Here is a 288,358-nt window from a genome sequence, read left to right on the forward strand (position 1 = left end):
CACTCTCGAAGAAACCATTTGGAATCTCCTCGCAAACCCGGCTTTCTCTCAGGCGCCTTCCATAACGTTCCATCTGCAGGGCTCCGAGCTCTCCTGGATCGCCACGTCATTGAAGATTCCTGCCATGCATTCGCTCTCACTGTCTCAGCTATGCCAAAAGAACACCATTGCTTCACACGCCTATAGCAAGGCCTTACAGAACTCGAGCTGTCTCCTTGGATCTTCTGCATTTTTACAAGCCGAAGTTGCTTTAAATCTGCATGCTGAAACTTCTCCCTTGAAATTTGAAACCTTTCTCTGCTTCTCACTCCCAAAACTATCTAACAGGACCTTGTCCAGATTCCTGTTTGCTTCTTTTGATTAGTAGGTCTTCATCAGACCTCTGTTCTTCTATTTCTGAAGTTCCCTACTGTACAGCTTCTCCTTCCAGCTGGTTTCAAATTTCCTTTCGGACTTGCTACCAGCCCCTCGCCAAGGTTCCTTCTCCTGGCAAGTGCTTTCAGCCTTGGAACACCCACACCAAATGAACTCAAACTGATTTTGGTTTTTACCTGTGTTTATGTGTTTGTGCACGTGTGCATATGTGTGTGTGTCTGTGTGTATGTGTGTTTTTTTGTGTGTGGCAACCCTCTCTGGAATCCGATTGCTAGGAAACATCAATTTTTTTGTACTTAAACTTCCCTAAACCACTACCCCACTTGATAACACAGCTCTCCACCGCAAGGATCATAACAGTTTTTAAAAATGTAGGCACACAAACCGAGCGTACACTTGCTCTCGCCTGTGAAAAATGTAACGACATCCCAGGTTTCACCATTTTAACCCACACATCGAGAAAAAAATATCATGCTTGAAAATTAAAGCAAAAAATATTTCCTAAACCAACAAATGAAAATATAACTTACTTCAACTCTCTTGTTCCTAAAATCTGCCTAAGCTAGGATATTGTCCAGGTGTTGCTGCATTTGGACATGGGCTGCTTCAGTGCCTGAGGAGTCGCGAATGGTGCTGAACATTGTGCAATCATCAGCGAACATCGCAACTTCTGACCTTATGATGGAGGGAAGGTCATTGATGAGCAGCTGAAGATGCTGGGCCGAGGACTCTACCCTGAACATCTCCTGCAATGATGACCTGGAACTGAGATGTTGGACCTCTAACAATTACAATAATCTTCCTTTGTGCTATGTATGACTCCAACCAGCGTAGAGAATTCTTCACTGATTCCCAATGACTCCAGTTATGTTAGGGCCCCTTGACGTCACACTCAGTCAAACGCTGCCTTGATGTCAAGGGCAGTCACTCTCATCTCACATCTTGAATTAAGTTCTAGTGTCATGTTTGAACCAAGAGTGTAATGGGTTCGGGAGCTGAGCGGCCCTGGCAGGACCCCAACTGGACGTCAGTGAGCAGGTTAACGCTAAGTAGGTGCGGCATTATAGGGCCGTATAGGGCTATCTTCTATAGGAAGATAGCCCCTTCCGTTACTTTACTGAAGATCGAGAGTAGACTGATGGGGCAGTAATTGGCCGGGTAGGATTTGTCTTGCTTTTTGTGCACAGAAAATACCTGGGAATGTTTGCACATTGGCAGTAAGGTGTCCGTGTTTTACATGTACTGGAACAGTTCGGCTAGTGCCGCAGAATGTTCTGGAGCTCATGTCTGCAGTGTAATTGTCAGAATACCGTCACGGTACATAATCTTTTCATTATATAGTGCCTTCAGCCAGTTCTTCATATCACGTGGAATAAATCGATTTGGCTGAAAACTGGCATCACTAACGGTGTGGAACCCCGGAGGAGGTCGAGATAGATAATTCACTTGCCACTTCTGGCTGAAGATTGTTGCTTCTGTTTCAGCTTTATGTTTTGCACTGATGTGCTGGGCTCCTCCTTCATTGAGGATGGGGATATTTCTGGAGCCCCCTCATCCAACACCATTCACGAATGCTTGTGGCATGACTGCAGAGATTTGATCTAATTCTTTGGTTGTGAGATCGATTAGCTCTGTCTATCACTTGGTGCTTATGCAAGTTTGACATGCAAGTAGTCCTGTGTTATAGCGTCACCAGGCTGACACCTCTTTTTCAGGTATGGCTGCCGCTGCTTCTGGTTTGCCCTTCTGCACTCTTCATTGAACCAGGGTTGACCCCCTCGCTTGATGGTAATGGTAGAGTGGGGGATATGCCGGGCCGTGAGGTTACAGATTGTGTTCCAGGACAATTCTGCTGCGGCTGATGGCCCTCAGTGTTTCATGGAGGCCCAGCCTTAAGTTGCTGCATCTGTTCGAAATCTATCCCATTCAGCACGTTGGTAGTGACACACAACACGATGGAGGGTATCCTCAATGTGAAAGTGGGACGTGGTCACAAAAATGACTTTGCGGTGGTGACTCCTACCAACACTGCCATGGGCAGATGCGTCTGCGGCAGGCAGATTGATGAGGATGAGGTGAAACATATTTTCTCCCTCCTGTTGGTTCCCTCACCACCTACCGCAGACACCGCTATGTCCTTTAGTATTCGGCCATCTCGGTCAGTAGAGGTACTAACGAGTCACTCTTTGTGATGAACAGTAAAGTCCCCAACCCAGAGGAAATTCTGCGCCCTTTTACTATCAGTGCTTCCTCCTTATTCAACATGGAGGAGCACTGGTTCATCAGCTGAGGGACTGCGGTCCGTGGTAATCAGCAGGATGTTTCCTTGCCCATGTTTCATCTGATGCCATGAGATTTCATCGGGTCCAAACTTCATGTGGAGCTCTCCCACCGCAACTCCCTCCTAACTATTTACTCTGTGGCCCTGCGTCTGCGGTGGGACTGTCATGCCAGTAGAACAGGGGATACTCAGGGATGGCGATGGTGGTGTCTGGGACAATTTCTCTCTGTATGATTCCGGTAGGATGACTATGTCAGGCAGTTGCTTGACCTGCCTGTGAGACAGCTCGCTCCCGGCCCCCATGTTAGTAATGAGGATATTGCAGGGTCGACAGAATTAGATATCTTGTTGTCATTTCCAGTGCCTTGGTCGATGCCTGGTGATTTCTCTGGTCTCATTGCTTTTGGGATTTTTCGTGTTCTGAAGCAACTTAGTGCCATTGCTGTGGATCTGGAGTCAGATAAAGTCCCACAGATAAGAACCTCAGATTCCTTTGCCTAAAAGAGGATTAGTTAAACAGATGGATTTGTACCACAATCAACGATGGATTCACAGTGATTTGTAGACGTTTATTTCCAGATTTTTATTATATTCAAATTCGAGTGAGATCCGAATCCGTGTCCCCCGATCATTACCCTGTGTCTCTGGATGACTCGTCTGGCGACGACGCAACTTTGTCAACGACTCCCACATGGTATGTTGAAATTTACAGGGTCCGGTGGTGGCTTTCTACATGTAATATTTTTACATGATGGCATTGATACAGATTAGCATGAGCCTATTTTCAGAACAGTTCCAAATTCGATGTTCAATAAAAAGTAATCCAATTGTGATCTTACCAAAGCCCTTTCCCAGCCGCTTAGGGCCAGGGAACTGGTAATTGTTGACATTGATATGACGCCTCCTCGTAACCTTGAGCGCCCAAACCCCTCTACACATCCTCCAACCACCAGGTTGGTCTGAGGGATCTCCGCTTCTTCCTTGAACAGAGGCCCAAAAAATCAACATCTACCACCTCTCTTCTCCCCCTGGCTGAACTTGTTCTCTCACTGAAAAAAATCTCCTTTAACTTATCCCTCGCCCTCCAAATAAAAGGGATGGCTACGGGCAACCACAATGTCACTAGTTATGCCTGTTTATTTATGGGTAATGTGGAACAATCCTTGTTCCTGTCCTACTCAGTCCACATCCCACTGAAAAAGCTTTTTTAGGTGCATCGATGACTGAATTGGTGGCGCTTTGTGCTCTTGTCTGGGCCTGGAAAGATGTATCAATTCTGCTTGAAATTTGGGCCCCTCTATCACCTTCATATGCAAAATCTCCGACAGTTCCCTTACCATCTTTGAGCTCTCTGTTTCCAATTCTGTTGATGGACTGCCCAGCAATGTTCATTACAAGTTCACCAGCTCCTACAGCTGCCTCGACTACAGCTCCTCACAACCCTCTTCCTGTAAGGACTCCATCTCATTCTCTCAGTTCCTTCACATGTGTTCGGATGATACCAGTTTACAAATCGCTTCTGACATGTCTTGCATCTTCCTTAACCGAGGCTTCCACCCTCCCCTACAGTGCTTGACAAGGTCATCAAAAATGTCTGACCCATCTCCCCCGCCTCTGCCCTCACCCGCTTCCCTCCCACCCCGAACAATGATTGGGCCCGCCTTGACCTTATTTTACACTCCAACAACCTCTGCATTCAAAGGATCATTAAGCACCATTTCCGCCTATTCCAGCATGATGCCACCACCAAACACATCTTCCTCTCAACCCCTCTATCAGAATTCCGTCGTAACCGCTACCTCCGGGACGCTCTTTTCCACGCCTCCATCACCCCCAACACCTCACCCCTTCCCACGGCAACTTCACATGCAATCACACAAGGCGCAACACCTGCCCATTTACCTCACCGTCCTCATCCTTCCTCACTGTCCTAGGGCTCAAGCAATCCTTTCAGGTGAACCAGTGCTTCACTTGCACTTCCTTCAATTTTGTCCATAGCATTCGCTGCTCCAAATTCGGACTCCTCTATGATTGGAAGACTAAAAGAGAATTGGGTGACCTCTTTGTGGAGCACATTGGGTCTGTCTGCAAGCATGACCCAGACCTCCTTGCCGCTTGCCATTTCAACACTCCATCCTGATCTCTGCCTACATGTCCGTCTTCGGCCTGCTGCAATGTTCCAGTGAAGCCCAATGCAAACTGGAGGAACAGCACCTCATCTTCCGACTGGGCACCTTACGTCCTTCCGGACATTAGGTTGAGTTCAATAACTTCAGACCATGAGCTCTCTCCTCTATCCTCAGCAAATTTTAAACCCTTTCCCTAAATTTTTCTTTTTTACCCACTAATTTTTATTTATTCTTAATTTGATTCATTTATTATCCCCGTTTTTAATCCGTCTATCTGCCCTAATTCCTTTCCAAGTCTAAGTGAATGATTCAATGTTCGAATGTATAAATCTTTGTTCCTTAGTGAGGCATTCTACACTTTGATAGGATAATGGCAGTTAAAGAGGGCAGTCACGCCCCTGAGATAATGAGAGAGTGAGATACAGAGAGGAAGAGACAAAAGCGAGAGAGAGAAAGTGAGACAAGAAAGGCAGGAGAGAAAGACAAGAGAGACGGTGTGGGAGAGTGAGTGAGTGAGAGAGAGAGAGAGGGACTGAGAGATATGGAGAGTGAGAGACAGAGTGAGGTAATGAGAGAGAAAGAGAAATAGTGAATGGGAGAGAGAGGAGAGAGCGTGGAGTGAGAGAGAGAAGAGTGAGAGGCAAGAAGAGGAAGGCAGAGATTGAGGCAATGACAGAGCGACAGAGAGAGGGATGGAGGTACAGAGGGACAGACAAGAAGAGTGTAACAAGGGGAGAGAGGGGGAGAGAGAGAGACTCGATTAATTGCAATTCAATGATTGAATAGCCACAGCATTGGGATCAGCATTTAGGAGACAATTTTAGATGTTGTTTTTGGACTGATGTTTCCTATTTTTGAGTGAACAGGGTCAATGCTGGGCGAACGAAACTTGTTAGCTGATGATGTGTTCAGAATTATCCAGTGAAATCCCAGCGCTAAATATAGACTGTACAGCAGGCAATTAACTCACTTTCGAAGACCTGTTTGCTCAAGTTTAAAACAAATAAGCTGCAACTTCAAATTCCCGGAGGTGTTCGTACAGAGTATTAATTAAAGGCTTTGCGAATATATCGCCCCACAGTTTGATACAGGGAGATTGACACGAGACGAAGGGACAAATCACTTCAGTGAGAATATGATTGAGCAGTTTAACAGTTTTAGAAAAATATATTACCTGATCTTGGCAATAATTGGTGTACCCGGTAAGTGAATATAAACACTTAATGTCTGTGAAGATGTACGTGAGCTGATTTGTGATTTTATTCTGCTACTCATAATATTACATATATGGTGGATCTAAATGGGCAGTCGATCAGTCGTAGCATTATCTACTGTCAAATACCCTGAATTATCTCTATCGATTCATTATATTGCCCCCACTGAAGATCAAGTTCTGCTTATAACTTGCATAGAAAAGGTAATATCAAGTTATATTCTCCAGTGGAACATAACGTTCCATTATCTGTAAGTGTACAGTTGTACTGAGTGTGGTTAACTAGCTGAAACGGAACACCCAGCCACAGTGCCTATTGATGACTGGGAATATGTGTTAGTGCAAAACTCCAGAGGCTGTGGGTCACTAACCCGTGGAATGAGGAGCTGAGGAGGGGATACCCGGTGACCATGTATTACCGGGAGTAACTGTTAGGTTAGACCTATGCTGAATTTGGTTCAATAACTGCCATTAAACAAACTGCTTTGGTTGTGAATGCTTGTTTAAGGTGACGGGTTTCTCCATTTCAGAAAGCTCTCGCTTTTGTTTTTACGGATGTCACCTTAAAACGATGGGTGGATTATTGTTGTGGCTTGTGTAAGTGTAAGTGTATACAATGAAAATGATTGATGTGGGTCTGTCGCCGATTCAACTGCTCCACGAGAAAGAGATATTTACTGTCAGTTAAACAGGAGAGCAAAACAGACTAATGAATAAGGTCATAAAATGTGGCGTCAAGGGAGAAGTGGCTGAATGGATTGCTAGCTGTATTGAGGACAGAAAGCAGACAGGAGGAATAAAGGGTCTTTATTCAGAGTGGCAGAAGGTGGGAACTGGTGTTCCAGAAGGTTCAGTGCTCTGATCAGTGCTCATCAAAATGCATTAATGAGTTGAATTTTGTAATCAAAACACAATGTCGAAGATTACAGATGAGACCAGCTTGAGACAGGGTGTTGTCAATACTGAGGAGGATTGCAAAAGTAGATCATTTATGATAAAGCTGCATCAAACCTTAGCCAGAGCACATATTGAATACTGGATAAAGTTCAGTTCAGGTATTATATAGCCAAGGGTACGGAGGCACTGCCGAGGGTGGAGAGACTGTGTACATCGATCATATCAAAGATACGTGGGTATAAGTACCAGGAACGGATTGACAGGCTGTGACTTTATCTCTTGAAAATGGAAGGCTGAGGAGTGAGCTAATCAGAAATGTAAAATGAAGAAAGGATTTGATAGAGTGGACACAGAGAGAATATTTCTTCCCGTGTGGAAGGGCATAAATGGAGGCCATCGTTTTGAGAGAATTACCAATAAAGCCGATAGGGAGTTCAGAGGGAAATGTTTAATCCAAAGAGCAGTGAGAATGTGCAACTCGCTACCACACAGAGTGTTTGTTGTGAATACTTTACATTCATTTAAGGGAATATGAACAAGGGTGTGAGGGAGAAAGGAATAGAGTGTTACGTTGTCAGATTCAACTGATGAAATCTGGGCCGAGGCTCCAGTGGATCATCAACTTTGAAATGAGCTGCTTAGGGCGAATGGCCTGTTTCTGTTCTTTATATCCGACCAATCATATTTAATGCTTCCCCGTCTGAACTCGGGATTTCACAGGGTGGGGATGGGTTGGGGAGGGATTGGAGTTTTAATTTCAAAGTTTAGCCTCTGGCAGGGTCCAGAATGATCTATTTTGTTGGTTGAATATTGGCCTTATTGAGCGTGAATGTTTGATCAGTTAATTTCCAGTCTCTTTACCCTTCTCTCTCTTACAGTTAATTTACTGGCGATTGTGACTTAACCCGGGGAAAGTGTGGCCTCTCCAACTGCACCACCCGCTATCTAGTGGCCATGGCAACGGCGGACCTAATGGTCATTATCACTGAGGTCATCATGTGGAGGGTAATTTATTATTATTTTGGACAGAGTTTCCTGCTCATCACCCCAGTGTGTAGTGTTCTCGCTGTCCTGACTGGTGCATCCACAGACTGTTCAGTCTGGTTTACCGTCACTTTCTCCTTTGACCGATTTGTGGCCATTTGTTGGCAGAAGCTGAAAGCAAAATATTGCACCGAGAAAACTGCGGCTGTGGTTCTAGCATCAACCGGCATTCTGCACTGTTTAAAAAACATCCCGCACCACTTTACACAGGAACATGGAGAGATAATCGACAATGTTATGTGGTTCTGTTATCCAAAGCCAAGCAATTTTACTAACCCCGGGTGGGTGGGATTTGACTGGTTTGACACGGTTTTAACCCCCTTGCTCCCATTCGCTTTAATTCTGCTGCTCAACGCTATGACAGTCAGACACATTTTAGTGGCCAGTCGAGTCCGCAAGGAGCTGAGGGGTCAGAGCAGGGGAGAGAATCGCAGTGACCCAGAGATGGAGAGCAGGAGCAAGTCTGTGATTTTACTCTTCACCAACTCGGGCAGCTTCGGACTGCAGTGGTCTGTGTATGTTATAGATAGCTTATTTTATACCATTACGGGAACAGATCCAAGTGATTACACAGATTCTGAATATATATGTAAACAATTCGGAATGATGCTGCGGAGTTTAAGTTGCTGCACAAACACATTTATTTATGCGGTGACTCAGTCCAAGTTCAGAAAGCAGCTAACGGATGCAGTGAAATATCCGCTAACATCATATATTCATTTGTTGAAGAATCAAAACAACTGAAAATAGCCCAGAGGCAGCGTATACGGTTTCCCGGCAATAAATGGTCTATTTAACCACAAACCTCCAATCGGCACGGGCCACTGAGTCGCTGAGCCCTTGTGGGGAGGTGAATGCTCAGGAGCGGATGGAAAAGGGGCAGTAGATGCATTAAAGCATCCCCTGCTGGAGCAGGCACATGGACAGAAACCAATCTGTATTCTGCAGAGTCGTCGCCGTACTTCCAGAGCATCAGCTGTCCCAGATGTTGATTATGCATTGGGGAAAGCAATCATGGCGCCCCGGTCAGCCACTAACAGGGACTTTATTCATGGGAACAGGAGAAGGTCATTCATCCCGCGAGCCTGCGACTTTTAAAAAATAACAACAAATTCAACAACCAGAACATTGAAAAAAACAACAAATTCAACAACAACCTCAAGATTGAAAAACACCAACAACTACAACAAACTCAACATTGAATAACACCAACAAATTCAACAATAAAATCAGCATTGAAAACCGCCGGCAAATTCAACAACAACCTCATCATTGAAAAAAAGTGAAACAAATTGAACAACAACCTCAACTTTCAAAAATACCAACAAATTCAACAAACTCAATATTGAAAAACACCAACAAATTCAACAACAACCTCAACCTTGAAATACACCAACAAATTCAACAACAACCTCAACATTGAAAAACACCGACAAATTCAACAACAACATCAACACTGAAAAACACAAACAAGTTCAACAATATCTTCAACATTGAAAAAACACCAACAAATTTAAGAGCAATCTCAAGATTGAAAAACACCAACAAATTCAGCAACAACCTCAGCTTTTGAAAGAAAACACAACTGCATACTCAACAACAACCTCAGCATTGAAAATCATCAACAAATTAAACAAAATCAACATTATAAAACATCAACATGTTCAATAGCAACATCAAGATTGAAAATCACCAACAAATTTACCAACAACTTTAACTTTAAGACTCACCAGCAAAGTCAAAAAGATTGAAAACCACCAACAATTTCAACAGGAGCCTCAACATTGCAAAACTCCAAATAATTAATTAACAAACATAACATTGCAAAACAGCAAGAAGTTCAATAGAAAGATTAGCATTGAAAAACACAAACAAATTCAACAACTATAACGTTGAGCATCACCAAGAAATTCCAGAACAATTTCCACATTGTAATAGTGCACACAATCAGCAACAACCTCAACTTTGTAAAAACTCTCACAAAGTCATCAACAACTTCAACATTGAAAATCAGCAACAATCTGAACATTGAAACTCATCAACAACATAAACAATGTCATCATTGAATAACCCCAACAAATTCAACTACAACCTCAGCTTTGATCAAAAGCAACAAGTTGAACCACAACTTCAACATTAATAACCACCAACAAATTCAATAACGTTAACATTGAAAACATCGACTAATTCAAGAACAAGCTCAACATTGAAAAAGAGCAACAAATTCAACAACAGACTCAACATTGAGAACAAAAACGACAAATGCAACAACGTCAACATTGAACATCACCAACATATTCAACAACAACCTGAATATTGTAGAACACTGACAAATTCTACAACTACTTCAACATTGAAAATCATCAACATATTCAACAGCAGCAACAGCATTGAAAAAAATAAATGAGCAAACATAACAACAAATTCACCTTTGAAAAACAGCAGCAAAGTTAAAAAGATTGTAAAACACCATCAAATTCATAAACAGATTCACAATTGAGAACCATCAACACATTCAGCAATTGTTTGTTAAACGTTAAGGTTGTGTTTGAAAATCTTTGCACTTTTAGTTGATGACGTTTTTGATGAACTTGGTGTTTTTTCAACCCTGTTGTTGAATTTCTAGATGTTTTTCAATGTTAACCTGAATTTGTAGGTGTTCTTCAATGACGAGGTTGCTCTTGAACGTGTTAATGTTTTTCATTGTTAAGCTTGTTGAATTTGCTGATTTTTTCATTGGTGAAGTTGTTGACGAATTTTTTGATATTTATCAATGCTGAAGTTGTTCATCGGTTCGTTCTTCATTTTCTATGGCGACGTGGTTTCTGAATTTACTGGTGTATTTCAATCTATTTGAATTTGCTGGTGTAGTTCAATGTTGAAGTTGTTGGTGAATTTCTTGTTGTTTTACAATGTTAAGGTTGTAGCAGAATATGTTGGTAATAATCAGTATTGAGTTTCTTTATAAATTTGCTGGGGTTTTTGAATGTAGTTGTTGCTGAATTTGTTGGTGTTTCCAATGTTGGGTTTGTTATTGAATTTGTTGGTGTTTCGGAATTTTGAGGTTGTTGTTCAATTTGTTGGTGTTTCTCATTTTTGAGGTTGTGGTTGAATTTGTTGGTGTTTTTTACAATGTTCATGAGTTTGTTGAATTTCTTGGTGTTTTCAATGTTACTGTTTTTGGATTTCTGGGTGTTTTACAATGATTATGTTACTGAATTTGTTGGTGATTTACAATGTAGAAGTTTTTTGCTGAATGTATACCTATTTGTCTATGTTGTGGTTGTTGTAGATTTGATGGTGTTTCTTAATGTTGAAGTTGTTGTTGAATTTCATTGGGTTTTTCAATTTTAAACCAATTATTGAATTTGTTGGTGCTTTGCAATGCTAACCTTATTGTTGAATTTTATCGTGTTTTTCAGTGTTGAGTTTGTTAATTAATTAGTTGGTGTTTTGCAATGAACTGGCAAAACAGGCGTGGTTCTTGGGACAGTGACTGTGGTGATCTTTTTAAAGAACCTTTTCTGGGATTCCATGCTCACAGGAATGTATCAACTGGTGAACGAACCCTGGTTATGTTCTGTAATACTAGATTTTTATTACTCTACGGTCTGGGTAACAATCGAGTTTTCCATTACATTCTAAACCCGTTAGCCCCATTTATCCTGATTCTGCTGCTCAATGTTCTCACCGTCAGACACATTTTAGAGAGAAGCAGGGCCCGCAGGAGACTTCGTGAACCCAGAAGTGGGGAGATTGCCAGAGAGCCAGAGATAGAGAGTCGATAGAAATCCATCATTTTACTGTTTGTTATCTCGCCAGTTTCCTCCAGTAGTGGGCACGATTATGGTGTGTTCTATATGAGTCCGGATTTATAATTTGCGCTATGAGTCTATTTTGCTGCATCCTTCTGCGCAGAAATTGGGCCCATGAATTGCTACGCACATCCTTGCATTTATGTCCCGACTAAATTCCGGCAGTTTTTGAAGGATCTGCTGACATGTCCCTTTGGCCCTATTGCAAAATTCATTCAAAAAGGAGAGAGGACCCGAGTCAGGGAGTTACCAGCTTTATCTCATTTTAATTCCCATTCCCAATGAATGAGTGGAGTGCAGGGGGCTTGGGGATGGGGAGGGGGAGTTGCCTTTCGACTGAGAGGTGGGAGCATTTAAATCTCTCCCCCAATGGCATTGGACAGTGTGGGAGGGAACTGTTCCCCATGGTGACCGGCTTGTGGTGTGGAGCCTTACCAGCACAGGTCCCGGGCAGCGGGCTGGAGTGTCATGTAACCCATGGTGACCGTCTTGTGGTGTGGAGCCTGATCCCCACAAATCCTGCGGGTCGGGCGAGCGAGCGAGAGGAACTTGCTGCCCATTGTGTCCGGCTTGTGGTGTGGAGTCTGATTCCCACAGGTTCCCGGGAGTGGGCGGGCGGGACGTGTTCCCCATGTTGTCAGGCTTCTGGTGTGAAGTCTGGTCCCCACATGTCCCAGAGGTCGGGCGGGCGGGAACTGTTCCCCATGGTGACCAGCTTTTGATGTGGAATCTGATCCCGACAGGTCCTTGGGAATGGGCGGGCGGGCGTGACCTATTTCCCATGTTGTCGGGCTTGTGGTGTGGAATCTGATCCCAACAGGTCCTTGGGAGCGGGCATTCGGGCGTGACCTAATTCCCACGGTTTCCGGCTTGTGGTGTGGAGCCTGATCAGCACAGATTCCGGGGAGTGGGCGGGCTGGAGGGACCTGTTCCCCATGGTGACGGAATCATGGGAGGAGCGGATCCCAAACGAAACAAAGGGAAAGGGGTGGGACCTTATCCTCATGGTGAAGGCATCATGGGAGTGGCGGCTCCTAAACATCACAACGGACAAGTGGCGTGACCAGGTCTCCATGGCGACGGCATAATGGGAGGGACGCCTTTAAAAGTCACAATGGGCAGAGGGCCGTACTGGTCCCTGTGATGACCGCATAATGGGAGGGGCGAGTGGTTTGACGGCAACATGGACAGAAGGCGGGACCTTGTGCCCATGACGAACGCCCTACGTTAGGTCCGGGTCTTGTGCCGGCACAATGGACAGGGTGGCGTGACCTGGTCCCCATGACGACGAAATAATTGTAGCGGCGTGTCCTTTGAATGCACAATGGAAAGGAGGAAGGACATGGTCCTCATGATGACCGCATAATGCAGAGGCGTGGGCCTTGTGACGGCACAATGGACAGGGGTTGGGGCCTACTCCCCATGATGACGGCATAACAGAGACGGGCGTGGCTGGAAGGGGCCATTGGACGGGGCAGTGACCTTGCCCCTTTGATGGAGGCACAATGGAAAGCGGCGTGCCCTGCTTCCCTTGGCCAGTGTAAGCTGGACTAGTTTGGAGCAGGGCACCCGCCGGCCCCACCCATGACACTCAGCCATTGGAGCAGGCAGAAAATGTGAGCGGGCAGATGGTCACCGCCCCACCATTCCCACCGGCGCTCTCCTGAACAACCAATGGACCAGCAGCAACAGGTATAGAAAAGGTATTGTGAAAATTCATGCTGAATATTGCTCCTGCATTGCCTTCCGTTATCCCCTTCAGTTACCATTTGATGTTTTAACAATACGCAGGAGAATTAATAAAGATGAATCACTTTGTGTTTTGCCGTGGAGGGAGACTTTGTGCTAGGTGTGATGGGAGCCACTTTCTGATTGGTGTGGGGGGAAGTCACATGGTACTTTGAAAATCCTGAACAAATTCAACAACAGCCTCAACATTGATTAACAACAAGAAATTCAGCAACCTCAACGTTGAAAACACCAACAAATTCAATAGCAACCTCAACTTTCAAAAACACCAACAACTTAAGCCACTTCAAAATTGAAAACACCAACTTTTTGAACAAGAACCTCAACATTGAAAAAGCCAACAATTTCAAACACAAACTGAAAGTGGAATAACCCAAACCAATTCAAGAAGAACCGCAAAATTGAAAAACACCAACGAATAAAACAACAAAATCAACATTGAAAAACACCAACAAATTCAGCAACAACCTCACAATGTAAAATCACCAACACATTTAAGTACAAACTCAGCATTGAAAAACTCCAAAAAATTCAAAAACATCAACATTTAAAATCCTCAACAAATTCAACAACAGCAACAAGATTCAAAAACATCAACAAATTCAACAACAACCTCAACTTTTACTAACACCAAATAATTCAACTACAATCTCAACATTGAATAAAACCAACAAATTCAACAACAACAGCAACATTTAAAAAATGCCATCAATTACATCAACAACATCTACATTGAAAGACACCCACAAATTCAACAACGTCCTTAAATTTGAAAAACACATTCACAAATTCAACAACAACATGAACTTTGAAAAATACCAGCAAACTCAACAACTTCAAGATAAGTAAAACAAATAAGTAAATAGATGTCTGGACCTGAGTGATGCTGGAGTTTCTGTTCAGAGCTGGGGGTGTAGGATTTCATAATGGTGTATTGATGGATTGAAATATAATGTACATGAACTTCCCTTTGAGAGATCTTGGGACAGAGTTGTGGTGGGTACCATACCTGTTTGCACAGACAGGAGTGGACGTGCTGGAGTGCATTGTGTCTTTGATGAGTTATGGAGTTTTACAGCGCTTCCTGTATTTCTGAAGGATGAAGTTGCAGATAGATTGGGTGCCTTCTTGAGTGATGCATGTGTGTAAGGGTTGGCTTTCCTGGTGAGGAATAGAAATGAATAGTGACCGGATGTCCCAGTGAGGAATGGAGGCATAGAGGCGCTTGTTGACCTGGTGAGGGATAGAGAATTGGAGGGAGTGGATGCCCTGGTGAGGAATGGAGATGTACATGTGCTGGGTGACCTGGTGAGGAATGGAGATGCAGGGGGACTTGATGTCCTGGAGAGGAATGGAGATCTGGAGGAACTGGATGTCCTGGTGAGGATTGGAGGGGTAGAGGGCTTGGATGCCCTGGTGACGAATGGAGATGTGGATTGACCGGATTTCCTAGAGAAGAATGGAGATCTGGAGGAACTGGATGACCTGGTGAGGATTGGAGGTGCACATTGACCGGATTTCCTGGTGAGGAATGGAGCTGTAGAGGGACTGGATGCCCCGATGAGGGATAAATGTGCAGAGGGACTGGATATCCTGATGAGGGGTGGAGGTTTAGAGAGACTTTACGTCTTCGACCGGGATGGAGTTGTGAAAAGAATGAATGCCTTTCTGAGCGATGGAGTTGCTAAGAGATTGGGTGTCGAGGTGATGCATGGGGTTGCAGAGGATTTGGATGTTCTGCTGAGGGAGGGAGATATCAGTATTTCTTTATTTTTTCGTTGGATGTGAGAATTACTGACAATAACATCATTTGATACCCGTTCCTCATTGTCCTTGAGTTGACAATGGAATTTCTTCCTGAACGCCCGCAGCCCACCAAGTGTACGTATAGTTAAAGTATTTTAGGTAGTGAATTCCATGACATTGAACCATCGGCATTGAAGGACCTTTGACATATGTGGAGTAAGGTTGTCTTGATTTTTGTAGAGGAACTGAAAGTTCATTGTCAACCAGAGATTGTGAAGACCACGATACTGGATTTTTAAAAATATTGTGCGTGATATCGGAAGAGAACTGAAAATGCCAATAGGAATACTAGTGCTAGGAATAAATATGATCGGATGCCTGGATAAATGGTAATAAACTTTCGTTCAAGTGGACCATTTATGTAGACGTTTTTGCGTGATCTGGTTTCCCTAGCTAGTCTAACATTTCCTGTCCGGAGTTACAGGGCCCTGGGAAGACGGTGGGATTCGCCTTCTTGTTTTGCTGCATTCCAACTGGTGTAGAAACACCCATTTTGATGTTCGAAAGGGATTTCCAGCACTTTTGGTCTATCAGCAGTAAAAGGACAGCAATGTCGCTCCAATCCCGGATACTGTTGGGTTTGGAAGGGAACTTGCTTGTGGCATTGCTCTTATGCTTCTGCTTCCAATGTCCTGATTTGTGGGAGAAGCTGTGGGTATGAAATTTGCCGAAGTGCCCTTGGTTACTCGATGCAGTACGTCTTTGAAACAATACACAATGCCAACACTGACAATGGTGGTGTGATTCATTTCTAAAATGGTGCGCCAAATACGTGGCCTCAGTTAATCTGGATGGCTTTGAGCTTATTGATTGTTGTGCAAAACTGGAAGGTTGAGGGACGATATCTGCAAGGTTGTTGTTAAGGTTTGAGGGTTTCTTTTCAGAGAACCTTGAACCATGGGATGATTTAGAGACTGGCGAAGCATGGGTTGCTGTTCAGCCTTGGTGTCAATATCCACGGGGAGACAAGAAGTGATGCCACATTTTTAGCATTTGAGTTCAACCAGCTGGAAGTTTGTCACCAAACAAGCGGGATTCCTTTGTCACCAGCCTTATTGACACTGAGGGGTTTGTGTCCTGCCTGAATGGAACAGAGCAAATTCACGGAGAGATGATACAAAGTGAGTGAGGCGCGGGTTAACTTGTACACTCCTCACCTTCATCCTATCACAGACAGGAAACAACACATACAGCTTCTCTCTCCGTGGATGCTTTATTACTTTTTGAGTGTTTTCCCACTTTTTTGTCTTTTAATTTATAATAAAAGTGCATCTCAGCTGGTGGATATGGCTGTTTGATTCGTCAACCAAGAATTTTCATAGCTGTTGTGCGATACTGCAGAGCGAGGTTGTTCTCCAGAGTAAGTCACCATAGTGGGCCTATGTTGGATAACTGTACATTTATCTTGTCGTTTTAAAGTATCGAACACGCATTGAATTGTGATCGGCTTCGTGTTCCCCTCTGCACTTAATTGCTCGAGTGCAGGATGCAGTAATGTTGAACCAGACTGTGTTGGTTACAGCTGCTAAGAGAATGCAGCAGTCTTTGCGCCTCACCTATATTGTGGTCTAGGGACAGCAAGTTCAATAAATGGAGTTATAGTAGATTTTCGATTTGTTTATCTGTCGTAAAACTTCTTTGAATGCATTTGAGAAAATATAATAGGAAGCGGCTGCAAGACGAGGTTTTAAGAAGCTTGTCATGGATACTCATCAGTTGTTCAAACTCTTAATTGGTTGGTTCGTCGAAGCAGCGACCAGTGTTATTTTAGGCAGCCGAATGCTCGAAATAAATTACGTGTTTTATAATCATTGGCCACACAAAATATGGAGAAAAAAGACGAATCTGTATATCTCAACACAAAGTAACGTGCTACTGAATGAAAAAAAAAACGCAAAGTTTATTTCGGTAATTAAGGCACATTCGATAAGACTACATTTTTTGGAAATGTTCAGGGGCGTTTCCTTAGATTTGAATAGAGTGACACACGTCTGGCCAGACCGCACCCTGGATTGGTCCATGACTTCCTCCTGAAAGAGGGATAATAAAAAATTGGGATTGAGAGAGATGGTTACAACAATTGCCACCAATATCTACACAAGTCAAGGTCGTTTTTTTTTACTCTTTAGACTATGCTCTATTGAAGTAGTCCTTTGATTCTCTGGAAAACACGCAGAATGTTTCCTCTGATCATTTCTGTATCATTAACAATTGGAAACATTCCAAGTTATCATAACATAGGAACTGACTTGAACTGCACGCTTTCCACCATTGTGCCACAAACATTAGGAAAGTTAATAAAGCAGTGCCTTTACCAGTTTAAAATATACGTGGTGAAATTTGAGCAGAACTGTCAATGCCCATTGGCAACGGAATGTTCCTGGCTTGTCAACGAGTCACTTGGAACATTGTCATTTTATCAGGATTGAAAATTTAACTCAAGGTCAGTGTTGATCTGAGAGCTATACACAGTGAAATTGACCATAGCTTTGGCTAATAATGGGAAGCGAACAATTATGGTTTATATATGTGTAATTGTGTGTGCGTCTGTGTTGGTGTGTGTTGGGAGGTTGGGGGCGGGGGGGGGTGGGGGGCATGTGTGTGTGACGTATGCGTGTCTGGAAGCAGCATTAGTGGTTGTATTTTGTTTAAACCTGAGTCAAAGTGAATTGCTCTCTATTATAATCCGTGCTTTGTTTTATGACAGAAGAGGTTCAGAAGGTTCTGGTCGTCCAATATGATCACTAACGGGTCCTGCCGTTTGAGGCCTTAACAAGTGAGGCAATTCACAGTGAAAAGTATTAGAACAATTTTATTTTTTAAAGATTGACAGATGCTTTGTTTAATTTAATTTTATATAATGGAACAGGAGGTTTAATTTAACGCTGCTTTTTGACCGGGCCTGTTGCAGTGAAATTCAGAGCAGAGGTGGGAGGGTGAGTGAAGGAATAATCAGAGTTAATAATTTGCTCGCAACTCCAAAGGCAGCAGGCTCCCGGCGGAGAGCAAAGAAACAACAATTTAGTGATGGCCACAGGACATCGCGAACAGTTCTAACATCTCGTCGTCTTAGTAGGGGCCATGATTTGACGACACCCAGAATGGAGAAGCCTCATCCTGGATGGCAACAAACACATCGATATACTGTGTCGAAATGTGCAGAAACGAAGTCCAGAAGCCGCATAGAGCTCAAAACCCTCTGAACAACCTTTCGACTTTTAAGGAACGCGTGCCACATTTGTGACAGGCTGCAGATCGCCCACTAGACTTACCACGGATCTCGGAAGCCATCTGAACTGTGTGGAAGCAAGTCAGCAAAAATGCAGAACAGCAGCCTTGGAAGAATAATGTCTGTGTGTGTGAGAGAGAGGGAGAGATAGTGTTTTTGTCTGGCGTTTGTGGCGTCTGTGTGTCGTGTGCGTGTGTGTGTGTGTGTGGTTGTCTCACCGAGTGCTCAGAGATCAACGTCGGCACGTTCTATTTTGAAGAGATCATCTTGACCACTGTCCAACGGCAAGTGACCGCCCGGAGAATCAGTGCCTACACTCTGGGCATCTTCATAATCGCCTAGAGCTGAGAGAAAAAGTGATGTTCATTGAAGTAAATTGTAAACAATCAATAATTAGAATGATATTTATACGTATCAATCTGCCAAATAATTAAAGGTCAGGAACGTAAATACATTGTAGTGATCAGTGTCGGTGCGTTTAGTGGGTGGAGGATTATTGTATAAAGTCGCTTTGCAGAATTCTCTATTTTCGATATAAAGCCACACGATTCCCACTTAGCCAGTGTCCGCATCAAGATGCATGTGCATTGCACAGCTGCAGGGACTGGTGATCAAACACATTAACTGTTTGTTCTTCCCTTTGATCTGTTTTACACCCTTGAAATTATTGGGTGAAATGTCTATGATATTGTTTGATACTCAAAATATATTCACAGTTTTATGTTGGCGGAAATCATTCTGCAATAACTGGGATCCTGGGCGGTGCAATATATTGGTGTATAATCTTTCAGAATGTATTTGCTATTTTACACAGTCCAAATGGTGAAGAACAAAAGCATGATGCTCGGTAGTAAAATTCCACCCAGACTACTGAAGGAGTTCCCTTCAATGTTTTCTGACCCAGAATCTTTGCCATCCAACCTGTGACCAGTGTAATATTCGAAGTGATTGAATGAGTCAATGGAATCTGAAACTGTTTACCGGAGAGAGAGAAAAAAATGTTTGTTGGAGCAATTGTTAGGAACAGTCAGAATTGCGTCATCACGTTACAGAATGATTCAGCTCATCTGAGCGCAGATCAGAATAATTAATTGTTAGGTTTCATCGTTATTCTGTTCCCACGAAATCAGGCGATCTGTGGACTAGCAGCACTGGCGACACTCGATTGTATTATGTATTCGAACATCTGCTCTGTTTATCGGCTCAGATACCTGAGGAAGGCCGCCTGCAGCCCAGTGGAAATTCGGGACAGCGCTTCAGTTCGCTTTCCTCAATCAAAGGAAAAAACATAACATTCTTTGAAAAATAAAGCGCTGTGGGAATACTCAAAACAACCTCGCAACTACTCGCAGTATACACAGGGGCCGTGAGAAAGGGAACTTTCACGTGAGGGTAGTGATTGGAATGGGGGTCGTGCCCATTCATTGCAACAACTTATCGATAGGGTTAAAGGGAAATGGAATTCCACAGTGTGGATTGGGTTTACAGTGGAAAATACGAACCTGAGCCATGGGTCAGAGCGGAATCGATGCGAGGCGGAATATCATCAATCTCTTCGTAAAGGGCTTGGTAGAAACCGCTGGACGATTCCATGCCGCCAGTGACAGCCCCTGTTCGAGGGAAGGCGGAGGGATTAATATTTTGCTGCAATCGAGACCGGTGTAATACTGCAATATTTGCGAATGAAACACTTCACAGATGGTGAATGTCAATGGAGAAAGCCAGTTATTGTGAACATGGAGGGACATAATTGGGTTCATGCATTCATTCTCGTGAGAGCGCGCGTGCGCGCGTGTGTGTGTATCTGCACATCTGCATGGACATCCATTCAACTTCACAAAACATAGGCCCAAATTAATTACGGTCGGAAAGGACGGAATGATCGGATTGCAGGAGAAATGTTTTCCAGCTGCTCACTCGGCCATGATGCCCATGGGGATTACAGTTGAAGAGAAGCTGGAAGGAAAATTGGCTGCTCTCTGCAGACAGCATCAGTTTAGAAACATGAGGGATGTGTTCATGGTTCCTTGTTATATCAGATCAGTGTTAGCAGCTTATTTGCAGGGTGCACGGAACACTAGTGTGTTGCTTTTTCGAATCTGAGGGTCTCAATCTGTTTGGATGCTGAAGAATTATTGATAAATGCCGAAAATCCCAGAAATGCCTCACGACTCAATATGGTGGATTGACTCCTGTGAGAGAGTTTGGGTTTGCGCATCCAGACTCAGAAACTGAAGGAATGGAATAGGCACTGAGTGGATAAATAAAGAATTACTGGAAATAATAACTGAACACAGAGCTCCAAATAGCTAAATTAATTTTCTTTATCCATTGTTGTGCCAATTGGATTGAAATGAAGTCGCAGTACCGGTGGATCAACTTGGAATATGTACGTTGACAGTCAAGTGGCTCTGCCATTTAAATTCGGTATCTCACCGAATCCTCGAGTGCTTTGAACGGAATTAGTGGTAAAAAAAAAATACGGTTAACATTCGTTTCTTAAATGACATGTGACCTTCTGTGAAAAAGGTAGAGGAGGTGAAAACGCGCCACGGTATTGTTCAATTTCCGAGATTCAGCGTGAATTCGGCGCTTCTACTTGAGTCTCACCTTTTCTCTTTGCCTTTCTCTGTATCAATGACATGAGTGCCATTAACTCGACGATCAACAGGACTCCGAGTGTTATACAGATCACAATGGAGGTGGAAGTAGTTTTTACATCATGTCCTGGATGAAATATTATAGAAAGATTTAAAGGAGAAACAGGCTACCTTGCATTTTAAATGTTTCCATTATTCCGTAAAACTCAAATTGAATTCCGAAATCAACAAAAGCAATAGATTGTCAGAAATATCTAGCTCTTCTCGTGAATAAGACCTTTAAAGTTAACAAGAATACTATACTAATAATAAATACCTGCAGCTGTGGGCGGAGAAGTCGTCGACGACAAGTAGGGCCCTGTGAAGGAAATATGGAAATTATTGTTTTAAATGCATCTGTTGTTCTTAATTGATGAACTAATCCATCGTACTCAGAGATGAAGTGCTAAGCACCTCCTTCCCGGCCCCAGTATCCACCACTCTGCACTACCCTTACCCGAACAAATCACACTGGCATCTTCCTTGTGATTACAGTCGGGTTGACCTGTCGCTGATGAAGGACAGTCGGACAGAAATGATTCTTCTCCGGTGCACTCCACTCCATTCATCCATATATCACTTTCACCCTGGCCAAAATTGGCCCCTCCAGTGGTCCTAAGAGCGGAACTGCAACCCAGCTGTCTGCAGACAACATTGGCATCGGCCATACCCCTGGAGTGATCACACACCGCTGCCCAGTTGTTGTTGAACAATATCTCCACTCTTCCGGAGCAGTTGTTGTTACCTCCAGCCAGGCGCAAACCTAAACCCGACTCTGTCAAGGGAATAGCTGATTATTGTTTCTGTAGCAAAATCAAGGAGTACTAGACAAATAGTTGGCTTAATAAAGAGAAGCAAACATCTGATTCTCCATCTCAATGATTTGCACTGTGCGCCCGCTCCTTCGCCAAGTTTCCTCCTGTTGAGAAAGGAAATGTGCTGATTGCATTAGACCACAATGTCTGAAATAACACCCACACATCGAGATGTATGTTGCGTTACCTGAACAAACAACGCCTGCATCTTCCCGGTGATGACAATTGTGTTTACCCCACGGGTCTGTCTGACACTGCCAAATGGTCGACTCGTGTGACATGCATTCCACCTCATCGAGCCAAATAGGTCCGGATCCTTCTCCAAATAACCGAGCGTAATAATCAATAGAAGCGAGGTGACCGCACTGTAGCTGTTTACAGATCACTTCTGCATCATGGCTGTCCAGTGATTCAGAGCACACTGTTCCCCAGGTCCCATTGTAGAACACTTCCACTCTCCCCTCACAGCGATGCATTCCATTCACCAGCCGCAGCTCTTTGTGTTCTACCAATGAAGCAACAAATAATCAGCTTGCTAACTCCATTAATATTGTGTAGGACAACACAAGATGCATCGTCCTTGTTACCTTGTCGCCAATTATTACTTCTGAATTGTAGTAGAAAACAGCTGTACTCCAAATGTACGAAGAAGAAGTATTAGAAGGATTTTAAAGGCTAAGCCACACTTAGCTGAGAAACGGTATTGATTGATTTGAGGAAGTTTCAGAAAGAGTACACAATGCAGAATAAGTTCATATGCGCGAATTTCAAAAGGCATTCGAGAAGGTAACTCAAATGTAAATTCATTACTGAACTCAGAGCTATTGCGCTATGGAATCAGTCTAAAAATGGGTAGAAAACTGACTGCAAAATCCAAGTCCCTTCTAAAGATAGTTATTCAGAATCGCGAAGATGTTTTGCGGGCCACTGAGGTCACGACTGCTGAACATGTACAACAACAACTTCAATTTGGGAATCGGAAGTATAAACTGTAATATCATTTCGGAGGCAGAAAATCACTTTGTTCAATTAACACTAAGAAAGGCTGCTGAAAATAATAATGCAATGACACCTTAATATACGAGCAGAATGGGTGAGCTAATTAGAGCTTAATATTAACATTGAACAAGCTGGCATGGTGAATTTCGGTAAGAAACATAAAGGGACCCCGAACTGCATGTAAAATAAGAGGGTAAATTAAGTACAGGGGCAAAGGTGTCCAGCGATATGGAGATAACAATCTTCCATAAACTGGCAAAGTGCAATGATGGTACCATAAATACGCAAATGAGTAAATACAATATGATGTACAGAATATTTTTTTGTATGTTGTTACCAAGTACGTGGCTCGAAAGGGGAACTTAGAGCACGTGTAACAGTTGACTCAAATAGCACACATGTCTTTACAAAGAGGCTACATATGTACCCAGGGGAAAATTAAATTGAAGGATAAGCAAATAATGCTAGCTGAAATATTTCAAGTTTATAATCCGGACGGCAGAAATGCGACAGTTGGCCTGAAAGGCCTTATTTTATGTTGTGGTTTCTTTATGATTCATTTGTATATTCCTCCGTATGAATCCTCAGACAATTAGCATATTAAGAGCTTTCTTACCTGAGCACATGATCCTCACGTCTTCTTTATGACTACAGACATGTTTACTCCATGGAGCTGAAGGGCAATCCCAGAGAAACGATTCGTTACCCGAACAGTTTATCTCATCCAACCAAACTGGGCCTGAGCCAGGTCTACAAGAATCAGGAAGCGTCATCTCCAATGCATTTCCACAACCCAGCTGTTTGCAAGCAACGTGAGCGTTGGCTACATCCCAGGAATCATCAAAGACTGATCCCCAGATTCCATTGTAATAAACCTCAACTCGGCCAGCACATGGACTGCCACCGTCGGACAGTCTTATCTGCATGTGTTCTGTTAGGCAACAAGAGAGCAAGATTATAATTTGCTCATGTGTTTCTGAGTTTTCCGACAAAGCATCTCTCCACACGGAACTATTACTAAGATATATAACACCCAAATGCTTCAAATATTCATGCATCTCACGAAAGTATTTATGGCCTCCAGTTCAACCATTGTTGTGCGGAATTCTCTGCACGTCTTGTTTTCCCAATTGTATTTGTTCCTACTGAAACGTCTAGTCATGTTATGTTTAAACAGTGATTTTCTAGACACGTTTTACAACTGTATCTGTTCCTCATCCAATAATGCTAACTATATTTGTCACTTTTGTTTTACATTAATTCTGGCTGCCTATTGCATTTTATTTCCATTGGCTGACGTTAAAATCGCTAGATCCCTTCAATTCATACTAATTCACAGTCTTATTGGCCTATTGGTAACTTCATCTGCGTACTGCTGAATGAAAGCCACACAGCCTCAATTCAACTGTCTTACAATTTTCAGTACTCAGGTGAATGGAGATGGCCTGCGGCTGTGCTGGTCTAATTTCCAATGTGTGTAAGTATGTAAGTGCTCCTACATCAGCATAGAACCCCATCCTTGCGCGTGTATATACATGCTGTATCTCACTCGAGTACATCGGCAGAAATTCTGCACATAGCTACGCACTGCAGAATATACATACAACGTTTCGGAAGGTGAGCCTCTGTTTAGATTTAAGTACTGCATAATAATAGATTCAAAAGTGCAGGATTAAATTTCTGTTAAAATTAATGCATTGCCAAATCAAATTTAGACCAACAGAGCTCGAGCACTTTTCTACTTTTATACTGCGCAGTAGAACAGAATGCTTTCTGCGGATTATGGTGTCATGCCTGCACTAATGCCCAACTCCACATATTATTGGTCAGCAGGTACAAGTACATCAGCGTTCACCTTCACCACTATCTTCTCATTTGCTGATAAACGACGCATGCGTGAATTTGTCGACTCCAGAATCGAAGATTTCAATGCCACTAGACAACTTCGCGCTTCCCCACGCCAGCCCAGCTCACCGCACCCAATCGCTTCCTATCCTGCACCTGCCAAGAACTTCATTTTAACCGGTGCTCTGCTGGCTGAAACGTAGCAGATCACATTCACGCGCATCAGCTTATTTACGTTGTTTGCCAGGTTTACATTGCTTTCCCATCCACCACTGCTTTCAATTTGAAAGTGAGTCCCTGACCCACCCGCTCTCACTCTTGCACTTCCAGCTTAACACAATGACCACCACTGGCGCTAACCAATTTCTTTATTTCTCCAGACCTCTGCTTTCATAAGTTTCTCAGATAGAGTACATGAACCGCATCATATCTCTCGCCGTCATCGACGTAGGATCAAAGCTTCCTCCCAAAACACCTCTCCTTTTCTAATTATGACACCCCTTCGTGAAATATCCGTCTATGAAGACTTTTTAGCCAAGAGTTTTCTAACGCCTCGCTGTGTCAATTTCCTGTCTGATTGCGCTTCTGTTAAGTTTCTTTCGGCTTTTCCCTCCGTTGAAAGCGCTACAAAAATTCTCATCCTTGTTACAATTCACGGCTGCTTGCGTCCTTTCTCCCTGCATCCACCCCTCTGCATTCACCCCACTGCTTTCAGCGATACAGAGTAAGTAACCTAACTCAGCACTTTGCTCATCAAATTAGCGTTTTATTTCCATTTGATCTGTGAATTGAAATATTCGTTACCTGAACACAAAACTCCCACGTCGTTGCTGTCAGTGAGAGACGAATTAAATAGAAATGAGCTGCAATTCTGAAGATGTAATTCGTTTCCTTCGCACTGGACATAATTCACCCACACAGGCCCTTCACTCTCTCCGTACTTTGAAGAGTTATAAGCGGCTATCGCGTCACCGCAGCCTAACTCTCTGCAGACCACTTTGGAATCATTCAGGTCCCACAGGGAGTCCTGCACTCGCCCCCAGATTCCGCTGCTGTATGTTTCAACTCGCCCATCACATCGGCTTCCCCCGTTAGTCAGTCTAAGCGACCAATTATCGCCTATAAATTGCAAGAATTTGAGACCAATGGTTAAATTTTAGCCAAAATAGCAGATACCCGGGATCATCTTTGCTCAGTTAATATTGGACTTAAGCGTAAACATTTTTTATACATATAATTACTCACAATTTACATAATCTGATGTTACCCAGGATTTCCTTTTCTCAGTTATTATACTTTAAATGATTTGCAAGCAGCTGGCTCTGGTTTTCTATGGAACACAACGTGAACTTTCCGTGAAGCCGAGAGATTATTATGTGCCCTGATCGAAGTCCAGGGGCTTATAAGGCTTCTGAATATTCACAGTTCTCCTTAACTCATATAGGGGGCAACAAACAATTTACATTTGATAGGGAGCTTTCTTTGACGTCCAAACGCTCTTCGAAGCTTTAGAGAGCTTTTGATGTGTACTCACTGCGAATGCAGCGCACCAAACCGTGTAATTGTTGGGCGTATCCGTGACCATATTACGCCCAAATGTGACTTTGTGAATCGTGGGAATAAGTTTGTAATTAAACGGCGCAACACTATGGGACCGGATGTTCCTTTGTCATGCATTAATTCGGCATTTGTATCCCCAGCAAAATCTGAATTTATTGTCCAACCCTAATTACTCATGTGCATGTGCTTTTGAGTAACCTTTTGCACAACTCTAGTGCATTCTATTGTAATTTCCAACATCAGCTAAGGAATTGAAGGTGTCTTAGATATTATTTTTAAGTGGCACATGATCAACAATAATCTACTCGCTGATGTTTATTTTGGGTTCTGTCAGGAACATTCAGCTTCAGACCACATAACAACCTTGGCCCAAACATGGAAAAAAAAGGGCTTAATTGCAAAGGTAAGGTGACAGCAACTGCCCTTGACATCCTGGCATCATTTCACTGAGTGCGATATTAAGAAGCCGTTATCAAAACGAAAAATGGCAGTGATGACTGAAGGCAAATCATCTCAATTCAAGCATAGCACTCCATTAGTTCCTCAGGGTGGTTTCCTAAGACAAACCATTTATATAGGCCTTTTCAATTACCTATTCGATACTATCATTTCAATGTGTGGATGTTCGTTAATGATTTAATTGTCTTCAGTGCAATTCTGCATTCATCAGGTAGGTAAGTAGTCCGTGTCTTCAAGTATCAACAACTGGATGAAAACAAAGCTTGGGCTAATGAGTGGCAAGTGAAAATCGCGCCACACAACTGCCAGGCAATGAGCATCACCAAGAAGAGAATGTCTAAGCCCAGCCAATATGAATCATTGACACTGTCCAGTAAACTAACTGGAGCAGGCAAATAAAGACTCTAACTACAGGAGCAGTAGGGAGGTTGGATATTCTGTGATGACTGAATCACCCCATAAACCTTTCCAACGTCTACAACATTAGAAAATGTCAATCAGTAAGTGATAGGAACAGGAGAAGGCCATTTGACAAATCTAGACTGTTTCATCGTTCTATAATTTTACGGCTAATCTGACTGTGGTCTTAACTCAATTTTCCTGACTGAACTCCATAACCCTCGGCGCCTCAGCAGTTCAATACATTGCCTAACTGAGGCTTCAACACTTAATGACGCTTCCTCCTCTGTGGTGTCCGTAAAATAAAAATCCAAAAACCTTTTTGACGATTAAATTGCTCTTCATCTAACAGTGAGAACTGTTAATCTGGAACCAATGTCCCCACTTGGACATATTAAAGCTTTGGTGGAATATCCCATTTCTTGATGGATGCAGCTCCAATGACCAGGAAAAAAGGTTCTCGAGCATCCAGGATCCACCAGCACTTTTGAAACCACCCTTTGAAGAATTATTGATTTTATCCTGCACTTTCACACTGTGGTTGCCGGTTACACAATCTACCAGAACTGTTGAAGGAACTCTCTGAGTCGTCTGAAATATCAGCTTATAGAAGGGCAAGTGCATAGGAAGACCATCACTACTTTCAAGATCCAATAAATTCCAAATAAACCTGATTTGAAGCTATTTTTTATCGTAGCTGGATTAAAAGACGTGAATTCGTTTGCGAAGTGCACTGTGGTTGCACCGTGAACATTCAAGAAGTCGGCTGACCATCACAATTTCAATGGGCATTTGGGGTGGGAGGTAAATCCGTTCCTTTCAAGATCTATCATCACTCCTTGACAGGACAAGTACAAATAAAGGCAGGTACAGCATTTGTAAAGCAAATCGAGGTCCGGTTTTTGAGGCTTAAACATTGTGTCAACAGCTCTTGTTGGTGATTTCTGAAAAAAAATGTTCTGGATACATTCGAATGAGGATAATCAGCATTATATGAGACCTTGAATTGAACAATACCAAACCCTTTCTATTGTAGATAATTTGCCCTGACAAAAACAACACAGGCTAAATTCATTCCGAAGAAACTGTAACAGCTGGTGTAATTCAGATCAATACACTGACAGGTCTCACCTGAGCAGATAACACTGACGTCATTTTCATGCGAACATTGAATTTGATCCCAGGATGAAACTGGACAATCCCAAAAGCTGGATTCGTTGCCCCGGCATCTGTAGTTCTCTCTCCACACTGGGCCGGTTCCCTTCCCAAAGTGAGCTCCTCCCAATATTTCAGCCACTGCCCCACAGCGAAGGTGATCACAGACCACACCGGCGTCTTCCAAAACAAAGTAAACATCACAAATCGTACCCCACTGAGTTCCGTGTTGTGTTTCCAGCCGGCCAGAGCATCGGGTGGCCCCCGATGACAGCCTGAGATCTGTGTGATCTAAACAGTGATGATAATAACAATTAGTCCATCATCACCGACGAATAATATCACAATTTGCATCGTTAAACCGAAAATAATATAATTCGGATTCTCATTTAATTTCCATCCATTTCAACAGAAGCATTAGCAATTAGTGTTACGATAATGACTATTACTACTTGCATGACTATTGCTAACGCCATCACAAATGCTGATTCTAATATTATTACTGGTAGTGTTATTATTACTGATATTTTACTATTGCTACCGTTATTCTATTGCTGCGAATTACATTACTGCAGCTAATACAATTATTGCTGCTGCGCCTATTACCTTCTGTGCTACACTTGGCCGTGATACTATTCCTCCTTCATCTGCTAATGCTGCTACTGCCCAGCAAATTGATGCTGAAACAAACTGTGGAGCCCAAGGAACCGGCCTCACTATTTAATAATCTCATGGTTAATCGCTACCTCGATTGCGAATTTCTACCTTTGCTTTACATCTCTTCATTATCTAATGTGCAGGGAAAACAAGGAGCTCAGTTCACAAAATTACATCTGTAGATTGGGGCAGCAAATGTCTGTGGTTCACTGCACTCTCTCTCTACATCCATGTGCCTCATGTTATCACTGCTGATTGGCCCATCTCCAATTGAAGTTTGGGCTCCATGTTCTTGATCTGCGCACAAGAAGGACTAAGTGATCAGTGACCATTCCCGGAAGCTTTTTATGCTTGTAAACTGCTCGATTGCATAAGTGACATATTTTCAAACACTGAGTAAAAAACTCACATTGTTGAAATTTCGCAGAAATTGAGCTCTTCTCACTGTTGTTCGCAAACCCATTTGCCCCTCCCCAGATTCTGAGTGATGTTCATCATGCTTACTACGGTTGAACTGCAGATACGCCAGGCTTGCTCAAATATAAGCTTTTGTACTTGCCCGATAGGAATGGAATGCTTGCATTTAAACAGTATCACAGAATCAAAGAGTGCAGAAGGGACCCATCGGCCCATCGAGTCTGCACCGACAAGTGTTAAACTCCTGACCTACCTAACTAATCCCATTTACCAGCACTAGGCCCAAAACCTTGAATGTTATAACGTGCCAAGTGCTCGTCCAGGTACATTTTAAAGAACGTGAGGCAACCCGTCAGCACCACGCTCGCATGCAGTGCACTCTAGACCGTCACCACCCTCTGGGTAAAAACATTTTACCTCACATTACCGCTTAACCTCCTAACCCTCACCTTGAATGTATGCCATCTCGTGACTGACCCTTCAATTAAGAGGAATAGTTGCTCCCTATTCAAATTGTCCAGGGCCTAATCATCTTGTACACCTCGATCAGGTCGTCCCTCAGTCTTCTCTGCTCCAGTGAAAACAACCAAAGTCTATCCAACCTTCATTCATAACTTAAATGCTTGATCCCAGGCAACATCCTGGTGAATGTCGTCTGCACGCCTCCCAGTGCACCAGATCCTTCCTATAATGTGGCGACCAGAACTGCAAGCAATACTGAAGCTGTGGCCTCAGCAAGTTTCTATACAACTCCAACATGTCCTCGCTACTTTTGTAACCTATGCTTCGTTTGATAAATGCATTTGGCTTTTTCAACAACCCACTAAAATGCCCCTCTGCCTGCAGAGATCTATCAGCACATAGGCCAAGGTCCCTTGTTCCTCATTACTTCCTAGTGTCATCCGTCCATTGATAACTCCTTGTCAAATTAATCCTTCCAAATGGTATCATTTCACACTTTTCAGGGTTAAATTCCATCTACCACTTATCTGCCCCTTTTACCATCGCATCTATAACTTCCTGTTGCCAAAGACAGCAACCTCACTATTAACCACCCGGCTGAACACTGTGTAATCCGCAATCTTTTTAATCATTCCCCACAGAGTCATCTAAGTTGTTTAGATAAATTACGAAAATAGAGAACCCAGTACAGATCCCTGTGGTACGCCACTGGACTCCTGCTTCCAGTCACTAAAGCAACCGTTTGTCATCACCCACTCTGTCCTACAACTCAAAAAATTTTTAATCCACCTTATAAAATGACCCTATTTCCCATGTGCATTTGCCTTCTTTATAAGTCTCCCATGTGGGAACTTGTCAAAGGATTTGCTGAAAACTACATAAACTAGATCAACTGCACTACCCTCGTCGACACATCTTGTGGCCTTGTCAAAAGATACAATCAAGTTTGTTAGGCATGAAGTGCCTCTGACAAAGCCATGCTGAGTATCGCTGATCAAACATTAATTCTCCAAGTGGAGATAGATTCTGTCCTTCGGAATTTTCTCCAATACTTTCCCTGCCACTGAAGTGAGACTCAATAGCTTGCATTTCATTGGCTTAAATATACTACCCTTCGTAAATAGCAGAAACACATTACCTTTTCTTCAGTCCTCTGGCACCTCCCCCGTGGCCACAATGGAATTATAAATTTGGATGTGAGCCCATATGATCTCGCACCTTGCCTCCCTTAGCATTTTGTGACACACAACATTCAGACCTGGAGATTTGTCCATTCTTAAGCCTGCTAACACCTCCAATACCTTTTCACTCCCTCGGTCAATTTGCTCAAGAACCTCGCTCTCTCTCTCCACGAGTTCGATACACTCACCCTCATTCTCTTGAGTGAAGACAGATGTGAATCATTCGTTTAAGACTGTATCGATGCCCTCTGACTCCACCAATTAATTGCTCCCTTGATCCAAAATGGCCCCTACTCTTTCCTTGGTTATCCTCTTCCATTGATAAACTTATAGAACATCTTGTGATTTTCGCTACTTTTACCAGCTAGAGCTTTTTCATATCCCCTCTTTGCTGTCCTAATTGCTTTCTTAAACTCCCCCCTGCACATTCAGTGCTCCAATAATGCCTCAGCTGATTTAATTCCCTTGATTCCTGTAAAATGCCTCTCATTTCCTTCTAACCGTATCCTGAATATCCCTGGCCATCCGTGTTCTCTGGGCTTGTTACTGCTTCCTATCACACTAGAGGGAATCTGCCGAGCCGGTACCCACCCCATTGTCCTCTTGAGCCCCCCAGACAATTAGCTTTTTCCGCCTCTACCTTTGCCAGATCCTGCCTTATTTTACTAAAATCCACTCTCCCCCAATCCAAAACTTTTCTGCAACTTGTCGATTTGTTTGTCCATAACAAGCTAAAATTGTACCACGTTGCGGTCGCTATCACTAAAACGCTCCCCCACCACCACCTCAGCCAAATGTTTGGATTCATTCCCCAGCATTAGGTGCAGTACTGCGCCTTCCCTTGTTGGACCTTCTACATATTGGCCTAAGAAGTTCTCCTGTACACATTTCAAGAAATCCACTCCATCCAAGCCCTTAACACTATGCCTATCCAAATTAAGTTTAGGACAGTTGCAATCACCTCATATAATATAGCCTATTGCTATTGTTTTTGTAAAGCTCCGCCAATTGTGCACACAATTGCTCCTCAATTTCCCACTGACTATCAGGGGGTCTTAAAAAAAACAACTAACAATGTGCCTGCCCCTTTTTTATTCCTGAACGCTACCCACAAATATTCATTCGATGCCCCGTGCAAGGTGTTATCTCTGCTTACTGCAGTTACTGTCTCCTTTACGGAACAATTATCAGCGCCTCATATATTAGTGACAAGTGGAAATTAGATCTTATCAAATCTCTATTCCTTCAGTTCAGCCACTACCTAAATTTTTGAAAAGTTGAATCGGCATGCAGGCCTGTGATGAACATTAGTTCCCCAAGCCGTGCCTTGATATTGTTCATATTGTCCATAAATCCTATGCTCTACGTTCTTTCAAGGTAACATTCAAACTACTGCACTATTATCTTAAGTTGCTGATTTCTGGTGTGGAATCTGATCTATTTATACTTGGAAGCCCCTGCGGGCACTAGCCGAAGAACAACTCCTTCCTCGTTGTTGTCACACCCTCAACAATTCAACCCTGCACGATACGGTTTAAAAGAACCAATGACTGAAAGTTTGGAGGAAGATATCATTCGGCACCACAATCATATGGCGGCTGTCTGAAAGAATTAGCCAAATTAGTCCGCGCTGTTTTTCTTTGTGACTAACACCTAAATTACCAACTTCACGTATTTCTCCAATATCCTTTAGAATTGCCAATTGTTACTTAAACTGCTTGTACAATTTCCGCTCATATATTCCAGATCATATGAACTCACTGGATTTTTTTTATCCATGTTGCTTCAGTTTGCTGGTCAAATAGCTTTAGAACCATAGAACACTACAGCACAGGAAACAGGCCATTCGGCCCTTCTAGTCTGTGCCAAAATATTATTCCGCGAGTCCCATTGACCTGCACCGAGTCCATAACCCTCCAGACCTCTCCCATCCATGTATGTATCTAATTTATTCTTAAAACTAGAGATTGAGCCCGCATTTACCACGTTAGATGGTAGCTCGCTCCACACTCTCACCTCTCTCTGAGTGAAAAAGTTCCTCCTAATGTTCCCCCTAATCCTTTCCCCTTTCAGCCTAAAGCCATGTCCACTCGTGTTTATTTCTCCAAATCTAAGTGGAAAGAACCTACTCGCATTTACTCTGTCTATACCACTCACAATTTTGTAAACTTCTATCAAATCTCCCTTCATTCTTCTACGCTCCAAGGAATAAATTCCTAACCTGTTTAATCTTTCCCTGTAACTCAACTCCTTAAGACCTGGCAACATCCATGTAAATCTTCTCTGCACTCTCTCAATCTTACTGATATCCTTCCTGCAGTTAGAAGACCAGAACTGCACACAATACACCAAAGTTGGCCTCACCAATGTGTTTTACAACCTCACCATAACATCCCAACCCCTATACTAAATACTTTAATTGTGGTTCTCTCAATACCAATCCTTTGATCACTGTTACAGTGCAATGTTGTTTATCTTTTTAAATCCATTCCAGGTGACTATTCTCTATTTGAAATATGTCAAAAACATTTTCTGATGCAAGTAGGTTAATCACATTTCCTCTTGTCTCTCGACATAACTGATATTCCACACTTTAAACCCCCACTCACCCACTCCTCTCCCCCCACCCCCCCACACACCACCGCCGACCACCCCCCTCCCTCCCCCGCACCCCTACAAAGGATCACAATAATAGTTTAGAAAGCGTCCCCCCAGAGCCGAACGATCTGTGATATATTCGCAAACAATTTCCTGCTCAAGATTGACTGCAATATGCAAGCTGATGCATAAACATTGCTTTATCACTGTTTAGCATAATTCCTCTTTACACCATTTGAGTCTATTTATCAAGTGCCTTTAGATCAAAATTCTCAACTGGCGCATCCAAAAGCAATTGCATGCATGCACGGCCGTCTCGATGGTCTTTTTATCCGTTTAATAAAATGCTTTTCATTTCAATTGCCACCCCTCATTCTTCCCGCAACAATAATCACCAGCCCCTGGGAAATATGCTGCGCCAATTCCAACTGTCCATATATCACCTCCTAAAGCATATTATTAACCATGTCATTATTTACTGCATTTCTGACATTGGTGCCATAGCTAAATCCTGAGAAGGTGCCATCTACAGATCATTAACATATACAAAATAATGATTTTTGTCGCAATTTCAGTCATAGGGAGGCATCGCGCCACACTTGAAACAAAGAAGCTTCGCAGTTAAATTCTTGTCCTGTTCCCTTGGCCAATTTGTCCCCACACAGGCCCTGCACTTTTCATCGTACGTGTTTCAATCTCACTAGCAAGTCTATTCACTCAAACATGCTTTCTTAAGATTATATTTGAAAGGCTATAAACAAAAAAACAGTCAAACACATCAGATCTCACAAGTACTTTATGAAGGCAGTCAGTTAATCAAATGCAATTAACCTCCAGCTGCTCTGTGCGGGCCTTTACTTTAATTTTACAACTATTATTTTTTTTTACGTCTACTTATTTGTTAAATTTTGAGGCGGATTATCCAGCATAACCTTTACCCTATCCGCGATAATAGACTGATTGGCTGGTGTATTCCGTTGTTGCCCCTCTCCCCTTATTGTTTTCGACTATCGTTTCACTTTTTACCAGTGTTTAAATTATATTTGAGGTTACATTTATGCTGCATCTGCAATATTCTTCCAATTTGACGTTGACCCTTGTATTACCTTATTCGTTTTTTTCCTGTTCCAATCGCGTTTGGCTTGGATTTCGAAAGATTTACGGACGTCAAATTCTATAAGCTTCCATTTCCGGCATCGATTTCATTTCAATATATCTGCTATCGCCTGCGAAGTTCGGAATTTGCAAGAGGTAACCCCCCCTCCCCCCCGCCACACACACACACACACACCCTCCTCGCCGGGCTTCTTGTTGGAAACCTAGCCTGTAGTTCAACTATTTTCATTAGCAAATCTATTTCAAATTTACACTTGCCTCTTCTTAATGTAATTCTTTTACTGACAATTTCTCAGGTTAATTATCCTGGAACAGGTGCCTTGGCCTAAGGAAACCCTGTTAAGCTATCAAAGTGACCGCCAACGTTGTCTAGACCATCTTTCTACCATTCTGTGAATGCTGTCTCGTCCTTGCGCACATAATTATGACCCGTAATGCATTTCTAGGAGCTCCTGAGTCTTTTGCTAAATACATTTAATTGAAATTATCATACCTGAAAAATTGCTATGCATTTAAGTCAATCTATCTTGGGTCAACTATGTTATTATTACCAATACTTTTGACTGTAATTCCTTATTATCTGCCGTCATCATGTTAGTGTCGGCTACTCAATTCAGATTATGTTCTGCAATTATATTCCATTAAATGCCATGCTCCCGTTTATCTCCAGTCCCACACTTTTGATATCTTTAAACAATGATATTAAATTTAACTTTGCGGAAATGTTGAAAGGTCAAATTGTTCTTTGGCGTTTGTGACTTCAGAAGAAATGAAAAATAAGCGAACTATAAAATGGGCTAACATGCATTATCACTCATTTCTTCAACTTCCCTTCTGAACATCCCCTGTTGTATTTAATATCTTGAATATTCAGAGTCATATTTTCTTTGATCAAATCTTTGCTCTGTATGATTATTTGTATTATCTGAAAATTGTGAAATTGTATTGAGCAGCTCCGCTCTCTCCAACTAATTTGAATACACTTATCCTTGCATTAATTGTAATGAATATATTTAAGCCAATCTCGTGTCACTGAACTTAGATATTTCAGATCCCAGGAAACATTGCATTTGAGGTTATTGTGACACATTTTATGGAGTAGATTTTGTTAACCTATGGAATATCCCGAGGTTTGTGCTTCTGAATGTTTCGAAGAAAACAAGTGCATTGTGTTTGCATATCTCAGACCTTCCTTTATTATTTGCCACGTGTACTTCAAAAAGTGGAAGAGTCAGTGCAAAGCTAAAAACCTAATTTTCAATGGTCCAGCACCTTTCTTGACGCTTGTTAACCTTCCCAGCGAACTCACTAACTGGTCTTCCAATTTTAGACATATCCTTCTTGGAGCATTCCTGTCCCTTACCCCCTTGAGGTATTGTCATAGTTGGCCGCCGTGAATGGCTTATACAAATCGAGATTTAGAAAATGCTTGACCATCGAAAATTAGGCGTTAATTCAGTTCGAAATTTTCGTCTGCACGTGAACAAAGGTCAATTGGAAGCATTCGATATGTCAACCAGAAACCACTTGTTGTGAAAAATGATTATTTTAATTAATGGCCTTAAATGTCTCGAAGGTCTTTTGGCAGAGCACGCGACATTTGAACACCACGTTTTCTCGCCCCAGCAAATATGTTTATGTGCTGACGACTGAGCTGAATTCAGGACAAATCTCCTTTAGAACACGCATATCCCGAGGACTCATCGCACTTCTTTCACTGTCTTGGTGAGAGAAACGTTCCTTATTGCCCAACCTTTGGGCTATTGAAGCCACAATTTACCTCGACAAAAAAATGTAAACCTGTCGACTAAGGGTAGCCTGGGCAATATCGCTTATGCTGTTTTATCACACGGTTAGTTGTGTCCAGGGTTTCAAACAAAGCTCTTAAATGTCTGGCACGATGACTACAAGACTCCCTGCACCTGGATCTCTGATCAATGCATAGAACTGATTTCGACAATCAGCTGATAGATTAATAAAGAATGGTGCATTTTTTTTTCATACCAATGTTTGTGAATTTACATTGGAGTAGACCACCTGCTTTTACAAACTTAGGGCTGTTTTTTGCCGTCGTTGGCCAAGAGATCTTGCCAATATTCATTGAACAAATTAGCATTGTTAACGAAAGCAGAGTTGCCCAACCAAATAACACAATCCTCAAGTTGTGGTACAGGATAGGAGTCCAAGTTAGTTACAACACTAACTTTCTGAAAAGCAATGCAAAATCTTCCGGAGCTATTTTATTTCCGTTCCAGTACAAGAGCAGAGTTCAAATGACTTTAAATATCGTCAAAGCATTCATTAGCTAACGTGAACTTCAACTCCTCCTCAAGCTTTGCCAGTTCACTGGGATTGAATCAGCTGGGGTTAATTATTTTATTTATAATTGGAGTATCTTCCGCTTGATCCACCCGGTGCTACCCCAAGTGGTTCGCCCGGGCTTGCCTGCACATGTAAATAAATGATCCTTAAATAGGGAAGTTAGTTATTTCCTCTCTTGAAGATAGAGATGGGGTGGCTCCTCATTCAGGTCCGCTAATACCTCTGTGTTAGCCAGCTTCTGCACAGGGTGTTAAATTCGGGAATTTCAAAATCAGCCTTATCAATCAGTCCATCATATCTATCATTGCCACCATCTACCTTCTCTATAAACTAGACTACATCTATTGGACTAGCATGGTCATGGTCATGGAACATCTTCACCCCGTCCACATGAAACACATTTGACATTTCCATCGGTCTTCGCCACATTTGTAACTGAGTTTCCTTCTGATCACAACACATAGTGGCAGAAACTAGGCCATTCGGCTCATCGAGTCTGCTCCGCCATTCAATCATTGCTAACAAGTTTCTCAACCCCATTCTCCCTCCTTCTCCCCTAAACCATTGATCCCCTTACCACTCAAGAACCTATCTATCTCGGTCTTAAAATCACTCAATGACCTGGCCTCCACAGCCTTTTGTGGCAATGAAATCCAGAGATTCACCACTCCCAGTCTAAGGACGTTTATCCTCATCTCTGTTCTAAAAGACCTTCCCTTTACACTGAGGCTGTGTCCTCGGGTCCTAGTCTCTCTTACTAATGGAAACATCTTCTCCACTTCCACTCTATCCAGGCCTTTCAGTATTCTGTAAGTTTCAATCTGATCCCACCTGATCCTTCTAAACTCCATCGAGTATAGACCCAGAGTCCTCAAACGTTACTCATATGTTAAGCCTTTCATTCCTGGGGTCATTCTCGTGAACCTCCTCTGGACCCGCTCCAGGGCCAGCACATCCTTCCTGAGATACGGGGCCCAAAATTGCTCACAATATGCTAAATACGGTCTGACCAGACCCTTATAAAGCCTCAGCAGCACATCCCTGCTTTTATATTCTCGTCCTCTCGAAATAAATGCCAACATTGCATTTGCCTTCTAACTACCGACTCAAACTGCAAGTTAACGTTAAGAGAATCGTGGACTCGGACTCCCAAGTCCCTTTGCACTCCAGACTTCAGAATTCTCTCCCCATTTAGAAAATAGTCTATGCCTCTATTCTTCCGACCAAAGTGCATAACCTCACACTTCCCCACGTTGTATTTCACCTGCCACTTCTTTGCCCATTGTCCTAACCTGTCCAAATCCTTCTGCAGCCTCCCCGCCTACTTATTACTACCTGTCCCCCCACCTATCTTTATATCATCTGCAAACATAGCCAGGAAGCCCTCATTTCTTACATCTTGATCATTACTTTATAAAGAGAAAAGTTCTGGTCCCAACACTGACCCTGCGGTATTCCACTGGTCACGGGCCGCCATTCTGAGAAGGACACACTTATCCCAACTGTCTGACTCCTGCCAGACAGTCAATCTTCTGTCCATGCTTCTACCTTGCTTCTAACACCATGGGCTCTTAACTTACTGAGCAGCCTTCTGTGCGGCAAGTTGTCAAAGGCCTTCTGGAAGTCCAAGTAGATAACGTCCATTGGCTCTTCTTTCTCTAACCTACACGTTACCTCCTCAAACAATTCTCACAGATTTGTCAGGCATGACCTCCCCTTGATGAAACCATGCTGACTTCGCCCGATTTTACCATGCACTTCCAAGTATTCTGAAATCTCATCCTTAATAAAGCAGTATAAAATCTTACCAACGACTAAGGTCAGGCTAATCGACCTGTAATTTTCTGTCTTTTGACTCACTCCCTTCTTAAACGGGGGGGTTATATTAGTGGGTTTCCAGTCCTCTGGGACCCTCCCTGACTCCAGTGATTCCTGAAAAATCACCACTAACGCCTCCAATATCTCTTCAGCTATCTCGTTCAGAACTCTGGGGTGTAATCCATCTGGTCCAGGTGATTTATCCACCTTTAGACCTTTCAGTTTTCCTAGCACCTTCTCCTTGTTAATGACCACCATACTCACCTCTCTCCCCCGACTCTCTTGAACTTTGGGGATGTCAGTCGAGTCTTCCACTGTGAAGACTGACACAAAGTTCCTATTCAGTTCCTCCGCCATTTCTTTATTCCCCACTACGACTTCTCCAGCGTCATTTTCCAGCGGCCCAATGTCCACTTTTTCCTCTCTCTTATACTTTATGTATCTAAAAAAAACCTCTTGCAATCGTCTTTTATATTACTGGCTAGTTTTCCCTCATATTTAATCTTCTCCCACCTTAATTCTTTTTTAGTTGTCCTCTGTTGGTATTTGTAGGCTTCCCAATCCCCTGGTTTCCCACTGCTCTTCGCCGCATTTTATGTATTCTCTTCAGCTTTTATGCTGTCCCTGACTTCCCTTGTCAGCCATGGTTGCCTCGTCCTCCTTTTAGTATTTTACTTCTTCCTAGCGATGCATTTTTGCTGTGTCTCCCAAATAACTCCCAGAAACTCTTTCCATTGCTGTTCCACTGTATTTCCTGCTAGGCTCATCTCCCGTTCAATTCTGGTCAGCTCCTTCCTCATGCCTCTGTAGTTGCCTTTATTCAACTGTAATACCGTTTCATCTGATGTCAGCTTTTTACTCTCAAATTGCAGGGTAGATTCTACCATATTATGGTCACTTCCTCCAAAGGGTTCCTTCACCTAAAGCTCCCTTAGCAAATCTGCCTCATTAAACATCACTCAATCTAGAATTGCCTGTTCCCTTGTGAGCTCCACCACAAGCTGCTCCAAAAAGCCATCTCATAGACATTCCACAAATTCCTTTTCTTGGGATCCACTACCAACCTGATTTTCCCAGTCTACCTGCATATTGAAATCCCCCATGATCACTGTAACCTTGCCTTTCTTACACACCTTTTCTATCTCCTGGTGTATCTTGTGCCCCACATCCCGACTGCTGTTCGGAGGACTGTACATAACTCCTATTATGTTTTTCTTTTCCCTTTGCGGGTCCTCAACTCTACCCACACAGATTCTACATCATCAGACCCTGCATCATTTTTTGCTATCGATTTAATTTCAATTCTTCCTAACAAAGCAACCCCACCCCCTCTGCCAACCTGCCTATCTTTTCGATAGGATGTATATCCTTGGCTATTTACCTCCCCATCCTGATCCCCTTGCAGCCTTGTCTCCGCGATGCCCACCACATCATACCTGCCAATTTCAATCTGCGCCACACGCTCATTTACCTTCTTTCATATACTGTGCGCATTTAGTTACAACACATTCAGTCCTGTATTTCCCGTCGCCTTTCTCATTGTCGTCCCATTATCTGATGTGCTTAACATTAGATTCCTAGCCCTTTCCAAACACTCTGTCCTATTTTGTGTTCTGGAGACTTTAACAGCCTCCCCTGGGCTCTCCTTTCTTTTCAGTTTTTTCCATAACTTTCCAAAAAGTTGAGTCCACCCCCTCCCCCCGCCCCCCACCCACCCACCTCCCCCCGCCCCCCCCCCCGACAGCCCAAACCCCCCGCCCCCCCCCCGCCCCCACCCACACACACACACGCTAACCTGCTGCTTTGTTTCCCATTAGTCATATTTCTTGGAGTTTAACCCTTCCCTCCACCCCTACTTTCTAGATTAAAGTCCTGTTGACCACCCTATTTACCGTTTTCGCTAGAACATTGTTCCCAGATCGGTTCAGGTGGAGAACGTCCCAACAGTACAGATCCCTTCTGCTCGAATAATGATGCTAGTGCCCCACGAAATGGAACCCCTCTTTCCCGCCCCACTCCTTTGGCCACGTGTATACTTCCCTTATTCTCACATCCGTTTTCCAATTTGCACGTGTCTCGGATAGTAATCCGGAGATTATAATCCTTGAGGACCTGTTCTTTAATTTACTACTTAGTTCTTGATAATCCCCAAACACGTCCTCTTTCCTAGTCCTGTTTACTATGTTGTTTGTCCCGACGTGGACCACAACAAGTAGACCCTCCCCCTTCCTCTTTACTAGCCTTTCAATCCGGGCAGAGATGTCTCGCACCCTGGCACCGGGCAGGCAACATACGTTGCGGGACTCTCGATCCTGCTTACAAAGGAAGCTATCAATTCCCCTAATTATAGAATCCCTTAAAACTACCACTTGTCTTTTTGTCTCTGCCTCACCTCTATCCAAATGACAAAAGGAAGCCACAAAAAACGTTGACTGAAAGCCGACGGCCTTAGCTGTCTATCGATTTGTAATACATAAACTGTGGAAAAAAATGAAATGTTCTGCCACTACCAGAAAGGCTTTTGAGGGCACGGTTCGAACCAATGCCATAAAATCACAATTAGCTCAGGTCTTCCCAGCAATCTACTAGACGTCCCCGACTCAGAATTCGGTTCCCACAGCAAGGAAATCCAACAAAGATACTCCGCCCAGAAATTTAACTTTTGGAGCAGCTGGAAACAGCCACAAAGCGAAATGTAAGTTTTGAAAACATTTAATGAAACACAGTAAATATTCTCTTTCGCCCAATGTAGACCACTGCATAAAATTTCAAAATTACTCGCACTGTCTTCCTCAATGTAGCTTGGTGTCCTGAATTCCTATAAAAATATATGCGCTACTGCCCGCAACGGACGTGTATGGATAAGGACGCCATCTACTCTATCTGGCAATGCCACATTCATAATGCCTGAAATGTATCAAGATGGGAACGTGTCTAATCCGCGCTGTCAGTCTAGAGGCTGCCACACATAAAAATCTACGCTGAACTATGTGTCGCTATAACGATCGCAGTTCGTACCTGAACAGATTACTCCAACATCCCGTTGGTGTCCGCAGCTTGGCGGACCGATAACACGATCGGAACCTTCTCCAAAGTGAGCGTTAAGTGGCGCTGCTACTCCAGCGCCACAGCCCAGCGACTTACAAACAGCTTCCGCCTCAAGTAACGACCAGGATTTCCCATCACCGCAAACTGTTGCCCAAGATCCACTCGAGTAAATCTCCAGCCTCCCCGCACAGGGACTGCTTCCATTCATCAATCTGGGTTTGGCACTTTCTGGGAAATATATTTCAATAGGCAGTGAGCATGTGACGGCTTTATCTTATGAAATTGTGAGGGTTTCATCAAGCTCATTATAAGAAAATGCCCCAGTCAGATCACACCCATTAAGAAATGGGAACATGTTAAGGCTACATGTATGAAATTCGATTCTGTTAAAAATTTCTATCGTCTCGTCATGTGTCTTGAGATGTTTATTATTGTAAGTGCTCCTATCTATTTTCTGGCTTTCGGTTGGAAACTTATTCGAGGGAACATAACATAATGTGCATAGATAAGGAAAAAAAATTAACTCAAATGAAAATGGCCACGACAAAGAGACAAGTCTATTTATTGTGGATAGGTTGGACTTATAGCTGAAGCAAAAGACTTATCTCCTGAATGCGAAAATGTGAGAGCAGGTAAACTGGCGCGGGAATGGCCAAGCCATCAGGTTCTGCAAATTCAATGGGAGGATGGAAAAAGACCTGAGGCAACTCACGATGGAGACTATGGGATGTCCAGAATGATCAGATACTTGGGATTATTCAAGTGTGTGATACATGTCTCTTCCCTTATATGAATTATTAATCTAAAATAGTCCGTGGGAACAGTGAAAACCACTCATTGCGGACATTTCCGACGAAAAATCAATGTTGCAATCAGCAAAAAAGTACAAACAGAAGGTTTTGCAATATGCTAAAGAATCTGTTATGATGGGGTACAGGAAATATGTATGCTGCTGGATTGGATGAGCTCCATCCGAATGCATGCATCTGTTAAATAGTTCATTACCATTTTCCCATCAGATCCTCACATTTGCTGTTTTAAAATGTGTCAAAATTGCAAACGAATGGGGCACTCTGTCAGCCGTGGCAACTTTGATTGCAACTTACGCCCGTGCAAGCACCAGCAATCCATACTTTTAGTCTGGAACACGAGGAGCAAGTATAGCCAACACGCACTCCCTCTCCCCTCATCCCCTCCGGCACCGTCACCCACCCCGCCCACAGCAGCACAGCCGCCACGCCCCCAATAGAGTCTCAGCATCAAAATCCGTGTAAAATCTCAGATCTCCCAGCCAGTCTTATGTTCAGATTTTAAATACAATGAGTGCCAGGCGCTTAACGGATTTACTGGTGTTTTACCCCTTCAGGTGGATAGTGTTTATCAAAATAAATTCTAGTGATACCAATTAAGGCATAACCTGATCCGATTGCTAATGGAATATTAATAATCACTGAGGAAATCTGGAATATTTATCATTTCACTTTTCAGCTTCAGAGTTTCCCTGATTATTGTACTTCCACATTGTACCCCCCCGCCCCCCCCCCCCCCCCCACCACCCCCTCCCCCGAACCCCCCGAAGATTATCCGGCGTCAGCAGGGAGGAACCAGATAGGTTTTTTTCACCTGAGCAGATGACACCGGCATCATAAGAATGCCACCAGGAATGGTGACCCCATGCATATGAAGCACACTCCCGCAGAGCGCTTTCGGTCCCCGTGCACTGAGCAGCCTGGAACACAACGGGACCAGTGCCTTCACCAAAGTGAGCCCCACCCGGTGCAGAGACCGCTGGCCCGCAGCCCAGCTCTCGACACACGACAGTGGCATCCTGCAAGTCCCAGCTGTAGGCATTCACTGTCCCCCACTTTTTCTTGTAGTGAATCTCCACTCTTCCAGCGCAACGACTGCCCCCATTCACCAGTCGCAGCGTCACTTTCTCTGCGAAAACATCAGAAAATTTATCAAACATTTACAGGACAGATGCGCAAAAAATTACATACGCACAGTTTCCCGCCTCACAAATGCCTCATTGCAAAGTGAAATGGAGGGATGTGAGGGAAAACTGCTGTCAAACAGACTTCCAATAAAACCTGGTGCTGTTATTTTAAATGGCTAGAAGAATGGGACGAATATTTTTCAAATGCTGTAAAAGAGAATGGGTCAGAAGTCCCAGTCCGAGGGAAGATTGCATCACAGCTACTGGTCCAACGCAATGCAGGTTGCGACAATATATTTTAAATGCAGAGGCCGTACATGGGCGCCGGAGGAATGATCGGCTGCCTATTGGGCTCAGGATTGATTGGCCAAACGAACCGATATATCGCCTCGGAAAATGATCTCGGTTCAGAGCAAGCCATATATCTTTTATGAAAACAGCAGCAATATTTTAACTGGTATTAACCGGCGCCCAAAAGGCACTGATAATCTTACCGGCATTGATATTTAACAGGATGGACTAGTAGAGAAAGCCGAACCTATGAAATAAAATGATGATTACCTGATGCAGGTGCCTGACTGTTTCCAGGTCCGCCTGAAATGAGACGTTGAAAATTTGAGTTCACCGAAGTATTTAACTGTTAAGCCCTGAACCCTCCGTATTTTATATTTATTTTACTGTTAACCATAAATTTATTTCTCTATTTATTTTGCCCTGGTCCCAGCCTCTGTCTTGTTTACATCTTATGTTTTCAAACAGAACAGACCTTTATGCTACTATTTACACTTTCGGATATTTTACGTTCAGGTAGCGCTGACCTTTTTTTATAATGACCATCTACTCTGGACCAATGCTTTCTTCACTTAATCCTGCAATTCGCACTCTCTCTTTGCCTGTCGTTTCCTTAAATGTTTTAAATTTAAACTCCCTCGCTCTATAGTCTATCCCTCAGCTCGCCTTTTGCCTTCGCATGATCCGACCACCGTGTGCAGCAACATAAAACCTCTCCGTTCTTTCTCTCTTCAATTCCACTGATAATTCAAATTGGTCTCCACATATTAAATGCATGCGTATCTCCACAAATGCTACCAGATTTGCTGAGTACTTCGAGCGCTTTTTGGTTTATATCATGGCATGCAATTTCACCGAGCCATTTAATTTTAATAGCACAACAGGGGGCCAATAAGACCATTGTGTCTGCACCAGCTCTCCAGATGAGCATTATGAAATAGTGCCATTGCCATATCTTTTCCCCATAGCCCTGCACATTGTCTCAATTCAAATAAGCATCTAATGCGCTCTTGACTGCCTGGATTGAACCTCCCCCCAACACACTGCCAGACAGTGCATTCCAGCCCAGAACCACTCGTTGTGTGAAATAGTTGTTTTTTTTTTTTGATTTTGCATAACACGTGCTTCTTCTGCAAATCATTTTCAATCTGTAACCCCTCGTTCTTGATCCTTTTAGATGTGGGAGCAGCTGTTACCTGCCACTCTGTCCAGCCCCCTTATGATTTCCAACATATCTATCAATTCTCCTCCGAGGCTTTTGCTTTCCAAGGTGCTCAGTCCCAAACTCTTCAAACTATCTTCGTAACTGAAGTTCCTCACTCCTGAAACCATTCGTGCAAATATCTTATGCAGTTTCTCCAATACGTTCACCTCCTTCCTATAATTTGTCGCCATGAACTGTACAGAATACTTCAGCTCAGTTCCAACCAATGTCGTATAGAAATCCAGTATTACCCCCTTCTACGTGTACTCAATGCCCTTATTAATATAACACAATACACTGCACTCTTTATTAACTTCTCTCTGCACCTGTCCTGTCACCATTAATGACGTTTGTACAGGTACAACAAGGTCCTTCTGCTCCTGCATCCCCTTAAAATGTCACTCCATATTTTTTATTTTATTTTACTGTCCTTGTTCTTCAACCATAATGCACCCCTCCCGGGCTTCTGCCCATTAAACTTCATCTGCCACTTACCTGCCCATGCCAACAATTTTGTCCATAACCTATTAAAGTTATAAATTGTCCTCCTCGCAGTTTACAATGTTCCCAACCTTCGTATTATTCACAAACTTTGACATTGTCACCTGCACACCTAGATTCAGCTCATTAATCTAGATCAGGAATAGCAAGGGCTCAAATGCCAGACTCCGGGAGCTACACTACAAGCCTTCCTATACACGAAAAATAAAAATCCGTTGACCATTGTTATCCGCTTCCTACTTTTGAAGCAATTTTACTTCCGTGTTTCCCCTCCCCCTTTTATTCTATGAGCAACAGCTTATCTCGCAATTCTATTATGTGTCCTTTATTGTTACCTCAAGAAACTCCAGCAAGCTTGGTAAACACCATTTCCCCTTCAAACACCCATGTTGGCTCCTACATATCAATCCATATCCTTTTTCATGTGACAACTAATTTTGTTCCGAACAATTGCTACTAGAATCTTGCCCACCAGTGAAATCAAACTGACAGGTCTGTAAATGCTGGGCTTATCCTCTAACCGTTTTTTGAACAAGGACATGATGTTTGCAATTCGGCAGCCCTTTGGCACCTTCCCTGCGTCTAGCGAAGACAGAAAAATGATGGCCAGTGCCCGAAATTCCGCTCTCACTTCATACAATATACCTTAATGCATCCCGTCCGGTCCCGGTGCCTTGTCATATTTAAGCAGAGACAGTATATTCAACATTTCCTCCGAATCATTTTGAACCCTAAGTTCGACACCCCTTATAATAGCGAAAATAAGCCATTTTTTTTCTGCAGGATGCCTAATTCAGTAACTTATTCAAATTGTTGTCTCAAAACTCAATGGCGCGTGGGGACACTTTCTCATTTTGGTATAGGTCGTCGGAACCCAGGCTTCACCATCGCAAAGATGCCCTGACCATCGTCCTGTTCTTTGGAGAAGCTTTGGAAGAAACAACACACAATTACGCCATTCGGTCCATGGTGGCTATTCTCCCTCTTTGAAAGATAAATGCAATTAATCCAACTTCCTTTACCACATACCCATCAAAATTGCGCTGGCGATTATCTGAATGTATTTTAGCCGTGTGTAGCTGCACTGAGAAGAGGATATTTATGAATCCGTGTTCAAACTGCTGCGGTTTTTAGGGCAATAACAGTCTCAGTGATAATCCTTGGGGATTTCTTGCATACCGAAGCCACTTTCATCATGGAATGCTAAAATATGCTTTACATTACATGAAAGATTCAGCATTTGTTTGATCAATGTTGGAGCGTTTGCCTTTTCTACAAATTATTCAGTGGTGGACATTCAAAGATTCGATGAACGCATAACAGTGATTTGCTTGTGGTGGCTTTATTTCATAAGTCCCTAAGCAAAGCAACCTGTAAGATTGGTTCACGACTATCCGCAGAACTGGCTGTAGGTCGTTAGTGTTCTGTTGTACGAATCCTATTGTAGCCAGTCATCACCGACGTGCTCCATCCTTTTACATATTGATATTTTTAAATCAACAATTCCTGAGTTTAATGGATACGTTTTGCTACATTTGTTTCCAAAAATGCAGCTTTAAGGCTGACTGGATCCCAATCAGACAGTCCTTCAGAAATCTCCATGTACTTTTCTAATCATTACGTTATAGTGAATAGACAACGCTGACCTTTCAGTGCTGCCCCTAGTGACAATGTCTCTTAACATTATCGTTGTCCTCTTCTATCACCGAGTGATTTTTAATATGCAATGGGATACTGATACTAGTCATCAGCTGTGCTTTCCGAGACTTCTGAATGATATCCAGTTCCCCAAGCATTGAAGTCTTTCAGCCCTGGGTTCTGTATTGTTAAAAATTACGTGACTGGCTAACGTTCTGGAGCCTCAACATTCTCTCTGCTAAAACTCAGCAAAATCATTTTCACCATTTTATTGCAACGCAATGCAAGATGAGAGGGGAGAACAGTTCATTATTTTCAGAACACGCACTCTGGTCGTTTTCACTGAATTCAGTGTTTCAATAATAATAGCCACCTCTACCTTATTTTAATAATCAGGGTTGGCCAATAAATTCAAGCCAAGGCAACAACGCACAAGTTTTTGAAAGAACATCAACAATCGACAAACGATACTCTTATATTCGCCTATTCTTCGGAATTGTATCGTATTAATTTTGTTAAGTGGTCATTCATTTCATGTTTCTGGCTACTTTTTTCGCTTGTATGTAAAATAATTTGCTCTCTACCGTTTCTTCCCTCAAGTTTTCTAAACCGCTCCCGTGGTTATTTTGGTCAACTTTTCAATGTATTTCATTGCATACGTTTGTCTTATTCACCTACATATGTCGGTCTAACAGCATCTTTGCTGAAGGAAAAGGAGCTAACGTCTCGAGTCCATATGAATCTTGTTCTACGGACTCACTCCGCAGGTGCCCAGACGCCTGTTGAGTATTTGCAGTATTATCTCTTTAATGTCAGATTTCCAGCATCCGCAGGATTCAGCTTAGTCATCCACTTATGTGAGTGTCTTCGAGGGTAATGTTAAAAAATCTCAGCCAAGACGAAGGAAATGCAAGGAAGTTAGGGATATCGTTGGGCTGCAATTTACCTTCCTGAATGGGATTTAACTAAACAGCAAACCCAGTTAGTCATAGATGTTTTGTTTATGACAAGAGAGCCCAGGGTTATGTGATGCAGAGGTAAATGGATTTGAGGCCACAGCCGGATCAGCCATGATCCTATTGAATGGCGGAGCAGGTTCGAAAGGTCGAATGGCCTATTCCTGCTCCCAAGACATATCTGCCAAAGCAATTGCACGTAAAGAAATCTCAATGTGCATTGAGTCCGCAGAAGGTGCAGGTATTGCCTTCTACAGTTCTGACTGTGACAGTCCGGATTCGCACATTGAGCACCCTGTATTTTCAACAGACTCGGTTAATGCTGCTCGTTCAAAATTCGACATCAGCCTGCTTCGTCCCTACCAGAGGCTTATCAAACAAGGGAAAACAAGCCGCTGTGATATGTCCAGTTCAATTTAAATAATAAATTATAATTTGAGGAAAATAACCTATGATGATTCATTAAATTTTAATGGCAAAATAAAATATAACCTATATTTTTTTGCATACTATAACATAAATGAAAAATATTTACCTTCGTGAATTTGGAGATCCTAAAATAAAATAACACAACCTATGGTTTGATTGTTAAATTTGCATACCGATGTTTTTCAACTATCCCCTGTGTACGATCCTACAATTGAGTAAATTATGCATTTCGCCTGTAAATTTCGATTTATCTCCAAACCCATTGATAGGAAATAAAAGTCAAGTCAGTGCGAAATACGCATTTCTAAGGGATACATCACGGCATTTACATTACTCTCTCAGAATACTCCCCCAATGCTAACAGATCAATAGGAATGTATTTTAAAAAATACTTATTTTATTACATGTTTAATATTTTTTCTGTAACAAGTGAATGGTATATGCAATTTAAATAATTCACATTTTATAAATGCCTCGAGTTCCTTGATTTCAAAATCAATCAACATCAATCAAGAAACATTTAAAGATTGATTTCGCTCTCAGTAGCGTTTCCTTAAACTGGAATACCTGAAATTTGATTTTAAAAGTACGATTCTAATCTTACAGGCACGAAACATAGATTTAAACTGCAATTCAACGCACATGCCTCGGCTGCTTGCTTAGTTTCATCCTCTGCGGCTTTTGTACAGGCATAGGAGAAAGAAAGCGAAATTAGGAGCATTTTATTTAGATCCAGCCTGCTACTCGGGGTTGGTCTGAGAGTATTGGAGACGGGCGTGATTGTTGAATCAGCGCGTCTACACCAGCCAAAGCTACACCTGCAGCCGACTGAACACAAATGGGCATTTTTATGGCAGATATCTAACATCAGAAATGTTGCCTCAAACCGTTTGATATATTGAATGTAAAGCGAGGAGAACGTTTTTTCAATTATCCTTCAAATATCAACTTAATTGGTTGATACTAATAGAAATATAATTCGCTAAATAGCGAAAGTATCGCTCTAGAGAAAGTATCGCTCTGGCGCCCTTGGATGTTCAGAAGGTTTTTGAAGAATTCCCATAAAAAGAGGCTGTTGTGTGAATTAAAAGTGCCTGGGATTGGGAACAATATATTGGCATTGTGTGAGAATTGTTTATCAGGCATTAAATAGATGGTAGGATTAAATGAGGCTTTTTTCAGGGTGGCAACCTGTGACATGTCGAGTGCCGCAGGTATCAATACTTGGACCCCAGTTTTTCACAGCATGTAAATAAATGAATGAGAGAAACAAATGCCTTATTTCAAAGTTTGCTGCCAACATGAAACTTATGCGTATATCATAGGTGAGGTGGTGGCTCAGGGGTTTCAAGGCGATTTAAAAAGTCTGAGTGAGTGGTCAAATACACGACGGATGCGGCATAACTTAAATAATGGTGAGCTTATAAACTTCGGTTTAAAAAACAACAGAAAGGCAGAGCATTATTCAAATGATGATAGGTTGGGAAATGTTGGCGCACAAAGGGACCTGGTTGAACTTTTGGGCCTATCACTGAAAGCAAGCAGGCCGGTGCAGCCAGCAGTTAGAACGGCAAATGTTATGACGACCTGATTTGCGGGACGACTTGAGTGCAGGAGCAAGGATGTCATACCGCAGCAATACTGAGCCTTGTTGAGGCCACATCTGGAGCATTTGTGCAGTTTTGTTCTTCTTAATTTAGGGCAAATACAATTGCCACAGGGGCAGTGCAGCAAACGTGCACCCGGCTGCTTCCTGGAAAGGTAGGGATGTCATATGAGGAGAGATTGGGCCGAATAGAACTACATTCATTGTAGTATCGATGAAGGAGAGGGGACCTTTTGGAAACACACGAATTCTTACAGGGCTGTACAGAGTGGGCTCAGGGATGATGTTTCCTGTGTCTGAGGGATCGAGGACAAGGGGACAAAGCCTCATCATATGCAGAAGCTCATTTGTCGATGGCAGAAATGACAGATGAGGAGAAAATTCTTCAACCAGACGATGGTGAACCTGTTGAATACGCTGACACAAAAGGCTGTGGAGGCCAGTTCACTGAATACTTAGGTGTGTGGACTCTAAATGTGTCAAAAGGTTTGGAGAGTGAAGTGGAGCAAGCAGCTGAGATAGAGTATCAGTCATGATTCCATTAGATGGTGGAGCGGGATCGAAGGTCAGAATGACCTGCTACTGCTCCTATTTTCTAAGTTTCTTTGAATTGAAAAAGTGTTCAAAATTATTAAAGTGCTTACTTTGGTCGGCCTTCTCGAACTAAGTTACATTTAAGAGCTAATTCCGTAATAGATTCGTAAATTTCAACAACAGCATCTTCTGAAGAGGTGACCGAATAATAATAACAATCAGAAATATCCATTGGAACGATGTTCCAGATCTAGCTAAGATGCTACTTAAAACGCTTTCATGAGAACCAAGTGCGTAAAATAGTTTTGGCCTTATGTTCTGTACCACAAGGAGTTTATAAATATTTACAATGAGGAATTTGTGACATAAAAGTGTGTACGGGATCGTTGTGTAGTCGATATTGCTTTCACTGATGTGCTACACACTGAATTAACTTACATTCAGAATCAGAAGCACGCTTAACGAACAAAGACAACACACTACTTCTGGCAGCCACTATTTAAAGGACAATTACAGTCCTGATCTGCTGTTTCTGTGGAGAGCGACAGTGGACAAAATGAAGCTAACTGCCCCTGCACTTCTGTTTGCTTTCGGTTTTATATCCAAATTTGCCACACGACTAAACGGTGAATATATATTAAAGTATAAACACATGCAAAATATTCAACCGTCCAATTAATTCACCAAAATAATTTTCCTGTCACGTTTGACACACTTTCTAACACTGTCCCCTGTTGACCTTAAGGTCGTGTGTTCCAGTCGTGTTCAGAGGCGTAAGCACAAAACCTAGGCTGACTTCTCTTTTCAAAGCTGAGGGTGTGGTACATTTTCGCACATGGTCTCTTTTGAATGATATATTACAAGGGCGCCCCATCGCCCTCTCGGACTTCATGGGGCCGTGCTGTGCGTACATCCTTTGCCGCGGTTCATACAGACACAGCTCCGATTGTATTTCAAAAATGTACCTATTTAACAGTAAATCTCTTTGGCTAACACTGAGTTCGGCAGCCCCGAGATATGAATACAGGCACGTTACTTTGAACAGAAAAGGAGGATCATTTCCCAATTGCAGTTAGAACAATTGAGGCATGAAACTAAGAATTCAAAATATGGATCAGGTGAAATCCTGCAAATTACGTAATCCATCAGAATATCAACACAATTGGATTGTAATGAATTACATTATTGAATAAAACCGATCATTTTCAATAACTTGACGCCGGGCACCTGCACAACATGTTTCCCGCGGCTGTCGTACACTATTTCTAACAGACTCAATTTGAAAAGCACTATCACATTTTAACTCCAGACTACGATCTGTGCAAATGCTGTGGGAGGAATGCGATTAAGGGGCAAGTTCTAACATGTCACTGAATTAAACAAAATGAACTATAAACGTTAGAAGACATCATGTAGGTCCACATTATCTCAATTTGTTCTGTGCTAAAGACTGATAATTATCTTACTAATGCACATAGCTGACTAAAGTTCAGCGTATTAATAGGTAACTCAATTTATTCCATAACTCACAGTTCAAAAGCTGGAATAGGACCAAACTGAGGAAGGATGGCAGCATCATTTGTGCTGCCAGTCACACCTAAAAGACGTGAACATTAACGGGATGATGGTCGCAGATACTGAGCTGTCGATCCACTGCCTTCTGATACTCCGGGTGTTGTAGATGTGATTGCTTGACATCACTCAGTGCAGAAAACAGTGATTCCTTACATATAATAAATATATTTGACACTATTGTAAACGGAATTGCGTTCCGTTAAAATGCACCAATCAGAATTAATGTGACCATGAATGGATACAATGAATGAATTTTCCAACCACTACCCTGTCCGGAGAAGCTATTGACGTTATACAGTCTGAATTGGAAATGAGTCACCGATATGACATAAACATCATAGGATCATAGAGGCACAGATTGTAGGTGTGCTGGGTGGAAGAGGGGGGTGGGATGTGCGGAGGCGGGAGCGGTGGTGTGGGTGGCATTGGATTCAGTTTTATGGAGGAGATGTCCAATTTATCTCATATACACAGATTTTCTCCATAAGCTTGCCTATCAGGACTCCCCAAATGCATCTTCAATTACCGTTGAAGATTTCCACGAGAAAATGATGCTGTTACTCTTTGTGGTCAGGCTTTCAAAATCTTAACAATTCCCTGCATGAACCAACCCGCATCATTAGACCTCTCGCAATTATGTTAAACCAAAAAAATCTGGTTACCGGCTCCCATCCGAGAGGCAATAATTTACCTCATTGTGACCTAGCAGCACTCTCTGAATTTGGAATAAATCATGTGAATCGCGTGCAAGCCTGTCTGCACCGACGGAGAAGGATACGAACTCCTGCAATCTCCGTAGGCAACTGAATTACCTCGCCAAGGCTATGTCCTTTCTAAACTTCCTCTATCCCATTTCATCGACCTTGAAATACATCCAAAAGCAAAGTGCACATAATTACACACAATGCATGGACACACCCATAAACATTGAATTGTAAAGCTGTAGCCTGACTACCTTACATTTGCATCCAATGTACCTGTTTACAAACTAACAATCGCATACATTTCATTTCACGGACTGTCTCAACTTGCCCTATCTCCTCCAAGGGATGAGAGACATTTAACCCCGCGTACCTGTGTCCTGCATGCTCGATAAATAGTACAATTAACATAATAACGTCACACCACGTCGTTTCTCTGAAATTTGATCACTTCTTCATTAATCACAATAACGTGTGTCCGCTCAGTATCTGCCCATTTGTGACCAGTCTGCAAAACATTAAATCCTGTCTTTAGAACTGATATTACTTGAGGTGTCCCTAATATGCTATATTTGGGACCAAAAATGAATGCTGCTGCTAATGTTTTCATACTGCGGTAACAATGTTTTATATTTGGTTTCGATTTTGTGTCGAACCTTGATATAACTGCACGATTCCTCCAGCATCCGAGGCCATATTCGTCAGTGAAATAAGATGAGTAATTTGGGGATTATTGCAGTAAATTCTCCAGAGCTACTAAAATATATCACTAGCAATTCTGAGGGCAAACTGGGGCGTTTAATGAGCAAGCTGAATGTGGTAATGAAACTGATTAAATTTTGTGCGCAGCACAGCGAATTATTGTACTATTGTTACTTAGTTCTTTATATTTGAAAATGAGTGGATCTCAGCTCAGCAAAGCAATGTCATTTTCTCACTTCAGGTTTGCTGTTCCATTCAGAGAGGCAGTGCAGTTCCGCAAAAAGAATGATCAGAGGGAACTAGGGAGCGGTGACAGAGATGCCAGGCAACTGGCCACAGCGATCCAGAGAAAAATACCTTTTCAAAATTATGAAAGGGAAGAACAAGGCAAGATGTATACACTGGTGACGTCGCCAAGGCAGGTGCGACAGGAAAAGATACATTGGGGGAATGGGACACCAAATTGGAGGAAGAACTGGAAGTGTAACTCCAATTCAAAGTTGAGCAAAAATTTGCCAATGAAAAAATGATTCCAAAGGTACCTTGAATATAATTCTACACTCCTGGCTGTTGTACGAACTCTCTTCCAAACTCTCAGATTCTCCAGCTCTTCCCCCTCTATTCTTATAACGTCACCTTCAACACCAGCGTTTCTAGTAGGCCTTCCTTTTCAGGCCGCTGTGGATCCACTTGCTCCACGGTTGTCGGGGACCTCGACATTGTATATCCAGGTGCACACATTCCTGACCTCACTACTCCCCATTCGTCTGCTAAGCATGATAAGGTCCAAGATCCATAAAATTCCACGTAACCACACTGCACATTCAATAAATCAATTTCAGTCACGTCCGGCACCTACAGCGCCGCAATGCCATCAATAATTCTCTCAGCCTCTCCAATTCCAGCATTTCGAAGGAAGTATTTTCTGCACCTCTTCCATCATCTACATCCAGTCCCCTTGTAATGCCAACTTTCCAAGCAAGCGCCAAAGGTGCAACACCTGTTTCAATTGCCGGTGCCATTATAAATCCTTCAAACTAAACTAGTATTTTCCCTCTACTTGCTTTAATTTCAGATATTGCATTCATTTCTCTGACTTCATGGAACCGTACAGTGAAAGCATTAAGCATGCATTCACAAATGGCTTTTTTGAGATCCTCTGCTAATTACACCGCTGTCACCCTAATTTGCAAGCACTTTCCGATATAGTTCTCTGCCCCTCTGCCACTCTAATCTCTGTATTCACGGCCGTCAACACATTTTGAATTCAGCTCATCGGCAGTTGGAGAAACAGCTCTTCATCTCTCGCTCATGCAATTTAATTAATTCCGAAATCAGCATCGAGTTTAAATGAATCAGCTCAGATCTACTGCTCTCATTTTAATTCTGTCAAGTTGCGTTTTACTATTCCTACTCTTTAATCATCATTTTATTAACCATCTCATGCGGAATTATACGGTATATTTTTAATTCCTTCACCATCTGCACCCTCTCCTTCCAGACCTTTCTCTGCCCCTGCGCTTACTTAAACACTGTCAAAACTCAACAATTTGTCTAGATGTCATAGGCGTGCAAAGTCAAAGGCCATTTCTCTTTCAGTAAATAATTTTGGTCAGTCAAATAGTTCCTGCATTTTGTGTTAACATTTCAGATTTGCAGGCACTAAAGTAGCTTGCCTTTTAAATAAAGTGTTTTAATGGATAAATCAAGAGGTGTGGTGCAACTGAAGGTAATGAAAATGACAAACAAAATCGATTAACATCTTTGAAGAGGCTGGCAAATTGAATCTTGGTCATTCCTAGAAGTTGTCTCCTTTGTGGCAAACTTGGCTAAATGCCGCCAGTCAAATGCAGAAGGCAGTCTCCTCGATTGCCATTATCATATTTACCAGCAATACCGGGACCAATAATGTCCTAGTGCAGTTTTGCTTTATTTGCCCAATGTACAGCTGCAGACTGTCTAAGCGGTTCCTCGCTGAATGCTGCGGCATTACACACCAGATATGGGTAGGGCAACCAGCCAAATACATGAGGAAATTCGAACCATCAGTGAGGCTGTTGGAGAGAAGCAAAATACACAAACACATTAATTATTCGGCTGAAAGACTCAAATTTCACCTTGGTTGAGGCGTACCGGAAGAGAGGAGCTGTATCCCTTTTCAACATGCAAGGGGATATGTTATAAAAGCTGGTCACTTGGAATCAAGAAAGAATAACACAAACTCCCAATGTATAAAAAAGCAGCTCTTAGTCTGCAGAGCCTCAGAACAGCCTCTGCGTGTTTTGCTACTCTGTTGCAATAACAGGAAGCACCTGGCGTTCAGGGGATTTTTGTGCTCTTGTTTACTTTGCAGTGCCCCTGTTATATTAACAGATTGCCACTTGACATTTCATCTCGGAATTTGAAGTTGGGCGGCATAAAATCCAGCAGGCAAATGTGTCAACGGAAAGCATATCGGGAGATTCTGATTAATTCACTTCAAACACATAATAGATTACTGCCTGCGAAAATACTTCTCAATAATCAGGAAGGCTGAATCACAGTACAAATTTGCTGTAATCAATGTAGCATAGAAAGCACAAATCGTGAACAATTCAGCGTAAATGAAATCAAATTAATAATTCAAGAAACAGGGAATATTGGATGGGGCACTGAGTAAAAAGAGAGAGAGAGAAGTTAATAGTATGTTATCGAACTATGACATTATTCCACTATAACTTGCATTAAATGGAGCCTTTCTTGTAGATGAATGTTTCAGATTGCTCCACAATAATTCAAGAAACGTTCACCAGGGGAGACGATCTTACCTGTAGTTTTAAAATGAAATAGAAACAGACGCACATTGTTAAGATTGGATTTCTGTATCCTTGCATCTAGGCCATACATTACTTCTACTGTAAATAATCAGAAAAATAACCAGAATGAATTAGTGTTTTAATGTAAATGGTGAATGCCTTGTGCCCTACGGGGAGGGAAATGCTTCCTTAGTGAATGTCAACTTTTAATTTGTTATGATTCCATTCTAAAATTGGTTTTAAATGCAAACAGTTGGGTTCATAAGCTGCCCACCGACCTGAATGAATACATTTTAAAGTCAGTCTGATATCTACACGAATAAAAATATAACTGGAGAATGATATCAGCCTATGGATTTAATTTAAATACATGGAGCCAGCTGAGATGTCACAATAATTGTACCGCAAGTTCAATATATATGGGGGAAGGAAAAAGCCTCTCCAGAAATGGGCATTTAAGTCAAACAAAATGCACCAATTGTATTGCTTGCAGGGAGCAGAATGCACGGAAATAGGATGGTGCCCATCATACAAACATTCAAAATAGGTCAAGTAGAATATATGGTCCTTCGTCCCTGCTCCGCCGCTCAATGAGATCATTCGTGATAGTGTTTTGAGTTCCACATTCCCATCTAACTCCGGTAACAGTTAATTCCCCTGCCTAACATGAACATAGCTACACATATCTGCCTCCTTATTAAACATATTTAATGACCCGGCCTTCATTGCCTTTTCAGGCAGAGATTTCAAAAGTCGTGCAACCTTTTGAGAGAAAAAGAAGCTCCTTTTCTTTATGCTGACAGGGCGAACCATATTTGGAAAACAGTGACCCCATGTCTGGGCTCATCCCAAAAGGAAACATACTTTCCACAGCCAACTTGTCAGATCATTCAAGTTCTTATATTATTCAAGTCACCGTTCACACGACTAAAATGCAGTCGAAACAAGCCCAGACTGTAAAACCTCTGCTCATAAAACAAGCCACTCATTCCAGTTATCTATCTAATCATCCCCGTCTGACACACCACCAACATATTTTCATCATTTATTCAATCATGGAAAATGTGCACAGTTTTGGAAATGTGGTTTCACCAGTGCCCTGTATGACTGAACAATGACACCCTTACCTTTATGATCAATTCCTCCCCTAAAAAATGAACCCAATCCAGAAGATAACTTACCTACATTTTTAACACGCATAATAACAAGACTACACTGTTCTTTATTCTTCTTGTCAAAATGAACATTCCACATTCCACAACTCCACATTTTCCCACATTATGCTCCATCTGCCAGATTTCCTCGTACACACTCAAACTATCTTTAACTTCCTGGAAACTAATTATGTCCTATTCACAACATACTTTCCTACCTAGATTTTTGTGATCTGTGCATTTAACTACGATACCTTCGCTCCCATCATGCAAATCATTGTTATAAATTGTTCAAAGTTGTAGCCCCGGCAGAGACGCCTGAAGGAATCCAGTGGTCACATTCTGCCAATCAGAAAATAAGACTAATTATTGTACAATTCCTTTCATGCCAGACAGACAATGTTCAGAACATACTAAAATTTTACACCAGAACATGATGTATTATTCTTATTATTAGCATTATTATGTTTCTTATAATTGTTATAATTGTTTACTGAAATAGCCTTTCATGTAGAACCTTATTAAATCCCTGCTATAACCCAGGTTTAGGGCCATAGAACCACAGAAGAATTACATCACAGAAGGAGGTTATTCGGCCCATCTTTCCCATGCCAGCCGGAGGACACCAAGGTGCCTTTTCTAATCCCACCTTCCTGCACCCAGTCCATTGCCCTGCAGTTTACAGCACTTAAAGTGCAGATCCAGGTACTTTTTTCAAAGTGTTTAGAGCTTCTGCGCCTAAAACCAACTTGGGCAGCGAATTCCGGACACCCACTGCCCTCTGTGTGAAACAGTTCTTCCTCATGTCCCCCCTACGTCTTCTGCCACTTATGTAGGAACTATGTCCCCTGGTTCTAGAATTCACCATCAAGGAAACAATTTTATCTTGTCCACTCTAAAAAATCCCCTGATAATGTTGTACACCTCAATCAAGTAACCTCTCAGCTATCTTTGTTCTCAGGAAATTAACCACAAGCTATCCAATCTCTCCTCGTAGCTACACATTCCTAAACCTGACAACATTCGTGTCAACCTCCTCTGCACTCTCTCCATAGCTATTATGTCCTCCCTGAAATATGGTGACTAGAACTGCACACAATACTCCAGTTGTGGCCTCACAAGACTTTTATACAATTGCAACATTATATCCTTACTTTTATATTCTGTACCTTTGCCAATGAAGGAGCGCATTCCATATGCCTTCCTTACCCCCTTGACTACCTGAACTGCTGCCTTCAGGGACCTGTGTACTTTCACTTCAAGATCTCTCACCTCATCAACCCTTCTCAGTATATTCCCAATTGTCGTGTAGTCCATTTAACTGTTTGACCTCCCTAAATGTTTGACCTCACACTTTTCAATGTTAAAATAGATCTGCCACTTTACCGCCCACTGCACCGATCCATCTATATCGTTTTGGAGATTATGGCTATCCTCTACACTACGTACTGCTCGACCAATCTTTGTGTCATCTGCAAATTTCCCAATCATGACCTCCGCGTTCACGTCCAAATCGTTAATATATAACACAAACAGCAAGGGTCGTAACACCGAGCCCTGTGGAACACAATTTGAGACAACTTTCCAATCGCAAAGATATAAATCGACCATTACCCTTTGTTTCTTGTTAAAAGGTCAAACATTTCATACTGTTTGACACATTGCCCTGAATCCCATGGGCTTTTACTTTCCTGACCAATCTGCCATATGGAACCTTGTCAAATGCCTTGCTAAAATCCATGTCCACAACATCCACTGCACTACCTTCATCAACCCTTCTTGTCACTTCCTCGAAGAATTCAATCAAATTTGAGAGGCAAGAGCTTCTTTTAACAAAACCATGCTGACCATCCCTGAGTAGTCCATGCCTTTCCACATGACAGTCAATCCCATCTCTCAGGGCCGATTCTACTAATTTGCTCACCACCAATTTAAACTAACTGACTATAATTGTTCGTCATTCCTTTAATCCTTTTTTAAAAAATGGATCTATGTTTGCATTTCTCCAATCCTCCGTTAGCTCCCAGATATCTAGTGAAGTTTGTAGAATCATCCTTAGAGCATCTGCTAACTCACCCCTGGCTTCCTTCAGCAGCCTCGGAAACAATCCACCTGGACCCACTGACTTGTGTTTTTTGAAGGATTTCAACACTTCGAGTACTTCCCCTCTCTTTACTACTATGCCGGCTAATATCTCGCAGTGTTCCTCCTGGACTACTATATCTACATCCTACCTTTCCTTTCTACACACAGTGAAAAGAACTATTCATTCCGAACCCTTCCCACAGTCTAGGCACCCACACACAAGATTCCATCTTCATCTCTGATATGCCCCACCAGAAATATTCAATCAAATACATTAATCAACCTATTACAGACCGATTGGGGGATAGTGTCAGAGGACAATGTATGTAATGGTTTGTTAAACTAGAAGATGGTGACTGAGGGGAGCAGGTTGTAGTAGCTGAGGGGAGTGGGATGTATTGACAGAGGGAAATGGTATGCAGTGATTGAGGGGATTGGTATGTATTAACTGAGCGAAGTGTGATGCAGCGACTGAGGAGAGTGGTACATAGTGGCTCCGAGGGTGGGACGCTCTGATTGAGGGGAGTGGGATGGCAATACAGACGGAGATGGGATGCAACTCCTCAGGGGGGTGAGCTGGAGTCAGTGAGGGAGGAGGGTTCTTGTGACTGAGATGTGGGATTTAGTGGCTGAGGGGAGTGGAACAAAGCGAATTAGGGTAGCAGCGTTTAATGACAGGAGGGAGTGGGATTTCGTGGCTGAGGGGACATGGATATAGTTACAGGTGTACAGCCAGGAATGATAGAGCAGAGAGAGCTTGGCGGGTTTCAAATTGTACATTTGATGAAGTGAATCATACCAAATTATTCCTAATAAGTATATGGTCTCTTGAGTTGATATGCGCACTTAAAACACGCATGTCTCCTTATTTCATTGAAGGCCCAGGGACAACACCAGCTCTGGAATCTGAGGAACACTCCACTCTAAAATCTTCTCTTCCCGAATCAAGTAGCCGAAGAGGATCTGAAATATCAGGTATCAGTTTTATGGAGATAACCCGCAGAATATCTTCAGAAATAATAATCGCTGAAATCTGCTACAGAAGGGTGCGGGATGTAGTGACTGAGGGGAGTGGGATGTTGTTACTGAGGGGAGCAGGAGGTAGAGATTGAGGGGTAGGGGCATTTCGTGATTGAGGCGTGTGGGGCGATGCGACTGACGTCAGTGGGATGTAGTGACTGAGGAGAGTGGGAAGCAGTGACTGAAGCTTCTGGGAGTTAGTGACTGGGGTACAGACAGGAGTGACGGAGCAGAGTGATTTTGGCGCGTGTCAGGCTGTATAAAAGATGAAGTGAATCATTATCTAAACTGTCCTAACAATTAAATGATCCCTTGAGGTAATACACGCAGATCAATCTTCCATGTTGCCTTTCTTCGCTGCAGATCCAGGGACAACAATTCCGGAATCTGAGGAAGACTTGATTCGAAAATCCGCTCACCCTGAATCAACTTGTCCAAAAGAATGTGAAACATCAGGTATCAGTTTGGAGGAGATATTTCACAGGAAATCTTCACACAACGTGATCGCTACAACGGGAACTGAAAGGTGTGGGGTGCAGAGACTGAGGGGTGCAGCATGTAGTGAGTGAGGGGAGCGGGATGTTGTGATTGAGTGGAATGAGGTAAAGCAAATGAGTGGAGTGAGATTCAGTGAGTGATGGGAATGGAATATCATGGCTGAGGGGAGTGGCACATAGTGAATGAAGAGAGTGGGATGCAGTGACTGAGGTTATTGGGATGTACTGAATGAGGCGAGTGGGAATCAGTGACTGACAGAAGTGGGATGTAGTGGCTGAGTGGAGTGGGACGTATAACTGAGGGGATTGGGGTTTACTGACTGAGGGGAGTGAAAAGCAATGACTCCGGGGAGTGGGACGCAGTGACTGAGGGGAGGCGAATGCAGTGATTGAGGGGTGTGGGACCCAGTGACTGAGGTTAGTGAGATGTAGTGACTGAAGGTTGTGGAATGTAGTGGCTGAAGGGAGTAGGATGGCATGGCTGAGGGGGTGGGATGTAGAATTGAGGGGATCGAGACGCATTTCCTGCGGGGAGTAGGACGAAGTGAATCAGAGGATTGGGATGTAGTGCGAGAGTCGAGTGGGATGCAGCAACTGAGGGGAGTCGGATGGCAAGGCTGAGCCGAGTAGGATGTATGATTGTGGGGAATGGGACATCGTGACTGAGGGGAGGTGGACTTAGTGACTGAGGGGAGTGTGATGTTATACAGAGGGCACTGGGATGTAGTTACTGAGGGGAGTGAGACACAGTCACTGACGACAGTGGGTTGCAGTGAATGAGGGGAGGTGTTTGTGGTAACTTAGGGGAGTGGGACGCATTCACTGAGGGCAGGGCGGGACGTGGTTCAAGAGGGTGGGATACAGTGACCGAAGGGAGTGCGATGCAGTAAGTGAGGGGAATGGGACGCAGTTACTGAGGGAAGTTGGACGCAGTGATTATGGGGAGTGACACGCATTGAATAAGGGGAGCGAGATGCATTGAGACAATACATTTGAATTCTGTGATTGTGGTATTTTGCATAATTTGCCTTATGTGGCTCCTTTTCTCTCTCCCTCCATTTTCCATTCGCATCTCTTCACTCTCACTTTTGTTTCAATCTCTCCTCTCTTACTCCAGTTTTTTTGCCACTTGTTCTCATCCTCCTGTTCTCCACTCCATTCTGAAGTTTTAGCTTTGCTGACTTCTCCCTGAATTTGGAGATTTTGGGCCCGACCAGTTCATTTCTCAGTTGAGATGTTGATGATTCTGCAGTTGAGGATTTCTAACGAATCCCCTGGTGAGTAATGGTACAGATTGATTCGCTGCGGTGAAGCAGTGATGTCAGGTTAACCAGTAAGTGAGGATGTGCAGAACAGAAGAACAGAACGAATAGGAGCAGGAGAAGACCATTCGGCCCCTCGAGCCTGCTCCCTCATTCAATACAATCACGTCTGATCTTTGGGATTCAACTACCCTTTCCTGCCTGCTCCCTAAATCCCAAAATTGCACGAAGCCATTCCTGGCACTGGTGAATCATTCCGAATCGCTGTAAAATCCCTGTAATTTCGGGATGTGCTTTTAGGAAAGGAAATATTCCGCCCTTCCCCGCTGTGGCCTATGTGTGACTCCAGATCCACAGCAATATGACTGACTCCTCACTGTCCACTAAAATGGCCCAGGCAGCCAATCAGTTATATCACGCCGCTACAGAGAAGCGGACCAAACGGACTGCAGGGCCTTCCCACCACCTTCTCAAGTTCAGTTATGGATGGATAGTAAATGCTGGCCTTGCCCGTGATGCAGACACACAACAAATTAAATCAAAACAAAACCGTACATTCGCTTTGTGTGAAATCATTGGAAATAAAGTCTGCAACTTTGGAAATATTTTTTGAGCTTCTATGCCTCTCTCTGCCTCTGCGTCAGTCATAGCTTCATCTCTCTGTATCTCTCTCTCTGTGTCTTTCTCTGTTTCTTCCTCCATCTCTCTTTCCCTCCTTCTCTGATTTTTATGCTGATACATGTATAGTATTACTGTACTCTCCCTATCTGCCACTTTCCCCATCGCCCTTTGTTACTCCATCCCTTTATGTCTCTGTGAGTCTCCTCATCTCTCCATTTCTAGAGATCTCACCTTTGCCTCAGCCTGTCCCTCACTCCCTTTCTCTATCTCTATACCTCACCTTCTCTATCTCTTTTTGCCTCTGTTCGACTGGCTTCCTCTGCATTTGTCGTTCTGTTTCTCGCAGCCTCCGTTCTCCCCAATCTCTCTCTCAGACTTTCTCTCCACGACCAAAACACAACTTGCTCTCTCCTGTCTCTCTCTCCCTCGCTACGTGTCCCGCTTCCTTTCTCCTTCTCTGTCTCTCTCTCTCTGTCTCTGTTTCTACCTCTCTCCCTATCGCCCTCTCTCCGTCTCACTCTATATATCTTTCTATCTATCATTCTATCAACCTCTGTATCTCTTTCTTCCTCTCTGTGTCTCTCTCTGCCTCTCCGTCTCTCTCTTTCAGTCTCTCTCTTTCTGCCTCTCTCTTCCTTCCTCTCGTCATTTCGCTTTCTCCGTCTCCCTCTATGACTCTCTCTCTCTCTTTATCTCCTCCTGTTTCGCCCTCTCACTTTCTGACTTGCTCTCTCTCCCTGCCTGTCTTCTTATCTCTCTATCCGTCCCTCCCGCTCTTTCCCTCTCCCTCTCTCTCTTTCTCATTCTCTCCTAAAAGACGTAAACACGAGACGTTAATTATATAAGGAAAACTAACAAGGAGCTGACAGTGAAGAGAAAGGTTGGAGAATGATAATACGGAAAGGGCATAACTGAGATGAGATGGAATTAGATGAAGAGAGGTATGGAGAGAGGGAGAGAGGGAGAGGGCAAAAGGTGATGATAAGCTGGTATAGAAGAAAAAGAAATTAAACGGCAGTGAGAGTACTGAATACAAACTGTGTCCTATGAGAAATTCTGGGTGTGTTTAACCTGTTCATATTCTTACTGCTGTCTTTAGATAATAACTACAAGACGATTCCTGTGAAGGTCACTTTAGTGAGAGGACTCAATGAAGAGACAGCGCAGGATATCATTATGGATCGGGTGAGACACTGTATGCACTGAGGACAAACATGAGAAGCCCCAAATAATCCCTTTCACACACTGTAATCACTGATCGGGAGCTCCTCCCTCAGATAACAGTCCCAATTTCCCCTTTGGATATTCTCCTGTCATTTGACTAGAAACTAAACTGGACCAGCCATATTAATACTGTGGCTACACGCAAGGGTCAGGCTGGGAATACTGCGGCAAGTAACTCACCTCCTGACTCCCCAAAGCCTGTCCACCATCTGAAAGGCACAAGTCAGGTTTGTGATAGAATACCCCCCACTTGCCTAGATGAGTGAACTCCCACAACACTTATGAAACTTATGACTCCATCCAGCACAAATCAGCCCCGACTGATTGGCTCCCCATCCGCAAACATACACTCCCTCCACCACCGACACACAGTAGCAGCAGTGTACCATCTACAAGATGCTCTGCCGGAATTGACCAAGGCTGCTTCGACAGCACCGTCCAGATAAAAGAGCACTACCATCGGAAGGACAAGGACAACAGACAGATGTGAACACCACCACCTGAAAGCCCACATTCCAGGAATGTTAAAAAAGAGATAATTCTCACGATCGATCCATCTCTCACACACCCATTCATCCTGCCCAATCCCACCCCCCCCCACCCCACCCCTTGCTTGTGACATTCACCCATCATTTCTTCTGTTTGCCGCAGCTTCAGAAGGATCAATGTTTTATCGGCTTCAAGCGGGAAGACATTCAGTGCTCAGATGTGGACCCACCGGAACTGTGAAAGAGATAGAGAGGGTCACCCAGCAGCCGTGATCCCATCTCTGTCTGCTTTACAAACTCGCTCGATGGAGGCTATGCTTTACCGTCAACTTTTTAACACCATGAATATGTCAGCAAAGTGATCACCTACAACTAGAAATGTGTGATTCTGATACCACTATTGATCCAGCTCCACACTGCTAGAGTCAGGGAGTTATTCAGCCTTTGCTTTGTTAAAGAGAGGATGAGTCCCTTTTTTTTAAATTAGTGAGCTCTGGTCAGACTGAAGCCAGACTGATCCTCAGCTCCAGCCCGTTTCAGCAATGAATTGATCTTATTTTAATGAGGCTTTTCGATCAAGGATCTCCCGCAGGGTGCAGGTCCCAAAGCTTCATGAACCTGTCAACACTGAGAACTGGCACAGGGACAACAGAGACTCCTTGTTTAAGGTCAGTCTCTGGGAAGATATCATGCTTTTAATCAATGTTTCTATGGAATGTGAGATTAATTTGGTGCTGGGTTTTGCAGAATCAGACATAGACTCACAAGTCAAGTTTTTTAATGGATATAAGAGTGATTTTGTGTGACAATAGCTTTGTAAGACCTGCTCATGTTGATGTGATAGAAAGTACATGTAACGGGAGCAGGTGAATTAACTGAAGTTGCAGATAACAGATTGAATGACATTTTCCGCGCGCGGAATTTTATTCTGTGTAAGTGAAAAGTGAGTTGTTTAGCTCATTTTCACTGACGACCATCAATAGAATTTTGTGGAATGTTACATTGACCCAAAGTCAGCAAGCAGGGCTTCCATTGATGGACAATCAGACAAGGAAATCTCTCCATTAGGAAGGCATCAAATAAGTGGCAGAATGCAATGAGCATTACAATTGCAAAGGATTGAGTGGCTGAATAACGAGCTTACAACTGGAACACGCTTGAGTCTGTGATAATGCGCTTTGAAGGGAAATCTGGATGTTTTTGTACTATGTGCGTAATGGTTGTTGCTTGGACTTCGTGCTTAATAAACTCCTGAAGGCTTATCCTGAACGTTTTAAGAAGCTCCTTTCTTTACTGGATCATGTGAATTATTACTGCCTCTCTTTCTCTATAAGGGCTGCTCACTGAGTGGTGAGGCTCAGCATCAGACAGGATGGGGGTGTAAGTGATTAGTTGATTCCACATTCCCAGCGCCCAGGTTCCAAGGCTTTTCTCAAACCCATTTTACTGCCGCGTGATTAAAATGATACAACTCCAACCTCTGCTGGCGGCTCACCGCCACAACAGGCCTTGCTCTTTGCCAGTTTCAGAGAATACTGCATGATTGCATCTGGGAGCAGTTTGATGAAGTTAGAATATTGAACAATACTGTAAAGGGTTGAAGTTTGCAGCACTGTGCACAGTTCACTCGGGTGGTGCATTCACTCTTTTACCACCAGATCCTGTTCATGAACTCTCTCCTCATTCCCCAATGGAGATATTGGCTGGAGATGGTAGTTTTGGATTATTCCAGACTGCAATGTGCACATCTGGTACAGTTATCGGGTCCTAATCCCTATTCTGTAATTCCTCTGCAATACATGCTCAATGATTAACCGTTACAAAATGCATCTTGCTAAAAGTTTCTATAAGTTTCCAATAAAGTTTTCAACGTTTCTCACGCTGATTCTTTTCAAAAGGAAAATATTTTTAAAGCACAAACAATATCGAAAATGTATTGCTGCATTTATTTTTATAAGAACCCCACCGTGCAAACATACCCTCTCCCCCATCTTCCTGTTTTAACTCACTCTGCCCCAGTGAACCTGTGTCAGGAGCAAGATTTCCCAGATTAACTGGCATGGCATTCCCTCTTCCTCTTCCTGTTTCCCTGCAATTCGGCGGTGGCAATTGATCTCAACCCCCACCCCACCGCCCCGCCCCCCTCACCTCCCCGCATCTAGGCTCCAATTTGTTAGGAGACTGGAGGCAGACAGCTGTCACCAGGATTGTTATTAGGCCGTTGTCCGTCCAGTGACCATAAAGGCAGTTACGAGTTTAGCTCTGTCCCCATAGAGAGAGGGACATCCTCACTCTGTTACTAGAGTCAGAGTCTCTGCTTCCTCCTCTGCCAATAGAGCCAGAGGGAAGGCCGCGCTTTGCATTAACATCGTCAGGCCCTGCCCCTCACTGACATCAGAGCGACGGGCCCATTCCCTCTCTGTTAACATAGCAAAGCCACCTGCCTCACTGTCCCCCTAGCAGCAGAGCCCTCCCCGCTCTCTAATCATAGTCACAGGCTCCACCATCCCCTCTGTCGCCAGAGCGATAGGCAGCAGCCCGCTCTGTTGCGACAGGGCCACATCCTGTCCCCCATGTTTTACAATGGGGACAGGAGCGGTCCCCACTGTGTCACAACAGAGGCAGCTCACCGCCCCGCTGGAAGAGAAAAATCAAATGGTAAAATGGTGGAAACTCTCATTGATTAATTTATTCAAATCCTCAAAAGCTTCGAAGACTTGGAGTAAAGGCATACTTCAAAACAGTCTTCAACTTCTGCCTCAACCTTGTATGGATCAGGGCCTAAATCCCAGTGTTTGTGCAGCAACTCAGGAGCTGCTGCATGAAGCCCAATTCTCGAAAAAGAGTCACCCATCAATACAGGACCAGGCATCATATAAAATATCTGCCTGCATATAGAAAACACTCAACATCGTTCACAACTGGATGAATTTGGCCGAGATAACGAATAGTAAATTGATGGATTTCTTCCGACTCTCCATCTCTGGGTCTCTGGGACCCTCCCCACTGCTGTGAGCGCGGAGTCTCCTGCGGCTTCTGCTGCTCACTAAAATGTGTCTGACGGTGAGAACATTGAGCAGCAGAATCAGGACAAATGGGACACAGGGGTTAAAAATGTGATGGGTAATTTCTATAGGTACCCAGGCCCTCGAGACTGAAATTAGAAAGTCAAAATACAAAACCATGGACAGTTCATTAGCAAATAACAATATGATAGCATAAAATATCAGAAAACATTAATTACCAAGCTCAGCACAGTCACTGTTCCTCGAACCACGAACCATTTTCTCAGTGCAATGTTTACTTTTCAACTTCTGGCAACAAATGGCAACGAACAGTTCCAAGGTCAAAGAGACGGTGAACCAGCCAGAATAGCCAGTGGCTTCATAAAGCAGGACAGCATGAATATTACATACAGGCATGGCCCTGCAGGAAATTAAAATAGTCCCAATGAACAATTGGAATGTGTCTCAATATCAGGTCGACAATAATGACCAGTAGATCTGCTGATGCCAGGGACACCAGGTATCGAATGACACATTTGGAAAGGCCACAATTTCTCTGAATTAAGATCACAATCGTCAATATGTTTACTATAAGGAAGAGTGAAAATAATGGAATTATATACAAGCTTAATTTAAAAAAAAATGTTTGCCTGAAGGCGCTGAATGTTCCACTATGTTGCTGCATCTAGTGAAGTGTTGAAACTACTGTATTCGCACTAATAAACTGTAATGTATGTTATATGGCGAAAGACAAAAGAGTTCAAATATGACATTGAAATTGCACAACTCGATGATAATCATCATCCTGTTGTCTCTGTTTTCCTGAACTGGGTGAAACTATTTGAAATCGCGAAACATTTATATATTTGATGGAGAAGAGTAATTCAGTTAAACATGGTTTGTGGAATTAATGACCATACATAGTGAGACGTACCAGGGACGCCAATAATAGCGAGGATGGGATAGCAACCCGCCTAAATAAACTGGAGTGGCCAATAGATCCGGCGTTTCAATGAAATCCAATCAAAATATGAATTAAGTTCACAAAGCACAGGCGATAAGCTCCTGCTCATTGCTGTAACATTCCATTTTATAATTTTCAGATTCTAATCCATTGCTGTAACATTCCAATCCATTGTTCTCAGATTCCGATTCATCGTTGTACAATTCCAATCTATTTTTATCAGATTCTCATCCATTGTTGTAACATTCAAATCTATTGTTCTAAGATTCTGATCCATTGTTTTAATATTCTGAGGGTTTTAAGAGACTGAGAGTTTTTGAGGAGTGGGATAGTGTATAGAGAGGATTGAGAAGGAGAAAATAGGGCTAATGTAGGAGTTGATCAATAATAAATAAGGGGTGGATATAACCAATGCAATATATATGCCAGGGCACACTTTCTAGAGTATTAAAAAACAATATATTTTCATTGATAGAGATTCAGATTTTACAAAATTCAGAAATGCAGACCAAAAGATGTGTCAATTTTTAAGACTTGGTGAAGCCTTAGCTAAAGTATTGTGTATCTTTCCGGTGAGCCCATTTCAGGAAGGATGTCAAGGCCTTGGAGAGGCTGCAAGAGAGGAATTTTACTGGAATTGCAGCATGGGTGAGAGGCTTGAATTAGGTGGAGAGAATTAAGGGGAGGTTTAAAAGATACATTAAAATTCATGAAGTGATTTGTTGCAGTAAATAACGAGTGAACCTAGAATTAGTGTCAGTGACGAGCAGAGATTTAAAATGATTGACAAAGAAGCAGAGATGGGATAAACAGTTGTTGGCGGAAGAAGTCAGGGATTTTCAGCCTGAAAGACTGGTGGAGGCAGATGGACACATAACCTTCAAAATAGAATTGCACGTGTACAGACAGTGGAAATTTGCTCATCTAATGGAGGGGAGGAGAGAACGATTGATTTTATTGGCCTTGGAAAATGTAGTATCACACACTTAATATTGAACACTAAGAACAACACGGGCCCTGAGACGAATAAGAGGCCATTAATTTATTACTGACAGGATAGACATGTTGCCTCTCCCGCTGCTGTATGATTCAATGACTGAGTGCCTACAGTGGCCATCGGAAGCCAGAGGCCTAACAAAGGCCAGAGGCCCTTATGTCATGGTTACACTTGTGTTGAACAGTTTCTTTGTGCCAGAGGCTGATCTTACTTATACGGTAATGAATAAAGAGCAGAAGCAATTGCACCCAGCAACAACTGCAGTCTCCCAAACAGATCAAACCCGTGAAACAAACATAGGCCCCGAATCTAATGAATACCCTGAAAATAATGCAGAAATGAGACCATTACAGGCCCCGGTAATGATTCAGACTGTGAATCGAATACAGACCCTGTGACTATTGCAGGACCTCAAACTACGCCAGGCCTTGAAGTTAACACACGCCCTGAAACTAATTGGTCATCGCCGACTGTCCCTGGATTCTAGGATTACATCTGCTCGGACTCCAGAGTATCTGCCATTGTCACCGTGTGGGTGAAGAGGCTGATTCTTGACCTGCAGATCTCTGGGCGCATGAGGCAGGGCGACACGCGAGGCACTGCCCTAGAGTACTACGTTGTTCCACTGCCTTCCCTTCTCTGCTGCCGCTCTGCCTCATCATTAGGCCGGTAAGGCACGAAACGCAATGCAGTTTGATGGACAAGATGTTGCCATTCTGATCGATTGGGAATAAGCTCCTGCCACTCATTGCCTTCAATGCTGCCACGCTTTGCAGGGAATTTCAGAGCTCCTTTGTAGTTTCCTTTGTCTTCGCCTGCAATAGTGATCATTTGGGAGATCAGACAACAGGCCCTTGCTGGGGGATGACATTTCCATAAAACAGATAGAGGATCCTATCCATCGTAGTATCTGAGTCCCACACGTTGCCTATATTTCTGTCCATGTATCAATCTCTGTATCTCTAAACATGCTTTCCCTGCATCTCCCTCGGAGCCTCTGAGTCCAGTGCCATCACTCCCCTTCCGCTTCCTCTCTCTATGCCCTGCCCTGTCCCTCTCACCCTGTCTCTTTCCCTGCCCCTGCTTCTCTGTGCCACTCTTTCCATTTCACTATCAGTTACTGTCCAAGCCTATTGCTTTCTTTCACTGTTTTCTCACCCTAACTCTCTGTGTGTGGCAACATCTCTCCCTCTCTCTGTCTGATGTTTTACCTGCGTGACACTCCCTGTTTCTGTCTCTCTCACTCCCTGTTGCTCTCTCTATTTTTATCTGGCACTTTCTTTCTATCTGTCTCCCTGCATCCCATTGACTCCCTGTTTCTCCAATGCTGCTCTACCTTGTTGTTTCTGTCACTCTTTGTTTCTGTTTTCAGTCTCCTCCGCTGTCTGTCTCTCTCCCTTTCTCTGTCCCTTTCCTTAATCTCTGTCTATTCCTTAGAAACATTTTTTTCTGCCTGTTTTACTTCTTTGTTTCTGCCCTGTGCTGTTTCACTGTGTCTGTCTGGTTTACTCAAGCTGCCTCGGTCACTCTGTCTCTATTTCACTTTCTGCGTCTCTCTCTCTCTCTCACTCCATCTCCCCATGACTCTGTCTCAATCTCTCTCTCTTTGTCTCACACACGCTATCCTTATCTCTATCTTTCTCTCAAACACGCACACTATCTTTGTCTCCCTCAGGCACTGAATTTATGACAATCCATGTATCTAATAAAGCCACTTAGCCTTAAAATAATGTACAATCTCACCTGAAGACCAGGCGTAACTAAATCAGACCCTGAATCTAAAACAGATTCTAATACAGACTCTGACACCAGCGCAGAACCTGAGCCTGAAAGAGACCCGGTAACTCTAACAGTCCCTGAAGTAAATACCGAGTTTCAAATCACATATTTTCGCCTTCTTCCAACAAGCTCGTATATACCCTCTCCCGGTCGAACTTAAATATTCACCCCACCTTCGCCCTGGTGAACCTGGTAAACCTCCCCTCTCACCCATTGTAGCAGTTCCCATCCTCCTGTGTACCTGATCTATCAGATATTCACCCTGTGTATGGAGTAAATCTGTCCCCTTGTGTAACTTATATATCACAGTGTTCATTCTCTGCAGCTTTTATAAATCTCCCTTTCTGCATTATCTCCCTCTCCAAGGGTGCCGAGAAAACTTGATGCTAACTCGGTCAGTCAAGTCTATCTCTAACGATGCGTGTACCTCTTCTATCTAACTCCCTGCCCCAGTGTACAGGATATAACCCCCCACCCCACGCGCAATGTGCAGCAAGTATATCTCCTTTCTCACTTGTGGACAAAGACCACCTCCCACCCGGAGCAGCTGGTATATCTCCCCTTAACGACGGATTCCTGTGATATCACCATTCATCCAATGTCCCTGAGATACCAGCCCCTAACTGTGCGTTTTCTGTTTGGACAACTTTCCTGGTTGCTACGGCGGCAGCAATGGGAGCGGTCACTTGTGACCCACGTGTTCGAGAGGGGCTTGTCCACTCAACTTGAAAAGGTGATCGCTTTCCCCATAGCCACACCCACTAAATCACTGAACCGACAGGCCCCACCCAACCCTGACATCACAATGGCAGCACCCGCACGCACCCTGACAATGGAGCAACAGGCCCCGCCCCGCTCTGACAATGAAGCAACAGGACCCGGCCCCGCTCTGACAATGGAGCAACAGGCCCCGCCCCGCTCTGACAATGAAGCAACAGGACCCGGCCCCGCTCTGACAATGGAGCAACAGGCCCCGCCCCGCTCTGACAATGAAGCAACAGGACCCGGCCCCGCTCTGACAATGAAGCAACAGGATCCCGCCCCGCTCTGACAATGAAGCAACAGGACCCAGCCCCGCTCTGACAATGAAGCAACAGGACCAGGCCCCCTCTGACAATGAGGCAACAGGACCCGGCCGTGCTCTGACAATGGAGCAACAGGCCCCGCCCCGCTCTGTCAATGAAGCAACAGGACCCGGCCCCGCTCTGACAATGAAGCAACAGGACCCGGCCCCCTCTGACAATGAGGCAACAGGACCCGGCCCCACTCTGACAATGAATCAACAGGATCCCGCCCCGCTCTGACAATGAAGCAACAGGACCCGGCCCCGCTCTGACAATGAAGCAACAGGACCAGGCCCCCTCTGACAATGAGGCAACAGGACCCGGCCGCGCTCTGACAATGAAGCAACAGGATCCCGCCCCGCTTTGACAATAAAGCAACAGGACCCGGCCAGGCTCTGATAATGAAGCAACAGGACCCGGCCCCGCTCTGACAATGAAGCAACAGGACCCGGCCCCGCTCTGACAATGAAGCAACAGGACCCGGCCAGGCTCTGACAATGAAGCAACAGGACCCGGCCCCGCTCTGGCAATGAAGCAACAGGACCCGGCCCCGCTCTGACAATGAAGCAACAGGACCCGGCCCCACTCTGACAATGAAGCAACAGGACCCTGCCAGGCTCTGACAATGAAGCAACAGGACCCGGCCCCGCTCTTACAATGAAGCAACAGGACCCGGCCCCGCTCTGACAATGAAGCAACAGGACCCGGCCAGGCTCTGACAATGAAGCAACAGGACCCGGCCCCGCTCTGGCAATGAAGCAACAGGACCCGGCCCCGCTCAGACAATGAAGCAAACAGGCTCCGCCCCACTCTGACAATGAAGCAAACAGGCTCTGCCCCGCTCTGGCAATGAAGCAAACAGGCTCCGCCCCCGCCCAGGCAATGGAGCAAAATGCCCGGCTCGGGTAAGACAATGAATCAAACGTCACCGCTGCGCGCTTATAAAATGGAGCAACAGGACACGCCTCCGCTCGGACAAAAAGGAATAGGCCCCGCCTCCGCTCCGACAATGGAGCGTCAAGCCCCACCCCTGCTCTGACAAAAGAGCATGGGGCGCGGCCCAGATTCTGAAGATGGATCAAGAGACTCCGCCTCCGCTCTGATAATGGAGTAACAGGAACCAACCCTGTTCTGAAAATGGGGTGTTATTCCCCGCCCCCTCTCTGACAACGGAGAAACAGGCCCCGCCCCCGCTCTGAAAACAGTGTAACAGGCCCCGCCCCCATCATGGCAATGGAGTAACATTCCACGGTCCCGCTCTGACATTAGAGTAGCAGGCCCCGTCCCCACTCTGACAACACAGCAACATGCCCGGCCCCCGTGCTGACAATGGAGCAACAGTTCCCGCTTCCTCTCTGACGCTGGAGAAACAGGCCGCGCCTCCGCTCTAACAATGGAGCAACAGGCCCCGCCTCTGCTCTGACAATTCCGGTACAGGCCCATGCATCCGCTCTGACAATGGAGCAACAGACCACCCTCCGCTCTGACAGAAGAGCATCATGCCCCGCTCCTGCTCTGATAAAAGAGCAGCGGGCGCAGCCACCGCTCTGACAATGGATCAACAGGCCCCGCTTCCGCTCTGACAATAGAGAAACAGGCCCCACCCAGCTCTGAAAACAAAGTTACTGGCCCCGCCCCCGGTATGGCAACAGAGAAACATGCCACGCCCCCGCTCTGTCAATGGAGTAACAGGCCCTGTCCCCACTCTAACAATAGAGCAACAGGCCCCGCCCCCGTGCTGGCAATGCAGGAACAGGCCACGCATTATCTCCGACAATGGAGGAACAGGCATTTCTCTGCTCGACAATGGAGGAACAGGCCTTCCTCTGCTCTGACAAAAGATCATCATGCCCCACCCTGCTCTGAAAAAAAAGTTCCTCGCCCCACCCCCGGTATGGCAACAGTGAAACATGCCACGCCCCCGCTCTGTCAATGGAGCAACAGGCCCTGTCCCCACTCTGACAATACAGCAACAGGCCCCGCCCCCGTGCTGACAATGCTGTAACAGGCCCCGCATCCTCTCCGAAATGGTGCGAAAGGCCCCGCCTCTGCTCAACAATAGAGCAACAGGCCTTCCTCTCCTGTGACAAATGAGCTTTATGCCCTGCCCCTGCTCTGACAAAGTAGCATCGGGCGCAGCCCCGCCTCTGACAATGCATCAAGAGGCCCCGCCCCCGCTCTGACAATGAACTTACAGGCACCGCCCGCGCTCTGTCAATGGGGCTACAGGCCCCGCCCCCACTCTGACAATTGATCAACAGGCCCCGCCTCCGCTCTGACAATGGAGTAACAGGAACCACTCCCGCTCTGACAATGAAGTAACAGGAACTGGTCTCGCTCTGACAATGAAGTAACAGGAACTGATCCCGCTCTGACAATGAAGTAACAGGCCCCGCCCCCGCTCTTTCATGAGTGCTTCAGTCTCCGACCCGCTCTGGCAAAATAGCAACAGGCCCCGCCTCCACTCTGACAATGGAGTAACAGGCAACGCCCCCGCTCTGACAATAGAGTAACAGGCAACGCCTCCTCTCTGACAACACAGTAACAGGTCACGTCTCCCCTCTGACAATCCAGGAACAGGCCCCGCCTCCGCTTCGACAATGGAACAAGAGACCCCGCCTCAGGTTCGAAAATGGAGCAATAGACCCGGGCTCTGCTCTGACAGTGGAGCAACATGCCCCGCCTCCTCTCTGACAAAAAAGGAACAGGCCCCACGTCCGCTCCGACCATGGCGCAGCATGCCCAGCGTCCGATCTTTCAATGGAGCAACAGGCCACGCCCCGCTCTGGCAAAAGAGCAACAGGCCCCGCCCCGCTCTGGCAAAAGAGCAACAGGCCCCGCCCCGCCCTTGCAAAAGAGCAACACGCCCCGCCCCGCTCTGGCAAAAGAGCAACAGGCCTCGCTTCCGCGCTGACAAAAGAGCAACAGGCCCCGCTTCCGCGCTGACAAAAGAGCAACAGGCCCCGCTTCCGCGCTGACAAAAGAGCAACAGGCCCCGCTTCCGCGCAGACAAAAGAGCAACAGGCCCCGCTTCCGCGCAGACAAAAGAGCAACAGGCCCCGCTTCCGCGCTGACAAAAGAGCAACAGGCCCCGCTTCCGCGCAGACAAAAGAGCAACAGGCCCCGCTTCCGCGCAGACAAAAGAGCAACAGGCCCCGCTTCCGCGCTGACAAAAGAGCAACAGGCCCCGCTTCCGCGCTGACAAAAGAGCAACAGGCCCCGCTTCCGCGCTGACAAAAGAGCAACAGGCCCCGCTTCCGCGCTGACAAAAAAGGAACAGGCCCCAACTCAGCTCCGACCATGGAGCAGCATGCCCAGCCTCCGATCTGAGAATTGAGCAACAGACCCCTCCCACGCTCTGACAATGGAGCAACAGGCCCCGCCCCGCTCTGGCAGAAGATCAACAGGCCCCGCCTCCGTTCTGACAATGAAGTAACAGGCCCCGCCCCCGCTCTGACAATAAACTAACAGGCTCCGCCCGCGCTCTGACAATTGATCAACAGACCCCGTGTCCGCTCTGAGAATGAAGTAACAGGCCCCGCCCCCGCTCTGACAATGTAGTAACTGTCCCCGCCCGCGCTCAGACAATGGATTAACAGGCCCCACCTCCGCTCTGACATTGGAGTAACATGACCCGCCCCTACTATGACAATCGAGCAACAGGTCCCATCCCCGCTCTGACAACGTAGCAACTGTCCCCGCCCCTGCTATGACAAAAGAGCATCCGGCGCAGCCCCAGCGCTGACAATGCATCAAAAGGCCCATGCTGCGCACTGACAGTGGAGTAACAGCCCCGCCCCCGCTCTGACATTTGATAAACTGTCCCCGCCCCCGCCCTGTCACTGGAGCAACAGGCCCCGCCCCCTCTGTGACAATGGATCAACAGGCCCCGCCTCCGCTCTGGCAATGCAGTAACAGGCAACAGAGTATCTGGTCACATCTCCGCTCTAACAATATAGGAACAGGCCCCGCCTCCACTTCAAAAATGGAGCAAAATGCCCCGCCTCCGTTCTGAAAATGGAGCAACCGGCCGCGCCACCCCTCTGACACTGAAGCAACAGGTCCCGCTTCAGGTCCGGAAATGGAGCACCAGGCCCGGGATCTGCTCTGTCAATGGAGCAACAGGCCCCGCCTCTGCTCTGACAATAGAGCAACAGGCCCCACCTCTGCTCTGACAATGGAGCAACAGGCCCCGCCTCTGCTCTGACAATGGAGCAACTGGCCCCGCCTCCACTTTGACAAAAAATAAAAGGCCCAGCTCCTCTCCGACGATGTAGCACCAGGCCAAGCCTCCGCTCTGACAATGGACAAACGGGCCCCACCCAGCTCTGGCAAAACAGCAAAAGGCCCCGCCTCCGCTCTGACAATGGAGCAACAGGCCACGCCTTCGCTCTGACAATGGAGCAACAGGCCTCGCTCCCGCTCTCACAGTGGATCAACATGTTCCGCCCCCACTCAGACAAAGGAGCATCATGCCCCGCCCCTGCCAATGTTCGAGCCAGCCAATGTTCTATCCGTGTTACTGTGTTACCCGCTATACACTGAGCTTTTGTTTTCTGCAATAGCCTTTCATGTGGCAGCTTATCAAATGCTTCTGGAAGCCCAAGCACAGCACATCTACAGGTTCCCCATTTATCCACGGCGCAAGTTGCAACATCAAACAAATCAAATAAATCGGTTAACCATGATACTTCTTGCACAAAACCATGCTGACTCTCGCCCATTACCTTGAGGTTTTGCAAGTGCCCAGCTAGAACCCCGTTAACGATCAATTCTAACACCTTCCCCACGACAGGCGTCAAGCTAACTGGCCTATCGTTCCCTGATTTCCTCTCCCTCCCTTCGTGTTCAGAGGGGTTAAATTTATTGCTTTCCAGTCTGATGGGACCTTTCCAGAATCCAGCGAATTTTGGAAAATTAATGCCCACACATACCCGACCTCTACACCGAACGTTGCAGAAACAGAACCTGTCCACGTCTCAGGCCTGTGAATGTGACCATGCACGTGGATAAGATTGTTAGAAAATACATATTTCGAGTCATAGCAGCACTGAGGAAGGAGACACCTGTTCCATTGGGTGCTGTCTGGCCCCCACATTAAAGGGACAATATACTTGTGTCACAATCTAGTTGGGGATTGCTTCACTGCGGCTCTCCCAGTTGCTGCTAAACAATCTCAAGAATCTGGCAGATCAACTGAAACCAGAGAATCTCCGAAATCTCCAACAGTCTCCACGGTGACCTGGCATTTTCTGGTATCTTGTCAAATAAACCTTTAGTTTACGCATCCTTAATTTGAAAATATTTCACTGATATGAAGAAACATATCGACCCTACAGACCCTCAATGTCCATTGATTACACTTGAACTAATTTAGCTCCAATACTTAAAAAAAAAATATTTTGACCGCCGGCCCTGAGTGAAATGATTGCAACGGCCAACTCTAGACAACAAAGCTCACAGAGAGATCATCCATTGTTTCAGTACCGTTGCCTTGTGACTCTTACCTTTCCAATCCGGCCTGTTAAATCTGGCTTGAGGGGATGGAAAGATTGATTCACATAGCAAATGGTTCTGGACTGCAGTGGACTAACTGGAAGTGTGTTGGGTGCAGGTTCAATCGAGGCATTCAAGAGGCCATTACATGATTATTCATATGGACACAATGTGCAGAGTTACAGGGAAAAGTCAGGAGGACGGCACTGAGCCATGATGCACATTCGGGCGGCAGGTAGAGACACGATGGGCCGCATGGCCTCTTTCTGCTCAGTCGCAATGCGGCGATTCTGTGATTCTCTTATTATTTCAGGTGTCCAAACCTTTAACAGTGAGAACATGTCGGTCCACTGAATTCACGACTACCTTATTGTATAAGAGCGGTGGAGGTGGGGCTCAGTGCTAATTGAAGGGAGCGGGGGAATGTCAGACGTTCAGTAATGAGGAAGTGCTGCACAATCGGAGTGTCAGTACTGAGGGAGTGACGCACTGTCAGAGACTCTGTACTGAGGGGGCAGTGCACTGTCAAATGGTCATTGCGGAGGGAGTGCTGCAATGCCGCAGGGTCTGATGTGGATTATTACCTTGATCCATAAGGGCTGTCCCAGATAACGACCTCTTCCCTGATAATTACTTTCACCTGAATTTAAAATGTACACCTCTCACATACTCTTGCTTGGGGACTGAAGAAATGATCCACCACACACTGAGTGAAAGATTCCAGCAGCGATCGTACCCTTCAGTAAGGTTGTCCTTTGAAAACAATATAATGCTCAGCTATGTAACAAATACACAGATATTATAATGGTCCGTGGCTCTCGTTATAAAAGTTAATTCCCTCATCAGGAAGGTGCACTGTGGAGCTCTGTGAAGTCGTATACAGAATACTGAGTGAGACATTATGTTTCCTACATTATTCAAATATTTATTCAAGAGCCAGAACATGCAAGTTACCTTAAATAGTTAAGTACATGAAACGTTAAAGATACACACAGATGGAAAGCATAATCTTAGTTTTAATATAGAATCCATAACATAAAACTATACAATGTACAGTCAGAAATATCTTATAATGTTGCATCAAGCTTTAAAGCAAATTATTACTTTCAGTGCCAAGAAGAGTGAGCCGATTATGGTCAGCGCAATGAAGTTCGAAATGTCTAGCCATGCAGACAGCTCTAGTAAGAAGCGGTAAAATGAGGATTTTAATACTGCTGGCTTTTTCAGCGGTATGATTTCCTTTCTATCTGTCAATTCTGATTGAATTACGTTGCCCTTGGCAACTGTGGTGTTGCTTCTTTGTCTAAGCTGCTTTCTCTTTAATCATCCTCTTAAGGTTCTATTATTCAGTGTTTTTGATCATGGTGTAATTATTGAGGACTGTGTCATTATATGGTCACTCTGAGTGTTTAAATGGTAAATATTTTTTGCTAAGATGTTCTAATAACAACTCTTACAACCAGTATACCTTGTTTTAGTATTCTCATCATCTGTATTTGTGTGAACTAGATTATTAAATTTTTACAGAATGCTCCTACAATATATATATATATTTTTTTTTCCAATTCGGTCATTGAAAGGCTATATCCCCGCCGCATCGGCCCTTCATAATGGTTTCTGATAATGTTCATTTCTTATTGAATATAGTCCACTAGAGCTTAGTGATACACTGGACCAGGTTAAAAGGATTCATTCTTGAAACTTCAATGTCTCCAAATTGCACATTATCTTATAATTAATGAATGGTACTATCGTTTTAACATGCCTTTGCTAAAGGGTGAAACTTTATCACATGGACAGAATTTACATTTCCTGATTTTTTTTTTCCTGGAGATTGCCCATATCTGGTACTGGATTCCGAAAAGGCTTCTGAAATGTCAGTGAATTCTCACATCATCAGGGAATGTTCCAATGGTCCTCTGAAATGACTGTACGTGCAAAGTATCCTGTGTGAAGACTTTAACCGTTTTGTACGCCTTAACAAAGAGTGACCATTGATTTAACTCTAAAGTAAAATGTCCTAATGATATTCAACCTCACTATTTCTATCTTCCACCACAGGCTGGAGGGTCAGTGGTGGGAGAATAATGCACTCTTGAAAGGTGGAGAATTAGAGAGTGATGCACAGTCGGTGGGTTAGGACAGGTGGAATTCTGCCCTGTCGGAGCTTCAGTGCTGAGGGAGTGCCAGCGTGTCGGAGAGTGAGTACTGAGGAAGTGTTGCACTGTCGGGAGGGTGTGTAATCAGCTGGTGTTGCACTGTTTGTGGTTCAGTATTGAGGTAGTGCTGCACTGTGGGAGGGTCAGTATTTAGACATTGATGCACTGATTAGGAGGTCATAGACAGTGAGAGCTGATATAAAGGCGGGTCAGTAAAAAGGGGATTCTGCAGTGTTGTGGCGTCAACATTTTCGGAGAGCTGCACTGTGAGACGGTCAGTACTGATGGAGCTCTGCTCTATGGGAGAGGCCGTACTGATGGAAAGCTGTGCTGTCAAAGGGTGAGTGTTGAGAGAGTGCTGCACTGTCAGAGGGTCGGCACAGGGGAGTGCTGTACTATCGGTGGGTCAGTGCTGAGGGTGCGCCACACTGTCAGAGGTTCAGAGCTGAAGGAGTGCTGCACTGTTGGATGTCCAGTACCGAGAGCGTGCTGAACTGGCAGAGGGTGAGTACTGAAGGAGATATGAAGTGTCCGCTGAGGGAGCACTGAGGAAGTGCTGCACGATCAGATGGTCAGTACTGAGGGATAGCTGTATTGCTGGAGAGTCAGTATTAAGGGAGTGCTATACTTTCAGTTGGTAAATGCTGAGGGATTGTTGCACTGCTGGAAGGTTAGAACAGAGCGAGTGCTGCACTGTTAAAAGGCGACTACTGATGGAGTGCTGCATTGTCATCGAGTTAGTACTGAGGTAGTGTTGCATTTTTGCGTGGATTGTAATGAGAGAGTGCTGAACTGCCAGAGGGTCAATACTGAGAAAGCTCCACAGTGTTATTGGGGGAGCACAAAGGGCTGCACTATCAGATGGTCAGTAGCGAAGTAGTGCTGCACTGCTCGAGGGTCAGTGTTTAGGGAGTGCTTCACTGTCAGAGGGTCATTGTGAGGGAGACCTGCACTGTTGAAGGTTCAATACTCAGCCAATGCTGCACTGTCAGACGGTCAGTACTAATGGAGTGCTGCACTATCGGAGGATCAGCACTGACGGATAGCCGCACTATTGCAATGTCAGTGCGGAGTGAGTGCGGCACTGTCAGAGGTTCAGCACGGAAGAAGCGCCGCATTGTCAGAGGGTGATAACTGCAACAGTGCTGCACAGATAGAGGGTCAGAACTGAGGGACTGCTTCACTGATATAGGCTCAGTGCTGTCACAGTGCTGCATTATGAGAGGGTCAGTACTGAGGGAGCAGTGCACTGTAAGAGAGGCATCATTGAGTGAATGCCGGCACTGTGGACGGATGAGTACTGAGGGAGCGATACATTGTTGGAGAATCACAGTACTGATCAGTGATGTGCTGTCATGGGTCAGTACTGAGGTATTGCTGCACAGGTAGAGGGTCGGTACTGGTATAAAAGCCCGTTATACCACGTTTCCTCGCACGCTATACTTGATATATCACATCGCTACACCGCCACATCTAGTGCACAAGGTATGATATCCTTCCTCCCGCGGTATACCTGGATTATCATATCGCCGTACCCCCACAGCTTGTGTACCCGGTATATTACCTTTCCTCATTCGATTTCCTGGAATACCATACACCTTCCGACGCTGCACCTGTTGTATGACCCCACTTACTCGGTGTAACAGTTATGGGCGCCTCCCCCACTGTTGCTGCTATATTACCCTCCTGCCCTGGTGTGCCCGGAATACCCGCCAAACACAATTACCTGACTTAGCACTCCCCCGGCCAGTGATAGACACCATCACTACTTGTTGTTGCTGCTTTTGTTGATGCCCTGGTTGCTATGACAACCAGGAGTGGGCGGGCTCAATGATGACACGACCCTTTATATCTCTGTGCTCCAGTCAGTATGGGCCTCTGTGCAGGGCTAGCAAACAACATCATGTGGAACAGACTCTGTCCATTTGCACTGTCACCATAAAGATAACAGCACCACCCTCCTCTTTGCCTGCTGTCGGCACAGTAACAGACCCGCCGCCAATGGAAATACAAAATTAAATGGACATTTTCAGTCAGTCAGTGTTAATGTCATTCAATGGATTGAAGAATTGGAGTAAAGGGATATTTCAGCACATTCTTCAACTGCTCCCTGAACTTAGTCTGGGTCACGGCGTAAATCCCAGTGTTTGTGCAGCAGCTCAGGAGCTGCAGCATGAAGCCCAATTCCATCACAATATAATCTAGGTCAACTTGCACATTCCCCAAGAATGATATCCGGCTCCATATAGAAAACAATATTAACAATGCCCACAATAGGATGAAATTGGCTGAGATAATGACTAGTAAAATTATGGATTTCCTCCGACTCTCCATCTCTGGGTCTCTGGGACTCTCCCCACTGCTGTGAGCCCGGAGTCTCCTGCGGGTTCTGCTGCTGACTAAAATATGTCTGACGGTGAGAACATTGAGCAGCAGAATCAAGAAAAATGGGGCACAGGGGGTAAGAATGTAATGGAGAAATTCTATAGTCATCCAGACCGTAGAGAGCTGAACAGCAAAAGGTATAAAACAAAACCAGGGCCCGTTACTCAGAAAATACCGACTTGTGAGGGTAAAATACCAGATGATGTTCTTTAAACAGCTCAGCACAGTCACTGTTCCCAGAACAACAGTCGCTGTTTTCTCGGTACAATATTTAACTTTCATATTCTGGTGACAAATAGCCACAAATCGATCAAAGGTGAAAGTGACAGTGAACCAGACGGAACAGTCAGTGGCGGCATATAGGAAGACAGCATGGATATTACATACAGGGATAGAATACAGGAAACGAAACTGTTCCGCAAAAACGATTGGAATGTGTCTCAATATCAGGTCGAGGATAACGACCAGTAGATCTGCCGTTGACATGGCCACCAGGTAGCGAGAGACACATTTAGATAGACCGCAGTTTCCCCGAGACAGGATGACAATTGACAATAAATTAACTGTGTGGAAGAAAGATAAGCATAGAAATTAGCTTGGGACAAAAGTGACCAGTTTGATTAAACAAGTCTTGAAATGTTGAATTGTGCTCTTCTTTCCTGAGCTGTGTGAATATGATTGTGCCTGAACGAATAAAGGAAAAGCCAGTGATGATCTGGAAGGCTGGAGAGATTAAAGCGATAAAAGGTTGTTACTGAAATATTTGAATTAAAATCTATTCCAAATTCTGTTTTACTTTCCCTGCATGGCTTAAAATCTGTTGACCCCCTACCCTCAACCAAATCTAAGCAACCTTCCCCCCTTCCTACTATCCCTGGTGAAATTGAGTTGTCTCAATGCTGAACGCTAAACTATGAGTTTTGGACTGGACAGGTTATTTTCTTCCAGCTGTGTAATCCTCCTTCCGCTGCCCTTCTCCTTTATTCGCCCAGGGGCTGGTAAGACAAACGCTGGTTTGCCTGGATTACTGACTGGGTTCTCCTGTTGCCAACAGTTTTGTGAGTGGATCTCAAACCCGGGGCTTCGGCTAGGCTGTATCTGACAGGTCCTAAACCCCTCCATTATCAAGGCTCAGCGACCTGAAACATCACATTTGCTTCCTCGCTGCAGTTTCTGCCTGACATGTGGAGCATTTAAAAAACAACAACAAAGACAGCTTACAATAATATAGCACCTTTAGTATAACCAAACATTTCTAGGCTTTTGACAGGAGCAACATCGGACCAAATACTACACCGAACTGAAGAAGAAGCTATTGAACCCATTAAACCAGAGCTGGAAAACAGAATTACAATTTACAAAAAGTTTTAAAAGGAAGAAAGAGAGGTTGGGATGGGGAAAATATTGGAGAGGATACAATCCAGTATAAGGTAACGAATACAAACTCCACTGTCCAAATCAGAGGCAGTGCAAGGACAGAGAGACCTGGGCTGTTTGTGCACAAATCTCTGCCGAGGGCAGGACAGGCTAAGAACGCTCTGAATAGAGTTTATGGCATCCTCCACAGTGTTAATAGAGGCAGAGGGAACACCATGCGCAGTGGTATAATAAAGCTACGTAAAGCACTATTTTGGTCCCGTCCTGTATGTTGTTTCAAACATCGGGCGCCAAACTTTCAGAAAGATGTAAAGGTTTGGGAGGGAGTATAGGCGATATTTACCAGAGTGGATCCAGTGATGTTTGATACATGGACAGACTGGAGAAGCTGCGGTTGTTCTTTCCCCAACTGATCCCCACCTCGTACCCCAGCTCCAGCGCGCCATGGATGCTGGGCTCAAGCAGGGATGAGGCAGCGCCGGGGCAGTGGTTGGTAGGGACATGGAAGGTGGAAAGGGAATGGGCCTTGCGTTCTGGTCTTCTGGGGGCTGTTGGCAAAAGTCAGTCTAGGGAAGAAAATGAGGGGACTCAATTGTGGCGCAGAACTGCTCAACTGTGGGTCTGAAATGGGAATGTTGGCTGGCAGTTTCTGTGTGTGACTCAATTTCAATTCTCCCCGCGGGGTGCGAAGCCTGGCAACACCCTTGACAATGCAGAGAAGGGAGGGCCACCTGAGCCCTCAAGTTCAGCCATGACCCAGAACCTTAGAAATGAGCACATTGTAGGTGTGGGGTCCGTGGATCAGGAATGGAGATTGTGGTCAGAACTTCATACAACGACTTTGGTCTCAGCAAAATTTAGACGACATGCACTGTAGTGAAGTTAAACATGCTGCACAAGTTAATGTCTGAATAAAAAAACTTACCAGGGACACCGAGAATAGCGAGGATGGGATAGTAAACCCCTTGAAGAACCAGAAGCGCCCATAAAATGCGCCAATTTAATATTATCCAATGATCTTCTGCAGAAAGTAAGTTTAGCGCCGTGGTGAAGCTCCTGCTGATTGTTGTAACATTCCAATCTATTGTTCTCAGGTTCTGATCCATTGTTGTAACATTCCAATCTATTATTCTCAGGTCCTGATCCATTGTTGTAACATTCCAATGTATTCTTCTCAGGTTCTGATCCATTGTTTTAACAAATCAATCTATTGTTCTCGGATTCTGTCCTCTCCTCTGCCTCCCTATTAAGCCGACGATCCCGGCTGGTTGAGGATGGAATGCTCCCGATAATACTGTCGGATAACGCATTGAAAGGCGTCGCTTTTAAATAGAAGAGGGCAAACTGTCAGAGGCACAGTTAAATTCCATGGGGACTGACATTAATTACAACCACCGAACAAACAGCTTCAGTTAACTACTTTCATTCCAGCACTCTTGTGTCAGAACAGAGAGGTACGAGTTTTGCTGAGTGAAGGGTGGTGGTCTTAGCAGAGGCACTGATCATAATCTTTCATTATTCCTTGAATACGGGAGTGACGCCCGATCACTTGAAGCTTGCAAATGTTATAACCTGCTTTGAAAAAAGGAACAAACACTCTAACTGCAGCCCGCCAGTCGAATGACGCTGGTGACTCAATTTCTACAGGCCATGATGTAGGGCAAAAATAGTGACTGCTCTGTAAACAATGTATCGGTTCATAGAATATAAGTGACATGGGAATCTTAATAGGAAAGCAAACATGTCTGATGAATTGGATCGTGGCCGCTTCCGGAAAAGCTGAAAGTGATGAAGATATTCAATTTCTTGTCATATAGATAGTATTGCAAAAGGCGTGCGATCAGACGTCAATAGTTAGAAATATAATGAAAGCGGAAACCCATGGGGTATCGAGGCAGTGGCAGAGTGGATGTGACATTGAATTGGAGACAGAAAACTGAGAAAGGGTGATCAGCTTTTTAAAAAATTCTTTCACCGCCGTGGCCTTCACTGGCTGGCCCAGCATTTATTGCCCATCCATAATTGCCCCTTGAGAATGTGGTGTTTAGCTGCCTACTTGAACCGCTGCAGGCTATAGAATGTGAGTACACCAACAGTGCTTTAGGGAAGGAGTTCCAGGGTTTTGACCCAGCGAAAGAGATGGAACGCCGATGTATGTCCAAGTCAGAATGTCGAATCACTCGGAGGAGAACTTCCAGGTTGTGGTGTTCCAAGTTATCTTTTGTCCTTGTCCTTCTAGATGTTAGCCGTCGTCTGTTTGGAATGTGCTGTGTAAGGAGACTTGATGAGTTCCTCCAGTGCATGTTCTAGATGGTACACACTGCTGTTACTGTCTGCCGGTGGTGCGGGGTATTAATATTTGTGGATGTGCTGCCAATTAGGTGGGGCTGTTTTGTCCTGGACGGACTCAAGCTTTTTGAGTTTTGTGGGAATTGCACTCATAAAGGCAAGTGGAGTGTATTCCATTGCACTCCTGACTTCTGGCTTGTCGATGGTGGACAGGCTTTAGGGAGATAGGGAATGGGTTACTCATTGCAGAAATCCTAGCCTCTGAGCTGCTCTTGTAGCCACAGTATTTATGTGGCTGGTCCCATTCAATTTCTGGCTCATATGAACAGTGTGAAGAATAGCAGCTGGCTCATGGAGGATGCAGGCAGATTGGTGAGACTAGCAGCTACATGGCACATGGAATCACAAATAAAAGGACATGAGGAAGGCATCTGGTACAATTACAAAGTATTTTCTTTAACAGAGTTGTATCGATGCAAGTTATCTGGACAAGCATGTCCGGTTGAAAGGATAAGTAAGATATTCTTCCTGAGGAGGAACTTCACACTGACATGTTATAACTCACTGGTTAGTCCTCGGCTGGAGTATTGTGTCAAATTCTGGATATATTACTTTACAAAGCAGGGCAGGTCCCTGGTGAGGCCGTTGATGATATTTCCAAGAATGGTTACACGGATGAGGGATTCCAGCCACCTGGAGTGGCGAGTACTGTTTTTTAAAAAAATATTATCATGTAAAAGGAAGTCATAAAAGAGGCATTGGAATCGGGATGGGTTTTTCACAGAGTCAGAAGGCATAAACAGGTTCCATTTGAGTATGGGTCGGAAAACACTTCCCGGGTGAGTGCTGTTCAAACAATGCTCAGAAAGCAGGACACCATCCAAGCCAAAGCAGCCCCGCTTGATTGGCACCCGATGCAGGAACATTCACTCCCTCCACCACCGGCGCACAGTGGCAGTGGTTTTCAGGGATAATGGAAAAGATCAGTGGAGGAACTAAAATGATAACGTTTGTTTGTTTGTAAGTGTGCACATAACGACTTGTTTATTGCTTTATGGGTATGTGTGTAGCTAACCATTTAGTTATTATTTGCATTTATGTATGTACATAATCAAATGATTACCATTTGTGTATGTGTGTTTGAATAACTAATTGTTTACTATTAGTGTGTATCATCTACTCTCTGCTGTTTGCTTTCTTTTTTCTCGGACTGTCGGTTGAAAATGTGACTGCTGCTTTGAAAACGACCATAGCTACTGTTTAAAAGAAAGTTCTCTGGAATAGGAAGAGGAATATCTACAATCTTGCTACCTTGGAAAATAGTGTGCCATAAAAGAACAAGATGGTTCTGGAAAGGAGCCCTGGACTAACGGGAATTGCCTGCCGACAACATTTGAATTAGCTCCTGACCAGGTGACAGGGTTTTGTGTGGTAACAGTGCAGGCAGTTCAGATCCTAGCCTACAAAGAGGGGAGACATAAAACCTCTCTCTCTCCTGTCTTTGTCAGGATTCCAGTAAGGAGCTGGCTGGCTATTTCTCACATTCTTGCATCCATCTTTCTCTCAAACCCCCTTTCAAGAAGATTTCTCAGGCCTGCTCTCCACCTACAGCTCCACTCTCTTTACCCCTGAGACCTGATCTCTCTCTACAGCTCCACTCTCTCTAAACCTGGACCTGCTCTCTCCCGACGGCTCCACTCTCTCAAACCCCCAGACCCGCTCTCTCCCTACAGCTCCACTCTCTCTACACCCCATACCTGCTCTCTCCCTACATCTCCACTCTCTCAACTCCCAGACCCAAGCTCTCCCTACAGCTCCACTGCCTCAAGCCCCCAGACCTGTGCTTTCCCTAACACTCTACAACCTCTGCACCCCAGGCCCGCACTCTCCCTACAGATCCACTCTGTCTGCCGCCCCCCACCCCCCACCCCCCCAGACACGCTCTCTCCCAAAAGCTCTACTCTCTCTACCTTCGAGACCCGCTCTTTACTAACAGCAGCAACTCTCTAACTCCCAGATTCGCTCTCGCCCGAAAACTCCACTCTCTCTACTCCTGAGACACCCCCTCTAACTACAGTTCCAATCTCTCTCCCTCACCAGACCCGCTCTCTTCCTAAAGCTCCACTCTCTCAACCCTTCAGACACACTCTCTAACTACAGCTCCAATCTCTCTCCCTCACCAGGCCCGCTCTCTCCTTAAAGTTCCCTCAGGCTTCCCCCCACAGATGCGCTCTCTCCCTACAGCTATACTTTCTGTACATCCCAGACGCGCTCTCCCCCTACAGCTCAACTCCCTCTACTCCCCAGAACCGCTCTCTCCCTGAATCTCCACTCTCTCTCCCTCACCAACCCGCTCTCTCCCTAAGTCACCAATCTCTCTACCCCCCAAGACCCGTTCTCTCCCAAAAGCTCCACTCTCCCTCACTCACCACACCCGCACTCTCCCAGAAGTTACACTTTCTGTACACCCCAAACCGCTCTCTCCCAACAGCTCCACTCTCTCTAACCACCACACCCCCTCCCAGACCCGCTCTCTCCCTACAGCTCCACTCTCTCTAACCACCACCCCCTCTCCCAGAACCGCTCTATCCCTACAGCTCCACACACTCTAACCCCCTCAGCCCCAAGACCAGCTCTTTCTCTACAGCTCCACTCTCTCCACCCCACCCCCCCGCCCCCCCAGACACGCTCTCTCCTAAATGCTCTAATCTGTCTACCTTCCAGGCCCGTTGTTTCCCTACAGCACCACTCTCGGTAAACCCCAGACCCCCACTCTCCCTAAAGCTCCACTCTCTCTATCCCTCAAACACCAAAACATTCAAATTAAACAATCAGACAAATAATCACCATAACCCACTCAAATCAAACAACCTGACCAATACCTATCCCATCCCATTCAAATCAAAAAACCTGAAAAATAAACATCCCACTCCTATCAAATCAAACAATCTCTCCCATATCCACCCCTCCTCATTCAAATCAATCAAACTGACCCATAACCACCCCACCCCATTCAAATCAAATAACTAGTCTCTTAACCACCACGCCCCACTCAAATCTAACAAGCTGAACTATAACCAACCCACCCCATTCAAATCAAATAACCGGATCCATAACTAAACCACCCCACTCAAATCAAGCGTCCCAATACAAACTCCACACCCAATTCAGATCAAACAACGTGACCCATATCCATCCGACCCCTTCAAATCAAACAACCTGACACATAACCACCGCACCAATTTCAAATCTAACAATCTGTCCCACAACCACCCCATACCTTTCAAATCACAAACTGTCCCATAACCATCCCATCAGATTTAAATCAAACAATCTGACCCATAACTACCCCAGCAAATTCAAATCAACAAAAATTTACCCATAACCAGCCCACCACATTGAACTTAAAAAATGTGACCCATAACCACCCCACGGCATTCACATAAAACAATCTTACAAATAACTACCCTAAAACATTCACATCAAACAATCTGTCCCATTAACAACCCACCTCACTGAAACCAAACAATCTGACACATGACCACTGATCACATTTAAGCCAAATGACCTGACCCATAACCACCTCACCCCATTCAAATCAAACAACCTGAGCCACAATTACCCCACCCCATTCAATTATATCAAACTGACGCCTAACAACACCAGCCCATTCAAATCAAATAAATCTAATTCATAACCACACCAAAGCATTCAAATTAAACAATAAGACACATAATCACCCCAACCCATTCAAGTCAAACAACCTGACCAATAATTACCCCACCCCTATCAAATCAAACAATCTCCCCCATAGCCAGCCCATCAATTCAAATCAAACAAACTGACCAATTACCAAACCACCCCATTCAAATCAAATAACTTGACCTTTCACCACCACACCCCTTTCAATGAAAACAACCAGACCAAAACCCACCCCCACCCCATTCAAATCTAACAACCTGACTGATAACTACGTCACACCATTCAAATCAAACAGCCTGACCCTTAACCGCCCCACCCAATTCAAATCAAACATCCTGACCCTTAACCAACCAACCCCGTTCAAATGTAACAATCTGAACCTAAACCACCCCACCTCATTCAAATCAAACATCCTGCCCCAAAACCATCCCACGACGTTCAAAGCAAACGATCTGACCCTTAACAATCCCAAAACATTCAAATCAAACAACCTGTCCCATGAACACCTCACACCATTCAAATCAAACAACCTGACGCATAACCTCCCCACCCCATTCAAATCAAACAACCTGACCCATAACCACCCCACCACATTCATATCAAACAACCTGACCAATAACTACCCCACCACATTCATATCAAACAACCTGACCCATAACGACCCCAACCCATTCATATCAAACAATCTGACCCATAACAACCCAACCCCGTTCAATTCGAACAAACTGAGCCAAAAGAACTCCACACCATTAAATTAAAACATACTTACCCAAAACCACTCCATCCCTTTCAAATCAAACAAACTGACCCATAAAGACCCCAACCTATTCAAGACAAACAACGTGGCCCATAACCACACCACCCAATTAAAATCAAAAAACCTGACCCACAACGACCCGACCCCATTGAAATATGTCAAACTGACGCCTAACAACACCAGCCCAATCAAATCAAATACAGCTAACTCATAACCACACCAAAACATTAAAAGTAAACAATCAGACACATAATCACCACAACCCATTCAAATCAAACAAGCTGACAAATAATTACCCCACCCCTATGAAATCAAACAATCTCCCCCATAGCCAGCCCATCCATTCAAATCAAACAAACTGACCCATTACCAAACCACCCCATTCAAATCAAATAACTTGACCCTTCACCACCCACCCCATTCAATGAAAACAACCTGACCAAAAACAACCCCACCCCATTCAAACCTAACAACCTGACCGATAACCACCCCACGCCATTCAAATCAAACAACAGGATCCCTAACCTAACCGCCCTTTTCAAACGAATCATCCAAACTCAAAACCTCCGCACCCAATTCAAATCAAGCAACCTGACCCATAACCACCTCACCCCATTCAAATCAAAAAACCTGATCCATAACCACCGGACCACGTTAATATCAAACAACCTGACCAAACACCATCCGTCCCCACTCAAGTCAAACAACCTGACCCATAATCACGTCTGGCAGCATCGGTGGAGAAGTGAAGATTCGACGTTTCGAGACCACATGACAATTCAACAGAACTGAGTATAGTTAGGAGACGGGTGAAATATAAGTTGGTTTAAGGTGGGGAGCGGGGGGAGAGAAGTTGAGGGTGGGGTGGTTGTAGCGACAAGCAAGCAGTGATAGGAGCAGTGAATCAAAAGATGTCACAGACAAAAGGTTCAAAGAGGTGTTGAAGGTTGTGATATTATCTAAGAAAAGTTCTAATTAAGAATGGATGGCAGGACACTCAAGGTACAGCTCTAGTAGGGGTGGGGTGGAAAGACAGACAAGGTATTAGTTGTAGATTTAAAAATAATGGAAATAGGTGGGAAAAGAAACATCTATATAAATAAGCACCCCACCCCATTCAAATCAAACAACCTGACCCATAACCACTGTACCACATTAATATCAAACAACTTGACCAAAAAACATCCCTCCCCATTCAAGTCAAACAACCTGACCCATAACCACCCCATCCCATTCAAATCAAATAACCTGACCAATAACCTCCATCCTAATCCTGTCTGACCGCTTATCCCCTAATTCTCATATAACCTATTAACTTCAAGTGTCCTCCTCTGTTCACTTGACACGATTGGACCTCTGTCCGTTGATCCAATGTCATCCCTGGTTCCCCCTGACCCTATGCCTAACCCCTGACCCTCCGCCTAACCTCTGGCCATCGGCCCAACCCCTGACCATCTGTCTAACCCCTCCCCATCTGACGAAACCTTGATCCTCCGCCTAAACACTGACATTAATTCTATACCCTGATCCTTTGCCTAATGCCGACCCTCTGTCCAACCCTGACCCAGCCTGTTCCGTTACCCTCATATAACCTGTGACCTCGAAGCTGACCTTGGTTCTCCTGACCCAGTGTGACCACTGCTCCCTCGACCCTGCGTGTCACTTTTAATACCATGACCCTCGGCCTCACCCCTCACCCTCTACTCGGCCTTTCTGCTCCGACCCACACAGTAGCCTTAGACCCTCAGCCTATCTCCACCTCGGTCAATCCCATCACCAACCCAACCTGAGCCACACCTTTTGCTATCCCGACCCCTGATAATGTAGAAAGTGTGTGTGGGGAGGGGAATAAGAATTTATATTGAGATGAGGAAGATGGGAGGATTCTCGATTGCAGCCTAAGCAGTAGAATTCCTTGGATATGGTCAAACGCCTCGTCCACTATTCCAGATCCTATGGATTCTCTGTGAATCTGATTCACTCCATTCCGGCTGGTTCAGCTCCTATAGGCTGCACCAGTTTAATGAGGACGGTTAATGTTATAGACACTGAGCCGCCATCTCACAGCAGTGGGGTGAGTTTATCATTGCTCCATCAGCCTGGCAGCTGAAGGATCAACTTACTGGTGATGGATGAACTTCGAGAGATCGGTCAGTTTATTGGAGCTGATTCAGTTTATGGACGCTGAGTGAGCTTTTTGTGTCTTAGGTGCTCTGTCACCTTATTAGAGTTTTATTGTCTCTCTGTATCTGTAAGCGTCATTACCAGTGATACCACATCTGTCATATACTCCATCGCTCCCTTTGAATATTGGGAACTGTGTTCTGAGATTTGGGGATATTATTTTCACACATAGTTTAACATAACTTGCGAGGTGTGGTAAATAACAAGGGAGTGTAGACCTGGGTTAAGATAATCCCTTTGCTCAGGTAATTAGCACCAGTCCCCCTGGATACACACTCACTCTGCCACCAACAGGGTTCCCACTGATATTAATGGGGAAAACCATTCCAAAGTGTCATTGCACACAGTCAGTGTGAACATCAGCACCGTCTCTAACACAGACCAGGAGCTCCACAGAGAGGCCCACAATGCACTCGGATTATTCACTGGATCTGAGGATTGAAATGTTCCTCTATGAGCTTCAAGAAATTTACTATCCATTGCTCGCTGCTCTTGCAGTTCCTGGTAAGTCTCTCCAACCAGCATTGTTTCTGTCAGACATATTATTTTAATCATGTTTCTGTCATTGAGTGTCTCCTCGCTTCACTGTTACTGTTGTTCCTTGTAAGATGCTGTATTCAGTAATTATTCAAGCGGCTATCATTCGCTGCATCACTCTTACAACTCTTTCAGTCTCTGCACTCAGCATTATGTTATGTTCCTGTCCAGCAAATAAGCATTGCCTGATGCTTGATTGCTGCCAATGTTGATGCCGCGGATCAGCATCAGCCTTAATGTTGCCTGTGCGGTGTTCTGTGTGGATAGTTTCCGCTTCAGTTTTCCATGAGTGACGAATAGTGCTGTGCAAGTTATAATGATCAGTGAACAACTGAACGCCTGTCCTTACGGTGAAGGGAAATTCACTGCTGCAGCTGTTAAAGATGGCTGGGAGTAAGACACTATTCGGAGGGGGTTTTGGAGCTCATCTACTTAGCCTCAAACAATTTAAATCACTTTCCTTTAGCCGGGCTGCTGGCCAACACAGAGTCAAACGAGGACTTAACTCAAGGGCTGTCACCACAATCTTATATCTTGAATAGAGCATTTTCCCCTGTTAAGCCCAAGGCTGTAATGAGGGCTGCCAACCAGTGGTCTTAGCTGAACACAGAGTGATCATTGGTGCACAGGTTTGACCTGTGTAAGTGGCGCCTGCTTTCACTGCCTGTCACACCTTCCATCACACTGTTGATGACTGAGATCGATCCCGCTTTTCCATTTTTTGTGTGTTGTTCTGTTCTGCTGTTCTGCTTTACTCATTCACAGACTGTTCTGTCTGGTTCACTGTCACTTTTACATTCGTTAGATTTGTGGCTATTTGTTGCAGTAAGTTGAGAGCAAAATAGTGCACCACAAAAACGGCATCTGTGATTTTGGGAACAGTCAGTTTGTTGAGCTGTTTGAAGAATGTGTTCTGGTATTTTATGTATACGGCTCAGTATTGGGCCATGAATTTCCCCTGGTTTTGTGTTGTGACATTGGATATTCAGAATTCACGGACATGGGCAGCAATCGAGTTACTTCACTACATTGTAACGCCGGGTGTCCCATTTTTCCTGATTCTAGTGCTCATTGTTTTAACGGTCAGGTAAATTTTAGTGAGGAGCAGAGACCGCAGGAGACTCCGGGCTCAGAGCACTGGGGACAGTCCCAGGGACCCAGAGATGGAGAGTCGTAGGAAATCCATCATTTTACTGTTTATTATCCCAGGATGTTTCATCCTTTTATGGGCTGTCTTAACGATGTTTTCCATATGGTTACGATTGGTAGGTTTGGGCTACACTTCCGTAAGACCCGCACTTTATATTCGGGAAATAGGCTTCATGCTGCAGCTCTTGAGCTGCTGCACAAACACTAGTTTGTATGCAGTGACCCAGACGAAGTTGAGAGAGCAGCTGAAGGCTGGGCTGAAATTCCCCTTTACTCCGATTCTAAAACGCATTCAATGCTGAGCTGAACTGAATGATTTCACAACAAGAACACGCTCGCTCCTCATGCTCTGCCCAACCCCCACTCTCCACAGCAGGTCCAGTGATAGTGATTAATTATAAATCTCTGACTGACACAGGGTGAGCCATCCTCAGCCCCTGTCAGAGATATACTGTGAACTGGGAAAAGATTCAGGCTACCACCTAGATTAGATGTTGGGCTTTGGGAAAGTGTAGGGTGGTATTATTCTACCTGGAGCCCCTGTTTGAAAAGCCCATATGTCAGCACCTCACACAAAGTAACGTGTGACTGCTCCCCACACCAATCAGAAATTGGGCTCCCCTCACACTCAGTACAAAGTCTCCCTCCACAGCAAAACACAAAGTGATTCCTGTGGATCCAACACCCAACAACTAGCTGGACCTTCACCTCCGAGCACAATAATTCAAATCAAATTAATTTCCTCCTGTCAGACTGATCATGTCCAATAGAAACCTCAGCAGTGATGTTATTCAATGTCAATGTGTCATCAATGTGTATTCAGGCATCAATGTCACTTCACGTGGGCTATAAAAGCCTTCCATCCCAATTCGACAATGACTGCCTCAGCCTGGACTCGCATCTTTTGTCAGCGTTTTTGTCTCATTGGATCGTTTGATCAAGGAATGAATTTAAAAAGGGTCAAATCCCCTTGTCAAACCCGTTTCACCGTCATAGAATTAAAATGATACAACCCTACCCTCTGCTGGCCGCTCCCCGCCACTATAGGCCCTGCTCTTTGCCAGGCTCAGAGAAGTTCAGTTACTGCATGGCAGCATCTGGAAACAGCTCGAAGAAGTATGCATATTGAGCAATATAGTCAGGGATTGAAGTTTGTAGCAAGTTGCACAGTTCACTCAGGTGGTGCATTCGTCTTTTACCAGCTGACCCTGTAGATGAACTCTCTCCTCATTCCCCATTGGAGGTATTGTTTTGAGAAGGTATTTGGGGATTATTTCAGAAACATCGGTGCGCATTTTGTTCAGTTACCTGGATATACTCCAGTTCTCAATGGGAGTAGATAAACTTTGCTGTTCTCTGTAAATCCTCTGCAATTGATTATCAATGCTTGAACCGACAACTTGGATTTTGATAAAGATTTTTATTAAATATTTTTCCAAGGTAATTTTCTCGGTTTCTCACACAGAGTCTTTGCCCTAGAAAAAAACATTGAAAACACAAACAATAAATGGGAGAAAATTTATTTTCAAATCTATACAGCCTCCATTCACATTGTGTCCGTGCTGGTATATATAAGAAGAGCCTTGCCATCTATTCCCATTATGCAGTTCTTGGTCTGCACTCCTTTCCGACACAGTATTACAGAGAGAGGCCAGCTGAGTTGGAGTCCAAATGCATTAACTCCACTCATGCCTCTTTTTTAACCCGCCAGCCACAAACATCAAAAAATCTCCAGCAAAATTGTCAAGGAAAGTTTTCCTTTCATAAATCTGTTTTGACAATTGTCAAAGTGGTGAAGCTTCTCCAATGCACAATAGACATACAGAGGCTAAAGGATATGTCAGTAATTTCTGGAAACAGTTAACATCCACAGAGCGCAGGATGTGTAAATTGATTCTGTTCCAAAGGTGAAATGTGTTGCTGTTTTACAATGCCAATCACACAGTCTCACACACACACACACACACACACACACACACACACACACACACACACACACACACGTAGACAGATACATACACAATCACGTGCAGACAGACATAATCACAGTCACCCAAATTCATACACATAGACTCATTGTCACACACACAAACACACACACAGACATACACAGACACACACACAGTCACACACATGTATGGACACACATATACAGTGACACAGAGACAGCACAGATGGTTAATGTCAATATCAGTCTAGTCAGTTGTTTATTAGAGGAATAAGACAAGCAGAGTTGAAACTCCCTGTGTTTTTTTTATTCTGAAATGAGCCAATACAAATGCAAGAACAACCTCAGGAGTGAAAATCACCAACAAATTCAACTACACCCTCAAATTTAAAAAACACTAACAAATTCAACAAAATCAACATTGAAAACACGAACAAAATAAACAGCAACCTCAACGTTGAATAACAACAACAAATTCAACAACAACCTCAACGTTGAAAAGCAACGAGTTCAACAACGCCAACATTGAATGACACCAACCAATTAAACAACAATCTCAGCATTGAAAAACACCAACAAATTGAACAACGAAAGTAACTTTAATAAACACCAGCAAATTCAACAAAAACCTCAAGATTGAAAATCGTCAACAAATTCAACAACCTCACATTGATTAACAACAACAAGGTCAATTACAACCTCAACTTTGAAAAACAGCAACAGGTTCAACAACAACATCAAGATTGATAAACACCAACAATTTAAATATCCTCAAAATTGAAACCATAAACTTTTCAAACAAGAGCCTCAAAGTTGAAAAGAAACAACGATTTCAACCACAAACTCAACGTGGAATCACCACAACAAATTCAAAAACAACCTCAAGATTTAAAAAACAGAAACAAACAGAGCAACAAGCTCAACTTTGAAAAAACAACAACAATGTAAACAACCTCAACATTGAAAACAATAACCTTTTCAACACGAACATCAGCATTGAAAAAACTAACAATTGCAACAATAAATTCAACCCCAACAAATTCAAGAACGAAATCAACATTGAAAATCACCAACAAATTCAACAACAACCTTAACTTTCAAAAACACAAACAATTTAAACAACTTCAGCATTGAAAACAACAACTTTTTCAACAAGATCCTCAGAATTGAAAAGAAACCCAGAAATTTCAACAACAAACTCAATCACCACAACAAATGCAACCACATCATCAACATTGAAAACACCAACACATTCAAGAACAACCTCAACATTGAAAAACACCAGCTAATTCAATAACAACCTCAACTTTGAAAAATACCAACAAGTTCAACAAAATAAAAAATGAAAACACCAACAAATTCAACAACATAAACGTTGAAAAACACCAACAAATTAAACAACAACCTCAACATTCAAAATCCTCAACAAATTCAACAACCTCAACATTGATTAACAACAGCAAGTTCAACATCAACCTCAAATTTGAAAAACAGCTACAAATTAAACAACCTCAACATTGAAAACGCCAGCAAATTCAATAACAACATCAACTTTCAAAATCACCAACAACTTAAACAAACTGAGAATTGAAAACATCACCAAATTCAAGATGCTCCACATTGAAAATAACAGTTATTTGAACATCAACCTCAACATTGAAGTCACGAAAAATTTCAACAACAAACTCAACGTGGAAAAACCGCAATAAATTCAACAACAACCAGAAAATTGAAATCACCAACAAATTCAACAACAACCTCAAATGGAAAAGTACCCTCAAATTCAAGAACAACCTCAGAATCGAAAAAAAAACACCAACAACTTTAACAACATCCTCGACAATGAAAAACACAAACAATTTCAACAACAACCTGAGTTGTGAAAAACATCACCAAATTCAACAACCTCAACAATGAAAAGATCAACAAATTCAGCAGTAACCTCAAAATTGAAAAACAACAAATTCAACAACTTCAATATTGAAAAACACTAACTAATTCAAAATCCTAAATATTGAAAGCACCAACGATTTCAACAACAACCTCAACGTCGAAAAAGCTCAACAAATTCAACAACAACTGAACGTGGAAAAACAACATCAAAATGAACAACGACCTCAATATTGAAAAACACCAACAAATGCAGAAGCAACCTGAACATTAAAAAGTACCAACAAATTCAACAACAACCTGAAGATTTAAAAAACACCAACAAATTCAAAACCAACACCTTCAAATAATTAATTACCAAACATAACATAGCAAAACACCAACACATTCAATAATATGATTAGCATTGAAAAACACAAAGGAATTCAACAACTGCAACATGGAACATCACCAAGAAATTCAACAACAATTTCAACATTGTAAAACAGGACACATTCAGCAACAACCTCAACTTGGTAAAAACTCTGACAAATTCATCAACAAGTTCAACATTGAAAATCAGCAACAATCACAACATTGAAACTCATCAACAACTTAAACAATATCAACATTGAATAACCCCAGCAAATTCAACGACCACCTTAGCTTTGATAACAAAACAACAAATTGAACCACAACTTCAACGTTAATAAGCACCAAAATATTCAAAAAGGTCAACATTGAAAACATCGAATAATTCAACAACCAGCTCAACATTGAAAAAAGAGCAACCAATTCAACAACAGAGTCAACACCGAGAACAACAACAACAAATTCAACAACGCCAACATTGATCATCTCCAACCTATTCAACAACAAGCTGAATATTGAAGAACATTGACAAATTCTACAACTACTTCAACATTGAAAACACCAACAATATAGCAACCTCAACAATGAAAAACAGCAACACATTCAAGAACAACCTCAACATTGAAAAGAACCAACAAACTCAACAACAACCAGAACTTTTGAAAACACCAACAAATTCAACATTGAAAACACCAACAAATTGAAGAACAACATCAACATTGAAAAACAGCAACAAATTCAACAACAACCTCAACATTGATAAACACCAACATTTTAAACAACAACATCAACTACAAAATCGACATTGATAAACACAAGCAAATTCAAGAACACCTTAAGATTTGAAAAACACCTACAAATTCAACAACAACATCAACATTGATAACACCGACAAATTCAATAACAACCTCAACTTGAAACACACCAACAAATACAACAACCTCAAATTTGAAAGGTACAAACAAATTGAACAATACAAATATTGAAAAACACCAACACATTACAGCAACCAAATCAACATTGATAGCACCAACTATTTCAACAACATCCTTAACATTGAAAACACAAACAATTTCGATAACAACTTCAACATTGATAACACTGACAAAATCAATAACAACCTCAATCTTGAAAACAGCAACAATTTCAACATTGGATAACACCATCAAATTCACAGCAACCTCAACATTGAATACCACCAACAAATTTAACAAGAACATCAACATTTGCAAACACCGACAAATTGTACACTCTCAACATGCATAACACCAACAAATTCAACAACAACCTCAACCTTGCAATACACCAACAAATTCAAAAACACCCTCAACACTGAAAAACACCAACAAATTCAACAATATCTTCATCATTGAAATACACCAACAAATTCAAGAACAATCTCATGATTGAAAAACACCAACATATTCAACAACAACCTCAGCTTTGAAAAACACCAACAAATTCAGCAACCTCAACAGTGAAAAGCAACAACAAATTCAGCAACCTCAACATTGAACATCACCAATAAATTCAGCAACAACCTCAGCTTTTGAAAAAAAACAGCTGCAAATTCAACAAAAACCTCGACATTGAAAATCACCAACAAATTAAACAGAATCAACATTGTAAAACATAAACATGTTCAATAGCATCATCAAGACTGAAAATCACCAACAAATTTACCAACAATTTTAAATTTCAAACACGCCAGCAAAGTCAAAAAGATTGAAAACCACCAACAATTTCAACAAGAGACTCAACATTGCAAAACTCCAAATAATTAGTTAACAAACATAACTTTGAAAACACCAACAAATTAAGTAAGAAGATTAGCATTGAAAAACACAAACAAATTCAACAACTGCAGCATTTAACATTACCAAGAAATTCAACAACAATTGCAACATTGTAAAACAGCACACATTCAGCAACAACCTCAACTTTGTAAAAACACTGACAAATTCATCTACAACGTCAACATTGAAAATTAGCAACAATCATAACATTGAAACTCACCAACAACTTAAACAATGTCAACATTGAATAACCCCAACAAATTCAACAACAACCTCAACTTTGATAAAAAAGCAACACATTGAAACACAACTTCAACATTAATAAGCACCAACAAATTCAATAACGTCAACATTGGAAACATCGCCTAATTCAACAACAAGCTCAAGATTGATAAAGAGAAACAAACGCAACAACACATTCAACACCGAGAACAACCACGACAAATTCAACAACGTCAACTTTGAATATCACCAAGATATTCAAAAACAACCTGAATATTGAAGAACATTGACAAATTCTACAATTACTTCAACATTGAAATACACCAACATATTCAACAACAGCCACAACATTGAAAAAAAATGTAAACTTAACAACAAATTCAACTTTGAAAAACAGCAGCAAAGTTAAAATGATTTGAAATTACCATCAAATTCATAAACAGAGTCACAATTAAGAAGCATCAACAAATTCAACAATTCTTTGTTAAACCTTGAGGTTGTGTTTGAAAATGTTTGCACTTTTGGTTGATGACGTTTTTGTTGAACTTGGTGTTTTTCCGCGCTGCTGTTGAATTTCTTGATGATCTTCAATGTTCACTTGAATTTGTACGTATTTTTCAATGGCGAGGTTGCTCTTGAACGTGTTATTGTTTTTCATTGTTAAGCTTGTTGAATTTTTTGATGGTTTTCATTGATGAAGTTGTTGTTGAATTTTTTTCTATTTATCAATGCTGATGTTGTTCATCGGTTTGTTGTTCATTTTCTATGGTGACGTGGTTTCTGGATTTACTGGTGTCTTTCAATCTAGTTGAATTTGCTGGTGTATTTCAATGTTGAAGTTGTTGGCGAATTTGTTGATGTTTTACAATGTTGAGGTTGTTGCTGAATATGTTGGCGATAATCAGTATTGAGTTTCTTTATGAAGTTGCTGGGGTTTTTGAATGTTGTAGTTGTTGCTGAATTTGTTGGTGTTTCCAATGTTGGGCTTGTTGTTGAATTTATTGCTGTTTTCCAATGTTGGGTTTGTAATTGAATTTGTTGGTGTTTCTCAATTTTTATGTTGTGGTTGTATTTGTTGGTGTTTTTTCAATGTTCACGAGCTTATTGAATTTCTTGGTGTTTTCAATGTTGCTGTTGTTGAATTTCTGGGTGTTTTTCAATGTTTATGTTGTTGAATTTGGTGGTGATTTACAAGGTAGAGTGTTTTTTTTGAATGTATACCTATTTGTCAATGTTGAGGTTGTTGTTGAGTTTGCTGGAGTATCTTAATGTTGAAGTTGTTGAATTTCATTGGGTTTTTCAATGTTAAACCACTTATTGAATTTGCTGGTGCTTTTCAATGCTAACCTTATTGTTGAATTTGTTCGTGTTTTTCAATGTTGAGTTTGTTAATTAATTAGTTGGCAATGAACCGACAAAACAGGCGTGGTTCTCGGGACAGTGACTGTGCTGATCGTTTTGAAGAACCTTTTCTGGTATTCCATGCTCACAGGAATGTATCAACTGGTGAACGAACCCTCGTTATGTTCTGTAAGACTAGATTTTTATTACTGTACGGTCTGGGTAACAATCGAGTTTGTCCATTAGATTCTAAACCCGTTAGCCTCATTTATCCTGATTCTGCTGCTCAATGTTCTCACCGTCAGACGCATTTTTATGAGCAGCAGAGCCCCCGGGAGAGTCCGGGATCACAGAAGTGGGAAGAGTGCAAGAGAGCCAGAGATGGAAAGTCGAAAGAAATCCATCATTTTACTGTTTGTTATCTCGGCAAATTTCCTCCTGCAGTGGGCACGATCATGGTGTGTTCTGTATGAGTCCGGATGTATAATTAGCACTATGAGTCCATATTGCTGCATCCTTCTGCGCATGAATTGGGCTCCTGAATTGCTGCACATATTATTGCATTTATGCCCCGACTAAATTCCGGCAGCAATTGAAGGATGTGCTGACATTTCCCTTTGGCCCTATTGCAAAATTCATTCAAAAAGGAGAGAGGAGCTGATTCAGGGAGATTCCAGCATTATCTCATTTTAATTGCCATTCCCAATGAATGAGTGGGGTGCAGGGGATTTGGGGGTGGGGAGGTGGAGTTGCTTTTCGACCGAGTGTTGGGAGCAAATAAGTCTCTCCCCCAATGGCATTGGACAGTCCGGGAGGGACCTGTTCCCAATGGTGTCCGGCATGTGGTGTGGAGCCTAACCAGCACATGTCCCGGGGAGCGGGCTGGATGGACATGTTCCCCATCTTAAACTCCCTCCCCCGTTTCTTCCCCCTCCCTTTTGATTTTTTTTCAATAATTTATATAGATCTTTCTTTTCCCACCTATTTCCATTATTTTTAAATCTACAACTGTAATACCCTGTCAGTCTTTCCACCCCACCCCGACTAGAGCTGTACCTTGAGTGTCCTGCCAATTCATTCTTACTTAGCACATTTACTTAGATAATATCACCACCTTCAACACCCCTTTGTTCCTTTTGTCTGTGACAGATTTTGATTATCTGCTCCATGGTTTGTCCCTACAACCACCCCCCGCACCCCCCCACCCCCCCCCAGCTTCTCTCCCTCCACCTCCACCCCCACCCCCCACCTTAAACCAGCTTATATTTCACCCCGCTCCTAACTATACTCAGTTCTGCTGAAGGGTCATGAGGACTCGAAACGTCAACACTTTTCTTCTCCGCCGATGCTGCCAGACTTGCTGAGTTTTTCCAAGTAATTCTGTTTTTGTTTTTTATGTTCCCCATGCTGTCCGGCCTGTGGTGTGGAGTCTGATGCCGACAGGTCCTTGGGAGCGGGCGGGCGGACGTGACCTGTTTAACATGGTGTCCGGCTTGTGGTGTGGAGCCTGATCCCGACAGGTCCTAGGGAGCGGGTGTGACCTGTTTCCCATGGTGTCCGGCTTGTGGTGTGCAATCTGATCCCCAAAGATCCAAGAGAGCGGGCGGGCTGGAGGGACATGTTCCCTATGGTGTCCAGCATGTGGTGTGCAACCTGATCCCCAAAGATCCAAGGGAGCGGGCGGGCTGGAGGGACCTGTTCCCTATGGTGTCCTGTTTGTGGTGTGGAGCCTGACCAGCACAGATCCCAGGGAGCGGGTTGGAGGGACATGTTGCTATTCGGCAGGGAAATTCGGGCTGCGTCTATTTGCTTTGCTGGTCCCACAACGGGCAGGGGGCGGACGATGCTCCCCATGCTGACGGCATCATGGGAGGGGAGGCTCCTAAACGACACAAAGTGCAAGGGGCAGGAGCTGCTTCCCATGGTACCGGCATCACGGGAGGGGCGGCTCGTAAACGTCGCAACGGGCAGGTGGCGGGACCTGGTATCCATGGCGACCGCATAATGGGAGGGGCAGCTTTAAACTTCACAATGGGCAGGGGGCCGTAATTGTCCCCATAATGACCGCATAATGGGAGCGCCCTTTGCTGTGACTGCAACATGGGAAGGAGGCGGGACCTTGTGCCCATGACGAACGCCCTACGTTCGGTCCGGGTCTTGTGAAGGCAGAATGGACAGGGTGGAGGGACCTGGTGGGACGACGGCTTAATTGGAGAGGTGTGTCCTTTGACTGCACAATGGAAAAGGGGAAGGACAAAGTCCCCATGATGACGGCATAATGCAGAGGCGTCGGTCTTGTGACGGCACAATTGACAGGGGTTAGGGCCTGGTCACCTTGATGACGGCATAAAAGAGAGGGGCGTGTCCGGAAGCGGCCCATTGGACGGGCCAGTGGCTTTGCCCCTTTGATGAAGGCACAATTGAAAGGGGAGTGCCCTGCTTCCCTTGGCCAGTGTAAGCTGGACTGGGTTGGAGCAGGGTTCCCGCCGGCCCCGCCCATGACACTCGGCCATTAGAGCAGGGAGAAAAGGTGAGGGGGCAAATGGTCACCGCCCCACCATTCCCACCGGCTCTCTCCTGAACAACCAATGGACCAGCAGCAACAGGTATAGAAAAGGTATTGTGAAAATTCATGCTGAATATTTCTCCTGCGTTGCATAACGCCCTTCAGTTACCCTTTGATGTTTGAACAATCCTCAGGAGAATCATTAAAGAGGAATCTGGTTGTAACAAAGCCAAATTCTGGCCTGTAAAAGCACTACATGATCCCTGGGGTACCTCCGCGTGTTACACCATGAATATTTCACCAACATCACACAGCAAACACGCCCCAGTTAGAAACCACAGGATCAGAAACGATAAGCATTGGCAGAGGCCTATATTGAGAGACCCCCGACACACACAGACACATATAAACGCACATAAAGGACACACACACACGTAGACACATACACACGCACACACACACACACACACAGATACACACTCACAGGTACATACATACAGACACACACACAAACATACGTACACACACAGACACATATGGACACACACAAACAGACACATACACAAACAAACAGACACATACACACACAAACGCTCAGAGGCACAAACACAGATACACATACACACACAGACACAGACACACACAGATAGATACACACACAGACATACCCACACGCACACACTCAGAGGCACAAACTCAGACACGCACATGCACACACAGACACACACAGATACGCTCTCACACACACAGACACACAGCCACACACATACACACACACACACAGACGCACACACACAGACAGGCGCACACACAGACAGACACAAATAATTCACAAGCAGACACAGACACAGAAACACAGGTTGCACAGATACACACTCACACACCTCTGTTAGTTGCAGGATTTGTATTAATTTCAGGGTCTGCATTATTTTCAGTATTTGTATTGGTATCGTGGTTTGTTATATTTTCAGGGCCTGTATTAATTTCAGGTTCTATATTAGCTTAAGGGTGTGTATCAGTTTGAGGGTCCGTTTTTAGCTTCAATATCAGTTTACGTGTCTGTATTAATTTTAAATTCTGTATTTCCTTAAGGATCTTTATTAATTTAAACATCTGTATTAGTTTCAGGATCTGTATTAAATTAAAGATCTGCATTAATTTAAACATCTGTGTTAAATTAAAGATCTGTATTGGTTTAACGATCCGTATTATTTTCAGGATCTGTATTAGTTTCAGGACCTGTATTGTTTTTATACAAGACATTGCAGATTTGTTTGAACCATCAATTCTTCATCCCTTTTCAGCTTCTTTGTCAATAAATTTAAAGCTCTATCAGCCCGTGACTGGCCCATATTCCAGGATGACCAGATCCTTGGTACTTACCCTATCAAAACCAATCGTGAGTTTATATCACTCTATTATACCTCCCCTTTGCCTGATCTGCTCGAAGGAAAACAAGCCCACCTTCTCCAGCCTCTCCACGCAATTGAAATCCCTCATCCCTGTTCCAATTCCAGTAAAATTCCTCTGCGCCCTCTCCAAGACTCTAACATCCTTCCTGAAATGTGCTCCAAAGAATTAGGCATTATACTCACCAAGCCTCACCAAGGCTTAATGATTTATACGTCCTTTGTCTGAATTTCGTATTTTTGTAAACTCTGAATCTCTTTGTCAATAAACACTAATTGTTGTTTTAATGCACTAAAAAGCTTGTTCTGCCATATTCAAAGATTTGCTTATATCTGCCGAACAAATTGTTGAATAACTCCAAAATTTGTATACGTTACGCTCCTCTACATACAATATTCCGTCCCTCTAAAACCATCGTACATCTCAGCTAGACCAGGGTAAACTTTACCACTTTAGTTTGGTGCAATAATAATTGTATTGAAAGGTTTATCTGAAGCTGTTTCTTCTGTGGTTGGAATTAATGTCAGTCTCCATGTACCCTAATTATCTAATTGGAGAGCTTCCCACTCATGTTTAAAAGGGAGTCCCTTCAAGGCGTAACCTTACATTGTCAGCAGGAGCATCGGCTCTGTAACTAACAGGGACCTGCAGTTTCAAGAGAGGGAGAGGCGTCTCAGAATCTGAGAGCAATGGATTGGAAAGTTACAACAATGGATCAGAACCTGAGAACAAGATATTGGAATGTTACAACAATAAGCAGGAGTTTATCGGAAGCACTTTATGAACTTTGCACAAATTAAAATTGGATGCCATTAAATTACCGGATCTATTGGGCAATCCAGCTTATTCTGCCATTTTACTATCCGATCCTCGGTATTATTGGCGTCCCTTGTAAGTCTGATTGTACCCGACGATCAATTCTATAAGCCATGTTTAACGACATTAATCTTCTTCACAAAATTAGAGTTGTTTCGAGGTTGCAAATTTGTCTAAACTAGTTCAAATGAGCAGGGGCGACAGTTTAATGATTACCATCTTGTTCAGAAATGTCACTATCATATGTATTCCTTTTTAACATCGGCTTTCTTCCACCATATCACAGACATATCAGTTTGTTATCGCACGTACAGTAATTTCATTACTTCACTGGAAGCTTTACATTTCACAGATTACTTCACATCATGGATCAATTCAGCACCTTCAGCCAACCTGATATTCTTTTTTTTTCCTTTAAGCTTGATGCATAATTCCACTGTTTTCTCTGTTCCTTACAGTGAACGTAGTGACAATTGTGATCTTAACTCAGGGAAATTGTGGTCTCTCCAACTGTGTCACTCGCTACCTGGTATCCATGGCAGCAGCGGATCTACTCGTCATTATTGTGGACCTGATATTGAGACACATTCCAATTGTTTATAAGGAATATTTTATTTTCCTGTGGAACATGCGTGTGTCTAATATCCATGTCATCCTGACTTATGCAGCCACTGACTGTTCTGTCTGGTTCACCGTCTCTTTCACATTTGATCGGTTTGTGGCCATTTATTGCCAGAAGCTAAAAAGTAAATATTGCACCCAGAAAACGGCTGCTGTGGTTCAAGGATCAGTGACTGTGCTGAGCTTCTTAAAAAATATTTTCTGGTATTTTATGCTATCAGATTTGTATACGCTGATGAACAGACCCTGGTTTTGTTTGGTAACATTCGGTGTTCAGAATAACCCGATCTGGATAATCATCGGATTCCTCCATCACATACTTACTCCCTGCGTCCCATTTGTGCTGATTCTGCTGCTCAATGTTCTCATCGTCAGACACATTTTAATGAGCAACAGAGCCCGCAGGAGACTCCGGGCTCACAGCAGTGGGGATAGTCCCAGAGACCCAGAGATGGAGAGTCGGAGGAAATCTATCATTTTACTATTTGTTATCTCGGCCAATTTCATTCTGCTCTGGGCGATCTTATTGGTGTATTCTATATGGAGGCGGATGATTTATATGGTGGCTGATTCTCTATAGATGGATGAATATGTGCGGGAATTGGGCTTCATGCTGCAGCTCCTGAGTTGCTGCACAAACACTGGGATTTACGCCGTGACCCAGACTAAGTTCAGGGAACAGTTGAAGAATGTGCTGAAATATCCCTTTACTCAAATTATTCGATGCGTTCGATGATTTGAAGAACTTAATCAGTGAGAATTTCTACTTTTTTTTCATCTGATATCTCTCTTCCACCGAGGCGGTGAGCTGCCTCTGTTGTGACAGAGGGGGGACGAGCCCTGTCCCTATTGTAAGATGTGGGGTACAGGGCGTGTCCCTGTCACGGCAGAGCGGGCTGCTGCCATCTATCGCCCTGGTAACAGAGGGGATGGTCGATCCTATGAACATTGTTAGAGAGCGGGGAGTGCACTGCGGCCATGGGGACAATGAGGCTCGTGGGTTTGCAGTAGAAACAAAGAGGGAATGGAGCCTGGCGCTTTGTTGTCAGTGACGGGCAGGGTCTGTCGCTGTGCTGGGCACAGCGGGGCATTCTCTCTGGCTCTGTTGGCAGAGTTGGGGAGCGGAGTATCTGACTCTGCTAACAGAATGGGGAGGGCGCTCTTTCTATGGGGACGGAGCCAAGCTAGCACCTGTCATCATGTCAATGGCCTAATCCCAATTCTGGCGTCCACTGCCTCCCTCTTGGGCACTCTCAAATTGAAGCCAGGATGGAATGTGGGTGGGGGATGGGGGCAATGCCAACGTCAGCCTTCAGAGAAATAACAAAAGGAAGGGGGAAATTCATACCAGGTAGACTGCGCAAACTTGCTTCTACTGAATTTTACTGGGGCAGTGTGAGACATAGCAGGAAGATGGTGGAATGTCGTGTGTGAACGCTGCATCACTGGGTGCTTATTATACAAATAAATGTAACAATAAATTCTGTCCCATATATTGTTTTTTTTTCAATATATTTTCTACCGTGTGAGGAATTGAGAAAACGATCTTGTAAACAAATAAAACCTATTAGCAAGATGCAATGTGTCGGGTTAAACATTGATAATATATTGCAGAGGAATTACAGAGTACAGCAACGTTTATCTACTCCTATTCTGAATGGGATTAGAGTCTGATAACTGTACAGAATGTGCACATTGCTGTCTGGAATATTCACAAACTACCATCTCCAGCCAATCTCTCCAATGGGGAATGAGGAGAGAGTTCATGTACAGGGTCAGTTGGCAGAAGAGCGAATGCCCCACCCGAGTGAACTGTGCACCCTGCTGCATACTTCAATCCCTTATTGTAATGTTAAATATTCACACTTCATTAATCTGTTTCCAGATGCAGACATGCAGTAACTGAACTTCTCTGTCTCTGGCAAAGAACAGTAGTGGCGGTGAGCTGCCAGCACATTTTGGGCATGCATTCCTTTAATCGCAGGCGAGGCCTGTTGCTGTCTTGTCAGAGGAGGCGCGGGCTGTTACCTCAATTTTAGAGCGGGACGGAGCCTGTTGCTGAATTGTCAGAGCGGGGGATCGGTCTGTTGCTTCATGGTCAGAGCGGGGGCGGGGCCTGTTGCTCCATTCTCAGAGCGGGGGCAGGGATTGTTACTGCATTCTCAGAATGGGGGCGCGGTCTGTAGCCTCATTTTCAGAGCGGGGGCGGAGCCTGTTCTACCTTTGTCAGCGATGTATCGGGCACTGCCATTGTGATGTCACTGTTGGGCGGGGCCTGTTGCATTGAGATAGTGGGTGTGGATATGAGTTGAGTGCTCACCTTTTGAAGCAGAGTGGAACAGCCCCTCTCGGCCACGTGATCATAAGCTGCCCCCTCCAACTATGGTATCCATAGTAACCAGGAAAGGAGTCCAACCAGAACACGAGCAGGCAGGCGCTGAAGTCATAGGGACATGGGAGGAGTGTTGATATCACAGGTATTCGCGTAGGGGGAAGTGGACCAGCTTCACTGGGTGGGAGGATGTTCATGACCCCCAGTGAGAAGGCCGATATACATCCTGCATTACGGTAGGGGGTGTATACCCAGTTCACCGGGCCAACGAGGTAGACTGAAGAGGTACACGCATCGTTAGATGTAGACCAGATAGGCGGGGGCAGGAGGTGATATGGCAGGCACTCTGGGAGAGCGCGAAGCTGGGGGGCGGTGTGGATATTGCAGTTGAATCTTGGAAAGGGAGAGATATACCAGCTGTAGGAATGGAGCAGAGTGATATACAAGGTACATACTCGGTCCTGGTGGGGAATAGGCCTGGTACACGGGAGCAGCAAGGAGGCGCGATTCATTTCAGAGGCAGTGCAAGGTAGGTTGATATAACAAGTATAGAGGGGCATGGATAAATGTACCAGCTGCACCAGGGGAGGGGTTGTTATGCGATGTGCACTGGGGAGGTTGTTGATATACCTCGGGGACAGATGGAGGTTTACGTTTACAGGGAAAAGTTGGGGGGAATATGCAAGTTGCCCCGGGGCAGTGTTTGTATGAGATTAATGGGGCAACGAGGAGATATATGGACCTGTGCTGAAGCTCTGTATTTGTTACAGAGACTGCAATAGTTTCAGAATCTGTTTCGGGCTCAGAGTTCGTTTCTTAGTTTTCAGACCCTATCCTGGGATCAGTGTCTGTTTTACGTACAGATTTATGTACATGCTTGGTACTCATATCAGGGTGTGTTATGGTCCCTTGCCAAGGTTGCCCCTTGATAAGCGTGATCCCAGTGTGGAGCCCAGATTGATCGATCGTAATTTAATTGTTTGTTTAGATATGTGGAGAGTAGCTACTAAACAGAGTCACAGGAGCCAGCTGATGATCATTCAACAATTGAATGAAACATTTATTCAACAAGAAAAGATGAACCATACTACACTACACCTTCACCCACAACTATAGCTTTAAGATTAGTATAGATTTATGAAAATAACAGAAGTTGAAAAAAGCTATCTTATGCTTTAATGTCCACAGTAATTATTCATTCTATGTAAACCTAAGGCGCCCTGTGGTCAGGCAGACCACACTCTGACCTTATGTGATAGATGATTTCTCAACCACATGCTATGGTTCTCTCTTCAACTCCCTCCAGACACGTGTTACACCGTGAGCCAACTAGTCTAACTGAATTCTGTCCTTTTGACGAGGATTTCACATCTTCAATCTCCAATCACTTGACTTGGAATCTTCTCCCAAATTGGCGTTTTCTCTCAGAAAGTTCGACAAGGGTTCACCTCCAAGGCTTAGAACAATACTTTCAATGTTCCTCTGCGCTTGGTCACCACATGCTTTCAAGCTGTTTTCCATGCCATCTCCCTCACAAGCTCAACTTCAACAGTACATCACTGCTTCACATGCTCATAGCAAAGGTTTAAAGACCTTCAGTTGTCTCTTTGAAACTTATTGTTTTTTGCAAAGTTCACTCACTTTAAATCTAAAGCTTGGAGCCTTCCTCTCTGCCCCTCACTCTTAACTACGATTAACAGGACCGTTTCCTTGGTTCCACAAGATCCTTTGGCTATAACTTCTCCTTTGGTCTTTTAGTCATTCACTCTCCCGGCTTTTGGGGATTTTAGTTTTGCTTGGTACATTTTTGTTCTTCTGGGGAATCTGCAGCTCCCTCTCCCGGTGCCCAGTCTCTCTGGGGTCCTGCCTTCAACTGCACTTTAAACTGCTGTTTCTTTATTTCTGTGTGTATGTCTGTGGGAGGAACCTGCCTAGCCTGCTCCCTGTTGCTACACAACAGCATTGTTTGTCTAATCTTCTGTCTCTAACTTTAACTTCGAGCAGACATAAACTCCAGGTTTAAAATGCAAGCAACTTTTTAAATTGACCTCATTAAAACACACAGATACATAAATACATATCAAAATGAAACTTTAATGCTAAAACACTTCCTAACCTTCACAAATTAAAATATAACATACTTAAACTATCTCTATTTCCTAACATGTCGTATATTAGTTTAAATCTGTGTTGGTTTAAGTGCCTGTGCTAGTTTAAGTAGCGGTATTAGATTCATGGCCTGTAAGTGATTCATTGGCGCTATAAGTTTCTGGACCTGTATTAATTACATGGTCTATATCAGTTTCCTTGTCTGCAATATTTCAGCGACACATTTGTGTCATTGGCTCTCTGTGTTTCATCGACTACATTAGTCATATACTCTGTATTAGTTTCAAGGCCTGCATTAAGATCTTGCGCCCTATTACTTTGAAAGGTTTGACAACAATTGGCACTGATTCATATGCTGCGGACTTTTGTATTTTTAAGTATATTCCCAAATTAGGAAGATAAGCTCAAGGCTTTGAAAAGGTTTGGCAGAAATGTAATTTTTGGCCTAGATAAAGAATCTGTGATAATTCTAAAGGAAACGGGCTAGACCCAATTTAGTGAGATACTTTTGGGACAATAAAATGATTTTTGAGAAGAAGATAAGTAACCAAAACATGTGAATGCCTGATTTCTGCTTTAAAACTATTATGCGAATACTTTATTGGATTTTAAATTCTCCCCGCACATCTGAACAAGATAAGATTGTAGTCTGTTGTATGGGTAAATTGGTTTGAGGCAAGTAGGAGAAAGAGTTAGGGAAAGAGGACAAAATATACAAACTGTTTTAAAGGAACTGAATTTGATAATCTGGCCATCAGCTGAGACATTGGAACTGCACATGGGAGATAAGCAAAGATCTGGAGGCAGAGGTCGTCATTGACGCAAAATAGTTAATACTGCCTAAAGAGCAAGGAAACATTATAAACGATCAAACCAATAGAGAACCTGACCTCAAAAGAATCTTATGATGATCATGGTCAGGGAAAAAAACAACTTAGAGGTAAAACTATGTGGAATCTATAGTTCAGGAATTGAAATGTAAGGAGAAATAATACTTAACTACAATTTACCACAAGATGGATACAGTTAAAGGGAAAGCTCGAAAAAGGATAAATAGATGCATTACTGATTGTATTAATGTCCCTGCGAGCTACAAAAATTCAGACCAGACGGTTACGCAATGATGACAGACAGAGCTAAGCAGTAGTAGTGTCCTATCGCCTGTTCAAATACAGCTTTGGCAAAGGTGATTTCGGAAAGAATAGCGATTAAATCTTTAATCGTGGCCAACAAATGCAAGTATCAGAAAAGGATTAAAACTAGGTGACTGAAAAATACGCACAATTCAATCAGCCATTAACATGGAATAATATTATCAAAGCGTGTATTTATACAGTAAAAAACTAATTACATTGAGAAGTTCAATACCACATTCAGTGCAATGATTAATTTCGCAGGACAAAGGGCTTTAGGAAATAGCGGTGGACAAGATTGCCCGCTGAGATGCGGGCTTGAACAGAATATTTGCTGCAATAAGGCAAAGAGAATTAAATAAGTGTCGAAATATTCATGTTGGGAACTATATCTGTCGGGACCAATAGAGATTGCACCTTTTGATCCGCATTGATTGATCTCAGCTCAAATGGTTTCAATCTGCTTTTCCTTCTACTCTTTTATAAGTTTGGAGAGGAATTGGATGCAAAACCCCATTTGAGACCAGCAATTACTTCATGAAGATTAGTCGCACGTTTACCTCTGGTTATATACATCATGACCTATTAAGCCTTTTCAACCCCTTTCCAAAATCTCCACGAACAAGTGCATATGTACAGAAAGGTCACGTTTTGTAGCTGCACAATCTTTCGAATAGTAATTTTATTTCATACTGTCTTCGAAAATGACAAGTTATCATGACCTGGCCAGCGACACTTACAGGGCATGATTTTTTTTAACGTAATGTTGTCTACTTTCCACTGAAAATAGACGGATCAGAGTATTTCCTAAATAATCAGACGTTAGAAACTGTAGATTCGCACAGAGGTTGTCAGGTACTGAACAGAAAACTGGCGTCAGCTGAGAATTGCAACACTGAGACTGACCAGGAAGTAATAATATGATGGATTACAGTATCAAGAGAATAGGCACTTTATGTAGGAAGGGATAGTACCTCCTGTGTTTTAAATACAGGGAAGGAGTGGAAAAAAATGCGATGCTTTCAGAATGCTCCATAAAATGTAGGTGATTAAGGAGATCAGTAATCTCCTTAAAAAAAGGACTTGGTAAGGGAATCAGGGCTTTGGATGAATAAAGGAAAGAGTGATGAATGTCTTCTAGGTGCACATTTTCATAGCTGAGTCTGCACCAGATAAAGACGTGGATGAGGAGCATAATGTCAGCTGGGCTGAGGTGAGAGCGAACGCAACAAACCCACTGAAGGCAGCATTTTTCAAACTGCGGCCCATGGGCTTGGTACATAACAGGGCGTCAAATATTGTGCTGATGATCACTAGCAGCAAATGAACATGATGTGGATTTCACTTAGTGACTTTGATACATGGTTTGTTTCGTTTGAGATGACGTTGGCGCATTCAACCTTGTCAATGGATGATAAGACAAACATGTGACCCTTGCAAGCTTGACATTACATAGTTGTACAGATTACACAGCGATAGTGGGACGAACTGACGAGAAATAACATCGAGAGAAAAAGCTGATGTAAATATCGTACAAAGAAATCCAGTCACACTCCTGCTGATTATATCCCCAATATGAAATATTAGATACTAAAGTGGAGACCCATCAAAGACCATGATATTGCAAAGTCGGGTGAGAAGCCAGTGCTGGAGTTTCTCCGCTTCAGTTAGGGTGGGTAAGAGTGGAATCCAGAAATGGAAACCCAACTAAGAGACGGGTGTCAGAGACAGAGAATGGCCATGGATTGTAAGAGGGGGTTAGAGAGTCTATGTGACAAATACATTTTGCATTCGGAAAATGAGCTCAAGCAGGACAAGCAACTGGTCATATGAGGGATTCAGAAATGTGATGTAGGAGCAATGATACTGGAATCTCGGGTCAGAGGGGAATTTGGAATCGATTCACAGTAAATCCATACTCATCTTGAGGCACCAGATAGGGAGGCGAACATGGTCAGTGAAAAGCTAACGATATTGCTGATGAGGCGACTGATAAAGGTTTTAGCTTTTTCCATACTGGAGAGATTCATGAATTATTTTAATAGAGAGGTAGCCGGGAGAGAGAATGGAGGGGCTTTTGGCGGGTGTATTCTAAATACACACACATTAATTCTGGGTCCCTCCCAATCTCCCCAACCCTCCATTTTCTGCACTCCGAACCTGCTCTCTTTCTTCTGTCTTTCTCTCTCTCTCTCTCTCTCGCTTTCTGACGCGGAACCATTTCCGCCAATACCATTCCATTAACCATCTAAGTTAAACGGCCGAAGCCAATATTACCACCAACAATTTATTTTTCAATCTTTGTTTATTGTTAACTTGCTGCTCGACAATCATAGTTTACACGTTTCTACTCGGGATTTGAGGGATAACATCAAGCCCTGTTTTTTTTTTTGATGCGATTTTGATTCAGAATAATCATTTCACAATGTAATTTACATCGGAGTCAAAGCGGCTGATGTAATGTGTTTGCTCACTCAGTGTGACTAATAGCAATAATCAGGATTACAACCGTCTCAGAGGAATAACATACCCTTTATAAATCAAATACCATCAGAATGGGTGAGCTCAGACTGCCTGCCGGAGCTGTGGGTTCGAGTCTCCCTCACAGTAATGGAATATCCAGTCATCTGTCAAATACAAGATATTTACTTTCTTGTTCTTACACCAGTTGGAGTATTTGGTGAGCCATTGCGTCCAGTTCTTAATATTGTAAATCGGTATTTGACACAACTGCTCGAATCGACAATTTTTTAGTTGCTATATGTTTAAAGCCTACTGATCAGTTTTACACGTTGGGGAATGAAATTTCTTAAATCTTTGTTTTGTCGACCTTTTGTGATTTTCATGTATCTGCATTGACCATTTCGGATGCAATCCTGGCAATTCTAAACGTTTATTTGTTGTACTGGGTAAATTGTTGTCAGCTGGACACAAGGGCATTGGAAACAGGAGGTGAAGTATGGCATACAGCACGAGCTGTAAGGCGTTCAGCATTACGATCAGATTGTGACTCATTTGATGGCGCCCCAGCTCCCTTTTCCATTGGTTTACCAATAATCCATTACTTTGCTATAATGTAAAACTCCGTTTACCCAAACCTTGTGTATTTTCAATATCTCGGCATCCAGAGTTCAGTTTCCAAGACAATTCCAGAGATTTCCGACCCTCGGAATGAAAATAGCCTTAATCATCCCCAGTTTGAATGTGTGGAAGTTGATTGTGAAACAGTGTCCATATGGCCTATATTATCCCATGAGGTGAAAAATCCTGACATGAAAAATCCTGTCAATTCCTCTTTAAACGACCTCTGAATGGTGTACGTTATAGTAATATCAGCTCTTATTCTTACCAACTGCTTTGATTGTGGACGCAACCAGCTCAAAATTTTCTCACATGATAACTCCATCAACACAGGACTAAACCTAATAATCCTTGCCTGAACTACCTCCCATTCAATAATATCACACGTTATCTCAGTCGATCAATACTGCGTGTGATATTGCACATTGGCTCTCACCAGCGTCGTATCAACACGCAGAAGACGATCGACTGTTCCTGCCAGTATCACTTTACGGGCCGTACCTGTCCTGGAATATCACTGCTCAAAACTTCTCAGTTATTCATAACGAGGCAGCTAACTGCCACACGAGGCTGCGCAATGTCAGACCTCTAACAATAAACAACATTAATCCGTTTTGCAACAACTTCAAACATTGTTTTGCTTTTCACTGATCTATAATATTATTCCCTTCTGCCACGATGTATGCCTCGCTGCCGAACTGAGTGTGTTCCTGTTTCTTTCACATAGTCTTCCCTGAAAGAATATGGATGAAGTTACAGCCTGTTGCCGGAGCTCATTGTGAAATGGAATGTATTGTTCTTATATTGAAAACTTTTACAGTGCACCTGAGGGACTAACAAAACTTTCATGTTAGTTGTAATCTAGGATGAGCAGTATCAATGTTTTGTTGAACGATCCCCCTGCTAAATCTACACTTTACAATTACTACAATTGGAGTTTCAGATGGTTTATGGTTCTCTGACAAAGGAATTATGTTTTGCGTGTTCCTTGTTTCGCAGACAGATTGAAAAGTGCATGGCGTGGGAATGAGTGTGCACATTATTTGCCTCCTGGGATATTTGTCAGCACAAGATGAGATGAAACATAAATAAATAGAGAAAATGCTGGAAAAATTCACTGGGGGCATCTGTGGAGAGAGGAACTGATTAAACTTTTCCCGTCCGTGCGGCCCTCCTTCAGCTCTGGAAGAAGAGCCATACCAACACAAAACGCTAATTCCATTTTTTTTTCTACAGGTGCTGCACGACCTGCTGAATTTATCCAGTGCCTTCAGTTTTTACTTATGATTTCCACCATCCACACTATTTTGCACTTAACTTATGAGAGGAAACAGCATTCTTCTAAAAATTGGATGCATTCACTAAGGGAGATGGAGGCAAAAATGGGAAGCAGATTAAATAAGTGTTGCCAATCAATTGTGTTTTTTTTTCTTTCTTGCAAATTTATGATTATGTGCTGGCTGTTAAATTAATCAAATTAAATTGATCATATAGTCACGAATCAGAGTTTCTTTGAGGTTGAGAGAGGATAGCATTGAATCTTCTTTCCATGACTCTGAGGTACATTTTGTTGTATTTATGATGCACTATTATCTTAATCTATTTTGCATGATATCGAGAGTTGAAATGTTGATATATTTTAAGAGGGTTGAAGAAACTCTTACTCAAGCTGGAATGTGAAGTGTGATTTTCATGAGTAATCTCGATAGACCGCGTATCATGAGATAATGATGGTTAAGTCTGCGCAAATACTAAATGATTGCTTGGTTTCTTCATTAATTACACGATTCTGTGGACTTTCACCTGAAACATATGTGCTCTGTATTTTTTTTCTTTTATGTAATGGAACGGATTTGAACAAGAGAAAAAAGCAAGCTAACAAATAGAGACTGTGATCATCTCTTGAAATGTTAAACTTTTCACAAACGTTTCTAAATAAACAAAAATAAATACACGCCGAAATTTACAGGCAAGTAGCATTTATGACTAGGATGCTCGCTCAGGATAATAACAATGAGTCAGATGTGAAACGGAGCAATGCAAGAACGATGTTAGAGGTATAGAGGGATCAACGGGAGGTAACAAACGAAAAGTAATGAGGGAGATGAAAGAGAGAGAGAGAGAAACAGAGGATGCAAGTGAAAGAGAGATAGATTTGGAGAGAGAGAGGAAGAGAGAGGCGGCGTGGGGTTGTGGGGGGGGGGGGGGTGGGGTGCGGGTGGAGGGTGGGGGAGGGGGTTGCGGGGGGTGGGGAATACAAGTGGGGTGTAAATGAGATAAAATACGGTGTGAGTAATTCATGGTGATGAACTTCTCAAGTCTCTTGAACGATTTGTGAGTGAAACTGAGATGAGGACATGTGAAATATGTTGCAGGTTCGTTTAGTTTCTCTGCTACACTCATTTATTATGTGTTTGCATCATTCAGTGAATGTTCTTTTTCTGGATATATGAACAGAGTGAACAGGCATTATTGAACAATTTCTTTCACTTTCACTAATGGTGATATATTATTAGATAATGCTCTGAAAATATGTTTTTGCACATTTTCATCAAGGACAATGTGCATTATCTTCATTCTGTCCGTCTCTCATTTGTAAGCAATGGAACGTGAAAGATAAACTTCTTGAACGTATTTCAGGACCATCGTCCTGTTTGCCAACAACAATTATATTAGTTATCAATGTTTAAACATAATAATTGAGCTGTGTATATGGATGATACATGTATTAGACTTCGCCTCATGTTTTTATTTCATCTCAATCTTGGAATCTCAGTCTCTTATTGCATTGCACTGAATCCTCTATCTTCTCGTCCAACACTTAGGTTTACCCACTTTCCAAAACCAATTGCACAGGCCTCCAAATCCGATCTTAGATGGCTCCCTCCCAATTTCACGGCGGGGTTCAGTTTCTGTATGAATCTCCCCAGCAATTCCCACACTCAATGTCCCTTCCACATTCACTTTGTGTAAGCCAAGTTTAGCTTGCATAACCCTGAACAACTAATCAGTTGCTCTCAGTATGTACCCAAATTTTCCTCATCAGCATGGGATCCAAAGCTGCTTTAAACAAACAATGTGCCTGCTTCCTCAATGACATTCACTCCTAGGCAATGGTTCGACGACCTCACTTGTCCCTTTCACTGCATCCAGTGTGCAATGTATTCAAATTAATGACTAATAGATCTCCAATACGATTTGACAATAAATTGAAAAAAAAAATCATCTGCTCAAAAACATTTCATTAACATTCCTTTTAGGATGCAACAGCAAAGGCATCCTATAACCTGACAGACTGCGGTTTTGTTTCCATGGCGGATCAATGTTTATGTGTTTCATTACTTTTCTCTGTTCCATTTAACGTGCTAACGATTCTGATTTTATTCAGAGGAAAGTGTGGTCTGTCGAAATGTATCAACCGCTACCTGTTGGGCATGGCAATGGGCGATCTGCTGGTCATCATCACTGATCCTATGTTAAGAGGGATATTTCTAATATACTTCCCAGGTTCATTTCTGGACATTACTCCCGTTTGCTGCCTCAATAACTTCCTGCTTTTTGCAGCCACGACTGTTTCTGTATGGCTAACAGTGGTGTTCACCTTTGATCGTTTTGTGGCAATTTGTTGTGAGAAGCTGAAAACAAAATATTGTACCCCGAAAACGGCAGCTGTGGTTCTAGCAACAGTGAATGTGCTAGGCTCCTTAGAGTGTACCCCTTGGTTCTTCGCATTTGAAGCTGTATATATAATTGATAACGTTCCCTGGTATTGTACCATTAAATCTAGCCTCATTAATTCCACTGCTTGGGCAACATATGAGTTGCTTCACCGCATTTTGTCTCCTTGTGTCCCGTTTTTTATAATTTCGATTCTCAACCTTCTGACTGTCAGATGCATTTTAGTGACCAGCAGAGTCCGGAGGGGTCTCCAGGGCCTCAGCAGTGGCCAGAACCGCAAGGATCCAGAGATGGATCATAGAAGAAAAGCTATCATTTTACTGTTCAGCATAACAGGCAGTTTTTTAATGTTATGGGTGACACAGTTTGTATTTTATGTTTATCAGCGAATTACAGAACAGTATAACTTTTCTGCCACTGACCCCCTTTATATCACGGAAAGTACAGCAATGATGCTGCAGCTTCTCAGTACGTGCACCAACACGTGTATTTACGCTGTGACACAGGCGAAATTCAGAGAGGAGTTTAAGAAACTGTTGATATACCCATTCAAACTGCTTGTTAGATTATTTAAATATATGACTGAGACCATGGATTTCAAGCATGAGAAATAAATGCCATTTGAAACACTAACGCCTTCAGCCTTCATTTTTAAATTGGCATTGCAAAGGCGCAAACATCTTCGTTGAGCTTATCCTAAGACTCTTGTTGAATATTAAAACTCCGAAGAGAAGTCTTCAAAGTGTCCCTGCAGCGCTTCCTTTGTTTTCAATGAGAGCGCACCCCAGTCTCCAATCCTCCATAGAAATTTCATTTGGTTAACTATTTTAAAGCATTTTGGTTGCATAAACTGGGTGGGACAGCTGTGTCTCTGGTGAAAGACTGAATGTTTGACGTGTCAGTTCAATATCTGGTATTCTGCCCTGCCATCTGAGCTGCAGCGCTTTCCTCAGGCAGCTCAACTATAAATGATTGCGCTTTATGACATGGTGTTTGTGCACAATCAGATTTTCAAACTTTTTGCAAAGTTGACAGTCCTATTGCAGTGTGGACTTTCACTTAGGTAAGCGGGCAGATTTCTTTTCATTTCCAGGTTGATTTCAGGAGGCATCCGAAGGTTACACTTTTTATGTGTGCTTTACATTCTTGCACGTGCCTCATTATCGACAGTGCGATTGAGTGCGCTGCCGAGATAAGTGAAGCCCTCCATTGCAAACACCTCGTGAGCATAGACTGAAACTTTGCGCCCTGGTACAGACTGATACATTACTTCATTTTTCGTCATGATGATCATGAGGTACAAGTTGTTGCACGATTGGTGGGCAAGTCTGTGCTACCTGCATTCCCAGCTATGAACTGGTAGGACGCCCACAGTCATCTGAAAACACAAAGTGATGAAGAATGTTCTTAGACACTTTGTTCATTGCCTGCAGCAGTCGCAGGATGGTGAGATTTCTGCTTGTGCGATATTTCATTCCAATGTCAGCATGTCCATAATAGAGGGCATTGTAGAGAATGGGGAGAAAAAAGAAAACATGCTGAAGAGAGTCGATTCCAGCACACAGCCCTGTTTAACTCCATTAGTGACCGGAAACGGGTGAGAAGACTCACAGTCATCCAGGGAAGGTGTGAGCTTGGCGTCGTGGAACGGTTGAAACAGTGTGATGAATTTCTCTGGGCACCAGAATGTTTTTCTGACCATCTAAAGCCTCTCAAGGCTGACCTGTGTCAGCTAATCATAAGTGGCTTAGAAGCCAAAACCTTGTTCTTGAAATTTCTAACCCGCCGAGTTTAAGCTGCCTTACTGCAAGAGCCATGTCAGTGATTCGAGGACTATTGATTGAACTGCAGTCTCCACTGGCAGCAGATCCTGGTCGACGTGTTGCACTAAGAAGATCAGAACGATTGTGGCGAAGGTTTTCCAAGAGAGGACGTGGAGTGAGATTTCACTATGATTGTTTGATGGTTGGCGGGTTACATTCCATTTGTGCAGCTTGCCAATGAGGTACCTTGTATTTTTCTGGAGCATTCCCTATCTACCTCATAGGATGAAATATTTTAATTAGGCTATTAACGAGGCATTGGCATCCAGCCATTTAGACAAACGTTGGGACATCATCAGCTTCTTTACGTTTAACTATAGACAGAAGACTGACAGTTTTATTCGTTTTCTGTTTGGTGGAAGCTTTATCAAGAGAACCGTTAATGGAAAACGTATCTCTTCATTGCTGTATGAAAGCTGAATGAGAATGTTTATTATTGGGTTCCGCCCATCTTTGTAGATTGTGTTTTTGTTCTTCCAATGGTTCTGGCACATAGGCGCAGAGGACGGCTGACAAATCAACCAACGCTTGTGCCTTCAAGCAGTTTTCGAGCATCACATGAACTCTTCTATCTTGTATTGTCGGCAAATTAGGAAATTTATTCGCTCTTCTGATTGAATCATTTGTCTATCATCTTTCTGAGCTTGCATCCTTTAATCCTGCAGAGGTTTGAGAAGGCTACATGCTTAGATATAGTGGACATGTGATTGAGCAAATCCCAGTAAAGGTAATGATTCTCTTCCAATAGTTATTGGATCCGATCATAAATTTCATTCAACAAATGTTGATTCATACGAACGGTAAGACAAAAGTTAATGCAGAACACTGGAAACACTGCAGTCCTGAATGTCGCTCACTTCTCCTCAATTCACTGTCACATTTTCACTTGTTATTTGCGACTCAGAAGTTCTCTGAGAAAGATTCCTTCTTGCCTGCCCGTTTCAAACTTGAGACTTTGCGAAACTTGTGCACTTTAAGATCTGGCAATGTCAAGGTGTGAGCCAAAAATGTCTATGTTTGAAAGGATAAGACAGTGGTCAGCCCAGCAACCAACGCCTCATATGGCTTCATTATCCGAACACCCTACCTGCCCTGTGCCTCGTTATGATATGGTCAATTAAATGCCAGTGCTCAGAGCTGGGGTGCACCCAATGTCCAGTGTTCCAATTGGAGTGGCGGAAAACCGTGTTGGTGATTAAAGGGCCATGTTCTTCACCCATCTGCAGCACGGCTAACTTCCAATGGCAAGTTTCTTGTGAGCCCTTCCGATAAGACCTAGTAGCAGAAAGACCATAAGACATAGGAGAAGAAATTCGGCCAATCGGCCTATCGAGTCTGCTCCAGGAATTAAATCATGGCTGATAAGTTTCTCAACACCTTTCGCCCGCCTTCTCCACGTAACAGTTTATAACCTTAGCAATGAAGAACCGATCTATCTCCGTCTTAAATACACTCAATGGCCTGGCCTCCACAGCCTTCTGTGGCAAGGAATTCCATAGATTCACGACTGTCTGACTAAAGACGTTTCTCCTCATCTCGGTTCTAAAAGGTCTTCCCTTTTCTCTGAGGTTGTGCCCTCGGGTCCTAGTATCTCCTACTAACAGAAACATCTTCCCCACGTCCTCTCTATCCAGGCCTTTCAGGATTCTGTAAGTTTAAATCAGATCCCCCCTCATCCTTCCGCAGTCCATCGACTATAGACACAGAGTCCTCAAACGTTCGTCATATGTTAAGCCTTTTAATCCTGGGATCATTCTCGTTAACCTCCTCTGGACCCTCTCCAGGGCCAGAACATCCTTCCTTAGATACGGGGCCCAGAATTGCTCACAATATTCTAAATGTGGTCTGACCAGAGCCTTATAAATCCTCAGCAACACATCCCTCCTTTTATATTCTAGTCCTCTCGAAATAAATGTCAACATTGCATTTGCCTTCCAAACTATCGACTCAACCTGCAATTTAACCTTAAGAGACTCCTGGACTAGGACTCCCAAATCCCTTTGCACTCCAGGTTTCCGAATTCCCTACCCATTTAGAAAATAGTCCATGCCTCTATTCTTCCTACCAAAGTGCATGACCTCACACTTCCCCACGTTGTTTTCCATCTGCAACTGCTTTGCTCATTCTCCTAACATGTCCAAATACTTCTGCAGCCTCCCCGCCTCCTCAATACCACCTCTCACTCCACCTATCTTTGTATCATCTGCAAACCTAGCCAGGATGCCCTCAGCTCCTTCATCTAGATCATTAATGTATAAAGTGAAAAGTTGTGGTCGCAACACTGACCCCTGCGGAACTCTACTAGTCACCCACCGCCATCCTGAGAAGGACCCCCTTATCCCCACTCTGTGCCTCCTGCCAGACAGCCAATCTTCTATCCATGCTAACATCTTGCCTCTTACGCCATGGGCTCCTATCTTACTCAGCAGCCTCCTGTGCGGCACTTTGTCAAAGGTCTTCTGAAAGTCCAAGTAGATAACATCCATTGGCTCTCCTTTATCTAACCTACTCTTTAGCTCCTCAAAGAATTCTAACAGATTTGTCAGGCATGACCTCCCCTTGTTGAAACCATGCTGACTTTGCCCGATTTTACCATGCTCTTCCAAGTATTCTGAAATCTCATCCTTAACAATTCACTTTAAAATCTTACCAACGACCGACATCAGGCTAATCGGCCTGTAATTTTCCATCTTTTGCCTCACTCCCTTCTTAAACAGGGGGGTTACATTCGAGATTTTCCAGTCCTCTGGGACCCTCCCTGACTCCAGTGATTCCTGAAAGATCACCACTAACGCCTCCACTATCTCTTCAGCTATCTCCTGCAGAACGCTGGCGTTGTAATCATCTGTTCCAGGTGATTTATCCAACATCAGACATTTCAGTTTTCCTAGCACCTTCTCCTTGGTAATGGCCACTACACTCACCTCTGCCCCCCGACTCTCTTGAACTTTGGGGATGTCACTCGTGTCTTCCACTGTGAAGACTGACGCAAAGCACCTATTCAGTTCCTCCGCCCTTTCTTTGTTCCCAACTAATACTTCTCCAGCGTCATTTTCCAGCGGGCCAATGTCCACTTTGGCCTCTCTCTTACCCTTTAAATATCTAAAAAAAAACTCTTGCAATTTATTTTTTGTTACTAGCTAGTTTACACTCATATTTAATCTACTCCCTCCTTATTTCTTTTTTAGTTATCCTCTGTTGGTCTTTGTAGGCTTCCCAATCCCCTGGTTTCCCACTGCTCTTTGCCGCATTGTATGCTTTCACCTTCGCTTTTTTTTCTGTCCCTGACTTCCCTTGTCAGCCATGGTTGCCTCGTCCTCTCTTTAGTATGATTCTTCTTCCAAGGGATGAATTGTTGCTGTGTCTCCCAAATTACTCCCAGAAACTCTTTCCATTGCTGTTCCACTGTCTTTCCTGCTAGGCTCATCTCCCAGTCAATATTGGGCAGCTCCTATGCCTGTTGATCTGCAGCAACCCATGTGATGAAATCACCAAAAATGATTAATTTGACTGATATTGGGTAGAAGAAACCCACGTTAAGCCTGTCATTTGAAAATGCGTGCTTTAACCCTTCAGTGCTGTTCTTGGACTGGATATGCACTCTGACGAGAGTTGTTTGCATGCTGTACTGCAGCGGCACTTCAAGCGCCAACAGACAATCATTAACACGCTTGGGAACCCAAGACAACTTATTGGCTTGATTGTTCATGATAACAAGCACTGTACAAGCTTCCGGCCATTTTACTTTTCCATGGTCTTTAACATCATGTGTGGCCTGAGATATCCTTCTTTGGACCCTCCTCAGGCCGGCGAAGTTCCCTGGTTCTTTAGATCTGTAAGTGCAACTAACTAGCTAACAACTTAGCAAATAAACACTTGCTGCAATGTGACGGCTCTGATGTTTAACTTGAGAGTGCGCCTGTGCAATTCATCTTAAGATCCGTGTCACATTTTATTGATTTAATAATTAAAAACCTACTTCCGTACCAGTGGGACCCCCGGTTGCGCCCGTGGCATAAACAGACAACTGTCAGGGAATTTGGCCCAGCCTCTCCCTCATAGCAGGAAGTGAAGAGTTTGATCCTGAGAAGTGTTGCTCAATCGCTTAGTGCCGGCTGATTTCCCCTTCGGTTGCCATTCAGATTGGAAATGTCCCTTTGACTGAACAGCCTGACTGCAGGTTCGTGGTTATAGCACCCACTGCATCGTGAACTGCTGCTTCATCCCCATCACATTGTCACTAGAGCTTGTTATTGAGAGATGTTGTATCACAAATAATAATAATAAAAATGATGAGCATGCATTGCTGATGATTTGGAATGCAGTGAATGAGAATAGCTGATCGTCAGCCTCCAACTCTCCTTCAGGAATATGTGGATGCAGTAAAAAGTGCGGCCTGAGCGGCTGGAGGCCGCTCCAGAGGTAAAGGGTGCTCAGGATGCCTCAGGGCCTTTGTGAGCTCTATGCATTCCCAACCCGCGATGATCCCCATTCAGGACCGTGGCCATTGAGGTTGGCCCGATTCGCCGCTTCTTTGGCGTGGCTAATAATTTATGGTCCACACATTCGAAAAACTCTCAGCTGTTGCATGAAGTTGCTGTTGACTCGCGCCAGTGGCCAGAACATGGTCAGCTGCTTCGACGGGTGGACCAAGGATTTCGGCGAGCTTGGCTTTTGTCTACCCTGTCATTTGAATACTGATCCCAGTGGACTGGGTGGATCAATCCAACCGGGGAGCAACAAGGCAGGTAAATACAGTAAATGTAGAATGTCGAAATGTTGCCTTTAACAAGCAATGGAGCTGCTCGTGAAAGGTGCATTAAAAAGAGAGTCCAGATGGAGCCAGGAAAGGAAAGAAAAGAATAGACACAGGGATGGCACCCAGAAAGCTAAAGACAGACAGGACAGAAGTTGGCGATCAAGACAAATCGCTGAGTGGTAGGAAATGTCAGGAAGTGATATGGAAACAGCAATTTAAGAAGAACAGAAGAGACAGGATGAAGAAAACTAAAATATTAAAGAAAGTCACCGAGAGTGAAAGATATAGAGAAAATCCAAAATGATCTTGAACTGGGGGGACAGTGAAAAGGAAAGGACTTGAACCCAAAAGCAAACAAGATGGAGGAAGGGAAGGAGAAGGAGAACATACTCAGGTTCGAGTTATAGATTCATTAAACACAGAAATAGAATATAATATAGGAATATATTATCAACAGATGGGAAAGCTGAGAAGGGAACAAAGATGAAGAAATTAACTGATTGCAGAGAAACTGTTAGTTAAACGGAACATTTGCGTCACAGGTTTGCAAAAGGGGTAAATGTGAAAGGTTGGGTAAGGAAACAGAAATGAAATCCGGGGAAGGTTGAGTGAAGATGATTAAACAGGTGGAGTATTCGGGGAGACAGTAAATGAAATAACAGAAAGGGAATGAAAAGAGGAGTGAACTGATACAGAAGACGTCACTTAAAAAGAAGTGGAGCCACAGTGAGCGGCAGAGCAGGAATATGAAACAGAAACATTCACAGAGCAAAATCCCAGAAAAACAGAAGACATCATTCACTACACAGTGAATTGGTTCGTTTTGTTGCTATAGTTACAGACATTCATCAATTTGACATTAAGTTAACGAGATAAATCTGAAAAGGTTCCCCCAGACCAGTCTCCAACAACGCCTTTTTTTCATTCTTCAAAATGTTCTCCATTTGGGTCATTTCAAAAACAGGTAAATAGAGCAACACTGACAATGGGTGTTAAAACCTGGACCGGCACCGTTAGCTTTGTCTACCCCAAAGGGCGAGATTTGCATCGTTTTAGACATCGTCATATAAAGAGGCTGAGGAAGCGAAGTATCCTCACAGGGACTGAAAACATAACTGAGAAGCAAACATATTAAGAAGACAATATTGTGCGAGAGTGTGAGTTCAGCACGGAGAGATCATATAATATGTACCCTTTCATAAATATTAACTTCTAAAAAGAAACTGCTGGGCTGTGCAATGCCAACCATCAGACGGGCGTTAGAGTCCGCGCTGAATTCTAACTGCGCTCTCTGGAGGAGGGGCAAGAAAGTCACTCAGTCTGGAATAAATGATTCTGCTCAACAGTACTGCAGGAAATTGACAAGGGGCTCCTTTCAATCTGTAATAATACTAGTAACATTCAAGCTGGTGTGATTTAGCAGCATATACTTGTGTATTGCTGGGTACATAGGATGTTGCTGCAGTGTCACTTTCTCTGTTATTGCCCTGTATTCTGTACGTGGTTCATGTTAATTAAAACATGAATAGAATTACCAGGATAACAGTGAATCGCACGAACGCTACAGTGTAGCCCGGATTAATGATTATCCTTCTATATTGGAACTGTAACTATATTGTACTTGGAATAAGCCCATTCCATGCCGTAAATAACTTAGGACCATATATATTAAACACATGTCCACATCGCAAGGATTATTTTATTCAATGCACAACACTATCAGCATTAAGATTCTAAGATTTTCAAAGTGAACTCAATATTCCCTCTACAACATACTGTTTTAAAGTAATTTATGTCAGTCAATTTTATTCACACACCAGTTTACATTTCTCTTAGCTCAACCCAATCAGGGCTCTTATAAAGCAATGGGCGGGCGCCCAGAACGCCGACACTTAAAGGGGTGGGGTGAGGGTGGGAGATGGCGATAATTTGAAGAACTATTCATCATATACTAAAAATGCTCCCGAATCTCAGTTGCTGGAGACGCTGAGCGGCAGCAGTGGAGTGGACGGTAAACTTCGGCTTGGATCACCTTATTTCTTAACGCGGCTCATGGTGAACTGAGAGTTTGATCAGCAGCTGAGTGGTTCAATGGCCGTGTTGGAGCTATGGACGGCGGGCAGATCACGGGGGTGCTGTTGAAGATATTGCACACTCTCTAATTTCCTGGTAAAATGCCATCGACATAATTGGAGATGCTCGACACCATCCAATGCAATGCAACCTCATTGCTGGAGGATTCCTTAAACATTCACTGTCATTGCTCGTGACGCACAATGGCAGCCGCGTGTCTCATCCATTATTGAATGGAACATATCTCATACGAATTGCAATTCCGTACTCAATGGTAGAAGGATCAAGAACCATTTGGCAGCGACATATTGTGACTGACAAAATCAGCAGTTTTGACATCAGGGAAACTGTGGCTTTTACAACCCGACTGCATAGACTGTAGGAGGCACTGTCTGAGAGCGTGGCGAAGTCAGTTTCAACCCTGGAATTCAAAGTTTAAAGCACAAATTCGTTTCCTCCGGTGCGTTCCTTTAACCTATGACATTTACTTTATTTTGTGTCCATTAATGTTCCCCATAAAAAAAATAACTGTTTCACGTTTCCCTGAATGAATGCCACTTGACACTTGCATGAGCATTTCACAAGCCCCGCTGTCACATGCAAGTGACATATATCACATATGCTTCACCCTGTTTATTACATTTCTAATAAGGTTGCGTCTGGAAACTTTGAAACTCTGACCTCTGTCCAGTAATAATTGTATGTCTCAAAAACACGTGCAGCGGCCCCATCAGCGAGACCTGGAGGAGCAGAATTGGAATCCGTCTTCTCGTTTTGGGGACAAAATAACATCCGTTGACTCTTCTCGATGTGTTCAATCTGTTAGCTAATATCTAATCCCCACAGCCATCAACTCTTTAAACCAATGCACGTCAGTGGTGAACATTCCTTTATGTGTCACCATATTGGTCAACCTGTGAAGTCCGTTCGAGGTTGAGTAAGCACTATACTCATCCATCTTCTCCATTGTTTCCCCAAATAACTCAATGAGGTTACACAAACCAGATTTACCATGAACCATTCAGCGCTCACTTATATTAATCAGACCGCAATTTTGAATTAAAATCTGCTTGTCGCGGGTTAACATTTTTATATTCTCCCACTAAATTCTAATTCAAAGAGACGATTCAAGGAGGAAATGATGCCCCATCCTTTCAGCCCAACTTTATTCATGCAAATATATTTTGTTTGCAAAACAAGAAAACACCAAATTATGTTTAGTATACGTTTTATTTAATCTTTTCTTTTATGGCATATTATGAATAAAGAATGACGAGTAAACAATGATGTCATTGTGCTAAATGTCAATCATTCCCACCATGTATTTTCTTCAACATTTGAAGGATGGTTTTAAAAGCAATTCCCACAAAGAATGCAAGTTCTCTCCTGAATGTGCCAAGGTAAAACGCTTTGTAACGTTTGCCTCTGATTAACATATTTAAATATTCTGACGTTTACTTTCAACGTGTATTTACCGTGTTCATCAGGTCTTCTCTGAATTTAGCCTCAGTCAGGACATTAATTAACGATGTACGTGCCGGAACTGAACATGAATCCAGCAACCTTCTGGTAATTGACACTATAATACCGAGTGATCGCTAAATGCAGAGAAAAGATAGAACCTGTAACTCTTATTAAATTATAAAACTACCCGATATGCTTCTGCGCAACGGGACGGGTTTCCGTTCTTTATCAAACTCTGGGTTCTTGATGTGTTAACTGTTCTTGCGCAGCTAGAGACTATTGTGGATTCGATTGGAGAAGAGAAATTGTCGCAGTTCGCTCTTTTTCAAAATTAACTTAGTCGGTGTGACGCACTCGTTTGCCCATCAGTTTGGTGTGTGGTTTGGTCTCTAAGATTGGCCATAAGTTTGGGACTTTTATTGCCCCTTCCGTCAACAGCTCTTGCGTGTGATTCACACATTTCCCGATGAGCTGTTGAGCATGAATCCCCATCTTTCCAACGAGTTTTACGTGCATTTGATTCTCCAACTTTCCAATGAGATCGGAGTGTGTAACACCCTTATCCAATATTCTCATAATGTTTTCCTCTATGAGGAAAAAAGGCTAGATTCTCGAAACCAACAGCTTAGCCCCTGTACCTTCGTGTTCTGCATCAAATGGGGGTGACATAACGAAACACAATGCTCCAGTGGAGGGCAACATTGTTTTGTATGGGATAATTTTAACAAATTTATTCTCTATCACATTGTTTGTACCTTTTTAAATCACCAATATATCATTACGTCTGTTGCCTTCAACTACTTTTACATTTGCATATTTGGGCCCCTTCTGTTTATGTGCATGTTTTTCTTTATTGTTATTCATTTTGCCTTTACCCCTATTACATCACCGTTTGTCTTCCTTGGAGCATTTATCATTTCACACATCTCTGCATTCAATTCCAGCTGCCATTTGTCCAACTGTTACACGAGGCCGTCGATGTCCCCCTCAAGTAATGAAGACGTTGCTCATATTGGACAAAACTTCCGATATTGTGGCATCTGCAAAATTCGAAAGTGTATCCCTTACGTCCACGTTTAGGCATCAAAATATATTTAGGGAACCGTTGCCCTCTAATAAAAATTAAGGGAACCACACTCTGCACTATCCTGTAATTCCAATAATAGATGTGCACCATCACTCTGTGTTTCCCGCAACCATCAGACTTCGTATAGATGTGGACAATTTCGCTGTTCTTCCAATCAGCTTCACCTTTGCTGGAAAGTCAATGTTATGACATTCCATGGAAAGTCTGTTGAAATTCCCTCGACAGTATACTAATTGCATTACCATTATCATAGCTTCCAAAAAGAAAACCATTCCGAATTCGACAGTCCACTTCTGTTTGGAAATACTGAATCTGAATCACAGGAAATGCGCAATTTGTTGGTTCACACAATCGAGAAGCTTCCTCTGACTCTGATAGCTTATAGCTCTTAGAGAGCCAACTTCCAAATTGCAGAAGGACAGATAAAAACTCCCATATTTGGCAAAGGCATTCACGGATAATATCTCACACAGGCCCACATTTTCAATTCTATTGACAACAGGTAATTGTTTCAGCGGTAGCACATGAGAAACGTTCAGGCTTTAGGATTTAAAATTAAATGAAGATCCAATATAGCAGTGAAATCAGCCTTCTATTGGCAATGCAAGGCACTGTCAATGTTGGAATTCTGAACAAAATCAGAAATTAATGAAATGCTCAGTTAGACTGGCAGAGTCTGCGAAGAGACCAACATCGTTACTTTGTTAAAATTGGAAACTTGTTCAGTCATGATAAAATATAAAACCGCAATAAAATCGTAACTATTAAAATGTTGGATTGTTAGGAAGAACACGTGAGAATGTATGTTTATGGCCAGGTTGTGGGGGGATTATTTCCCAACGATTTTATTGTACATACATAAATGACGAGTCAATGGCTGTAGTTCATCAGTGGTGAAGGCACCTGTTTTACCATCGATGCTCCATCGTCTGCACTCTGGGCCAGGTCATTTACAAATAGGTAACAAAGTTGACGGGAATCAACAGCACCCAGCATAACGGTAAGGCCCCAGAAAAGATATCCAGTGTAATCCAGTACCACAACGCGAATACCAAAACAAAAGCTTCTCTGCATGGATGGCTAGTAAACAAACAATGACCCAACACAAAATATTTGTGAATGAATGTAGATTTAAGTCCAGAAGCAATGGACGAATAAGACAGCAAAGGTCAACACTAGAATAGACGATCGGGTGTTGGCACCACAACCCTCCGCACCTCAGCAAGTGCAGCATTAGTCTCAGCAGCAGAGTACTGTGCACGTGTCTGACAAAGGCCATCACACACACACATACATACAACACGAGCATATAAAAATAAAAACATAGAAAACAGGAGCAGGAGGTGGCCATTCGGGCCTTCGGGCCTGCTCTGCCAATCACTATGATCATGCCTGATCACCCAAGTCAAAGCCTGCTTCCAGTTTCTCCAATTACTCTTTGGTCCCTTTCGCCCCAAGAGCTGAATCTAACTCTTTCTTGAAAACATAAAATATTTTGCTGAAAACGACTTTCTGTGGTAGCGAATTCCACGGGCCCTCCATTTTATGGGTGAAGAATGTTCTCCGCATCTCAGTCCTACATGGTTTGCCCCGTATCCCCAGACTGCGAGCCCTGGGTTTGGACTCCCCGCCATCGGTAAAATCCTTCCTGCATCAAGTCTGTCTTGCTCTTTTAGAATTTTATACGTTACTACGAGATGCCTCTAAATCCACTCATCTCCTTCGAAAATACTCCTAACTGTCAGAACATCTCCTGATATGTCAGTCGCACCAAATCATGAAGCAGTCTGGTAAACCTGTTCGGGTTATATTCGCTGGAGTTCAGGAGAATGAGGGGGGAAAGTAATCAATGGATACATGGACAATGCAGGAGCAGGCTGTTGACTTTGATAATCAGCCATAATCAGGATGAATGTTGGAGCAAGCTCGAAATAACGAATGGTCCAATCCTGCTCCAAATATCTATGCTTCTATGTTTATATCCAACTCAATAGCTCCTCATATGTCAGTCCAGACATCCCTGGAATCATCTGGTAAATCTTCGCTGCTCTATGGTCATATAATTAATATGCATCTTTAGATAACGAAATCAAAACTGCACACAATATTCCAAGTTTGGTCTCACCAGGGCCCTGTCTAATCATAGGAAGACATAGCTGCTCCTGTACTCATATGATGTCGCTATGAAGGCCAACATACCGTTTGCCTTCCTTACATCCTGCTGGACCAGCATGGACTCAGCGACTGGTGTACGAGGACACCCATGTCTCGTTGCACATTCCCCTCTCTCAATTTATAGCAATTCAGATAATCATCTGCCTTCCTGCTTTTGCTACCAAAGTAGATAATCTCACATTTACCCACATTGTACTGCATCTGCTGTGCATTTGCCCACTAACTCAACTTGTCCAAATCACAATGAGGAATCTCTGAATCATCCGCACTACTGACCCTCCTGCCCAGTTTCGTGTCACCTGCAAATTTGTAGATATTACATTTAGTTCCCTCATCTAAATTATTAGCATACATTGTGAATAGCCGGGGTCCCAGCAACGAACCCTGCAGTGCCCCAATAGTCACTGCCTGCCATTCTGAAATTAAGACCAGTTTATTCCGAGACTTTGTTACCTGTCTGCCGACCAGTTTGCTATCCACATGAATACACTACACCCAATCACATGCATTTTAATTGTACACGCTAAGAACTTATGTGGGACTTTCTCGAAACCCTTCTGAAAGTCCATATCAGCCACATCCCCTGGATCCCCTTCTTCAATTTTTCTAGTGAAATCCTCGAAAAATTCAAAGCATTATTTCCATTTCGTAAATGCATGCTGTCTCTGTCCGATTCCGCAACTGCTTTCCAAGTGCCTTCTACTAATTTTTTGAAAATGGGCTCTCGAATTTCCCCACGACCGATGTCAGGCAAAATGACCTTTAATCACCTGTTTGCTCCCTACCTCCATTTTTAAATAGCAGGTTTACATTCGCTACACTCCAATCTGTAGGAACTGTCCCTGAGTCTATAGAATCAATGCCCACGCTATTTCTGCGGACACTCCCTTCAGTAGTCTGGGATGTAGATAATCAGGCCCTAGGGATTTAGCGGACTTCAATCCATCAATTTCCCCAACACCATTTCACTGAATACCTGTTTGAATTCGTCCTTGATTTCCAAAGACTTTCGATTTCCTTATTCCCCTTTATGTATTTTGTTTTTGTCCTTGATTCCCCTGCTCTGGCTTTTGAATAGGTTTCCATTCCCCTGCCATTTTAGCTTAAAGCTTCCCCAACCACTCAAGCAAATATTCCCCTTTGGACATAAGTCCCGTTCCTGCCCAGGTGTAACCCTTTCTGTTTGTACTGGTCCCATCTCCCCCAGAAACGTTCCCAATGTCCCAGGAATCTGGAGCTCTCCCCCTCACATAATCGCTTCAGCCTCCTGTTCATCCGATATATCCTACTATTTCTACTCTGACTAGCACGTGACACTGGCAGTAACACTGCGATCAATACCATTGAGGTCCTACTTTTCAAATTACTTCCTATATTCTCTTTTTAGAACCACGATCCTTTTTACCTGTGTCGTTTGTACCAATGTGTATCACGACCACTGGCTGTTCACCCTCACTTTTCAGAATGTCCTGAAGCTGCTCTGAGATATCATTCGCCCGAGCACCAGTGAGGAAACATACCATCTTGGAGTCTCGTTTGCGGCCACAGAAACGATGCTATATTACCCTTACAATAGAATCACTTATAAATATCGCACTTCCAAAAATGTTTACTTCTCCCTTGTGCAGCAGAGCCAAGCAGAGTACGGCGAATTTGGCTGTTGCTGCTTTCACCAGAGAGGCCGTTCCTCTTAACAGTAACCAAAGTGGTATATCACTTTTACAGGGGAAAAGCCACAGAATATTCCTGCACTGCCCGCCTAGTCCTTTTTCTCAGCCTTGTGGTCACCCATTCCATTCCTGCCTGTGTACATTTAGCCTGCGGTGTGACCACTTCTCTATACGTGCTATCCACGATACTCCCCACCAAGCTTGTGTTCCAAAGGGTCCCCAGCCGCCGTTCCAGCTTCAGAACCCGGACTTACAGGAGCTGCAGTTGGAGACACCTCCCACACACATGCAGGCTCCGGGCATTGGAAATATTCCCGGCTTCCCAAATAAACTCATCTAACTCCTCCTAAATCATTCTATGCTGCTGACCTTGTTATGACACGGCACTGGCTGTGTTCCAGGCGGGCCCAAATCCACGAGGGGAAACTTGGTTCCGCGAATAAAACTGTTCTGTTATTTGTGTTTATAACGAGGAGACTGAACACTGAAATGATAGGTAATGAATCCATTAATAACTTTAGACTTTTAACGTTTTCAATGTTTAAATGAAAACAAAAGAAAAGATGTCAAACACATGCAGTTGCTTAATACTGTAATAAATACTAAAATTCCTTTGTACACTGTAAGGCAACAGTGCAAAATAGATTTTAAATGTGGAAAGACAGGCCAGCTCAGTTATCACCTTTAAGGTCTGTGCGCAGCAGAATCATGAAGACAGGGCTCGAGGCTGTTTCGTAAGCTTCGGCTGGATGTCCCAGCGCATATCGCAACAAAGCCTTTCACTATCCATTCTATACCTTTTCCCTCTTTTGAATCTGTAAATTCCAAAGGCCCATATGTCTTTGAAAAAGTCCATTTCCAGAATATAAATACTTCATGGTATTAATGATGTCATAAAATTTTTGGATAAATAACCACACTGCTAGAGCTCACCTAGTTAGGTGTGAACATCCTGCTACGTCTATGAAATTAAAACTAGAGTGGTGTATCTTAAAATACAAATTCCCCTCAAACCTTACATTCTAATTCCTCAGACATGTTTACATATGTGGCATTTCAAACACCTCCCTAACTTCTTTTCATGCTTCCAAACCTCGAAAGCAGCCGTCTCCAATTCAGTAATTCACTCAGAAACACACACACACATACAAAAACACACACACATACAAACACACACACACATACAAAAACACATACACATACAAACATAGACACACATACACACACATAAACTCACATACAAACACACACAGGAAAACACACAACACACACACACACACAAACTATACAAACCCAATTAATAAACTTGCTTGCTAAATAAATAAATATAATATTATTAAACTTAATATTACTTTCCTTACTGCCTCACATCCAAAGAGCAATGTTCATTTGATCAATGTTTTCTTAATAAAGAGGACACTCCTGAAATCCCCAATGGATATGTTTGTGTCAATCTTTACTCTACTATTCCGGAACTGAGTTTTGATACTAGCGACACAAACAGTGCATCCTGATTTCAACTGGCAATTTGTATCTATTTTTAATCAATATTCAGCCATGATCTGCTCAAATTACGGAGCAGGCTCGAAGGGTAGAATCGCCGAGTTCAAATCCTTAGTCCGATGTTGATACAAAGCTTCGCTTTCAACAATATTGGAACATAGGTTACACACATGGAAGCAGAAGGCAGAAAGCAGGATAACTTCCCTGCATTTGGCTTTGCCAAGGAAGAGTATATCGCAACAAGCAAAGCGAAGGAGAATGCCATTGTAGCATTTAATTTAATAAAGTTGATGAAGATTTTTACAGGTGATATATTGGATAAGTTGTATGGAGATGACTAATCACGAGGGCCGGAGGATTTGCAGCCGAATAGATTAAGAAAGCGGAGGGCGATTATTGTAAAGGCGCTGACGCGAATCTCCCAATATTCCTTAGATACATGATCGGTTATGGAAAACAGGAAAATGATAATTGTTGCATATATAATAAAGATAAAGAAAGTCAAACGGAGAGAGAGAGAGGGGAAAAGGGACAAACACAGAGAAAGAGAGAGAGAGAGACAGAGAGAGAGGAGGAGACATAGGCAGAGATAGAAGAGCTGGTGTTGCTGATCGCATGGAGGGGGCGGGAGACCCCACTGGGCCATCGGTGAGACAGTGGGACTTCCCCCCTCGGACTCTGTGTAACACACAGAGGAAGCTCTGTACGCTCTCTGCTGAGTGTCGTGACTTTATGCCATTTTCAAAAAATCAGTAGCACATAACAAATTGTTAACCATAATCAAAAACACACGATGAAGATTAGCACTCCCATTGAACTCAGGAAGGTGTAACATTTGACAGGGACCCAGATTATAAGATTACGGCACTCGCTGAGTTTTCTGTCTGTATCATTATATCGCTCGTGCCACAGTTGTCGGTAAAGCACCACTAGAGACTGTACCTAAGTTACAGAGCCATGGACCATTGATATTAGGTAAATAATTGGGGAGACTGTCACTCAGGTATCAGAGCTGGTGGAACAGTCACTCTTGGAATGGTTTGGGGAGATGGTCACTCAGGCTGCAAAGCCTGAGGCCAGTCATATGTAGCCATTGATTGAGGACACTATAACCCAGACTAGGGAGTCGGGGTCAGTCTCTATCGGAATTGATTGAGGAGAATGTCACTCCGGTTTTAGAGGCAGTGGCCAATCAGTACAGCAATGGTTTGTGGAGATTGTCACTCAGGTTACAAAGCCTGCTGCCTGCAAATATAATAATTGATTGGGGAGACGGTCACTCAGGTAACAGAGCCGGGGCGAGTCAGTAGAATAATTGATTGGGAGTCGGTCATTCAGGCTGCAGGACCAGCGGCCCTATTAGTGCAACATATAATTGGGGCGACTGTCAATCAAGCTGCAGAGCCTGGGTCCAATCGGCATATTATTTGGTTGAGAAGGTTCTCAATCAGGTTACAGCACCAGGGGACAGTCAGTATGTTAATTGATTGACGAGGCTGTCACTCAGGATACAGAGCCCGGGCTCACTCAGTGTAGTAACTGATGTGGGAGACTGTCATTTAGGTTAGAGAACGAGAGACCTGTCGAGATAGTAATGTATTTGGGGAGACTGTCACAGAGGTTACAGCGCCAGGTCCTGACACTCTTGGAATTGATTGAAGAGACTGTAATATCGTAATAGAGTGTTGTGATTGTCAGCATCTTTGCAGAGACATGGTCCTGTCATTATTTAAACAGAGTGGAGAGACACTCAGCATATTTAGAACATGGGGTCTCTCACAATCGTAATAGAGCGGAGAGACTGCCAGAAATTTTAAAGAGCTGGATTTTGTCACTATATTAACAGAATGGGGTGACTATCAGTGTGTTTACAGAGCCCGGGGACTGTCACTAAAGCAACAGAGTTGGGGAGACTGACTGAATTCTGTAAATGCCAGGGCCCTATCACTAACATAATGGAGATGGCAGACCATAAGGCTCACTGGAGAGCCCGGGGCTTGCTAAATAATTGATTGGGGAAACTGTCAGATATTACAGAGCCAGGGGCCTGTCACTGTGATAATAGACAGGAGAGCCAGTCCGGATGTTTACAGACCCGGGTTCTGCCACTGTTGGAATTGATTGAAAAGACTGTCAGTAAATTTACAGATGCGGGGGCCTGTCAGTACAGTAATTGAATATTGGGACTGTCAGCGTGTTTGCAGAGCAGGGGGCCTCTCAACGTTGTCAGAGACAGGGCCAAATGTCAAAGTGCGTACAGAGCAGGGGGCTTGCCACTAAATGAATAGAGTGGGCAGACTCTGAGAATGTTTACAAAGCCGAGGGCCTGTCACTGTAGTAATAAAGTGCGGACACTGCCAATACATTTACAAACCTGGGGGCCTGTCACTATAGTAATAGCCTGCGGAGATTGCCATATCATCCACAGTGCCTTGTGTCTGTCTGTATATTAATAGTGTGGGAAGATGCCCAATAGTTTTACAGTGCCGGGGGCAATCACGATAGGGACACAGTTGGAAGACTGTCGTATGTTTACAGAGCCGGGGAATTGTCACTATATTAATATAGCGGGGAGACTGTCAGTCAATTTACAGAACCAGGGTCAATCTATAGGGAGAGGCTGCGTAGGCTGGTATTATGTTTGCAGACCCGGTGACCTGTCACTATACTAAGAGAGTGGGGAATATGTCAGTATGTTCATAGAGCTGGGGGCTGTCACGATTGTAATAGAGAGGGGATACTTTCAGGATGATTAAATAGCCGGGGACCTGTCAATATACTAATAGAGAGGCTGGACTGCCGGTAATTTGATAAAACTGGGCTTCTTGATCTACAGTAATAGAATGGGCAGTCTGTTAGAATGTTTACAGAACCTGAGCCTGCCACAATAATTATGGAGTGGGGGAAACATTCAATATTTTTACAGAGCTGGTCGCAAGTTATTGCAGTAATAGAGTGGGGAGACACTCAGTATTTTTACAGACCCAGGGGCCGTCACCATATTAAGAGAGTGGGGAGACAGTCAGCATTGTTAAAGAGCTGCTTGCCTGTCAATATACTAATAGAGAGGCTGGCCTGTCGGTACTTTGATAGAAAGGGGTTTCTTTCACTACAGTAATAGAGTGGGGAGACTGTCTGTACGTTTACAGAGCCGTGGCCTGTCTTTATAGCAAAAAATTGCGACACTTTCAATAATTTCCGAGAGTCAGTTGGTGTCAGGAAAGCAATAGAGGGGAGAGATTGTCAATATGTTCACAGAACCGAGGGACTGTTACTTCCCTAATAGTGTTGGGAAACGTAATGTTTAGAGAACCAGCAGCCTCTCACTATTGTAATATACTGGGGTGACTGTCAGTATGTTTAAAGCGCCTGCGGCATGTCAGTATAGTAATAGCGTGGACAGATTGTTAATGTTTTGAAAGACCTGCGGCCCTGTCACTATAGCAATAGCTTGGGGGGAGGCTTGGGGTTAGGGGTGAAGTAGGGGAGCCCTCACTGTCTTTACAGAACCAGGGGCTTGTCACCATTTTAAAGTGTGGATAGACTGCCAGTATGTTGAAAGAGCATGGGGCGTGTCTCTATAGGACTACTTTGGTGCACCCTCTGCATTTTTACAGAGCCAGGGTCCTTTCGCCATAGTAATAGATTTTGGAGACTGACAGTGCGTTTTCAGAGTAGAACGTCTGTCATTATATTAATAGATTGTGGAGGTTATATGTATGTTTACAGGACAGTGGCCTGCCCCAAAGTAATCGCATGGGGACACTGTTAGTTTCTTTAGAGTGCCGGGGTTCTGTCACTATAGTAATAGATTGGGGAGCCTCTCTGTATGTTTAAAGAGCTGAGGGGCTGTCAATATATTAATAGAGAGGATAGACTGTCACTATTTTTACAGAACCCGTATTCTGTCACTATAGTAATATCTTGGAGAGAGTGTCATTATATTTAAAGAGAGAGTGACCCATCAAAGGAGCAATAGACTGGCCAGACTGTCAGTGTGTTTACAGAGCCGGGAGGCTGTCTCTATATTTATAGACTGGAAGACTGTCAGTGTGTTTACAGAGCCGGGAGGCTGTCTCTATATTTATAGACTGGGAGAAAATCAGCATGCTTAAATAGCCAGGAGCCTCTCGCTATATTAATAGATTGGGATGACTATCGGTATGATTACAGGGCCTGGGCCCTCTCACTCTAATAATAGATTGGGATGACTGTCGGTGTTTTTACATGGCCAGGGCCCTCTCACTATTGTAATAGGTTGGACTGACTGTCAGTAAGTTTACAGAGCATGGATCCTCTTAATATAGTAACATACTGGGGAGAATGTCACTCTGCTTATCCAGCTGTGGGCCTGTCACTAGCTTAGTAGCGAGGAGGGACTCTCAGTATGTTTACAGGTCCGGCGGCCTCTCACTACACTAATAGATTTGAATGACTGTCAGTGTGTTTACAGAGCTGGAATTTCACCCCCGGCTTCTTCCTCTTCACCCTGCAACTTCCCGCAGCCCTCTTTCTGCTTTAATTGACAACAGTGAAATGTATTTGCTGTATTTTCGACAGCAGCGACTACGCTTCAAGATGATGCCATTGGCTTTAGGGTATTTGGCTGTTTTTTTTGTGGGTTAAGATTTTTTTCCTTGAAAAGTAGTAGCGGGAATCAAAAACGTAGGACGAGGCGATATACTCCGTTGTTTCTTTGATTTCCAAACTCCATGAAACACTCCTGCAGCCCGGCCCCACGTAACATGCTCACAACCCTTCCATCACTTCTGTCCCTCCTCTCCACCTACTGTTAGCAACTCTGCATCCACTAAAGCTCGTCATTCCCCCTTATCCCCGTTCCACACCCATTGAAACTCTTTGCAAACATTTGATCTCCCTTTTCCACCCAGTGAATAACTACCCATCCCTCTGCTCGCCCTTCTCCACCAACAAAAACTGTTGCGAACGCTCTGGTCGTCTTTCCCCACGCATTGAAGCTCCTCCCAATCCTCTGATCGCCCGGTGGCGCCCTCTATAATCCATCCTAACAATTGGATTGTTCTATTGTTCTTCCCCTGGCACTGAAACTCTTCCCAAACCTCTGATCGCCCCTTGGCGCCCTTTAAAATCCATTCTAACAATTGGATTGTTGTTTCTCCAACCACCGAAACTTTTCCTAACCGTCTGAACGCCTTTCACCAGCCACTAAAACTCATCCCAACCCTCCGATCCCTCATCCCCACACACTGTTTATCTTCCAAATACCCTGATCATCCTTCCCCACTCATTGACATTATTTCCAACCATCGGATCGTTCTTCACCACCCACTGAAACTCGTCCAAACCCTCTGATAACACTTCGCCACTCACACCATCTATTTCTAACACTCTGATCCCACTTCACCTCCTACTGAAACGATTCCACACAAACTGAATCGACCTTCCCATACTTTGGCTCATTCACCACAATTTGACGAACACCCTTATCCCTGAAACTCTTTCCCATCTGCAGAACCTGTATCTGTACTGTAGTGGTTATCTAGATTTCCTGACACGAGCAAGGTTTCTGTCTCGAAAGTGTCTAGAACTTTAGTCTGCACGGAGCGTGGATCGCTCAGCTGGTAGATACTCGGATTTGCAAACTGAATGCCTAGTGCTTCAAGTTCTGTGTGAGTGCTGCCTTCTGCAAAACTCGGTCAATTCCTGATGAAACCATTAAAAGTGAGGAATGTCCGCTCAATTTCCCTGCTCCTTCAATGGAACTAAATGAGATGTTATTATAACCTGCAAATAATGTGCATCCTACCGAAATTTCAGCAGCCACGACCGTTGTTATTCTTGAATAACAAGGGGGTCAAAGATTATCTGGATAGGCAGAATGAGAAGCTGAGGCCACAATCAGATCAACCATGATGTCATCAAATCGGACAGCAGGCTTAATGGGCCGAATGTCCTTATCCTGCTAATAATTGCCAAGCCACTAAATCCTTCCCAATTCGTTCAGCCGCTGAAATCACCTATGACAACATTACCCACCTTCTGAAGCAATTCCCAAACCCTGGCCTACTTTCCATGTCCCCTTCTCCGCCTGTACTCATGCTCTACACCCTGATATTTGTGAGATATCTTGTTCCGTAAATGCCCAGAGTGCTGACATTCCGAGGCACCTACCTTATACCGGTCCTGTTCTGAAAGTGCTATTCAGAATGATCAGAGATTCCCCACATTGACTTCCACTTCCCATCCCATATGATTCCTACCATTTCCACCAGCTCCATTCCTTTCCCCAAGCACCTGGTCCTGGGTCACGTTGGTCCAAAAGAGAAACAAGACAGGAAATGAAACAGTGATCAATGCAGTAAGTTTTATTTCGGCGTACATCCTATTATTCAGAAAGCAGCAATACAGGGTCAGGGGTCGGTGGACTGTAACAATCAAACAGAGCCTACTTCCCAGGGACGAATATTTCATTCAGCAAAAACATGGAGAGCTCGGGCTGCCGGAAATCCATCACTGGGTATTACTTTCCTTTTGCGCAGCATCCAATCCAAGTGTATTTAAAGAAGATCTCCTGCTGTGGGGCACATGGATACATTTGAGGTCTTCCTCCTCTCTCATGGCAGGCCAACCACTGTTCTATAATCCAAAATGAATAATTAATTGAGTGATCGTTGTGAACCCAGAGAGAGCGAGACCGATGGCAAAACACGATGCTGAGTTTCTCAGTGTTATTGGGAATGACTTTGAATCAAACCCCAAACTAAGCAATTTTATATTTAATTAAAATGCACACTTCCCTCCCTCTCATCGACCTCTACAGGCTCAAGCTTCGCCCTGAATGGCAGTCCTAGGGTGTTTCTCAAAATGGACACTATTACACCCACAATCTGTGAACAGAGATAGTGAAATAAAAGGTCTGACATTTGTATCTAAACCTTTTCCTGTCAGGCAAAGTGTCCAAAGGGTTTCATAGACCCTGGATAGTTTCTGTAACACCGAAACTGTTATATATGTATCAATGTGCCCAATCAGCATTCAACAAACTCTCTCAAATGAAGCAGGAAATTTGATACGCTGAGAAGTTTCTGGTCATGTTGGTTGGGAGTGTGATGCTGATCGAAGGGTCACGGAGAACTGCCAGGTTTTCAATAATTGATCAGGTATGCTCTGGCCCATGATGAGATAGACAGGAGCTCTTTTTAATGTTTCACCCAAAGCATTACACATTCAACAGTGCAGCACACTCCCAGTGGTGGGATGGATTTGCTGAGTGGGAAATCAACCCACTATTTGTTCACTCTGTTCCCGGCAGATGCAGAGTGACAATGGATCAATTAGACACTTGTAATACAGACATAATTCGTTTTCCCAGACACCAACCACTGTGAACGCTGCAGTATTCATTGAATTAAATAAACCTGTCTGAAACCGTTTTAATCTCCCTCCATTTCCTCGTTATGGAAATCCGACTGATGTCTCGGGAGTGTTATGACAATCATTTCCAGTTTTCATCCGTTTTCCTCATTTTTCACCTGGGAGACGGACAGTGAGCGTTCGTGAAATTGACTAAGGGAGGAGAACTGAGGGAACATCCGATCCTGTCCTCGCACAATTATATGCTTTCATACTTTTCAGCAGGTAGCAGTGATCGTGAGCAGCTACTGGTGGTTACCCCTATGTGGTGCGTTGGGACTGAGACCAACTGCAGAGTTTCCCAATCAAATGACTCGTCCGGATGTGATCCACCGACTCGGCGCTGCCCTTTCATTGCTGCTCTGCCTAGAACAGCTCCCAACACCGACAATTCCGTCTAGCTGCTAAGCTAGTGACTGGACATTCAGGGAATTAACCTGTAGAACTAGTTAATGTTAAAACTTTCAGTCTCACAAACAAACAGCTTAATACAGCAGATTAAAACATGATTCTCAAATCGAATAACTTAGTTTAAAAATAAAAATATCCGAGCATTGGCTTCTGAATGATCGGATACATTTACAAGCATATACCTTTGAGCCCTGCAGGGGCTCCCCGTCCGGCAATAGTACTGTGCTGCGCCATGATTAGAACTGCTATCAGCAAGATAAGAGGTTTCTCCATCTTATGTGGATTTCCTCAGAGTTAGTATCAGGATGCTGGAGTTGATGTTTTCTGTATCGAATCTCCGAGATTCTACTGCTTTTATAATCACACACACACGGGTAGTGACATCACTCACTGAACTTATTAGGGCAGAAGGCGTTTCTCTACCTGCTACATCTCATTTGCATGAGTGAAGCCTTCAGGCATGAGCAACACTCGGTGATAGCTTACTAAACGTAGGGAACGTGACCCTGAGGCGCAATTACGAGATGCAGTCCAGAAGAAACGTGACCTGCACTTATTCTAAGGAGGTTCAAGCTGAGTGTCCCTGGAGGGGTTGTCTATAAATATAAATTAAGCAATTTCGATGAGTGAGGGTTCGCAAGGCCACGCTGTGGTCCTTTTGTCCAGGCCTAGGCAGGGGGAGTGAGGTTACTTCTTTGTGGTGGGTGGTGCAGAACAGCCTAAAACAATAAACATATTTGAATGGTTACAGGCCGCCAGGGAGGTCCGTTCCGATAGTCTCACTTCGTGGAGCTGAAAACATTGTTGCCCGATGTGACATTACATCGTAGAGTCATTAGGACAAAGAATGACGACAATCAACCCATCCAATCCATTCTAGTTCTTGGTCAATCCGATTAACCCAATTCGGCTGCACTATCCCCATGCCCCTGCATATTTATTTCCTGCTAGTGCTCAAACAATATCCTTTTGGAATCATTGCCTATCTCTGCATCCACCATCAAAGGCAGCGAGTTCCTGGTCATTGCCGATTGCTGGATCAAAAAGTTATTCCTCCCATGCTCCCTAAAACCTCGCTCAATACCACCCCTAAGTAGACCTAAACCAAAACAGCTAAAAAATGAGAACATTCACACAGTGAGGGTATGGAAATAAAGTTGCGCGCGCTATTCGAATATGTACGTAGATATTTTACAATTACATTAGGAAAAGCACGGTTGGCATAAGCAATGCAGGCCAATTGTTAACTGATAATCTGTTACTGTCAATAAAAATAAGCAAGTACCAGGCATGATAAATAGTAACATTGTTGCAGCGTTTTCTGTAGAGGAAGAGCTCAGCATGTCAGGCATCCCAATGGAACTATCATTGCATCAGGAACAAGGATTCAGCAAAGTTAATTTTAACACAAATAATTGTTATGGAGAGATTAAAGACAAGCGGGAGGGACAAATCTCCAAGACCGGAATGTTTACTTCCAGCTCTTTAAAGGAAGTATTTGGGAAAATTGCAGGTGCCCTAATCAAAAACTTGCAGCGATTTCTATACTTATGTACGACTCCTTACACTTGGAAATATTGTCTGTCACTCCGCCAAATAGGAAAGATGTCAGACGTAAAGCAAGGAATTTTCGGCCACTATGGCCTCTAATTGGTCCCACCCTTTCCCTAGTTATTATTTTGCCCTTTGTCTACTTTAAAACACGCCGTTGGGTTTTCCATTGTTCTCCGCACCGATGGCTTCTCCTGCACTGTCTTGGCTTTCATCATTTCCATTGTAAGATCCCGATTGCACTTTTAATACTCCCCTAGGGACTCTGCCGTACTGAGCTTCGGTATCTTCTCGAAACTTCTTTTCTTTTTCTGAATCCATCTTATATTTCCCTTGACCCCCTGCGTTCTCCGGACTTGCCTCTATGTATATAGACATTTATTATTGCAGATCTTAATACATTCTTGACAAGTAAGGGGCAGAGAGGTTCTGGGGGGTAGGGAGGATGTAGATTTCAGTTAACTATCAGGTCAGCCGTGACTTTGTTAAATGAAGGAGTAGACCCGAGAGGCTCAACGGTTTACTCCTGCTCCTTGTTCGCATGTTCAGGGACAATTAGGTTTGGGTAATAAATGCCGGCTTGCCAGTGACATCAATGTAAGAATAACAGAACACAAAATGATGCTCTGCTGGCACAAGAAACGACAAAGGAGCCGTATTAATTTAGAACTTTGGCACAGATATGGGAGAATACAGAGCTAGATCAGAAATTAAAAGGGAAACACCCTGATCAATACGAATGAGACAGAAAGAGAGAGATGTCTGGTCTGAGGGGTTTTGAAGCGTCCACAAGGGAGAATGAGGAAAATGTTGCGAGTGTAAATGTGTAAAGTCACGTTGATTTCTAAACGTGAAAGGATATAATTATCTGTTATTTATCAGCACGTGACTTGAGTTACCCTGTCCGCCCGTTAATGAAACTGACTTAATCACAGAATCCGGCAGCGCAAGAGAGGCCCTTCGGCCCATCGAGTCCGCAACCAACCCGTGAGAAACACCTGACCTACCTACCTGATCCCATTTACCAGCACTTGGCCCATAGCCTTCAATGTTCTCACGTGCCAAGAGCTCATTCAGGTGTTTATAAAGGATGTGTAGCAACCCGCCTTCTCCCCCCAGTCGGTCCATTCCAGAACGTCAGCACCCTCTGGGTAAAACAGTTTTTCTTCACATTCCCCCTGATCCTCCTGCCTCTCAGCTTGATCATGTGTCCCCTCGTGATTGGCCCTTTAAATAAGGGGAACAGCTGCTCCTTCTCCACCCAGTCCATGCTCCTCATAATCTTGTACACCTCGATCAGGTCGCCCCTCAGTCTTCTCTGTTACAAAGAAAACAATCGAAGTCCATCCAACCTCTCTTCATAACTTAAATGTTTCTTCCTAGGCAAGCTCCTGGTGATCCCTTCTGCACCTCCTCCAGTGCAGTCACATTCCTTCGTATAATGCTGGATCCTTTCTGATATTAGCTCACCTATGGTCTGCTTTACAGTTTCTTGTTATGTAAGGCAAAAAGTAAATGTCATAGTTCCACTTTGACTTCCTAACTATTTATCCTGACCTTAAATCCAAATGCTACCGGTTCCTCCTTGCTGTATTCTTCTTTCTGAGGGATCACAAATGATAACATTTAATGAAACTTGCACTGAATGCCAAAATAGCCATGTAAAATCATGACAATGGTATGTACCTAGCAGAATAGTTAAGGGAGAAATATTGGAATTGGTGATTTTGAATTCATTGCGTGAGGACTTGCTCACAGGAGCAAGGATGGCTTCCTACAGCATTACTGGCGCTTGGTGATCCCACCCGTGGAGTATTGCCCGCAGTTTTGCTCTCCGTCCCTAGCGAATTATGCATTTCTATGTAGGGAGTGCAACGAATGTTCAGCAGGATGGTTCCTGGGATGGCAGGATTGCCTCATGAAGATAAATTGGGAGGCTTAAGTCTGTATTTGCTCGAATTTAGGTGAAAGGGAGAGGGTCTCATTGAATATAGAACATTCTGACAGTGATGGACATGGAACATGCAGTGATGATGTTTCCTCTGGCGGTGGCTCGAAATAATGTGGCCAGTGTCTCAGGTAAAGGGATATTCACTTGGGCCTGAGATGAGGAGAAACGTATTCACTCAGGTTCAGGTAGACATGTGGCATTCTCCTGTACAAAAGGCTGTATTGGCCAGGTCGCTGAATATATTTAATAAGGAAATAGATAGATTTATGGACGCTTAAGAAACCTGGGGAGAGCAAGAGAGCGCAGAGTTACGATAAAGTGACACCATAATGACATTGAATTGCGGAACAGTTTATAACGGCTAAATTGCCTACCCCTGCTCTGATGTTCCATGTTTCAAAGAATGGAATAGCCAGAAGCGCTCTGAGGCAAGTTACATCTTACAATGCCGCCATTGTCAATGAAAATAACGAGCTTATGTTTACTGAATGCACCCTTGTTATCGCTGTTCCTATTCTGATTTGCCCTCTGTCAATTTTGTCTTTCTGGTATTTATTGATTCTGCAATTTATTCATTCATTCATTAATTTTGAAGTTTTCCTTTGCCTTCCTTTTTATTTCTGTTTTCTTCCCAAAGCTCTTGATTTGCTTCTTGCTGTGTTCTTCTTCCTTGTCATTGCAGTTTTGCATGATTTTCACTCATTTTATTTTATTTCTTGCTCTCTCCTTATATTCATCCAGGAACTTATACTCTTATCTATTTTTGTCCATTGATTGTTTTAGTGTAACATATTATTCCAGACGCCTATTAATCACTGATAAACTTATATTTCCTAGTACTATTCTCTCTCTATGACATCAATATTCGATTTGAGTTTACTTTCACAATATTCATTTTCACTGCTACAATATCAGTTCATTACTAGCTAGTCATATTTTGGAGTTTTGTTCCCCATCGTGTATTTTTCAATACTTCTCAGAAATTTCTAATTGTATTCTGATTGGTAGTGTCTCTATTTCAACCTAATATGGTTCTCATATCTGTGCCGGTGATTTTTCAAAGTCTAGTTTCCAGGCCACTGATTTGGTAGATTTGCCTAAGGGGTAAACATTTCGCCCTGTAACACAGAGATAATGACTTAGTGTAAGTTCCCTCCAAGATTAGTTGGGCTTTAGAATGAACTTGGCGCTGTTTAACATATCTCTGATCCTCCGTTCTTAGAAGAACCTGAATCCCATATGTAAATACTGTGTTGAGCATGAACAAATTGCATGCCAAATACTTAAATGTTGAAGGTAAATTTGTATACTGACGAAATCGCTTCTGTTGCAGAGCAGGCGGTTAAAAATATGGAGAAAACAAGCACAGAAGCTGACCAGAGCGAAAAACATTGAATGCATGTGATCATCAGGATATATGATATAGACTTATGTTTAGCTCATTTTGTCATCTCAGCTTGCATACCCATTCAATACAGTTGCATCTAATATTTTAATTTCCATCAAACGCTAATAGTCTCCTATAGCCTTTCATCCCAATCACATCAAAAGGTTTGATTAAATCATGCCCTGTTGAGACTCAACACCGATCAATCTGCTGCTATCTGTAGCAGAAAAGTACAAAGCATCACAACGCTTTAAGTGAAAAAAGAATGTTCACATCTTACTCATAAATGGCTGTCCCTTGCCTCGTAACGCCAAGGTTTAGACAATGCTACACATATTTATACATAAGTAAGCAGATATATATATCCCTGTAAGGTTAAATATAACAAAACGGTGCCTGGAATGGAAGTGGGTGAGATGGTGAGGCAGATCTACGGCTGAGGTTCAAAGCAAAAGGAAACTTCCCTCGAATTATAATGACAGAAAAAAAAATATATTTCCAGGAATGTAAAAGCTGAGGTCATCGCGTGAAACATTTTCAATGGTTTTTCTTGGCTTGTGTGAAGTTAAATGATTCAAGATTAGCCTTGTCTTTGAAGGTCGGCCCGGAGAAAGAGGGACAGAGAGAAAGAGAGAGAGTGACAGAGAGAAAGAGAGTGAGAGAGAGAGAGATGCGCTTTTCGGCATCATCTCCTTTATTGTCATTGTACCATGCAGGCTTAAGAGTTTAAAATTAGTTTTTTTCTGCTCCATTAATTTATCCAGTGTGTTTCATAAATGACAAATTTTGTTCTTATTTTAGTTGAACATTTTTCACGTGAATACGACTGATCACTTTTAAAGAACTTTCAATGTTGTTCGTCTATATTCCATTATAGTTAAATAACACAAATTGCATTCCCATTGCCAGAATACGAGTTCCCCCGCCCAACCCACCCTCTCCCCAAAGAGATTCTATTATTTTCTTCTGGATTTTCTTGCTCCTGTTTTTTTCCCGAATCCTAGTCAGAACAAGCCATTCATTTCAGATAAATGGATTCCCATTTACTCGTAAAACAATTGTTCATTTGTCCTGGGGATTATGTTCGAAGTCTAATTCCGTCAGTACAATTTTGCTGGGTTTCATAGTAACTCGGTAAGTGCTGTGTCCTCTAACTTACATAAAATCATCTCCCACATTCCCCCCATTTCCCAACCGCCCCTTGCCAGATTATTTGTTGAAGATGAAAACCAACAGGACAATGATCCTATGAAAGTTACTTATTGAGAGATGTACTGTTTTCTAAATTTAGAAACAACATTTATAAATTCATAGTATCAGACTGCAACTGGCCTCTTAATTCCTCCTCAATTAACATGTGCTTATTTCTTTGCAGCCTATTCGTTCCCTCCTTAAAATTTACAATTCTCACCGTGTTTGTCTCTACACCAAACGTGAATACAGGTCATCGTTAATACAGGTTGTAAATAGTGGACTCGCCAGCAGGGCGGCGCTCCACGAGTCCCAGCCTGACAAGTTGAAAATGCCCCACCTGTTCCATTTCCCTGCTCCTTCAATAAGACCCTGACCACAACCCTCTGCGCGTTACACTTTTCCGAGGCACGACACCGTCTGGACAGCATCACTTAGACAGAGCGAGAGAGACAGGCTGTGGAAAAATGAGCTACAAACACAGAGAAGGCTGGCAGAGCTACAGGTTTGCTAGACATGTGGTCAGAAGAAGGTCAGTTGTCGGAGCTGGGGAAGGTTACATGTTCCTTGTACTTTATTTACCCACATACTTTTAACATGACAGATATTTTACCTTAGCTCCATTTCTAAAAAAAATTCCAACATCTTTGTCCCAACTTGTACCCAAAACAACTATTAACTTTATGTGTTGATTTTACTCATAGGCCGAGCACCTGCATCTCTCTGCGGCAGAGAAATTCAAAGTTTCACAATCCTTTGATTGAAGAAAATTCTTCATATATTACACCTAAATCGCTGACAGGTATTCCGTGACTACAAGTTTCAATTATCCAGCCAGCAGATGCATTCGTGCAAGATCAGATTTTAAATAATGATTTTAGGGAAGATGGTTGGTTAAATGGAGTGGCATATCTGAGGCAGAGTTAAATGCATTCAGTCAACATTCCTTTTGTTCAATCGCAAAATCATACAGGAATCAATGTCACTGTTGCAGTCCGACACATCCAGACAAAGTGATTTATAAAATGTGGTTGGAATGCTGACTTCCTTCTATTTAATATGCTTTGTGTGCTTTCTCGGTTGCTGTGAACGCGTTTATCCAAGGGCCGGATGGTACAGAAATAAGATTGACCGAGAGAGAGAGAAAGAGGGAGAAAGAGAGCGTGGAGATAGAGAGAGACATAGAAAACATCTGCCACACTTCGCCATATATTCTTTCCAATGCACCTTATTGTCGCTGTCCTATTTGGATTTGTTTTATTTTTAAATTACATTACGTGATGTTTATTGGATTTATTTGATTTATTCCTTCATGATTACTGCTGCAGCTCATGTTTTTAAAATGGTACCTCACCTCTTCACATGGTGATTGCCATACTCTCTTTTATCGACATTCTACTTACTGAATGATTTTTACCTTCAGTTATATTGTTCCTGATTCCTGTATTCATCTGGATGTTTTTTTGTCTACTATTTTGTTTCTCTTTTATTGGGACATATTTGTCCAAATGCCTCTCTCCCTATCTTCGTTCTTTCTAATGCCTTTCAATATCGTTGCAAAACAAATAGATGTGTTTGGTTTGAGGTTCATGCCTCGAGTTTCAACTATCAATGTTCACATATCTGCACTGGTTTGGTTTAAATGTATAGATCCATAGCCACTGCTTTTGTGGAAATGTAGTCCACTGGCTGAGGAATGTGCCCTTCGCTCAGTAAAGACCTCATTTCATTTTCCCATTTCCCCACCCCTCCGCCCCTGACTGATTGCTGTATTTGAAATTTATTTGATTTCTATCCATGAATATTACTCAATTCATAGCTTTAGTTAATATATTTCCCTCTAATCCCTTTCTAATATTTCTGCTTTGTAAAATGTCATTCTTCATGCTGTTCAACCGACTATGATACGACCTCCCTCGAGGCATTTCTTCCTGGTATGTAAATGTGCTCCACGAACAACAGCAAATGTTTACAACATAGTCAAATATTTAAAGTCTATTTCCAATTAGGAGAGCACGTTTCAATTGCACTGACTGGCTACCAGAAATGCATGAATAGCATGTGAATTAGAACAAAGTGGAAACACACGCAACTGACATAAGAAATAAACCGAACACAAGCCCATTCGGCCTTTGATATTCCACTGATTTTTTAAATAAAGATAACAGATCTATGACTTTTATCAACTTTCTTGCTGAATTTTGCAATCCTGTATTAGCTAAAGCCAATATTTTCTAGCCCTGAATTTCTGCAGCAGCTGAAGCTTTGGGGTTGGATTCACAACTATTTTGAGAAGGAAATGCTACACATCTTATCCCAAAATAGCCACTCTGATTCTCAGAGTTTGTCCCCTCATTCTGGCAACACACTCGAACACCCAAGCTCCCCTCTCCTCCCACAACTCCACGCCTTGGCACCCCCCGCCCCTCGCAAAAAAAAACACCTGTAGATGAATGTGTTGATAGATGCACTTATGTTGGAGTGAAAGAAAATTGCCTCAGGAATATGAGAGAGAGAGCTTGTGATGCCGGGAGAGAGAGAGAGAGAGGGGGAGAGAGAGAGAGAGAGAGAGAGAGAGAGAGAGATAGAGAGAGAGAGAGAGAGAGACAGGCAGCTAGAGAGATTGAAAATATCTCTTGCATTGCTTTCTAGATTCAATTTCCTCCATGCATCCTTATTATTCATGCTCCTCTTCTGAATTACCCTTCGTCAATTTGGCCTTTAGAATGTTTTAATACTCCTGTCTTCTATTTGTTCATGATTTAATCTCCAAGTTTTCCTTTGTCTTCCTTTTTATTTTCCTCCTTTTCTAAACCATTGGTTTGGTTTTCGTCGTCTTCTCCTTGATTGTCATTGCACTGACTGCATGCTTTTTGCCTTAATTCCTATTTCTGTCTGCCGTCCATTTAGTCATCAAGGAAATGTTATTGTCTGCTTGTTTTTGTTTATCTTAATTGGACATATTAATCCAGACGCTATTAATCACTTATAAATACATATTCACCAGTGTTATTCTATCTATATATCAGAAACTCTCCATTCCAGTTTATCTGCACAATTGGCATTTTCATTGCCACAATATAAGCTCCTTACTATCTCCTTTTGTTTTACAGTTTTGTTATTTCCTTACATCTTCCTCAATCTTTGTCAGAATTTTGTAATTGTTCTCTGATTGGCAGTGCATCTATTTCAACCTGGAAGGATTTCTTACATTTGCCTCAGTGATTTTTTTTTTTAACTCTGGGTTCACGACCACTGCATTGGTAGATTTCCCATCTGCGGGGCACGCATTGGGTCCTGTAGTACAATATAAAAAACCCACTGTAAAATTCCTCTAACATTAATTGGGCTTTAGAATGACCATTGCATTTTGTAAACTGTCTTCGATCCTCCATTCGTCGAACAGTCTGTCCCCTACATGGAATTACTGTTTGCAGCAGGAACGGATTGTTTGCCAATTATTTATATATTGAAGGCAAATTTGGTAACTGACGAATTCGCTTCAGTTACAGAGACGGACTGTGAAGAATAAAAGGGAAAAGCATAGGAGTTGACCAGAATGAAACACATTGAACACATATAATCATCGCGGCCTAAGGTGCAGGAGCTGTTCAATTTGTCATCTCAGCTTGCAGCCCCGTTCAATTCAGTAGCATCTAATCTTACATTTTTCTTCAAAGCTAACAATCTCCATATAGCCTTTCATCCCAATAACGTTAAAAATATTGATTAAATCATGCCCTGATTAGACTTAACGACCGAGAAAACGATTGTTTTGAATGACAAATAAATCTTCGCATCTTACTCATAAAAGGCTGACCCTTGTTCCGTATCTCTATCCTAAAAACATGGATACATAAGCGAGAACATGTATATCACTTTAAAATGAAACATAACAAAACGAGTTCAGGAATGGAAGTGGGTGAAATGGTGACTCTGATCTGCGCCACAGGCTCCAAGCAAAATTAAACTTTCCTCGACGAAAATGACAGAAAAAAAATATATATTGCCGGGGATGTAATTGCTGAGGTCTTCTTGTTAAATGTGTTCAATCTGTTTGCTGGAATTGTGTGATGATAAATGTTGCAAAATTAATCATGTGCGATAGGCACGGCTGGAGAAACATAAAGAGAGAGAGAGAGTGAGTCCTGCTTTTCATCACTCTCTCATTTATTGTCATATTACTTACTGCAGGCTACAGGCTTTAAATTTAGTTTTGTTCTGTTCGATTTATTCATCAATGTGTTTTATTATTGGCAATTTTGTTTTTATTGTAGTTGAATTTATTTCTCCTGATTAATTCTCCTATTGATAACATTTGAAAATAGTATCAGTTCTGTTCGTCAATATTCTCTTCCAGTTTATTTATCCAATTTACGTTCCCATTGCCAGAATATAAGGTTTTTTCTCACGCAATCTTTTTTTAAAATGATTTTCATGCTTCTATTTCTATTTTCCTGAACCTAGTCAGAACAAGCGATTAATTTTGACAGATGATGATCTCATTTACACCAAAAAATCTTTACCCATTTCTCCTGTGGCTTATATTCGAAATCCAATTACTTCAGCAAAATTTTGGTGGGTCTCCTATTAAATGAGTAAGGTTTGTGTCCTTTAACGTACATAACATAGCCACTTGGGTAGCTTTCCCAATCTCTCCTTGCCAGAGTAATTGTTGCAGTTGAAATCCAAAATGATCATTTTCATTTGAATAAAATTTATTCCATAGCTTTATCAACTTGTTTGGTTTCAAGCCCCTGCCACATTGCTATGGTTTCTAAAACAAACATATTAATGTTATTTAACCTGCCTTTGATGCAGCCTTCCCCGAGGCATTCGTTCTCGATATCCAATTATGATCTGCAGATCAGAAGTAATTGCTAATACTTTATCTAAATGTATCGCCTAAAATATGAAGATGACAAATCCAGACTCAGTTAGAGGGACAGATTATCAGAAATACGTGAAAACAGAAAGCGAGATGATTTAAAGAGCAATGCACAGCGCAGGCATTCAAATATCAGGAATATAAGCAACTGCATGCCATTTGGCCCTTCAGTGTTGCAGTGTCAATTAATATGACAATGCTGATTTTCTTTTTTATTCATTCACGGGGTGTGGTCTTCGTTATTTGATGAAGCATTTATTGCCAATCCCTGGTTGCCCTTGAGAAGGTGTTGGTAATTGCCCCCTTGGACGGCTGAAGCCTATGAGGTAAATGTACACACAATGCAGTTAGGAAGAGAGTACAAGGATTTTGGCCGAGCCACATTGAAGGAATTGCGATACATTTCCAAGTCCGGATGGTGAGTGGTTTGGAGGGGACATTCATGATGGTGGTGCTCCCATAACTCTGCTGCTCTTGTCCTTATAGGTGGTAGTGGTCGTGCGTTTGGAAATTACTGTCTAAGGGGCCATGGTGAATTCCCGAATTATATCGTGTAGATGGTGCACACTGCTGCTACAGTCTGGCGGTAGTGGAGGGAGTGAATGTTTGTGGATGTGGTGCCAATTAAGCGACCTGGTTTGTCGTGGACGGTCTCCAGTTTCTTCAGTGTTGTTAGAACAGCACTCATCCATTCCAGCAAGGAGTTTTCTATTTAATTCCTGACTTGTGCCTTTTAGATGGTAGACAGGCTTTGGGGAGTCAAGAGCAAGTTACTCATGGCACGATTCCTAGACTCTGACCAGATTTTGTAGAAAGGGTATTTATATGGATAGTTCATTTCAGTTTCTGTTCAATGGTAACCCCATGATATTGATAGTGGGGATTCAGTAATGAAAATGCCATTGAAAATCAAGGGGCGATGGCTGGAATTTCTCTTGTTACAGATGGTGATTGCCTGAAACTGGTGTAGTGAGAAAGTTGCTTTCCCCATGTCAGCACAAGCCTTGATATTGTCCAGTCCTTGCTGCACTGAACACGGACGGCTTCGGCATCTGAGGAGTCGCCAATGGTGCTGCACGTTGGGCAATTATAAGCGAATATCCGCACCTGTGATCTCATGATGGAAGGAATGTCAGTGATGAAACAGCTGAGGATGGTTGGGCCTAACACACTACCCTCAGGAGCTACTGCAGTGATGTCCTGGCGTTGGGAGGACTGACCTCCAACGACGATAGGCATAGTCCTATGAGCCAAGTATCATCCCAGCCGGTAGAGAGCTCTGCCCCTGATTCCCATTGTCTCCAGTTTAGGTGGGGCTCATTGATTCCACACGCTCTCAAAAGCTGCTTTGATGTTAAGGGCAGTCACTCTCACCACCCTTCGCTAGGTCAGCTCTTTTTTTCCATGTTTGAACCAAGGCTGTATCGAGTTCAGGAGCTGAGTGGCACTGGAGGAACCAAAATTGGGCATCAGTGAGCAGGTTAGTGCTATGGAAGTACCGCTTGATAGCACTATGGAAGACCTCTTCCATTAATTTACGAATGATGGAGAGTAGACTGATGGGGCGGCAACTGGGCGGCTGGATGACTGCTGCTATTTCTGTACAGGACATTCCTGGGCAATTTTCCAAATATCCGGATAGATGCCAGTGTTGTAGCTGTACTGGACAGCTTGGTTAGCGGTGTGGGATGTTCTGGAGCACACGTCTTCACTACCATTGCTGTCATGTTGTCAGGGCCCATAGACTTTGCAATGTACAATGCCTTCAATCGCTTCTAGAGAGCATGTGGAGGGAGTTGAAATGGCTGAAAATTGGCATTTCTGATACTTTGTACCTCCAGAGTGGGCCCGGATGGATCATCCACTCGTCACTTCTGGCTGAAGATTGCTGAGAATTACCAGCCTTAGCTTTTGCACTGTTGTATTGGTCTCCCCCATCGTTGAGGATAGGGATATATGTGGAGCCACGTCCTCCAACGAGCTGCTTAATTGTCCACCACAATTCACGACTACATGTGGCAGGACAGCAGATCAAAGGCATGATCAATTTGTTGTGGGTTCGCTTAGCTCAGTTTATCGCTTGCTGCATTTACTACTTGGCAAACAAGTAGTCCTGTTTTATAGCTCCACCAGGATTACGATTCGTTTTTAGGTATGCCTGGCACTGCTCCTGGCATGCACCCCCTGCACTCCCCATTGAACGGAAGTTTCTGACCTGGCTTGATGGTAGTGGTAGAGTGATGTATAGAGCCTGTCCACGAGTTTACAGATTGTGTTCGAGTACAATTGCTGCTTCTGTTTGACCAAGCGCCTCATGGAAGCTCAGCCTTGAGTTTATAGATGGTAATTAGCAGGATGTTCCCATTTTTGTTCTGATGGGGTCTTCGTGGGCTTCGGAGTCGATGTTGAGGAAGCTGGAGTCGATTTTCAGGAGTCCAGGGCAACTCTGTACCCCTGCCTCCTTGCATACCTCTGTGTCACCGCCTCTGCTCGTGGGGCAGGACATAAACAGGGATGGTGATGTTGGAGCCTGGGACTTGGGACATTATCTGTATGGTATGATTGCTTGAGGATGAATGTGTCCGGCTATCGCTTGACTGATCTGCGAGTCAACACTCCCACTTTTGGCATTGTTGCCGATTATTTAGTAAGGAGGACCTTGCAGGGCCAAAAGGGCTTTGACTGCGTTTGTTGTTTCTAGTGACTTGGTCGATGCTCGATGATCCGTCCGGTTTTATTCCTTTACAACTGAGCAGCTTGCGGCTTGCCCGACTATTTGCAGAGTCAATCGCTTTGCTGTTTAGTTATTGATAGACGATTGAATGTATTGGCTTCAAATGATATGGGATAAAAAGCTTTCTGCAATTGTGCTTGGGGATGGGGGGAAGCAGAACTGCATCACAATTTAAATCCAAACATTAAATTCCCTCAGGTTAACAGAAATAACTTGAAAGACTAAAAGCCACTTTGGCAAATTCATGGCAATTATTTATAAAACGGGTGCTGTATCAAATGATTTAAATTCATACCGGGTGGGGGCTGCAGAGGAGGTGGCATTGCGGATAAGTGCCATTGCTAGTAACGGATAAGACCAAGGGAACTGATAATTAGGAATTGAGAAGCTAGTCTCAGTAATGGGCACAAGTAAACAGTTGGCAGAATTAATTACCAACTGAAAAAGCCCAGCAAGCCACACAGTTCAAGGGAAATGGTCAACAAATGCTGGCTTGGCAGCGCTGTCGATCAAAAAATAAGATAACAAGAGGTTTTTGCATTGGCACAGAAATAATACAGGAGCAGTTTTAATTTAGAGCGTTGGCGCAGAAAGAGGCAGCGATCAAGTAGCAAATGAAGACGAAACATACAGAAGAATATAACTGACACAGATAGAGAGGGAAACCTTGGCTGAGAGGCTTTGAAGCATCCACAAAGGAGTATGAAATTTATAATTTTTGCAATGGTGTAATGTCACAACGATTGCTGAAATATAGGCACAATATCTATGAGTTATTTCTCCCATTTCACTGCCATTACCTGACTTTGCCCGGTCCATCCTTTAATGAATCTGAATGAATGCTGATTCCCTGTTTATATTAGGATGCCTGTGGTATGCTGTACTAATTCTGGTTATCTTAGGCAAAAAGTAATTTTCATACTTCATATTTTCTTTCCCAAGACTTCCTGTTCATTTTTTGCTGTATTTTACTTTCTGTGCATTCAACTTGGTGGATACCTTTCTCTTTAGTTTAAATTCTGTTGAAAGGTGTGAATTTGGCCCATCTTGTTTCATTGTGATTAGATAGTTCTTGTTCTTTTAGCAGGATATTTATTACTCTGCAGTCCGTCGTTGACTTTATAAACTAATACAAGTAGTCATTCTATCTCTTGCTGTTCATTACATTTCTTTGCATACCTTCCTGAGACCCATTCCCGTTCCCTGATCAGCAGCTGGTTTATAGCTAATGACGGCATCCGTCAATGCACCTTCCAAGAAGATTGTGATACGCTGCCCAGCATATGTATGAAAAGTCCGAAGGTTCTTAAGGGTGACTGAGATAATTTTCCCTCTGACAAACAACAGGGACGCAAAGCTGTGAATGAGAAGGAAAACGACAATTAGGGCTGGCATAAGATATTTAAGGAGTGCAACTTATAAACCAATCTACTTTACAAATAAAATTAATGGAACAGCAGGAATGAAGAAAAACATGAAAAGACCATTTTTCAAAAACGTAAATAAATGCAGAAAGCTCAGGTCCCGGTGCATGGGGATGATATAAAGAGCAGCATACGGTGACAGAAAAGAAATGAAGAATAATAAATTGTTAATATTTCGCGAACTTGAAATTAATAGAAAAATCACCATGTAAACTATTACAATGACATGTAAGTAGCAGAATTGATAAGGGAGAAACAGTGGAAGTGCTGTATTAGGAATATTATCAGGCTTTTGTTTAATTCCCAACGAAGAGGTTAGTGTGTAATATTAAAGCACAAGCCAAAGGGGGTAATATGTTGGCCTGGATTATGAATTCGTGAGCGGACAGAAAATGGAGTATAGGAAGACACAGGTAAGTTTCGGAGGGGGAGGCAGTAACTAGTGGCATACCACGGCGATCAGTGTTTGGGTCCTAGCTATTCACAATATATATCAATGGTTTGGATGAGGGAAACAAACGTTATATTTCCAAGTTTGCTGACGAGAAGAAACTTTGTGAGAATATGGGGTGTAAAGAGGGCGCCCAGAGGTTTCAAGGTGATGTAGGCAAGTCAAGTGTGTGAGAAACTCATGGAATATGCAAAATAACGTGGTAGGTGTGAGTTATCAACTATGGCAGGGAAGCATAAATGTAGAGACTTTTAACGGTGATGAGAGATTGGGAATTGTTGATTTTTAAAAGGACATACAAGCCCTGATACACCAGCTAATGAAAACAAGCAAGCAGGTGCAGGAAGCAATTGAGATGGCAAATGACATTTTGGCTTCATTGCGAGAGGGTTTGAGCAGAGGAGCAAGGACGTTTTAAGCAGTATTGCAGGCCCTTGGTGAGTCAACACTTGGTGTCTTTTTGTATTTCTCGTCTACGCCCCTAAGGAATGAAGTATTTCCAGAGAGGGAGGGCAACGGAGGTTCATTAGAAGGATTCATCTGATATCAGGATTGTCGGATAAGGTGGAATTAGGCAGCTGACGCTTGTATTCATTGGTGATTAGGTAGATGAGAGGGGATAACATTGGAATGTATAACATTCTTACAGGCAGGGACTGACTTGATGCTGTGATTGTATTTGCTCCGGCTGAGCGGTGGAGAAACAGGGTTAACAGCCTCTGGACACGTGATAGGAATATTACGACTGAGATGAGGTGAAAATCCTTCACTCAGAGTGTGCGGACATGTAGAATTCTCGACCACAGGGGGCTATGTCAGCCAGGATACTAAATATATTTAAGAGGGAAATATATTTCTGGAGCTAAGGGTGAGAAGGGGCATGTGGAGAGCGCGAGAGCACAGCGTTAAGCCAGAGAATCAGCGATGATGCTATTGAATGACGGAGCAGGTTCGAAGAGACAAATGAACTATTTCCCTTCTGATATTCCGCTTTTCTAGGAAATGAATAGCCAGACGCAATGTGAGGCAAGATAGATCTGATAATGTCTCCATTGTCAACAGAAATAAGGAGGTGGCAGGCATGCTGAGTACTTACATTCCTTCAGTATTCGCAGTGAAGGGAGAGCTCAACTTGCTAGGAGTCCCAAAGAAATAATTAGTGAATCAGGAACAAAGGCTCAACAAAGTTCACTTAAGCAGCTTGAAATTAATGGAGAAATAAACAACGGCAACATTTGGTTGCAGGCTTTTAAAGGATGTTGTCAGGCGCGTTGCACATGTCTCTGACAAAATAAAAACTTGCACAGTTTGCTACAGTTGGATACCACTCTTTGTTTTCGAAAATGTTGCCTGTCACTCCGCCAGTTAAGAAAGGTGTCAGAAGGAAACCAGGGAATTATTGAACACTTAGACTATGCTTTGTTGTAAAGCAAATAAGAAAGGTCACTATGATGAATATAGTGTGTGAACGCCTTGAGATTCGTCAGCCCATCAGCGTATGACAACACTGGGCTTTAAAGAATAGGTAGTGCCTGAGGAATTCATTGAATTTATTGAAGGACTTACTAAATTTATTGACTGTGCAATGTCTATGGGTTTTATGTGTACCAACATCCAGGGTATGTCTGATAAATTCCTGCCTACTAGACTATTAGCTAAATGACACACTAATGGAATTGGAGGCAAACTATTCCCTTGGTCACGGCTCATTTGGGATAAACCAGATGCTAGGAGCAAACGGCAATTAATATGATTGGCAGGCTGTGACTACCGGAGCACAGAAGGATCTCAACTATTCACTCGAGATACCAATAATTTAGGTGGCGATTAGAAAACCACGAATGTAAAATTGCCAATGGCATAAATTTTTCTTAATTTCAACCATTTTAGATAGAATCATCGCATTTCAAAGAGATTTTGTCAGCTGAATTGAATGGTCAAAACTGTGACAAGCGGATTACAATGTAAGCAATTGTGAGTTCTGAAACATACTCGTGTCGAGAATTCCAATGATCCACAACCAGCCCAACACAGAAATTGTAACTCATCTCAGCCCAGAAAGATCGACCCCTTTTTCAGTGACTGTTCCCATGTGCTCTAGTTTCCCACCCAGGGGAAGAAACTGTAATTGCCTATTCTCGCAAATCCGAGTCAAAATGGTGCACTTTTCAATGAGATCACCCCACACTCTTATACACGGCAGAGAGGCCCAATTGAGACAACTTTGCTTCATTGGGCAACACTTCCATCCCAGGAGCCAATTTAGTGAATATTTTACCTCCCACTTCCTGGGCAATTTCACTTCTACTTACATAAGGAGACCAACATTACGGACACTGCTCCAGACCTGGTCTGATCAAAGCCCTGTAAATTTGTGGATGTGTTACATTATTCTTGTGCAAGAATGCCCTTTCAGTGTACACTAGCATTGAGTTGGCATACCCACTGGCCTTCTTTAGCCCCATGCAAACTTCCTGCTTTCCTTGTTCCAGTATGAGTAAAACCAAGTCCCTGTGAAGATCCAAATGTAGAGTCATGCATGGAGCCTGTCCATGAGTTTACAGATTGTGTTCGAGTACAATTGCTGCTTTTGTTGGACCAAGCGCCTCATGGAAGCTCAGCCTTGAGTTTATAGATGGTAATTAGCAGGATGTTCCCATTTCTGATCAGATGGGGTCTTCGTGGGCTTCGGAGTCGATGTTGAGGACGCTAGAGTCGATTTTCAGGACACCAGGGCAACACTGTACCCCTGCCTCACGGCATACCTCTGTGTCACCGCCTCTGCTCGTGGGGCAGGACATACACAGGCATGGTGATGTTGGAGCCTGGGACTTGGGACATTATCTGAAAGGTTTTATTGCTTGAGGATGAATGTGTCCGGCTGCCGCTTGACTGATCTGTGAGACAACTCTCCCACGTTTGGCATTGTTGCCGATTAATTAGTAAGGAGGACCTTGCAGGGCCAAAAGGGCTCTGACTGCCTTTGTTGTTTCTAGTGCCTTGGTCGATGCTGGATGATCCGGCCGGTTTTATTCCTTTACAACTGAGCAGCTTGTGGCTTGTCCGACTATTTGCAGAGTCCAACACTTTGCGGTGGGTCTGGAGTCACATGCAGGCCAAGCCAGTTATGGATAACAGGTGAAGCAGATGGATTTTTGAAAACAACAAGTGCACAATGTACATTAATGTCCCCTCATTGAATTCTATTCTCGCCATCTGCTGCAGTGGGTTTCAAAACCGGATCTAAAGAGCATTACCATATGTTTTCGGATTACTAGCCGAGCTATACTATAGCTATATCGATTCCCTCCCCTTGGTAAATCATTAAAAGTACCGGTCTGCAGTGTCTTTACATGACTTAATGTCCCAAAGCTATTAATTTCACTCCTAAATATGTACAGCAACTGAACATCCACAGCCTTTTGTGGTGTAAAGTATCAAAAATGAAAAACGTTTGTGTACAGATATTGCTCCAAACCTCAGCACTCGGCAATGAAATTATTCTCAAACGTTGTGATGTCATTCTCGAATTGCTAGTTATTGATAAACGATTGAATGAATTCCATTCAAATGATATCGGATAAAATGCTTTCTGAAATTGTGCTTGGGGATGGGGGGAAGCAGAACTGCATCACAATTTAAATCCAAACATAAAATTCCCTCAGGTTAACAGAAATAACTTGGAAGACTCAAAGCCACTTTGGCAAATTCATGCCACGTCTTTATAAAACTGGTGCTGTATCAAATGATTTAAAGTCATACCGGGTGCGGGCTGCGGAGGAGGTGGCATTGCGGTAAAGTCTCAATGCTAGTAACGGATAAGACCAAGGGAAGTGATAATCAGGCATTTAGAAGCTAGTCTCAGTAATGGGCACAAATAATCAGTTGGCGGAATTAATTACCAACTGAAATGGCCCAGCTGGCCACACAGTTCAAGGGAAATTAGGGTTGGTCAGCAAATGCTGGCTTGGCAGCGCTGCCGATCAAAGAATAATATAACAAGAGGTTTTGGCATTGACACAGAAATAATACAGGAGCAGTCATAATTTAGAGCGTTGGCGCAGACAGAGGGAGACTGGCAGCAATCAAGTAGCAAATGAAGACGAAACATACAGAAGAATATAACTGAGAGAGATAGAAAGGGAAACCTGGGCTGAGAGGCTTTGAAGCATCCACAAGGGAGTTTGAAATTTATAATTTTTGCAATGGTGTAATGTCATGTCGATTGCTGAAATATAGGCACAATATATATGAGTTATTTCTCCCATTTCACTGCCATTACCTGACTTTGCCCTGTCCATCCTTTAATGAATCTGAATGAATGCTGATACCCTGTTTATATTAGGATGCCTGTGGTATGCTGTACCAATTCTGGTTATCTAAGGCAAAAAGTAATTTTCATACTTCATATTTTCTTTCCGAAGACTTCCTGTTCATTTTTTGCTGTATTTTAATTTCTGTGCATTCAACTTGGTGGTACCTTTCTCTTTAGTTTAAATTCTGTTGAATGGAGTGAATTTGGCCCATCGTGTTTCATTGTGATCAGATAGTACTTGTTCTTTTAGCAGGATATTTATTACTCTGCAGTCCGTCGTTCACATTATAAACTAAGACAAGTTGTCATTTTATCTCTTGCTGTTCATCACAATTCATTGCATTCCTTCCTGAGACCCATCCCCTTTCCCTGATCATCAGCTGTTTTATAGCTAATGACAGCATCTTTGCCTTACGTAGACCTTTGTCAATGCACCTTCCAAGAAGATTGTTATACGCGGACGAGCATATGTATGAAAAGTACGAATGTTCTTGAGGGTATCTGAGATAATTTTCCCTCTGACAAACAACAGGGGGGCAAAGCTGTGAATGAGAAGGAAAACGACAATTAGGGCTGGCATAAGATATTTAAGGAGTGCAACTTATAAACCAATCTACTTTCCAAATAAAATTAATGGAACAGCAGGAATGAAGAAAAACATGAAAAGACCATTTTTCAAAAACGTAAATAAATGCAGAAAGCTCAGGTCCCGTTGCATGGGGATGATATAAAGAGCAGCATACGGTGACAGAAAAGATATAAAGAATAATAAATTGTTAATATTTCGCGAACTTGAAATTAATAGAAAAATCACCATGTAAACTGTTACAATGACATGTAAGTAGCAGAATTGATAAGGGAGAAACAGTGGAAGTGCTGTATTAGGAATATTATCAGGCTCTTGTTTAATTCCCAACGAAGAGGTTAGTGTGTAATATTAAAGCACACGCCAAAGGGGGTAATATGTTGGCCTGGATTATGAATTGGTGAGCGGACAGAAAATGGAGTATAGGAAGACACAGGTAAGTTTCGGAGGGGGAGGCAGTAACTAGTGGCATACCATGGCGATCAGTGTTTTGGTCCTAGCTATTCACAATATATATCAATGGTTTGGATGAGGGAAACAAACGTAATATTTCCAAGTTTCCTGACGAGACGATACTTTGTAAGAATATGGGGTGTAAAGAGGGCGCTCAGAGGTTTCAAGTTGATGTAGGTAAGTCAAGTGTGTGAGAAACTCGTGGAATATGCAAAATAACGTGGTAGGTGTGAGTTATCAACTGTGGCAGGGAAGCAGAAATGTAGAGAGTTTTAAAGGTGATGAGAGATTGGGAATTGTTGATTTTTAAAAGGACATATAAGCCCTGATACACCAGCTAATGTAAACAAGCAAGCAGGTGCAGGAAGCAATTGAGAAGGCAAATGACATTTTGGCTTCATTGCGAGAGGGTTTGAGCAGAGGAGCAAAGACGTTTTAAGCAGTATTGCAGGCCCTTGGTGAGTCAACACTTGGTGTCTTTTTGTATTTCTCGTCTACGCCCCTAAGGAATGAAGTATTTCCAGAGAGGGAGAGCAACGGAGGTTCATTAGAAGGATTCATCTGATATCAGGATTGTCGGATAAGGTGGAATTAGGCAGCTGACGCTTGTATTTATTGGTGATTAGGTAGATGAGAGGGGATAACATTGGAATGTATAACATTCTGACAGGCAGGGACTGACTTGATGCTGTGATTGTATTTGCTCCGGCTGAGTGGTGGAGAAAGAGGGTTAACAGCCTCTGGACACGTGATAGAAATATTACGACTGAGATGAGGTGAAAATCCTTCACTCAGAGTGTGCGGACATGTAGAATTCTCGACCACAGGGGGCTATGTCAGTCAGGTCACTAAATATATTTAAGAGGGAAGTATATTTCTGGACCTAACGGTGAGAAGGGGCATGTGGAGAGCGCGAGAGCACAGTTTTAAGCCAGAGAAGCAGCGATGATGCTATTGAATGACGGAGCAGGTTCGAAGAGACAAATGAACTAATTCCCTTCTGATATTCCGCTTTTCTAGGAAATGAATAGCCAGACGCAATGTGAGGCAAGATAGATCTGATAATGTCTCCATTGTCAACAGAAATAAGGAGGTGGCAGGCATGCTGAGTACTTACATTCCTTCAGTATTCGCAGTGAAGGGAGAGCTCAACTTGCCAGGAGTCCCAAAGAAATTATTATTGAAACAGGAACAAAGGCTCAACAAAGTACACTTAAGCAGGTTGAAATTAATGGAGAAATAAACAATAGCAACATTTGATTGCAGGGTTTTAAAGGATGTTGTCAGGCGCGTTGCACATGACTCTGATAAAATAAAAACTTGCACAGTTTGCTACAGTTGGATACCACTCTTTGTTTTCGAAAATGTTGCCTGTCACTCCGCCATTTAAGAAAGGTGTCAGAAGGAAACCACGGAATTATTGAACGCTTAGACTATGCTTTGTTGTAAAGCAAATAAGAAAGGTCACTATGATGAATATAGTGTGTGAACGCCTTGAGATTCGTCAGCCCATCAGCGTATGCCAACACTGGGTTTTAAAGAGTAGGTCGTGCCTGAGGAATTCATTGAATTTATTGAAGGATTTACTCAATTAATTGACTGTGCAATGTCTATGGGTTTTACGTGTACCAACATCCAGGGTATTTCTGATAAATTCCTGCCTAAGAGACTATTAGCTAAATGACACAAAAATGGAATTGGAGGCAAACTATTCCCTTGGTCACGGCTCATTTGGGATAAACCAGATGCTAGGAGCAAACGGCAATTAATACGATTGGCAGGCTTTGACTACCGGAGCAAAGAGGGATTTCAACTATTCACTCGAGATACCAATAATTTAGGTGGCGATTAGAAAACCACGAATGTAAAATTGCCAATGGCATAATTTTTTCCTAACTTCAAACATTTTAGATAGCAGCATCGCATTTCAAAGAGATTTTGTCAGCTGAATTGAATGGTCAAAACTGTGACAAGCGGATTACAATGTAAGCAATTGTGAGTTCTGAAACATAATCGTGCCGAGAATTCCAATGATCCACAACCAGCTCAATACAGAAATTGTAACTCATCTCACCCCAGAAAGATTGACCCCTTTTTCAGTGACTGTTCCCATGTGCTCTAGTTTCCCACCCAGGGGAAGAAACTGTAATTTCCTATTCTCGCTAATCCCAGTCAAAATGGTGCACTTTTAAATGAGATCACCCCACACTCTTATACACTGCAGAGAGGCCCAATTGAGACAACTTTTCATCATTGGGCAACACTTTCATCACAGCAGCCAATCCAGTGAATATTTTATTTCCCACTTCCTGGGCAATTTCGCTTCTACTTACATAAGGAGACCAACATTACACACACAGCTCCAGACCTGGTCTGATCAAAGCCCTGTAAATTTGTGGATGTGTTACCTTATTCTTGTCCAAGAATGTCCTTTCAGTGTACACCAGCATTGAGCTGGCCTACCCAGTGGCCTTCTTTAGCCCCATGCAAACTTCCTGCTTTCCTTGTTCCAGTATGAGTCAAACCAAGTCCCTGTGAAGATCCATATTCAGGCGTTTCAAAACCTGAAAAATCTCCCGTTTCCTATATTTTCTAACAATCTGTATCAATTCCTTCCTTTCAATATCTTGTTCCCGCTTATTTAACACGTGTCTACCTCTTTGCAGCCAATTTGTGCCCTCCTTACAGTTTACAATTCTCACCCTGTTTTGTCTGTTATCCATAGTGAATGTATTAACCTCCATCAATTCATCGTTAATAAAGGTTGTGCTTAGCAGAGTCACCAGCAGTAATCCCTGCTGCGCTTTAAGAGTTCCAGCCAGAGAAGTTGAAAATTCCCCACCTGTTTCACCTCCCTGCCGCTCCCCTGTTACCAATACTCCATCAATAATATCCTGACCGTGTAAAGGCTGACCTTGCGCTTTAAGCTTTAGCGTGGCACGACACAGTCCAGGGAGTTTCATTTAGAGAGATGAATGCTGTGAAAAGTTAGCTAAAATGGCAGAGAAGCTCAACAGGGCGAAACGTGTTGCAGACATGTGGTCATATGAACTTCAGTTATAGGTGCTGGGGAAGGCTACTTGTTCCTTGCAGCTTATTTTCCCACGTAATTTAAACATTCCTGTGTTTTTCTTTTTGCCTCAGCCTCACTTTTCATAAATTCCCCACATTTTTAATGTCCATTGTGCCCAAAACACCAGTGAATTTATATTTTGTACATGTTCAATGGCCGATCATCTGCAACTCTCTACGGTGGAGGATTTCAAATATTCATTTGATTGAAGAAATTTGATTGAAGAAATTTCCTCGCATAGTACAACTAAGGTATCGATTATGTAACCATCCGGCACATGTCAGCAAGCAGACATGTTAGTGCCAAATGAAATGTTACAAAATGAAATTAGGAATGTTTTGTTAGCAGGAGAGCCAGGTCTGCAGCAGAGGTTAAACACAAAAGTAAACCATCCTCTGGATGAGTCGCCAAATCCTATAGGAGGCAATGTCACTGTGGCAGTCCAGAGAAGCTGATTTCTAAAAAAAATGTTTCCTGGAAGCTGATGATCGCAGATTCAATATGTTTAGGCCGTTTGCTGGACAACATTGAACGTTTTTATCTAAGGACTTAATAATGCAGAAACAATCCTGACTTAAAAGAGAGACAGACAGAGAGAGAGAGAGAGAGAGAGAGAGAGAGAGAGATAGAGCGACGGAGAGAAAGATAAAGAGAGACACCGAATATCTTTGTTCTTGTCTCTTAAGTTTATTCTTTCTGATGAATTTTTATTGTCACTCTCAACATTCTGATTTGTATTTATTTATGTTTGGTTGGATATTGTGAGATTTTTTTGATTTATTCCTTCCTGAATTACTGCCGTGGCATATGCCATTCTTTTTACAAAATCTTCCTAACCTCTTGATCTGCATTTCGTCCTCCTGTTCATTTTCGCCCTTGTACTTAGTGAATGATGCTTGCTGTCAATTATATAGTCCCTCTGATTCATTTATTCATCCTATTGTTTTATGATTAAGTACTTGCTTTCTCTTTTATTGGGAGATAGTTGGCCCGACGTCTTTCTCCCTCCCTCTCTCTCTTTCTTTCCCTCTGTATCTCACTCTCTCTCTCTCTCTCTCTTTCTCTCTCTCCCTCCCTCCCTCTCTCTCAATCTCTCCCTCCCTCTCTCTCAAAATATCAGCCTGTCTGTCTGTCTCTCCCTCTCTCTCTTTATCTATCTGTCTGTCGTTCTGTCTGTCTGTCTCTCTCTCGCTGCCCCTGTTTCGCCGGGTCGACTTTCTAACATACGATTAATTTTGTCGCATTGAATTCCACACAAGCAAAGAAAACACAATGAAAACATTTAACGCGACGACCTCAGCTTTTCTATCGCCGGCAAGATAACTTCCTGTCATTTCTTTCGAGGAAAGATTCCTTTTGCTTTTAACCTGTGGCGTAGATCTGCCTGAGCATCTCACCCACTTCCGGTCCTGATCTCGTTATGTTATATTTCATCTTACAAGGATAGGAATCTGCTCGCCTGTGTATACATGTTTTTAGGGTAACCTAAACCTTGGAGGAAAGGAACAAGTTTCAGTCATTTATGAATACATTTCCGATATGTATTTGACACTTAAAGCGTTGTGAATCTTTGGACTTTTCTGCCACAGAAAGCAGCAGATTTCTCGGTCATTGAGTGTAAACAGGGCCTGGTTTAATCCAACTTTTGGATGTGATTGGGGTGAAAGGCTTCATGGAAAGTGTCAGCGTTTGGAAATAAGTAAATGATTAGATACAAATAATTGAAAGGGGCTGCATGCTGAGGTGATCAAATAAGTTCCTGATGCGGTAAAGTTATGCACTGGTGATAAGATGCTTCAATGTGTTTCGCTCTATTCATCCTCTGTGTTTTGTACCCTTATTTTTCACAGCCCGTCTCTGTAACTAAAGTGATTACGTCCGTTTCCATTTTTTTTTCAACTCTAAAATAATTGGCATGTGATTGATTCCTAGTTGAATACGTATTTCCATGTTGGAGACAGGCCGCTCGACCAAGATCAGAGGCAGTTTAAATAATGTGAAATACATTCTGCAGCACAACTAATCTTGGAGCAAATTTAAAGTGAGGAATTGAACGGGTACTAACGGGCGCAATGCTGATCCCATAGATGGGAAATCCACCATCGCAGTGGTCATAAATCAAGACTTTGAAAAATCACAGAAACAGGTATAATAAATCCTTTTAGCGTGGGATAGGGGCACCACCAATCAGAATATAATTAGATATTTTTGGTAAACGTTGTTAAATAGGTAAGGGGAAAAAAAACTTCCAAAATAAAACTAGGCAGTAAGGAGCTGATATTGTGGCAAGGAAAATGCAAATTTGTGCTTATAAACCAGAGTCGATTATTAATTATATAAAGAGAGAATAACGGCGCGAAATATATATTTATACGGAATGAATAGGCATCTGGAATAGTATGTTCCATTAAAACAACCAAAAAATAGCTTTTAATCAACGTTCCTGGGTGAATAAATGGATGGGATCAAGAAATAGAAATTTAAGTGAATCACATGCAATAAACAGAATGAGAATAAAGGAGAAGACGATGAAAAGAATGCACAGCGTTAGGGATGAATTCGAAAGACGGAAGGCAAATAAAAGCTTCGAAATTAAATGATGAATTGATAAATGAAAGAAGTAATATAATATCTTAAAGTCAAAATTAGCAAAGGGTAAATCAGTGTGTGAACCGAGATAAATAGGATGCATTCGGTGAATATCAGCTCGAAAGCAATGACATAGTCTCTCTCTCTCTCTCTCTCTATTCTCGCTCTCTCTAGATCTCTCTCTCTCTCTCTCTCTCTCTCTCTCTCTCTCCGTCTCCCTCTACCCCTCCATTCTGGTAAGTTTTTTTAAAGGTATAACTTCATGACAGCTGAGTTGGTAGATTTCTCATCCACGGACTAAGCATTGCGTCCTGTCCTACACAGTAAATACCTCACCGCATTTCCCCTTTTCCCTGCCCGCCTTTCACAGATCCATTGTGTAGTTGCAATCTCCTGCTGTACTCATCGCATAATCTTTACTCAGCTCATAACTTATCTCCCGGAATTTCCTCGGTGCCCCTTCCACTATTTGGTGGTCTCTTGACCTGCCCTGCCCCTGATATTTAAACTTGCCCTGACACACCCTTCCCCTACACATCTGTCCTCGAAGATAGTAATATGGTTAGTAGTTCAGCAGCAATTGCTTACAACATATTCAAATAATTAAGGTACTTTTGCACGTTGACGAGACAGCGTCAGTTGCATGGTCAAACTGCCAGGGATAAGGAGAATAATAAAAAAAATACAGCGTCCAGGTAAATTAATGAGCAAAGTACATCACATGCACATGGACACCAGAAACCGAAACAACAGTAGCCATTCAGCCCTTATTGTCCATTGCCATTTAAGAAGACAATTCCGGATCTATTACTAAGCTTTAACCTCCTTCAGTGTCAATTTTGTTTCAAAGCGTGCATTTTCCCCAAGGCATTCTGGTACAATACCCCTGTTCTTGTTCTTGTTTTATTCCCCAGAACATTCAATATTCTGATGCCAATTGTTCAAGTTGTAAAAAATGTTCACACTGGTTTCCTCGCGGTTTGCAGGCTATTATACAGAGTGATCCTTCAAAAATTCTTATTTTTGTTCCCCCACTATCAGATTTTGGCCTATTCATTACGCCGAAAAGAATCACCGAGAAGTGTGTGATGAAGATGGAATATACTTCAATGCAATATGACATGTGAGAAAATATATTTAGTAATAGTCATGGGTGACAAATGGAAATAAGCATCCAGCAGAGATTGGAACCACAAAAACAGAGTGAGGGAAATAGTCAGGGAGAGTTACACGCTGCTGGATGGTTTATTACCACATCGAGTAAAAATGATTTTGCTTAAAAAGACCACCGTTCAAACGCAATGACATTCCCGTCCTACCGAGTGAAATTGTTCCTCTCGTCCTGAACATATTGTTCACTCACTGAAAGGTTTGGTCACCCCTATCCCTTTACTCAGCCACTGAAACTCCTCCCCTCCGCGGTTCCTGCCTCCCGATTCAATGAAAACCTGTCGCTCTCTAAACCCTGCCTCCACACCCACTGAAACTCTTCCCCTCCCCTGCCCCCTCCTCCAAACCCACTGAATAATTCCACCTACCGTAAGCCCCTCTGGCCACGGAATGCAACTCAGCACCTCGCTGAACTTATTCCACAACTCCTGAGATGCTCCTTCCCCTCAGCGACTTCCCAAAAATCTCTTACTCATCCCTTGATTTTATTATTCCCAGCACCTAAGCAGCTGTCCCAATCTTTCAACAACTTGCAAATTCTGTGTACCCTGTCATGATCTCTAGGCCCCTTACCCAGCAACTTGATAGATTCACTCTGCTCCTGGCACCCTTTCCCAGCCACTGCGCTGTATTTAATGAAGACGAGGGAGGTCTGAGCTGATACACGGAGAGCAGGTGCGAGCCCTGCGTCACCGCCTTGAGTGAAGTCCCACTGAATTTAGGGCCACTCAGGCACTTAACTTAATTATGTCGGGGTTTCCCCGTGTTCAGGGATTTCAGCGGTGGAAACCAAGCCTACCAAGAGCTGCCGGCCAATCAGTTACTGGCAGCTCCTGGACGGCAGAACCACTACGGATACCACAACCAGCTTCGTCCTCTGGTCATCGCTAAATCCCAGGCCAGAGGTGACTGATGGTGGGATAGAAAATGAATTTATCACTCCCATGTATAACGTTGACACGTACAGAATTAATCCCGAACATACAAATCCACCACTGACAAGTATAGATTGAATCTCAAACATTCACACAACACAAGAGACTGACAAATACATATAATCCCATAAGTGACAACCAAATCGTGGAACTAGGATACATCAGAGAGATATATAATCAATATCAAACACCAGGCAAAGAATGAAAATCCAATACACAATGAAATATAGATAACGATTCTGATATCCAAATGCTATCTTAGTGAAACGACTATCAATATGATGCACGGTTCCAGGGAATTTTTGCTGCAGACTGAAAACGAGGCTCGCACGCAAAACCACTGACATTCAGAATCAGAATGACGCCCCACACCCTTATCCAGTTGTAAGGAATGATAAAGATCTAATCACACATTGACATTTACACAAAAAACTAGACATGGTTCCAGGAACTGATTGAGATTGGATATAACACTCGCTTACGGCAACAAGATAGTGACCGATGCGGAATGAATGAGACACCCGCTTGCAGTACCGGAGAATGGCAGATAGCGAATGAAACCAAGACATGCTTACAGTAACAGAAACTGACTGATAGAGAAAAATACTTCCACAACTGCAGTGCAAACGGCAGCTTCACAATGCGGACAAAATTGTTAACAATATCGGGAAATGACCGACAGAAATACAATAGAACACATATACACTGCTCCCGAGAGTAACAAATACTGAATAACCAAACACTCACCTATAATTCCGCTGATAACCAATCCAAACTCACCATCTTGCAATACGGGTAAAATAGGCTGCTTTCGCAGTTCAATCTGCGTCATCACGTAGAAAGATCTAAATTCACGGCCCCGACTTCGCCCACTAAATACAAGAGCCTGTTCAGCAGGTTTTAGGAATTCGCAAATTGAAATACTGATAGTCTACCCACTCAATTATTATAGTGACATGCCCCTTGCCGTGTAAATTACTGATAGTCTTATCACTCGATTACTACAGTGACAGGCCCCTGGTCCTGTAAAATACTGACAGTCTCCCCTCTCAAATACTATAGTGACAGGCCCCTGGTCCTGTAAAATACTGACAGTCTACCCACTCAATTACTACAGTGACAGGCCCCTGGTCCTGTAAAATACTGACAGTCTACCCACTCAATTATAATAGTGACAGGTCCCTGGCCCTGTAAAATACTGACAGTCTACCCACTCAATTACTACAGAAACAGGCCCCTGGTCCTGTAAAATACTGACAGTCTACCCACTCAAATACTATAGTGACAGGTCCCTGGTCCTGTAAAATACTGACAGTCTACCCACTCAATTACTAAAGTGACAGGCCCCTGGTCCTGTTAAATACTGACAGTCTACCCACTCAGTTACTATAGTGACAGGCCCTGGCCCTTTTAAAATATTGGCAGTCTAACGACTCAATTACTACAGTGACAGGTCCCTGGCCCTGTAAAATACTGACAGTCAAACCAATCAATTCCTATAGTGACAGTTCCCTGGCCCTGTAAAATACTGACATTCTACCCACACAATTACTACAGTGACAGGCCCGTGGTCCTGTAAAATACTGACAGTCTACCCACTCAATTACTATAGTGACAGGCCCCTGGCCCTGTTAAATACTGACTGTCTACCGACTCAATTACTAAAGTGACAGGCCCCTGACCCTGTTACATACTGACAGTCTATCCACTCAATTACTATAGTGAAAGGCCCTAGCCCTGTAAAATATTGGCAGTCTAACCACTCAATTACTACAGTGACAGGCCCCTGGTCCTGTAAAATACTGACAGTCTACCCACTCAATTACTACAGTGACAGGCCCTGGCCCTGTAAAATCCTGACAGCCTACCCACTCAATTACTATAGGGACAGGCCCCTGGCCCTGTAAAATACTGACAGCCTACCCACTCAATTACTACAGTGACAGGCCCCTGGTCCTGTAAAATGCTGACAGCCTACCCACTCAATTACTACAGTGACAGGTCCCTGGTCCTGTAAAATACTGACAGCCTACCCACTCAATTACTATAGTGACAGGTCCCTGGCCCTGTAAAATCCTGACAGCCTACCCACTCAATTACTATATAGAAAGGCCCCTGGCCCTGTAAAATCCTGACAGCCTACCCACACAATTACTACAGTGACAGGTCCCTTGTCCATTAAAATACTGACAGTCTACACACTCAATTACTATATAGAAAGGCCCATGGCCCTGTAAAATACTGACAGTCTACCCACACAATTTCTATATAGAAAGGCCCCTGGTACTGTAAAATACTGGAAATCCACCCACTGAATTATTATATTCAAAGGCCACCGGTTCTGTAAAATACTGACAGTCTACCCATTTAATTAATATATGGACAGACCCCTGTCCCTGTAAAATACTGACAGTTTGCCACTCAATTATTACATTAACAGCTCCCTGGCCCTGTAAATTACTGAGAGTCTCAACAATCTATTCGTACAGAATTATGTCCCAGGTACTATAAATATTTTGACAATTCCCCTATGCTACTTTTTTTAAAAAAATTGTTCATGGGATATGGGCGTTCTTGGCTGTGCCAGCATTTATTGCCCATCCCTAATTTCCCTCATACAGATGGTATTTAAGAGTCAGCCACATTTCTGTTGGCCTGGATTCAAATATAGTCCGGATGAAGAAAGAACAGCAGGGCCTTCATTAAAGGACATTAGCTAAGCAGATGTTTTTTTTCCAACAATTGGCATTGGTTTGATGTTCATCATTAGAGATTTTAACTCTGCTTATTTTTTTAATTGACGATTTTAATTGAATTTGAATTTTGCCACACACCGTGGTGAGATTCGAACCCGGATCCCCAAAGAATTATTTTGTGTCTCTGGATTAATCACCCTAGCCCAGTGACAGACCCCCGGCTCTGTCAACATGCTGCCAGTCTATGCATTCTATTGCTATAGTGACAGCCCCCAGGCCAAGTCAACATTCTGACAGTCTCCCCACTCCATTACTATAGTAACAGGCCCCCAGCTCTGTTAACATATCGACAGTCTCCCCACGATATTACAATTGTTATAGGCGCCCAGCCCTTCAGACGTAGAGCAAGTAACCACAAATTGTTACTATAGTGTACAGGCCCAGGGTTCTTTATGCATTCTGACATTTTACCCACTCTATTGCTATATTGACAGAATGACAGAACCCCCAGCTCTGTAACCATATCGACAGCCTATGACAATCTGTGTCTATTGTGATAGGCCCCCAGCTCTGTCATAATGCTGAAGTCTACTCACTCTATTACTATATTGATAGAACACCCCACTCTGTAAACATGCTGACAGCCTGCACACTCACCAACTACAGTGACAGGCCCCCGGTTCTGTAATAATACTGACTGTCCACCCATTCTATTACAATATAGGTAGAACCCCCTACTCTGCAAACATGTTGACAGCCTGCACATTCAGTTACTATAGTGACAGGCCCCCGGCTCTGAAATTATAAAGACAGTCTACCCACTCTATTACTTTAATCACAGAACCCCCCGCTCTGTAATCATACTAACAGTCTACCCAATCTATTACTATAGAGACAGAACCCCCAGCTCTCTAAACATAATGACAGCCTACCCAGTCTAGCATTGTAGTTACAGGCCACCGGCTCTGTAATCATGCTGACAGACTATTAACTCTATTACACTAGTGACAGAGTCCCGACCTCTGTAAACATACAGACAGTTCCTCATTCTAATACTATAGTGACAAAACCCGGTCTGTAAAGCAGCTGACAGTCTCTCCACTATATTACTGTTGTGACCGGCTGCCGAGCGGGAAATATACAGACAGCTCCAAATCCACTTACAGGCCCCTGGCTCTGTAAACATCCTGATAGTCTCCCCACTCAATTTCTCTGGTAAAAAGACCCTGGTTCTGTAAAACACTGACAGTCTAGATTCTCTCTTACTGCAGTGGTTGGCCCCGGTCCTTCAAGCATGCTGACAATCTAAACAACCTATTCCTACACTCACAGGTCCCCGGGTCTGTAAACATACCGAGAGTCTTCCCAATTTATTACTACAGTGACTGGTCACCAGGTCTGTACATTTTATGTCACTCTCTCCACGATACTAGCTAAGTGAAAGGTCCACGTCTCCATAAAATTACTGACCAACTGCCCACACTATTGTTATAGTGACAGCTCCCAGGCTCTGTAAATATAGAGACAGTTTCCTTACTCCAGTACAATAGCGACAGGCTCCGGGCTAATTCAACATACCAACAGTCTCCCCACTCTCCTAATATAGTAGCAGGCCCACAGCTCTTTAAACATTCAGTCTCCTCGCACTATTAATATAGTAACAGGCCATTGGCAATGAAAACATACTGACACTTACCCCGTCTATAACTATATTGTGAGGCCACCTGCTCTTTAAACCTGCTGAATGTCTCTCCACTCTATCACGATAGTGAGAGATCCCCGGCTATGTAAACATTCAGACAGTTCATCACCATATTCGTATGGTGACAGTCCCCCGCCCTTTAAACACACTATTAGTATCGGCACAGTCCTCAGGCTCTGTAACAATACTGACACTCTCCTTAGTGTAAATTATTCTCCTGGCTCTGTGAGGACAGTGACAATCTCTCCGCTCTATTATTCTTATTAATAAAGCCCCCGCTCTCTAAACTTACTGAAGCTTCCGCACTCCATTAATGTGAAGTTAGGCCCCGGCTCTGTAAACATATCAAGAGCCTCCCCTCTATATAATTATTAAAAAAAACAGGCGCTGGCTCTCCAAACATGCCCGCAGTCTCCCCAATTATTTACTTTAGTGACAGCGCCCGGCTCTGTAAGCAAACTTAGAGTCTCCGCACTTAATTTCTATATTGACAAGACGCTGGTTCTGTCAAGATTTACTACTTACGGGACAGAACACGGGTTATGTAATACTAGTGACATTCTAGGCTCTCTATTACTACATTGACAGTGTCCCAGCTCTTTAATCATAGAGTGAGACTCCCTACTCTATGAGTTATCTGACAAGCCCCCAAGTCTTTAATCATGCTTACAGTCTCAATTTCGATTGCTATTGTGACAGGCCGCCGAATCTGTAAACAGAAGGAGAATCGGCCCAGGCTTCTACTACAGTGAAAGACCCCTGGCTTTGAAAACATACTGACAGAATAACATTATGTACCTTTAGTGATAGGTCCCCTACTCTGTAAACAAGCAGGCACAATACCACTGCATTCATATAGCGTCAGGCCCTCGGCTCTGTAAATCAATTAACAGTCTATTCACGCTAATACAACAATGAAAGGCTCTAGGCTTTAAAAACATACTGACAATCCCCCACCCTATTAGAATTGTGACAGGCCCCCGGCTCTGTCAAATAACTGAAAATCCATGCACTCTATTACAAATAGTGACAGTCCCCTGGCTCTGTAAGCATGCTGGCAGTCTATGCACTATATTTATAAATTGACAGCCCACCGGCTCCGTCAACGTGCTGACAGTGTATGCCCTGTATTATTACAGTGTCAGACCACCGTCTATGTCGACATATTGACAGACTATGCACACTATTACTATAGTGACAAACAAACGGCTCTGCCAACATACGGGCAGTGTAGGCACTCTAATAAGCTACTGACAGCCCCCCGCCTCTGTAAACATGCTGACAGTCTATGCATTTTATTGTTATACTGACAGTCTCCGGGCTCTTTCAAATTGCTGACAGTCTATGCTCTCTCATACCTGAGTGACAACGCCCAGGCTCTGTCAACATGCTGCCACTCTATGAACTCTTAGTATAGTGACAGACAACTGGATATGTCGAAATGCTGACATTCTATGCAATCTAATACAAAAGTGAAAGCCCCCCGGCTATGTCATCATAATTACAGTGCAAGCACTCTATTACTATAGTGACAGCCCCCCCGCCTCTGTCAACATGCAGACAGTCTATGTGCTATATTACAATAGAGACAGCCCCCTGGCTTTATCAACATGATGACAGTCTGTGCACTCTATTACTATATTCACAGCACCCCGTCTCACACAACCTGCTGACAGTCTATGGACACTATCACTATATTGAAAGCCACCCGGGCCAGTCAAAATTCTGACCGACTATGCAGTCTACTAATATACCGACAGTCCCATGGCTCTGTCAACATATGGACAGTATAGGCACTCTAATAATATAGTGGCAGACACCAGACTCTGTCAAGATATGGACAGTCTAAGCACTCTAATACTATAGTGACAGACCCCAGGCTCTGTCAACAAGATACCAGTCTATGCTCTCTGGTACTATAGTGACAGAGCCCCGGCTATGTCAACATGCTGACAGTCTATGCTCTGTATTACTATAAGGACAGAACCCTGGCTCTATTGTGATGCTGATAATCTATGCGCTCTATTAATATACTGACAGACCCCCGGCTCTGTCAACAAGATACCAGTCTCTACTCTCTATTGCCATAGTGACAGGCGCCCGGCCCAGTCAACATGCTGACAGTCTATGCACTCTATTAATATAGTGGCAGACACCCGGCTCTGTCAACATGCTGACAGTCTATGCATTCAATTGCAATAGTGAAAACCCCCCGGCCCGGTCAACATGCTGCCAGTCTAAGCACTCTATTATTTGAGTCAGTGGCCCGCCGTTCTGTCAAAATGCTGACAGTATGCAATCTAATACTTTAGTAAAAGCCCCAGTCTATTGAACAAAGAACAAGAATAAAGAGAAGTACAGCACAGTAACAGGTCCTTCTGCCCTCCAAGCCTGCGCCAATCATGTTGCCCGTGAACTAAAACATTTGCACTTCCAGTGTCCTAATCCCTCTATTCCCATCCTATTCATGTACATGTCAAGTTGCCTCTTATACAGCACTGTCGCACCAGCATCCACCACCTCCGTTGGCAGCGAATTCCAGACACTCACTACCCTCTGCATAAAAAAAACTTGTCCCGCATATCTCCTCTATAGTTTTCTACTCTCACCTTAATTCTATGCCCCCTTGTCATTGACTCTTCCAAGCTGGGAAAAAGCATCTGACTATCTACTCTTGCGATGCCACTCATAATTTTGTAAACTTCTATCAAGTCGCCCCTTAATCTACGGCGCTCTAGTGAGAACAATCCGAGTTTCTCCAAACACTTCTCACAGCTAATGAACCCCAGACCAGGCAGCATTCTGGTAAACATCCTCTCCACTCTCTCCAACGCCTCCATGTCCTTCTGGTAATGTGGCGACCAGAATTGCACGCAATATTCCAAGTGTGGCCAAACCAAAATTCTATACAGCTGCAGCATGACTTCCCAGCTTTTATATTCAATGCCCCTGCCAATGAAAGCAAGCATGCCATGTGTCCTGATCCTCTAACAGTGCAACACATCCTGAGCACTGACCCTCCGAGAGTGCGGCACTGCCTCAGAACTGAATTTCCAAATGCGGAACATTCCCTCAGAACTAACCCTCCTACAGTACAGCGCTCCCTCCATACTGACTCACCGACAGTGCGGCGCTGCCTCCTTACTGGCATTCTGACAGTGCGGCTCTCCCTCCGTACTGACCCTCCAGCAATGCAGCGCTCCCTCAGCACTGACCGTCCGACAGTGCAGCGCTATCTCAGCCCTGATCCTCCGACAGTGCGACACTTTTACAGTACTGACCCTCTGTCAGTATGGCACTCCTTCAATAATAACCCGCTGACAGTGCGGCACACCCCAAGTATATACGCTCCAACAGTACGCACTCTCTGACGGGTTATTAAACTAAATAATGATTAAATGTATCAATGAAAATAAATGAAAACAATTAATGCAATGTTAATAACAGATTAAGAGTAACTAATTGTTTCTGCTGTTGATAAACATTTGAGATTACTTTATAAAAACAAATCTTAAAGGTGGACCTTTTAATTATAAAGAAGATGCACAAATCATAAAGCATTGATATTAAATCATCATTAGGTATACTAGAGGTGGAAAAAGATTATTGAATAATTGGATTTTTATGTATAATATTTTGTTGAATTTGATTAATAATTAGTCCAATAATGTATAATATATGTTTAGAAATTAATTGATAATTAGATGTTCAATTTATAATGAATATTTAGACTTTTAAATTCTTAATTTAATGTAATAAATTGGATGGCAATTCATAATATGCTGTTGGAATTAATTAATAATTAGGTGTATAATTTGATAATACATGTTTAACTTAATTAATATTTAGACCAATAATAAATAATATGCTAATGATAAAGTTAACAATTGGATGCATTAACGCATAATATATTGTAGTTTATTAATAATTCAACATATTAATTAAAAATATATTGTTGAAATTGATTAATAGCTATATCTACGAACAGATCGATTAAGAGCAGGAGTGGTCGACTAGGCCCCTCGATCCACTCCGCCATTCAATAAGATGACGTCTGATCTGAAATATTCCTCAACCCCACATGCCCACAGCACCTCAATAATCTTTCGCAACCTTGTTAAGCGAGATTCTATCTCGCTTGGTCTTAAATATATTCAAAGGCTGTGCTCCCACAACATTCTGTGGAAGACAGTTCCAAAGATCCCCGATGCTCTGTGTGAAAATGCTCTACCACATCCCTGAATGAATTGTTAATGTTGAGATGTTTGCACTGTTTATTCTGATCATAACTTGAATACAGCATGATCCGCAGCTGGGAAATAAGGCTGCTGGTGTTAATGGTGCATTACTGAGGGAGTGCACCATTGTTGGAGGGTCATTGATGAAGGCGAACCTCCCTGTTGGATGGTGAGTGCTAAGAGCGTGCTGCACTGCCGGAGGTTGAGTAATGAGGTTCTGCCGGACAATTGGAGGGTCAGTACTAAGAGTTTGCCGCAGCAGCGGAGGGTCAGTACAAACGGAGTGCAACACTGTCGGATGGTCAGTACTGAGGGAGAGCTGCACTGTGGGAGGGTCACGACTGATGGAGTGTCGCACTGTCAGAGGGTCAGTTCTGAGGAAGCACCCCAATGTCGGATGGTCAGCTCTGAGGTAGAGCCGCACTTTCTGAAGGTCTGTACTGAGGGACAGCAGCACAGTCGGATGTTCAGTACAGAAAAAGCGCCTCAGTGTCGAAGGGTCTGCTTTCGAGAAGCAAAGCACTGTTGCAGGGTCAGTACTGAGGGAGCGCCACAATGCCGTTGGCTCAGTTCTGAGCGATTGTCGCACTGTCGGAGAGTCAGAACTGAAGTAGTGCCACACGCTTGGTGAGTCCGACTTGAAGGTGTGCTGCATTATCGGATAGTCAGCACTGAGGGCCGGCCGCACCTTGAAAGTGTGAGTATTCAGGGGGCGACTGACTGCCACAGGGTCAAGATTCAGGAAGCGCCGCACTGTCGGAGGGTCAGTGCTGAGAGAGTGCTGCACTGTCAGAAGATCATTACTGAGGGAGTAATGCGCTGTCGCCTGGTCATTACTTAGGATCTGGTTCCTTGTTGGAGAGCCACTACTAAGGGTGTACCTCTCTGACTGAGGGAGCGCTGCACATTCGGAAGGTCAGTACTGAGGAAGCACCTCGCTGTCCGATGGTCAGTAATGAGGAAGTGTCGCTCTGTCGAAGGGTCAGTTCTGAGGGACTGCCACAATGTCAGAGTTTCAGTTTTTCGGAAGTGCCACACTGTCAGAGGATCAGTACTGGGGAGCAACAAACTATCGGAGGTTCAGTACTGGGGTATCACTGCACTTTTGCAGGGTATGTGCCACAGGAGTCCCGCTTTGTGAAGGGTCAGTACTGAGTGATTGTGGCACTGTCAGAGGATCACTAATGAGGGAGCGTCGCACAGTTTGTTGGGCAGTTCCGAGGGAGCGCCGCACTGTCAGAGGGCCAGTACAGAGGGAGTGTTGCAGAGCCGGAGGGTCAGTGCTGACTAAGTGCATTACTGTCAGATGGGATGTCCTGAGGAAGTGCCACGCTGTCGGATGGTCTTTATTGAGAGGATGCAAAACTGTCGGAGGCTCAGTGCAGATGTAGTGCCACCCTGTCGGAGGGTCAATAATGAGGGAGTGCCGCCCTGTCCGAGGGTCAGTGTTCAGGGCGTACCGAGCCTTCAGACATCAGTACTGAGGGTGTGCTGCACTGTCCGAGTAACTTCACAGAAGGATCCACACACTGCTGGATGGTAATTACTGAAGGAGCGTCGCAATGCTGATGTATCTAATTTGATGAAGTACCGCAATGTCAGGGAGTCAGCACAGAGGGAGTGCCACACTGTCGGAGTTGAAGAACTGCGGTAGCCCCGCACTAAGTGGGATCGGTATTGGCAGCAATTCTAACATGCAGAAATAACCTTTTGGCCATGTATTGAGATCACAGAATTGTATGCTCCGTAGGGACATAAGCTTAAAGTTAGATTTGGGCCATTCAGGGTTAATGTCAGGAAGCAGACAGAAAGACACAAGCCCGTAGGACGTTGTTTGACGTTTCAATTGCGAAAGTCAAGTCATAAATTAATGGGTCTGTGTTATGTAAGAATATTAAAGTTTCTATGTGCCAGCTGGGACACAGCTGTAATAACACAGATGTGCTGTAGACTCCCTGAGTCTTGGAACAAGGCTAAGGGAATGTTTTACCTTCTCCTGTTCTCATGTTTGAAACAGCTCTCTGTTCCCTTGCTCCTGTTTGTACATGTTCCTGGGTGTGTGGTATCTGAGAGATCTTACCTGCGGCTCTGTTGCATACAATTGCTTGCCAAACACATTAACGTCATTAATCTATATAGGCTGACATTTTCTTGTTCCTGAACCACGGTGTGCTGATTCAAATCTGCTCGGCACAGAGCATCTCTCCATCAAGCTACCTCAGTATTGACAAGCCCCCATAATGTTGGCGGAGGGTGAGCTGGAAAACTACCCAGCACCCTGGAGTTAGCTCACTGAACAAGAACATTAGAAATGTGGGCAGGAGGAGGTTAATTTCACCCTGTACAGTTAAATTAGCTTTGATCAATTAGATTTCACTAAACTTAGCAGTAGGATTACTGGAACCTGAATTAAACATTCAAAATGACTTAGCTCAACAGAGACAGAACCATCAGGCAGAGTCTGAGATACTGAATTTACGAATAATACTGACGTTTATTGAACAGAATCAAAATAAAACTACAATGCCCTTATAAAACATTCAAAGATTCATCGACCAACTTGCAGAATTATTTATAATCTATGAAACATCTAATAAGAGGTGACAAAAGGAAAAGTGTATTTTTCAAAGTAATGCTGCCAGACTCACACTTGAAGCGTTAACACATTGATGATAATGATCTGGTGGAACTCAGTACCAATCAGTCAAAATGGTGACAAGGTGTCCATCATTCTGCGTCACGCTCGAGAATCGGCCTGTTCATCCAGATGAATACCCAGGGCAGGAAGTGACAACCCCGAGTAGTCATCATTCTCGAATCGAGGGACAGCCGAATGTGAGGTCAATTTGCTATCCGGCTTGGTGATGCGACCAAGCTTGGGCACAGAACACTCCGTCCCCTCATTAATTGATTAATATAGATTGTAAATTTGGTGAGAATGTTGATTGATGAAAATTACTGGGGGCCAGGCGAAGGACAAGTGGTTGGGGGGCGGGGGGTGGGGTGGGGGGGGGGGGGGGTGGGTGGGAGATTTCAAATCAATACGTCAAATGGCTATAATCCAGAGAGTATGACATGAAATTGCATCGCGGAGGTTTGATAATTTTAATTTAAATTTATTCTGTGTACAAACTGGGAAGTTTTCGCACGAAGCAAGATACAAATTAAAGATCTCTCTAAAATATCACCATCAAACAATCCCAGGACAGCTGCAGCATGAGGGTTGGATTCAGATTAAATCTCCCTCTACACTGCCCCCATCAAACACTCCCAGGACAGCTACAGCACGGGGGTTACATAGAGACTAAAGCTCCCTCAGCTCTGTCCCTATCAAACACTACCAGGATAGGTACATCACGGGATTAGATACAGAGTGAAGCTCCTCGAGTAGGTTGCCCTCCCCGCTGGCCCTCCCTGGCCTTTTATCCTTTCACTGGTGATCATGCTTCTCTCGGTTTCGCCCGATGAGGCCTTGGTCTCCCCGGCACTCATCTGCTCATCATCGCATTCCGAACGCCTCTGTTTACTGATTATTAGAGATTCAGCCATGGTTATTGTTTACATTTTAAAGTTGAATAATTCAATGAAAATGATACATTATTTATTGAGTATTCGGTCATTAGCATGTTGAAAATGTCAGCTTAGAGGAACTGAATGTGATTATTTAAATGCTATTTGATATTCTAAATACAAATTTAAGGACGTTAAACTTTATTTTACTAAATATTGTTACTAACATCCAAGGGCATGTTTAAGTGGCATATGGTTTTTAAATCACATAATTAAAATTTGAAGAGAGAGAAAGCCAGTGAGCAAAGCAATGAGGAATATAAATGTATAAGAGCAAGAGCGAGAGATAACAACCCAGTGTGCAAATACAGGGGGAATGAAATTAATAAATTAGAGAGGGCGAGAGAGCAAACCAATGTGCAAATAGAGGAGGTATACAATTAACAAATGAGAGATTGAGAGAGGGAGTAACCCAGTGTGAAAATCGAGGAATGTAATGAACAAATTAAAGAAAGTGCAATACAGAGTGCCAATAGAGGAGGAATGTAATTAATAAATAAGAGAGACAGAGCAGCAAACTGTGCAAATGGAGGAGGAATGTAATTAATCAGTTAGAGAACGAGAGACAGAGAGGAACCCAGTGTGCAAAAAAGGAAAAATGTAATTCATTAATTAGAAAGAGAGAGAGAGAGAAACCCAGTTTGCAAATAGAGTGAAATGCAATAACTAAACTGGAGACAGACAGAGAAAGAGGACAGTCAGTGCGAAAGTGGATGACGAATTATACTAATTAATTGGAGGTAGGGTAACCCAGTGTGCAAGTAGAGCAGGAAGGAGCATGATTACCAAATTAGAAATGGAGAGAGCAACACAGTGTGCACATAGATGAAAAATGTAATTAATACATGAGCGAGAGAGAGAGAGAGAGAGAGAGGGAGATAGAGAGGAACCCAAAGTGCAAATAGTGGAGGAGTGTAAAAAGTAAGAGTGAGATAGAGAGAGAGAGAGAAAGAGAGAGAGAGTGAGAGAGAGATAGAGCAACACAGTGTGCACATAGAGGACGGTAATTAGTAAGAGTGAGATAGAGAGAGAGAGAGAAAGAACAACCCAGTGTGCACAATGCGGCGGAATGGCATTAATAAATGAAAGATAGAAAGCAACCCAGTGTGTAAATAGAGGAGGACTGTAAATAATTTTTTAGAGAGAGATAGAGAGAAATCCATTATGCAAAAAGAGGAGGAATGAAATTAAAGAACTATGGAGAGAGAGAGAGAGCAGCCCAGAGCCACTACTGAGGGAGCACCTCACTGTCGGAGATTAAGTATAGACTTAGCGCTGCACTGACGGAGGGTTATCACTGAGGATGCACATTGCTGTCTGATGGTCAGTAATGCGGAAGTGCCGCTCTGTCGGAGGGTCAGTTCTGAGGGAATGCCACACAGTCAGAATTTCAGTAATGAGAAAGTGCCACACTGTCAGATGGTCAGTACTGGGGAGCAACAAACTAGCGGAGGGTCAGTACTGGGGGATTTCTGGACTTTAGCAGGGTAGGTCCTGCAGGAGTGCCGCAAATTCGCAGGGGCAGTACTGAGCGAGTGCCGCCTTGGCAGAGGACCAGTACTGAGGGAGCGTGGCACTGACAGAGAATGAGTAATTAGGGTGCATCACGCAGTTGGAGGGTCAGTTTCGAGGGAGCGGCGCACTGTCAGAGGGCCAGTACAGAGGAAGTGCCGCACAGCCGATGGGTCAGTGCTGACGAAGTGCATTAAAGTCAGATGGGATATGCTGAGGAAGTGCCACACTGTCGGATGTTCTGTATGGAGAGGGTACCGCACTGTCGGAGGATTAGTGCTGATGGATTGACTCACTGTCGGTTGGCCATTACTGAGGGAGTGTCGCCCTGTCCGAGGGTCAGTATTCAGGGCGTACCGCGCTTTCAGTGATTCAGTAGAGAGGGAATCCTGCACTGTCCGAGGGTCAGTATTCAGGGCGTACCGCGCTTTCAGTGATTCAGTAGAGAGGGAATCCTGCACTGTCCGAGTGGCAGCAGTGAGGGAGCCCCGAACAAAGGGCGATCTGCTTTGGCAGTAATTCTTACATGCAGAAATAACCTGTTGGCCATGTATTGGGATCACGGAATTGTCTGCTCCGTAATGACATAAGCTTAAAATTTGATTTGAGCTATTGAGGGTTTATGTGAGGAAGCAGACAGAAAGACACAAGCTGTAGGACGTTGTTTGATGTTCCAATTCCGAAAGTCAAAAAATGAATTGAAGGATCTGTGTTACATAAGGATATTAAAGGTTCTGTGTGCCAGCTGGGTTACTGTTGTAATAAGACAGATGTGCTGTAGTCTCACTGAATCTTGGAACAAGGCTAAGGGATTGTTTTACCTTCTCCTGTTCTCATATTTGAAACAGCTCTCTGTTGCCTTGCTGCTGTTTATACATGTTTCTGGATGTGTGGTATCTGAGAGATCTTATCTCTACCTCTGTTGTAAACAATTGCTGCCAAACACAATAACGTCACAAATATATATAGGCTGACATTTTCTTGTTCCTGAAACACGGTGTGCAGATTCAACTCTGCTCGGCATAGAGCCTCTCTCCATCAGGCTATCTCAGTATTGACAATGCCCCATAGTGTGGGCGGAGGGTGAGCTGAATAACTACCCAGCACCCAGGAGTTATCTCACTGAACAAGAAAATTAGCAATAGCGGTAGGAGGAGGTTAATTTCACCCTGTGCAATTGAAAGGGGCCGTTTGCTTTGATCAATTAGATTTCAATTAATTTAGCAGTCTGATCACTGGAACCTGAATTAAACCTTCAAAATGACTTAGCACAACAGAGACAGAACCATCAAGTAGAGTCTCACATACTGAATTAACGAATAATACTGTCGTTTATTGAACAGAAGCACAATCAAAATACAATGCCCTTATAAGACAATCAAAGATTCATCAACCAACTTGCAGAATTATTTATAAACTATGAAATATCCAATAAGGGGAGACAAAAAGAAAAGTGTATTTTTCAAAGTATTGCTGTCAGGCTCACACTTGAAACGTTAACACATTGGTATTAATGATCTGGAGGAGCTCACTACCAATCAGTCAAAATGGTGACAATGTGTCCATCAATCTGCATCACGCTCGAGAATCATCCACATGAATACCCAGGGCAGGAAGGGACAACCCCGAGTAGACGTCATTCTCGAATCGAGGGACAGCCGAATGTGTGTTCAATTTGCTATCCAGCTTGGTGATGCGATCAAGCTTGGGCACAGAACACTCCGTCCCCTCATTAATTCATTAATATAGATTGTAAATTTGGTGAGAATGGGGATTGATGAAGATTACTGGGGGCCAGGAAATGGACAAATGGGGGAGTGTGAGTGAGATTTATAATCAGTCCGTCAAATGGCTACTGATCCAGAGAGTATGACTTCAAATTGCTTCCCTGAAGTTTGAGTATTTTAATTTAAATTAAGTCTGTGGACAAACAGGACAGTTATAGCACGAAGCTAGATACAAAATAGAGATCTCTCTCAAATGTCACCATCAAACAATCCCAGGACAGGTGCTGCATGAGCGTTAGATGCAGATTAAATCTCCCTCTACACTGTACCCTTTAAGCATTCCCAGGACAGGTACAGCACTGGGTTAGATAGAGAGTTAATCTCCCTCTACACTGCTTCCAGCAAACGCTCCCAGGACAGGTGGAGCACGGGGGTTAGACAGAGAGTAAAGCTTCTCTACACTCTCCCCATCAAACAATCCCAGGACAGGTACATCACGGGGGTGAGATAAAGACAAAAGCTCCCTCTACATTATCCCCATGAAACACTCCAAGAAAGGTACAGCCCGGGATTTTACATAAAGTAAAGCTCCCGATGCACTGTCCCCAACAAACATTCCAAAGTCATGTACAGCACGGCTTTAAGGTAAAGAGTAAAGCTCCCTTTGCACTGTCCCCATCAAACACTCCAAGGAGAGGTAAAACATGATGTTAGATACAGAGTGAAGCTCCCTCGATTTGCCAGCCCTCCCCGCTGGCTCTCCCAGGCCTCATGTCCTTTCACTGGTGTTTGTACTTGTCTCGGTTTCGCCCGGTGAGGCCGTGGGCTCCCCTGCGCTCATCTGCTCATTCCGAATGCCATTTTTACTGATTATTAGAGATTTACCCATGGTCACTGTTTACAGCTTAAAGTTGAATAATTCCATGAATGCGATTCATTATTTATTCAAGATTCGGTCATTAAAATGTTGCAAATGTAAGTTTATATTAACTGAATGTGATTATTTAAATGTTATTTGATATTCTAAATACAGATTTAAGTACTTTAAACTTTATTTTACTAAATATTGTTAATAACAGCCAAGGGCATGTTTAAGTGGCATATGGTTTTTAATTACATAATGAATAAATTGCAGAGGTAAAAAGCCATTGAGCAAATCAATGAGGAATATAAATGCATAAGAGAGGGAGCGAGAGACAACAACCCAGTGTGCAAATATAGGGGGAATGTAATTAATCAATTAGAGAGCGAGAGAGCAACCCAGTGTGCAAATAGAGGAGGAATACAATTAATAAATGAGAGAGTGAAAGAGAGAGTAACCCAGTGTGAAAATCAGGAATGTAATGAACATATTAAAGAGAGAGAGAGAGCAACGCAGAGTGCCAATACACGAGGACTGTAATTATTAAATTAGAGAGACAGAGCAGCACAATGTGCAAATGGAGGAGGAATGTAATTAATCAGTTAGAGAATGAGAGACAGAGAGGAACCCAGTGTGAAAATAGAGGAGGTAAGTCATTGTTTAATTAGAGAGAGAGAGAGAGAGAGAGAGAGAGAGAGAGAGAGAGAGAAAGAGAGCAGCCCAGTGCGAAAGTGGAAGAGGAATGAAACTAATGAATTGGAGATAGGCAAATAGATGTGGAGCGTGATTACCAATTTCGAGAGGGATGGAGCAACACAGTGCACTTAGAGGAGGACTGTAATTAGTAAGAGAGAGGTAGAGAGAGAGAAAGAAAGAGCAATGCACTGTGCACATCGAGGCGGAATGTCTTTAATAAATGAGAGAGATAAACAACCCATTGTGCAAATGCAGGAGGAGTGTGATTAATAAGTTAGAGAGAGAGAGAGCGAGAGAGGGAGAGAGAGAAAGAGAGCAGCCCAGTGCGAAAGTGGAAGAGGAATGAAACTAATGAATTGGAGATAGGCTAACCCAGTGTGCAAATAGATGAGGAGCTTGATTACCAATTTAGAGAGGGATAGAGCAACACAGTGCACTTAACACGAATAAAATTAGTCAATTAGAGAGGGGGATACAGAGAAAAACAGCGTGCAAATAGAGGAGGAATGTAATTAATCAATTAACTAGCGAGCCCAGTCTGCAAATAAAGGACGAATGTAATCGTTTAAAGATAGATAGGACAACCCAGTGTGCCAATAGAGAAGGAATGTAATTAATAAATTAGAGAGAGAGAGAGCAACCCAGTGTGCAAGGAATGTATTTTATACATTAGACGGAGAGCAAGCTATTGTGCAAATGGAGGAGGAATGTGATTAGTACATTAGAGAGAGCGAGAGACAGCAACCCATTTTACAAATAGAGGAGCAATGTAATTAATGAACGATATGTAGCAACCCAGAGCCCAAAGAGAGGATGAATGAAATTAATGAATTAGAGAAAGAGAGTAACTCGCTGCGAAAATAGAGGAGGGATCTAACTAAAAATTTAGAGTGATAGAGAAACCTAGTGTGCAAAGAGAGGAGGACTGTAATTCATATATGAGAGAGAGAGAGGGCAACCCAGTGTGCAAAAACATGAGGAGTTCAGTTCATTAATGAGTGGGAGAGGGATCGAGAGCAAGCATATTAACGGAGAGGGGAGTCATAGGGTCACTGAGGTCTTCAGCACCGAAAAAGGCCATTCGGTCCATCGAGCCTGTCCCGGTCAAACTATTACCTAAATATGCTAATCCCATTTTCCAGCACTGACATTGCAAGTGCACATCCAAATACATCTTACATGTGCTGAGGGTTTCTGACTCTTTCACCCTTTCAAGCTTTGAGTTCCAGATTTCCACACTTTCTGGGTGAAAAAAAAAAATTTCTTCACATACCCTCTAACCCTCCAAGGGGAAATCCGAGGGGAAAAGTTGCTTCCTCTCTACACTATCTATGCCCCTGAGAATATTATACACCTAAATCTACCAAGCCAACACCCCACCACGCCCCCACACCCCACCCCCCCCACCACCCACCCACCACCAACCCCCCACCGCCCCCACCCCACCAACCCCCCCACCCCCCACCACCACCCCCCCCCAACCCTCACCCCACCATCCCCCCCCCCCACCCCACCCCACGACCCCACCCACTCCAGTACTCCAGTAAATCTCCTGTAGCCAGAGAAGTATTGAAATTTATTACCAGCGCCACTGACAACTCCTCCCTTGCCTCACGCAACTGCCTGGAATAAATTTCATCCGAGCGTGGAGATTTATCTACTAGAAGCCTGCCAGACCACTTTCAACCTCCTTCATTTCAATGCTAATTTCATTAATTATATCACTGCACTTCTTCTTGATTTCCATACCCATGTCGATCCTCTCACTTGTGGACACCGACACAAAGTATTCACTTAAAACCCGACTTACGTCTTCCGGCTCAACACACAAATTACCACTATGATCCTTAATAGGCCCGCCTCTTTCACTAGTTATCATCTCACTCTTAATGCAATTTTGAATTAACTTCGTATTTTCCTTTATTTTACCAGCCAATGTTTTCTCAGGCCACCTTTATGCTCTCCTAATTTTCTTTTCAAGTGCCCCCTCTACATGCCCTATTTTCCTCTAGGGCTTCCGCTGCTTTGAGCCCTTTGTATCTGGCATAAGCCTCCCCTTATCTCTTTATCCAATCCAGTATATCCCTTGACATAGAGGTTTCCCTGGATTTGTTGGCTCAACTCTATGTCTTTCTTGGAATACGTTTGCCCTGTACTCTTCCTATTTCCCTATTGAATGACCCCCACTGCTCTGACGCAGATTGGCCAAATCATATCTGATCTTATTAAAATCGGCCTTCCCCCAATTTCGAACTCTGATTCCTGAACTTCTCCTTTTCCATAACACCCTTGAATCTCATGGTGTTATGATCATTATTTGCAAAATATTCCCCACTGATACCTCTCTTAATTGACCAGCTTCATTCCATAATATTAAGTCCAGAGCCGCTCCGTCTCTTCTAGGACCCTCTGCGTGCTGGCTTAAAAATTTCTCTTGGATGCATTTGAAGAATTCTACTAACTATAATCCTATCACACCATGATCAAACCAGCTAATGTTGGTGAATTTAAAATCCCTTAATAGTATTGCCCTATTATTTTTACCCTTCTCTGAAATATGCCTAAACATCTGCTGTTCTATCTGGCTATTTGGCGGCATATAGGACACTCCCAGCAATGTTATTTCTCCTTTCTTGTTATTCAGTTCTACCTATATAGCATCTCTTGAGGAGCCTTCTAAGGTGCCATCAATCCTTACTGCTGTAATTGATTCCTTGTTCAATATTGCGAATACCCCTCCTCATTTACCTCCTTCCCTGTCTCGCCTGAAGTCCCGATATCCTGGAACATTGAGCTGCTAATGCTGGCTCTCTCTCAACCATGTGTCTGTGCAGCAATGACTTCATAATTCCAGGTGTTTATTTGTGCCCTCAACTCATGTGCCTAATTCGTCAGTCTCCATGCATTGAAATATATACTATCCAACCCTACCAAACCCCCTTGTGCCTTAACTGGTCCATAATTCCTATGCCTTCCACACTCACTTGCCCTCTCTTCTAATTTTTGTAGTGCTTCTCCCCCTGTTGAACCTATGATCCCATCCCCCTGCCAATTTAGTTTAAATTCCACCCAGACGACGAATGCAATTGATAAATTAGGAAGAGAGACTAAGCAGACCCCAGGGCAAATGGGGTTGAAATATAACATAGATAATAATGAGAGAGCAATCCAGTGTGAAAGTAGAGAGCGAATGCAAGTAATTAATCACAGAGAGAGCAACCTAGTATCCAAATACAGGTTGAATGCTTTTAAATAAATAAAGCGGAATAGAGAACAATGCCGTGTGGAAATAGATAACGAATTCAGTTTATAAATTGGTGAGAGAGATGGCAACCCAGTGTGCAAATAGAGGAGAAATTCAATTAATATGACCCCATCGGTTGTCCAGAATGGCCTACTCGCCTCAGTATTGGTCAGTACTGAGGGAGCACTGCACTGTGAGTTCGTGATTGCTGAGGAGGTGGTGCAATGCCTGAGGTTTAACAATGAGTGAGCGCCACAATGTCTGAGGGTCGGCACTGAGGAGGTGCCGCAATGTCGGGAGGTCAGTACTGAGCGTGTGCTGCACTGTTGCGGGGTCACTACTGAGGGGGCGCGGCACTGTCAGTGGACAGTAATGGGTGAGTTTCGGACTGTCAGAGGATCAGTGCTGTGGGAGTGGTGCACTGTCAAAGAGTAAGTCCAGAATTACTCCTGGACTGTCGGATGGTATGTACTGAGGGAGTTCTCTACTGTCGGCTGAATATACTGAAGCAGTGAGCGTAACATGGAGGCATAATCGGTTGCCCTTCTATGGAGATCATTGAGTGATCTGCTCCCGACGGAAACATGCTTCAGATTAGAATTGGGCCATTTAGGGTTAAAGTCAGCAATCACAGAATCAAACACTAAACAGTGGAAAGCTGTTTGGTGTGTCAATTGGGAAAGTCAAGGCATAGATTGATGGGTTTCTGTTGCGTAAGTTTATTACATGTTCTGGGTGAAAGCTGTTTCACTGTTGCAATAATACACGTGAAGGCAGCGGTAGGCAGCCTGAACCCTGGAACAAGGCTAAGGGAAAGTATCACCTTCTCCTGTTCTTACATTACAAACAGCTCTCTGTCCCCTTGTTCCAGTTTGTACATTTTCCTGGGTTTGTGGTTTCTGAGAGATCTTTTCTCCACCTCTGTTGTGAACAGTTGCTGCCAAACACAGTGCCAGACAACTTTTCAAGCAGCTGTCATTTTCTTGTTTCTGTCACATGACGTGCAGCATTCAAATCTGCTCAGCACAGAGCCTGTCTCCATCACACAACCTCAGGATGGACAATGGCCGAATAGTATGGGGTGGGGGGAGCTGAAAATCTACCGTGCACCCTGGCGTTAGCTCACTGAACCGGCCATTGAAGAACATTAAAAAATAAGAGCAAAAGGAATTTAATCTCTCCCTGTACTTTTTAACAGGGTTGTTTGTTTTTATAAACTTAGACTTGAATTAATTTAGCAGTGAAGAGGCTGATTACTGGAACCATAATTAATCCTTCAAACTGATTTATTCCGACAGTGACAGAAGCATCAGACAGAGGTTCAGACACTGTATTAACGAATAATACTGGCGTTTACTGAACAGAAGGAAAATCAAACAACAACGCAATTATCAAACAATGAAAGTTTCATCAATCAACTTTGATAATTATTCATAACACCTCAAGTAACTGATAAGAGTGGACAAAGGGAAAAGTATATTTAGCACCGAACCCCTACAGGACTCACATTTGAATTTCTAACGCTTTGATGTTAATGACTTGGAGGAGTTCACAACCAATCGGAGAAAATGGCGACAACGTGTCCATCATTCTGCAGCACGCCTTGAGCCGCCATCTCTTAATGATGAAGCAGAGCGACCGCAGGGAAGGGAAGGGAAGGAACCAATTCCTGCTCTCCGGATCCAACTACTTGGTGGCACGCCCTGTCCCATGTGTCCGAAGCTCCGCATCTCGAGATTCGGCCTGTTCATCCACATGAAGACCCACGGCAGGAGGTGACCAGCCCAACGAGAAATCATCCTGAACTCGAGAGACAGCCGAAGATGAGGACAATTTACTATCCAGGTTGGTATTGTGACCAAGCTTGGACATAAAACACTCAGTCCCTTCATTAAGTCATTGGTATCGATAGGTAACTTGATGATAATGGTAATTGATGAAGAGTATTGGGAGGCGATGGACAATGCGGGGGTTGGGAGTGAGATGCAAAGCCAGTACGTCACAGGGCTACTACTCCAGGGAGTGTGACTTCCAATTGCATTACTGAGGTTTAAGAATTTGAATTTAAAAACAAGTCTGTTCATAAATAAGAGAGTTAAATTAAAGCGTTATTGACAGTGTAAAGCTCCATCTACGCACTCCCCATCAAACATTCCCAGGATAGGCACAGCACTCGGTTATACACCGAGCACAAAGCTCCCTCTTCACCGTCCCATCAAACACTCCCAGGAAATTTACAGCCCGGGGTTAGATAGAGAGTAAAACTGTTTCCTTACCGTCCCCATCAAACACTCCCAGGACAGGTGCAGCACGGTGTTAGTCACTGAGAAAAACTTATTCTACGCTGTCTGCATACAAAAACCCCAGGGCAGGTACAGAACGGGGTTAGATACAGAGAAAATCTCCCTCTACACTGTCCCCATCAAACAGACGCAGGAAAGATAAAGCACGGGGTTAGATACAGAGTAAAGTTTCCTCTTCACTGCCGCCATCGGACGCTCTCAGTGCATGCACAGTCCTTGGTTCGGTACATGGTAAATCTCCCTCTACACTTTCCCTAACAAACACTCCCAGGACAGGAACAGCACGGGTATATATACAAAGTGAAGCTCCCTCTACATTGTCCAAAACAAGCCTCACAGGGCAGGTGCAGTATGGTCTTCGATAAAGAGTGAAGCTAGCTCTACATTGTCCCCATCAGAAACTCCCAGTACAGGTACAGCACGGGGTTAGATACAGAGTAAAGCTCCCGCATAACTGTCCTCATCAAACACCCCCAGGACAAGTACAGCACGGGGTTAGATACAGAGCAAAGGTCCCTCTACACTGTCCCCATCAAACACTCCCAGAACAGGTACAGCACGGGGTTAGATACAGAGTAAATCTCCATCCACAGTGTCCCCATGAAAACTCACAGGGCAGGTGCAGTATGGGGTTCTTTGCAGAGTGAATCTCCATTTAGTTGCCAACCCTCCCCGCTGACACCTGTTTAAGTGGAAAATGATTTTTAAATCAGATGATTTAAAGCTGTACTAATTCTGGTTATCTTAGGCAAAAAGTAATTTTCATACTTCATAATTTCTTTCCGAAGACTTCCTGTTCATTTTTTGCTGTGTTTTACTTTCTGTGCATTCAACTTGGTGGATACCTTTCTCTTTAGTTTAAATTCTGTTGAAAGGAGTGAATTTGGCCGATCGTGTTTCATTGTGATCAGATAGTTCTTGTTCTTTTAGCAGGATATTTATTACTCTGCAGTCCGTCGTTCACATTATAAAGCAATACAAGTTGTCATTCTATCTCTTGCTGTTCATTACATTTCTTTGCATTCCTTCCTGAGACCCATCCCCGTTCCCTGTTCATCAGCTGTTTTATAGCTAACGACGGCATCTTTTCCTTACGTACACCTTTGTCAATGCACCTTCCAAGAAGATTCTGATACGCTGCCCAGCATATGTATGAAAAGTCCGAAGGTTCTTGAGGCTGTCTGAGATAATTATCCCTCTGACAAAAAACAGGGGGCAAAGCTGTGAATGAGAAGGAAAACGACATTTCGGGCTGGACAAAGATATTTAAGGAGTGCAACTTATGGACCATTCTACTTTCCAAATAAAATTAATGGAAATGCAGGAATGAAGAAAAACATGAAAAGACAATTTTTCAAAAACGTAAATAAATGCAGAAAGCTCAGGTCCCGGTGCATGGGGATGGTATAAAGAGCAGCATACGGTGACAGAAAAGAAATGAAGAATAATAATTTGTTAATATTTTGCAAACTTGAAATTAATATAAAAATCACCATGTAAACTGTTACAATGACATGTAAGTAGCAGAATTGATAAGGGAGAAACAGTGGAAGTGTTGTATTAGGAATATTAGAAGGCTTTTGTTTAATTCCCAACGAAGAGGTTAGTGTGTAATATTAAAGCACACGCCAATGGGGGTAATATGTTGGCATGGATTAAGAATTGGTGAGCAGTCGGAAAATGGAGTATAGGAAGACACAGGTAAGTTTCGGAGGGGGAGGCAGTAACTAGTGGCATACCATGGCGATCAGTGTTTGGGTCCTCGTTATTCACAATATATATCAATGGTCTGGATGAGGGAATAAAACGTAATATTTCCAAGTTTGCTGACGAGAAGAAACTTTGTGAGAATATGCGGGGTAAAGAGGGCGCCCAGAGGTTTCAAGGTGATGTAGGCAAGTCAAGTGTGTGTGAAACTCATGGAAGATGCAAAATAACGTGGTAGGTGTGAGTTATCAACTATGGCAGGGAAGCAGAAATGTAGAGAGTTTTAAAGGTGATGAGAGATTGGGAATTGTTGATTTTTCAAAGGACATAAAAGCCCTGATACACCAGCTAATGAAAACAAGCAAGCAGGTGCAGGAAGCAATTGAGAAGGCAAATGACATTTTGGCTTCATTGCGAGAGGGTTTGAGCAGAGGAGCAAGGACGTTTTAAGCAGTATTGCAGGCCCTTGGTGAGTCAACACTTGGTGTATTTTTGTATATCTCTTCTACACCACTAAGGAATGAAGTATTTCCAGAGAGGGAGGGCAACGGAGGTTCAGCAGAATGATTCATCTGATATCAGGATTGTCGGATAAGGTGGAATTAGGCAGCTGACGCTTGTATTTTTTGGTTATTAGGTAGATGAGAGGGGATAACATTGGAATGTATAACATTCTGACAGGCAGGGACTGACATGATGCTGTGATTGTATTTGAGCCGGCTGAGTGGTGGACAAACAGGGTTAACAGCCTCTGGACACGTGATAGGAATATTACGACTGAGATGAGGTGAAAATCCTTCACTCAGAGTGTGCGGACATTTAGAATTCTCGACCACAGAGGGCTATGTCAGCCAGGTCACTAAATATATTTAAGAGGGAAATATATTTCTGGACCTAACGGTGAGAAGGGGCATGTGGAGAGCGCGATAGCAAAGCGTTAAGCCAGAGAATCAGCGATGATGCTATTGAGTGACGGATCAGGTTCGAAGAGACAAATGAACTAATTCCCTTCTGATATTCCGCTTTTCTAGGAAAAGAATAGCCAGACGCAATGTGAGGCAAGATAGATCTGATAATGTCTCCATTGTCAACAGAAATAAGGAGGTGGCAGGCATGCTGAGTACTTACATTCCTTCAGTATTCGCAGTGAAGGGAGAGCTCAACTTGCCAGGAGTCCCAAAGAAATAATTAGTGAAACAGGAACAAAGGCTCAACAAAGTTCACTTAAGCAGGTTGAAATTAATGGAGAAATAAGCAATGGCAACATTTGATTTGCAGGATTTTAAAGGATGTTGTCAGGCGCGTTGCACATGTCTCTTACAAAATAAAAACTTGCACAGTCTGCTACAGTTGGATACCACTCATTGTTTTGGAAAATGTTGCCTGTCACTCCGCCATTTAAGAAAGGTGTCAGAAGGAAACCAGGGAATTATTGAACACTTAGACTATGCTTTGTTGTAAAGCAAATAAAAAAGGTCACTATGATCAATATAGTGTGTGAACGCCTTTGAGATTCGTCAGCCCATCAGCGTATGCCAACACTGGGTTTTAAAGAGTAGGTCGTGCCTGAGGAATTCATTGAATTTATTGAAGGATTTACTCAATTAATTGACTGTGCAATGTCTATGGGTTTTATGTGTACCAACATCCAGGGTATTTCTGATAAATTCCTGCCGAAGAGACTATTAGCTAAATGTCACACTAATGGAATTGGAGGCAAACTATTCCCTTGGTCACGGCTCATTTGGGATAAACCAGACGCTAGGAGCAAACGGCAATTAATACGATTGGCAGGCTGTGACTACTGGAGCACAGAAGGATCTCAACTATCCACTCGAGATATCAATAATTTAGGTGGCGATTAGAAAACCACGAATGTAAAATGGCCAATGGCATAAATTTTTCATAATTTCAACCATTTTAGATAGAAGCATTGCATTTTTAAGATATTTTGTCAGCTGAATTGAATGGTCAAAACTGTGACAAGCGGAATACAATGTAGGCAATTGTGAGTTCTGAAACATACTTTTTTTTTGCAAAAATATACTTTATTCATAAAATATCTTCAATCACATTCCAAACCATTCCAAAGACAGCATTACAAAGGTACAATCCGGTTCAACTTTTACAAAATATATCACCAGGTGCTTCAGTACAAACAATATTACAATCATTTACAGCCTTTCCTCTTGAGCTGTACAGCCCGAGGGGATTTAAACAGTTCCCAGACCCTCGGTGCACTGTGGCAGAAAGGTGTTAGACAGCGACCGTTCCCCATTGCGCCTTTGAGGCAGCTGCCCCAAGCTGTAGTGCATCCCTCAGCACGTAGTCCTGGACTTTGGATTGAGCCAGTCCGCAACACTCGGTCGGGCACAACTCCTTGTGCTGGAAGACCAACAAGTTTCGGGCAGACCAAAGCGCGTCTTTCACCGAGTTCACCTAAGGAATGATGTTTTTCCAGAGAGGGAGTGCAACGGAGGTTCAGCAGATCGATTCATCTGATATCAGGATTGTCGGATGGGGTGGAATTGGGAAGATTACGCTTTTATTTATTGGTGTTTAGGTAGATTAGAGGGGATAACATTGGAATGTGTAACATTCTGACAGGCAGGGACTGACTTGTTGCTGTGATTGTGTTTGCTCTGGCTGAGGATTGGAGAAAAAGGGTTAACAGTCTCTGGATATGTGACAGGGTAATTACGACTGAGATGAGGTGAAAATCCTTCACTCAGAGTGTGTGGACATATAGAATTCGCGACCACAGGGGGCAGTGTCAGCCAGGTCACTAAATATATTTAAGAGGGAAATAAATTTCTGGAGCTAACGTGAGACGGGGCATGTGGAGAGCGCGAGAGCACAGCGTTAAGCCAGAGAATCAACAATTATGCTATTGAATGACAGAGCAGGTTCGAAGAGACAAATAAACTAATTCCCTTCTGATATTCCACGTTTCTAGGAAAATAATAGCCAGACGCAATGTGAGGCAAAATAGATCTGATAATGACTCCATTGTCAACAGAAATATGGAGGTGGCAGGGCACGCAGAGTACTTACATTCCTTCAATATTCGCAGTGAAGGGAGAGCTCAACTTGCCAGGAGTCCCAGAGAAACAATTAGTGAATCAGGAACAAAGGCTCAACATAGTTCACGTAAGCAGGTTGAAATTAATGGAGAAATAAATGGCGCTAAACAATGGAAACAGTTGATTGCAGGATTTTAAAGGATGCCATCAGGCGCGTTGCACATGTCTCTGACGTAATAAAAACTTGCACAGTTTGCTACAGTTGGATAACACACGTTGTTTTGGAAAATGTTGCCAGTCACTCCGCTATTTAAGAAAGGTGTCAGAAGGAAACCAGGGAATTAGAGAACACTTAGACTATGCTTTGTTGTAAAGCAAATAAGAAAGGTCACTATGATCGATTTAGTGTGTGAACGCCTTGAGATGCGTCAGCCAATCAGCGTATGCCAACACTGGGTTTTAAAGAGTAGGTCGTACCTGAGGAATTCATTGAATTTATTGAAGGATTTACTCAATTAATTGACTGTGCAATGTCTATGGGTTTTATGTGTACCAACATCCAGGGTATTTCTGATAAATTCCTGCCTAAGAGACTATTAGCTAAATGTCACACTAATGGAATTGGAGGCAAACTATTCCCTTGGTCACGGCTCATTTGGGATAAACCAGATGCTAGGAGCAAACGGCAATTAATACGATTGGCAGGCTGTGACTACCGGAGCACAGAAGGATCTCAACTATTCACTCGAGATACCAATAATTCAGGTGGCGATTAGAAAACCACGAATGTTAAATTGCCAATGGCATACATTTTTCTTAATTTCAACCATTTTAGACAGAAGCATCGCATTTCAAAGAGATTTTGTCTGCTGAATTGAATGGTCAAAACTGTGACAAGCGGATTACAATGTAGGCAATTGTGAGTTCTGAAACATACTCGTGTCGAGAATTCCAATGATCCACAACCAGCCCAAAACAGAAATTGTAACTCATCTCACCCCAGAAAGGTCGACCCCTTTTTCAGTGACTGTTCCCATGTGCTCTAGTTTCCCACCCAGGGGAAGAAACTGTAATTGCCTATTCTCGCTAATCCGAGTCAAAATGGTGCACTTTTCAATGAGATCACCCCACACTCTTATACACTGCAGAGAGGCGCAATTGAGACAACTTTTCATCATTGGGCAACACTTTCATCCCAGCAGCCAATCTAGTGAATATTTTATCCTCCACTTCCTGTGCAATTTCGCTTCTAACTTACATAAGGAGACCAACATTACGCACACTGCTCCTGACCTGGTCTGATCGAAGCCCTGTAAATGTGTGGATGTGTTACCTTATTCTTGTGCAAGAATGTCCTTGCAGTGTACACCAGCATTGAGTTGGCCTACCCAGTGGCCTTTTTTAGCCCCATGCAAACTTCCTGCTTTCCTTGTTCGAGTATGAGTAAAACCAAGTCCCTGTGAAGATCCATATTCAGGCGTTTCAAAACTTGAAAAATCTCCAGTTTCCTATATTTTCTAACAATGTGTATCAATTCCTTCCTTTCAATATCTTGTTCCCGCTTATTTAACACGTGCCTACCTCTTTGCAGCCAATTTGTGCCCTCCTTACAGTTTACAATTCTCACCCTGTTTTGTCTGTTATCCATAGTGAATGTATTAATCTCCATCAATTCATCGTTAATACAGGTTGTGCTTAGCAGAGTCACCAGCAATAATCACTGCGGCGCTCCACGAGTTCCAGCCAGAACAGTTGAAAATTCCCCACCTGTTTCACCTCCCTGCCGCTCCCCTGTTACCAATTCGCCCTCAATAATATCCTGACCGTGTAAAGGCTGACCTTGCGCTTTAAGCTTTAGCGTGGCACGACACAGTCCAGGGAGTTTCATTCAGAGAGAAGAATGCTGTGAAAAATTAGCTAAAATGGCAGAGAAGCTCAACAGGGTGAAACTTTTTGCAGACATGTGGTCATATGAACTTCAGTTATAAGTGCTGGGGAAGGCTACTTGTTCCTTGCAGCTTATTTTCCCACGTAATTTAAACATTCCTGTGTTTTTCTTTTTGCCTCAGCCTCACTTCTCATAAATTCCCCACATTTTTAATGTCCTTTGTGCCCAAAACACCAGTGAATTTATATTTTGTACATGTTCAATGGCCGATCATCTGCAACTCTCTACGGTGGAGGATTTCAAATATTCATTTGATTGAAGAAATTTGATTGAAGAAATTTCCTCGCATAGTACAACTAAGGTATCGATTATGTAACCATCCGGCACATGTCAGCATGCAGACATGTTAGTGCCAAATGAAATGTTACAAAATGAAATTAGGAATGATTTGTTAGCAGGAGAGCCAGGTCTGCAGCAGAGGTTAAACACAAAAGTAAACCATCCTCTGGATGAGTCGCCAAATCCTATAGGAGGCAATGTCACTGTGGCAGTCCAGAGAAGCCGATTTCTAAAAAAAATGTTTCCTGGAAGCTGATGATCGCAGATTCAATATGTTTAGGCCGTTTGCTGGACAACTTTGAAAGTTTTTATCTAATGACTTAATAATACAGTAACAATCCTGACTGAAAAGAGAGTCAGACAGAGAGAGAGAGAGAGAGAGAGAGAGAGATAGAGATAGAACGACGGAGAGAATGATAAATAGAGACACCGAATATCTTTGTCCATGTCTCTTAAGTTTATTTTTTCTGATGAATTTTTATTGTCACTCTCAACATTCTGATTTGTATTTTTTTATTTTTGGTAGGATATTGTGAGATTTTTTTGATTTATTCCTTCCTGAATTACTGCCGTGGCATATGCCATTCTTTTTACAAAATCTTCCCTAACCTATTCATCTGCATTTCGTCCTCCTGTTCATTTTCGCCCTTGTACTTAGTGAATGATCCTTGCTGTCTTTTATATAGTCCCTCTGATTCATTTATTCATCCTATTGTTTTATGATTAAGTACTTGCTTTCTCTTTTATTGGGAGATAGTTGGCCCGACGTCTTTCTCCCTCCCTCTCTCTCTTTCTTTCCCTTTGTATCTGACTCTCTCTCTCTTTCTCTCTCTCTCTCTCTCCCTAACTCTCTCTCAATCTCTCCCTCCCTCTCTCTCAAAATATCAGCCTGTCTGTCTGTCTCTCCCTCTCTCTCTTTGTCTATCTGTCTGTCGTTCTGTCTGTCTGTCTCTCTCTCGCTGCCCCTGTTTCGCCGGGTCGACTTTCTAACATACGATTAATTTTGTCGCATTGAATTCCACACAAGCAAAGAAAACACAATGAAAACATTTAACGCGACGACCTCAGCTTTTCTATCGCCGGCAAGATAACTTCCTGTCATTTCTTTCGAGGAAAGATTCCTTTTGCTTTTAACCTGTGGCGTAGATCTGCCTGAGCATCTCACCCACTTCCGGTCCTGATCTCGTTTTGTTATATTTCATCTTACAAGGATAGGAATCTGCTCGCCTATGTATACATGTTTTTAGGGTAACCTAAACCTTGGAGGAAAGGAACAATTTTCAGTCATTTATGAATACATATCGGATATGTTTTTGACACTTAAAGCGTTGTGAATCTTTGGACGTTCCTGCCACAGAAAGCAGCAGATTTCTTGGTCACTGAGTGTAAACAGGGCCTGGTTTAATCCAATTTATGGATGTGATTGGGGTGAAAGGCTTCATGGAAAGTGTCAGCGTTTGGAAATAAGTAAATGATTCGGTACAAATAATTGAAAGGGGCTGCAAGCTGAGGTGACAAAATAAGCTCCTGATGCGGTAAAGTTATGTACTGGTGATAAGATGCGTTCAATGTGTTTCACTCTATTCATCTTCTGTGCTTTGTACCCTTATTTTTCACAGCCTGTCTCTGTAACGGGAGTGATTACGTCCGTTTCCATTTTTTATTCAACTCTAAAATAATTGGCATGTGAATGATTCCTACTTTAATACGTATTTCCATGTTGGAGACAGGCCGCTCGACCAAGATCAGAGGCAGTTTAAATAATGTGAAATACATTCTGCAGCACAACTAATCTTGGAGCAAATTTAAAGTGAGGAATTGCACGGGTACTACCGGGCGCAATGCTGATCCCGTAGACGGGAAATCCACCATCTAAGAGGTCATAAATCCAGACTTTGAAAAATCACAGAAACAGGTATCATACATCCTTTTAGCGTGGAATAGGGGAACCACCAATCAGAATATAATTAGATAATTTTGGTAAACATTGTTAAATAGGTAAGGGGAAAAAAAAACTGCCAAAATAAAACTAGGCAGTAAGGAGCTGATATTGTGGCAAGGAAAATGCAAATTTGTGCTTATAAACTGGAGTCGATTATTAATTATATAAAGAGAGAATAACGGCGGGAAATATATATTTATACGTAATGAATAGGCATCTCGAATAGTATGTTCCATTAAAACAACCAAAAAAATAGCTTTTAATCAACGTTCCTGTGTGAATAAATGGATAGGATCAAGAAATAGAAATTTAAGTGAATCACATGCAATAAACAGAATGAGAATAAAGGAGAAGACGATGAAAAGAAAGCACAGCGTTAGGGAAGAATTCGAAAGAAGGAAGGCAAATAAAAGCTTCGAAATTAAATGATGAATGGATAAATGAAAGAAGTAATATAATATCTTTAAAGTCAAAATTAACAAAGGGTAAATCAGTGTGTGAACCGAGATAAATAGGATGCATTCGGTGAATATCAGCTCGAAAGCAATGACATAGTCTCTCTCTCTCTCTCTCTCTTCTCGCTCTCTCTAGATCTCTCTCTCTCTCTCTCTCTCTCTCCGTCTCCCTCTACCCCTCCATTCTGGTGAGTTTTTAAAGGTATAACTTCATGACAGCTTTCTCATCCATGGGGTAAGCATTGCGTCCTGTCCTACACAGTAAATACCTCACCGCATTTCCCCCTTTCCTTTCCCGCCTTTCACAGATCCATTGTGTAATCCAATCTCCTGCTGTACTCATCGCATAATCTTTACTCTGTTTATAACTTTTCTCCCGGATTTTCCTCGGAGCCCCTTCCATTATTTGGTGGTCTCTTGACCTGCCCTTCCCCTGATATTCAAATTTGCCCTGACACATCCTGCCTCTGCACATCTGTCCTCGAAGATAATAATATGGTCAGTAGTTCAGCAGCATTTGCTTACAACATATTCAAATAATTAAGGTACTTTTGCACGTTGACGAGACAGCGTCAGTTGCATGGTCAAACTGCCAGGGATAAGGAGAATAATAAAAAAAAATACAGCGTCCAGGTAAATTACTGAGCAAAGTACATCACATGCACATGGACACCAGAAACCGAAACAACAGAAGCCATTCAGCCCTTATTGTCCATTGCCATTTAAGAAGACAATTCCATATCTATTACTAAGCTTTAACCTCCTTCAGTGTCAATTTTGTTTCAAAGCGTGCATTTTCCCCAAGGCATTCTGGTACAATACACCTGTTCTTGTTCCTGTTTAATTCCCCAGAACATTCAATATTCTGATGCCAATTGTTCAAGTTGTAAAAAATGTTCACACTGGTTTCCTCGCGGTTTGCAGGCTATTATCCAGAGTGACCCTTCATTTTGATATTCTTATTTTTGTTCCCCCACTATCGACCTATTCATTACGCCGAAAAGAATCACCGAGAAGTGTGTGATGAAGATGGAATATACTTCAATGCAATATGACATGTGAGAAAATATATTTAGTAATAGGCATGGGTGACAAATGGAAATAAGCATCCAGCAGAGATTGGAACCACAAAAACAGAGTGAGGGAAATAGTCAGGGAGAGTTACACGCTGCTGGATGGGTTATTACCACATCCAGTAAAAAGATTTTTGCTTAAAAAGACCACCGTTCAAACGCAATGACATTCCTGTCCTACCGAGTGAAATTGTTCCTCTCGTCCTGACCATATTGTTCACTCACTGAAAGGTTTGGTCACCACTATCCCTTTACTCAGCCACTGAAACTCCTCCCCTCCCCGGTTCCTGCCTCCCGATTCAATGAAAACCTGTCGCTCCCTAAACCCCGCCTCCACACCCACTGAAACTCTTCCCCTCCCCTGCCCCCTCCTCCAAACCCACTGAATAATTCCACCTACCGTAAGCCCCTCTGGCCACGGAATGCAACTCCGCCCCTCGCTGAACTTATTCCACATCTCCTGAGATGCTCCTTCCCCTCAGCGACTTCCCAAAAATCTCTTATTCATCCCTTGATTTTATTATTCCCAGCACCTAAGCAGCTGTCCCAATCTTTCAACAACTTGCACATTTTGTGTACCCTTTCCTGATCTCCAGGCCCCTTCCCCAGCAACTTGATAGATTCACTCTGCTCCTGACACCCTTTCCCATCCACTGCGCTGTATTTAATGAAGACGAGGGAGGTCTGAGCTGATACACGGAGAGCAGGTGTGAGCCCTGCGTCACCGCCTTGAGTGAAGTCCCACTGAATTTAGGGCCACTCAGGCACTTAACGTAATTATGTCGGGGTTTCCCCGTGTTCAGGGATTTCAGCGAAGGAAACCAAGCCCAAACGAGAGCTGCCGGCCAATCAGTTACTGGCAGCTCCTGGACGGCAGAACCACTACGGATACCACAACCAGCTTCGTCCTCTGGTCATCGCTAAATCCCAGGCCAGAGGTGACTGATGGTGGGAGAGAAAATGAATTTATCACTCCCATGTATAACTTTGACACGTACAGAATTAATCCCGAACATACAAATCCACCACTGACAAGTATAGATTGAATCTCAAACATTCACACAATACAAGAGACTGACAAATACATATAATCCCATAAGTGACAACCAAATCGTGGAACTAGGATACATCAGAGAGATATATAATGAATATCAAACACCAGGCAAAGATAGAAAATTCCAATACACAATGAAATATAGATAACGATTCTGATATCCAAATACTATCTTAGTGAAACGACTATCAATATGATGCACGGTTCCAGGGAATTTTTGCTGCAGACTGAAAACGAGGCTCGCACGCAAAACCACAGACATTCAGAATCAGAATGACGCCCCACACCCTTATCCAGTTGTAAGGAATGATAAAGATCTAATCACACATTGACAATTACACAAAAAACTAGACATGGTTCCAGGAACTGATTGAGATTGGATATAATACTCGCTTACGGCAACAAGATAGTGACCGATGCGGAATGAATGAGACAACAGCTTGCAGTACCAGAGAATGGCAGATAGCGAATGAAACCAAGACGTGCTTACAGTAACAGAAACTGACTGATAGAGAAAAATACTTCCACAACTGCAGTGCAAACGGCAGCTTCACAATGCGGACAAAATTGTTAACTATATCGGGAAATGACCGACAGAAATACAATAGAACACATATACACTGCTCCCGAGAGTAACAAATACTGAATAACCAAACACTCACCTACAATTCCGCTGATAATCAATCCAAACTCACCATCTTGCAATATGGGTTAAATAGGCTGCTTTCGCAGTTCAATCTGCGTCATCACGTAGAAAGATCCAAATTCACGGCCCCGACTTCGCTCACTAAATACAAGAGCCTTTTCAGCAGGTTTTAGGAATTCGGAAATTGAAATACTGATAGTCTACCCACTCAATTATTACAGTGACAGGCCCCTTGCCCTTTAAAATACTGACAGTCTTATCACTCAATTACTACAGTGACAGGCGCCTGGTCCTGTAAAATACTGACAATCTACCCACTCAAATATTATAGTAAGTGGCCCCTAGCCCTGTAAAATACTGACAGTCTACCCACTCAATTGCTATACTGACAGGTCCCTGGCCCTGTAAAATACTGACAGTCTACCCACTCAATTACTATAGTGACAGGTCCCTGGCCCTGTAAAATACTGACAGTTTACCCACTCAATTACTATAGTGACAGGTCCCTGGCCCTGTAAAATACTGACAGTCTACCCACTCAATTACTATAGTGACAGGTCCATGGCCCCGTAAAATACTGACAGTTTACCCACTCAATTACTATAGTGACAGGCCCCTGGCCCTGTTAAATTCTGACAGTCAAACCACTCAATTAGTAATGTGACAGGCCCCTGGCCCTGTTAAATACTGAAAGTCTACCCACTGAATTACTGCAGTGACAGGCCCCTGGTCCTGTAAAATACTGACAGTCTACCCACTGAATTACTACAGTGACAGGCCCCTGGTCCTGTAAAGTACTGACAGTCTACCCACTCAATTACTACAGTGACAGGCCTCTGGCCCTGTAAAATACTGACAGTCTACTGATACAATTACTATCGTGACAGGCCCCTGGCCCTGTAAAATACTGACAGCCTACCCAAACAATTTCTATATAGAAAGGCCCCTGTTCCTGTAAAATACTGGAAATCCACCCACTGAATTACTATATTCAAAGGCCACTGGTTCTGTAAAATACTGACAGTCTACCCATTTAATTAATATATGGACAGACCCCTGTTCCTGTAAAATACTGACAGTTTCCCACTCAATTAATACATTAACAGCTCCCTGGCCCTGTAAATTACTGAGAGTCTCAACAATCTATTCTTACAGAAATATATCCCAGGTACTATAAATATTTTGACAATTCCCCTATGCTACTGTTTTTTTTAAAAATCGTTCATGGGATATGGGCGTTCTTGGCTGTGCCAGCATTTATTGCCCATCCTTAATTTCCCTTATACAGATGGTATTTAAGAGTCAGCCACATTTCTGTTGGCCTGGATTCATATATAGTCCGGATGAGGAAAGAACAGCAGGGCCTTCATTAAAGGACATTAGCTAAGCAGATGGTTTTTTTTCCCAACAATTGGCATTGGTTTGATGTTCATCATTAGAGATTTTAATTCTGCTTATTTTTTTAATTGATGATTTTAATTGAAATTGAATTTTGCCACACACCGTAGTGAGATTCGAACCCGGATCCCCAAATAATTATTTTGTGTCTCTGGATTACTCACCCTAGCCCAGTGACAGATCACCGGCTCTGTCAACATGCTGCCAGCCTATACATTCTATTGTTGTAGTGACAGCCCCCAGGCCAAGTCAACATTCTGACAGTCTCCCCACTCCATTACTATAGTAACAGGCCCCCAGCTCTGTTAACATATCGACAGTCTCCCCACGATATTACATTTGTTATAGGCGCCCAGCCCTTCATACGTAGAGCAAGTAACCACAAATTGTTACTATAGTGTACAGGCCCAGGGTTCTTTATGCATTCTGACATGCTACCCACTCTATTGCTATAATGACAGAATGACAGAACCCCCAGCTCTGTAACCATATAGACAGCCTATGACAGTCTGTGACTATTGTGATAGGCCCCCAGCTCTGTCATAATGCTGAAGTCTACTCACTCTATTACTATATTGATAGAACCCCCCGCTCTGTAAACATGCTGACAGCCTGCACACTCAGTTACTATAGTGACAGGCCCCCGGCTCTGCAATTATAAAGACAGTCTACCCACTCTATTAATTTAATCACAGAACCCCCTGCTCTATACACATACTAACAGTCTACCCAATCTATTACTATAGAGACAGAACCCCCAGCTCTCTAAACATAATGACAGCCTACGCAGTCTTGCATTGTAGTTACAGGCCACCGGCTCTGTAATCATGCTGACAGAATATTCACTCTATTACACTAGTGACAGGGTCCCGACCTCTGTAAACATACAGGCAGTCTCCTCAATCTAATACTATGGTGACAAAACCCGGTCTGTAAAGCTGCTGACATTCTCTCCACTATATTACTGTTGTGAAAAGCTGCCGAGCGGGAAATATACTGACAGCTCCAAATCCACTTACAGGCCCCTGGCTCTGTAAACATCCTGATAGTCTCCCCACTCAATTACTCTGGTAACAAGACCCTGGTTCTGTAAAACACTGACAGTCTAGATTCTTTCTTACTGCAGTGGTTGGCCCCGCTTCTTCAAGCATGCTGACAGTCTAATCAATCTATTCCTACACTGACAGGTGCCCGGGTCTGCAAACATACCGAGAGTCTTCCCAATTTATTACTACAGTGACAGGTCACCAGGTCTGTACATTTTATGTCATTCTCTCCACGATACTAGCTAAGTGAAAGGTCCACGTCTCTATAAAATTACTGACCAACTGCCCACACTATTGTTATAGTGACAGCTCCCAGGCTCTGTAAATATAGAGACAGTTTCCTCACTCCAGTACTATAGCAACAGGCTCCGGGCTAATTTAACATACCAACAGTCTCCCTACTCTCCTAATATAGTAGCAGGCCCACAGCTCTTTAAACATTCAGTCTCCTCGCACTATTAATATAGTAACAGGCCATAGGCAATGAAAACATACTGACAGTTACCCCTTCTATAACTATATTGTGAGGCCACCTGCTCTTTAAACCTGCTGAATGTCTCTCCACTCTATCACGATAGTGAGAGATCCCCGGCTCTGTAAACATTCAGACAGTTCATCACCATATTCGTATGGTGACAGTCCCCCGCCCTTTAAACACACTATTAGTATCGGCACAGTCCTCAGGCTCTGTAACAATACTGACACTCTCCTTAGTGTAAATTATTCTCCTGGCTCTGTGAGGACAGTGACAATCTCTCCGCTCTATTATTCTTATTAATAAAGCCCCCGCTTCCGCACTCCATTAATGTGAAGTTAGGCCCCGGCTCTGTAAACATATCCAGAGCCTCCCCTCTATATAATTATTAAAAAAACAGGCGCTGGCTCTCCAAACATGCCCGCAGTCTCCCCAATTATTTACTTTAGTGACAGCGCCCGGCTCTGTAAGCAAACTTAGAGTCTCCGCACTTAATTTCTATATTGACAAGACGCTGGTTCTGTCAAGATTTACTACTTAAGGGACAGAACACGGGTTATGTAATACTAGGGAAATTCTAGGCTCTCATTACTTCATTGACAGTGTCCCAGCTCTTTAATCATACAGTGAGACTTTCTACTCTATGAGTTATCTGACAAGCCCCCAAGTCCATAAAGATGCTTACAGTCTCAATTCCGATTGCTATTGTGACAGGCCGCCGAATCTGTAAACAGAAAGAGAATCGCCCCAGGCTTTTACTACAGTGACAGACCCCTGGCTTTGAAAACATACTGACAGAATAACATTATGTACCTTTAGTGATAGGTCCCCTGCTCTGTAAAGAAGCAGGCACAATACCACTGCATTCATATAGTGGTAGTCCCTCGGCTCTGTAACTCAATTAACAGTCTATGCACGATAATACAACAATGAAAGGCTCTAGGCTTTAAAAACATACTGACAATCCCCCACCCTATTAGAATTGTGACAGGCCCCCGGCTCTGTCAAATAACTGAAAATCCATGCACTCTATTACAAATAGTGACAGTCCCCTGGCTCTGTAAGCATACTGGCAGTCTATGCACTATATTAATAAATTGACAGCACACCGGCTCCGTCAACGTGCTGACAGTGTATGCCCTGTATTATTACAGTGACAAACCACCGTCTATGTCGACATATTGACAGACTATGCACACTATTACTATAGTGACAGCCAAACGGCTCTGCCAACATACGGGCAGTGTAGGCACTCTAATAAGCTACTGACAGCCCCCCGCCTCTGTAAACATGCTGACAGTCTTTGCATTTTATTGTTATAGTGACAGTCTCCGGAATCTTTCAAATTGCTGACAGTCTATGCACTCTCATACTAGAGTGACAACGCCCAGGCTCTGTCAACATGCTGCCACTCTATGAACTCTTAGTATAGTGACAGACAACTGGATATGTCGAAATGCTGACAGTCTATGCAATCTAATACAATAGTGAAAGCCCCCCGGCTATGTCATCATAATTACAGTGCATGCACTCTATTACTATAGTGACAGCCCCCCGCCTCTGTCAACATGCTGACAGTCTATGTGCTATATTACAATAGAGACAGCCCCCTGGCTTTATCAACATGCTGACAGTCTATGTGCTATATTACAATAGAGACAGCCCCCTGGCTTTATCAACATGCTGACAGTCTGTGCACTCTATTACTATATTCACAACCCCCCGGCTCACACAACCTGCTGACAGTCTATGGACACTATCACTATATTGAAAGCCACCCGGGCAAGTCAAAGTTCTGACGTCTATGCAGTCTACTAATATACCGACAGTCCCATGGCTCTGTCCACATATGGACAGTATAGGCACTCTAATAAGATAGTGGCAGACACCAGACTCTGTCAAGATATGGACAGTCTAAGCACTCTAATACTATAGTGACAGACCCCCGGCTCTGTCAACAAGATACCAGCCTATGCTCTCTGGTATTATAGTGACAGAGCCCCGGCTATGTCAACATGCTGACAGTCTATGCTCTCTATTACTATAAGGACAGAACCCCAGCTCTATTGTAATGCTGACAATCTATGCGCTCTATTAATATACTGACAGACCCCCTCTGTCAACAAGATACCAGTCTCTACTCTCTATTGACATAGTGACAGTCGCCCGGCCCAGTCAACATGCTGACAGTCTATGCACTCTATTAATATAGTGGCAGACACCCGGCTCTGTCAACATGCTGACAGTCTATGCATTCAATTGCAATAGTGAAACCCCCCCGGCCCAGTCAACATGCTGCCAGTCTAAGCACTCTATTATTTGAGTCAGTGGCCCGCCATTCTTTCAAAATGCTGACAGTATGCAATCTAATTCTTTAGTAAAAGCCCCAGTCTATAGAACAAAGAACAAGAATAAAGAGAAGTACAGCACAGTAACAGGTCCTTCTGCCCTCCAAGCCTGCGCCAATCATGTTGCCCGTGAACTAAAACATTTGCACTTCCAGTGTCCTAATCCCTCTATTCCCATCCTATTCATGTACATGTCATGTTGCCTCTTATACAACACTGTCGCATCAGCTTCCACCACCTCCTTTGGCAGCGAATTCCAGACACTCACTACCCTCTGCATAAAAAAAACTTGTCCCGCATATCTCCTCTATAGTTTTCTACTCTCACCTTAATTCTATGCCCCCTTGTAATTGACTCTTCCAAGCTGGGAAAAAGCATTTGACTATCTACTCTTGCGATGCCACTCATAATTTTGTAAACTTCTATCAAGTCGCCCCATAATCCACGGCGCTCTGGTGAGAACAATCCGAGTTTCTCCAAACACTTCTCATAGCTAATGAACCCCAGACCAGGCAGCATTCTGGTAAACATCCTCTCCACCCTCTCCAACGCCTCCATATCCTTCTGGTAATGTGGCGACCAGAATTGCACGCAATATTCCAAGTGTGGCCAAACCAAAATTCTATACAGCTGCAGCATGACTTCCCAGCTTTTATATTCAATGCCCCTGCCAATAAAGGCAAGCATGCCATGTGTCCTGATCCTCTAACAGTGCAACACATCCTGAGCACTGACCCTCCGAGAGTGCGGCACTGCCTCAGAACTGAGTTTCCAAATGCGTGGCACCCCCTCAGAACTTACCCTCCTACAGTACAACGCTCCCTCCATACTGACTCACCGACAGTGCGGCGCTGCCTCCATACTGGCATTCTGACAGTTTGGTGCTCCCTCCGTACTGACCCTCCAGCAATGCAGCGCTCCCTCAGCACTGACCGTCCGACAGTGCAGCGCTATCTCAGCCCTGATCCTCCGACAGTGCGACACTTTTACAGTACTGACCCTCTGTCAGTATGGCACTCCTTCAATAATAATCCACTGACAGTGCGGCACACCCCAAGTATATACGCTTCAACAGTACGCACTCTCTGACGGGTTATTAAACTAAATAATGATTAAATGTATCAATGAAAATAAATGAAAATAATTAATGCAATGTTAATAACAGATTAAGAGTAACTAATTGTTTCTGCTGTTGATAAACATTTGAGATTACTTTATAATAACACATTTTAAAGGTGGACCTTTTAATTATAAAGAAGATGCACAAATCATAACGCATTTATATTAAATCATCATTAGGTATACTAGAGGTGGAAAAAGATTATTGAATAATTGGATTTTTATGTATAATATTTTGTTGCATTTGATTAATAATTAGTCCAATAATATATAATATAAGTTTAGAAATTAATTGATAATTAGATGTTCAATTTATAATGAATATTTACACTTTTAAATTCTTAATGTAATGTAATAAATTAGATGACAATTCATAATATGCTGTTGGAATTAATTAATAATTAGGTGTATAATTTGATATTACATGTTTAACTTAATTAATATTTAGACCAATAATAAATAATATGCTAATGATAAAGTTAAGAATTGGATGCTTTAACGCATAATATATTGTAGTTTACTAATAATTCAACATATTAATTAAAAATATATTGTTGAAATTGATTAATAGCTATACCTACGAACAGATCGATTAAGAGCAGGAGTGGGCGACTAGGCCCCTCGATCCACTCCGCCATTCAATAAGATCATGTCTGATCTGAAATATTCCTCAACCCCACATGCCCACAGCACCTCAATAACCTTTCGCAACCTTGTTAAGCGAGATTCTATCTCGCTTGGTCTTAAATATATTCAAAGGCTGTGCTCCCACAACATTCTGTGGAAGACAGTTCCAAAGACCCCCGACGCTCTGTGAGAAAATGCTCTACTTCATCTCTGAATGAATTGTGAATGTTGAGATGTTTGCACTGTTTATTCTGATCATAATTTGAATACAGCATGATCCGCAGCTGGGAAATAAGGCTGCTGGTGTTCATGGTGCATTACTGAGGGAGTGCACCATTGTTGGAGGGTCATTGATGAAGGCGAACCTCCCTGTTGGATGGTGAGTGCTAAGGGCGTGCTGCACAGCCGGAGGGTGAGTAATGAGGTTCTGCCGTACAATTAGAGGGTCAGTACTAAGAGTTTGCCGCAGCAGCGGAGGGTCAGTACAAACGGAGTGCAACACTGTCGGATGGTCAGTATTGAGGGAGAGCTGCACTGTGGGAGGGTCACGACTGCTGGAGTGTCGCACTGTCAGAGGGTCAGTTCTGAGGAAGCACCCCAATGTCGGATGGTCTGCTCTGAGGTAGTGCCGCACTTTCTGAAGGTCTGTACTGAGGGACAGCTGCACCGTCGGATGTTCAGTACAGAAAAAGCGCCTCAGTGTCGAAGGGTCTGCTTTCGAGAAGCAAAGCACTGTTGCAGGGTCAGTACTGTGGGAGCGCCACACTGCCGTTGGCTCCGTTCTGAGCGATTGTCGCACTGTCGGAGAGTCAGAACTGAAGTAGTGCCACACGCTTGGTGAGTCCGACTTGAAGGTGTGCTGCATTATCGGATAGTCAGCACTGAGGGCCGGCCGCACCTTCAACGTGTCAGTATTCAGGGGGCGACTGACTGCCACAGGCTCAAGATTCAGGAAGCGCCGCACTGTCGGAGGGTCAGTGCTGAGAGAGTGCTGCACTGTCAGAACATCATTACTGAGGGAGTAATGCGCTGTCGCCTGGTCATTACTTAGGGTCTGGTTCCTTGTTGGAGAGCCACTACTAAGGGTGTACCTCTCTGACTGAGAGAGCGCTGCACATTCGGAAGGTTAGTACTGAGGAAGCACCTCGCTGTCCGATGGTAAGTAATGAGGAAGTGTCGCTCTGTCGGAGGGTCAGTTCTGAGGGACTGCCACACTGTCAGAGTTTCAGTTTTTAGGAAGTGCCACACTGTCAGAGGATCAGTACTGGGGAGCAACAAACTATCGGAGGTTCAGTACTGGGGTATGACTGCACTTTTGCAGCGTATGTGCCACAGGAGTCCCGCATTGGTGGAGGGTCAGTACTGAGTGATTGTGGCACTGTCAGAGGATCACTAATGAGGGAGCGTCGCACAGTTTGTTGGGCAGTTCCAAAGGAGCGCCGCACTGTCAGAGGGCCAGTACAGAGGGAGTGTCGCAGAGCCGGAGGGTCATTGCAGACTAAGTGCATTACTGTCAGATGGGATCTCCTGACGAAGTGCCACACTGTTGGATGGTCTTTCTTGAGAGGGTGCAAAACTATCGGAGTCTCAGTGCTGATGTTGTGCCACCCTGTCGGAGGGTCAATAATGAGGGAGTGCTGCCCTGTCCGATGGTCAGTGTTCAGGGCGTACCGAGCCTTCAGACATTCAGTACTGAGGGTGTGCTGCACTGTCCGAGTAACTTCACAGATGGAGCCCCACACTTCTGGATTGTAATAACTGAAGGAGCGCCGCAATGTTGATGTATCTAATTTGATGAAGTACCGCACTGTCTAAGAGTCAGCACAGAGGGAGTGCCACACTGTCAGAGTTGAAGAACTGCGGTAGCCCCGCACTAAGTGGGATCGGTATTGGCAGCAATTCTAACATGCAGAAATAACCTTTTGGCCATGAATTGAGATCACAGAATTGTATGCTCCGTAGGGACATAAGCTTAAAATTAGATTTAGGCCATTCAGGGTTAATGTCAGGAAGCAGACAGAAAGATACATGCCCGTAGGACGTTGTTTGATGTTTCAATTGCGAAAGTCAAGTCATAAATTAATGGGTCTGTGTTATGTAAGAATATTAAAGTTTCTGTGTGCCAGCTGGGTCACTGTTGTAATAACACAGATGTGCTGTAGATTCCCTGAATCTTGGAACAAGGCTAAGGGAATGTTTTACCTTCTCCTGTTCACATGTTTGAAACAGCTCTCTGTTCCCTTGCTCCTGTTTGTACATGTTCCTGGGTGTGTGGTATCTGAGAGATCTTACCTGCGCCTCTGTTGCATACAATTGCTTGCCAAACACATTAACGTCATAAATCTATATAGGCTGACATTTTCTTGTTCCTGAAACACGGTGTGCAGATTCAAATCTGCTCGGCTCAGAGCATCTCTCCATCAAGCTACCTCAGTATTGACAATGCCCCCATAATGTTGGCAGACTCTGAGCTGGAAAACTACCCAGCAACCTCGAGATAGCTAACTGAACAAGAACATTAGAAATAGGGGCAGGAGGAGGTTAATTTCACCCTGTACAGTTAAATTTGCTTTGATCAATTAGATTTCACTAAACTTAGCAGTAGGATTACTGGAACCTGAATTAAACCTTCAAAATGACTTAGCTCGACAGAGACAGAACCATCAGGCAGAGTCTCGGATATTGAATTAACGAATAATACTGACGTTTATTGAACAGAATCAAAATAAAACTGCAATGCCCTTATAAAACAATCAAAGATTCATCAACCTACTTGCAGAATTATTTATAATCTATGAAATATCTAATCAGAGGAGACAAAAAGAAAAGTGTATTTTTCAAAGTAATGCTGCCAGGCTCACACTTGAAGCGTTTCCACATTGGTGTTAATGATCTGCTGGAACTCAGTTCCAATCAGTCAAAATGGTGACAACGTGTCCATCTTTCTGCGTCACGCTCGAGAATCGGCCTGTTCATCCACATGAATACCCACGGCAGGAAGTGACAACCCCGAGTAGTCATCATTCTCGAATCGACGGACAGCCGAATGTGAGTTCAATTTGCTATCCGGCTTGGTGATGCGACCAAGGTTGGGCACAGAACACTACGTCCCTACGTAGAATATAGATTCGAAATTTGGTGAGAATGTGGATTGATGAAAATTACTGGGGGCCAGGCGAAGGACAAGGGCCGGGGGGGGTGGGGAGGGGCGGGGGGGGAGGGCGGGGGGGAGGGGGGGTGGTGGGGGGTTTGGTGTATGAGTGAGATTTAAATTCAATACGTCGAATGGCTACTAATCCAGAGAGTTTGACTTGAAATTGCATCCCGGAGGTTTGATAATTTTAATTTAAATTAATTCTGTGGACAAACAGGTCAGTTATAGCACGAAGCTAGATACAAAATAAAGATCTCTCTAAAATGTCACCATCAAACAATCCCAGGACAGCTGCAGCATGAGGGTTGGATTCAGATTAAATCTCCCTCTACACTGCCCACATCAAACACTCCCAGGACAGGTACAGCACGGGATTAGATACAGAGCAAAGATCCCTCAGCTCTGTCCCTATCAAACACTACCAGGATAGATACAACACGGGATTAGATACAGAGTGAAGCTCCTCGAGTAGGTTGCCCTCCCCGCTGGCCCTCCCTGGCTTTTTATCCTTTCACTGGTGATCATGCTTCTCTCGGTTTCGCCCGATGAGTCCGTGGTCTCCCCGGCACTCATCTGCTCATCATTGCATTCCGAACGCCTCTGTTCACTGATTATTAGAGATTCAGCCATGGTTATTGTTTACATTTTAAAGTTGAATCATTCAATGAAAATGATACATTATTTATTGAATATTCGGTCATTAGCATGTTGAAAATGTCTGGTTAGATGAACTGAATGTGATTATTTAAATGCTATAAGATATTCTAAATACAAATTTAAGGACGTTAAACTTTATTTTACTAAATATTGGTACTAACATCCAAGGGCAAGTTTAAGTGGCATATGGTTTTTAAATCACATAATTAATAATTTGCAGAGAGAAAGCCAGTGAGCAAAGCAATGAGGAATATAAATGTATAAGAGCAAGAGCGAGAGACAACAACCCAGTGTGCAAATACAGGGGGAATGTAATTAATAAATTAGAGAGGGCAAGAGAGCAACCCAATGTGCAAATAGAGGAGGTATACATTTAATAAATGAGAGAGTGAGAGAGAGAGTAACCCAGTGTGAAAATCGAGGAATGTAATGAACAAATTAAAGGAAGTGCAATGCAGAGTGCCAATAGAGGAGGAATGTAATTAATAAATAAGAGAGACAGAGCAGCAAACTGTGCAAATGGAGGAGGAATGTAATTAATCAGTTAGAGAACGAGAGACAGAGAGGAACCCAGTGTGCAAATAAAGGAAAAATGTAATTGATTAATTAGAGAGAGAGAGAGAGAGAGAGCAAGAGAGAGAAACCCAGTGTGCAAATAGAGGAGAAATGCAATAACTAAACTAGACACAGAGAGAGAAAGAGGGCAGTCAGTGCGAAAGTGGATGACGAATTAAACTAATTAATTGGAGGTAGGGTAACCCAATGTGCAAATAGAGCAGGAGCACGATTACCAAATTAGAAATGGAGAGAGCAACACAGTGTGCACATTGATGAGAAATGTAATTAATACATGAGCGAGAGAGAGAGAGAGAGAGAGAGAGATAGAGAGCCACCCAAAGTGCAAATATTGGAGGAGTGTAAAAAGTAAGAGTGAGATAGAGAGAGAGAGAGAGAGAGAGAGAGAAAGAGAGAGAGAGAGTGGGAGAGAGATAGAACAACACAGTGTGCACATAGAGGAGGATTGTAATTAGTAAGAGTGAGATAGAGAGAGAGAGAAAGAGCAATCCAGTGTGCGCAATGCGGCGGAATGGCATTAATAAATGAAAGATAGAAAGCAACCCACTTGGTAAATAGAGTAGGGCTGTAAATAATTTGTTAGAGAGAGAGAGAGAGAGGGAGAGAGAGAGAGAGAAATCCATTATGCAAAAAAAAGGAGGAATGAAATTAAAGAACTATGGAGAGAGAGAGAGAGAGCAGCCCAGATCCACTACTGAGGGAGCACCTCACTGTCGGAGATTAAGTACAGACTGAGCGCTGCACTGACGGAGGGTTACTACTGAGGATGCACATTGCTGTCTGATGGTCAGTAATGAGGAAGTGCCTCTCTGTCGGAGGGTCAGTTCTGAGGGAATGCCACACTGTCAGAATTTCAGTTATGAGAATGTGCAACACTGTCAGATGGTCAGTACTGGGGAGCAACAAACTAGCGGAGGGTCAGTACTGGGGGATTACTGCACTTTTGCAGGGTAGGTCCTGCAGGAGTGCTGCAAATTCGGAGGGTCAGTACTGAGCGAGTGCCGCCTTGGCGGAGGGCCAGTACTGAGGGAGAGTGGCACTGACAGAGAATGATTAATTAGGATGCATCACGCAGTTGGAGGGTCAGTTTCGAGGGAGCGGCGCACTGTCAGAGGGCCAGTACAGAGGAATTGCCGCACTGCCGGTGGGTCAGTGCTGACGAAGTGCATTAATGTCAGATGGGATATGCTGAGGTAGTGCCACACTGTCGGATGTTCTGTATGGAGAGGGTACCGCACTGTCGGAGGCTTAGTGCTGATGGATTGACTCACTGTCGGTGGGCCATTACTGAGGGAGTGCCGCCCTGTCCGAGGGTCAGTATTCAGGGCGTACAGCGCTTTCAGAGATTAAGTAGAGAGGGAGTGTTGCACTGTCCGAGTAACAGCACTCAAGGAGCGCCACACTGCTGGATAGTCAGGACTGAGGGAGAGCTGCAATGTCGGAGTATCTAATTTGAGGAAGTACTGCACTGTCAGAGAGTCAGTACAGTAGGAGTGCTGCACTGTCGTAGTGGCAGCAGTGAGGGAGCCCCGCACAAAGAGGGATCTGCTTTGGCAGTAATTCTTACATGCAGAAATAACCTGTTGGCCATGTATTGGGATCACGGAATTGTCTGCTCCGTAGAGACATAAGCTTAAAATTTGATTTGAGCCATTGAGGGTTTATGTGAGGAAGCAGACAGAAAGACACAAGCTGTAGGACGTTGTTTGATGTGCCAATTCCGGAAGTCAAAAAATGATTTGAAGGATCTGTGTTACATAAGGATATTAAAGGTTCTGTGTGCCAGCTGCGTCACTGCTGTAATAACACAGATGTGCTGAGAATCACTGAATCTTAGAACAAGGCTAGGGGAATGTTTTACCTTCTCCTGTTCTCATATCTGAGACAGCTCACTGTTGCCTTGCTCTTGTTTGTACATGTTTCAGGATGTGTGGTATCTGAGAGATTTTATCTCCACCTCTTTTGTAAACAATTGCTGCCAAACACAATAACGTCATAAATATATATAGGCTGACATTTTCTTGTTCCTGAAACACGGTGTGCAGATTCAACTCTGCTTGGCATAGAGCCTCTCTCCATCAGGCAATCTCAGTATTGTCAATGCCCCATAGTGTGGGCGGAGGGTGAGCTGAAAAACTGCTCAGCACCCAGAAGTTAGCTCACTGAACATGAACATTAGAAAAATGGGTAGGAGGAGGTTAATTTCACACCGTACAATTGAAAGGGGCGGTTTGCTCTGATCAATTAGATTTCAATTAATTTAGCAGTCTGATCACTGGAACCTGAATTAAACCTTCAATATGACTTAGCACAACAGAGACAGAATCATCAGGCAGAGTCTCACATACTGAATTAACGAATAATACTGTCGTTTATTGAACAGAAGCACAATCAAAATACAATGCCCTTATAAGAGAATCAAAGATTCATCAACCAACTTGCAGAATTATTTATAATCTATGAAACATCTAATAAGGGGAGACAAAAAGAAAAGTGTATTTTTCAAAGTAATGCTGCCAGGCTCACACTTGAGACGTTAACACATTGGTGTTAATGATCTGAATGAGCTCACCACCAATCAGTCAAAATGGTGACAACGTGTCCATCTTTCTGCATCACGCTCGAGAATCATCCACATGAATACCCAGGGCAGGAAGTGACAACCCCGAGTAGACGTCATTCTCGAATCGAGGGACAGCCGAATGTGAGGTCAATTTGCTATCCAGCTTGGTGATGTGACCAAGCTTGGGAACAGAACACTCCGTCCCCTCATTAATTCATTAATATAGATTGTAAATTTGGTGAGAATGTGAATTTATGAAGATTACTGGGCGCCAGGCAATGGACAAATGGGGGAGTGTGAGTGAGATTTAAAATCAGTCCGTCAAATGGCTACTAATCGACAGAGTTTGACTTCAAATTGCTTCCCTGAAGTTTGAGCATTTTAATTTAAATTATGTCTGTGGACAAACAGGACAGTTATAGCACGAAGCTAGGAACAAAATAGAGATCTCTCTCAAATGTCACCATCAAACAATCCCAGGACAGCTGCTGCATGAGGGTTAGATGCAGATTAAATCTCCCTCTACACTGTCCCCATCAAACATTCCCAGGACAGGTACAGCACGTGGTTAGATACAGAGTAAATCTCACTCTACACCGCGCCCAGCAAACACTCCCAGGACAGGTGCAACACGGGGTTAGATACAGAGTAAATCTCTCTCTACACTGTCCAAATCAAACATTCCCAAGACAGGTACAGCACGTGAGTTAGATACAGAGTAAATCTCCCTCTACACTGGCCCCATCAAAAACTCCCAGGACTGTTACAGCACGGGAGTTAGATAGAGAATAAAACTGCCTCTACACTCTCCCCATCAAACAATTCCAGGACAGGTACATCACGGGGTTGAGATAAAGACAAAAGCTCCCTCGACATTATCCCCATCAAACACTCCCAAGACAGGTAAAGCCCGGGGTTCGACATCGAGTAAAGCTCCCTATGCACTGTCCCCAACAAACACTCCAAGGACAGGTACAGCACGGGTTTAGATACAGAGTAAAACTCATTTTGCACTGTCCCAATCAAACACTCCAAGGACATGTAAAACATGGTGTTAGATAGAGAGTGAAGCTCCCTCGAGTTGCCAGCCCTCCCCGCAGGCTCTCCCTGGCCTCATGTCCTTTAACTGGTCTTTGTACTTGTCTCGGTTTCGCCCGGTGAGGCCGTGGTCTCCCCGGCACTCAACTGCTCATTCCGAACGCCACTTTTACTGATTATTAGTGATTCACCCATGGTCATTGTTTCGAGCTTAAAGTTGAATAATTCAATGAAAGTGATTCAATATTTATTCAAGATTCGGTCATTAAAATGTTGCAAATGTAAGGTTAGATTAACTAAAAGTGATTATTTAAATGTTATTTGATATTCAAAATACAGATTTAAGTACTTTAATCTTTTTTTTACTAATATTGTTAATAACAGCCAAGGGTATGTTTAAGTGGCATATGGTTTTTAAATCACATAATTAATAAATTGCAGAGAGAAAAAGCCATTGAGCAAAGCAGTGAGGAATATAAATGTATAAGAGAGGGAGCGAGAGACAGCAACCCAGTGTGCAAAAACAGGGGGATTGTAATGAATAAATTAGAGAGAGAGAGAGCAACCCAGTGTGCAAATAGAGGAGGAATACAATTAACAAATGAGAGAGTGAAAGAGAGAGTAAACCAGTGTGAAAATCGAGGAATGTAATGAGCAAATTAAAAAGTGAGAGAGAGCAATGCAGAGTGCCAATAGAGGAGGAATGTAATTAATAAATTAGAGAGACAGAGCACCACAATGTGCAAATGGAGGAGGAATGTAATTAATCAGTTAGAGAATGAGAGACATACGGGAACCCAGTGTGAAAATAGAGGGGGTAAGTCATTATTTAATTAGAGAGAGAGTGAGAGAGAGAGATAGAGAGAGAGAGAGAGAAATAGAGAGATAAACCCACTGTGCAAATAGAGGAGGAATGCAATAACTAAATTAGAGAGAGAGAGAGAGAGAGAGAGCATCCCAGTGCGAAAGTGGAAGAGGAATGAAACTAATGAATTGGAGATAGGCTAACCCAGTGTGCAAATAGATGAGGAGCGTGATTACCAATTTAGAGAGGGAGAGAGCAACACGGTGCACTTAGAGGAGGACTGTAATTAGTTAGAGAGAGATAGAGAGAGAGAAAGCAAGAGCAACCCAGTGTGCAGATCGAGGCGGAATGTCTTTAATAAATGAGAGAGAGAGAGAAAGCAACCCAGTGTGGATATAGAGGAGGAATGTAATTAATACGTTAGAGAGAGAGAGAGAGAGAGATAAATCCCGTATGGAAAAAGAGAAGGAATGAAATTAAAGAATTATGGAGAAAGAGAGAGCAACCCTGTGTGCAAATAATGTAGTAATGCAATTTACAAATATATATAGAGAGAGAGCAACCCAGTGCAAAAATATAACACGAATATAATTAGTCAATTAGAGAGGGGGATAAAGAGAAAACTAGAGTGCAAATAGAGGAGTAACGTAATTAATCAATTAGATAGCGAGCCCAGTCTGCAAATAGAGGATGAATGTAATCGTTTAAAGATAGATAGAACAACCCAGTGTGCCAATAGAGAAGGAATGTAATTAATAAATTAGAGAGAAAGAGAGAGAGAGAGAGAGAGAGAGCAACCCATTGTGCAAACAGAGGAATGCATTTTATACATTGGAGAGAGAGCAACCTATTTTGCAAATGGAGGAGGAATGTGATTAGTACATTAGAGAGAGCGAGAGACAGCAACCCATTTTGCTCATAGAGGAGCAATGTAATTAATGAACGATATGTAGCAACCCAGAGCCCAAACAGAGGATGAATGAAATTAATGAATTAGAGAAAGAGAGCAACCCTCTGCGAAAATAGAGGAGGAATCTAATTAATAATTTAGAGTGATAGAGAAACCTAGTGTGCAAAGAGAGGAGGACTGTAATTCATATATGAGAGAGAGGGAGCAACGCAGTCTGCAAATACACGAGGAGTTCAGTTCATAAATGAATGGGAGAGGGGTCGAGAGCAAGCATATTAACGGAGAGGGGAGTCATAGAGTCACAGTGGTCTTCAGCACGGAAAAAGACCATTCGGTCCATCGAGCCTGTGCCGGTCAAACTATTACCTAAGAATGCTAATCCCATTTTCCAGCACTGGCATTGCAAGTGCACATCCAAATACTTCTTAAATGTTCTGAGGGTTTCTGACTCTTCCACCATTTCAAGCTTTGAGTTCCAGATTTCCACCACTCTCTGGGTGAAAAAAATCTTCTTCACATCCCCTCTAAACCTTCTGCCCCTTACGTTAAATCTATTCACCCTGGTTATTGATCCCTCCACCGAGGAGAACAGTTCCTTTCTGTCTACACTATTAATGCCCCTGACAATATTATACACCTCAATCATTGCCTTCTTAACCACCTTATCTCCCTTTCCCACTACCATAAGGGGGCGGTGGAACATGAACACCAAGATCGGTCTGAACCTTAGTGCTTCCAAGGGTCCTATCATTCATCGTGTGTTCCCGGGCCTTGTATGCCCTGCACAAGTGTCTCATCTCACACTTATTTAGATTAAATTCCATTAGCCATCTGAACATCCTGTCTACATCTTACTGTAATCTGAGTCTATCCTTCCAAATGTTTACCATCCCACCAATTCTCGTGTGATATGCAAGCATACTGATCACCCCACGAGATTCAAGTCTAAATCGTTTATATATACAACAAACAGCAAGGGGCTCAACGTCGATTCCTGTGGACACCACTGTACGCAGGCATCCTCTCACAAAACCACATCTCGACCGTCAAGCTCTGCTTCTTGCCACTCAGCAAATTGTGAATCCAATTTGCCAAATAGTCTTGGATCCCATGGACTCTTACCTTTGTTAACAGTCACCCATGCGGGACCTTATCAAAAGTCTTGCTGAAGTACAAGTAGGCTACATCAAATGTATTATCCTCTATAAACTAGGTCAAACTTTCGAAAAAATCAATCAAAATGATCAGACATGATCTCTCCTTAACAATTCCATGTTGACTCTCCTTGATTAATCCCTGCCTGCCCAAGCGTAGATTAATTCTGTCCATCAGAATTGCTTCCAATGGTTTCCCCACCACTGAGGTTAGACAGGTTGGTCTGAATTTACCTGCTTTATTCCCCCCTCCCTTCTTGAATAACGGTACCACATTTTCTGCACTCCAGTACTTTGGTAACTTTCCTGTGGCCAGAGGCGTATTGAAATTGATTGCCAGCGCCCCTCCCAACTCCTCACTTGCCTCACGCAACAGGCTGGGATACATTTCAATCGAGAATGGAGATTTATCTACTAGAAGCCTGCCAGGCCACTTTGAACCTACTTCATTTCAATGCTAATTTCATTAATGATATCACAGGACTTCTGCTTGATTTCCGCACCCATGTCGATCCTCTCACTTGTGGACACCGACACAAAGTAGTCACTTAAAACCCGACTTATGTCTTCTGGCTCCACACACAAATTAACACTCTGATCCATAATGGGCCCGATTCTTTCCCTCGTTATCGTTTTACACTTAATGTAATTTTAAAATAACTTTGTATTTTCCTTTATTTTTCCAGCCAATGTTTTCTCAGGCCCCCTTTATGCTATCCTAATTTTCTTTTTAAGTGCCCCCTCTACATGCCCTATTCTCCTCTAGGGCTTCCGCTGCTTTGAGCCCTTTGTAGCTGCGATAAGCCTCCCCTTATCTCATTATCCAATCCAGTATATCCCTTGACGTAGAGGTTTCCCTGGATTTGTTGGTTCAACTCTTTGTCTTTCTTGGAATATGTTTGCCCTGCACTCTCCCTATTTCCCTATTGAATGAGCCCCACTGCTCTGACGCAGATTTACCTGAAAGTAGCTGCTCCCAAATCAAGCTGGCCAAATCATATCTGACCGTATTAAAATCGGCCATCCCCCAAGTTCGAACTCTGATTCCTGACCTTGTCCTTTTCCATAACAACCTTGAATCTAATGTAGTTATGGTTACTATTTGCAAAATGTTCCCCACTGATACCTCTGTTAATTGATTGGCTTCATTCCCTAATATTATGTCCAGAAACGCTCCCTCTCTTGTAGGACCCTCTACATGCTGGCTTAAAAATTTCTCTTGGATGCATTTGAAGAATTCTACTAACTATAATCGTATCACATTATGATCAAACCAGCTAATGTTGGGGAATTTTAAATCCCTTAAAAGTAGTGCCCTTATATTTGTACACTTCTCTGAAATGTGCCTAAACATCTGCTCTTCTCTCTGGCTATTTGGCGGCATAAAGGACACTCCCAACAATGTTATTTCTCCTTTTTTGTTATTCAGTTATACCTATATGGCTTCTCTTGAGGAGTCTTCAAAGGTGTCATCAATCCTTACTGCTGTAATTCATTCCTTGTTCAATATTGCGAAAATCCCTCCTCATTTAACTCCTTCTCTGTCTCGCCTGAAGTCCCGATATCCTGGAACATTGAGCTGCTAATGCTGCCCCTCTCTCAACCATGTCTCTGTGACGGCAAATACTTCATAATTCCATGTGTTTATTTGTGCCCTCAACTCGTGTGCCTAATTCGTCAGTCTCCATGCATTGAAATAAATACCATCCAACCCTGCCAAACTCCCTTGTGCTTTAACTGCCCCATAATTTATATGCCTTTCAAACTCACTTGCCCTCTCTTCTAATTTTTGTTGTGCATCTCCCCCTGCTGAACCTTCTTTCATGATCCCATCGCCCTGCCAATTTAGTTTAAATTCTACCCAAATGAAGAATGCAGTGGATAAATTGGGAAGAGAGACTACGCAGACCACTGGGCAAATGGGGTAGACGTATAACTTAGAAATTATTGAGAGAGCAATCCAGTGTGAAAATAGAGAGCCAATGTAAGTAATTAATCACAGAGAGAGCAACCTATTGTCCAAATACAGGTTGAATGCAATTAAATAAATACAAGGGAATAGAGAACAATGCCGTGTGCAAATAGATAACGAATGCAGTTTATGAATTGGTGAGAGAGATGGCAACCCAGTGTGCAAATCGAGGAGAAATTCAATTAATATGACCCCATGGGTTTTCCAGAATGGCTTACTCGCCTCAGTATTGGTCAGTACTGAGGGAGCACTTCACTGTGAGTTCGTGATTGCTGAGGAGGTTGTGCAATGCCTGAGGTTTAATAATGAGGGAGCGCCGCAATGTCTGAGGATCGGCACTGAGGAGGTGCCGCAATGTCGGAGGATCAGTACTGAGCGAGTGCTGCACTGTTGGGTGGGTCACTACTGAGGGGGCGCGGCACTGTCAGTGGACAGTAATGGGTGAGTGCCGGACTGTGAGAGGATCAGTGCTGTGGGAGTGGTGCACTGTCAGAGAGTAAGTCCAGAATTACTCCTGGACTGTCGGATGGTCTGTACTGAGGGATATCTCTACTGTCGGCTGAATATACTGAAGCAGCGATCGTAACATGGAGGCATAATCGGTTGCCCTTCTATTGAGATCACTGAGTGACCTACTCCCGACGGAAACATACTTCAAATTAGATTTGGGCCATTTAGGGTTAAAGTCAGGAACCACAGAATCACACACTAAACAGTGGAAAGCTGTTTGGTGTGTCAATTAGGAAAGTCAAGACATCGATTGATGGGTTTCTGTTGTGTAAGTTTATTACATGTTCTGGGTGAAAGCTGTTTCACTGTTGCAATAATACACGTGAAGGCAGCGGTAGGCAGCCTGAACCCTGGAACAAGGCCAAGGGAAAGTATGACCTTCTCCTGTTCTTACATTACAAACAGCTCTCTGTCCCCTTGTTCCAGTTTGTATAGTTCAGCGTGGGCTCCGTGTTCAGCGTGGCCTCTGTGTTCAGTGTCGGCCCTGTGTTCAGTATGGGCTCTGTTTTCAACGTGAGCTCTAAGTTCAGAGCGGGCTCTGTGTTCAGTGTGGATCCTTTGTTCAGTGTGGGCCCATTGTTCAGTGGGTCTCTGTGTAAAGTGCGGACTCTGAGTTCAATGTGGGCTGTGTGTTCTGTGTGGTCTCAGTGTTCAGTGTGGGCCCTCTGCTCAGTGTAGGCTCTGTGTACATTGTGGGCACTGTTTTCTGTGTGGGCTCTGTGTTTAGTGCGGACTCTGTGTTCAGTGTGGGTCCTGTGCTCAGAGCGTAACCTGTGTTCAGTGTGGGCTCTGTGGTCAGTGTGGGCCATGTGTTCAGTGTCAGCTCTGTGTTCAGCTTTGGGCTCTTTGTTCACTGTAGGCTATACATTCAGTGTTGGCTGCCTGTTCAGTGTGGGCTCTGTGTTCATTGTGGGTCCTCTGTTCTGTGTGGGTTGTGTATTCAGTGTGGACTCTATGTTCAGTGTGAGCTCTGTGTTCAGACCGGCACCTGCGTTCAGAGTGGGCTCTGCATTCAGCGTTCGCTCTGTGTTCAGTGTGGGCTCTGCGTTCAGCGTTGGCTCTGTTTTCAGTGTGGTCTCTGTGTTCAGTGTTGGCCCTGTGTTCTGTGTGGGATCTGTACTCATTGTAGTCCCTGTGTTCAGAGCGAACCCTATGTTCAGTGTTGGCCCCGTGTTCAGAGTTGGCTCTATGTTTAGTGTAAACTCTGTGTGCAGTTGGGTCTCTGTGTTCAGTGTTGGCACCGGGTTCACTGTGGGCTGTGTTTTCATAGTGGACTCTGTGTTCACTGTGTTGTCAGTGTTCACTGTGGGCCCTGGAGTCAGTGTGGGCCCTGTATTCAGAGAGGGCTCTGTGTTCACATTGGGCCCGGTGTTCAGAGAACGCCTTGCCTTCAGAGTGGGCCAGGTGTTCAATCTGGGCACTGTGTTCAAAATGGTCCCGGGTTTCCGATTGCGCCCTCTGTTTAGTGTGGGCCCAGAGTTCGGTGAGAGTTCTGTGTTTAGTTTGGGTCCTGGGTTCAGCTTGGGCTCTGTATTCAGTGTGGATTCTGTGTTCAGTGTGGGCCTGAGTTCAGTGTGGGTCCTATGTTCAGTGTGGGCTCTGTGTGCAGTGTGGGCCATGTTTTCTGTGTGATCTCTTTGTTCCGTTTTGAGTTCTCTGTTCACTGTGCACTCTGTGTTCAGTCTGGTGCCTGTTCTCTGTCTGGGCTCGGTGTTCAGTTTGGAGTTCTGTCTTCAGTGCTGGCCCTGTTTTCAGAGATGGCCCTGTGTTCAGAGCAGGCCCTTTGTTCATTGTGGGCACTGTGTCTAGAATGGGCTCAGTGTTCATTGTGAGCTCTGTGTCCAGTGAGTGCTCTTTGTTCAGTGTTGGCTCTGTGTTCAGTGAGGGCTCCGTATTCTTAGCGGTCTCTGTGTTCAGTGTGTGGTCAGCTTTCAGTGTGGTCCCTGGAATCAGTGTGGGCCCTGTGTTGATAGTGGTCCCTGTGATCAGATTGTGCCCTGTGTTTAGTGTGGGCCCAGAATTCGGCATGAACTTTTTGTTTAGTTTGGGCCGTCTGTTCAGATTGCGCACTGGCTTAATTGTGGCCACTGTGTTCAGTGTGGGCTCTCTCTTCAGTGTGGTTTCTATGTTCAGTGTGGGTCTGTGTGCAGGATGAGCTCAGTGTTAAGTGTGGGTTGTGTGTGTAATTAGGTCTCTGTGTACAGTGCTGGTTCTGTGTTCAGTATGGGCTCCGTATTCATGGTGAGCTCTGTGTTCAGTGTTTGTCAGCGTTCAGTGTGGGCAGTGGAGTCAGTGTGGGCCCTGTGTTCCGAGTCGGCCGGTGTTATGAGTGTGACCTGTGTTCAGATTGGGTCCTGAGTTCAGAGAAGGCCCTGTCTCCACAGTGGGCCCTGCTTTCAGTTTGGGCCCAGTGTTCAGAGTGGGCCTAGGATTCAGTATGGACCCTGTGTTCAGAGTATTCACTGTGTTCACATTCGGCTTTCTGTTTCAGTGTGTGCGCTGTGTTCAGTGCGGGCCTTTGTGTTCAGTCTGGTCTCTGTGTTCACTGAGGGCCCTGTGTTCTGAGTGGGCTCCGGGATCAGTGTGAACTCCCTGTTCAGTGTTCAGTGTGGGCCCTGTGGTCTGTGTGGGCCCTGGGTTCATGGTGGGCCCTGTGTTCAGTCCGGGCGCTGTTTTAAGCGTGGGCCCTGTGTTCAGAGTGTGTCCAGTATTCAGAGCTGTCCCTGCGTACAATGCGGGCCCTGAGTTCAGTGCCAGCCCTTTGTTCAGTGCGGGCCCTGTGTGCAGTGTGAGCTTTGGGTTCAGTGTGAGCTCCATGTTCAGTATGAGCTCAATATTCAGATTGGGCACTGTGTTTAGAGTGGGCCCTGTGCTCAGTGTGTGCCCTGTGTTTAGAGTGGGCTCTTTGTGCAGAGTGGGCTCTGTGTTCAGTGGGGTCCCTGAGTTCAGTGTGGGCTCTCTGTTCAGTGCGGGGTCTGTGTTCAGTGTGGACTCCTTATTCAGTGTTTTCTGCGTGTTCAGAGCAGGCAACCAGTTCAGAACAGGCCCTGTGTTCAGGGCGGGCCCTGTGTTCAGAGTGAGCTCTGTGTTCAGAGTGTGCTCTGTGTTCAGAGTGAGCTCTGTGTTCATTGTGAGCTCTGTGTGCTTTTAGGGCTCTCTATTCAGTGTTGGCTCCGTGTTCAGTGTGGGCACTGTGATCATAGTGGGCTTTGTTTTCAGTGTTTTGACAGTGTTCAGGGTGGGCCCTGGAGTGAGGGTTGGCCCTGTGTTCAGATGCGGCCATGTGTTCAGAGAAGGCCTTGTCTTCAGGATGGGACATGTGATCAGTGTGGGCCCTCTCTTCAGAGTGGGCCCGGTCCTCATTGTGTGCCCTTTGTTCAGAGTGGTCCAATTATGAAAAGCTTTCTAGTGAATGTTGAGTTGCCCACTGGAAAATTAACTTATTGACCAAGGAACCAGCTTTATCCTTGCCCAAAAGTCCTGGTACCTGTTCGCTGGGGCCCGCCCTGGACCTGTAAATGGATTGCTAGGATAGAAGGGATAGCGAGAGTTTGAAACAATTCTTCCGGTGTTTCTGTGTTGAAACCTTCCCAAGACTTTTGTTGTCCAGTGTAATATGGTCATGATTATTGTCAATTATTTTTGTGTTACAAAGGCAAAGCAGGCTCCTGTGAATCTGTTTGACTAAGCAACCTTCACGCATTAAAAATGAACAGTTTTTAATACAGCTCATCAAGGAAAGCTCCATTCTGAATTGTGGTTCCAGGGTTTCTCCCTCTCTGCTATTATAAACAGCTTGGATCACTTACAACCTTCCAACCCTCAGATACCACCCTAAGGTGGATTTACATATAGTTGTCAGTCCGGCCACTATTCGCATTGTTCCTTCTTTCAGCAACCCGCATATTCCCCATCCAGACCAGGTAAATTTTGTAACTTATAGTGGTATAATAACTTTTGGATTGAAAGGAGTAGACTGAATCAATTTGTTCAGTCTGTAATTAATGTCAGTCTCTAAGGATGCTAATTGTGTCACTGGAGGATACCCCTCTTCTATTAATACGGCCCTCATTACAATGTGTTATCCCGTAGCGTTAGCGGGAGAATCTCATCCAGCGGTCACAAGGAGTAACAGCCCCTGAGAGAGCGAGAGCAGAGATCAGAATCTGAGAACAATAGATTGTAATGTTACAACAATGGACCAGAATCTAAGAGCAATAGATTGTAATGTTACAACAATGGATCAGATTCTGAGGACAATATATTGGGATGTGACAACAATGGAAAGGAGTTTATCCTCAGGACTTTACTATCTTTCTCAAGATTGTCTATCGTTAGCTGATTGGATCCATGGTGTTCTTGCGGTGATTCAAGTGGGTTACTATCCCATCCTATCCATTGTTGGTGTCCCAGGTAAGACGCTCCATTCAGCAATCCAATTCCTAAACCACATTTAACTGCATTACCGTTACTGTCTTTTACATTTCTGCAACACCGCAGCCACTTTTAACTATTACCATCATAAAGTGTGTTCCCTATCAAGAGTCTCCACTCCCCTCTGGCGCCATTGTATAAGCCTGAACCAAACTGGGATGGAGACATAAATTCCACGTGTATTCCCTGGAATAGTGGAGGATCCGGGCGTTCAGTCCCACACTTTGCTGCTGTGAATTTGAATTCTGAATTTTCAAAAACTGAATCTGGAAGTAAAAACCCCCGGGATGGAATGATTCACATTCTTTCTGCTGCTGCAAAGCCCGTGTCTGTGTCTGTTTCTCAGTATTTATTAACAATTTAAGATAATAGGATAGAATGCCACTAGTTTGCCATAATTCAACTCAGTCAGAAATGTCCCAATGTTATGACCGATATCAATCTTTCATCATCTGCCTGTTCATCCCCTCTCACTCTGTGTCTCTCTCTTTAACATTCCCTCATTCCGCATCTGCTCTCTCTCTCTCTCTCTCTCCCTCTCTCAGATTCTGTAAGAAAAATCCCCAAACTCCAGGCAGCCATTTTAGGTTTGTTCACAGTGGCCATTTTATGTGCCCACAGCACTGGGACATTTATGACAGAGTTGACTCCTCACGAATGGTAAATTAGTCCTTTCAACGTGACAGAGACACAGATATCTCCCTCCATTTTAAGGATGGAGAAATTCTGTTTATCACTCAATAGGCCCTGTCTTTACTTGGTATCTAACCCTGTGCTGCTCCTTCCCTGGGCCTGTTTGATGGGACAGAGCAGAGGGAATGTTACTCTCTATCGAACCCCATACTGTATTTGGTTTGGGTGTGTTTGTTGAACAGTGTAGATGAAGCTTTACACTGGAATATAGGTGAGGGGGTGATTTGATGAAATATTTCAGGATAATAATGCAAGTAGAGGTTTGAAAAAGACTAACCATTCCCGCCGGTTTGGGGAGTCTGGGCCTTGGGGTCATGGTTTTTCAACTATGTTTAGAATTTTAGAATTTCAGGAGGGAAACTAAGAAACATTTTAAAACACCAAGTGTGGTATTAGTTTGGATCTCTCTCACATGAATGGAAATTGATGCTGAGCCACTAGTCCATGTTTAAAACTGAGGCTGATAGATTTCTGTTAGCTAACACGCTGCAGAGATATGAGACCAAGGGGTTCAGTCACAGATCAGCCAGGATCTCATTGAATGTCAGAACAGGGTTGGAGGGTTAAATGGCCTCTTGCTCTTTCCATGTGCTATGACCAATATCCTTTATTCACTGTCTGGCTCTCAGTCACCCACTTGGTCTGAGAGTCTCTATTTCTCATTCACTCGATCTGTGTCTTCTCTCCCTGTCTCTCTTCCTCTGAGAATCTAGTCTACAAACACCAGGCAGCCATTTTAGGTTTGTTCACAGTGGCCATTTTATGTCCCCACAGGAATGGGACATTTAGGACAGAGTTGACCCCTCTCTCATGTAACATTAATATTTTAAACGTGACAGAGACACAGGTATGGAGACATGAATTCCCTGTGTATTCCCTAGAATATTGAAGGATCTGGGCGTTCAGTCCCACACCTTGCAGCTGTGAATTTGAATTCTGAACTTTCTATTACTGAATCTGGAAGTAAAAACCCCCGGGATGGAATGATTCACATTCATTCTGCTTCTACAAAGCCCGTGTCTGTGTCTGTTTCTCAGTATTTATTAACTGTTTAAGATAAGCCTGTCTCTTTCTCCATCGCTCTCTTTCTCGCCTCGCCTTTCACTGTCTCTCTCTCACTACAACACCCTGCCCCTCTCTCTTGCTCACCCTGTCTCTCTCTCTCTCTCGGCGAGTTTTGTCTCTCTCTCTCTATCTCAATCTGTCTCTCTCTCACCATCTCTCTGCCTCTCTCTCTCTCTCACTCCATCAGCCTCCCCCTCTCCCCACCATCCCCAATTTCCCTTTTCAGCAAATTTTGGGTGTGAAGCTGAAGGGAAAATATTTTCAGGCTTTCGGGGAAAGGGCGGATGAGTGAGACCAGTTAAACTTTCCTTGCAGAGTGTCGAAAGTAGTTTGATGGGCTGAATGGCCTCTTCGATTAGATTCCAGTCGGTAACTCACTTCCGGATATCTGTTATTCTATATATAAACCCCCTGAACCCCTCGATTTGATTCCAGTCTGTAACTCACTCCCGGATATCTGTTATTCTATATATAAACCCCCTGAACCCCTCGATTAGATTCCAGCCTGTAACTCACTCCCGGGTATCTGGTATTCTATATATAATCCACCCCGAACCCCTCGATTAGATTCCAGTCTGTAACTCACTCCCGGGCATCTGTTATTCTATATATTAAACACCCCAAACCCCTCGATTAGATTCCAGTCTGTAACTCACTCCCGGGCATCTGTTATTCTATATATAAACCAACTCGAACCCCTCGATTAGATTCCAGTCTGTAAGTCACTCCCTGGTATTTGTTATTCTGTATATAAACCACCCCGAACCCCTCGATTAGATTCCAGTCTGTAACTCACTCCCGAGTATCTGTTATTCTATATATAAACCAACCCGAACCCCTCGATTAGATTCCAGTCTGCAACTCACTCCCGGGTATGTTTTTCTATATATAAACCACCCCGAACCCCTCTATTAGATTCCAGCACTTCCACATCACAAATTGAGGAAGGGGTCCCCCCCATTTTAAAGTTGGTTAAAGGCTCTCCCTCTAATTTAAAGATGGAGAAGGGATGTCTCACAGGATATTGTTCTTTACACAATAATGTTAACAAATTTTTGAACATTTTCAGTTTCCCCCTACACTTTCTCTTTCTCTTACCCTGTCTCGTTCCTTCTCTCCCTCTCCCACCCCATCTCTCTGCCACCCTATATATTTCTCTGTTTCTCTCTCTCACCCCATATCTTTACCCTACACTCGCTCCCCTCTCTTCATCTCTCTCTCTCACCTCATCCCTTTTTTATCGCTTGATCTCCTCTCTCTATCTCACTCGCTTACCCAGCTCTCTTTCCCTCTCTCCCTGTCTCTCTTCCTCTGAGAATCTAGACTACAAACACCAGGCAGCCATTTTAGGTTTGTTCACAGTGGCCATTTTATGTCCCCACAGCAATGGGACACTTAGGACAGAGTTGACTCATGTAACATTAATATTTTAAACGTGACAGAGACACAGGTATGGAGACATAAATTCCACGTGTATTCCCTGGAATATTGAAGGATCCGGGCGTTCACTCCCACACTTTGCTGCTGTGAATTTGAATTCTGAATTTTCTAAAACTGAATCTGGAAGTAAAAACCCCCGGGATGGAATGATTCACATTCTTTCTGCTGCTGCAAAGCCCGTGTCTGTGTCTGTTTCTCAGTATTTATTAACAATTTAAGATAATAGGATAGAATGCCACTAGTTTGCCATAATTCAACTCAGTCAGAAATGTCCCAATGTTATGACCGATATCAATCTTTCATCGTCTGCCTGTTCATCCCCTCTCACTCTGTGTCTCTCTCTTTAACATTCCCTCATTCCGCATCTGCTCTCTCTCTCTCTCTCTCTCTCCCTCTCTCAGATTCTGTAAGAAAAATCCCCAAACTCCAGGCAGCCATTTTAGGTTTGTTCACAGTGGCCATTTTATGTGCCCACAGCACTGGGACATTTATGACAGAGTTGACTCCTCACAATTGGTAAATTAGTCCTTTCAACGTGACAGAGACACAGATATCTCCCTCCATTTTAAAGAAATGTTTACCGAAATGTTGTACTGAGCAACCTGATTAGGCCTTTTAGACTCTGTCCTATAGCCTGAGTCTCATCCCCAGTGAATAGAGTTTCTCCGTATCAAACTTATCTGTTCCCCTTAACACCTTGAATACTTCAACCCAACCACTCAGGAACGTTCCAAATTCGAGGGAGTACATGGATTATTTGTGTAATCTCTCCCAGTCGATATTCACTTGTAGCACAGGTATCATTTATGGTAAACCTATTCTGCGTTCCCTCCACGCCTGACAACTCACATGAGGGAAAGGTGTCGGGAATTGCTTTGTCTCCTTTTGTTCACAGTGGCCATTTTATGTCCCCACAGCAATGGGACACTTAGGACAGAGTTGACTCATGTAACATTAATATTTTAAACGTGACAGAGACACAGGTATGGAGACATAAATTCCACGTGTATTCCCTGGAATATTGAAGGATCCGGGCGTTCACTCCCACACTTTGCTGCTGTGAATTTGAATTCTGAATTTTCTAAAACTGAATCTGGAAGTAAAAACCCCCGGGATGGAATGATTCACATTCTTTCTGCTGCTGCAAAGCCCGTGTCTGTGTCTGTTTCTCAGTATTTATTAACAATTTAAGATAATAGGATAGAATGCCACTAGTTTGCCATAATTCAACTCAGTCAGAAATGTCCCAATGTTATGACCGATATCAATCTTTCATCGTCTGCCTGTTCATCCCCTCTCACTCTGTGTCTCTCTCTTTAACATTCCCTCATTCCGCATCTGCTCTCTCTCTCTCTCTCTCTCTCCCTCTCTCAGATTCTGTAAGAAAAATCCCCAAACTCCAGGCAGCCATTTTAGGTTTGTTCACAGTGGCCATTTTATGTGCCCACAGCACTGGGACATTTATGACAGAGCTGACTCCTCACAATTGGTAAATTAGTCCTTTCAACGTGACAGAGACACAGATATCTCCCTCCATTTTAAAGAAATGTTTACCGAAATGTTGTACTGAGCAACCTGATTAGGCCTTTTAGACTCTGTCCTATAGCCTGAGTCTCATCCCCAGTGAATAGAGTTTCTCCGTATCAAACTTATCTGTTCCCCTTAACACCTTGAATACTTCAACCCAACCACTCAGGAACGTTCCAAATTCGAGGGAGTACATGGATTATTTGTGTAATCTCTCCCAGTCGATATTCACTTGTAGCACAGGTATCATTTATGGTAAACCTATTCTGCGTTCCCTCCACGCCTGACAACTCACATGAGGGAAAGGTGTCGGGAATTGCTTTGTCTCCTTTTCTCTCTTTCTCTCTCACCCCATTCTTAAACAACAGAGTGGCTTTTAGAATTACTCAGCCTCAAGGAATAATTCTCAGATGAATGGAACTGCACCGAATTATAGACCGGACATCCACAATTTCTCAGCTGTTTCCTTCAATCGCTGGGATGGAAACGTTCGGAAAATGGGGATCTGTCACCCTAAAGTCCCATTATTTTTTCCACTTCCTTTAGGTTGCTAATTCTAAGTGTTTCATGTGTATTAGTTTTAAAACATTTTCAGGGTTTATGTTACCTTTACTGGAAAGGCCAGAAGATGTTGCCTGCCCTTGCAAATCTTTGCGATTCTCAACCAATTGTAAGAGTGCTTCCCTACAAAATACCCATGTTAGCTAATCCCCAAGGTTTACCATTCTCGACCAATGGGGCGAGAGAGACTGATTTTCGTACAACAACCTAGCCTTTGCTTGTGCCAGGTCTTTACATTTCTAGCTCACAGTCCACCTTTCTAGCCATCAACATCCAGTTTTGGATTCTGGTGAATGAGAACGCTGGACTCTCCAGAGCCCAAAGTCACAATGTTTCCCAACTACAACCTCAGATCCATTCTGTGCTGCCTTTTCACCTTAAAGTTACGTTACAGAAAATTGTCATTTATAGTGCTGCCAACTATAGGTCAACTTAACAACATTCCAAAAGTGCGTAAGATTTACCATCTTATATTTCTCAGCTGATATTAAGCGCCATTTATAAGTAAAGCCTGGGCAAATAGAGCAATACGTCAATGGGGTGACGGCCCGCAGATTTGGATCCTCAGGTATGCACGCGGCTGGCCTTTACATCGTCTCCTGCAGTCTGAATATGAGTTTGTAATTGGCAAACATTTTGCTTTTGGGCTCTTGAGAATCTAGCATTATCATTCAACAGATGCCAAAACTGAATGCGAACTGGCTAGACTGGTTGACTGAGGTCCATAATTGTCAGGAAAGGGCACAATTTAAGGCTAGATTGTTGTTGAAAAAATCAGAAGATCTGATTCCATTGGCCGACATCCATGTTTCATCCCTAGTTTTAAAGGTCGTGGTAGGATGACGAGTAGGCCGGGCCATGGTCTTGCAGATTACGTCTGAATTTAATTCTGCTGCTGCAAATGGCCCAAAGCGCCTCATGGATGTTGAGATTTGAGCAGCGTGATCTGTTTTGAATCTATCGCATTGACAGCACAGCGTGTCATACAACAAAAGGAAGTTTGTCCCCAGTTTGAAGACAGGCCTATTGTCACAAGGACTGTGCGGTGGTCATGCCTAACAACACCGTCAGGGACGGATGCATCTGCAGCAGGTAGATTGGTGATGATGAGGCCAAGTAGAATATTCCCTCTTGTTGGTTCACCTGCCTCAGGCCTATTCTGCCTTTCGCGGCTCGGCCACCTGGGTCTGTAACGGTGACCCAGAGCCACTCTTGTTGATGGACATGCAGGTCCCACAGCAGAGAACATTCTGTGCCCTTGATACGCTCAGTGCTTCTTCCATGTGGTATTTAGAATAGATCAGATTTTGGAGAGTGGTAGGTGGGAATCAGCAGGAGGTTCTCATTCACCCTGTTTGCCATCATGACTTGTGACATCACAGAGCCTGGATTAAATGCTGAGCACGCCCAGTGCGAACCCAAACCTATTGTATTCCCCTGTGCCGTCAATCCTGGTACCTCCCTCCTGTCAGTGGGGCATGACAAACCCAGGAATATGGGTGGCGAACCTTTGGCATTGGCTGTGAAGCTCTGATTCTGATAGCATGACAGTTCAGGAGATACAAGATGCCAATGAGACTGTGCCATGTTCTACAGGTATGGCTACATTACAGTTGTAAGATGTCAATGTTAACCTGCCATTTTCTGACCTCTCCTCCATGCCTGTCGATATGGTGACACAGCGATCCGAGTGAGAAATGAGACACGGAGAAGAGGCGTTGATCGACGCATCTAGTTTTATTCACATGATTCAGAAAACAGTGGGCCAGGGGTCACCGGATCCAAGAAATGCATCAGAGCCGGAATTACAGAAATTAAAGTTAGTCGCAGCCAAATCCTCAGGTTGGCCTGGCAGTGCGATATATTCACCTTCCTGTACCTCATGCAGCCTCACAGCACTTAAAATGAATGAGCATTTCCAGGGAATTAAAGACTCCTCTTCATTGCATCTTCATATACTACAGGCCCCTCCAGTATCCCCAAATACCCAAGGTCATAACTGCTCAGGAATTTATCGAACAATGGAGTTGAGTCTGAGGCTTTTGATTCCTGATGCATACCGAGAGCTCAACTATGGACAGCGATGATAGCATGGCGGAACATGGAGCCGAGAACTGTGCACAGTGCACCTAGTGTGGTCTACCCCATCGATAGGATGGCCAGGGCTGTGCACAGTGCTCCAAGTGTCGTCTAAACAAGGGGTATGGAGGTCAGAACTGTGCAAAGTGCTCCGAGTGTTGTTTAACCGAGGGATACAGACACCATAACCGTGCATATTGCTCCAAGTTCGGTCTAACCGAGGAATGCAGACACCAGCACTGCGCACAGTTCTCTGACCGTAGTCAGAGTGAGGGATACGGCTCCTGCCATGTTCAGAGTGCTGTAATTGTGTCAAACCGAGATGAACAGAGGCGGCCTCTCTGCACAACGAGCAGCGTGCATCCTTTTTCGGACCTGGAGAGTGAGGTAATGTCCCAAGACACGACACAGGAACCAGAGAGGGGAGAAAATGACAGAAAGCTATGGAAAAACATCTTAAGGACAGACGACAAAAAATTCACTCAAGAAAAGTTGTTTCTAGGGATTATCTAAAACGTGGAGAGAGAGGTCGAGAGGATTATGGAGGGAATACCAGAGCACGAGGCTCCAGCAACCAAATGCAGTGCCTCCAATGGCTGATCCTCCAGTCAAAGTCTGGAAACCCAAAGGAGGCCTGAATTCGAGAGTCAACTATACCTGGATTAATGATTGGGCAGGAGGTGATTACAGAGGTACGGAGGGGGTGAGCCGATCGAGGAATTTGGAAACATGGTATATAAATGACTCAAGATATCACCGAGTGACCACAGACAGATGGGCAGTACGAGGAGACTTGAAATAACTACATGATGGATTGAAGTTAAAGGAGGAAACAAATGAAACTTTTTAAAAACTGAGTTTTATATCTTTCCCTTTGGAAAGTTTTTAAGTGTCACAGAACCAATGTGCATTGCTGGAGTTCTGACTCATATCAGCTACAATCCAATTGAAATGCAACGCAGCTTCAATGGTTTGAATGGCCTCCTCCATTCTCTCTTAATGTTTCTTTTGGTTTTGTACTGAGAGATGTACTAACCCCCTAGTATACATCTTGCACTCTCTCCTCCTTCAGTAGTGATTGGGCGGCATCAGCACCAGGAACCTAGCAGCAAAAGCAGTGCTTTCCTCATTCTCCGCTGTATCCTCCCAGGTCACAATGAGATAGCTGGAGCACGGACACTGTTTATATGAATACAGTGCACACTGTAGTTAATAGTGTCACATGCGCTCCGCGGCTAGATTCCACCTTGGGAAAGTTCAAGGGGCAGTTCACCGAGCCCAAATTTAACTAGAAGCAAGTTGATTTTCATTCACCTGCGATGCGACAGATCGGAATAATGATTAAGCTCACAAAGTTTTATAGGTATCCTAAAATTACCCTCGGCCGCTAAGAGAAGAGTTGGGAGAACTCTCGGTGGTTTCCTGGGGCGAGTGCTCATCCATCCACCTACACAACGATCACAGGTTATTTGGTCAGTATCGCCTTGCTGGTGGGAGCTTGCTGTGCACCAAATGGCATCTACAATTTGTAGATTCTAGCACTGACCACCCTTCAGCAATCTCCTGGTGAAAAGGGTCACTAAAGCTTAATCTTCCATTTATCAACATTTATTTTTCTCTCTCCCTTTCCTTACTTTGTCCTCCTGTCTGACTGTTCCTCTTTCTCTATTTCTCACCCTCCAGTTCCAATAGTGGGCTTTACTTTCTCATTAAGGTTTGGAACTATGTGTTTTGTTTTATGAGACTGTTAGTGTTTGGGTCAGCCTCTCTGACTTAAGTAAATGAAGGGATGTCATGTAATTCATGCTGCATGACAGTAAATGTGTGTCTGGAAATTCTTAAAGAAAAAGGAAAAACTCCAGTTCTTAAGTGGGAAGGAGGGGCCAGATATTTACAATTGGAGACAACGACGTCTATTTGTAATTCTCAGGTGAAGAAACAGTCTGCTAAGGTAACAAAGTGTCGGAATAAATGGGTCTTAATTTCAGAATGGCAGGCAGTCAGTACTGGGGCACTGCAGGCGTCGGTGCTGGGACCCCGGCTATTCACAATGTATGCTAATAATTTAGATGAGGGAACTAAATGTAATATCTACAAATTTGCAGGTGACACGAAACTGGGCGGGAGGGTCAGTAGTGCGGATGATCCAGAGATTCCTCATTGTGATTTGGACAAGTTGAGTTAGTGGGCAAATGCACAGCAGATGCAGTACAATGTGGGTAAATGTGAGATTATCTACTTTGATAGCAAAAGCAGGAAGGCAGATGATTATCTGAATTGCTGTAAATTGAGAGAGGGGAATGTGCAACGAGACATGGGTGTCCTCGTACACCAGTCGCTGAGTCCATGCTGGTCCAGCAGGATGTAAGGAAGGCAAACGGTATGTTGGCCTTCATAGCGACATCATATGAGTACAGGAGCAGCTATGTCTTCCTATGATTAGACAGGGCCCTGGTGAGACCAAACTTGGAATATTGTGTGCAGTTTTGATTTCGTTATCTAAAGATGCATATTAATTATATGACCATAGAGCAGCGAAGATTTACCAGATGAAAGCAGGGTAGTCGGGACTGACATATGAGGAGCTATTGAGTTGGATATAAACATAGAAGCATAGATATTTGGAGCAGGATTGGACCATTCGTTATTTCGAGCTTGCTCCAACATTCATCCTGATCATGGCTGATTATCAAAGTCAACAGCCTGCTCCTGCATTGTCCATGTATCCATTGATTACTTTCCCCCCTCATTCTCCTGAACTCCAGCGAATATAACCCGAACAGGTTTACCAGACCGCTTCATGATTTGGTGCGACTGACATATCAGGAGGTGTTCTGACAGTTAGGAGTTTTTTCGAAGGAGATGAGTGGATTGAGAGGCATCTCGTAGTAACCTATAAAATTCTAAAAGGGGAAGACATGCTAGATGCAGAAGGATTTTCCCGATGTCGGGGAGTCCAGAACCAGGGGTCGCAGTCTGAGGATACGCGGTAGATATGTAGGTCTGAGATGAGGAGAACATTCTTCACCCAGAGAATGGAGGGCCTGTGGAATTCGCTACCACAGAAAGTCGTTTTCAGCAAAATATTTTATGTTTTCAAGAAGGAGTTAGATATAGCTCTTGGGGCGAAGGGGATCAACGAGTAATTGGAGAAACTGGGAGCAGGCTTTGACTTGGGTGATCAGGCATGATCATAGTGAGTGGGGGTGCAGGCCCGAAGGCCCGAATGGCGTTCTGCGGCTCCTATGTTCTATTTTTATTTGTTTCTGTTCGTGTTGTGTATATGTGTTTGTGTATGTGTGAATGTATGTGTGTGATGGCCTTTGTCAGACACGTGGACAGTACTCTGCTGCTGAGACTAATGCTGCACTTGCTGAGGTGCGGAGGGTTGTGGTGCCAACACCCGATCGTCAATTCTGGTGTTGACCTTTGCTGTCTTATTCATCCAATGCTTCTGGAGTTAAATCTAGATTCACTCCCAAATATATTGTGTTGGAACATTGTTTGTTTACTAGCCATCCATGCAGAGATGCTTTTGTTTTGGTATTCGCGTTGTGGTACTGGAGTACACTGGATATCTTTTCTGGGGCCTTACCGTTATGCTGTGTGCTTTTGATTCCCGTCAACTTTGTTATCTATTTGTTAATAACCTGGCCAAGAGTGCAGACGATGGAGCTTCGATGGTAAAACAGGTGTCTTCACCACTGATGAACTACAGCCATTGACCCGTCAAATATGTATGTACAATAAAATCGTTGAGAAATAATCCCCCCACAACCTGGCCTTAAACATACATTCTCACGTGTTCTTCCTAACACTCCCACATTTTAATAGTTACGATTTCATTGCAGTTTTATATTCTATCATGACTCAACAAGTTTTCAATTTTAACAAAGTAACAATGTTGGTCTCTTCGCAGACTGTGCCAGTCTAACTGAGCATTTCATTAGTTTCTGATTTTGTTCAGAATTCCAACATTGACAGTGCCTTGCATTGCCAATAGAAGGCTGATTTCACTTCTATATCAGATCTTCATTTACTTTTAAAACCCAAAACCTGAACGTTTCTCATGTGCTACCGCTGAAACAATTACCTGTTGTCAATAGAATTGAAAATGTGGGCCTGTGTGAGATTTTATCCGGGAATGCCTTTGCCAAATATGTGAGTTTTTATCTGTCGTTCTGCAATTTGGAAGTTGGCTCTCTAAGAGCTATAAGCTATCAGAGTCAGAGGAAGCTTCTCGAGTGTGTGAACCAACAAATTGCGCGTTTCCTGTGATTCAGATTCAGAATTTCCAAACAGAAGTGGTCTGTCGAATTCGGAATGGTTTTCTTTTTGGAAGCTATGATAATGGTAATGCAATTGGTATTCTTTCCAGGGATTTTCAACAGACGTTCCATGGAATGTCATAACATTGACTTTCCAGCAAAGGTGAAGCTGATTGGAAGAACAGCGAACGTGTCCACATCTATATGAAGACTGATGGTTGCGGGAAACACAGAGTGATGGTGCACATCTGTTATTGGAATTACAGGATAGTGCAGAGTGTGGTTCCCTTAATTTTAATGTGAGGACAACGGTTCCCTAAATATATTTTGATGCCTAAAGGTGGATGTAGGGGATACGCTTTCGAATTTTGCAGATGCCACAATATCGGAAGTGTTGTCCAATGTGAGCAACGTCTTCATTACTTGTAGGGGACATGGACGGCCTCGTGTAACAATTGGACAAGTGGCAGCGGGAATTTAATGCAGAGGTGTGTGAACTGATAAATGCTCCAAGGAAGAAAAACGGTGGTGTAATAGGGGTAAAGGCAAAATGAATAACAATAAAGAAAAACATGCACATGTACAGAAGGGGCCCTTGAATGCAAATGTAAAAGTAGTTGAAGGCAACAGACGTAATGATGAATTGGTGGTTCAAAAAGGTACAAACAATTTGATAGAGAATTTGATAGAGTTTCCGCAGAAAGTGAAATAATGTTGTCATTTCCCCACCGTTGTGAAATCAGGAACATGAATGTCAATTTGTGCACAGCAACATTCCATAAGCAGCAGTGGAATAATGGCTGAAGAACCTGGTTTGTTGATAGTGGTCGATGGATAAATATTGGCATAATGGCATCTAATGTGAACTCCCCAGATCTACTTCCCATAGTTGTGGTGGGATATTTTAGAGGATGGAAAGATTGGGAAATCAGTAGAATTACTTTGAAAATAATTCACAAAGGAAGTGGAGGGAAGATGAAGAGAATGTCTTGTTGACACAAAACTGTTGTGCTCTGGAATGCGCCACCCGAAAAGATATTGGAGCAGATTCAATAGCAACTTTCAAACAGGGCATTGTAACAATTACCGACATGATAATAATAGCGGGGCAATGGGGAAAGAGAAGAGATTGAAGGGCATTATTCAGCATCTCGTTCACAGAGCCAGCAGACACACCGTAGGCCAAATGGCCCCCTTAATCTGAAGAATGTTTCTTACTTTAAACACAGAGAACAGTTCCTTTAACCCTTCACCTGTTCAATCTTTACACAGATCCGTCTCTCTGTGTGACATTAGCTGTTTTAGACCTGCTGTATAAACATATATTGATGTTAAGTGAGATAGAAAGTAAATGTTAGGGGAGCAGCTGAATTAACTGAAGTTACTGATAAGAGGTGGATTGAAGAACATTTTCCTGACAGGGAATTTTATTCCTGGGAAAGTGAAAAGTGAGATTTTTTTTTAAACATTTTCACTGACGAGCATCAATAGAAATGTTGTGAAATGATCCATTGACCCTGCAGGGTAAACCTGTCAAACTGCACAGGACAGAAAGCAGGGATTCCATTGATGGACAATCAGACAAGGAAATCTCTCCCTTAGAAAGGCATCAATAAAGGGGCAGAATGCAAGGAAAATTCCAATTGCAAGGGTTTGAGTGGCTGAATACTGAGTAAAGATGTGTGTGTCTAATTCAGGGAACATCCAGCAGGGGGTAGATCAGTAAATGTGTGTGTGTAATTCAGGGAACATCCAGCAGGGGGTAGATCAGTAAATGTGTGTGTGTAATTCAGGGAAGATCCAGCAGGGGGTAGATCAGTATAGGTGAGTGTGTAATTCAGGGAACATCCTGCAGGGGCTAGATCAGTAAAGGTGAGTGTGTAATTCTCAGAATATCCAGCAGGGGGTAGATCAGTAAAGGTGTGTGTGTGTAATTCAGGGAACATCCAGCAGGGGCTTGATCAGTAAAGGTGTGTGTGTAATTCTCAGAATATCCAGCAGGGGGTAGATCAGTAAATGTGTGTGTGTAATTCAGGGAACATCCAGCAGGGGGTAGATCAGTAAAGGTGTGTGTGTGTAATTCAGGGAACATCCAGCAGGGGCTTGATCAGTAAAGGTGTGTGTGTAATTCTCAGAATATCCAGCAGGGGGTAGATCAGTAAAGGTGAGTGTGTAATTCAGGGAACATCCAGCAGGGGGTAGATCAGTAAAGGTGTGTGTGTAATTCAGGGAACATCCAGCAGGGGGTAGATCAGTAAAGGTGAGTGGGTATTTCAGGGAACATCCAGCAGGGGGGTAGATCAGTAAAGGTGAGTGTGTAATTCAGGGAACATCCAGCAGGGGGTAGATCAGTAAAGGTGAGTGGGTAAAGCAGGGCTGCATTGCAGATTGATAAATATCTCTGGGTTTTAACCCATACCTGGGAAAATTTGCACCAGTTTCTCCTTTGTTGTGTCCTGCCCTTCTTAACCTGATAACTATTGAAAGTGACATGTTAGCCTGTACCTATGGAATCCACTGCTCCTGTCGTATACTTTACCAATGATGTCCAGCTTTATATTGTAAATGCTGTAAGTGTAAGATGAAGGGGATGAGTTATTGTTTCACAGTTCAGTCTGTATTATTGCAGCGAATGAAGTCAGTGAAAGACAATCCTTTGCTGTCAGTGCGTTTATCCCATTGTGTGATTACCAGATTCAACATTTCAAATCAGGAATGAAACACAGCGTGATATCAGCCGGGCAAAATCTGTTATCAAACACCCCGAGTGGACAGGATGGAGAAAGATCACAACTGCGAGAAAGTCTGGAAACCTGTGTAAATATCTTCTAAATGCTGCCAGGCTCCAATGCATCCTGGAATGACTGTTGTGTCTGCAGCTCCCTGTTTAACCTGAAAGGTCAAGTGAGGTCCCAGAGGATCAGAATTAGTGCTATGAGTGTTGGCACAGAGAGAGAGAGAGTCCAGAGAAGCTGTCTCACGACATTGACAGTGGCCCTGACAGATCTGAGCTGGGAGCACACAGCTTGGTTGGAGTGGAGGTTGGGGAGGTGAGAAAATCAATGCAGAAATGAAGTTCGGGACTCACCTCTCTTCCAAGCTGGGAGCTGAGCAGAGATGTCAGTGGGTGAAGACGTGGCAGAGCCTGCAGGAGATCTGGGGATATCATTGTGCAGTGTTGTAAGCTGGGTCTCTGTAACACAAGGCTTCAGAGAATGTTTGATATGAAATGAGAATTGTAAATCTAACCAATGTTCAATTGGATTGAAGTCCCTCAGACTGCCCCACACACAGTGGATTGAAAGAGAGTGAACTGCATTGCATTTTATGTCAACATGGGAGGCATTTAATGTACCCTCACACATTTCCTGAATAGAATAAAGATAATAGAAAAATGTATTCTTTGGAAAGCTAATTGCACAGTTTCCAGACTTGTCTCTCTCAGTGTGTGTGTGTGTACAGGATTGAATGTCTCTCTCAGTGTGTGTGTGTGTACAGGATTGAATGTCTCTCTCAGTGTGTGTGTGTGTACAGGAGTGAATGTCTCTCTCAGTGTGTGTGTGTGTACAGGAGTGAATGTCTCTCTCAGTGTGTGTGTGTGTACAGGATTGAATGTCTCTCTCAGTGTGTGTGTGTACAGGATTGAATGTCTCTCTCAGTGTGTGTGTGTGTACAGTATTGAATGTCTCTCTCAGTGTGTGTGTGTGTACAGGAGTGAATGTCTCTCTCAGTGTGTGTGTGTGTACAGGATTGAATGTCTCTCTCAGTGTGTGAGTGTACAGGATTGAATGTCTCTCTCAGTGTGTGTGTGTGTACAGGAGTGAATGTCTCTCTCAGTGTGTGTGTGTGTACAGGAGTGAATGTCTCTCTCAGTGTGTGTGTGTGTACAGGAGTGAATGTCTCTCTCAGTGTGTGTGTGTGTACAGGAGTGAATGTCTCTCTCAGTGTGTGTGTGTGTACAGGAGTGAATGTCTCTCTCAGTGTGTGTGTGTGTACAGGAGTGAATGTCTCTCTCAGTGTGTGTGTGTGTACAGGAGTGAATGTCTCTCTCAGTGTGTGTGTGTGTACAGGATTGAATGTCTCTCTCAGTGTGTGTGTGTACAGGATTGAATGTCTCTCTCAGTGTGTGTGTGTGTACAGGAGTGAATGTCTCTCTCAGTGTGTGTGTGTGTACAGGATTGAATGTCTCTCTCAGTGTGTGTGTGTACAGGAGTGGATGTCTCTCTCAGTGTGTGTGTGTACAGGATTGAATGTCTCTCTCAGTGTGTGTGTGTGTGTGTACAGGATTGAATGTCTCTCTCAGTGTGTGTGTGTGTGTACAGGAGTGAATGTCTCTCTCAGTGTGTGTGTGTACAGGATTGAATGTCTCTCTCAGTGTGTGTGTACAGCAGTGGATGTCTCTCTCAGTGTGTGTGTACAGGAGTGGATGTCTCTCTCAGTGTGTGTGTGTGTACAGGATTGAATGTCTCTCTCAGTGTGTGTGTGTGTACAGGAGTGAATGTCTCTCTCAGTGTGTGTGTGTACAGGAGTGGATGTCTCTCTCAGTGTGTGTGTGTACAGGAGTGGATGTCTCTCTCAGTGTGTGTGTACAGGAGTGAATGTCTCTCTCAGTGTGTGTGTGTGTACAGGAGTGGATGTCTCTCTCAGTGTGTGTGTGTACAGGATTGAATGTCTCTCTCAGTGTGTGTGTGTGTACAGGAGTGGATGTCTCTCTCAGTGTGTGTGTGTACAGGAGTGGATGTCTCTCTCAGTGTGTGTGTGTGTACAGGATTGAATGTCTCTCTCAGTGTGTGTGTACAAGAATGGATGTCTCTCTCAGTGTGTGTGTGTACAGGAGTGAATGTCTCTCTCAGTGTATGTGTGTACAGGATTGAATGTCTCTCTCAGTGTGTGTGTACAAGAATGGATGTCTCTCTCAGTGTGTCTCTGTGTGTGGGAGCCTGTGTACATCCCAGTGTGAACAGAGCCCTCGGGGATGAGCCTGGGCAGAAACCAGTGCAGCTGGATCCAGAGCAGCTTGGTGAAGACACATGGCAGCATTTTCCCTGTCCTGTTTCTCCACAGAGCTGCTCCACTTTAATTCTTTCCCCCTAATTCTTTAATTCTTTCTCTCTGCCAGCTCCATTGTTCCTGAGCTGTGTGGATTCTGGCCTAGGGGGATGAGAGAGATGGACAGGGAGATTGCCCTGGGTTAAACCATTTGCCTGGTGGATTACAGCACACCCACCACCCCCCCAGTCACAGAGAAAGTTTCCTGTTGGTCTGTGCCACCCCTGGGTAGGTGTGTCTCAGGTGTGCAGTGCTGAATGCTGGTTGGATAGGGCAGATTGGTGAGGTGTGGAGTGTTTGAGTGACAGACATGGGAGTATAAAAGGTCTGGATCACCCATTGTTCAGGTCTCTGGGCCATGCGGCATTGGGATGAGTAACATTGCCTGTGTGAGGTGAGTATATATCTTTCTCTTTCTCTCTCTGTCTTTGTGTCTGTCTGGGTTGGTGGGTGGGTGGGTCAGTGTGTGTCTGTGTGGGTGGGTGGGTAGGTGTGTGTCTGCCTGTGTGGGTGAGTGTGTATCTGAACCAAGTCCCAGATCTGGCCTTTGAATCTCCCCACCCAGCACACAAACCCAGGCCCAGGGTCTCTCTCCCCGCCATGGGAGAGGAGATGGAAGGAGGAGTGAGAATCCACCAAGGGAAGTCGGAACCTATGGATTGGTGAGTATGAAACTCTTCAGTATAGAGGGAGCTTTAATCTGTTCCTAACCCTGTCCAGTTCCTGTCCAGGGAGTGTTTGATGGGGACAGTATAGAGGGAGCTTTACTCTGTATCTAACCCCGTGGTGTATTGCCTGGGAGTGTTTGATGTGGACAGTGTGGAGTTAGCTTTACTCTGTATCTAACCCCGTGCTGTACCTGCCCTGGGAGTGTTTGATGGGGACAGTATCGAGGGAGCTTTACTCTGTATCTAACCCTGTTCTGTTCCTGTCCAGGGAGTGTTTGATGGGGACAGTATCGAGGGAGCTTTACTCTGTATCTAGCCCCTGCTGCATCATCTCTGGGAGTGTTTGTTGGCAACATTCTCGCCCAAAACAAAAACAATCCACAAATCAGGCCTAATAAATTGAACGTCAGTTTCCTTGTTTGATTCTCCCTGGTCTGTTCTGATTCTCTGATAGATCCCTCGTGTTTACCCTCCACATGAGCAGTCTTCCTAATCCCGTCTACCTGTCCTGCTCCCAACGCGGCATCCAACTACAATAAGGCCAGTGATACAGGAGCGTCTCAGCGAGTGAGACAGGTGAGTCTTGAACCTGACCTGGGTGTATGTGAGTGACCCGCGTTAATCCGACACTCCAGGGACAGTTTAGACAGTTCGAGTGCATCATAGCTTTGCCAGAATGAGACCTGGATTCCAAGGGTTAAATTGCAAAGTGAGATTGCACAAACTCGGGTTGTATTCCCTGAAATCTAGTAGCATCAGGGGTGACTTGATCAAATGGTCAAATCCTATTGATGTTACCTGTATGTTGCAAAGTTATTCTAATAATTTTCATCCCACAGAGTCAAAATTTCTGCGATTCTGTGTCTGAGTCAGAACTTCAAATAGTTCAGATTCACTGTTTAAAATAAGCAGTCACTTTTCTGTGGTGGTTTTTGAGATTGAGTATGGATCTCATAATCTGTCAGTGGAAGGGAGTTTCTACAGAGATAGGAAATGGGATTGATGAATAAAGGTGCAGGATTTTGTTCACTGCATTAGATTGTGTCTGTTGCAGTTTCCCAGGAGTTTACATTTTCATGGGAAAGGGATGATCATCCAATGTCAACAATTCAATTTCTTCAGACAAGTGAAAACGCAAGAGAAAGAGGGAATATACCAACACTGGAACAAACAGGCAACCGTATGAGGAAGGTTTCAATTCTCTGCATGTTTTAATGTGAATTCCTGAGCTAAAGATTGAAATAAACATGAGTTTAAATCTCACACTGGGAAGCCGTACAATTTCAGTCCTGTTAGCCTAAAATTAAAAATAAATATCTACAATTAAAAATTTCTTGTACAAAGAGAATTTGACCCTGTATCGAACCCCATAATGTATTTGGGTTGGGAGTGTTTGATGACAGTGTAGCCAAAGCTTTAATTTGAAACAAGTTTCTGCAAACGTCAATTGACACAAAGTCTCTTGTTAATGTTTCAATCTGAGGATGATAGATATTTGTTAGGCAAAGGTGTAAAGAGATATGGAGGTCGATCAGAGATCAGTCAGGATCTCATTGAATGTCAGAAACAGGGTGTGGGGAGAAATGGAATCTTCCTCTTCCAATGTACTATGATAAATATCCTTCCTTCAATCTCTGTCTCTCGGTCTCCCTCTCCATCTGTGTCTCTGTCTTCTTCTCACTCGCTCGGTCTCTCTCTCTCTCTCTCTCTCTTCCTCTCTCAGAATCTATATAAATGACACAAACACCAGTCTACCTTTTAGGTTTGTTCACAGAGGCCATATTATGTCCCCACAGCACTGGGACATTTCTGACAGAGTTGACTGCTCAGGAATGTGACATTGGTACTTTCAACGTGACAGAGACACAACTATGGAGACACTGATCAGACACTCATCCCCCAGACACCGCATTTTGCACGGGTTCCAGGTCATCACCACTCGCTGATTTAAAAAGATTTTCACCACATCCCCCCCCCTTCATCCCTTTCTCAAAACCTTCACCCTGTCTCTCCCCCTGTCACCATCGAACCAATTTTTTGAATTTGACTCTCTATGGACCCCATACTGTACTTGGGTTGGGAGTGTTTGATGAACAGTGTAGTCAAAGCTTCACTCTGAAACACTGGAATTGAGGTTAAGGGGTGATTTGATCAAATGCTTCAAGATACTAATGTAAATGAATCATGTTTTTTATAGCCAGGCATGTTGAAAAATAATTGGAGCTTTACCCTTTTCTCCAACTGATGAACTTTTAATTTGAACACTTTTTAAATTGAACTCAAATTCAAAGGTGAATGACGCTTTTTAATCTCATAACTCAATTGTTGTGGGAGCTTTACTCTGTATGGAACCCCATGCTGTACCTGTTCTGGGAGCGTTTGATGGGGACAATTTAACAACAACTTTAATTCCTATCTTACCCCGCGCTGTCCAATAACGGATGCAGATTCAGATAAATCGGATGTTTCATTTCTGTGTCACTTTCTGTATCTTGAAGCTTCCATTTGGAGCTGGAAATCTGTCAGTTGATGAATGTTGTCTTGAAAATTTCACCCTGAATAGTGTGAGCCTTAGTATTGTGGAAACGTGTGAAGAAAGTGTTTGCATTCACACATTCCTACATTGTGAAATGTAAGTTACCTTTGAACCAATAGGATGTGGGGCCAGGGAGTCTGAATGGGCAACAGGATTTGGATGATTAAAGAGTAAATTTTAATGATGTCCTTTGAAGGAGCCGTTTACTGTAAATGTCCCGAGACAATGAAATGGTTCCCCAATGTCTGAATAACTTTCCAAGTCCTCAGAGACATGAAGGGGGCAGAGATATTGTAAGATACAGATCATGAGATACCAGTGAATCACAGAATTGAAGTTGTGGGGCCCTCTCCTGTTTCAGAATGTCAGTTTTGATGTTTAACTCTGTGAAACTTGGCTAATGATTCTTAAAGCAGAAAGTTCCAATCCAATCTGTAACCTGCACTTCAAATTCCAAAGAGATATGTACACCTTAAGTGATTGGGTGAAATAGTGCAAGATGGGATTCATTGTAGGCAAATGTGTGGCTCCTCACTTTAAAAAGGATGGAACAGGTTACATTATAAATGGTGAAAAGCTGCAAACAGTGAGGGTCCAGAGAGTCCCTATGCATTTGTGTCAAGACTAATAAAACATCAAACAGTTCCAATGAGAAATTAAATTTGATATTTGGGATAAAGCTGGTTAAAAACTCACACTACACATTGCATGAATCAGCCTCTGTAACCTGCACTTCAGCACATCACAAGAAAAAATATGTTTTCAACAGTTTGTGATTCCAGTCTGTAACTCAATCCCGGGTATCTATTATTCTATATATAAACCCCCTGAACCCCTCGATTAGATTCCAGTCCGTAACTCACTCCCGGGTCTCTATTATTCTTTATATAAACCCCCTGAACACCTCGATTAGATTCCAGTCTGGAACTCAATCCCGGGTATCGATTAATCTTTATATAAACCCCCTGAACACCTCGAATAGATTCCAGTCTGTAACTCACACCTGGGTAATTATTATTATATATATAAACCCCCTGATCACTTCGATTAGATTCCAGTCTGTAACTCACTCCCGCGTATCTATGATTCTATATATAAACCCTCTGAACCCCTCGATTAGATTCCAGTCTGTACCTCACTCCCGGGTATCTATTATTCTATATAAAAACCCCACAAACCCCTCGATTAGATTCCAGTCTGTACCTCACTCCCGGGTATCTATTATTCTATATATAAACCCCACAAACCCCTCGATTCGATTCCAGCACTTCCACATCACAAGTTGAGGAAGGGGTCTCCCCCCATTTTAAAGATGGAGAAAGGATCTCCCTCCAATTTAAAGATGGAGAAGGGATATGTCACAGGATATTGTTCTTTATACTCAATAAAGTTAACTAATTTCTGAACATTTTCAGTTTCCCCCTACACTTTCTCTTTCTCTCACCTTCATTTTCATTCTCTCCCTCTCCCACCCCATCTCTCTGCCACTCTACCACATTTCTCTGTTTCTCTCTCTCACCCCATCACTTTACCCTAAACTCGCTCCCCTCTCTTCACCTCTCTCTCTCTCACCTCATCCCTTTTCCTTTCATTTTATCTCTTCTCTCTATCTCACTCACTCGCCCCAGCTCTCTTTCTCTCTCACCCTGTCTCTCCACTGCTCTGTCTCTCTATCTCTCATTCCGGCTATCTCTCCCTCTCTCTCACTCCTTTCCTCCGTTGCTCTGCTCCTCTCTCTGTCGCCCCCATCTCTCTCCCTCTCGCCTTGTCTCTCTTTCTACCTCTGTACCTCTTTCATCCCATCTATCTCGCCCTCTCTCTCTCTCCCTCTTTCCCTCTCCCACTTCTTTTGAGCCAAAATTGGATATAAAGCTGAATAGAAAATTTTTTCAGGGTCCCGTGAAAAGGCAGATGATTCAGACCAGCGAAATGTGGATACAGAATTGGCTGATGGATAGGAAACAGAGAGTTCACGGATATTTTTCCTGCTGGATGTAGGATTGTAGTAGAGTTTCACTGGGGTCAGTATTGGAACCCTGGATTTCCCTGCTGTATATAAATGATTGAGATATTGGTGTGCAGGGGACCATTTCAGAGTTTGTGGATGGCACAAAACTTGGGAGAATGATAAACAGAGAGGGGGACAGTGTAGAGCATCAAAAGGACATTTACAAGTTGGGAGAGTGGGCAGATAGGTGGCCAATGATGTTCAATGTGGAGACGTTTGATGTGATGCATTTTGGTAGGAGGAACATGGACAGGAAAAATAAAATTAGGGGTGAAATTATGAATGGGGTGCAGGAGCAGAAAGACCTGGTGGAGATGTTCATAGATCATTGAAGGTGGCAGGACAGGTTGAGCGAGTGGTTCAAAAAGCATATCGTATCCTGGACTTTACTAATAGGGGCATAGAGTACAAGAGCAGGGAGGTTATGCTGAATTTATATAAGACGCTAGTTAGACCTCAGATGGAGTATTGTGTACAGTCCTGGGAGCAACACTATAGGAAGGATATGATTCCCGGGGCAGTGTGATTACGTGGGATGGAATTGAGATTTACACCCCTTCTGTGTTTGATGTTGGAATCAGCTTCATTTGGGGTGAGCTGTGTTTCGTAGACATTTTCAGATCTTTTTAAATAATTCCCTTTTTTTATAGACTGCATCACTGAGTGTGAATTGGAGCTTAGCATCCATTTTTTAAATTGTTTGAAAATAGTTTTAAACTTCACCCCTAGTTCCAAACTCTCCCACAAGGGGAAACATCTTCTCCACATCCACCCTGTCAAGTCACCTCAGTAACTTACATCTTTCACTAAGATCACCTCTCCAAATTCTAAACTCCAATGGATACAGGCCCAGCCTGTCCAACCTTTCCTCATAAGAAAATCAGAATCCTTTCCTCATAAGATCAGAGATGATGAGAAATGCCTGACACAATTGGCCTTGTCCTTGTCTTCATTGGATTCTGAGCAACAACCTGTTTCCGTTCTGATTGCACTAGACCAGGCCTCTGTTTCAATTACACTAGACCCTGCCTCAGTTAATACTGCACTAGACATTCTCTAAGTTGATATAACACGTGGCCGTGTCTCTCTGAATGCTACACTTCACCCGGCCTCTGTTTGGACTACACACGACCATTTCTCTGTTTATAACACAATAGGCCCTGTCTTTACTTGGTATCTAACCCGGTGTTGAACCTTCCCTGGGCCTGTTGGATGGGACAGAGCAGAGGGAATTTAACTCTCTATCGAAACCCATAGTGTATTTGGTTTGGGTGTGTTTGTTGAACAGTGTGGATGAAGCTTTACACTGGAATTTAGGTGAGGGGGTGATTTGATGAAATATTTCTGGATAATAATGCAAGTAGATGTTCGAAAAAGACTAAATATTTCTGTCGGTTTGGGGAGTCTGGGCCTTGGGGCCATGGTTTTTCAACTATGTTTAGAATTTTAGAATTGCAGGAGGGAAACTAAGAAACACTTTAAAACACCAAGCGTGGTATTAGTGTGGATCTCCCTCACATGAACGGAAATTGATGCTGAGCCACTATTCCATGTTTAAAACTGAGGCTGATAGATTTCTGTTAGCTAACACGCTGCAGAGATATGAGACCAAGGGGTTCAATCACAGATCAGCCAGGATCTCATTGAATGTCAGAACAGGGTTGGAGGGTTAAATGGCCTCTTGCTCTTTCCATGTGCTATGACCAATATCCTTTATTCACTGTCTGGCTCTCAGTCACCCACTTGGTCTGAGAGTCTCTATTTCTCATTCACTCGATCTGTGTCTTCTCTCCCTACCTCTCTTCCTCTGAGAATCTAGTCTACAAACACCAGGCAGCCATTTCAGGTTTGTTCACAGTGGCCATTTTATGTCCCCACAGCAATGGGACGTTTAGGACAGAGTTGACTCATGTAACATTAGTATTTTAAACGTGACAGAGACACAGGTATGGAGACATAAATTCCACGTGTATTCCCGGGAATATTGAAGGATCCGGGCGTTCACTCCCACACTTTGCTGTTGTGAATTTGAATTCTGAATTTTCTAAAACTGAATCTGGAAGTAAAAACCCCCGGGATGGAATGATTCACATTCTTTCTGCTGCTGCAAAGCCCGTGTCTGTGTCTGTTTCTCAGTATTTATTAACAATTTAAGATAATAGTTTAGAATGCCACAAGTTTGCCATAATGTCTGGAAAGAGGGTTGAAACAGAGGGGCTGAGGTAGCAAAACAAGAGGAGGGGGTGTGAATAGACACAGGATCTGGGGGTCTCCAATGTGTAGACTCTGCCCAGCTCCCAGTCACATCTTTTAGAAAAGGCCGAATTGCGAAAATGAATCCAGGGACAGTGAAGCAAGTGACTCACTAACAATGAGAGCATTTTAAACATTCATTCATTCACTGCAAAGCGCTCAGTCTTTCTGAGGTTCTGAAGGGGTCGGGGGTCTTCACTGTCTTAGTCCCTTTCCAACTTGCTGCCTCTCTCTCTCTGTGTAAATATTGCCCCATTTAAAAAGTGCTGAACAGAGCTGGCTGCACCCTGTGGGATCTTGCTGTGCCCAAATTCCCTGCAGTGTTTCATACTGTACCACAACCAGTTAATTGATTAAAAATGTGCTGATTGGACTCATTTCCTGTCCCTCAGGAGCCCTTTACCAAGTCCTAACTGTGAGAGTGTGTAAAAGTTTGTGCTAATTCCTGAATAATGCTGGTGTTTTAGGCAGGGCGATGAATTGGGAGGTGGAACAGTCATTTGAATTCAGTCTCTCTAGGATTTGTCCCTACATTACAACAGAGAGAGAGGGGGGAGATTGAGGGGAACAGGAAAAGACAGTGAAACAGAGGCAGGGGGTTGGGGGTGAGGAAGAGACACAGGGTCTGGGGGGGTTAGGGGTGGGTCTCCAGTTTGGAGTCAGTGCCCAGCTTCCAGTCTCTGCAGAAAAGCCTCAGTCACACCCTCCCGGGGACGCCTGGTTTGTAAAAATCGATGCTGGGACGGAGATTTCAAAAAGTCTCCCCCAGGAAGCAGCAGCTTGTTCCCGGTTTGAAGAGAAGGAGTTTAGGCCTTACTGGGGATGTGTCCGGACTCAGAGCACACATGGTACCCGGGGGGTGGGGGAGAGGGGGAAGAGGGAGGGTTACAGCAGGCATGAGGCTGGGGAAGGAAATGTGTCTCCCTGTTCCCATCCGGATAGCATTACATAGCTGCCTGTGGGATCCCCCTGTGCAGAAACGGCCTGCAGCTTTTCCTGAACTACAACAGGGAACACACAACGTTTCTGGGGGAGGGGGTGGCATTTCTCTGTCTCTGTCACTCCAGCTTTCTCTCTCCCTCTCTCTTTCCAGACAGGACCCCTTGCTGATACTGACCATTGAATGTTAATAACAGGACAGGACCCCTTGCTGCTCCTTTCCACTGAGGGTTAACCCCAGGACAGACATGGTTTCAACAAGGGCCTGTCTTTATATTTGGCTTAATAATAAATCTATATTTCTTTCCCCTGTTGGTTGTGTTACTCCAGTTCCAAACCCTGATCCCACACAAACCCCCAAATCACTGGCAGTAATCGCAGTCCCCAACACACTCTCCCTCTCACCCCAACCCACTCTCCCTCTCACTCCAACCCACTCTCCCTCTCACCCCAACCCACTCTCCCTCTCATCCCATCCCACTCTCCCTCTCACCCCAACCCACTCCCCCTCTCACCCCAACCCACTCTCCCTCTCACCCCAACCCACTCTCCCTCTCACCCCAACCCACTCTCCCTCTCACCCCAATCTACTCTCCCTCTCACCCCAACCCAATTTCATTCTCACCCCAACCCACTCTCCCTCTCACACCAACCCACTCTCCCTCTCACCCCAACCCACTCTCCCTCTCACCCCAACCCACTCTCCCTCTCACCCCAACCCACTCTCCCTCTCACCCCAACCCACTCTCCCTCGCACCGCAACGCTCTCTCCCTCTCACCCCAACTCACTCTCCCTCTCACCCCAATCCAATCTCCCTCTCACCCCAACCAACTCTCCCTCTCACCCCAACCCACTCTCCCTCTCACCCCAACCCATCTCCCTCTCACCCCAACCCAGTCTCCCTCACACCCCAACCCGCTCTCCCTCTCACGCCAACCCGCTCTCCCTCTCACCCCAACCCGCTCTCCCTCTCACCCCAACCCGCTCTCCCACTCACCCCAACCAACTCTCCCTCTCACCCCAACTCACTCTCCCTCTCACCCCAACCCGCTTTCCCACTCACCCCAACCCACTCTCCCTCTCACCCCAACCCACTCTCCCTCTCACCCCAACCCACTGTCCCTCTCTCCCCAACCCACTCTCCCTCTCACCGCAACCCACTCTCCCTCTCACCGCTAACCTACTCTCCCTCTCACCCCAACCCACTCTCCCTCTCACCCCAACCCACTCTCCCTCTCACCCCAACCCACTCTCCCTCTCACCCCAACCCACTCTCGCTCTCCCCACAACCCACTCTCCCAATCACCCCAACCCAATCTCCTTCTCACCCCATCCGACTCTCCCTCTCACTCCAACCCTCTCTCCCAGGGAGATTTACTCTGTATCTAACCCCGTGCTGTTCCTGTCCTGAGAGTGTATGATGGGGACAGTTTAGCGGGAGTTTACTCAGTATATAACCCCTGCTTTACCTGTCCAGGGAGAGTTTGATGGGGACAGTGTAGAGCAAGCTTTACCCTGTATCAAACCCCGTGCTGTACCTGCCCTGGGAGTGTTTGATGGGGACGGTGTAGAGGGAGCTTTACTCTGTATCTAACCCAGTACTGTACTTGCCCTGGGAGTGTTTGATGATGACAGTGCAGTGGGACCTTTATTCTGTATCTAAACCCGTGCTGTACCTGGCCTGGGAGTGTTTGATGTGGACGGTGTAGTGGGAGATTTACTCTGTATCTAACACCGTGCTGTACCTGTCCTGGGAGTGTTTGATGGGGATTGTGTAGAGGAAGCTTTACTCTGTATCTAACCCCTTAATGTACCTGCACTGGGAGTGTTTGATGGGGATGGTGTAGAGGGAGCTTTACTCTGCATCTAACCCCGTGCTGTACCTGTCCTGGGAGGGTTTGATGGGGAAGTTTAGAGGGAGCTTTACTCTGTATCTAACCCCGTGCTGTACCAGTCCTGTGAGAGTTTGATGGGGAGAGTATACAGGGAGGTTTACCCTGTATCTAACCCTGTGCTGTAGCGGACCTGGTAGTGTTTGATGGAGACAGTGTAGAGGGAGATTTACTCTGTATCTCACCCTGTTCTGTTCCTGTCCAGGGTGTGTTTTATGGGAACAGTGCAGAGGGAGCTTCACCTTGTATCAAACCCTGAGCTGTACCTGTCCTGGGAGAGTTTGGTGGGGACGGTGTAGTGGGATATTTACTCTGTATCTAACCCCGTGCTGTACCAGTCCTGGGAGTGTTACTCTGTATCTAACCCTGTGCTGTACCTGTCCTGGGACTGTTTGATGGGGACAGTATAGAGGGAGCTTTACTCTGTATCTAACCCAGTGCAGCACTTGCCCTCGGAGTGTTTGATGATGACAGTGCAGTGTGACCTTTATTCTGTATCTAAACCCGTGCTGTACCAGTCCTGGGAGTGTTTGATGTCGATAGTGTATAGGGAGCTTTATTCTGTATCTAACCCCTTGCTGTACCAGTCCTGGGAGTGTTTGATGGGGAGAGTATAGAGGGAGGTTTGCATTGTATCTTACCCTGTGCTGTACCGGACCTGGAAGTGTTTGATGGGGACAGTGTAGAGGGAGCTTTACTCTGTACCTAACCCCGTGCTGTAACAGTCCTGGGAGTGCTTGATGGGGACAGATTAGAGGGAAACTTACTCTGTATCTAACCCTTTCCTGTTCCCGTCCTGGGAGTGTTTGATGGGGAAAGTGTAGAGGTAGCTTTACTCTGTATCTGACCGTGTCCTGTACCTGCCCTGGGAGTGCTTCATGGGGACAGTTTAGAGGTAGCTTTAAACTGTATCTTACCCCGGGCAGTACCAGTCCTGGCACTGTTTGATGGGGACAGGTTAGCGGGAGCTTTACTCTGTATCTAACCCCGTGCTTTACCTGCCCTGGGAGTGTATGATGGGCACAGTGTAGGGGGAGATTTACACTGTATCTTACCCCGTGCTGTACCTGCCCTGGGAGTGTATGATGGGCACAGTGTAGGGGGAGCTATACTCTGTATCTAAACCCGTGCTGTACCAGACCTGGGAGTGTTTGATGGGGAGAGAATAGAGGGAGCTTTACTCTGTATCTAACCCTGAGCTGTACCAGTCCTGGGAGTGTTTGATGGAGACAGTGTAGAGGGAGCTTTACTCTGTATCTAACCCCGTGCTGTACCTGCCCTGGGAGTGTATGATGGCCGCAGTGTAGGGGGAGATTTACTCTGTATCTAACCCCGTGCTGTACCTGTACAGGTAGTGTTTAATTGGGACAGTATAGAGGGAGCTTTTTTCTGTATCTAACCCTGAGCTGTACCAGTCCCGGGAGTGTTTGATGGGGAGAGTATAGAGGGAGGTTTACACTGTATCTAACCCTGTCCTGTTCCTGTCCAGGAGTGTTTGATTGCGACAGTGCAGAGGGAGCTTTACTCTTTGTCTAACCCCGTGCTGTACCTGTCCTGGGTGTGTTTGATGGGGACAGATTAGAGGGAAATTTACTCTGTATATAACCCCGTGCTGTACCTGCCCTGGGAGTGTATGATGGCCACAGTGCAGGTGCAGCTTTACTCTGTATCTAACCCCGTGCTGTACCAGTCCTGGGAGTGTTTGATGGGGAGAGTATAGAGGGAGGTTTACACTGTATCTAACCCTGTGCTTTAGGGGACCTGGGAGTGTTTGATGGAGACAGTGTAGAGGGTGCTTTACTCTGTATCTAACCCAGTGCTTTTCCTGCCCTGGGAGTGTTTGATGGGGAAAGTGTAGAGGTGGCTTTACTCTGTATCTGACCCCTTCTTGTTCCCGTCGTGGGAGTGTTTGATGGGGACAGTATCGAGGGAGCTTTACTCTGTATCTAACCCAGTTCTGTTCCTGTCCAGGGAGTGTTTGAAGGGGACAGTGCAGAGGGAGATTTACTCTGTTTCTAACCCTGTGCTGTACCTGTGCTGGGAGTGTTTGATGGGGACAGTATAGAGGGAGCCTTACTCTGTATCTAACCCAGTGCTGTACTTGCCCTGGGAGTGTTTGATGATGACAGTGCAGTGTGACCTTTATTCTGTATATAAACCCGTGCTGTACCTGGCCTGGGAGTGTTTGATGGGGACGGTATAGTGGGAGATTTACTCTATATCTAACACTGTAATGTACCCGCACTGGGAGTGTTTGATGGGGACGGTGTAGAAGGAGCTTTACTCTATATCTAACCCCATGCTGTACCTGTCCTGGGTGGGTTTGATGGGGAAGTTTAGAGGGATTTTTACTCTGTATCTAACGCAGTGCTGTTCCAGTCCTGTGAGAGTTTGATGGGGAGAGTATAGAGGGAGGTTTACCCTGTATCTAACCCCGTGCTGTTCCTGTCCAGGGAGTGTTTGATGGGGACAGTATAGAGGGAGCTTTACTCTGTATCTCACCCTGTTCTGTTCCTGTCCAGTGATTGTTTTATGGGAACAGTGCAGAGGGAGCTTCACCTTGTATCAAACTCTGTGCTGTACCTGTCCTGGGAGTGTTTGATGGGGACAGTATTGAGGGAGCTTTACTCTGTATCTAACCCAGTGCTGTACGTGCCCTAGGAGTGTTTGTTGATGACAGTGCAGTGGGACCTTTATTCTGTATCTAACACCGTGCTGTACCTGTCCTGGGAGTGTTTGATGGGGACAGTGTAGAGGAAGTTTTACTCTGTATCTATCACCGTAATGTACCTGCATTGGGAGTGTACGATGGGGACGGTGTAGAGGGAGCTTTACTCTGTACCTTCCCCGTGCTGTACCAGTCCTGGGAGTGTTTGATGAGGACGGTGTAGAGGGAGCTTTACTCTGTATCTAACCGCTTGCTGTAGCAGTCCTGGAAGTGTTTGATGGGGAGAGTATAGAGGGAGGTTAACACTGTATCTAACCCTGTGCTGTACCGGACCAGGGAGTGTTGGATGGGGACAGTGTAGAGGGAGCTTTAATCTGTATCTAACCGCGTGCTGTACCTGTCCTGGGTGTGTTTGATGGGGACAGATTAGAGGGAAATTTACTCTGTATATAACCCCGTGCTGTACCTGTCCTGGGAGGGTTTGATGGGGACAGTTTAGAGTGAGCTTTACTCTGTATCTAACCCTGTGCTGTACCTGTACTGGGAATTTTAGATGGGTACATTATCGAAGGAACTTTTCTCTGCAACTAACTCCGTGCTGTACCTGTCCTGTGAGAGTTTGATGGGGACAGTATCGAGGGAGCTTTACTCTGTATCTAACCACGTTCTGTACCTGTCCTGGGAGAGTTTGATGGGGACTGTGTAGAGGAAGCTTTACTCTTTAACAAACCCACTACTGTATCTGCCCTGGGAGTGTTTGATGGGGACGGTGTAAGGTAGATTTACTCTGCATCTAACTCTGTCCTCTACCTGCCCTGTGAATGCTTGATGGGTCAGTGAAGACTGAGCTTTACTCTGTATCTAACTCTGTGCTGCACCAGGCCTGGGAGTGTTTGATGGGGATAGCTTAGAGGGAAATTTAGTCTGTATCTAACCCCGTGCTGTACCTGCCCTGGGAGTGTACGATGGGCACAGTGTAGGGCGAGCTTTACTCTGTATCTAACCCCGTGCTGTATCAGTCCTGGGAGTGTTTGAAGGGGACAGTATAGAGGGAGCTTTACTCTGTATCTAACCCCGTGCTGTACCAGTCCTGGGATTGTTTGATGGGGACACATTAGAGGGAAATTTACTTGGATCTAACCCCGTGCTGTACCTGCCCTGGGAATGTATGTTGGGCACAGTGTCGGGGGCGCTTTACTCGGTATCTAACCCCCTGCTGTACCTGCCCTGGGAGTGTATGATGGCCACAGTGTAGGCGCAGCTTTACTCTGTATCTAACCCCGTGCAGTACCAGTCCAGGGAGTGTTTGAAGGGGACAGTATAGAGGGAGCTTTACTCTGTATCTAACCCCGTGCTGTACCAGTCCTGGGAGTGTTTGAAGGGGACAGTATAGAGGGAGCTTTACTCTGTATCTAACCCCGTGCTGTACCAGTCCTGGGAGTGTTTGATGGGGACAGATTAGAGGGGAATTTACTCTTCATCTAACCCCGTGCTGTACCTGCCCTGGGAGTGTATGTTGGGCACAGTGTCGGGGGCGCTTTACTGGGTATCTAACCCCGTGCTGTACCTGCCCTGGGAGTGTATGATGGCCACAGTGTAGGTGCAGCTTTACTCTGTATCTAACCCCGTGCTGTACCAGTCCAGGGAGTGTTTGATGGGGAGAATATAGAGGGAGGTTTACACTGTAACTAACCGTGTGCTGTACCAGACCTGGGAGTGTTTGATGGAGACAGTGTAGAGGGAGCTTTACTCTGTATCTAACCCAGTGCTTTTCCTGCCCTGGGAATGTTTGATGGGGAAAGTGTAGAGGTAGCTTTACTCTGTATCTAACCCTGTCCTGTTCCTGTCCAGGGAGTGTTTGATGGGGAAAGTGTAGAGTTAGCTTTACTCTGTATCTAACCCTGTTCTGTTCCTGTCCAGGGAGTGTTTGATGGGGACAGTATCGAGGGAGCTTTACTCTTTATCTAGCCCCTGCTACATTCTTTCTGGGAGTGTTTGTTGGCAACATTTTCGGCCAAAACAAAAACAATCCACAAATCAGGCCTAATAAATTGAACATCAGTTTCCTTGTTTGAATCTCCCTGGTCTGTTCTGATTCTCTGATAGATTCCTCGTGTTTACCCTCCACATGAGCAGTCATCCTAATCCCGTCTACCTGTCCTGCTCCCAACGCGGCATCCGACTACAATAAGGCCAGTGATACAGGAGCGTCTCAGCGAGTGAGACAGGTGAGTCTTGAACCTGACCTGGGTATATGTGAGTGACCCGGGTTAATCCGACACTCCAGGGACAGTTTAGACAGTTCGAGTGCATCACAGCTTTGCCAGAATGTGACCTGGATTCCAAGGCTTAAATTGCAAAGTGAGATTGCACAAACTCGGGTTGTATTCCCTGAAATTTAGTAGCATCAGGGGTGACTTGATCAAATTGTCAAATCCTGAGAGGAACTGGTTGGGGAGATGAGAGGAATGTATGAGCTCTTGTCCTGATAACAAGCTTTGTGAGGCATCTTATCGAATCCCTTTTGAACAGACAAGTATCCTCCTGTCACTACAGGTTACCTGTATGTTGCAAAGTTATTCTGATAATTTTCATCTCACAGAGTCAAAATTTCTGCGATTCTGTGACTGAGTCAGAACTTCAAATAGTTCAGGTTCACTGTTTAAAATAAGCAGTCACTTTTCTGTGGTTGTTTTTGAGATTGAGTATGGATCTCAGAATCTGTCAGTGGAAGGGAGTTTCTACAGAGATAGGAAATGGGATTGATGAATAAAGGTGCAGGATTTTGATCACTGCATAAGATTGTGTCTGTTGCAGTTTCCCAGGAGTTTACATTTTCATGGGAAAGGGATGATTATCCAATGTCAACAATTCAATTTCTTCAGACAAGTGAAAACGCAAGAGAAAGGGGGAATATACCAACACTGGAACAAACAGGCAACTGTATGAGGAAGGTTTCAATTCTCTGCATGTTTTAATGTGAATTCCTGAGCTAAAGATTGAAATAAACAGGAGTTTAAATCTCACACTGGGATGCCGTACAATTTCAGTCCTGTTATCCCAAAATTAAAAATAAAAATCTACAATTAGCTGGAGCTGGAAATCTGTCAGTTGATGAATGTTGTCATGAAAATTTCACCCTGAATAGTGTGAGCCTTAGTATTTTGTAAATGTGTGAAGAAAGTGTTTGCATTCACAAATTCCTACATTGTGAAATGTAAGTTAGCTTTGAAACAATAGGATGTAGGGCCAGGGAGTCTGAATGGGCAAAAGGATTTGGATGATTAAAGAGTGAATTTTAACGATGTCCTTTGAAGGAGCCGTTTACTGTAAATGTCCCAAGACAATGAAATGCTTCAAAGGAAATATCCCGATTGACAGAAATGGTTCCCCAATGTCTGAAACATTTCCCAAGTCTTCAGAGACATGAAGGGGGCAGACATATTGTAAGATACAGATCATGAGGTGCTAGAGAATGACCGAATTGAAGTTGTGGGGCCCTCTCCTGTTTCAGAATGTCAGTTTTGATGTTTAACTCTGTGAAACTTGGTTAATGATTCTTAAAGCAAAAAGTTCCAATCCAATCTGTAACCTGCACTTCAAATTCCAAAGAGATATGTACACCTTAAGTGAATGAGTGAAATAGTGAAAGATGGATTTCATTATAGGCAAATGTGTGGCTGCCCACTTTAAAAAGGATGGAACAGGTTACATTATAAATGGTGAAAAGCTGCAAACTGTGAGGGTCCAAAGAGTCCCTATCCATTTGTGTCAAGACTAAGAAAACATCAAACAGTTCCAATGAGAAATTAAATTTGATATTTGGGATAAAGCTGGTTAAAAACTCACACTACCCATTCCATGAATCAGCCTCTGTAACCTGCACTTCAGCACATCACAAGAAAAATGATATTTTCAACGGTTCTTGATTCCAGTCTGTAACTCAATCCCTATATATAAACCCCCTGATCCCCTCTATTAGATTCCAGTCTGTAGCTCACTCCCGCGTATCTATTATTCTATATATAAACCCACTGAACCCCTCGATCAGATTCCAGTCTGTAACTCAATCCCGGGTATCGATTATTCTATATATAAACCCACTGCACCCCTTAATTAAATTCCGGCCTGTAACTCAATCCCGGGTATCTATGATTCTATATATAAACCCCCTGAACACCTCGATTAGATTCCAGTCTGTAATTCACTCCCGGCTATCTATTATTCTATATATAAACCCCTCAATCCCCTCGATGAGATACCTTTCTGTAACTCACTCCCGGATATCTTTTATTCGATATGTATTGTATATACATGATTTATATATAAACCACCCCGAACCCCTCGATTAAATTCCCGTCTGTAACTCACTGCCGGGTGTTTGTTATTCTATATATAAACCACCACGAACCCCTCCGTTATATTCCAGTCTGTAAATCACTGCCGGGTGTCTGTTATTCTGTATATAAACCGCCACGAACCCCTCAATTAGATTCCAGTCTGTAACTCACTCCCGGGAATCTGTTTTTCTGTATATGGACCACCCCAAACCCCTCGATTTGATTCCAGTCTGTAAATCATTCCCGTGTAACTGTTATTCTGTATATAAATGTCCCAAACCCCTCGACTAGAATTCAGTCTGTTACTCATTCCAGGGCTTCTGTTATTCTATATATATTACATTCATATGATTTATATATAAACCACCCGAACCCCTCGATTTGATTCCAGTCTGTAAATCACTATCGGGTATCTGTGATTCTATATATAAATCTTCCAAACCCCTCGATTAGATTCCAGTCTGTAACTCACTCTCGGGTATCTGTGATTCTATATATAAATCCCTCAAACTGCTCGATTTGTTTCCAGTCTGTAGCTCACTCTCGGGTATCTAATATTCTGTATATAAATTCCCCAAACCCCTCGATTAGATTCCAGTCTGTAACGCACCCTCGGGTATCTGTGATTCTATATATAAATCCACCAAACCCCTCGATTTGATTCCAGTCTGTATCTCACCCCCAGTTATCTGTTATTCTATATATAAATCTCCCAAAACCCTCAATTAGATTCCAGTCTGTAACTCCATCACGGGTATCTGTTATTCTTTATATAATCCACCTCGAACCCCTCGATTAGATTCCAGCTTGTAATTCACTCCCAGGTATCTGTTATTATATATATAAACCACCCTGAACCCCTCGATTAGATTCCAGTCTGTAACTCACACACGGGTATCTGGTTCTATATATAAACCCACCAAACCCCTCGATTAGATTCCAGTCTGGAACTCACTCCCGGGTATCAGTTATTCTATATATAAACCCACCAAACCCCTTGATTAGATTTCAGTGTGTAACTCACTCTCGCCTATCAGTTATTCTATATATAAATCCCCTAAACTCTCGATTATATTCCAGTCTGTAACTGAACCTCGGGTATCTGTTATTCTATATATAAACCCACCAAACCCCTCGATTAGATTCCAGTCTGTAACTCACTCCCGGGTATCAATAATTCTATATATAAACCCACCAAACCCCTCGATTAGATTCCAGTCTGTAACTCACTCTCGGGTATCTGTGATTCTATATATAAATCCCCGAAACTCTCGATTAGATTCCAGTCTATGACTAACTCTCAGGTATCTGATTTTCTATATTTAAACCATCCCAAAAATCCTCCATTAGATTCGAATCTGTAACTCATTCCCGGGTATCTGTTATCCTATAAACCCATCAATTCGATCCCAGCTTGTAACTCACTCCCAGGTATCTGTTATTATATATATAAACCACCCCGAAACCCTCGATTAAATTCCAGTCTGTAACTCACTCCCGGGTATCTGTTATTGTAGATATAAACCACCCCAAACCCCTCGAATAGATTCCAGTCTGTAACTCACTCCCGGGTATCTGTTATTCTATATATAATCCACCCCGAACCCCTCGATTAGATTCCAGTCTGTAACTCACTTCCGGGTGTTTGTTATTCTATATATAAACCACCCTGAACCCTTCGATTAGATTCCAGTCTGTAACTCACTCCCGGGTATCTATTATTCTATATATAAACCCCCCAAACCCCTCGATTAGATTCCAGTCTGTAACTCAATCCCGGGTATGTAATTCTATATATAAACCACCCCGAACCCCTCGATTAGATTCCAGAACTTCCACATCACAAGTTGAGGAAGGGGTCTCCCCCCATTTTGAAGTTGGTTAAAGGCTCTCCCGCCAATTTTAAGATGGAGAAGGGATGTCTCACAGGATATTGTTCTTTACACTCAATAATGTTAACACATTTTTGAACATTTTCAGTTTCCCCCTACACTTTCTCTTTCTCTCACCCTGTCTCGTTCCTTCTCTCCCTCTCCCACCCCATCTCTCTGCCACTCTATACATTTCTCTGTTTCTCTCTCTCACCCCATATCTTTACCCTACACTCGATCCCCTCTCTTCATCTCTCTCTCTCAACTCATCCCTTTTTTATCGCTTGATCTCCTCTCTCTATTTCACTCACTTACCCAGCTCTCTATCCCTCTCTCCCTACCTCTCTTCCTCTGAGAATCTAGTCTACAAACACCAGGCAGCCATTTTAGGTTTGTTCACAGTGGCCATTTTATGTCCCCACAGCAATGGGACACTTAGGACAGAGTTGACTCATGTAACATTAGTATTTTAAACGAATCAGAGACACAGGTATGGAGACATAAATTCCACGTGTATTCCCTGGAATATTGAAGGATCCGGGAGTTCAGTCCCACACTTTGCTGTTGTGAATTTGAATTCTGAATTTTCTAAAACTGAATCTGGGAGTAAAAACCCCCGGGATAGAATGATTCACATTCTTTCTGCTGCTGCAAAGCCCGTGTCTGTGTCTGTTTCTCAGTATTTATTAACAATTTAAGATAATAGTTTAAAATGCCACAAGTTTGCCATAATGGCTGGAAAGAGGGTTGAAACAGAGGGGCTGTGGTAGCAAAACAAGAGGAGGGGGTGTGAATAGACACAGGATCTGGGGGTCTCCAATGTGCAGACTCTGCCCAGCTCCCAGTCACATCTTTTAGAAAAGGCTGAATTGCGAAAATGAATCCAGGGACAGTGAAGCAAGTGACTCACTAACAATGAGAGCATTTTAAACATTCATTCATTCACTGCAAAGCGCTCAGTCTTTCTGAGGTTCTGAAGGGGTCGGGGGTCTTCATTGTCTTAGTCCCTCTCCAACTTGCTGCCTCTCTCTCTCTGTGTAAATATTGCCCCATTTTAAAAGTGCTGAACAGAGCTGGCTGCACCCTGTGGGATCTTGCTGTGCCCAAATTCCCTGCAGTGTTTTATACTGTGCTACAACCAGTTAATTGATTAAAAATGTGCTGATTGGACTGATTTCCTGTCCCTCAGGAGCCCTTTACCAAGTCCTAACTGTGAGAGTGTGTAAAAGTTTGTGCTAATTCCTGAATAATGCTGGTGTTTTAGGCAGGGCGATGAATTGGGAGGTGGAACAGTCATTTGAATTCAGTCTCTCTAGGATGTGTCCCTACGTTACAACAGAGAGAGAGGGGGGAGATTGAGGGAAACAGGAAAAGACAGTGAAACAGAGGCAGGGGGTTGGGGGTGAGGAAGAGACACAGGGTCTGGTGGGGTTAGGGGAGGGTCTCCAGTGTGGAGTCAGTGCCCAGCTCCCAATCTCTGCAGAAAAGCCTCAGTCAAACCCTCCCTGGGACGCCTGGTTTGTAAAAATCGATGCTGGGATGGAGATTTCAAAAAGTCTCCCCCAGGAAGCAGCAGCTTGTTCCCGGTTTGAAGAGAAGGAGTTTAGGCCTTTCTGGGGATGTGTCCGGACTCAGAGCACACATGGTGCCCGGGGGGGAGAGAGGGGGAAGAGGGAGGGTTACAGCAGGCATGAGGCTGGGGAAGGAAATGTGTCTCCCTGTTCCCATCCAGATAGCATTACATTGCTGCCTGTGGGATCCCCCTGTGCAGAAACAGCCTGCAGCTTTTCCTGAACTGCAACAGGGAACACACGACGTTTCTGGGGGAGGGGGTGGCATTTCCGTGTCTCTGTCACTCCAGCTTTCTCTCTCCCTCTCTCTTTCCAGACAGGACCCCTTGCTGCTCCTGTCCACTGAGGGTTAATCCCAGGACAGACATGGTTTCAACAAGGGCCTGTCTTTATTTTTGGCTTAATAATAAATCTATATATCTTTCCCCTGTTGGTTGTGTTACTCCAGTTCCAAACCCTGATCTCACACAAACCCCCAAAACACTGGCAGTAATCGCAGTCCCCAACCCACTCTCCCTCTCACCCCAACCCAATCTCCCTCTCACCCCAACCCACTCTCCCTCTCACCCCAACCCACTCTCCCTCTCACCCCAACCCTCTCTCTCTCTCACTCCAACACACTCTCCCTCTCACCCCAACCCACTCTCCCTCTCACCCCAACCCACTCTCCCTCTCACCCCAACCCACTCTCCCTCTCTTTCCAGAGTATAGATTCTGTTATTCTATATATCAACTCCCCAAACCCCTCGATTAGATTCCAGTTTGTAACATACACTCGTGTATCTATGATTCAATAAAGAAACCCTCTGAACGCCTCGATTAGATTCCAGTCTGTAACACAATCCCCCGAATAAATTATTCTACATATATACCCCCTGAACCCCTCGATTAGATTCCAGTCTGTAACTCACTCCGGGGAATCTGTTATTCTATATATAAACTCCCCAAACCCCTTGATTGAATTCCAGTCTGTAACTCACTCCTGGGTATCTGCTATTCTATATATAAACCACCCCGAACCCCTCGATTAGATTCCAGTCTGTAACATACTCTCGGATATCTATGATTCTATATATAAACCCTCTGAACACCTCGATTAGATTCCAGTCTGTAACTCACTCCCGGGTATCTGTTATTCTATATATAAACCCCCCAAACCCCTCGATTAGATTCCAGTCTGTAACTCACTCCGGGGAATCTGTTATTCTATATATAAACTCCCCAAACCCCTTGATTGAATTCCAGTCTGTAACTCACTCCTGGGTATCTGCTATTCAATATATAAACCACCCCGCACCCCTCGATTAGATTCCAGTCTGTAACATACTCTCGGATATCTATGATTCTATATATAAACCCTCTGAACCCCTCGATTAGATTCCAGTCTGTAACTCACTCCCGGGTATCTGTTATTCTATATATAAACCCCCCAAACCCCTCGATTAGATTCCAGCCTGTAACTCAATCCTTTGTATCTGTTATTCTCTATATAAACCCCCTGATCCCCTCTATTAGATTCCAGTCTGTAACTCAATGCCGGGTATCGATTATTCTATATATAAACCCCCTGAACCCCTCGATTAGATTGCAGTCTGTAACTCAATCCCGGGTATCGATTATTCTATATATAAAACCCCTGAACCCTTCAATTAGATTCCAGTCTGTAACTCTCCCCATTATCTATTATTCTATATATAAAACCCCTGAACCCTTCAATTAGATTCCAGTCTGTAACTCTCCCCGTTATCTATTATTCTATATATAAACCCCTCATTCCCCTCGATGAGATTCCGTTCTTTAACTCACTCCCGGATATCTTTTATTCGATATATATTGTATCTACATGATTTATATATAAACCACCCCGAACCCCTCGATTAAATTTCAGCCTGTAACTCACTCCCGGGCATCTGTTATTCTCTATATAAACCACCCCAAACCCCTCTGTTAGATTCCTGCCTGTAACTCACTGCCGGGTGTCTGTTATTCTATATATAAACCACCCCAAACCCCTCCGTTAGATTCCAGTCTGTAACTCACTCCCGGGTATCTGTTATTCTATATATAAACCACCCCAAACCCCTCCGTTAGATTCCTGCCTGTAACTCACTGCCGGGTGTCTGTTATTCTATATATAAACCACCCCAAACCCCTCCGTTAGATTCCAGTCTGTAACTCACTCCCGGGTATCTGTTATTCTATATATAAACCACCACGAACCCCTCCGTTAGATTCCAGTCTGTAACTCACTCCCGGGTATCTGTTATTCTATATATAAACCACCACGAACTCCTCCGTTAGATTCCAGTCTGTAACTCCCTCCCTGGTATCTGTTATTCTGTATATAAACCACCCAGAACTCCTCGATTAGATTCCAGTCTGTTACTCACTCCCGGGTATCTGTTATTCTATATATAAACCACGCCGAACCCCTTGATTAGATTCCAGTCTGTAACTCACTCCCGGTTGCCAGTTATTGTATATATAAACCACCCCAAACCACTCGATTAGATTCCAGTCTGTAACTCAATCCTTGGTATCGATTATACTATATATAATCCCCACAAACCCCTCGATTAGATTCCAGTCTGCAACTCACTCCCGGGTATCTATTATTCTATATATAAACCCCACAACCCCTCGATTAGATTCTAGCACTTCCACATCACAAGTTGAGGAAGGGGTCTCCCCCCATTGTAAAGTTGTTTAAAGGCTCTCCCTCTAATTTAAAGAAGGAGAAGGGATGTCTCACAGGATATTGTTCTTTACACTCAATAATGTTAACACATTTTTGAACATTTTCAGTTTCCCCCTACACTTTCTCTTTCTCTCATCCTGTCTCGTTCCTTCTCTCCCTCTCCCACCCCATCTCTCTGCCACTCTATACATTTCTCTGTTTCTCTCTCTCACCCCATATCTTTACCCTACACTCGATCCCCTCTCTTCATCACTCTCTCTCAACTCAACCCTTTTTTATCGCTTGATCTCCTCTCTCTATCTCACTCGCTTACCCAGCTCTCTTTCCCTCTCTCCCTGCCTCTCTTCCTCTGAGAATCTAGTCTACAAACACCAGGCAGCCATTTTAGGTTTGTTCACAGTGGCCATTTTATGTCCCCACAGCAATGGGACATTGAGGACAGAGTTGTCCCCTCACTCATGTAACATTAGTATTTTAAACGTGACAGAGACACAGGTATGGAGACATAAATTCCACGTGTATTCCCTGGAATATTGAAGGATCCAGGTGTTCAGTCCCACACTTTGCTGTTGTGAATTTGAATTCTGAATTTTCTAAAACTGAATCTGGAAGTAAAATCCCCTGGGATAGAATGATTCACATTCTTTCTGCTGCTGCAAAGCCCGTGTCTGTGTCTGTTTCTCAGTATTTATTAACAATTTAAGATAATAGTTTAGAATGCCACAAGTTTGCCATAATGTCTGGAAAGAAGGTTGAAACAGAGGGGCTGAGGTGGCAAAACAAGAGGAGGGGGTGTGAATAGACACAGGATCTGGGGGTCTCCAATGTGTAGACTCTGCCCAGCTCCCAGTCACATCTTTTAGAAAAGGCTGAATTGCGAAAATGAATCCAGGGACAGTGAAGCAAGTGACTCACTAACAATGAGAGCATTTTAAACATTCATTCATTCACTGCAAAGCGCTCAGTCTTTCTGAGGTTCTGAAGGGGTTGGGGGTATTCACTGTCTTAGTCCCTCTCCAACTTGCTGCCTCTCTCTCTCTGTGTAAATATTGCCCCATTTTAAAAGTGCTGAACAGAGCTGACTGCACCCTGTGGGATCTTGCTGTGCCCAAATTCCCTGCAGTGTTTCATACTGTACCACAGCCAGTTAATTGATTAAAAATGTGCTGATTGGACTGATTTCCTGTCCCTCAGGAGCCCTTTACCAAGTCCTAACTGTGAGAGTGTGTAAAAGTTTGTGCTAATTCCTGAATAATGCTGGTGTTTTAGGCAGGGCGATGAATTGGGAGGTGGAACAGTCATTTGAATTCAGTCTCTCTAGGATGTGTCCCTACGTTACAACAGAGAGGGAGGGGGGAGATTGAGGAAAACAGGAAAAGACAGTGAAAAAGAGGCAGGGGGTTGGGGGTGAGGAAGAGACACAGGGTCTGGGGGGGGTTAGGGGAGGGTCTCCAGTGTGGAGTCAGTGCCCAGCTCCCAGTCTCTGCAGAAAAGCCTCAGTCACACCCTCCCGGGGACGCCTGGTTTGTAAAAATCGATGCTGGGATGGAGATTTCAAAAAGTTTCCCCCAGGAAGCAGCAGCTTGTTCCCGGTTTGAAGAGAAGGAGTTTAGACCTTTCTGGGGATGTGTCCGGACTCTGAGCGCACATGGTGCCCGGGGGGGAGAGGGGGAAGAGGGAGGGTTACAGCAGGCATGAGGCTGGGGAAGGAAATGTGTCTCCCTGTTCCCATCCGGATAGCATTACATTGCTCCCTGTGGGATCCCCCTGTGCAGAAACGGCCTGCAGCTTTTACTGAACTGCAACAGGGAACACACGACGTTTCTGGGGGAGGGAGTGACATTTCCCTGTCTCTGTCACTCCAGCTTTCTCTCTCCCTCTCTCTTTCCAGACAGGACCCCTTGCTGATCATGTCCACTGAGGGTTAATAACAGGACAGGACCCCTTGCTGCTCCTCTCCACTGAGGTTTAACCCCAGGACAGACATGGTTTCAACAAGGGCCTATCATTATTTTTGGTTTAATAATAAATCTATATTTCTTTCCCCTGTTGGTTGTGTTACTCCAGTTCCAAACCCTGATCTCACACAAACCCCCAAAACACTGGCAGTAATCACAGTCACCAACCCACTCTCCCTCTCACCCCAACCCACTCTCCCTCTCACCCCAACCCACTCTCCCTCTCACCCCAACCCACTCTCCCTCTCACCCCAACCCACTCTCCCTCTCACCCCAACCCACTCTCCCTCTCACCCCAACCCACTCTCCCTCTCACCCCAACCCACTCACCCTCTCACCCCAACCCACTCTCCCTCTCGCTCCAACCCACTCTCCCTCTCACCCCAACCCACTCTCCCTCTCACCCCAACCCACTCTCCCTCTTATCCCATCCCGCTCTCCCTCTCAGCCAAACCCTCTCACACCAACCCACTCTCCCTATCACCACTCCCTGTCCTGGGAGTGTTTGATGGGGACAGTATAGAGGGAGCTTTACTCTGTATCTAACCCTGTCCTGTTCCTGTCCTGGGAATGTTTGATGGAGACAGTGTAGAGGGAGCATTATTCTGTATCTAACCCCGTGCTGTACCTGCCCTGGGAGTGTTTGATGGGGACAGTGCAGATGGAGCTTTACTCTGTATCTAACCCCGTGCTGTACCTGTCCTGGCAGTGTTTGATGGGGACAGTGTAGAGGGAGCTTTACTCTGTATCTAACACCGTGCTGTACCTGCCCTGGGAGTGTTTGATGGGGTTTGATGGGGACAGTATCGAGGGAGCTTTACTCTGTATCTAACCCCGTGCTGTACCTGTCCTGGGAGTGTTTGATGGCGACAGTGTAGAGGGAGCTTTACTCTGTATCTAACCCCGTGCTGAAGCTGTCCTGGGAGTGTTTGATGGGGATAGTGTCGAGGGAGCTTTACTCTTTATCTAACTCTGTGCTGAACCTGTCCTGGGAGTGTTTGATGTGGAAAGTATAGAGGGAGCTTTACTCTGTATCTAACCCCGTGCTGTACCAGTCCTGGGAGTGTTTGATGGGGACAGGTTAGAGAGAGATTTACTCTGTATCTAACACCGTGCTGTAGCTGCCCTGGGAGTGTATGATGGGCACATTGTAGGGGGAGATTAACTCTGTATCTAACCCCATGTTGTACCAGTCCTGGGAGTGTTTGATGGGGACAGTATAGAGGGAGATTTACTCTGTATCTAACCCTGAGCTGTACCAGTCCTGGGAGTGTTTGATGGAGACAGTGTAGAGGGAGCTTTACTCTGTATCTAACCCCGTGCTGTACCTGCCCTGGGAGTGTTTGATGGGGACGGTGTAGAGGGAGATGTACTCTGTATCTAACCCTGTCCTTTATCTGCCCTGTGAGTGCTTGATGGAGACAGTGTAAAGGGAGCTTTACTCTGTATCTAACCCTGTGCTGTACCAGACCTGGGGGCGTTTGATGGGGACAGGTTAGAGGGAAATTTACTCTGTATTTAACACCGTGCTGTACCTGACCTGGGAGTGTATGATGGGCACAGTGTAGGGGGAGCTTTACTCTGTGTCTAACCCCGTGCTGTACCAGTCCTGGGAGTGTTTGATGGGGACAGTATAGAGGGAGATTTACTCTGTATCTAACCCTGAGCTGTACCAGTCCTGGGAGTGTCTGATGGATACAGTGTAGAGGGAGCTTTACTCTGTATCTAACCCCGTGCTGTACATGCCCTGGGACTGTATAATGGCCATAGTGTAGAGGGAGCTTAACTCTGTATCTAACCCTGTTCTGTTCCTGTCCTGGTAGTGTTTGAAGGGGACAGTATAGAGGGAGCTTTAATCTCTTTCTAACCCTGTCCAGTTCCTGTCCAGGGAGTGTTTGATTGGGACAGTATAGAGGGAGCTTTACTCAGTATTTAACCCCGTACAGTACCTGCCCTGCCTGGGAGTTTTTGATGGGGACGGTATAGAGGGAGCTTTACTATGTATCTAACGTCGTGCTGAATCTGTCCTGGGAGTGTTTGATGGGACAGTTTAGATGGAGATTTACTCTGCATATAAACCCGTGCTGTACCTGTCCCTGGAGTGCTTGATGGGCACAGTGTAGAGGGAGCTTTACTCTGTATCTAACCACGTGCTGTACCTGTCCTGGGAGTGTTTGATGGGGTTTGATGGGGACAGTATCGAGGGAGCTTTACTCTGTATCTAACCGCGTGCTGTACCTATCCTGGGAGTGTTTGATGGGTCAGTATCGAGGGAGCTTTACTCTGTATCTAACCCAGTGCTTTACCTGCCCTGGGAGTGTTTGATTGGGAAAGTGAAGAGGTAGCTTTATTCTTTATCTAACCCTGTCCTGTTCCTGTCCTGGGAGTTTTTGATGGGGACAGTATAGAGGGAGCTTTACTCTGTAGCTAAGACTGTCCTGGTCCTGTCCTGGGAGTGTTTAATGGGGACAGTGTAGAGGGAGCTTTACTCTGTATCTAATCCCGTGCTGTACCTGTGCTGGGAGTGTTTGATGGCGAGAGTGTCGAGGGAGCTTTACTGTGTATCAAACTCTGTGCTGTACCAGTCCTGGGAGTGTTTAATGGGGCCAGTATAGAGGGAGCTTTACTCTGTATCTAACCCCATGGTGCATTGCACTGGGAGTGTTTGATTGAGACAGTGCAGTTGGACCTTTATTCTGTATCTAAACCTGTGCTCTACCTGGCCTGGGAGTGTTTGATGGGGTCGGTGTAGAGGGAGATTTACTCTGTATCTAAGCCTGTCCTGTCACTGCCCTGTGAGAGCTTGATGGGGACAGTGTAGAGTGAGCTTTACTCTGTATCTAACCCCGTGCTGTACCAGTCCTGGGAGTTTATGATGGGGACAGTGCAGAGGGAGCTTTACTCTGTATCTAACCCCATGCTGTACCTGCCCTGGGAGTGTATGATGGGCACAGTGTAGAGGGAGCATTACTCTGTATCTAACCCAGTGCTGTACCTGCCCTGGGAATGTTTGATGTGGACAGTATAGAGGGAGCTTTACTCTGTATCTAACCCTGTGGTCTATTGCCTGGGAGGGTTTGATGGGGACAGTATAGAGGGAGTTTTACTCTGTATCTAACCCCGTGCTGTACCTGCTTTGGGAGTGTTTGATGGGGTTTGATGGGGACAGTATCGAGGGAGCTTTACAATGCATCTAACCCCGTGCTGTACCTGTCCTGGGATGTTTGATGGGGACAGTATCGAGCGAGCTTTACTCTGTATCTAACCCAATGCTTTACCTGTCCTGGGAGTGTTTGATGCGGAAAGTGCAGAGGTAGCTTTACTCTGTATCTAACACTGTCCTGTTCCTCTCCTGGGACTGTTTGATGGGGACAGTATATAGCGAGCTTTACTCTGTATCTAATCCTGTCCTGTTCATGTCCTGGGAGTGTTTGATGTGGACAGTGTAGAGGGAGCTTTACTCTGTATCTAACCCAGTGCTTTACCTGTCCTGGGAGTGTTTGATGGGGACAGTGTAGAGGAAGATTTACTCTGTATCTAAATGTGTGCAGTACTTGTCGTGTGAGTGCTTGATGAGGGTAGTATAGAGGGAGCTTTACTCTGTATCTAACACCGTGCTGTACGTGCCCTGGGAGTGTTTGATGGGGACAGTGCAGTTGAAGCTTTATTCTTTATCTAACCCCGAGCTGTACCTATCCTGGGAGTGTTTGATGGGGACAGTGTAGAGGGACCTTTACTCTATATCTAACCCAGTGCATTACCTGCCCTGGAGTGTTTGATGGGGAAAGTGAAGAGGTAGCTTTATTCAGTATCTAACCCTGTCCTGTTCCTGTCCTGGTAGTTTTTGATGGAGACAGTATAGAGGGAGCTTTACTCTGAATCTAAGACTGTCCTGGTCCTGTCCTGGGAGTGTTTAATGGGGACAGTGTAGAGGGAGCTTTACTCTGTATTGAACCCCGTGCTGTACCTGTCCTGGGACTGTTTGATGGGGACAGTGTAGAGGGAACTTTACTGTGTATCTAACCCTGTGCTTTACCTGTCCTGGGAGTGTTTGATGGGTACAGTATAGAGGGAGCTTTACTCTGTATCTCACCCCGTGGTGTTTGCCCTGGGAGTGTTTGATGGAGACAGTTCAGAGGGAGCTTGACTCTGTATCTAACCCCGTGCTGTACCTGTCCTGGGAGTGTTTGATGGGGACAGTGTAGAGGAAGCTTTACTCTGTATCTAAACCCGTGCTGTACCTGCCCAGGGATTGGTGGATGGGGACGGTGTAGAGGGAGATTTACTCTGTATCTAACACTGTGATGTCCATGTCCTGCGAGTGTTTGATGGGGACAGTGTATAGGAAGCTTTAGTCTGTATCTAACCCCGTAATGTACCTGTCATGGGAATGATTGATGGGGACAGTTTAGAGGGAGCTTTGCTCTGTATCTAACCCCGTGCTGTACCAGTTCTGGGAGTGATTGATGGGACAGGTTAGAGGGAGCTTTAGTCTGTATCTAATTCCTTGCTGTACCTGCCCTGTGAGTGTATGATTGGCACAGTGTAGGGGGAGCTTTACTCTGTATCTAACCCCGTGCTGTACCAGTCCTGGGAGTGTTTGATGGGGACAGTATAGAGGGAGATTTACTCTGTATCTAACCCTGTCCTGTCACTGCCCTGTTAGTGCTTGATGGGGACAGTGTAGAGGGAGCTTTACTCTGTATCTAACCTCGTGCTGTACCAGTCCTGGGAGTGTTTGATGGGCACAGTGTAGAGGGAGATTTACTCTGTATCTAACCCCGTGCTGTACCAGTCCTGAGAGTGTTTGATGGGGAGAGTGTATAGGGAGGTTTACTCTGTATCTAACCCTGTGCTGTACCAGTCCTGGGAGTGTTTGATGGAGACAGTGTAGAGGGAGCATTACTCTGTATCTAACCCCGTGCTGTACCTGCCCTGGGAGTGTTTGATGGGGACAGTGCAGATGGAGCTTTACTCAGTATCTAACCCCGTGCTGTACCTGTCCTGGGAGTGTTTGATATGGACAGTATCGAGGGAGCTTTACTCTGTATCTAACCCCGTGCTTACCTGTCTTGGATGTGCTTGTTGGGGACAGTATCGAGGGAGCTTTACTCTCTATCTAACCCCGTGCTGTACCTGTCCTGGGAGTGTTTGATGGGGACAGTATCGAGGGCGCTTTTCTCTGTATCTAACCCTGTTCTGTTCCTGTCCAGGGAGTGTTTGATGGGGACAGTATCGAGGGAGCTTTACTCTGTATCTAGCCCCTGCTGCATCCTTTCTGGGAGTGTTTGTTGGCAACATTGTCGCCCAAAACAAAAACAATCCACAAATCAGGCCTAATAAATTGAACATCAGTTTCCTTGTTTGATTCTCCCTGGTCTGTTCTGATTCTCTGATAGATTCCTTATGTTTACCCTCCACATGAGCAGTCTTCCTAATCCCGTCTTCCTGTCCTGCTCCCAACGCGGCATCCGACTACAATAAGGCCAGTGATACAGGAGCATCTCAGCGAGTGAGACAGGTGAGTCTTGAGCCTGACCTGGGTGTATGTGAGTGACCCGGGTTAATCCGACACTCCAGGGACAGTTTAGACAGTTCGAGTGCATCACAGCTTTGCCAGAATGAGACCTGGATTCCAAGGGTTAAATTGCAAAGTGAGATTGCACAAATTCGGGTTGTATTCCCTGAAATCTAGTAGCATCAGGGTTGACTTGATCAAATGGTCAAATCCTATTTATGTTACCTGTATGTTGCAAAGTTATTCTGATAATTTTCATCCCACAGAGTAAAAATTTCTGCGATTCTGTGTCTGAGTCGGAACTTCAAATAGTTCAGATTCACTGTTTAAAATAAGCAGTCACTTTTCTGTGGTGGTTTTTGAGATTGAGTATGGATCTCAGAATCTGTCAGTGGAAGGGAGTTTCTACAGAGATAGGAAATGGGATTGATGAATAAAGGTGCAGGATTTTGATCACTGCATAAGATTGTGTCTGTTGCAGTTTCCCAGGAGTTTATATTTTCTTGGGAAAGGGATGATTATCCAATGTCAACAATTCAATTTCTTCTGACAAGTGAAAACGCAGGAGAAAGCGGGAATATACCAACACTGGAACAAACAGGCAACTGTATGAGGAAGGTTTCAATTCTCTGCATGTTTTAATGTGAATTCCTGAGCTAAAGATTGAAATAAACAGGAGTTTAAATCTCACACTGGGAAGCCGTACAATTTCAGTCCTGTTAGCCTAAAATTAAAAATAAAAATCTACAATTAGAAATTTCTTGTACAAAGCAAAGAGAATTTGACCCTGTATCGAACCCCATACTGTATTTGGGTTGGGAGTGTTTGATGACAGTGTAGCCAAAGCTTTAATTTGAAACAGGTTTCTGCAAACGTCAATTGACACAAAGTCTCTTGTTCATGTTTCAATCTGAGGATGATAGATTTTTGTTAGGCAAAGGTGTAAAGAGATATGGAGGTCGATCAGAGATCAGTCAGGATCTCATTGAATGTCAGAAACAGGGTGTGGGGAGAAATGGAATCTTCCTCTTCCAATGTACTATGATAAATATCCTTCCTTCAATCTCTGTCTCTCGGTCTCCCTCTCCATCTGTGTCTCTGTCTTCTTCTCACTCGCTCTGTCTCTCTCTCTCTCTCTTCCTCTCTCAGAATCTATATAAATGACACAAACACCAGTCAGCCTTTTAGGTTTGTTCACAGAGGCCATATTATGTCCCCACAGCACTGGGACATTTCTGACAGAGTTGACTCCTCAGGAATGTGACATTGGTACTTTCAACGTGACAGAGACACAACTATGGAGACACTGATCAGACACTCATCCCCCAAACACCGCATTTTGCACGGGTTCCAGGTCATCACCACTCGCTGATTTAAAAAGATTTTCACCACATCCCCCCCCTTCATCCCTTTCTCAAAACCTTCACCCTGTCTCTCCCCCTGTCACCATCGAACCAATTTTTTGAATTTGACTCTGTATGGACCCCATACTGTAATTGGGTTGGGAGTGTTTGATGAACAGTGTAGTCAAAGCTTCACTCTGAAACACTGGAATTGAGGTTAAGGGGTGATTTGATCAAATGCTTCAAGATACTAATGTAAATGAATCATGTTTTTTATAGCCAGGCATGTTGAAAAATAATTGGAGCTTTACCCTTTTCTCCAGCTGATGAACTTTTAATTTGAACACTTTTTAAATTGAACTCAAATTCAAAGGTGAATGACGCTTTTTAATCTCATAACTCAATTGTTGTGGGAGCTTTACTCTGTATGGAACCCCATGCTGTACCTGTTCTGGGAGCGTTTGATGGGGACAATTTAACAACAACTTTAATTCCTATCTTACCCCGCGCTGTCCAATAACGGATGCAGATTCAGATAAATCGGATGTTTCATTTCTGTGTCACTTTCTGTATCTTGAAGCTTGCATTTGGAGCTGGAAATCTGTTAGTTGATGAATGTTGTCTTGAAAATTTCACCCTGAATAGTGTGAGCCTTAGTATTGTGGAAACGTGTGAAGAAAGTGTTTGCATTCACACATTCCTACATTGTGAAATGTAAGTTACCTTTGAACCAATAGGATGTGGGGCCAGGGAGTCTGAATGGGCAACAGGATTTGAATGATTAAAGAGTAAATTTTAATGATGTCCTTTGAAGGAGCCGTTTACTGTAAATGTCCCGAGACAATGAAATGGTTCCCCAATGTCTGAATAACTTTCCAAGTCCTCAGAGACATGAAGGGGGCAGAGCTATTGTAAGTTACAGATCATGAGATACCAGTGAATCACAGAATTGAAGTTGTGGGGCCCTCTCCTGTTTCAGAATGTCAGTTTTGATGTTTAACTGTGTGAAACTTGGTTAATGATTCTTAAAGCAGAAAGTTCCAATCCAATCTGTAACCTGCACTTCAAATTCCAAAGAGATATGTACACCTTAAGTGAATGGGTGAAATAGTGCAAGATGGGATTCATTGTAGGCAAATGTGTGGCTCCTCACTTTAAAAAGGATGGAACAGGTTACATTATAAATGGTGAAAAGCTGCAAACAGTGAGGATCCAGAGAGTCCCTATGCATTTGTGTCAAGACTAAGAAAACATCAAACAGTTCCAATGAGAAATTAAATTTGATATTTGGGATAAAGCTGGTTAAAAACTCACACTACACATTCCATGAATCAGCCTCTGTAACCTGCACTTCAGCACATCACAAGAAAAAATATGTTTTCAACAGTTTGTGATTCCAGTCTGTAACTCAATCCCGGGTATCTATTATTCTATATATAAACCCCCTGAACCCCTCGATTAGATTCCAGTCCGTAACTCACTCCCGGGTCTCTATTATTCTTTATATTAACCCCCTGAACACCTCGATTAGATTCCAGTCTGGAACTCAATCCCGGGTATCGATTAATCTTTATAGAAACCCCCTGAACACCTCGATTAGATTCCAGTCTGTAACTCACACCTGGGTAATTATTATTATATATATAAACCCCCTGATCACTTCGATTAGATTCCAGTCTGTAACTCACTCCTGGGTATCTATTATTCTATATATAAACCCCACAATCCCCTTGATTAGATTCCAGTCTGTAACTCACTCCCGCGTATCTATGATTCTATATATAAACCCTCTGAACCCCTCGATTAGATTCCAGTCTGTACCTCACTCCCGGGTATCTATTATTCTATATAAAAACCCCACAAACCCCTCGATTAGATTCCAGTCTGTACCTCACTCCCGGGTATCTATTATTCTATATATAAACCCCACAAACCCCTCGATTCGATTCCAGCACTTCCACATCACAAGTTGAGGAAGGGGTCTCCCCCCATTTTAAAGATGGAGAAAGGATCTCCCTCCAATTTAAAGATGGAGAAGGGATATGTCACAGGATATTGTTCTTTATACTCAATAAAGTTAACTAATTTCTGAACATTTTCAGTTTCCCCCTACACTTTCTCTTTCTCTCACCTTCATTTTCATTCTCTCCCTCTCCCACCCCATCTCTCTGCCACTCTACCACATTTCTCTGTTTCTCTCTCTCACCCCATCACTTTACCCTAAACTCGCTCCCCTCTCTTCACCTCTCTCTCTCTCACCTCATCCCTATTCCTTTCATTTTATCTCTTCTCTCTATCTCACTCACTCGCCCCAGCTCTCTTTCTCTCTCACCCTGTCTCTCCACTGCTCTGTCTCTCTATCTCTCATTCCGGCTATCTCTCCCTCTCTCTCACTCCTTTCCTCCGTTGCTCTGCTCCTCTCTCTGTCGCCCCCATCTCTCTCCCTCTCGCCTTGTCTCTCTTTCTACCTCTGTACCTCTTTCATCCCATCTATCTCGCCCTCTCTCTCTCTCCCTCTCTCCCTCTCCCACTTCTTTTGTGCCAAAATTGGATATAAAGCAGAATAGAAATTTTTTTCAGGGTCCTGTGAAAAGGCAGATGATTCAGACCAGCGAAATGTGGATACAGAATTGGCTGATGGATAGGAAACAGAGAGTTCACGGATATTTTTCCTGCTGGATGTAGGATTGTAGTAGAGTTTCACTGGGGTCAGTATTGGAACCCTGGATTTCCCTGCTGTATATAAATGATTGAGATATTGGTGTGCAGGGGACCATTTCAGAGTTTGTGGATGGCACAAAACTTGGGAGAATGATAAACAGAGAGGGGGACAGTGTAGAGCATCAAAAGGACATTTACAAGTTGGGAGAGTGGGCAGATAGGTGGCCAATGATGTTCAATGTGGAGACGTTTGATGTGATGCATTTTGGTAGGAGGAACATGGACAGGAAAAATAAAATTAGGGGTGAAATTATGAATGGGGTGCAGGAGCAGAAAAACCTGGTGGAGATGTTCATAGATCATTGAAGGTGGCAGGACAGGTTGAGCCAGTGATTCAAAAAGCATATCGTATCCTGGACTTTACTAATAGGGGCATAGAGTACAAGAGCAGGGAGGTTATGCTGAATTTATATAAGACGCTAGTTAGACCTCAGATGGAGTATTGTGTACAGTCCTGGGAGCAACACTATAGGAAGGATATGATTCCCGGGGCAGTGTGATTACGTGGGATGGAATTGAGATTTACACCCCTTCTGTGTTTGATGTTGGAATCAGCTTCATTTGGGGTGTGCTGTGTTTCGTAGACATTTTCAGATCTTTTTAAATAATTCCCTTTTTTTATAGACTGCATCACTGAGTGTGAATTGGAGCTTAGCATCCATTTTTTAAATTGTTTGAAAATAGTTTTAAACTCCGCCCCTAGTTCCAAACTCTCCCACAAGGGGAAACATCTTCTCCACATCCACCCTGTCAAGTCACCTCAGTAACTTACATCTTTCACTAAGATCACCTCTCCAAATTCTAAACTCCAATGGATACAGGCCCAGCCTGTCCAACCTTTCCTCATAAGAAAATCAGAATCCTTTCCTCATAAGATCAGAGATGATGAGAAATGCCTCACACAATTGGCCTTGTCCTTGTCTTCATTGGATTCTGAGCAACAACCTGTTTCCGTTCTGATTGCACTAGACCAGGCCTCTGTTTCAATTACACTAGACACTGCCTCAGTTAATACTGCACTAGACATTCTCTAAGTTGATATAACACGTGGCCGTGTCTCTCTGAATGCTACACTTCACCCGGCCTCTGTTTGGACGACACACGACCATTTCTCTGTTTATAACACAATAGGCCCTGTCTTTACTTGGTATCTAACCCGGTGTTGAACCTTCCCTGGGCCTGTTGGATGGGACAGAGCAGAGGGAATTTAACTCTCTATCGAACCCCATACTGTATTTGGTTTGGGTGTGTTTGTTGAACAGTGTGGATGAAGCTTTACACTGGAATTTAGGTGAGGGGGTGATTTGATGAAATATTTCTGGATAATAATGCAAGTAGATGTTCGAAAAAGACTAACTATTTCCGTCCGTTTGGGGAGTCTGGGCCTTGGGGCCATGGTTTTTCAACTATGTTTAGAATTTTAGAATTGCAGGAGGGAAACTAAGAAACACTTTAAAACACCAAGCGTGGTATTAGTTTGGATCTCTCTCACATGAACGGAAATTGATGCTGAGCCACTATTCCATGTTTAAAACTGAGGCTGATAGATTTCTGTTAGCTAACACGCTGCAGAGATATGAGACCAAGGGGTTCAATCACAGATCAGCCAGGATCTCATTGAATGTCAGAACAGGGTTGGAGGGTTAAATGGCCTCTTGCTCTTTCCATGTGCTATCACCAACATCCTTTATTCACTGTCTAGCTCTCAGTCACCCACTTGGTCTGAGAGTCTCTATTTCTCATTCACTCGATCTGTGTCTTCTCTCCCTGTCTCTCTTCCTCTGAGAATCTAGTCTACAAACACCAGGCAGCCATTTTAGGTTTGTTCACAGTGGCCATTTTATGTCCCCACAGCAATGGGACGTTTAGGACAGAGTAAACTCATGTAACATTAGTATTTTAAACGTGACAGAGACACAGGTATGGAGACATAAATTCCACGTGTATTCCCTGGAATATTGAAGGATCCGGGCGTTCACTCCCACACTTTGCTGTTGTGAATTTGAATTCTGAATTTTCTAAAACTGAATCTGGAAGTAAAAAGCCCCGGGATGGAATGATTCACATTCTTTCTGCTGCTGCAAAGCCCGTGTCTGTGTCTGTTTCTCAGTATTTATTAACAATTTAAGATAATAGTTTAGAATGCCACAAGTTTGCCATAATGTCTGGAAAGAGGGTTGAAACAGAGGGGCTGAGGTAGCAAAACAAGAGGAGGGGGTGTGAATAGACACAGGATCTGGGGGTCTCCAATGTGTAGACTCTGCCCAGCTCCCAGTCACATCTTTTAGAAAAGGCCGAATTGCGAAAATGAATCAAGGGACAGTGAAGCAAGTGACTCACTAACAATGAGAGCATTTTAAACATTCATTCATTCACTGCAAAGCGCTCAGTCTTTCTGAGGTTCTGAAGGGGTCGGGGGTCTTCACTGTCTTAGTCCTTCTCCAACTTGCTGCCTCTCTCTCTCTGTGTAAATATTGCCGCATTTAAAAAGTGCTGAACAGAGCTGGCTGCACCCTGTGGGATCTTGCTGTGCCCAAATTCCCTGCAGTGTTTCATACTGTGCCACAACCAGTTAATTGATTAAAAATGTGCTGATTGGACTCATTTCCTGTCCCTCAGGAGCCCTTTACTAAGTCCTAACTGTGAGAGTGTGTAAAAGTTTGTGCTAATTCCTGAATAATGCTGGTGTTTTAGGCAGGGCGATGAATTGGGAGGTGGAACAGTCATTTGAATTCAGTCTCTCTAGGATGTGTCCCTACGTTACAACAGAGAGAGAGGGGGGAGATTGAGGGAAACAGGAAAAGACAGTGACACAGAGGCAGGGGGTTGGGGGTGAGGAAGAGACACAGGGTCTGGGGGGTGGTTAGGGGAGGGTATCCAGTATGGAGTCAGTGCCCAGCTCCCAGTCTCTGCAGAAAATCCTCAGTCACACCCTCCCGGGGACGCCTGGTTTGTAAAAATCGATGTTGGGACGGAGATTTCAAAAAGTCTCCCCCAGGAAGCAGCAGCTTGTTCCCGGTTTGAAGAGAAGGAGTTTAGGCCTTTCTGGGGATGTGTCCGGACTCAGAGCACACATGGTGCCCGGGGAGTGGGAGAGGGGGAAGAGGGAGGTTTACAGCAGGCATGAGGCTGAGGAAGGAAATGTGTCTCCCTGTTCCCATCCGGATAGCATTACATTGCTGCCTGTGGGATCCTCCTGTGCAGAAATGGCCTGCAGCTTTTCCTAAACTGCAACAGGGAACACACGACGTTTCTGGGGGAGGGGGTGGCATTTCTCTGTCTCTGTCACTCCAGCTTTCTCTCTCCCTCTCTCTTTCCAGACAGGACCCCTTGCTGCTCCTGTCCATTGAATGTTAATAACAGGACAGGACCCCTTGCTGCTCCTCTCCACTGAGGGTTAACCCCAGGACAGACATGGTTTCAACAAGGGCCTGTCTTTATTTTTGGTTTAATAATAAATCTATATTTCTTTCCCCTGTTGGTTGTGTTACTCCAGTTCCAAACCCTGATCTCACACAAACCCCCAAAACACTGGCAGTAATCGCATTCCCCAACCCACTCTCCCTCTCACCCCAACCCACTCTCCCTCTCACCCCAACCCATTCTCCCTCTCATCCCAACCCACTCTCCCTCTCACCCCAACCCACTCTCCAACTCACCCCAACCCACTCTCCCTCTCACCCCAACCCACTCTCCCTCTCACCCCAACCCACTCTCCCTCTCACCCCAACCCACTCTCCCTCTCACCCCAACCCACTCTCCCTCTCACCCCAACCCACTCTCCCTCTCACCCCAACCCACTCTCCCTCTCACCCCAACCCACTCTCCCTCTCACCCCAACCCAC

General features: G+C 43.7%; 1 protein-coding gene and 1 long non-coding RNA gene across 2 annotated transcripts; both read right to left on the reverse strand.

Annotated features, from left to right (window-relative positions):
- Positions 1-18,849: 18,849 nt before the first annotated feature.
- Positions 18,850-21,341, reverse strand: LOC144672995 (uncharacterized). The gene is made up of 3 exons (XR_013574239.1): positions 21,149-21,341; positions 20,041-20,148; positions 18,850-18,882 (listed from the first exon to the last, which is right to left on the reverse strand). It is a non-coding gene; the product is annotated as an uncharacterized LOC144672995 (long non-coding RNA).
- A 603-nt stretch (positions 21,342-21,944) lies between these two features.
- LOC144672996 (scavenger receptor cysteine-rich type 1 protein M130-like) lies at positions 21,945-26,421 on the reverse strand. Its single transcript, XM_078534997.1, has 5 exons — positions 26,367-26,421; positions 25,641-25,955; positions 23,608-23,922; positions 22,180-22,497; positions 21,945-22,096 (listed from the first exon to the last, which is right to left on the reverse strand). The coding sequence occupies exons 1-5, from the start codon at positions 26,419-26,421 to the stop codon at positions 22,053-22,055; spliced, it is 1,047 nt and encodes a 348-aa protein (XP_078391123.1). The 3' UTR covers positions 21,945-22,052.
- Between the last annotated feature and the right edge of the window lie 261,937 nt (positions 26,422-288,358).

The sequence above is a fragment of the Cetorhinus maximus genome, unplaced genomic scaffold (genome assembly GCF_964194155.1).
Source record: "Cetorhinus maximus unplaced genomic scaffold, sCetMax3.hap1.1 HAP1_SCAFFOLD_191, whole genome shotgun sequence".
In the NCBI taxonomy this organism is placed as follows: Eukaryota; Metazoa; Chordata; class Chondrichthyes; order Lamniformes; family Cetorhinidae; genus Cetorhinus; species Cetorhinus maximus.

Excerpts from the sequence above, each read along its gene's own strand:
- LOC144672996 (XM_078534997.1), bottom strand. The coding sequence starts at position 26,421 with ATGGTCACGGATACGCCCAACAATTACACGGTTTGGTGCGCTGCATTC. Across the intron at positions 25,956-26,366 it reads GTGCGCTGCATTCGCAGTGA|GCGATAATTGGTCGCTTAGA; the intron begins GTACACATCAAA and ends TGCAATTTATAG. Across the intron at positions 22,097-22,179 it reads TGCAGGCGTTGTTTGTTCAG|GAGGAAACTTGGCGAAGGAG; the intron begins GTAACGCAACAT and ends CTTTCTCAACAG.